This window comes from Diabrotica undecimpunctata, chromosome 1, assembly GCF_040954645.1.
Source record: "Diabrotica undecimpunctata isolate CICGRU chromosome 1, icDiaUnde3, whole genome shotgun sequence".
NCBI classification, from domain to species: Eukaryota; Metazoa; Arthropoda; class Insecta; order Coleoptera; family Chrysomelidae; genus Diabrotica; species Diabrotica undecimpunctata.
In genome coordinates, this window is record NC_092803.1 from 3,170,162 (window position 1) to 3,452,218 (window position 282,057).

A 282,057-nucleotide genomic window follows, 5' to 3' on the forward strand; every position below is an offset into this window, starting at 1 on the left:
TTGTTTCCTGTTATTGACTTCAGCAGTTGTCTACCCCTTGTTGTAATTACCCTAGAGCCCCAGTGATGATGTTTACAGTTAAAGTCTCCTCCTGCTATGAATTTGTGTCCAAGAGAACTGAAATAGGTGTTAAAGTTGTTTTCGTTGATTGGTTGACCAGGAGGACAGTAGACCGCAGATAAGGTAAGGTTGCCTAGCCAGTCTTCGATGACAATGCTAGTTGATTGCAGGTACTTTTCACTGAGCTTATTTAACTCATGGTGTTTTATATTAGATTTGATAATAATAGCTGTGCCACCGTGTGCCTTGTCATTTGGATGTTTTGTGTAGTGGACAATGTATTTTGGAATTTTGATATAGTTTTTGTCTGTTAGATGAGCTTCTGATACAAGCATAACATCGATTTTCTTCTTGTCGAGGAAAATTTTTATTTCTTGGATGTGGTTCGTTAGGCCATTTGAGTTCCAGACGGCTATTTTAAGTCTGTGCTGCATTAGTGCATTTTGGAAATCATAGTCATAAGAAGATTAAGCATAGTGTCCATTCTCTCTACTAGTTTTGTCATCAGGTTTATCTGAAAGATTAACTTTAACTTTTTTGAAATTGAAAATTAATGAGCACTTAATCGACGTGGACACTATCGTTGCCAGCACACTACTGATGAGCAAGGTTAAAAACCTTATAGTACACATCCATATCTAAACTAATATACATTTAGACTTTTGGCCACGTTTTCAGCAATTCGTCATACTGTGCACCCCAATTATCTAACCCTAATTTAATGACACAAATAATCGGACAAAGGCTCAAACGAAAGACCCCAGTCGACATGTTAACTATAAACTAGTCGCAGAAGCTCAACGAAACTCTAACTAAGACATAGGTGACGCTATTCCTGTTTCAAAAATACACAGTAAATTGTCAATGGGCAATTTTCTACAAGACATTTTTCTTTAATAATATTTATATTGTTAAATATTGTCAGGCAATTTACTTATTGTAATTATATTACAAATTGTAAATATATTGGGATTTAAAAACAAATTAAAATAAAATACAGAGTATTTCATTAAAAAAAACATCTTTGACGCGGTACAGTGTTATGGAAGACCCTGTATACTAACTAATTTTAAAATGTGAAGTTTACAGTTAACTCCTATTTTTTTAAATAACTTTTTTTTGTTTATCCTATAAGAACTGACATAATGGACTTTGTCACAAAAGTTGATCATCCTGGCTGGTACATTGTTGCCAGTATTAGAGTCTTATACATATGGCACAATCAAAAAAATGGTATAAAACCAATTTTGGTTTCTATATATGTGGGGCTTAAAAGACTTGTTTGGCATATTCCTATTAGAGGCAAAAAAACAATTTAGCAATTTTGTAATAATACAAGTAGGTACAAAAAAAATACGTAAATGAAGTAAAGAGATTATTAATGAAAAAGAAGTACCTAAACTATTATTATTGCTTTCCACATTTAAATAATGATTACAACAGTCGTTTAAGACTAAAATGCCACTCAACCTCTAACACCTTTTTTGGGACCTCAAAAATGTTTGCGCACCTTCCTCGGGCTTTCCTCTATAATACCCTCGTTGTCAGTGAAAAACGGAAAACATGGATTTACCAAGAATCTGTACGAATCTGTATATGTAATATATAGTTCTCTCAAAAATAACACCCTTCAAGCGACCGGCGATTTTGAATGTTACACGAGCGAAATCAAATTTTTAAGTAAAATTTCGACTTCTTTAAATCCGAGTGTCCCATCGACAAAAATCAAAGAGCATTTTAAAGGCGAAAAATGCAACTTTCGCGTCCACTTTTTGTATTTCGTCACTAATGAAGTCAGTTTCTATAAATAAAATAATCATTTTTAGTTGTCCTCCAAATGTTTTAAAGGTCGGGTCACGTGAGACGCTAGAAACTATCTGCCTACTTCTTGCTAGAGGAGGTAACATGCTTGAGAGTTATATGCTGTGAACAGAACGGGGAAATATATCCAGTCAAACACATAACAAAATGAGTATTGGTTAGACATGCGTTAAGTGGGTATGTTCACGCCGCAGTTAAAATGAGCGGTTCTCTGAACAGCGACATTGTTGCCAACGAGGCCAAGTACTGGAACTCACTTAAAATATAATATACGATCGGTAGAATCGGTATAGTTCGCTCTCAGTCGGCAGTCTTCTTCAATGTAAATTGAAATTAGCTATTATTTGAAGTTTCACAAATTCTAATTTTTGGATTGATCATTCGATATAATTTTTTAATTTTTGTATCGTGTTATGTTGTTCTTCATTTACCTTTGAAGTTAAATTGGTGCTTTGATTTTGTTGTGTTGTTTTTTTTAGTTTCATAAACATTTTAAATAGTGCATATCAGTATTTTTTCCTAATTAAATTAAAAAACTAAATTTCAAGTACAAAAAATTACTTATAATGATAAAAATATACACCTGTAAATCTCATAATTTATTAACCGAGCAGCGGACGCTAAGGACTGATCAGTTCTTTGTAATTTAACATTTTTCTTGGCAACAAGGGTATTAAATTTATACTTATTTTCAGCCGGTAAACGAAAACCTTCCGTTGCTAAATCAATTTTTTGTTCATTTTGAACTTCATTCTGTAAAAAGTTCATTAGCACACTCAATCTTGTTTCTATAGTTGCAACTTCTGCAATTTTTTCGATATTTTCCATGAACACGAAAACATAAGATGCCACATGCCATAGTCGAACCATATCTTCTGGCAAACATGACTCAATAAAAGGATACAATATCGCCGCAAACTTGTCAGCAGTTTTGTCTAAGAGCTCAAGTGAACGACGTTGACTATCAATCATAATTATCATAAAGAGCAGAAATATTACAAGGACTACTAGAAACTCGACTTAAAATTAACTTTAAGAGCTCTCTAATGTAAACTTCCAATCTGGAAATCCTCTCTGCCAAACCTAGACTGCAATCTCTGAATAATTTTTGAACTCGATTGAAGGTAATTTAAATTTGCGCTTACCTTTACATTTGATGACTTTGAACTTACTGAACCTGTTCTGTCATCATATTTGTACTTAAGTTTAAAGTACCTTGCAGTGTATTTATCCTTTGCCTTCATCTCACTGATTAACTCTTCTTCGAAAGCTTCTTCGAATATACTTTTAAGTGCCGCACTTTCCACTTCACAAAACTCATTGTATTCTTTCCCCCGAACCTGGGAACTCAAAGAGTTCCCAAGTTCCCACTGTACGCTAATTTTCTGCCAGGGTCGCGTGTCTACCGGTTCAGCTAACAAACTGTCCGAAACAATCGCAATTTTCGTAAATGCACTACGAACTACCGTTCTGCGTTTTCGCAGAAATAATACTTCTTCGTTTTCTGGGTTCGAAATAATACAAAATTAAATTTATAGTACAAAAACTTACTTTTGTATTAAATTACACAAGTGTGGTTTTATTTTAATACAGTTTGCTTTGATTGTAGGTACAAATTCGACTAACTGTATCTAATCTCTACAATTCTAATATTATTATTAATATGAAAGATGATACTACATTCCCAGACGAAAGTCTTAAAATTTAATTGCCTTACACTTATTCAGCACTCAGCTGGATGTGCTGATTAGGGATTCTTTTAAGTAAACACATTACATATACATACATTACATATACACAAAACTTTCATTCGTTTGGAAGTTTTTTATTAGTCACATTTCGGGTGACATTTCTGAATTATGTACCTGCCCAAAAATATTTATTCCAAACTGATAAAGAAATTTGCAATTGTTTGAAAAACAGGTAAATAATGATCAAAAAAGGGATTATGGTAATTGGACTATTTATGTATAAAAACAGTGTTTATAAGAAATCTAAAATATGTTGGTCAGTTGAAAAACAGCGTCACTACAATAACAATTTTTTTCATATCGAATGTCAACAGGGGAAGTGTTTTCCTCAGAAAATTTCAGATTTTCATCTTAATTCTAATTATGACTCAAGTAAATATCAATAATCTTTTTCACTTACGGAAATAATTAATCGACAAAATTTAATCGATCATTACATAATATTGTTTTGTCTATAAAAATTAAATTTGTTAAAAATTTAATAAAACTGGAATTGTTTTTATGTTTATGTAAAACAAGTATAATCCCGCAGTAAACTTTACTGACCATAGTTTAACTTTCAACCACGATTATATAACGTCAGGGTACCAAGGAAAACAATGGTATACTTGTATATTTAAAACATTGTGACGTTATACAATCATGTTTGAACATTGAAAGTCGAACGAAACGAAGCCAAAATATTAACTGGGAGGGGCGCTTTGCTAAGCAAAACCACGTGATTCGTATTACCATGGTTACTGCATCACCCATAGACAATAAAACCCGCCACAAAACTAGTTTTCAATGTTTTGCAGATTTTTCTTAAATTCGGCAAACGCGCATCTCTCGCAATTTAATACATCACTGCTGCCTTCTACTAAATGACACGTGATCTTATTTTCTCATCTATTAAGTGATAGCCGAACTAATTTCTCACTATCAAAATGCCAACTTATTACGCTAACATCAACAAAATCCCTAGTTTGCAGCTTTTAATAGTAATTGTAATACCACCTTAATAGGGCTGAAGTACTACATAAAAAAGCGGAAACAAGCCCAGAATCATCACAAAAAAAATGTTACAGTAAACCCAAATAGAATTATTCAATGTATACAAATATGTGGAAACTTGGGCGTAGTACCAACTAGGTTGGACGATAAATAACGTTGTCATAATGTGTCTTTACTTTATTTATTCCAGCGTTGTAAGATTTTGTTTATCATCTGCAGTTTCAGCATGCAAAGTTTTATAGTTTGATTTTTATTTTAGGTTTACGTCAGAATGAGATTAAACCGAAATCCGAAAAAACGTTGGTAACACACACCGGAAAAAAGTCTTTCAAGTGTAAAATTTGTTTTAAGCAATTTAGTCAAGATCGAAGTTTGAACAATCATTTAAGGATACACACTGGAGAGAAGCCGTATAAGTGTGAAATTTGTTTTAAGCAGTTTACTGTAGCAGGCCATTTAAAAATTCATTCAAGAGTGCACACTGGAGAAATGCCTTACAAGTGTGAAATTTGTTCTAAGCATTTTAGTCAAGATGTAAATTTAAAAAGGCATTTAAGGATACACACTGGAGAAAAGCCTTACAAGTGTGAAATTTGTACTAGGCAATTTAGTGATGCTGCAATTTTAAAAAAAACATTTAAGGATACACACAGGAGAAAAGCCTTACAAGTGTGAAATTTGTTTTAAGAAATTTAGTGACGCAGGAACTTTAAAAAAGCATTTAAGAGTACACACCGGGGAAAAGCCTTACAAGTGTGACATTTGTTCTAAGCAATTTAGTGTCGATGGACAGTTGAAAACGCATTTAAGGATACATACTGGAGAAAAGCCTTATAAGTGTGAAATTTGTTTCAAGCAATTTAGTCAAGATGGAACTTTGAAAAATCATTTATGGATACACACTGGAGAAAAGTCGTATAAGTGTGAAATTTGTTTTAAGAAGTTTACTGTAGCAGGCCATTTAAAAATTCATTTAAGAGTGCACACTGGAGAAATGCCTTACAAGTGCCAAATTTGTTCTAGTCAATTTAGTCAAAATAGAAGTTTAAAAAGGCATTTAATGATACACTCTGGAGAAAAGCCTTACAAGTGCAAAATTTGTTCTAAGCAATTTAGTTACTCTGGAGCTTTGAAAAGTCATATAAGCATAAACACAAGAGAAAAACCTTATAACCTAGAGTTCTAAGGTTTCACTGAAGATAAGCCTTACAAGTGCGAAATTTGCTTTAAACAGTTTACTGAAAATAATGTTCCCGACCTTTCGAAATCTATGTCTGCATCTTGGCAATCAAACAAATTCTTCCAACCATGTTTTAATATTTGCTCGTTCACCTCCTCCCATGCTGCAGCAAAATTAAAAATTGTTGATTTTAAATTGTAAGACCTGTATCTTCTGCATTATCTCCATTGTGCATTACAACCATATATATACATAGATCGGTTTAAAACGTTCTCCTACGTTTTCCATTACCCAGTTGCCACTCCTCTCGATTCATCCATAAGTCTTCTTCTATGTCCCTGTCTTTCATTTCTCTATTGATGCCTTCTCTCCAACTAAGGCGGTGTCTTCGTTTTTTTTTCTACCGTAGAGGTCCACATTAAGACTTGTTTTGGGAGACGTTCTTCAGACATTCTCTGTACATGACCGTACCATCTGAGTTGTTAGGTACCAATATCGTCTTGTATCGAAGCAATAGAACGATTACTTCGTCTAAAAACTTTCTGCGATATATTGATTTGGTTGCCAAAAATTATTCTCTGATCCATAGGTTGAATAAGCTATGTTTTATTTTTTGTCAAAAAAAAACAGCTAAAGTTGTCACCTTCTGAACGTAAAATATTTTTAGGGGAATGAACAGAAGCCTTGTTTAAAAGCAATAAACATTTCACCTCTTCTGGCGGTATTTCTAATTTCTTTTCTTCCAGATGCCTTCATGCCTTCCTAGAGCTATAATATGAAACGGGCAAATGATGCATTATATTTTTTAAAACTCTAGGTTTACGAGATTTGCCAACCGTTACAGGAGACAATCTATGCGATCCATCGGCGTTAGCACAAAACAGCGCCGAAATCCTGTCCTTGCTGATTTTTCTTCCAGAATTCGATTTTTCATGTTTGGAGGCTTGTGTGCTTTTCTGCAAAGTGCGCCATAACAAACCAGTTTCGTTAGCATTGTAAATCTGAGATTCTAATAGCATTTCGTTACTTATATCTTCTACTAATTTTTGCCTAATGGGTTCTGTTTCTTCTTTTGGTGCACTTTAAGCTTCGCCGTAAATTATTTTATTTATGATTCCGTGTCTTTTGCAAAAGCTCCAGAGACATCCATCACTTACTCTGAATGGTATGTATATATGATTTTAATTCGACTGCCCAGACCGAGCATCTTCCAGTGAAGTTTCACGATTCAATTTCATTCGTTTAGGTTCATTCGTTTCATTCCATTCAATATTTAAAGGGTAGGACTGCGAAAATTTTAATTTATTTACTGGCGTACACTAAATGTATTCATTGAAAACGAATAAACATGTCAAACTGCTATAGAGTTGCTTGAATCCCCGGCTAGCGTGGTAAACACCCAATATAAGCATAGAAACCTACGCGTTATTACATTAGGGAATCCTCTCTTTCTCTCCTTTCTTTATCTCTCTCTCTCTCTCTTCCCTACAAATGTGTAAATTTATATCTCATAGATATAGTATCTTACTCTTACAAATATTACTATTAGAAATGTGCTTATCCTAAATTTTATTGAAATTCTTTGTAAAAACAGTGTTATGGGACGGGTTAGGCATGTATAATATTAACAATACGTTTTTATTTTTTTTATATTTGACCGGATTTTTTGTCCGTTATATCGAGGTTTTACTCTACAGAAATATCTAGAATTTCAAATTCCTATGAAATACATTCGTACCAAGGCGCACCTTCGAACACTTAATCGCTAGGTGTGTAAATTCACCTTATGGGTTGTTTTAATTTATAATATTCTTAAACTTAAATCAATTTTTTAATGATTAAGCTTCAGTTGCTCATTTATTTAGTTGATGTTCACTAAACCTGTTCTCCAATTCAGTTAGTGATAAACGCTTATATTTTTGTTACATTTGTTAATACTTACATACTAGACTAGTTGTTATAATTTGTAGTGATTATACTTGCCTATTTTGGATTTTTTCTCGATTCCTTTCACTACAACTAAGTATGGCCCTACAGCATTATTCTTGTATCTGTTGTAGCTTTGATTAAATTTATTTTTTTTTCTCATTATCAGACTTATCATTTATTATCGTATTATTTTCATTATTCGAAATATCCATATTATCGTTTTCATTATTATTATTGATCACTTGGAGATCAGGTGGCTTTTTCTTGTCGCCATGCGGTGACATGTCAGGAGTCGATCAAAATTCTCGGGTCTGCCGAATAAAGCACATAAGTCAAAATAGGTTACTTTTGGTTATACATATTATTAACATAGTTTGTTTAAAATTCGGGTTCTTGATCATCTTCCACAATATCTGGATCTGTGTTACGCAAATTTTCTGTTGAAGGTAAATCTTTATAAAATTGGTGAAAAATATCTGGTATCAAAGGCAGCAGTGACAACAAGTCGTTTCATTTCTCCTTAGAAATTGGCATTGGCTGATTAGAAATTACGGATATTGTATCAGGGATCGCAGCAGATCCTCTACGTTTCAGATTTAAGGATTTAAATGGCACATCTCTGTGTAAGCAATCTTTGAATAAAATAACACCAAAATCTTTTTCGTACCTTAACCACTTTGTCTGTAGCCATTTAAATTGTTCATTATTTACATCTTTATGTCTTTGAACCAACGGACCTTTAAGAAGAGAAGAAAAATCTAAAAAGTCTGTTATCTTCATATGAACTACATCAGTTGTATCAATCTGTATTTCGGTTTTTTTCTTTTTCTTTTCAATTATGCTATGGTCGGTGTCCACTTCTAGATGACTATGCCCCGGTATCATAAACTTATGGTCTATTGTATCGATATTGAGTGTTTGTAGAACCCATGTGAACATTGCACTTACGTGGGAGTTTCTATTTTGACCAGCACATGTGTCAGAGTAGAAGATGACGTGTTTTACGGTTGGCGATAAGGAGGTCTGCAAATGTTTGTATAAACAGGAGGCAATTTGGTTAGCCCCTCGAGCAGCAATGGTTTCGTACCACACATAGCACAAGGCTTTTCCAGTTCTGTTGTCATGTATTGTTAGGTTGTAAGTCCACAATTGTCTTTTATAAAAAGCAACTGAGGAACTTAAATGTGAAAGTCTGCACCGTGATGTCATCTTTACTTAGTTGTGTATCAAATCTTTTCTCCTTATATGCCTGATCTGCTGATATTTTATGCCTGTCGTGTTCACCAACAAGTTCGGCTTTAGATTGTTCATCTGTACAAAGTTGTATTTGCATGTGAAATTTATCACAAGTGAAACAATTGTCAACTCTAGGCTTTTTAAATGATAGTTTCATTTTGTGGAATTCTTGTCCATAGATCTTGATAGAAACTGGATTTTGGTGGCATTGTTTGTACAGTTCATGTATTCTTCGTAGTGTTAAGTGGGATGGTAAATATTTCTTCGAAGTAGTGTTTCTTGTATAATGGCTTTCATAGGATGGAAATGATTTTATATGAGTTTTGATCTCCTCTCGTTTTTCATCTGAAATTTTATGTTTGGGCGTGAAATTAATGCCACGCATATCATCAGTCTGTGTACAAGCAACAGATGCTCTTTTTTTTTAACGCCACTGTCTTTATGAAGTTGTCACTTTCATCCAAAATCTTTAATAAACAACCTCGACAAACTGTTTGACGACTACCATTGACAAGCAAAAAATATTTGTAAGTTTTCAGTCTAAACTTTTCCTTTTTTGGATCAAGTGTGCGCTGTCTTGCTGTAGTTTTATCTTGAATTTCCATTAATGATCCCATAAATGCTGCACGTTTGGAATATGATCCCAATTTCCAGTACTCTGTAAATATAGCTTGCCGTTTCTCAGCTGATAATCGTTCTTTGCATTTCATTCGACATATTGTTAACTCTTTAACTCGTCTCTCGGGTATTACTTTCCCTTTAAGCGTTTTATATTCCAGACCTAAGTTACGTTTAAATTTTTTTTCTTTTTTCAATATACGTGATTGTGTAGGGTTAGTGCTAAGTTGTGGCGGATGTAAGGGCTGTTCCACGGTTTCTTCATCTGAAGACGTTGAGTCATTGGCCGACGGTTGATACTGAGGATCTTTTGTCGAATCATCACTAGGAAAGTCACTTTCTTCATTACATTTAGTAAAAACACCGGATGAAATTTCTTCTATTTCTCCTCCTTCAATACATTCAGTAAAACCACCTGATGAGGTTTCTTCTGTTTCTCCTCCTTCAATACTTTCTTCGATACATTCAGTAAAAACACCTGATGAGGTGTCTTCTGTTTCTCCTTCTTCAATACATTTAGCAAAACCACCTGATGAGATTTCTTCTGTTTCTCCTCCTAAAACAAAAAAAAATAATTATAACATATCGGCATACCCCTGTTAACAAACAACCCTACAAATTTCTGCTACGATATAATTATTATCAATGTAAAAGACTTCTAAACCGTTCAAAATTTATAAGAAACGACAAACATATCCAATAGTAAATTTTTCTAGAGTTAAACGAGAGCTAGAATGTAAAAAAATACCTATTGTAAATTTTCTAAAATAAAATCATTACTTTTCTTCTTCTTCTGGTTCCTATCCGTTTCGGATGTTGGAAATCATATTGGCAATCATGACCTTGCTCGCTGCGGCTCGAAACAGCTCCGTTGAGGTTTTATTACTTTTAGAAGTTGTAAATTAAAAATCGACATGGCACTAACAATCATAATATGAGATGTTTATGCGGAAGAAATAATTATTATGTATTGTATAGTATTATTATAAAAAATATTTGAACAAAAAATATTTAAAATTGTCTTACGGAATTATGTAGTTTTGTATCCTGTGATTTAACCTGTGTACTGAATAATAATTGTACAATGTTTTCTTAGCATTTCTATTGCTGCATGATTCATTCATTAGTAACCCAAGAAATCCAAACACACGTACATAATAATTACATACTAATAAAAATACTTACTTTCGTTATTTCCTTTATATAAACACATTTTAACCAAACGTCTGGCTCTTTGTCCCAACATGCCACTGTTTAACGATAACTATTATAACTTATGAAAAAGACAGCAAAGATTTGATTTCACGTACAAAACGTCTATGTATCTGTTGATACGTATTTCGACTGAATAAGTCTCATCAGAACAGTTATTCATAGCCGTTCTCAACGTGAAAAATAATCTTCTCTGTCTTTTAAGAAGCAACAATAAAATGGCTTCGTTATGGACGCAATAGCGACATCTGATAGAAAAATCGGTAAGATAGTTTCGAAACAAATTCAGATTTCTGCTTTAATCTGAACCTTCTATAAATGCAAGGTATAACAGACGTTATTAACATCTTTATCAACGTCTGTTATACCTTGCATTTATAGAAGGTTCAGATTAAAGCAGAAATCTGAATTTGTTTCGAAACTATCTTACCGATTTATTAAAACTTAGCTAAACAATGTTCAATATGCAATATCACCACATTCGCACACAAAATGTTATGTGAGACTACAGCTGAGACCTGTGTTTATCTGAGATTTAAGAACGTTTGAACTTGTAGAATCAACTACGATTTGTGTATAATATGCCTGAGTTTATTAGGTGAATTACATATCTTACAATTTCATTATAACATAAGTCATATATACAGAGGCCATTTCGTTTAGGTACCTTATAACATAAGTCGAGTTATGTGATTTAGTCGGTATTAGAACTGTAATGTAAGTGTATGTTGAAAAGGTACAATTTTCAGTGTGGTTATAAAGGAAGTAGATTGACTTATGTGCTTTGGTCAGTTAATGAGTCGGACCGAAATGTAGACCATTTATGTAGAAAACCAAATTGACAAATTTTGACTTATGTGCTTTAGTCCGCCGACCCGACAATTTTACTAATATAAAAAAATATGGGACGATTTTCACATTTGGTCCCATTGAAGATAGCTACAAAGGAGCTGTGAATTAAATTCACAAAACAAATTTTGACGTGACAACGTCTTAAATTAGGTTGTGGCTCGGAGTCATTCATGAAAAAGTGTAACGCCCGCTCACGTCTGTTACGATGAGTCACCGAACGAGAGAGAGGCCCGCCGGACCGGCGAATGCCTTGCGTCTCTCTCCCACTCAAACATGATCGGTCCGCTGCGCGCGCAGCACTAGAGAATTAGGCGCGTTGAATCGGTGCGTGCTTGTGTCTCTGTCTTTCTCGAGCGTTCTTGGCGTTCAAGACACATTACAGCAGAAACACTTCCTTTCATTTCATATTTCTCTTATCATCGTCCTATCCTCAACAAAATCACTCAAATAGAAATTAGTTAAGTTTAAGTTTACATGTACAATGTTTTAGTAAACAAAATATATTTCTATAGTTAAAATTTGTGCAATTCTTATTTTCATTCAATTCCTTGTTCCTATTGTGCAATTTAATAATATTCATATCAATAAATATTCTACCGAGAAAAAGACGTTGTCACGTAAAATCTTCGCCCGTAAAACCGACTTTACAGGCAACCGATTTTTGACGTTTGACTGTGTTGTCATGTCTTTATAATGTATATGTTGTAGGCAAAAATATGTAATGGAAAATACTTACCAATGCTCTAGAAGTTATTTTATATATAAAAGTAAATTAATTTTCTCTATCTCTTAAGACTCTTGTCTGAAATGTCGTTAACCCAGCCAGTAAAAATCGTAGTATATTACGTTGTATATCAAAACTGTTGTTTCTACGCTGTAATTGTGAATTAGTTTATTTTTAATATTGCGATATACTCTCGTAAGTATAAAGACAACCAATATTTCATTTAGTGCCAATTTGTTTCAAGGTTATATTTAATACAGTGTCTGCAAAAAAGTAAAGTCTTGGATGTATTTTATTAAAATTTTGACATACCAGCAACCATGATACTATGATCAAGAAGATAAGTCGTGACGTAATTGGAGAGCTGCACGTTCCTAATGTCAGTTTTTTGTATGTGTCAATAAATAATTTTTAATAAATAGTTTGGAGATATCCTTTTGTGTACGATTATTGTAATTATTAGACCTTTTTTTAATATTATTTTGCTAATCGAATAATTTCATCAGAGAATGCATAAAAATCCCATTTAACTTTAACAAGAATTCAAATTCTGCTCTCCAATGACGGCATGCGCGAACACGGCCGATTTTGTGCTACGGGAAGATCCTATCTTGTTATTAGAGAGTTTTTAAGCCCCTTATTTCAGTAACGTTAAACGTTATACGTTATTCTGCTCATGCGCATTAACAGAAAAATAACGGATTACTTTATTAGCGGATAAGGTATTCCCTTATTTAGGTAAAGATAAGGTTAACGTTATTAAGGGATTACGTGTTTGTAATGTTGTCAAATGCCAGATATCTAAGTCATAAAAAACAAAAAAAAGTCAGATGAGCAGAACCAAAGATAACTAGAATAAAAATTATAGTAATGATGTTTAAAATTCTAATCAAAATTTTTGTTTTTCTTAAAAAGGATTATAGTTAATAAACAGATAATATAACCTGCTTGGCAACCCTGTTAGAATAAGACACTTGATTAAATTGTGTTGTTAAACTTGTTCCGTGGTTAAACCTCGTGCATACCTCGTGTCGTTATTGTTTTGTTTTTAAAGTTGTTTGTTGTCTTTGGTGAAGTATTCAGATTTTTTAATAATGGAGTGTGAAAAAAAAAGCACATTATATCCGAATATAAATATTTTAAAGAAAAGACAAAGATTTTCGGATCACGACGATTTAACTCTTTTAAGAGAAGTTCTTGGACATAACCCCTTTGTCGATCAAACTGGGTGGAATGTGATCCAAGAAAATTTGTTTAGTGTTACTGGCAAGCAATTTAGTATAAGAACACTGAAAGACCATTTGGAACGTTTAATTAAATCGTGGCTTCAAGAATATAAAATTTTACGTGACAAGTAAGTAGTATTTTATGAATTTGGGGAATGAATGAAGTGCTAAAATTAATCCATAAATAACATTCATTTTGCATTTATTTTAATTATAGATCTGGCATAGAAGTCACAGAAACAGAAAAAGATCTTTTATGTCACAACATATTTGATCTTATGGAAGAATCAAAAGCCTCAAAAATTAAAAAATTTAAACCACAAAATTTGGAAAAACAAAAAGGTGTGGAAGCACGAAACAAATGGACGTTGTTACAAAGTCCAAATTCATACAAACAAGAAGATTGCATACTTGATGCAATTGATCATGATTATGGTAGTAAGTATAGTAATATTTATTCTATACATTAGAGTATTTGCAAACATAATGAGTGCATTTAGCGGATGTCAACTGGTGTCAAAGATACAAGAAGTGTTAATAAAAACAGCTGATATTCCCTGAATGTATCCAGTTATTGTAAATTGTATGACAAATAAATAAAATGTATTATTCAACTAAACAGTTAATCATTTTTATTTTTATATTTAGACATAACAAAAAGTATAGAAGAAACAATTGTATCTGATGTAGAGACAGAGGAAATTAATTTGGAATGTATCACCATGGAAGAGAACACATGTAAGTTATAAATTATAATTATGGTCAAACAAATACAATATGCATATATTCTAGATACAGCTGATACATTACAACAAAATGAAACTCCAAAAAAGAAAGATATGAAAGAATTGCCTGGTCCCTCACAAATTTCTAAAATAGCAGGTGAGTAAATTGATGTTTCCTTAGAAATTTAGATGATTTATAAAAACCTTGATTAGTAGAATGTAGAGATACATTTTTATTTAAATTTAAAAGTTTTATGTAAAATGGGTTGGATGATTCAGAGCTACTACACTTATTTTTAAGATTATGAGTAATTTTTTTACCTTACCGACTATTTTTTTTAGGTCCCATAAGATCGAGAAAGAGGAAAATAAACAGCCAAAAGCAAGGGTTAGAATATTTACACCAGTATGACGAAAAACAATTCGAGTTAAAAAAAAACGAATTAGATATAGAAAGACAAAAATTATTATTAGAGGAAAGAAAATGTAAGTTAGCCGAATTTGAAGTGCAAAAAAAATTGGAACTAGAAGAAAAAAAATTAAATTATGAAATTGAGAATAGAAAATCATTAACTCAAATAATAGAAAGGCAGGAAAAGCTTATAAATATTTTAATAAATAAATTGTCTTCTTAAATGAAATTTGTTTTTTATTATAAAACATTTACACAGGTTATTTCATTAAAACATAATTACATTATTATATAATAATGTTCTGGTGTTCATGGTTTTCATTTCATTCATTCATTCATTTCATTCAACATCACATTAGAGAAAATAATTAGAGAGTCAAAAGTTAACACCAGAAGAACAATAATAACAAAAAGAGTACAAATATTGGCATTTGCAGATATGTTAATATTATAGCTAGAAGCGAAAGAGAGATGATAGAAGCGTTTAATGCTATAGAAAGAGTGGCACAAAACAGTGGCCTAAACATTAATGAAATAAAAACCAAATACATGAAGGCCAGCAAATCAACAGGCCAAAGAAACCTACAAAATCTGACAATAGGAGACTATAACATCATAGTATCATGCCAGCAACTTGACAAGTATTTTCCAATTTAACTGCATGCAAAACCATTCGTATACTCGGTTCGCTATCTCCAGTCTCAACTGTCTAGTGAATTTAGTAATTATTTTTTTGCGAAGTTAGTTACTTTTTGACAGACTCGAAGTGGCTGGAAATTACTATACAACCAAGCACACGTACTCATAGCCAATATTAATAGTATCTAAACAAACTAAATAGTAAATAAAATAGAACTTTGAGAATTACCGACAATTAATATTTATTTATTTGCACCATATATAATAAATAGTCATGTTAAATTATAACAACTAAAATATATTTTTTAAATAAATACTACCCAAAATTTGATGGGTTTAGTATACACTTCCACTATTTAGACTAATTCTTCTTTTTTCAAAGAAAGAAGTCTACAATAGTAGTAATCTTGAGCTATTAATACTGAGAAGTAGAAATTGTGTTGTAGGTTTCCGACAATGAATCTGTCAAAATATGCCCGAGCTAAGCGAATGTAGTATATAATTTTCACTTTACGCAAAACATATCTCTGCGCAAAATAGAGACTTGTAGAGACCTTGATGAACATTTGGGGAATTCTGGCAACTTTTAAAACACAATTTGGGGAAATAATTTTTTGAGCCTGGCAACGTTGGGTGTTCTGTTCTGTGTTGTGCACAAACCATACATACTCTACATACTCTAGACCTTTCACGTAAATGGTCGAGGTCAAGACAGCGAATTACTTGCCTTTCCAATACAGAGATGTCGCCTTCAGTCAACTGTCTTGTCATATTTAACAATTGACAATTAAATTGTAGGCTATTTTTTTATTTATTTAAATGTAAATAGTTGTTTACACCATGCGTTCGATCATCCCGTGTTGTGTTTCCACATGTAAAAAAAACAATATTTTGCTTCATAGGTTCCCAAATCCTAAAAAGCATCTTAATAGATTTCAGTTTTGGTTGCAGAAAATTAATAATCCTGAACTTTATTTAATGAAACCTGAAACCTGAAAAAGTTTATTCCAATAGACGAGTGTGTCAACATTTCGAGAATATATATTTTTCGGAAGGTTGCAAAAGATTACATACAAATGCAATTCCGACTTTAAAGTTATCAGGTAAGTTATTTATCTAAAAAATCCTACAAGTTATTCTTTCAAAATTTTCATTGAACCAAATGTTAAACATGTATTACAAAAACAGTGCTGTCACATGATATTAAAGTTTAGCCTTTTGAACAAATTGGAAAATGAAAATATTGGAAGTTTTTAGTAAAATTATGATTTTTGTTGTATTGGTATTTCAGCCCTAATTACAATACAACACTACCACTACCTACTACCAAAATTTTCAAATATATATAGATTACAGTAACTTTCATATTTTCAGGTAATGGAATAAATCTTATTTCCAATCATATTATTAATCCTGGAGAAACTGAAAAAGAGGACAAGATTGAGTTAGCTGAGTATGACTCTTCAAAGTATTTTAGTTTCATCCATTAGACTAAAAAACATTTCTCTTATAGTTATCTCCCAAGATCATTCTTATGCTCGATCAACGAGATGTATGGAGCAAGAAAACTACAGAGACTATGCAGAAAGTATGTTTCATGCACCATTATTTCCTTTTATAGAACTAAAAAAAGTTATTTTTAGATGTAGGAGTGTTAAATGACCATAACTATGCATCATGCAGCAAAGAATACAATTCTGAAGTAACTGTTGACACTACCATTCCTTTTAATGAAACTACAGGTGAGTAGTATGCAGTAGAGTGCATATAAGTATATTGTTGTGGCTTATTCTTAACATTCTCTCTAAAAATTCAGAATGCCACAAACAAAAAGCTATAGAAAACACAACCTTAGTAAACACAATACACAATAGTCAACCTATTGCAACAGAAATATGAATGCAAGGGAGAGCTTAAGGCGCAGGGCATGCAGACAACTTTTAGTCAAACAAGTATTTAGTTGTGTATTATAAGTCTATAGCAATACATTGAAGTGTGCATACTTTCAACTTGCTAGTTGCTCGACTAAAAGATTAAAAGACCTCCTTGATCACCTTTTGACTGAATAGTAGAACAACTATCAATCAACTCAATTTCCATGGTATTAGATGGCCCAATGCATACACTCAACTCAACAGTTGTTTGACGATTATTCAGTTGAGAGTAGCAACTGGCTAAATTATTATGGACTTCTTATATACAGTTTTTTTAGTTCTTTTTTTATATTTTCTAATTCTTTTACCATTTTGTTTGTATTGTTTCACATGTGTGGGTATAAAGGTTATTTAACTTTTTCTATATTTTTATTCCGTAAATACTATATTTGCATTAGGAAAGAATCAATTATATATCTATTGATTTGCTCTCACTTAATACAATTTTGGGTATCAACAGATGCCAAACACCCAACATCAAAAGTTCAAATGGAACTCTTAAGTTAGTCAATCTCAGTGTAATCAAATGAACTTTTTCTGAACAAAATTGACCCAGGAAACAGACCTCGAGAAAGTTGTACAAATGTTTAATGTTATAAATGTACAACTAAGTAGAAATCATTACAATTTTTAATGATCAAATTAAACTGTATCTTTACTATATTATTAAATGATATATTTTATTTTCAGAACAAGGTCCGAAGAACATTTTAAAACAATGTGGAATTAGAAGAAATGATCTAACGCCTAAAAAAAGGAAACTTTATACTGAAATGAGGCGATTATACAAAAAGTATAATCATACCAATATTTCAAAGTTATCTTTTAAAAAGCGATTAGCGGAATCAGAAAAATTCCAGAAAACATTTTTTCTACAAGAAAATATTGACAAACTGAACCATATGTCATCATTATCATTCAAATGTCAATTTAGAGAAGCAGATAAATCTAAAAAGCAACGTCGTTTTACTATGGATGAGAAAATAATGGCTTTAACCCTGTACAAACAAAGTGCTAGATCTTACCGCTTCCTATGTAAAATATTTATTTTACCTAGTAAAGCTACTTTAAATAGATTATTAATTAAAATTCATTTTGAACCTGGCTTAAATAACAACATTTTCCAGTCGTTGGAAAAAAAAGTTCATAAACTTGATGACACTGAAAAATTTGTGTCAGTAATTTTTGATGAAATGAGTCTAATGCCAGGATTGAATTATAATGAAAGGCAGGGTTTTATTGAGGGTTTTGAGGATTTTGGAGATGGTAGAAGTACCTACATATGTGATCATGTTCTCTTTTTTATGATTAGAGGTATTAAATCAAATATAAAAGCTCCAATAAGCTACTGTTTTTCTAGTAGAGGAGGAGCAAAATCCACCCAACTAAAAAACGCCTTAACCAGTGTGTTGCAAAATGTTATAGCTATAGGTTTGAAGCCCATAACAGTAATATGTGACCAAGTTGGTGTAAATGTAAGTGTGTTAAATTCTTTAATGAAAGACACAAAAAAGAAATACTTGGAACAAGGAAGAAGTGACAAATATGAATATGGTTTTTTTGAAGTAGGAGATTTCAAAATTTATCCAATACTGGATCCACCTCATTTGTTAAAAGGAATAAGGAATAATCTTCTAAAAAAAAATTTACAATACATGTTTCAAAACACAAAAAAAGTTGCAAAGTGGCAACATATTAAATCATTATTTGAAAATGATTGTGCTTCTGAAAATAATGAAGGCTTAAGGGCACTGCCGCACATCACAGATTTACACATTGAGGAATCAAAAATGAAGAAAATGAAAGTCAAATTAGCTGCTCAAGTTTTTAGTAAACGATTTTCATCAACACTTATGTTAGCTAGTAGATAAATTGCGTTAGGCTTTCACGGCCATCGTCTAACTTATTAAACTGTTTATTCGGGCTGTTGGGCCGTTGTCTTCTGTTGAGATTTGTTCTCGACGTTTCGCCAACACTAGGGGTTGGCATCTTCTGGAGATGTTGATGCTTCGCTTGTAAGCAGAAACTGACGACGCGTTGTACTACGGAGGCAATATTTATAATTCCCACTCGCCTCCCCTCCACTGGTTTCGGCTTGAGGGGGCGTGTCGTTGTTTATAGTAGCTTTTCTATCTCCGTGTTTGGCGGGAAGGGCGTTTGTGGATTTTAATACTGGTATCCATGTTTTGTTGATTTTTAGTCCTTCTTCTATCCTATTGAAATTGTTTGGGTGCTTGTATATTTCCACCGCTTCCCGATATAATCGTGGGTAGTACTGTGAAGTTTTGTCCAGCATCTGTGTTTCTTCAAATAGTATTCGATGTTCTCCGCTTCCCAAAGCGTGTTCGCTAATAAGTTAGCTAGTAGACTTGGTAAGTAAATTTGACAAAAACTGCTGTTGCAGTATCAGTTTATTCTATTGTTTTGTTTCAGACAACAACAAGGTTATTGGGGAAGGTGCAGCAGATACTGCCAGACTTCTACTCTTCTTTGATAGATTGTTCGATTCAGTGAATGGTGGAAGAAAATCTGCAGAGCGAGGAAAAATTCTGAGATGTGGAATAAGTGATACATCTGATCATATTAGATTTTGGACAAATGAGGCTTTGCCCATGTTGCAGTCAATGGCATTTGAAAAAAAAAGAGTACATGACCAAGCTCGTCCCCGAGCCTCAAAAATTGGATATTTACGATTAAAAATTTAATTTCTATTTGGAATACCTTGAAAACATCTGGATTCAAATACTTGTTACCCAGACGTTTGAACCAGGATCCCATCGAAAACCTATTTGGACAAGCTAGAGCTTTTGGGGCACTCTATACAAATCCCTCACCATCATGTTTTGCTGGTATTTTTAAAACAATGATGGTGAATTCAAGCTTTAAAATTCATAAAGCATAATATAATTGTGAAGATGACGGAAGCACAAATTGGTTTACTTCCACTAAAATATTTTTTTATAATAACAGGGAAAATGTTATTCCTAATGACTATGTTATGCAAGACATACCAACTATTCCCACAAATATTATCAATTTACGTGAGAAGTTGAGCAAGTTGGTAACAAATTATGTAGCAGGATTCATTTTGAAAAAAATTTGTCTGTGTAAAAAATCTGTGTAAAAGTCTGTGTAAAAAATGTGAAGTTTGTGAAACTTCTTTATTTACAGGAAAAAATAATCCAGATAATGAATTAATACGAGTAAGAGAATACAATAATGGATGGGGTTACAGGTTATGTTATCCAACGGAGGGATTTGTCAATTTTTTTCACATGTTGTTACAGACAATCAATTTTTTCTTAAATACATCTCCTTCATCTAAAACCCTAGTAACTGATATAACACAACACGTTATTAGACAAAATTTGGATATTTTTTCTTGTAAGGAGCACAAACATAATACAATAGATTTAATTATTACAATAACTACACGAACATTATTGCATAATTGGTGCAAATGTATTAATAATAAAATTCAGGGTAAAGATAGCAGACCTTATTCTGGTAATAATCCTGTTAAAAAAGAAGCTTGTCAAATGTATTTGAAGAGGAAAAAGAAAAAATTCTTAAAAAAACCAAAAGGTTCTGTTTAACGGTTTCTGTAGAGCTTCAAGTAATCAGTGGTGTACTTCAGGGTTTAATTGGTTTTTGGTTTCCTCTCCTACTTCTTCCAGGAACCCGCAGATCAGCAATTCTTCATATTAGATGATTAACGTCTTGACATTGAATATGACCAAACCATCTTAACCTATACTCTCTCATCTTGTCAGCAATTGTTGCTACCCCTAGACTTCCCCTAATAGACTCATCCCTAATTTTATCCTTTTTTGTCACTCCACCCATCCATCTAAGCATTCTCATTCCAAATACTCCTCTTGTCTCCTCTGTTACAGCTTTTGTTCTAAGTAGCTTTCACTATTCCCTATTAACACTACATCATCAGCATACATTAAGCACCATGGAATGTTACCCTGTAGTTTCACTGTTATTTGGTCCAGAAGTAACGAGAATAAATAAGGACTAAGCACCGAGCCTTGGTGTAATCCTATTTTCACATGAAATTTATCAGTCTCTCCCATACCTGTCCCTAACACTAGTTGTTACTCCCTCATACATAAAATGTCTTTCACAATCTTTACATATTCATTGGGAATTCCTTTCTTATTGGGGCCCACCACAGAATCTCTCAAGGAACTCTATCGTATGCTTTCTCAATAATTCTATTAAGTAGACCTGTTAACCAGCTTGTCCCTGTTTCTCCTAATGCTTTCCACACTTCCAACTTCCATATGTTCCAACTGCTGGTCACCATTCCTGTTACTGTCTCTGTTAACTTAACTGGTTGTCTATCAAATTCTTCATTTATTAACCTATCAACTTTTCATTATAACATGACAGACTTAAAAATTAATAGTAGAATCACTTTATTTGTCGATGATATAAGTGTTACCTGGAGTAGTTTAGATTTGCTAATTCTACAATTTTCCATAAGTAGGGATCTCGTTAATATTAAGTCTTGCCCTGACTCGAATGGGCTTTGTTTTAACACTGATAAAACTGTTACTATGTCATTTAGAGTAATTTTACAACCTCTAATGCTTAACAATAGTCTAATAAATATCGCAAGTTCAATTAAGTTTTTGGGACTTTTTATTGACGATACCCTAGATTTTACTTTAAGAAATATACAAGATTTATTAATCCTGCTCTATTAATTTTAGAATTCATTTACTTAATTCACAAACACATTAATACTTTAATAGAAGGTGCTATTTCCAACAAGAAATGTAAATTCTGCAGTTTATTTGACATGATCAGCTTCGGACTTAACAAAAAATTCCATCAATCACAATGCCAGAAAATTGTGCAATAATATATCTGTATACATAACGGTTTATATATCTATAACGATTTATATTACATTGGGAAATGCAACAATGCTCTTTTGTAAGAATGAACTATTCAGTAGCGCAATTTTTGAACAAACTTTAGACTTTTAGTATTTTTTATGTAGATAGTACTTAAGATAATTTTAAGTTATTGTATAATTACTGAATAAAACATTGAATTGTCTTCCTGTTGTTTTAATTTCCTACATTTTAAATTTGCAATATTAACCAGTATAGGTTATCTGTACCTTTTATTCAAAAATCCCGCAAAATTTCTAGTTTGAAATTCCCGCGTAACTATATTTTGTCAATTTAGTTGCCTTTCCAATTAAGAGATGGCGTTCATTCGATCCGAAAGATCAACATGGTCGTGGAACGTCTAGTATGAGTATGTATGGTTTGTGGTGTTGTGTGTCTTGTCTTTTCGTGGTCTTGTCGACTTCACAGAGGTTAGGTGATCTGTGGTCGTGAAGCATCTAGAGGTTAGGTGATCTGTGGTCGTGTGGTCGACTTGTCTTTTCTTTTGGATTTGTTGTCCAATTTTTCACAAGTGAACATTAAGTGAATGAAACTTGAACACTTGTCACTTATTCACTTATTTAAACATACAGCAAAGAATATAGACGCTGACGCTTTGCATACATTACAGTATGGAGACACAGGAAGACATTTACACAAAAAGTGAAGTATCTAATATAAAATGCGAAACCCAATTAGAGAACGATGATGTGGATAACACAGAATTTCCAGTTACTATAAAAAATGAATTTATACAAGAATTACTTCTACTCGAAGATAATACAGCTAATGAAGATTCTAAAGATTGGTTCAATCAAATGAATACGGAAATATTTATTGAAAATGTAAAACAGGAACAAATTGAAGGTAATAGTAATTTGTTAACCTGTAAAAATTTGAAGTATGAACCAAATATTAAGGATGATAAAGACCATGGACGTATAAACATAGATGGACCCAGCAATAAGATACCTTAAACACACACTGTTTTGAAGCTTCGATATTCCTGGACAAGAGGGTAAAGGGGAGTAAAACGGGTATCGATAGACTGTGATACTTCCTCAATGAGCATAAGCGTGCTTGAATTTTTACTCGCGGGGATAATTATTCAGACGTTAATAATTGGAAGTAGTAATAATGTATAAAAACACGTTTTTATAGAAAAAATAAAATACAATTTTATTTGCTTTAAAATTAATACAATAAAATATAGTTGAGCTCAAGTTAATTTTTTAATAGGTATCAAATAATCCTAAGATAAAAAAACAATTAAAAAATATACATTTGTCAACTTTAAGTACATACCTATATTTATTGATAATGTGTTAAAACATATTTTTTCAAATTGTGACAAATTTGTTTTAATACAATATGAATAGATTCCTCGTAGTAAGGGTTTCTGCTACAAAATTATTTATTGATCATTCCAATGCTCTTGCTGGCATTTGACATAAAATTATTTGCAAATATACCTACTTATTAAAAAGTAGGCGTGAAAATGTATAAATTATTGGAAAGCTATTTACCGAACAGAAATATTAAAGTAAAAGTGGGAAATAGACATAATAGATGTTGGTATAGAAATAAATTTTTATTGATTGCGAAATAAAACAGTCTTAGTAAGAACGCTTCTTATGCGCACGGTGTTAGCATCTAAAGTAGTCCTCGTTTCATGATGAATTCCAATTTTAAAATATTTCTCAAGAACCAATTTTAAAAGTTGCATAGAGTGACCATCGATTGCATCTTCATCATACATATGGTCACCAAAATGCTCATAGATTGATTTTGCGACATTTTTTATGATTTTATTAATCAAAATATTCATAAGGTTTTTAACTCGTCTGTTGTAGATATTTATAGTTTTATTAAAAAATCTGAAATATTTTTCAGCTTCCTTACAAGTTTAAATAACCAAAAAGGATGCTTTTGAAAGGTTTTTATACTGTTTTCTCTGTTGAAGTTTAGAGTAAGTTTCATCATTAATCAATATTATTTGGAAACCTACATAGAAAAATAAATGAGTTTTATTCATTTCACTAATTTATTGTTAATTCATGAGAAATATTAAATTAAAAAGCTACTAAACAGATCTTTTTAATCAGATGATGTCTACTTACAATTTAAAAATATCTATACTAATTTCATGAACTAATATCTTGTTCAATACATTAATTGATATGAATAAACCCAATGGTAAGCCTATGAAAGACATATTTTAAAATGTAAACACACAGGCCTCCTCAGTTCGTCATTTTAAATAATGTAAACAAACAGTACGTAGTACGTACAAATTAAATGAGACATTGGGATGTAAACATTTCGTTTTTTTTGCAAATGCAAAACTGTAGCACCATTATTATAATTTATTTATTTCACTATTTACAAATATCACTTAAAATACAGCCAAAATATCGAAAAACAACTTTTCCTCATCTTGGGTTAAAAGTAAATAAACATGGGTAAAAAGTAAATAAACATGGACATGACATGGAACAGCATTTGAAGTTTGACGTAGAGCCATAAGACAGAGAAATGTAAACACCGTTGCCATTAATATATAGGTTTCAGTGCTTCTACATATAAAATAATTGGTTGATATCTGTTATACGCTATTATTAAATGATATGCACACTATGTGCACACTTGATGTTTTAATTACAATTAAATATATTAATATAAGTAATAAATTATTATTTTGGTTTGATAGCACCTGTAGAGTATAAAATAAATATAGTAATATTTTCAGCGATACGTGAATAAGATATTTTAATAAAAAAATGTGACAACATTTGAAGGTGCTGAGAATGTGACCTAGTCAAATAATTTTGGCTTCACATTTTTATGTAAATAACTGAGTCCATCTGTGTTTATACGTCCATGATAAAGACCTAATTGAAGAAAATCAGAGTCAATGTGGTATGTATAAATCAAAATAGTTTTGGGAAAATAATTTTTAAAAAATGGAAAAGGAAAAATATAGATCTTAATCCTAATCATTTACAAACTGTAATTACAAAAATGGTTTTTTTATGTGGGTGCATCTCTAATATATATCTATTTTTAAATATGAATGTAACCTCAACTCAACTATTTGACTATTGTAATAATGGTATTAAACAGAGCCTTGGAGATTAGTCTTGATCTTAAATATGTATGGTTTTTGCTTACTATTAAAATGCTAACATTTTAGGTTGATTTATTGTGAGTGTTGTTTTACATATGGGTGGCTTGTTTGTTCTTTATGTGATAAATAAATGTGTTTAGTCAGAAAAAACTGCACACTTGAAAATTTATTATTTTGACTATGTTCGGACCATAGACATATAATACAAGATAGACTTATGGCTGCAATATAATCCTGTTCTTCCAGTGTACCAGAGCAAACTGATGCAAAACAGTCCGTATAACTCTGTATAATGGGCCAGATTTATGGAACATGTGACCTCAGTTTTGCTTCACGCCAGTTGAGGATTTGCCTCAGTTTTCTGTGTTACACTGGGGGAACGGACTGAACACAGGAAGGAACCTAGGTGTTCATCATTATTAATATGATTTTTCTGTTTTAAAGTTTTCGTTTTTATAATATGTAAATATAGAAGATTTTAAATATGACTCAGTAATGCTTCAGAAATATGTTCATAATAAATTTGATAATGAGTGTTTTTTTATTAAAGAATCCATAGTAGAACACTACTAGTTAAAGCTGTAATTAAGTTTAATGGCAGTAAATATATGCATAATAAAAATAATTTTTGTTCTGTATAGGTTTATAGGACAGTTGAAAGGTAAATTTAGTGGAACATTATAAATTTATCAAAGTTTTGGGTGTTATGCACCCGAAAAATATACTGCTAATAAATAACGAGTTTTTGTAGAATCTAGTAATAGAGAAAAACTAATCATGTCTCCCCGTACTTTGGGAGACTTGCTCCTTGTGTATGGGTGACTTGATTATACCTTCCCAGATTTACAATATTAAAATAAAACCAAAAATTATTAAAAATATTATTAAAAATAGAAACACTTTCTGGCAGAAAATTATATTAAAAAGTTATAAAAGTGAAAAAAATAATTATTGTTGAATATTGAACATTCTCAGTGATTTAGGAAAGACTAAACATCCTATGCGTCTACTGTAGCTCCTAAAAGTCTGGCTTGGTAACTGTTTTAAAATTTGGTCACATGCGACTTCACCCATGTCTTCTTTTTCTGGCCACTTAAAGGTTTTGTCACCTCTTTTTTGGGCAAATTTGATTTTAAAATCCTCATTCTTTCTTCCTGTTATCTGTCCTACGTAATGATGGACTAAGTTTCTTTCGGAGATAAAGCTTACAATTACTCAATCTTGCACACTCAATTCAACCTCGTCACCTTCTGCTTCTGATTCACATTCAGTATCTGTCTCTACTTACATTTCATCATTACGATCATATTCAGACTCTAACGATGATAGCATAATGTCACTGCCCCCCGAACTTGAAGATTTCCTCTAATCCTTAAGTTTTTGTTTAGTCATTTTTTTAAGTGCTCTTACTTTGGCCTTTTACTCTTTTTCTAGTTTTTTTTCTTCTTTAGCTTTAACTTCAGCTTCATGCGCAAGATTTTCTGGTGTAGCTGTGAGAATTTTCATAGTCGCTCGCTTTCTACCCTTTTTTGAAGTCCTGGTCCCGGCTTTAGGATGAGGTCTGATCATTTCTGGGCTACTAAAAGTGGCAAAAGTGAAAGGCTGGTTATTGTGCTCCATTGATGTTTGTTGTAGCTGATCATTTTGTGAAGTATCTCCATTTACAGGATGTGACCTAATTATTTGAGGTGTGGTAAAAGTACCAGTAGAAGTAGAAGGCTGGTTTTTGTCCTCTATTAGTGTTCGTCATAGTTGTTGATTATGTGAAATTGATCCAGTTGAGGAAGATGGTCTAATTATTTCAGGCGTGGTGAAAGTGCCAGTAGAAGTGGAGGGTTCGTTATTATTATCTATTGCTGGTGTTGCAGTTCAAACTGAGATAAAGTGGAATTATTTTCCGGATCTTCGAGAAAATTTGATAAAATTAGAAGCGGCCATCCATCCACTTTCATAAACTACGCCTGTGGTCCCTGGTGGACTATCATCAATCATGCGATCTTGCCAAAGAAAACCATAAAAAGCGGTATATGGTTTCCAATTGCATTGATTGCACAACAAACAGTTACTGTTCGTATAGCCTCTCTTTGAGTGTATTCTTGGAACTGGTGTTTGATGTCCTGTTTTAGGCCTTCTGCCTCTTCAGGACGTGGTTTATTTTTTGTTTTGTAGTTGGCTGGTTCTTTTTTGTTGTGGGTCCACTGGTGGTCATTGGAGGAGCGCCTGGACAATCAGAGGTGAAAGACAATGTGTAAAACGGTCCTTTTCAGAATTTATTGATAGTATATGTAGAGAATATGAATTTGTTGATTTGATATTAATAACTGTCTGAAAACGCGGCGCGAGAGGGCAGCTGTGGCTGTAACCTCTGCAATAGACAGGTATCGTTGTGCAATGGGATCGGGAAACCACAGAAAACCGATCCCCCCTGTCTAGGCAAGCTCGAAGTGAGCGGGCTCTGAGGTTTTGGCCCCGAATGGTGCGTATTGAATAACTGCCGCGTTGTACTACGGAGGCCATATTTATATTTTCCACTGGTTTCGCCATGAGGGTGCGTGTCGTCGTTCGTAGCGTTTCTTTTTTCGTGTTTTGCGGGAAGGGTGTTTGTGGATTTTAATATTAGTATTTTGTCAATTTTTAGTCCTTCGTCTATCCGAATAAAATAATTTGGATACTTATATATTTCCACCGCTTCCTGATATAATCGTGGGTAGTACTGTTATGTTTTATCCAGCATCTGCGTTTCTTGCCTAAACTACAATGGCTTTTATGTTCGTTGATCCTTGTGTTTGTGTGTCTTTTCCTGGTTCCCACATATACCATTCCACATGTGCATGGTATTTGGTATACTCCGGCCGTTGTTAATGGGTCGCGTTTGTCCTTCACCGATCTTAAACAGTCCTTGATTTTCTTTGTAGGCTTGAAAATGGTCTTTATATTGGCTTTTTAAGTATTCCCACAATTCTGTTGTTATCCCCGATATATAGGGCAAGAACGCTTTGACTATACATGCTGTTTCTTCGTCCTTTCTTCTAAAATCGTTGTTAATCGCTTTATGTATTTCTCTTCTGGTATAACCATTAGAGGTAAACGGTTTGTCAATATGAAGAAGTTCACTTTGCAGATGCTGTGGTTCACATATTCTCTCCTCCAGAGTTTTGATGATGCCTTGTTTTTGGCCTGGATGATGATTGGAGTTCCTGAGATGATCTGTCCGTGTGTGTAGGTTTTCGAAACACTTTATGTCCTAAGTAACCTTCCTTTCGATTTATTAATACTTTACTCTGGGAACGCTAGTTCTCTGTTTCCATCGGAAATTGAATATTTGGATGTAGTGTGTTTATATAAGACAGGAAATCGTTAAGTTTTTCTACTCCGTGACCCGAAATCACAAAAGGGTCATCGACGTATCTAAACCATACCCTTGGCTTGTATGCTGACTCCATTACCTTCTTTTCTAGGTGCTCCATGAAAAGGTTGGCTACGACCGGGCTTAGTCTGACTAAGCTTACAGTTGCCTACTATTTTTGTAAATAACTTTTTTTTTAGTTTATCCTATTAGAACAGACATAATGGACTTTGTCACAAACGTTGATCATCCTGGCTGGTAAATTGTTGCCAGTATTAGAGTCTTATACATATGACAGTAAAAATATTGCTCATTTAGGCGCACCTAAAGACAATCAAAAAGTGGTATACAACCAATTTTGGTTTGTATATATGTAGGGCTTAAAAGACTAATTTGGCACACTTTTATTAGACGCAAAAAAAACAAATTAGCAATTTTGTAATAATACAAGTAGGTACATAAAAATTAAGTAAATTTTATGTAGTAGATATTTAACACATAGTAAAACACAATATCCATCCCTTTCCAAGAAAACAATTACTAAATGAAGTAAAGAGATTCTCAAGTAAAAAACAGAATAAACTATTAGGTATTATTGCTTTCCACATTTAAATAATAAAAACAGTCGTTTAAGACTAAAATGCCACTCATCCTCTAACACCTTTTTTGGGACCTCAAAAAGATACAAAAATGTTTGCCGCTCCTTCCTCGGGCTTTTCTCTAAACCCCCCTCGTTGGCAGTGATTTACCAAGAATCTGTACGCCGTAGAAAAAAATGTTAACACTTTTGGTGTAGAATAAATAGTTCTCTCAGAAATAACGCTTGAAGCGACCGGCGATTTTGAATGTTACTTACACGAGCGAAATCAAATTTTTAAGTAAAATTTCGACTGTAAAAACTCGATATCTTTAAATCCGAATATCCCATCGACAAAAAAGTGCATTTTAAAGGTTAAAAATGCAACTTTCGCATCCAATTTTTGCGTTTTGGCACTAATGAAGTCAGGCTCTATGAGGCTGTTAAATAAATAAAATAATCATTTTTAGTTTTCCTCCAAATGTTTTAGTTAAAGGTCGGGTCACGTGAGACGCTAGAAACTATCTGCCTACTTCTTGCTAGAGGAGGTAATATAATTGATCGTCATATGCTGTGAACATAACTGAGAAATATACCCAGTCAAACACATAAAAAAATTAGTATTTGGTAGACATGCGTTAATAGGGCTGAAGTACTGCATAAAAAAGCAGAAACAAGCTCAAAATCATCACAAAAAGTGTTGCAGTAAACCTAAATAGAATAGGTCAATGTATAAAAAGATTTGGAAACTTTGGCGTAGTACCAACTAGGTTGGACGATAAATGGCGTTATCATAGTGTGTCTTTACTTTATTTATTCCAGCGTTGTAAGATGTTATTTATGATCTGCAGTTTCAGCATGCAAAGTTTTATAGTTTGATTTTTCTTTTAGGTTTACGTCAGAATGAGATTAAACCGAAATCCGAAAAAAAGTTGGTAACACACACCGGAAAAAAGCCTTTCAAGTGTGAAATTTGTTCTAAGCAATTTAGTCAAAATGGAAGTTTAAAAACGCATTTAAGGATACACACTGGAGAAAAGCCTTACAAGTGTGAAATTTGTTCTAAGCAATTTCGTCATAATGAAAATTTAAAAAATCATTTAAGGATTCACACTGGACAGAGGCCTTACCAGTGTGAAATTTGTTTTAAGCAATTTATTCAAAATGTAAATTTAAAAAGGCATTTAAGGATACACACTGGAGAAAAGCCTTACAAGTGTGAAATTTGTTCTAAGCAATTTAGTCAAGATCAAAGTTTAAAAATGCATTTAAAGATACACACTGGAGAAAAGCCTTACAAGTGTGAAATTTGTTCTAAGCAATTTAGTGAAGGTGGATTTTTAAAAAAGCATTTAAGGATACACACTGGAGAAATGCCTTGCCAATTTTGTTTTAAGCAATTTGGTGATGCTGCAACTTTAAAAAGGCATTTAAGAGTACACACCGGGGAAAAGCCTTACAAGTGTGAAATTTGTTTTATGCAATTTAGTCTAAATGCAAATTTTAAAAGGCATTTAAGGATACACACTGGAGAAAAGTGTTTCAAGTGTGAAATTTGTTCTAAGCAATTTAGTCAAAATGGATGTTTGAAAAACCATTTAAGGATACACACTGGAGAAAAGCCTTACAAGTGTGAAATTTGTTCTAAGCAATTTCGTGTCGACAGACAGTTGAAAACGCATTTAAGGATACACACTGGAGAAAAGTCTTACAAATGTGAAATTTGTTCGATGCAATTTAGTCAAGATGGACATTTAAAAACGCATTTAAAGATACACACTGGAGAAAAGCCTTACAAGTGTGAAGTTTGTTTTAAGCAATTTAGTCAAGATGTAAATTTAAAAAGGCATTTAAGGATACACACTGGAGAAAAGCCTTGCAAGTGTGAAATTTGTTCTAGGCAATTTAGAAATGCTGGAATTTTAAAAAAACATTTAAGGATACACACTGGAGAGAAGCCTTACAAGTGTGAAATTTGTTTTAAGAAATTTAGTGATGCTGGAAATTTAAAAACACATTTAAGAATTCACACTGGAGAAAAGCCTTACAAGTGTGAAGTATGTTTTAAGCAATTTAATCAAGATGTACATTTAAAAAGGCATTTAAGGATACACACTGGAGAAAAGCCTTACAAGTGTGAAATTTGTTCTAAGCAATTTAGTGAAGCTGGAACTTTAAAAAATCATTTAAGGATACACACTGGAGAGAAGCCTTACAAGTGTGAAATTTGTTTTATGCAATTTGGTCAAGATGTAAATTTAAAAACACATTTAAGAATTCACACTGGAGAAAAGCCTTACAAGTGTAAAGTTTGTTTTAAGCAATTTAATCAAGATGTAAATTTAAAAAGGCATTTAAGGATACACACTGGAGAAAAGCCTTACAAGTGTGAAATTTGTTCTAAGCGATTTAATCAAGATCAAAGTTTAAAAACGCATTTTAAGATACATACTGGAGAAAAGCCTTAAAAGTGTGAAGTTTGTTTTAAAACCCTTTCAGTCACTGTGTCGTCAATTGACGACACAAGAATTTTAACTTCGTTTAAGTAAATATTACAGTTAGTCACAATTTTGTCAATTGACAACATCAAAAACGGGCCCTATTTTATTAAAAAAAATGCTAATATTCCTACCAAAAGGCATTACCTTACAAAAGAGTACCATAACTGTGAATAATTTGGAATTATTAACAAAATATATTTCATTACACTAAAAAAAAGCGTGACCGAAAGGGTTAAGCAATTTAGTCAAAATGTAAATTTAAAAAGGCATTTAAAGATACGCACTAGAGAAAAGCCCTACAAGTGTGAAATTTGTTCTAAGCAGTTTAGTGTCGACAGACAGTTAAAAAGGCATTTAAGGATACACACTGGAGAAAAGCCTTAAAAGTGTGAAATTTGTTCTAAGCAATTTAATCAAGATCAAAGTTTAGAAACGCATTTAAAGATACATACTGGAGAAAAGCCTTACAAGTGTGAAATTTGTTCCAAACAATTTAGTCTAGATGTAAATTTAAAAACACATTTAAGGATACACACTGGAGAAATGCCTTGCCAGTTCGAAATTTGTTCTAAGCAATTGCAAGTGCTGGAAGCACATTTGAGAGTACCGCATCAAAGATATATATTTTTAAATGAAACACCCTGTATTTTATTTTAAATTTCATTGCAAGGATACAAAATAGTAACCTTTTATACTAGACATTTAAATAAAGTCCTGGACAAAATTAACGCACCACTTTAAATAATCTAAATATTTACAATGTAAACACAAAATAAAACTAAGTTACATTGAAATAATAATAAACACCTACAAATAAGTCCAACATGACTTTATCATGACCTTAATTTGCCTTATTGTTTCTTTAAAAATTTGTTTTTGTCGGAAATGGGTAAATAAGCTAGCATAACTCCAAATTGCAAAAAGAAAAAAATCAGTAAAGTAACACAATAAAATGCATCTGGGTCATCACTTATACCGTGTAGGCCCTCCTCTACTTCTTATGACTGCATTTATGAGTCGAAGCATGCTTGAAGCATTCTTTAATAACGGCCTCAATGAGTTGGTTGTGATTGGCAATAGGGAGTCTACGACTTCGTATCTTTTTTTTGAGATAGTCCCATAGATGCTCTATAGGATTCATGTCCGGACTGTTAGGTGGCCACTCTAATAATGGAATATCAACATCATTTAGGTAGCCAATAACCTGTCGAGCCACATGAGGACGAGCGTTGTTTGGCATGAATAAAAAATTAGGTCCAAGAAATGGAGCAAAAGGCATTACATGTTCGACAATAATGTTGTCTAAGTTATAATGGGCATTCATAGACCTCGTACGTATGGGGACCAACTCCGTACGAGCTTCAAAACAAATTCCCCACAAAACATATTAGAGCCACTACCAAAAGGTACTTTAAGAGAGATATTACAGCTGGCAAACCTTTCTCCTCGCCTTCGCCAGACACGCTCACGACCATCTGGAGCTTTTAGGCTTACTCTAGTCTCATCGGAGAAAAGAACTCGTTTCCAATCATCGATGGTCCAATTTTGATGCCATCTTGCAAAATTCAATCTCTGAACCCTGTGTTCTCTGGTAAGCAAGGGTTTTTTGGCCGGTTTTCTGTTGCTCAATTCTGCTTTATGTAAATGTCTTCTAACTGTACGAGACGATATCGTGACATTTCGAACATCTGCTAGTTCATTTTTTAGCAAATTGCTATAGCAAATTGTGACTCTCCTATCTCTGAGCGCACGTTGTCTCAAAAAACGATCATCAATTTGATTAGTGCAACGTTTTTGCCTTTGCCCTGGCCATCGATGGTACTACCCTGTTTCATTATATCGCCTCACCTTGCGACTGATGCTGGAATGATGTCTTCCTAACAAACCTGCAACGTATCGTATTGAATATCCTTCATCTAGGAGAGTCGATGCTCGCACTGCCTCCTCCATCGACAAATTTCTTTGGCGGTTTATTTTTTTATTTGATTTCTATGCAAATGAACTTTCAAACATGCATGTGATGAAAAATATCACAATAAAAAGCTTGTTTCCCACAATCACTTTGATTGAATCATGAAAAGTTTAACTCACTTTTAGTCTAAAACGAAGTTTAATACAAATTATTGTTAAAACAAGACTATTATTAGCTTAAATAACAACTGTCACTGTCAGACAAGGTCCATAGGCAACTTGTCGTACAGTAAATTATCAATAAATAAAGATTATTGAGAAAAATATGAGTGGTGCGTTAATTTTGTCCAAGAGTTTACTTTTAACCAATATTACATGAATAACCATAAAAAACGATTACCAATAATTATTTTGATTTTTCTATGATTGTTTCATCAAAAATTGAACTTTTACCATTATTGTATGTTAGCTGGGTAATCATTATTTAAGGTTGATCTGCACCCCCCAAAAGACAATCTCCAAATTAAAAAAATTTGAAAAAATTTGAGAAGGTATATGTGATGACTAGAAGTATTTTGACAACTTTTAAGCAAACTTCATGTTTTCGTTTTTGAAAAAACTCAGAAAAACTACTTTTTTCCAAGTATAAAGCGGGAAAACCAAACATAGGATTTTGTTAATTTTTTTACAGCATCAAGATATACTTATAAGAAATACTTACGAATTTTTTGAAAATTTTTGAATTTACATTTTTGTCCCAATAGGAAAAAATAATTTGTTTCGGCTTATAATAAAGCTACCGCTAAGAACTCGAAAAAAAATTTAATAACAACATATGTAAAACTGTAAAAGTAGAAAATGTTTGCAATAAAACGTTAAATATTTTTTCCTAAACATATGAAAAATCTCGTTAAACAAGAATTATGTCTTGAACTGCCGCTTTCAAATTGTTCTCTCATCTGAAGCAATGGTAGTATTTATCATCGATAGATAGCATTACGTTCGGCTTCGAAACGCTTCAAACGAAACGTCATAGTAACAGGGTTACCATATCAATTACTTTGTACAACACTTTGGCAGATTATCAAAATTTAATAGGAATGTTATCGGTTTGAATTTTGAACTGGTCATGCTGAAACTTACAGAGTTACAGAATACTAGATACTGCTAGTAGAACTTTTATTTTGAAAGTACGATATCATAAAATTTACACTCTATAAGTAATATATCTATAAAAGACCTATTTAGTTTGAAAAATCTATTTAGGCGTTTTTAGTTAATTATTTTAGTATTTATAAACAATAGAGTAGTATACCTTTATATGCTGTAGTCTAATTAATTTTTAATATCTCACTATGAAGTACAAAGTGCTATTTTGAAATTTTCATTCTTCGTTGTTCCAAAAACACCATTTTTTAGAACTAGGCAGCATACAAATGTTTGATGAAATGGTTTCAGCATAACTTGCAGAACAATAATTAGTAAGTGATCCTCCTTATTCTCAAATAGTAGTCCTTATTGGTATGCAAGTTATTCTGAATCTATTTCAGCAAAAAATTGTGTGCCGTCTCAGAACAATCAACCGAAACCATTTTTTTTATAGGTCCACCCTATTAAAAAATGTCTGTCCGTCAAAAGTCGTGTATGTCGTTCTGCACTACAACTCATTTTTACCAAACTTTGCACAAAATTCTATAATAATAGTTCATAGTTTAATACAGAGCTGTATATGTATACAGGATGATTTAGAGAATACTTTATTTTTGGTCATGGTTTTGCAATTTTTATATACTTAATAAATATCATAATACCAAGACTTTTAGAATAGATTTTGTCCAGCGCGTCTAACAATATGGCGATCGCTATAACATAACAAAATTCAAACCGATATTTTTAAATTACTCTTGGAACAAATCAACCGATATAAATAGGCTTTACAGCTCATACAACTTAACAAATGTTATATTTATGACGTTTTTGTAGTGTAACTGATGTCACTAATATTTACAATAAATTTTCTTGGAATGAGCTTGAAAGTTTTTTTTATTTCATAAAGTTCTTTGGGAAAGTTATATATTTCAGTTTCTGGTAGATAACTAACGTTCTTAGAGATAGGAACTTTTTTTGGACTGCCCTGTTTAATGTCCTAGTACTTAATTGTTATAACGGTTAACTAGAACTAATAAAATTTAAAAAGTGATTCTCACTTGCTATGGTTTTTTTTAATTTATGAAAAAAAGAAACACCTATTGTAATGTTTTATTGAGACAACTATTGTTAGTTTAATGTTTATTATTTGGACTTCTACATATCTTTTACAATGATAAGATATGAGATACAGATCTGATTATAGGAGATGCCGAAGAAAGTTATTTAAAAAATATGAGTTAACTGTAAGCTTCACATTTTAAAATTAGTTATAAATATACAGGGTCTTTCATAGCACTGCACCGCATCAAAAATATATTTTTTTAAACGAAATACCTTGTATTTTATTTTAAATTTCATTATAAGGATAAAAAGTTGTAACCTGTTATACTGGACATCTAAATACTTTTAACCAATATTACACGAATAACCATAAAAAAGATTACCAACAATTATTTTGAGTTGGCCAAAAACTGAAAGTTTATCATTATTGTATGTCAGTTTGGTAATCACCATTTACGTTATATCGAAAAAATGTGGAGGTTATATTTTATATTTGTTAAACTGTTTGTTCGGGCTATTAGGCCGTTGTCTTCTGAGATTAGTAGTCGACGTTTCGCCAACACTAGGGGCTGGCATCTTCTTAAGATGTTGGTGCTTCGCTTGTAAGCTGAAACTGACAACTGACGTCGCGTTGTACTACGGAGGCCATATTTATATTTGCTACTAGCCTCCCTTCCACTGGTTTCATCGTGAGGGATCGTGTCGTTGTTCGTAGCTTTTCTTTTTTCGTGTTTTGCGGGAAGGATGTTTGTGGATTTTAATATTGGTATCCATGTTTTGTTAATTTTTAGTCCTTCATCTATCTGATTAAAATTTGGATGCTTATATATTTCCACCGTTTCCCGATATAAACGTGGGTAGTACTGTGATGTTTTATCCAGCATCTGCATTTCTTCAAAGAGTATCCGATGTTGTCCGCTTCCCAAAGCGTGTTCGGCAACGACAGATTTGTCGATATGCCCTAAACTACAATGGCTTTTATGTTCGTTTATCCTTGCGGTTTAGTGTCTTTTCGTGGTTCCCACATGTACCATTCCACATACATCTGCATGGTATTCGGTATACTCCGCCCGAGGCTAATGGGTCGCGTTTGTCCTTTACCAATCTTAAACAGACCTTGATTTTCTTTGTAGGCTTGAAAATGGCCTTTATATTGGCTTTTTAAGTATTCCCACAATTCTGTTGTTATCCCCGATATATAGGGCAAGAACGCTTTGCCTATACATGCTGTTCTTCGTCCTTTCTTCTAGAATCGTTGTTAATTGCTTTATGCATTTCTTTTCTGGTATAACCATTAGAGGTAAGCGGTTTGTCAATATGAAGAAGTTCACTTTGCAGATGCTGTGGTTCACAAATTCTCTTCACCCTCTCCTCCAGAGTTTTGATGATGCCTTGTTTTTGGCCTGGATGATGATTGGAGTTCCTGAGATGATCTGTCCGTGTGTGTAGGTTTTCGATACACTTTATGTCCTAAGTAACCTTCCTTTCGATTTACTAATACTTTATTCTAAGAACGCTAGTTGCTGATCTTTCTCTGTTTCCATCGGAAATTGAGTATTTGGATGTAGTGTGTTTATATAAGACAGGAAATCGTTAAGTTTTTCTACTCCGTGACCCAAATCACAAAAGTATCATCGACGTATCTAAACCATACCCTTGGCTTGTATGCTGACTCCATTACCTTCTTTTCTAGATGCTCCATGAAAAGGTTGGCTACGACCGGGCTTAGTGAGCTTCCCATTGCTACTCCATCTACCTGTTCATAAATCTGGTCTTCCCATGAAAAGTAGGTGGTAGTGAGGCAAATACGGTATAATTCCACCATATCCTTGAAAATAGTCCTTCAATTAAATTCAGAACGTCTTCTAGGGGAACTTTTGTAAATAGGGAAACAACATCAAAGCTAACAAGAATGTGAGATTCCTGTAAAGTTCTTCCTTTGATCTTCTCCATGAAATGGGCGGAGTCTTTTACAAAGGCATCGTTTTGTTCTATGTGTGGTTGTAAATTATCGGCCAGATATTTAGCAAGGCTGTAACACGGAGACCCTATGGAGCTTACAATAGGGCGTAGAGGTACATCGTTTTTGTGTATTTTCGGTAAGCCATACAAGCGTGGTGGGACTGCTTCGCTGTTGCATATTCTTTGCTTTGTATCCTCTGGTATGGACGAAGATTTTATAAGTCTATTGATTTTCTGTAGGATGACTGCTGTGGATCTTTTTTAAGTCTTTTATATACCGCAGGATCTAGAAGATTTTGTATTTTCGTTTTGTAGTCTGTTGTCTTCATTACGACGGTGGCGTTTCCCTTGTCTGCTGGTAAAATTACAAAATCTTTGTCTGCGTTTAACGATTTTATGACACGGATTTCTTGTTGACTCAGGTTATTTTTCGGTGTCTTAGCTTTACTTAGCGGTGTTTAAAATTCTCGCTGATTCTGTCCTTATTTCTTCATCTTTTTCGATTGGTAAGTTACGAATCGCAGACTCGATATTAGCGATGATATTTTCTTTGGGTATAACTTTAGGTGCAATCGCAAAATTTCCCCCTTTGACTAGAAATGATGTTTCGGCTGGAATTAAAACCTTACCTAAAAGACTGACTACTGTCCTTTCTGCGTTTTGTTGTGATTCTACCTCCCTATGTTTGGTTAGGGGTTCGTATTTGTTTTTCTGGCGTTCAGTGTTTCTTTCTAGTTCATTTTCCATTTTTCTGTAACAAAAGGATTCAATGTTATTCCAATCTGCATATTTCAACCTGATGCTCAAAACGTAAAACAAATCTAGAAGCTCCTTATCAACCTTCGCCAAATTTCGTCTAGTGTCGTGTATTCGTTGTCGTAATAGTGCTTTTTCCATGCGTGCATAATATATTGTATTGGCTTGACTTGTTCTGATGGATCGATTTGTTCGTAAGAAATTCGGTAGTACCCCGTTATCTCGACATCGTGATAGAAAAGCTAACGACGCAAGAACTTGAGCTTTCTTCTTCCGTAGACAATATAGTCCTCTGTAGTATATAGTTACCTCCTCCCCGTTGAGGCGACTGATGAAATGCGTTAGGCTTTCACGGCCATCGTCTAAACTGTTTGTTCCGGTAATTTTGTTTTCTTGCTAATATTACGTTTTCTCGTAGGTGTCATATTAAGACCTTACTTAACATACTGACGATATTTTTCTCTCCGTCTGTTTTTTAGTTTTTCTAATTTTTTTGTAATTAAAAGAAGTAGTTAATGCACTATGGTCATTCTCGACTATTGCACCATTAGGTATGCTATGCCGGTTCCACTCAGAACCAAAGGTTTTATGTTGGATTCCTTTATCTGTATCATGGCTGTTTATCCAATCAGACAAAGGATCAAACGAAAGAAGCCACTCGACATGTTAACTATAAACTAGTCGCAGAAGCCCAACCAAACCCTAAGACATACGCATCGAGCAAAAAGACAAAAGAGGAAATCTAATCGTTATGAAAAGGAGACCAAAAAAGTGGCCTCTGATGGCGGACATATCCGGAAATTCGAATGCGCCAAATTTAAATTTCATGACACTTCACAATAATCATACAGTGGTGTAGCGGTTCTAATTTATCTATTTATTTGTTATATTACATAATATTAATATTACATAATAGTAATACCTACATAATACACTTAAAATACTTTTTTTAACACTAGAACACAATAAAGTTTTAATTAAATAATAACAATAATAGTCTAAAATGTGAAACAATTGTTAAAAAACTTCAATAGAAAATACAAATAATCTTTCATGTGACAGTTGGGACAAACAATAACATAACCTAACTAAATTTGATTTCTTAAACAAGGAAAGAGACTCTCTTTCCTTGTTTAATGTGGCCTCTCAAGATCGCACTTCCTGTCTATCAATATTTTTGCCACCACTACCTTTACATTCCCTCTTTTGTTTTTTTGCTCGATGAACATACGTGACACTATTCCAGTGCCAAGAATACACAATAAATTGTCAATGGGAAATTTTCTACACGACATGTTTTCTTTAATAATATCTATATTGTTAAATATTATCAGGCAAGTTACTTATTGTAATTATATTACAAATTTTAATATATTGGGATTTAAAACAAATTAAAATAAAATACATGTGTTTCATTAAAAAAACATATCTTTGACGCGATACAGTTTTACGGAAGACCCTGTATACTTACTAATTTTAAAATTTGAGGCTTACAATTGCCTCCTATTTTTGTAAATAACTTTTTTTTAGTTTATCCTATAAGAACAGACATAATGGGCTTTGTCACAAAAGTTGATCATCCTAGCGGGTACATTGTTGCCAGTTTTAGAGGGCAGACACGAATTGAGGACCAAAATGAAATTTTAAGTAAGGGTTTACTTTTATACCTGAAAAAATCGCACGAATTGAGGACCAAGACTTCAAGAAGGTATAAAATATTATTAAAAGTACGAATCCCAATAATCTTAGATATTTGTTGTCTATTTAAGAAAAAATATTTTAAACATAAAAACGTTACACATATTTACATTTAATATTTATACTTTATGAAAACATTATGCAAATTTTACAAAATCTATTCGTCTCAACAAACCGTTATTATATTCCGACAATTTAGAAGTTAACATGTCTAATCTTCGCCCAACAATTTTGTTCTTACATTTAACAGGCTCCTTAACGCTTTGAATACGAATGTAAGTATCTGTTTGAAAATTGTTCAAAACGTTTACAAATAAATACAACGAAGGGTGCATTGAACAGAAATTTGAATTAAATCGAGAGTGAAAGGACTCGCATGCATTTGTAGAATTTTCTGTAGTTACAGCTGCTTTAGCCCAAAGTGTTGGTGAAAATAAAGAATTTTCACCAACATTAAATATGTCTATTAAATAGTCCGCAAAATCTACCGCAGCTTTATGCAGATGATTTGGCTGAAATTCAGCCAAATCCAAAGCAAAACATTCTCCAACCTCCTCTGGTTTTAAAAAAGATAGTCCAAAAAGACACCTCAGCCACTTTCCACTTTCACTGTTTCCATCTTGATATTCTTTAGCCAAGCCTAAACTCTGTATTTTCCTGTACCAAGCTTGGCCAAGATGAAATCTGCATCCAACGATCTTTCTGGTGAGCCATTGTGCAGAAATTGCTTTATGAATAGCTAATTCATAATCAGCTACAATAATTTTTGGAGCAAGTATTAAATTAGAATTGCGACACTTTTCTTTAAGAATAACAAAAAGTTTTTCATATGTTGACCTAAGTTTATTCGGTAATAAGCAAAAGGCCACAGGTATGTAATGTCCGTTTTCTACAACATGAAGTGTGAACAATTGTAAAAAATATTTCGTACAATATCGAAAAGTTCCATCAAGATACACTTTGTCACAATTACACATATATTTTAAATTAGTGTCACACGAAAATACCACAATATTGTTAATATGATCAGTAGCCAAGAGAAACGGTTCATTTTTTATTGTGTTTAAATTTAATGTTTGTAAAATATCTAACGCATCGGAAATACAGGTTGGTAAACGCGGTTGGATTTGACGTCTCTTGTAATACATATTATTTCTTACGTAGGTAATGTCTTTTCTTGTCAAAGAATTCATAGCATCACTGTTTTCCCTTATTACAGAATGGATAATTTTTGTTGGTCGCCCTGTGATATCTTCTATGGCTTTCCGTTTGCTTGCCGTACTTAAAATTTGTCTATTTAATTTCTTTATATCATTTTTATGATTGTGCACTGTTTCTTTTCGGGAAACTGTATTATCTACACCTAGCGTAAACATGTTTGCGTTACATTTATTTACCGTACATGTCCAAAACTTTTCACCACTTTTAAGCACTTTTTTTTCACGATACTTATAATCATCCAACACAAGTAACCGGTTTCCCTTTTCACTTAAGATCATTTTAATTTCACTCATTTTGACCACCTTTCAAGACAGCTCAAAATAAACTAAATCTAAAATAATATTTTATTATTAAATATTTCCTTACTCACTTCCTTACTTATTTTGGCTGTTCAGGTAGCGGTCCTCAATTCGAGAACACCGAAATCTCCTTCGGTCCTTAATTCGGTGCACTTATTTTTTCTGTTCAGGTCGCGGTCCTCAATTCGAGAACACCGGTTTTAGAGTCTTATACATATGGCAGTAAAAATATTGCTCATTTAGGCGCACCTAGAGACAATCAAAAAATGGTATATAACCGATTTTGGTTTGTATATATGTGGGGCTTAAGACTAATTTGGCACATTTCTATTAGTCGCAAAATAAAACAAACTAGCAATTTTGTAATAATACAAGTAGGTACATAAAAATTAAGTAAATTTTATGTAGTAGATATTTAACACATAGTAAAACAAAATATCCATCCATATCCAAGAAAACAATTACTAAATGAAGAAAAGAGATTATTAAATAAAAAAAGGAATAAAATATTAGGTGTTATTACTTTCCACATTCAAATAATGATTACAACAGTTGTTTAAGACTAAAAGGCCACTAAACCTCTAAATCCTTTTTTGAAGTCGTCCGTCGAAAAACTGAAAACATTGATTCACCAAGAATCTGTACGCCGTAGAAAAAAATGTTTCAAACTAAAAATAAAACTTAGACAATTTTCAACGAAAATTTTTGTTAGCACTTTTGGTGTAGAATAAATAGTTTTCTCACAAATCACGTTCGAAGCGACCGGCGATTTTGAATGTTAGTTACACGAGGGAAATCAAATTTTCAAGTCAAATTTTTAGTAAAAATTCGATATCTTTTAATCCGAGTGTCCCATCGACAAAAATCAAAGTGCATTTTAAAGGTGAAAAGTGCAACTTTCACTTCCAGTTTCTATAAAGCTGTTAAATAAATAAAATAATCATTTTTATTTTTCCTCCAAATGTTTTAGTTAAAGACCCTTTGAAGTTAGACGCTAGAAACTCGCTGCCTACTTCTTGCTAGAGGAGGTAAAATGTTAGAGTTATGTGCTGTGAACATAACTGGGAAAATATACCCGGTCAAACAATATCAAAATGAATATTGGATAGACATGCGTTAATAGGGCTGAAGTACTGCATAAAGAAGCAGAAATAAGCTCACAATAATTACAAAAAAAATGTTACAGTAAACCTAAATAGAATAGGTCAATCTATAAAAAGATTTGGAAACTTTGGTGTAGTACCAACTAGGTTCGACGATAAATGACGTCATAGTGTGTCTTTATTTTATTTATTCCAGCGTTGTAAGATGTTATTTATGATCTGCAGTTTCAGCATGCAAAGTTTTATAGTTTGATTTTTCTTTTAGGTTTACGTCAGAATGAGATTAAGCCGAAATCAGAAAAAACGTTGGTAACACACACCGGAAAAAAGCCTTGCAAGTGTGAAATTTGTTCTAAGCAATTTAGTCAAGTTGGACATTTAAAAACGCATTTAAGGTTACACACTGGTGAAAAGCCTTACAAGTGTGAAATTTGTTCTAAGCAATTTAGTGATGCTGGAATTTTAAAAAATCATTTAAGGATACACACTGGAGAGAAGCCTTACAAGTGTGAAATTTGTTTTATGCAATTTAGTCAAGATGTAAATTTAAAAACACATTTAAGAATTCACACTGGAAAAAAGCCTTACAAGTGTAAAGTTTGTTTTAAGCAATTTAATCAAGATGTAAATTTAAAAAGGCATTTAAGGATACACACTGGAGAAAAGCCTTACAAGTGTGAAATTTGTTCTAAACAATTTAATCAAGATCAAAGTTTAAAAACGCATTTTAAGATACATACTGGAGAAAAGCCTTACAAGTGTGAAGTTTGTTTTAAGCAATTTAGTCAAGATGTAAGTTTAAAAACACATTTAAGAATTCACACTGGAGAAAAGCCTTACAAGTGTAAAGTTTGTTTTAAGCAATTTAATCAAGATGTAAATTTAAAAAGGCATTTAAGGATACACACTGGAGAAAAGCCTTACAAGTGTGAAATTTGTTCTAAGCAATTTAATCAAGATCAAAATTTAAAAACGCATTTTAAGATACATACTGGAGAAAAGCCTTACAAGTGTGAAGTTTGTTTTAAGCAATTTAGTGTCGACAGACAGTTGAAAACGCATTTAAGGATACACACTGGAGAAAAGTCTTACAAATGTGAAATATGTTTTAAGCAATTTAGTCAAGTTGCGGATTTAAAAAGGCATTTAAGGATACACACTGGAGAAAAGCCTTACAAGTGTGAAATTTGTTCTAAGCAATTTAGTCATGATGGAAATTTAAAAACGCATTTAAAGATACATACTGGAGAAAAGCCGTACAAGTGTGAAATTTGTTTTAAGCAATTTAGTCAAGTTGTAAATTTAAAAAGGCATTTAATGATACACTCTGGAGAAAAGCCATATTAGTGCAAAATTTGTTCTAAACAATTTAGTTACTCTGGAGCTTTGAAAAGTCATATAAGCATACACACAAAAGAAAAACCTTAGAACCTAGAGTTCTAAAGTTTCACTGAAGATAAGCCTTACAAGTGCGAAATTTGAAAGGTAAAGGTTATAAGTTACCTTTATTCAACTTAACATTTAAATGATTTCAAGATTAAAATTACTGAAACATTTTTATAACTATTTATTAGTGTGTATCTAAACAAGCAATACTTTCTGTATATTGGGGAATGTTTTTAGTATGGCTCGGCCATAAAGCTTTAGTTGTAGCCACACATTTTTTGTATATGCTGTATTGTTTTACCTGGTTGCTAGACAATAACTTGGCAAGCTAAAATAGTTGCAATATTGTTTGCAGTTTTAAAAAATTTCATAGGCTTAAAAAGACCAATACTTGGTCTGATGAGAAGGTTATATATTATATTAAAGAATTAAATTTAAGCTCTGAGTTGCGGAATTTTGAAGTCTGTATGTATATAGAATGATATGCAAAAAGACTGACGGGTTGTTGTTACTGAAACATTTGAGATTTTATTTTTCCTTGTCCAATTGTACTTATTTAAAATAAAATTTGTCACTCTGAGATTCTTAGAAAGTTTTTAATTCTTAATCTCCTACCACATTTAGATTTTTTTTGCCAGTTACTTACCAACTACACTTTTAAGTCCTCCATATTTTATTGGTCATAACTTTTTACAATAAGCTAAAAGCGTTGTTTGTTTCCAACGATGATTTAGAGTACCCACAAATCTTAATTTGTATTTAAAACAAAAATGTTTGAATGACATTTGAAGTGTTAGCGAGGTGTGTGAAAGTAGACGAATAGATGTGTGTGAAAACTACTTTTCAGTATTCTTAAGACAAACTGATGAATTAACAAGAAAAGTTAAGTGTAAGTTTAAGTTATATATTAATTCTTACAATTCTACTATAATTACATGCTGATCAAATCGGTTTTATAAGAAATAATAGTGAATAAAGTGCTGACTAACCTCAAAATAAAAATTGAAAATCATTAGCAACACTCAACTTTTTGTAATTCAATAAGAACTTTTAAAGGTGACCATACACGAATATTTTTCAAAAATAAATTATGAATGAAGAATTAATAAAACGATTGTCATAAACGCTAACAATGATATAAAGAGAAGAATTGATGATGTAGACGTTCGTCTAACTTTAAAGTTAGAGGAAATTAAAAACAAAATGTATTCATTAGAAACTGAAAACAAGCAACTTAAAGAAAAATTGGAAAAAACACAAAGAGAACTGAAGAGAAATAATATTTTGATATTTGGTTTAAAACGATCCGATGATAAAGTTAACATTACTGATATACTCACGAATATTAACGAATTACTTAATATTAAATTAACGACATTGGACATCAATAATACACTCGCGATCATAAAATCCGGGTCACCTTGAAAATCACCGATATTTCATTTTTAACGAGCTTTATCGTAAATAATAATAACACAAATACAAACTAATGCATGTTTCTGAGAATTGTTGCGGTTTCCTTTGTAACAAAGAATTGCAATAGTGTCAATTTCGCGGTAAAGTGCACACTTCCCAAAATGAACGCTACCTGTAACTCCCTTGTTTTAAATGTCTCGTTTGTGCTTCGACTTTCTGTTAAAATGCAACGGACAAACGTTTATTATTGCCACCATTAGTGTTTATTAGTGCCATTATTAGTGTTTATTTTTTGACAAAAATGCCTTTGACTGCTGAAACGGCACAAATTGTTGCACTTGTGGAAGACGGTCACACTCAACGGCAAGTCGCAAGAACTGTTGGCGTAAGCCTTTCTACGGTTCAACGAGTGCTTCAACGCTTTCAGGAGGCAAGTTTGCTAACCAGGCGACCTGGCTCTGGACGAAGAACAACGACCACGGCACTAGATGACCGTTTCTTTGTGTTTCAGTCTTTACGAAACCGGACCTCAACAGCGGTTATACATCAAAATCGTCTAGAGGAAGTACGAAATCGCAATTTTAGTGTTGCAACAGTCAGAAGAAGACTTCGTTCTTCTTGACTATTTTCTCGGGTAATGGCTAGAGGACCGCCACTTCGCCGGGTGCCTCGAGTTGCACGACTAGCTTTTGCTCGACAATACGCGCGTTAGGGAATTAACGATTGTAGCAAAGTGTTATTCTCAGATGAATCCCGTTTCTGACTAACTGGATCCGATGGACGTGTAAGAGTTTGGAGGAGAACCGGTGAACGATTTTCACAAGCTTGCATTGCTCCAAGAATGCCATTTGGTGGAGGCTCGGTCATGGCTTGAGGAGGTATATCTTCCGACTTCCACACAGAATTACCCTTCATCGAAAATGGGTCCCTAACTGCACGAAGGTACATTACGGAGATTCCGGAAGAACATGGTATGCCCAACATGGCAGGGCTTGGAGAAAACGCCATTTTTATGCAGGACAACGTGCGATCGCACGTTGCCAGGATCAGTATGTAATGCTTGGACGAAGTTGTAATTACGAGGGTAGCCTGGCCAGCTAGGTCTCCGGATCTGAATCTTATCGAACATCTCTGGGACGATTTGAAAAAACGTATTCAAACCCATACACCTCCTCCTAACAACGCACAGGAGCTTAAGGATCTGTTAGTGAGTGAGTGGAATAACATACCACAACATGTAATCCGGAGAAAAATTGAGAGTATGCCCCGTCGTCTGCAAGAGGTTATTAGAGCAAGGGGAGGCAATACACAATATTGGTCATTGAAATTTCACTGATTTTTTACCACGTTCTGTATTTTCCATTTTTTTTTGTATGTCTGTTTTATCAACAATTTGATTTGTTTTCTGTTTTTTTTTCAATAAAAACAATAAAAAACCATTTTTTTCTTTCAAAACAAACATTGATGACAAATAAAAAATACATTAGCCAAAAAAAAGGTTATTACTGCACCAGAGGCAAAAATATTGAAGAAACTTGAAATTTTCAAGATGACCCGGATTTTATGATCGCGAGTGTATATACAGTCTCGGAAGGGGACGTGAAACACCAATAAAAATCGAATTTATATCATATTTAAATAAAAAGAAGGTGTTCCAAAATATCAAAAACTTGAAGAGTACTAATGTTAGGATAAGTCATGATTATACAGATGCACAACGTGAAGAAAATCGCATTCTGAGAAGATATCTGCTGGAGTCTAAAGCCAAAGGGGATATAATCCTTACATTAAAAACGGAAAACTGTACGTCAATAATTCACCACTTTCGGCTGCAGAATTAAAGTCCATTGACGACGGAGAGACTGAAGACATAAATAATAGCCGACCTCATAGCGATCCTGGTACTTCCTTTTCAAACTCAAACATCTCAATTACACACCAAGAGCCGGAAAAATTCGAAGAAGTTACGGTACAGTCAGAAACTCTACACTGTAAAAATATTAATATCAGTTCCAAACACAAACCGAGCCTCAGAACGAAATCAAACCAAAGTACATCAGCTGAACCAAATCGTAGGGAAAGTAAAACCCATATTGGACTAAGAAACAGTACCGGATCTACAGGAAAATAAATTTATACCCTTTTGTTATTCCTTTTTACTTTTCTATGTGTACTTTTTTACCATTTATACTAGTTGGTGTTTATATTAATTGGTAACATGTTAATGTACTGGTGTTTGTCTTTTACTTAACAATAATTATTCTAATTATATTTTAAATGAGAAATTAATGGATACTCATTGATCAATACGTAAGAGATTTTGATCACAGACCACTAATAACTAGACATTTCACGCAGGTAGCTCAAGGTCAAACTAAACTAAATGTCATTTGTAGTACCGATACAAATCTTAAGATGTCGCTATACTCTGTCTAAAGTCTATACTCTGCAGTTTAGGTTTAGAGCCAAACTAAAAATTATAATTGTAAATCGCAAATTGTCAGTAATCGATTAGCGTCAATATAATCAGATTTCAGATAGTTATTATTCGTCTAAATTGTTTGATTTAATGGTTATTATTGCAAAAAAATCAAACTAAACTTGGTTTAATATCTCTAAGTTATTGTTAGCATCAACCTCAAATTAGTTTGTATTTTAAATGTTCCTGGACTTCAAATAGTATTTTGCAGATTAATAATAATTAGTTAAATATAGTTTTTCACAATAAATATTGTATCCGACAATGTACCAATTCGTCAACAATTAGACATGCCTTTCTAAATTCTGATAAAGACATTATACGATTTAGGAAGTGGCTTAGTGTTATAAAAAATCCTAATTTTGATGAATGATGAACTCCACAATCCCACTACAGTTTTTAAAATAAAACGAATATGCCACAGGCACTTTGAAGATAAGTTGGCTTCTACATGGAGTCATAGCTTGTACCAAAATGCAATTCCCGAGAACAAATACCTGACTGATTTTAGATTCCTCTTCTAATCTACATCCCAGAAGTATTTCAATGTTGTGTGCGGAAGCAAATGTAACAGAAAGTAAGTAACCCTGATATGTAATTAATAAAAATTATTTTATTTGAAGCGAATCGTGCTATAAATTATTATATTAACTTTTTGTTTTAGTTGAAAGTTCTTCAACAAGTAGAGATGCACAATCTACACATATGTTTCAATCATTTGAGATGCCCCATTGTAGTAACTATTGGGAAGATAACAAATTAATAATTTTCCAATTGGTTACTATTTCATGAAACTTTTTAGTTGCAGAATACAATTATGCACAGTTACCAAACGAAGAGATTTTAATTGTAAAAACTGATGAGAGTAAGGATTTAAAAGGTAATTGTCTTTAAAATTTTATATTTGTATTGTTATCAGCAGATTTGTAAACATTCTCTAATATGATTAAATATAAAATTAACAGTTTGCTTAACCTTCGGATAGTGATACTAGAGTTTTTATAAGTTTAGTTGCTTCCGTGTCATAGACCAGCTGGGGCTAAAAACTAGAAATATGAGCTTGCCTGTGTTCATAGTCTCCATCAAAAAACAGTCTACTAAGTACCTATCTCACGCAGTAATGCCACTACACGAAGGTTAATATAATGAATATGTTTTGCCTTGTAAGTATTGAATAAAGAAATTAAAATCACATTTACTTTCAGGTGTTTCCCTTAAGAATATCACACCGCTGAAAATATTGCAACAGTGCAATATAACAAGAAGTAAAATTACCCCTAAAAAGAAAAAATTATATGAAGCATTAAAACAACTATACCATAAAATATTCTTTGGAAAGAAATAGTAAAAAGTCTGTTAAACGCAGACTGTTTCAAGATAAAGAGTTTTATAAAGAAAATAAATTGGTTAATTGGTTGACCTTCAGAACATTAATAGAATGGCAGCTATGCTAATTCAAATTCAGTACAGAGAGAGCTGTAAAGCAAAAAAGACGATTTACTCTTAATGAGAAATGTTTAACTTTGTCTTTATAAAAATAAAGTGCTCGTTCATATAGTATTCTTTCCAATCTATTTATCTTACCCAGTAAGCCATTATTAAACAAACTTCTGGCTTAAACTATTGGGGGCCCAGGAATTAATTAATTATTAAGTTAATATTTGAGTCACTAACAGCAACAATATCAAAAATAGAAGAAATTGATAAGCATATAGCTATAATATTTGATGAAATGGCGATTATGCCAAGTCTTCGTTACAATGAGCATAGTAGGTGTATAGATGGCGTTAAAGACATAGGAGATGACAGAGATTCATATATAGCAGATCATGTTCTAGTTCTTATGGTAAGAGGTCTAAGAAAACAGTGGAAATCATCTATTTCATACCAGTTTTGTAGCAGAGGTGGTGTAAAAACCCCTCAAATAAAAAAAGTGTTGGTGGAAGTCATTCCTTATTTTTTAGGAGCCTCAGCCTGCTAAGCAATAAGATCTGTTTCGAAGAAAATCAATTTAGCATCTTCCAAAATAACATATTTTTCTTTGTTCGAGTCTCATCTTTGATATGGTCTTCTTTTTTGGTGTTCTAGAACAGCTGCCCCAATCTGATGTTGTTTTTAAATTTCAGAAAAGAGCAATACAGTATCTTTTTGGCCTCAGTAGAATAACATATTGAAAAAGCTACTTCAAAAATCACGGATTTTAACTCTTCCCTTTTTATATATTTTAGAAAGTGTTTCTTAATTCGTAAACACCCACATGTTTTTCCAGCAAGACCTAATCATAACTACTCCACTAGAAATTCAAAGAAATCTTTATTATATTCAGCGAAAAAATTGTACAAAATATTTTACAAAAAATTGTAAACTTTTTCCACTTTATATATTTTGGAAAGTATTTGCTACATGTTTTTCCAGCAAAATTGTACTTTGATTTGTATTTACTGAACCCGTCCACTGAGTTAGTAAAGAAATCCATATTATATTCAGCGAAAAAATTGTACAAACACCTCCCTTTGCAATTTAAATCTTCAACTTCTTTCCTTAAGTTCCGTAAAAGGACAAAAACCTATCTATATGACAGGTCATTATTCAGTAGAAGAGTTTCTGAACGAATAGCTTTGTGTACAAGTAACTAAAGTATTTATATAAATATATATTTTAGTATCACATGCAGCAACTAAAACTATGCAATTTGCAATGTATTTAAATTTTGCAATACATTGTGTATTTTATTATCTTTTAATTTGTGATATTGACGATTTATGTAATTTCAGTACAGTTTAAATTGTTGTTATTTTTCTGACTTTTTGTACGCTTTGTCCATAAAACTGTACAATTCTCAGTAGTAATAAAGCATATTTCTATTGTATTCTAAATTTATATATCTACAAAGTTGTTTTACATGTATTAAATAAATAAATAAATTATATTTTGTCTTATTTTTTCGTAAATAGTATCGTGTATATTTTAATTTAAAAATAATTTGCACATTTTAAAATTTCAAATGCACTTTTTTTTTAAATACCAAATTATATTTAAATATTTTAAGCTTTATATAAATTTTCCCACCAAAATTAAATTTTGAAATTCCCGCGTAATTTCCCGATTGAACTAGTTCCGATACAAATCTCTTGGAGCGCTGAATTTCATATCTAACTAAAGTATTGTCGTGAAGCATCTAGAGGTAGGTGATCTGTGATTTTGATTTGCCCACTGTCGATACATACACTGTAAAAAACTTTAGTACATGTGATGATATCTTGCGGATAAACCAATTTAATAACAACTTTACTCTACTTCATAATAATATTAGAAGCATATCCAAAAACTTAGATGAACTTAAGCTACATTTAACTGATATTACTACGAGTTTTGATGTAATTGTTTTAACTGAAACATGGAAAATTAATGATATTAATTTGTTTAACATACCAGGCTGTAACGTAATACATATATAATAAGGGAGAATTAAATCAAAATGACGGAGTTGTGGCTTACATACGGGGCAAATATCTTTTCACCTACGATATCGTAAAATTAGGACCAACCAATATTTTAAAAATTAAATTACTGTTTATTTATATATATATATATATATATATATATATATATATATATATATATATATATATATATATATATATATATATATGAAAATTACTGAGTTCTCGGGAAGAACCGCGTTGAGAATTTAAAACTCGACGTTTCGGCACCCATTTTGGAGCCATTATCAAGAGGGATACGGTTCGGTTCGAGTTCGGGGTCTCAATCTGCCTACTCCCCTCACTCGAGACGCACCAGTATCGTGTTCTATATTGCAAGAACTGTCTCTCGGCACTGAGGTCTCAATCTGCCTACTCCCCAGTGTCGAGTGACAACCGGTCTTACCCTGTGTCGCTGCTTTTATACTCGCTGTATGCGCGGGAACGGTATGCGCTGACGTGGTCTGAACTGACGTGGCCTGAGCGGTGTGGGCGGGAGGTCGCTGAAGAAGGGGTCGCCATGTTGCCGGCAATCGTTTCGCGTCATCGCGCGTGTTCAAGCTGTGAGGCCGTTTTTCGATTTCGATAGCTTCACGAATGATTCTCGCTTTTAATGAGCGGATGGGAGCGATGGTTTTTGCTTTTTCGAAATCTATTTTGTGGCCTGTCTGAATATGATGTTGGGCTAGGGCTGAAGTGGTATCGGAATGTTTATGTATATATATATATATATATATATATATATATATATATATATATATATATATATGTGACCTGGGGAGTAGGCAGATTGAGACCTCAGTGTCGAGAGACAGTTCTTGCAATATAGAACACGATACTGGTACGTCTCGAGTGAGGGGAGTAGGCAGATTGAGACCCCGAACTCGAACCGAACCGTATCACTCTTGATAATGGCTCCAAAATGGGTGCCGAACGTCGAGTTTTAAATTCTCAACGCGGTTCTTCCCGAGAACTCAGTAATTTTCATTTATCTGACCGCGGAAACTTATGCGAACATATATACATATATATATATATATATATATATATATATATATATATATATATATATATATATATATATATATATATATATATATATATATATATATATATATATATATATATATAATGGCTATACACCCCAGTGTGGAGTTAAACCGCAAATGCTTTCTAGATTCTATTTCTTAAGTGGATCAGTCTTTTTTGTTTACTTTATCTTCTTGACAATATCTCTCCATTTTTTCCTGTCTCTAGTTCTTCCTGTCCATTCTCTGACTCTTGCCCTTTGGAGGTCTTCTTCAACTTCTTGCAGCCACTTTGATCTCGGTCTTCCCCTTCTCTTTCTTCCTCCTGGATTCCATTCTATCATTGCGTATGTCACTGCCTCATCGCCATCTGCCACCATCTAACTCTGCATTGCTTTATTTTAGTTACGATGTCTTCCTTAAGTTCTTCCTTAATTTCTGCATTTGTTCTGCTTCTATATTTTTTCTGATTGGTCTGATTGGTCCTAGTATGGTTCTCATAATCTTTCTCTCTACTATTCTTAAGTCTTCTTCATCTTTTTTAACCATCGTCATTGTTTCTCCTGCATATAATAATATTGGCCTAATTATGGTGTTATAAATGCTCATCTTACTTTTTTTAGTCAGTGTTTTGCTTTTAAGTAATCTTTTGTTTGCAAAATAAGCTTTATTCGCTGCTAATATTTTTTCTTTTATTTCGGATTTCCTTTCTCCGGATTTACTTATTGTAACTCCTAGGTATTTGAAGTATTCTACTTCTTCAAACTCAGAACTTCCTATTTTGATTTTTTCTTTCATTGGTTTTTTCCCTAATCTTAATATTTTTGTCTTTTCTTGATTTAATCTTAGCCCCATTACCTCCCCTTTCTCTCTTATTTCTTCTAGCATTTCTTTCATTATTTTTCTGTTCTTTGCAATAATAGCAATATCGTCTGCATATGCAATTATTTGACCACCTCTTGTTCTAAGATTTCCTTTATTTATATTTCGTAGTACATATTCTAATGCTAGATTAAATAGCGTTGTTGATAAGGCATCTCCTTGTTTCATCCCTTTATTTATACTGAATTCCTATGTCTCTCCTCTTTGTGTCTTTATGCTTATTTTTGTAGTTCTCATTGTCATTTCTATTAATTTTCTGAGTTTATGTGGAATTTTTAATTTTTTAAGTGCTATCATTAATCCGTTCCTTTTAATTGAATCAAATGCCTGTTTGAAGTCTATGAATAACATTTCCAATTCTAATTTATACTCGTTTGCTTTTTCCATTATTTGTTTTATTGTGTGTATTGCATCTATTGTAGATCTTCCTTCTGTGAATCCACATTAGTACTGTCCTACTGTCTTCTTTGTGATCTTTGATAACCTCTTTTTTATTATTGATGTCAATATTTTATATGCTGTATTTAGTAACGTTATTCCTCTATAATTTTCACAGATTTGTTGGTCTCCCTTTTTATGTACTGTTATGATCTGCTCTACCTCCCAGTCCCCTGGCATTTTCTCTTCTTTCCGTATATTTTTCAATAGTGCCAGTATTTTTCCTCTTAGTTCCCTTCCCCCGTATATTATTAGTTCCATATTAATTCCATCTTTACCAGGGGCTTTTCCATTTTTGCTTCTCTGTATTACTTCATCCAATTCCTCTAATGTTGGTTCTTTTGAAATTTTGATGTCTACTTCATCTACTTCATCTGCTTCTTCTTCGTGCACCGTTTCCTCCTCGTTATGCATTTCTTCGTCTGCTGTTTCCTCCGTCAAGAGCTCTCTATAGTAATCTCTCCATACTTGTTTGTATTCTTGGTCCTCTATTTTCACTGTTTCCTCTCTATTTTTTATTCCGTTTGTTTTGCCCTTGTATTTTTTGTTTTGTTCTTTAATCTTTTTGTAAAAACTTTTCGTATTTCTGTTTGTTCTTTCCTGCTCTATTTTCTGCATTTTTTTGTCTACCCATCTTCTTTTATTTTGCCTTATCACTTTCTTAGCATTCCTTCTTAATTTTTCATATTCTTCTCTGTCTTCCTCTTTATCTGTTCTTAGCCATTTATTTCTGGCTTGCATTTTTTTCCTGTTATTTCTCTACATTTTTGGTTATACCATCCGTTTTTTGTGTTAGCCTGACTTTTACCTATCTGCATATTTGCACCTTCTCTTGATTTTTTGATCGTCCCCCCATTCGGTGTTTATATTTTCTGCTTTATATTTCTCTTTTATTTGAACTGTTACTGCCTCTTCATATTTTTTTCTTACTTCTTCATTACTCATTTGATTGACATTCCACTTTTTATGTTGGTTTTTTTGTTTTGTTTCAATTTTAACTTTTTGTCTTATAGTGGCTGTGACCATGTAGTGATCTGAATCTGCACACGCACCTCTGAACGTTCTTACATCTTTTATTGACGATTGTTTTCGTTTATTAATCATTATGTGATCAATTTGACTATATGTTTTCTGATCTGGTGAACTCCATGTTACCTTATGTATTTTAGGGTGTTCAAATTTTGTTGAGCTTATTAACAAATTTGTTCTTGTTGCTAGGTTACATAGTCTTTGCCCATTGTCATTCGTGTTTTCGTGTATTGTATGCTTTCCTGCAATTTGTTGTAAAAAGTCCTCTTTTCCAATCTGGGCGTTGAGGTCTCCTAGTACAAATATGACATCTTTGGGTATTTTTTTCTATCTCCTCTTCGACCCTATCATAAAAGATTTCTTTTTCGTCTGCATTGCTTGTTTCTGTGGGGCGTATAAATTCAAGACTGGTATATTAAATGGTTTGCTGTTGACTCTAACATAGGCCATCCTTTCGCATATTGGCTTGAAATTTATAATTTTCTCTCTTAGGTGCCTTAGTATCATGAATCCCACGCCTTTTTGCCCTTGCTTCTTTCCTCCTGAATATAACATTGTAAAGTCTTGTTTATCAATCTGTCCCTGTCCCTCCCAGCGTAATTCTTGCAGTGCTGCAATATCTATTTTATACTTTTTGAGTTCTTTTCCCATTTCTAGCATTTTTCCTAGAGCTAGCATAGTTCTTATGTTCTATGTGCTTATTTTCAACTCTTTATTTTTTTTTGTTCTGTTGTCTTCGTCTTTTATTTTTGTTTTCTTGTCTATCTTTCTTTATTTCACTTTAGTTGTACCCGGGTTTATCTGCAGTCATTTCCTGTTTCTTTGCCTCGTCCGTCAACGAATAATGCATCGTCTCATCCCTTGCTAGTTTTTTGAACCACCTCTATGATGGTCCTCCAGCTGGTTGGTGTTTCTATTCCATCTCCTTTCTAGACCATCTATTATAAGTTTGTTGGCTTTAATTTGGACACGTTTACCTTTCTTTATTTCATCTTTTGCTATTCTTCGTATTTCCTTCTGTATTTGTAATTCCTCTGTCGTTAGATCATTGTTTATATATATTTTTTCTTTTTTCACTTCTTTAAGTTTACTTTTGTTTTCCATAATTTTTGTTTTTTCTTCTTTGTTTGGCAGTCTGACTAAACATGTTTTATCTCCTAGTTTCACTGCTTCGTCTATATTTACGGTAATATTTAGCTCTTTTGTCATAAAATTTCCTATTACTTCTTTTAGTATTCTTCTATCTCCAGTTTCTATTGTCATTCCCTGTATTATCACATTATTTTCTTTTCTTATTCTATCCAGCCTTTCAAGGCGTTCTTTTGTCTCATTCAGATACTTTTTGATTTGTTCATTTTCTTTCCAGATTTCACTATTCTCTTGTTTTAGTTCTGCTAGTTCAGTTTTGAGTTCCCTCATTTCTTCTCTGTATTGTTTTTGTTACGTTTTTACTTCTTTTATATTATTTTATTACTGTTGATAATAGCTATACAATTATGGTTCTTGCTTTCTATCGATCACCCTCTAAGGAAAACTATAATTCGAGTATTTCTGAATTTATTAATAATTTACAACCTTTTTTACACAACAATGCTACCAACTCTGAAAGTTACTGTCTCTTTGTCGGAGACATTAAGATTGACCTATTGAATTTAAATGATGATACCATGGAATATACAAGTACCCTGAGTGAGTGCGGATTTACACCCATTTTAACCCAACTCGAATAACAGCTTGTTTAGATCACATATTTGTAAAATCAAAAACCAATAGTTTGGAGAATATTATTCCTCTAGTAATAGAAATTGACATAACAGATAACGTTGCAATAGCCTTACAAATAGTTTTTAACAAAAAAAAACGACTAAAAAGGCAAACGACTATTATGCTAAACGAATCAGCTACAAAAGGCTAGTAGATATTATCTCTAAACAATCTTGGGACTCTATCCTAAAAAATAGTAGCCCGGATTTAACAACAGATCAATTAATAACAGTTATCCAGCAAAATATCAACAAATGTACTTATTATGAAAAAGGAAAAAGAAAAAACACAAAAATTACACCATGGATTACAAAAGCTTTAGTAAAATCCGCTAGTGAAAAGATAGACTGTATCGACTAAAGAAGCTTCATCCAAATGACCATGATTTACTGCTAAAATATAAACCGTAGAGAAATAAACTGCATTCACTTATGAACAAAACAAAACGGAATTTTTATAAAAATAAGATTTTAGAGAATTCAAATAGCAATAAACAATTATGGAGTGTAGTGCAAGATCTTAGTGGTACAAAAAAAGGAAAAATGCCTATCGACAGTCTTAAAAACCAAATGGGAAATATATTGACTCATCCCTCCGATATTTCAAATGAATTTAATAAGACGTTTTCGGAGATGGTAAAAATATTGGCTGAACAAATCATTAGCCATTCCCGCCAGGTGTATGATAATACCTCCTTGACAAACTCAATGGTTTTACTACCTTCAAATACATTTGAAATGAAAACAATAATAAATCAACTGAAAAGTAAAAAGGCAATTGGCTTAATTCAGAATGTTTGAAAACAATTTCACCATACATACTCGAACCATTGGTTCACATTTTCAATATATGTATGGAAGAAGGAATTTGGCCCAAAGCCTTCAAAACAGCAGTAGTCATACCAATATACAAAAGTGAAGACAAAACTCTTGCTTTAAACTACCGACCTATATCGCTTATTCCACATATGTCTAAAATATTATATTGAATTATTATTGAATAATAGACTTACAGCATACATCAAAAAGTATAATTTAATTTCTGCTAACCAATTTGGTTTTAAGCTAAATACTTCCACACAAGATCCCGTTTTGGACCTAAGATCAAAAGTGTATGAAGCTCTAAACAATAATAAAGTTTGCTTATGTGTATTTCTAGATTTGGCCAAAGCTTTTGATACTGTCAGTCATAGTAAACTCTTACAAACCTTAGAGAAAGTTGGTATAAGAGGCAACTGTCTTCAACTATTCAGAAGGTACCTCTCTGAGAGGCAGCAGGTAGTAAGGGTTTCCGAAACAACAAGCGGACAAAGAGGTATAACGTATGGAGTGCCACAGAGAACAGTGTTAGGACATGTCTTATTTAATCTATATATAAATGGTTTATTTTCATTGCAAAGTACAGGGCATATAATTGGGTTTGCTGATGACACGACTATTATTTATGAAACTGATAACTGGTATGACTTAAAAATAAAAGCAGAAACTGATCTACAATTCATAAAAGACTGGTTTGATTATAAAATACTTACAATAAATTTAAAAAAAAACTGTTTATTTACCAATTTCTATCTATACCCCGAATATTGATCTATTCAAACCTCTTCGAATAGCACATAATAAACACAATTTTTGCATCAAACCAGTAACGAATGTTAAATATTTAGGTGTTATAATAGACACACACTTAAAATGGGATTGTCACATTAAATACGTTATTCAAAAGTTACAGTTTATCCTCTATAAATTTAATCACATAACAAAACACACACCGGATATATACCTTCGCACACTATATTACGGATTAGTAGAAAGTCATCTCCGTTATGGTATACTGGCTTGGGGAAGCGCCCTAAAAACTCACATTCTCCCACTAGAAATCATGCAAAGAAGATTTCTGAGGATCATTATGGATAAACCTTACGCTTGTTCTACAGATAGACTATAAGGAGAGCAAAATATTTGACTTAAAGCAGTTATTCTTTCTTTGTAAAATATCACACCATGAAAGTTAAAAGCAACTTACCTTCACATGGATATCATACTAGAGGCAAGCACCTCTATATGGCTCCAAAAATGTCGAAATCTTTCTGTCAACCAACTTTCTTATTTTTAGCCCCTAAAATATACAATCATATTCCCCTCGATATCAAAAATACGAATAACGTCTGTCTCTTTAAAAATAAATTAAGATCATATCTCAGTGGAACGGACAAGACATTTTTGTAATATCATTATAGTATCATAACTTATAAAGCCATATTCACCTAACCTTTCTTAAAAAAAATAATAAAAAAACTTAAATTTTGAATCTACTCCTTTTAAAGATAAATTAAAAATATAATATATCGTTTTGTTTTCATTGTTTTATTTAATGTGTTTATCATATTACGAGGCTCTTTACGGAATAGACGAAGGCATCCTTCTAAATGGTGAAAGAGTAAACAATGTTAGATATGCCGACGACACCATGGTGATAGCAGATAGTTTAGAGGGACTTCAGAGGCTAATGGACAGAATAAACGAGTACAGTCAACAGTACGGACTAAACATTAATACCCACAAAACCAAACAAATGATTGTCAGCAAGGAGAATATAAATGGGGCTCATCTATACATTAATGGGACGCAGATAGAGCGAGTAAAACAGTATTGCTACCTGGGAACTATTATAAACGAACAGTGGAGCAATGTACAGGAAATAAAGTGCCGCATAGGAAAGGCAAGAACGGTCTTTAACAAAATGAGCGCCATCTTCAAAAGTCACAACATATCCCTGGATACAAAAATGAGACATTTGAGATGCTATGTTTTCTCTGTGTTGTTGTACGGGGCGGAGGCATGGACGCTTACAGACACCACTATTAAAAAACTTGAAGCATTTGAGATGTGGCTTTATAGAAGAATGCTGAGAATATCATGGACAGCAAGGATCACGAACAAGGAAGTTCTAGAAAAAATGAAGAAGGAACCAGAGATTGTGTTTACGATCAAACGCATAAAATTGCAATATCTGGGACACGTTATGAGAAATCAGCACCGTTACTCCCTGCTGCAGTCTATATTGCAAGGTAAAGTCAAAGGTAAGCGGGGACCCGGTAGAAGGAGAATATCATGGCTGCGGAATTTAAGAACATGGTTTAAGAAAACCTCAACGGAGCTGTTTCGAGCCGCAGCGAGCAAGGTCATGATTGCCAATATGATTTCCAACATCCGAAACGGATAGGAACCAGAAGAAGAAGAAGAATCATATTTACTGAAGCATGTGTGTTTACACTTTTGTCCTTTCAAAAATCTTGTTAACTAATTGATTTATACATAAGTGCTGTATTCAAACAAAGGTTTCTATTAAAATTTTAATTATGGTTGTTTTGTGATTCAAAATGCAGTATATTGTCGCCTCAAAGCGACAGTAGGATATGTCAAAAAATGTAGTTTCGAGAAAAACGCAATTGAAATTTTTACGAAACTTCATTACTTGAATAACTTTTTTATGTTTGAATGGATTTACATGAAATTTTGTTTGAGTATATAACTTTACAGGCCTTACATAAATATTTATAGTAATTCATAAAAAAAGTGAAAAATAATTGGAAATAAAGTTAGTTGTCCTACTGTTACCCTCAAAGATAATCTGTTTTTTAACGATATCCGTAAATTTTTGTTATATAAACTTATCTTGCACTAAAGTTTTGTTTAAAATTTTACACATTTCAATACAAAAGACAAAACAATTTTGTTGTTCAAACATGTTATTACATAAATAATAACATGAGCATACTTATTTTCCAAAATATAATAAACAAAATAAAATGAAAAAATTATCAAAATCAGTAATGGTACTTAGGGGAGGATGGGGCATCATGGACCATGGGGGTAATGTGAACCACATCGGTTATTTTGTTTAAAATTGGCAACACTGCATCTAGCACACACACACACACATGAGTTCATCCCAACCCCTATGGAACATGAGTGTACCACTGCTAGACAGTGGGACCCCCATGTCCGAAGATCAGACCGGTCTCGTTCCAAAAGAGCAAGTCGTTTTGGCTCGGTACCTATCTGACCCCCAGGTTTTTTCCACCACCCCTCCTCTACGTCTGACATACGCAGAGGAGGCTTGAACTGTTACGTCGGGCGATTTGGGAAAAGAAACACCCTCCGTTTTCCATGACTTGTGGTTAGGCCACCTATCTGTAGGGGTAGCTTAGTGTAGCTTTTCTCCCTATTTACTTTACTGAGTTTACTATGGCTTTACTTTGGGCTCTGTGACCCTAAAAAAATGTGTGTCCGATCAGGGGGTCGACAGCAAACTGTCGGCCCCCTGTTCGGTTGTTGTGTGCTCGGTCACACAGTCGTCAATTTGGCAAAACAAGTTTTGGTCTCCTTGCCGACTGGGCGATCGATAGGCCTGGCCATCGAGCCCGTGCTTGTCGCACACGACCTCGATGCTCAGTTTTCGCGAGTTGCCTGTGGCAACTTAGTCCTGAAGGGCTATTCCTGAAGGGTCTTTTTCCTTAGGGGCGTGCCTGAGGGGCCTCAGCCTTGTGGCTTTACTTATTAGGATTTTGTCCTGTTTTGATTTTACTTTATTGGCCTATACAGATTTTTGTTGAAAAAAAAAAAAAAAAAAAAAAAAAAAAAAAAAAAAAAAAAAAAAAAAAAAAAAAAATAATTGGGGGATTGGGATGGGATTTAGGGTTTTTTTTTGGTGAGCTAAGCTCTTTTTTGTTTTTTGATTTTTTTTTGTGTTTTTGTGTTTTTATGGGCCAAATCTGCTAAGCCATAGATTAGGGCTTCTCATGTGAATATCTTTCTTTACGTTCAATTAGGGTTTACCCTGTATCCAGCCAGCTGTTGTTTTGGCCGTCTATGTACTGTCCTTATATTAGGATCGTAGTTTGTCAACTCTCTTAGCGAACGGTTCGGATGGTTTCTGAGGTTTTCAAAAAGCTCATATGCATGTTCGACCATCATGTTCAGGACGCTCTTTTGCTGCGAATCCCTATATACGTACCTTAGTGGCACATATTTAGGAATTTTAAGAGCCTCTCTGATCATGTAGTTCTGTACAGTTTGGATTTTCTTTCTGTTTGTTTCACATGCATGCCCCCACGCTGCTGAGGCGTATGTGAGGGTTGGCAGAATGATGGCATTTGCCATTCTTATTTTCGTTTTGAACCTCAGATTACTTTTCCTCCCTATAAGCGAGGAGAGTTGACTTTTAAGGATTTTTGCCTTTTGAACTGTTCTGTTTATGTGTTTAGTAAAGGTGAGACGTTTATCTAGCGTTACTCCGAGATATTTGGCGTCGTCTTGCCATTCGACCGGAGTATCGAAGATAGATAGTTCCCTGTTGGGGATTCCGTGCCGTCTTTTGTACATGACTGCCTGAGTTTTGTCCGGGTTGACGGCAATTTTCCACGTAACACACCAAGATTGCAAATGGTCTAGTGCCGTTTGCAAGTATCTAGTGGCCAGATCAGGATTTATGCTGCTAGCAGCTATAGCAGTGTCATCGGCGTAAAGGCTGAGCATAGTATGTTGATCACCACCAGGGGTATCTGAAGTGTATATGGTGTACAGGTAAGGCGACAGCACGGCTCCCTGTGGCACTCCAGCCTCCATGATTCCGACTTCGGATAGGGAGGGCCCTATTCGAACTCTGAATCTTCTGTTGGCTAGGTACGAGGAGAGGAGACATGTCATCGCTTCACTGTACCCCATTTCGTTCATTTTATACAGCAATCCGTCGTGCCATACTCTGTCAAAGGCTTTACTGACATCTAAGAAGGCGGTTGCTGTATATTTTCTTTCATTATACCCCTTAGTGATGTACTCTGTCAATCTTAGTATTTGCAGTTCGCAGGAGTGATTGCTCCTAAATCCAAACTGCGCTTCAGGGATTGCATCCGTTGCCTCAGATTCTTCTCTTAATCTTGCCAAGATGACTCGCTCAGCAATTTTGCTTACTGATGATAGTAGGCTAATGGGTCGGTAGTTCTGTGGAAAAGTTCCGTCTTTACCCGGTTTCTCTATCATTATAACATGGGCCTCCTTCCACCTGTCAGGAAAGTATCTTAATCTTATGATATGATTGATTATGTTCGTTAGATGAACGATTGCTTTCAGTGGCAGATTTTTTAAGGCCCTGTTTGTGATGTTATCTGGGCCTGGAGCCTTCTTAGCGTTGGTCATTTTGATAAACTGCTGGATTTCCTCGGGGGTGGTATGCCTGAGAGCTATGTCGCCTCTACTTCTCTTTAGACGTCTGCTCCTTCTTTCTACTTCGTCTTCGAAGTCTGGATCTTCATCGGGATGGTAGTTGTTTCTGCATCCTCTTTCTAGTGTATCTTTCATGACCTCCGCTTTGTCTTGTTCAGAATAAACTAGGCCGTTTTCCCCATGTAAGGTGGGTATTGGCTTTTTATCCTTTCGCAAGACTTTAGAAAGCTTCCAGAAACCTGATTTATTAGGGTCTAGCTGTTGGATGAAGTCGTCCCAGCTGTTATTTCTGTGGATTTCCAGCTGTTTTTTAACCTCCCTATTTAGTTCATTGGCAATTCTTTTATCTTCTATATTCCTAGTCCTGTTTGCCCTTCTTCGCTGTCTGTTTTTCTCTCTTATAAGAGTTTTTAATTCGTTGCTGATGTCTCTGAACCTTCCTCTGGGTGTTGTTGAGGTTTCTTCTTTTGTGCTGGTTTCCAGCGCATTTTGTATGGTTCTTTCGAATTTCAACACATACTCTTCTAGTTCCCGTTTGTTGTTGATGTCAGGAACTATTCCTATTGTTTCAGAGACGATACGTTTGAAGTTGGGCCAGCTTGTCCTCTTTTTCTTGTATGGCTGCACGTCGTTTGTTTCTACGGCGCCTAGAGTTAGCACGATTAGGTTGTGGTTGGAGTCTCCTTCATTGAGTGAGATTATATCGTGTTGTTGTCCCACGTTGTGAAGAATTGCAATGTCCAAATAGGTAGGTAGTCTGTCCCCTCCATGGAAGCATGTGGGCTCCATAGGACCTGTGACAACTGTATTTATTTGGTTTTCCAGATATTCACACAAGAGTCTCCCGTTTCTATTACTAGTTCTGTCAAACCAATTGGGCGATCTCGCATTTAGGTCACCAATTATGACGGTTGGTTCTTCTGTATCAAGAATGGCGTCCAGATCCTCGCCCTGGATCGGTTCATTCGGTCGGACATAAGCTGAGACAATCTTCAGCGTGTCGTTGGCCGTAATGATCCGAACTATGGTGGCTTCCATAGTGACCAGACCACCTGGTGTAGGTATTGATTGGTGTTCTATTCCTTTTTTCACCATAATGGCCGTGCCTCCAGAACGTGATCTATGGTCATTCCTGTAGACGCTGTAACCCGGAAATTTGGTTTTCACCCTTTCCGTAAGATGAGTCTCTTGTAAGGCTACAACGTCTAGATTGAGCCTGTTGGTAAACTCATCCAGATCGTTAATTTTTTGTCTCAATCCGCCAGAATTCCATGATCCTATTTGTAGATCGTCCAATTGTACTGGCATTATTGGTTTGTCCCGAAACTGCTCAAGGCGCTCATAACGGTTGTTAATTTCTCAAACATTGTTGAGACGTGGTTTATTTGCTCCTGGAAGGTAGCAATTAGTTTTTCATTCAGCACGTTTGTGTTTATATTTGCCTCCTGTTCCACATTATTGTTCTTTTTGGCCATTTGGGCGTAACTTACGTTTTGTTTTGTAGGAATACTTTGTGTATTCCTATTTGTTGCCTGTTGTTGTTGTGTTGGCTTTCTTTTAGGTACTTTTTTGCACCCTCTGTAGTTTGCCGTGTGAGCCTCGTTGCAATTAGCGCACTTTGGGGGAGTGTTTCTATCCTTTTCGCAGTCTCCTGACTTGTGGTTTTCTCCACATTTTACACATTTCGAACCGCAGTGACAAGCCTTCGAACCATGGAAGAAACCCTGGCAGTTGTAGCACTGCATGATCTCTTTTTTGTTTTTATACTCGTCTTCTATGTACACTTTCATGTAACATAGGTTGTTTATGTTCTTTATTTTCTGGTCATCTGATTCTTTGATCGTGACGTAGAACATCGGCATCGGCTTTTTGTCTCTTTTCGAGATCATGCTAGTCACTCTTATGACGTCTATGTCTTGATCCTCCAATGCTTGGTGGATGGTTTCGACGTCAGTTTTGGCTCCTAAACCTCTGAGCACTACCCTTTTTGTCCTTTCCAGGTCTATAGGATACGCGATGTATTCTATATTTTTATTTTCTTTTCTTTTTAGTTCTTCGTCAAATTCTTCCAGAATTTTGACCATTTTCAGGTAGTTAACTCTATCCTTCGTTTGCATAATAATGCTTCTTCCTGATTTCGCAAATTTGTTTGAGGAACCGATACCTCTGTTTGCTGCTACTTTCAAGATTTGCTGGCTGTAATCCACAGACTTAAGGATTATAGCTGGAGGTTTAGGCTCTGCTTTTTTTGGTATTTCAGTCTCTTGTACTGTTTCTGTTTCAGAAACAGTTTCCGGCTTTTCGATTTTTTTGGGCTTTGGTTTTGGTTTTGTCCCTGTTTCAGTTGACTTATTTTCTTTTGTTATTTCTGCTGGTTCGCAGTTGTTTTTTGGAGTGACTTTGTCAGTTTTTTCTACTTTTTTAGTGCTGTTGTTCTTCACTGTTTTTGTTTTTACGGTTTCGTCTGTCTTTTCGACAGGTTTATCGGCTTTTTTCGCCTTTTTTGATTTTCTGTTTTGTTGTATTTTCCAATCTGAGCTTGGTTGGTTTTCTTCTATGTCCATTATTGTCTCTATTTCAGAGTCTTTTCCCTGGTCTTCAGGCTCCTCACTACGGGTGGCTGTTTGCTTTTGGCTTGGCTGTTTTTTATCGTGTTTGGAGTTTATGTCACTAGATATTTTTAGTATCTGCGTTGTTAATTCGCTATTTTGTTTGTCTTTGAAGTCAATGGTTTTTTGTAACTGATTTATCTGACCACTTAATCCCCGTATTTGGTCTCCGTAGGATGTGTGGAGATATTGTATTTCTTTTCTTAGTTGTTCTATTTCTTTTGTTAGCGTTTTAATCGACTGTGCCATTGCATTATCTTCCATTTCTTTCGATTTTTTGGTTTTTCCTTCCTCGGAGTAGATATCTCTTATAGCGTGCTGCCTTTTGTTTCTTTGCTTATTTGTAACAAACTCATCTACGGCGTCCTGAGCAGTTCCTAGATTGTCATTATGGTTAATTTTCTCTACAAAATTAAGTGCCTGAGGGACATTTATAATTGCTTGGTACGTTACATTTTCTTTTAAGTTAGTCAAAGTGTTTGCAATCGGAGTTTTAAATATTTCGTTATCCTGAAGGGAATTTATTTTAATGTTATAGTTATTTTCTAGTACCTGAGGGGTCTGTTTTTCATTTCTACTTGTGTTAAAATTTGTTTCTATTGCCTGAGAGGCCTGTAATCCGGAATAAATTACCGTTAGCGGTTCGGTTTTATTGTCTTGTTGATGCTTTACGAAAGATTCCGTGACGTCAGGGTATTGTTGTTCGCCCGCATCTGCCTCCGATTCAGATGTGGGCTCTGGACTGCAGGGGGCGGAGTCAAAAGCCGTATCATCTAAGGACACTAGCTCTGAATCCGTTGGTGGATCGGGGGAAAGGGGTGGAAGGCTTTCGACTTCGTAAGCGGAAGCGCTTGGTGATTGCATGTTGCAATCGACGGAAATTTTGGATTTACTATTTAAAAGACTCTGTTTTTTGTTTTTCCAATCGACCGCTGTCGATTGGATTCTGGGTGTCTCCCAGGCCCTTACACGGTTGTTCACTACCCTATTAAGGCAGGGTTCCTCTTGCTGTTCTCTGAACACAGGCACAGGGGCCGTTTCTGCCAACGTTAAATGCAATTATTCAACGTTCACAGTGTCATCCCTGAACGGACGCTGTGTTTAACCCGATTTTTTTCTTTAACGGTTCCTCAGAGGTCTAACCTCCGAGAGGAGTCGGTAAAAATAACACCCCTCGGTTTAGTTATATTCTGATTTACCATTCATCTACGTATCGATAATACACGGGACGATTTTCGCTTTAGCTACTTCTCGTCTGTACCTCTCTCAACGCTGGCCGTCGCGAGACCCGTACTGTTTGACTGCTCGAGTCGAACTCACTGCATCTAGTAACTACTACAAATATGCGTAGACATCTTATCTACTTTTAGTATGAGTGTGAACGCACGGGAAGTACGTTCAGACGTGTTATAATTAAAAACACGTGTTTCGTCGCTGCTGATCTAAGGAATTTACTACTTTTGACTAAAGATTTCTCGGTAAGTAGACATGATTATTTTACCTTTTTGATACTGTGGTGTTGCTTGTAAAATGTGCTTTTAATAATTAAGATTTGCTTTTGATACGTTGTGAACGGGTACGTTAATTTCCATATTTTGAATGTGTACTACGCATGGGGCAACGTGGACTAGGACTGGTTCACATTGCCCCATTATATTTTCTTGACACTTTTTTAATTATATGCTTCTTTTGCAGTTAGAAATGGTACGAAATTATGTGAGGAAAACTGAGCAACAATTCTGGTCTCTTGTTGCCTTGAAGAATGCTATCCGGACAGTTAAAGCTGGGGAAATGGGCTATTTAAAAGCTAGTAAAGTTTATGGTATCCCGAAAGCAACGTTAATTCGCAGATGCAAAGAAAAAGTAACAAGAATTTCTCCTGACGAAAAGGGTCTAGGTTTCTACAAAACGGTTTTTACCAAGGAACAGGAAGAAGAATTGTATAATTATATCTTAGATATGGAGAAGCGTTTATACGGAATTACTTTGCTTGATCTTCGTCACCGCTGCAAGTGACACAGTAGTTTCGTTGATTTTCGCTCCGTAATAAACTTCAAATAATTGGGGAATTACAAGTTAAAAAATTCAACAAAGTTCAAAAATAAGAGTTAAAAGTTAAGTGCATACAGGTGATAGTAGTGAATATAAGAAATACCATCAGACAAGTAAGATAGAACCATTTTAAATAATTTTAACAAGTTTTGAGTAAATAAATAATTGTGAGAAATATTAAAAAAAAAAAACTGGTTTTGGCGAATGTTTTAAGTCCGAGGGGTCGACCCGCTTAGGCATTCCTACGCGTTTTTTGGTTTCTTGGCAGATAAGAAAGTAATTAGTGCCGACAAAAATTAAATATTAAAATAAAAGCCTCAGAAGTTTATTATAAAAATCCAGATCCGGCCTTAGACTTAATTAGTTTAAAGTTAAGATTAGAATTAAATTAAATTAAAATAATAAATATTAATTGTTATTGTAATAAAAAAGTTTAATTAATATAGGAAAATACTATATTGGTGTATATTAATATAGAAAATATAAATTAATATAGAAGGTAACAAAATCGAATGAATAGCAAAAGAAACAAACCAGAACACGATAACTCATCCGACGAGGAGGAAGCCTTCAAAAGAAGTAAAGCTACATTAAGAACACCTCCAAAGGCTAACATAAAAAATCACGAAATGGAAGAACTAAAGAAACTACTAGAAGAAATAAGTAAGGAGATTAAAACGGAGATAAAAGAGCTGAAAACAGAAATGAAGGAAGAAAATAAGGAGATCAGAAGATATATAAATGAAGTTAAAGAAGAGATAAAACTAAATAATGAAGAAATAAAAATCATAAAGCTGGAAATAGAAAGGGTGAAGGAAGAATGGACAAAAGAGAAAGAAGAACTGAAAAGAGAAAACGAACTAACCAAAACCGATAACAAAAAGATAACGGAAGAATTAAATGATCTAAAACACTCATTGGAAAGATTAGACAAAGAAAAAAGAAAGAAGAATATAATCATTAGTGGAGCAATAATAGACTCTGAAGACCCGAAAACATTGAAAGAAGGAATGACTACTATGTTAGAAAATCATCTTGAAGTCAAAACTAATATTAAAAGAGCACAAAAAATAGGCACAAAACATGCTTAATTGAACTAGAAAGCGAAGAAGAAAAAACAACAATCTTAAGAAACAAATACAAACTTAAGAATGTGAAGACCAAAAAAATATGGATTACAGAGGACCTCACAAAAGGAGAGAGAGAGAAAATGAAAGCTTTAAGAGATAAAGCAAGAGAAATGAGGGAAAATGGAAAAATGGTCAAAATAGGATTAAATAAAATCACAGTAGATGGCAAGGAATGGAGATGGTGCTATAAAGAAGAAAAAGTAGTGGAAATAGAGAGTTCAAAAAACTACCAGAGCAACATAAAAAGAACCAAGGAGAGGTCAAGCAACGAATAGAGAAAGAAGAATTACAAAATAAACCGGACAATGATGATAAATGTTTAGTTTTAAGTAGTAATAGGAATAGGATTAGAAATGTAAATGATAAGTATGCCATTAGAAATTTGACTTGTGATAGGAATATGGATATTAGGCTTACTAACAGTAGTGATAATATTATAGTTAGGGGGAATATCAAAAATGGGCATAGCATTAGTAATGAAGGTAGGGAAAAATTAAATATTAGCATTAGAAATAAAAACGGTAATAAAATAAATAACGGATATAATGTTAATACAAAAACCAGGGAGCATGAAATCAACGTTAACACCAATAATGGAGAAGAAGAATACAGTAATAAGGAAATACATCTTAACAAGACAAATCATATAGGAATAGCGACATGGAATGTGACATCTCTGACCGGCAAGGAAATAGAAGCTACGGAAGAAATGGAAAAAATGAACGTACAAATAATGGGAATAAGCGAGACAAAAAAGATAGGGAAAGGACACATCAATATCAATGAGAAATATAGTCTATATTATTCCGGAGTACCACAGGGTCAGAGAGCAAAAGAAGGAGTCGGTATAATAGTTAATAAAAGAATAGAATCAAGAATAACAAACTACGAAGCAGTATCATCTAGAATAATCACAGCCCAAATAGAACTAAAAGACAAGATAGGAATAGTACAAATATACAGACCAACAGAAGGTAATGAAGAAGAGATAATGATAGAATTCTACAACGAACTCCAAAACGCATTAGACAAATTAAGAGAGACAAGAGAAAAAATAGTAATCTTAGGCGATTGGAATTCAAGAGTAGGTAAGGATATTAACAGGGGATTAGGATGCATTGGACAATATGGGGAAGAAACATTAAATAGAAATGGAATTAAAATGTTGGAATTCTGCCAAACCAATGACCTGATAATAGGAAACACATTCAGTGAACAAACCATTAACGACAAATATACATTTGTGGCTGAAGAGAGAAATGCGAAAAGCTTAATCGACTATATAGTCTATACGAGAAACCTAAAACAAAATATAAAAAACATCTTAACGGAAAAAGAACCCGAACTGTCTACACAACACAGGATGGTCACTGCAAAACTGGAGGATGAAAAAATGGGGGAAGTGGAAAGAAAAGAGTACAAGAAAGTAAATGTAAACAAACTAAAGATAAAAAGTGTGCGAGAATTTTACACGGAGGAAACTAACAAAAGACTGAGACAAATAGAGCGCCAAAAAGAAACATGGACAATGGAAGAAAGATGGAATACATACAGTGAAGTATTAAAGACAACAGCAACTGAAGTGTGTGGAATCAAAAAATATAATAAACAGTTAAAAAGGACAAGGTGGTGGAATAAAGAAGTGAAGACAGAAATAAAAAAGAAGAAAATAGCATGGAAAAAATACCTCGAAACGGGATTAGAAGAAGATAAAGAAAAATACTATAGGCAGAGACGATTGGCAAAAAAGACAGTCACACAAGCAAAGACAAAAACATGGAAAGAATTTGGAGAAGAACTTCAGGAAGAATATATAACAAATAATAGAAACTTTTGGACGACAATACGACACATAAGGCAGGGAAAACGAAAGGAAATAAACGCAGTAAGAGATACTTCAAACCAAATACAAATAAGCCCAGAACAAATAGCTAGGGTATGGAAAGAATATTATGAGAAAAAATTTGATACCGAAGTGATAAAGGAAGACAATATAATCAATGAAGGCGAAGAAAACACAGAGCCAGAGCAAATAAGTAGAGAAGAAGTAATAGAAGGATTATCAAATATAAAAATAGGCAAGGCAGGTGGAGATGATGAAATTGAACCGGAAATGGTAAAATACATGGGAGAAGAAGGAATAAACTGGCTATGGAAAATATATAAAGAGGCGTGGGAAAAACAAACAATCCCTAAAGACTGGCAGAACAATATCATCGTGCCAATATACAAAAAAGGAGAACATGTAAACTGCGACAACTATAGGGCAATATGTCTGTCATCGGTGTGCTTTAAAATATATACGAAAATAATAGAGAAGAGACTGAGACAAGAAGTAGAAATGGTATTGGGAGAAGAACAAATGGCATTTAGACCGGGAAGACAGACAAATGACAACATATATATCATTAGAAACCTAATAGAAAGAAGCATAGATACGGGAAAAAACTAGTATTAGCATTCATAGACCTAAGAGCAGCATTTGACACGATAGAAAGACATATTATAGGGAAATGCTTTTTATTAAAGTGCACAATTTTTTGATCTGTATAAAGCTACTTTGGATTCTAAACATGTCAATCCAACGCGTGTTTTTAACTGTGACGAAACAGGTCTAGGTACAGTCCCCAAATGTAATAGTAAAATCTTGGCGCATAAAGGACGGAAACAAGTTGGACGGCTTACTTCTGCTGATAGAAGTGGAATAACAACAGCCGTTATTTGCATGTCATCATCAGGAATCTTCATACCGCCGATGTTAATCTTTGCAAGAAAGAGAATGAAAGTTGAACTCCAAGCTGGTGCACCTCCAGGTTCAATATTCGCCTGTAGCGATAGTGGCTGGATAAATAGTGAACTCTTTTTAATATGGTTTCAACATTTTCTTCAACAAACGAAACCAAGTGAAGACGATCCGATCTTATTGATTTTGGATGGACACAGCAGCCATACAAAAAACATAGAAGTAATTAATTTGGCTAGGGAAAAACATGTACATATCATTTGTTTGCCTCCACATTCCACCCATCGAATGCAGCCAACCGATGTTGGTGTCATGGCTCCTTTAGCACGATATTATGATATGGCATTAGAAAAGTTTCTTAAAAACAACCCAGGCAGAGTGGTAACAGCTTTCCAAATCTCTAAAATTTTTGGTGAGGCTTTCTTACAAGCTGCAACACCTTTGACTGCTATTAACGCTTTTAAAAAATGTGGGATAGTACCTTATGATCCCAATATATTTACAGACCTCGATTTTGCACCATCTGCTACGACTGAAAGAGATTTGGAGAATAATAGTCTACCAGTGTCAACTCAAGATGAGGCAATTCCTTCAACTTCAACTGCAGAGCCTCACTTAAGTCAAGATGAGGTAATTGCTTCAACCTCAGTTGCAAAGCTTCATACTGGTAACGATTTTCAATTGACAATTTCCCCTGCACACAATAGAGCAACAACTTCATTTGGAGCAAACAGCCCTAAAGACATTCGTCCTCTGCCAAAGAGAAGTAAATTAATGGAACCAAAGAGGAAATCCAAAAAAGGTAAAACGGCTGTACTGACATCTAGTCCGTATAAGCTAGAATTAGAACTTGAAATAAACACGAAGGAGGCAATAGAAACAATGAAAAAGGAAAAAGCTAAGAAAAAAATAAATGATGATAAGCACGAAGATAGTGAAAGAAGTAACAAAAAAATAAAAGTGTGTCCTTCCAAAGATGGTAAGGGAAAGAAAAAAAATAAATGTAACCATCAAGTACAAGATGATGGCAATGGTGAAGATGCTGAATGTTTTTACTGTAACGAGTGGTTCTCCTCATCAGCCAATGAAGAAGGATGGGTACGTTGCTCGGCCTGTCTGAAATGGGCTCATGAAGCATGTGCGGGAATAGATCCAGAAGATAATGAAGAATTTCAGTGTGAATTTTGTATTTCTGAATAAATATAACATGTGTCTATTTTTACTAATGTTCTGTTACCGGTTTTCTAAGTATTTTTAATAAAAAAATTCTTTTTACTTGATTTTATTTACCAAACATAGCCATTAGATAATGAAATAGTGTGACTTTCCTCAGTAGTTCACATTGCCCCACCCTATGGGGCAATGTGAACTTTTGACATATAGTCAGTTGTCATTTTTTTGTTGAAAATACGTTAAATAAATTATGTTTCAATTGCAACTAAATGACAGTTAAATGTTTAATGAACGTCCCTAATTAATTAAACAAAACAAAATCATTTCTGGTTTAACAGTATGTGCATATCTTCCTTAGATGGTTCACAATGCCCCATCCTCCCCTAATAGCGGATACTGAAAGTTGTAAAAGTACAAATTTATTGCATTTTATTAAATCAGCCCAAAATTTTTAAAGGGGAATTTATCATGAATTTAACTTACCTTTTTCCTGTGCTTTATAAATTCCAGATAACAACTCAGAATCAGTGTTATTTTGTTCGTTAAATACACTAAATACTGACTTCAAGATACCCATAATTTGTACAATTTAAATTGGCCGAATTATTCATTTTTACTCTTTAACATACACCTTTTAACATCAATGTAATAGAACTATTGTTTAAGATTACTAAAGATAAAATTGTGACCGCAAGCTGGATAGTATAAACAAAGACGTAATCGCAACTCAGCAATAAGTACATGGCAACAGTAGGATATGTGCGTAAGATAACTTATAATAGTGTTGCATTAATATTGATGACCAAAATGGGCGAACGACAAAATATAATGGTATGATATGTATGTTGTCTTAGTGTTGCATTACAAAATTAGAGCTAAAAGGAATTAAGCTACACAAGGATATGTAATATTATGAAAAAATAATATCACTTTTTATTTATCCTAGTGTTCCACTCATGCACGTATAAATAAAGAACGTCCATGGTTCCACTCAACAGACGGGTTTATTTCGAATCATTTGACATGAATATCACAAAAGTTATTTTTTTTACATACCTATCCTACTGTTGCTTTGAGGCGACGATATATTATTGTATTGTTTATTTTATTTAGCGTATTTACAAGGACATAATTGTGTATAATATATGCATATTATGCAGAACTCGTTAAAAACTTATCAGCATCTAAGTTTAATATTTTATTATACATCTTTGATTGTTGTATCTAAATTTTCAATCTGTTTTTTTTATGGCTAAATTTATCTTATATATATTTATAGTATAGTATATTATATTGTATTTTCATTTATTGTATGTTATATTTACCGAAACATGTGTTCCCACACCTCTCGGAGACCTTCGGGTTAATTTATTCACATATTTTTAATTATTGAAACAAATTTTGTATGATTGTTGAATAAATTATTATTATCATTAAACATCAACTGATAACTACAGTTGTGAGTACAAATTTATGTGGTTTTATTAGATCTACTTCAATACCTGGGATATAAGTGTACCAGAATTTGTTGGTACTCAAAAGTGCCAAGGGGAGACTAACAGGGTTAAATTGTCTTTATTTTTTTTTTAAATTGTTTTAACACAATTTAAGCCACTGCGATGAGTATGATTTTGTCATTCCTTTGTTACATGATTGTATTGCCTATCTAGGAATCATATTTAGGAAACAAATGTACAAGCCATACTCTTGACGACAATGTTGCTGAGATATACAGGATAATCAACTTTTATGAGAAAGTTAGTTATATCTGTTATTATAGGAGATGCTGTGGTGCCGAATAAAGTTATTTACAAAAATAGGAGTACTGTAAGCTGCACATTTTAAAATTAGTTATAAACATACAGGGTTTTTCATGGCACTGCTACTAGCTACTTTCATAGCATAAATTTAAAATTTCATTACAAGAATACAAAGTTGTAACCTGTTATACTGGGCATTTAAATACTTTTAACCACTATTACATGAATAACCATAAAAAAAGATTACCAACAATTATTTTGTGTTGGCCAAAAAGTTAATCATTATTGTATGTCAGTTTGGTAATCATCATTTACGTTATATCAAAAAAATGTGGGGGTTATATTTTATATTTGTTAAACTGTTTATTTGGGCTGTTAGGCCGTTGTCTTCTGAGATTAGTTCTCGACGTTTCGCCAATACTAGGGGTTGGCATCTTCAGGAGATGTTACTGCTTCCCTCGTAAGCTGAGCTGAAACTGACGCCACGTTGTACTACGGAGGCCATATTTATATTTTCTACTCGCCTCCTCTCCACTGGTTTCGCCGTGAGGGGGCGTGTCGTCGTTCGTAGCTTTCCTTTTTTCGTGTTTTGCGTGAAGGGTGTTTGTGGATTTTAATATTGGTATTATGTAAATTTTTAGTCCTTCGTCTATCTGATTAAAATTATTTGGGTGCTTATATATTTCCACCGCTTCCCGATACAACCGTGGGTAGTACTGTGAAGTTTTGTCCAGCATTTGCGTTTCTTCAAATAGTATTCGATGTTCTCCGCTTCCCAAAGCGTGTTCGGCAACGGCAGATTTGTCAATATACCCTAAACGACAATGGCTTTTATGTTCATTTATCCTTGTGTTTGTGTGTCTTTTCGTAGTTCCCACATATACCATTCCACATGTGAATGGTTTTCGGTATACTCCGGCCGGTTTTAATGGGTCGCGTTTGTCCTTCACCGATCTTAAACAGTCCTTGATTTTATTTGTAGGCTTGAAAATGGTCTTTATATTGGCTTTTTAAGTATTCGCCCAATTCTGTGTGTTACCCCCGATATATAGGGCAAAAACGCTTTGCCTATACATGTTTCTTTGTCCTTTCTTCTAGAATCGTTGTTAATCGCTTTATGTATTTCTCTTCTGGTATAACCATTAGAGGTAAGCGCTTTTTCAATATGAAGAAGTTCACTTTGCAGATGCTGTGGTTCACAAATTCTCTTTACCCTCTCCGCCAGAGTTGTGATGATGCCTTGTTTTTGGCCTGGACGATGATTTGAGTTCCTGTTTAAGTATCTGTCCGTGTGTGTAGGTTTTCGATACACTTTATGTCCTACTGTCCACTTTCTATTTACTAATACTTTACTCTAGGAACGCTAGTTGTTAATCTTTCTCTGTTTCCATCAGAAATTAAGTATTTGGATGTGGTGTGTTTATATAAGACAGGAAATCGTTAAGTTTTTCTACTCCCTTACCCAAATCACAAAAGTATCATCGACGTATCTAAACCATACCCTTGGCTTGTATGCTGACTCCATTACTCTCTTTTCTAGATGTCCTATAAAAAGATTGGCTACGACCGGGCTTAGTCTAAGCTTACAGTTGCCTACTATTTTTGTAAATAACTTTTTTTTTAGTTTATCCTATTAGAACAGACATAATAGACTTTGTCACAAAAGTTGATCATCCTGGCTGGTACATTGTTGCCAGTATTAGAGTCTTATACATATGGCAATAAAAATATTGTTCATTTAGGCGCACCTAGAGACAATCAAAAAATGGTATATAACCGATTTTGGTTTGTATATATGTGGGGCTTAAAAGACTAATTTGGCACATTTCTATTAGTCGCAAAATAAAACAAACTAGCAATTTTGTAATAATACAAGTAGGTACATTAAAATTAAGTAAATAATAATGCAGTAGAATTTAACACATAGTAAAACAAAATATACATTCATATCCAAGAAAACAATTACTAAATGAAGTAAAGAGATTATTCCAGAATGGGAGAAAAGACCTGATCGAATGCATCTTTGATGATCTTTGGTCAAAGATGCATTCGATCAGGTCTTTTCTCCCATTCTGCAGTTGCAGAACACTGCCAAGAAACCGGTCATTCCATATTGTTCGAAAAAACCCATATTATTTCTAAGAGCCCCTTCTTTTATTCCAGGAAAATCCGCGAATCTCTAGAGATCCGAAAAAATCCACATAATATCAATCGAGAGGAAGGATACTACTTGTCTCCCATCTGGAATCTCAGTCTAGAGCCGCCGTCCGGTCCCGCTACCACGATGCAGCCACATGATTGGCCAGCGCGCGCTTCTTGACGTTCGCGCCACGGAGTGTGCCGATACGTCCCGACACGACAGGTCACCGCGACTATAAATAGAGCGGTAGGGGAGTAATCGTCGGATTCACTCCCCGCCTCTCGACGCGTTAGTGTTCTGAGCTGTTGGACGTGAATCCCTGTCCTGGCATTTGGTTTTCACCTCTGGCTGCGTTAAGTAGTTGAGTTACTGTGACCAAAAGCCCATCTTGGTAGTTAGTATTGCGTTGAGTAACTGAGTTACCGTTGCTAACTACCCATCTTCCTGTCTTTTGTTTTCTTTTCCTTTTTTTGTTCTCCTAAAGAAGCTACATACAATTGTAGCGAAACGTCGAGATGAACCCACTTTTGGGTCACTCACAAATGACACGGTCCAAACCCGGAAGACGAATAAACTATAATTCTGACTCTGGCCGTGGAAGCCTACGATTTCATTGGTTAGATTTTGTTTATCATCTGCAGTTTGAGCATGCAGAGTGTAATAAATTGGGGTGGCTAGCTGTAATAATTTAGGATTGAAGCTGTAAATAAATCTAAATAACCCCTCTAATAAATTGTCACCACTCTAGCAAAGGCTGTCACCGTTGTAGAAGACGTCTGTCTCAATCTCCTTATCAATGCCTCTACAATTCTTAGGGGATACTTATCCCTGCGAGCGGGGCAAGGCTTACTGGTTCCACTAGTCTGGACTGACTGGTTCCGCCCTCGTGGATTTACAAGAGGGTAAATTTTTTTGGAAGGAAGGGGATTAAGGACTTCTCGGTCTCAGGTCCTGCAAAGAGTGAGAGGCTATGGGCTTACGTTAGAAGCCGGAGCACTGCATAAGCGGAAATGTGTATCTCTTCTAGTCTCTACCTGTAACGGCCAGGAATAACAAAAACAAATTTCGAGTTTACAATGTATTAAACAGACTGTACACTACAAAATATCAGTTATGACCAATAATATTTCGATCAGGCGCGAAGGGAGACGAGAAGAGACAAAGCAAGGAAGTAAAGGTCGGACAATTCCGTATCATTAGATATACCTTGGGTTAGTATATAGATCTTAGTTACCTTAGCGTATTTAGGCTCTAGCTAATGAATACGCCTCCAGTCCTACAGGGATTCGAGATCGCGAACTTTCGAATCTCCAGTTGCCGGCACTTATACGTCACACTATCCCGTCGAGTTAAATAGCGCGCTCACTGGCTGCGTATCGTCCGATCTCCGCACTTCTTGCGTGGAGCGCTCAAGAGTGCCAACTTTCCACTAGTCCCCGCTGGCGTGGGGCCACTCTCGGGCGCCGCGCTCTTACTGGACGCTGGCCCGCTTCGTTCCGTTTTTATCTATTGCCAACTCGTACCTTAGATTCTTTTTGTCACGTCCGAAGTGGAGATTTGTTTCTACGTTTTCGCTGATTATGCCATCTATTCCATGTGTTAAACTGGATCACGCTATGTAAAACTTCTTAGTCAGCTCAATTCTTATCACTTGTTTAACAATTCGTACCTTGTATTAATTTCCAACAAGGTCTAAGTGTCGTAATTTTTTAAACATTCAGGCATGTGTTAAATTGGGTCAATTGTTATTATTTTTAATTTGAAATGTATACGTTAAACTGTGTCGAATTTATTCTTTATTAGTTTGGAATATATAATAATTACTTAAATAATTATTACTCTTTACTAGGCTAATTACCTCTTAATTTTTCCTTCTTTACTTCCTTGCTATGTTTACATTACAAAAGTTTTATAGTTTGATTTTTCTTTTAGGTTTACTACAGAATGAGATTAAACCGAAATCAGAAAAAACGTTGGTAACACACACCGGAAAAAAGTCTTTCAAATGTGAAATTTGTTCTAAGCAATTTAGTCAAGATGGAAATTTAAAAACACATTTAAGGATACACACTGGAGAAAAGCCTTACAAGTGTGAAATTTGTTTTAAGCAATTTAGTCAAGATGGAAATTTAAAAAAGCATTTACGAATACACACCGGGGAAAAGCCTTACAGTGTGAAATTTGTTTTAAGCAATTTAGTCTCGATGGACAGTTGAAAACGCATTTAAGAATACACACTGGAGAAAAGCCTTACAAGTGTGAAATTTGTTTTAAGCACTTTAGTCATGATGGAAATTTAAAAACGCATTTAAGGATACATACTGGAGAAAAGCCGTATAAGTGCAAAATTTGTTCTAAGCAATTTAGTTATTCTGGAGCTTTAAAAAGTCATATAAGCATACACACTAGAGAAAAACCTTTCAACTACTGAAAATGCATTTGAGAGTGCACACTGAAGATATGCCTTACAAGTGCAAAATTTGCTGTAAACAGTTTACTGAAAATAATAATAATAATAATAATAATAACACACATTGGAGATTAATAGTTAAAATATAAAGTAATTCTAAAAAAAATAATGTGTACACGTATTTATGAAGTTAGTGGTCACTTGATTGATCGAGTATAAAACAAAATTGTATCGAGAAAAAATTTACTAATATTTAAAAAAAACCGACTCGGATTGTTTTGAAGAAAATAAGATTCTTCCTGAGTGTCAGTCATGGTTCAGGGAATCAAGGGGTTGAATTGATAAGTATTCACCCTCACTTTTGTTGTACGACTGCGACTAAAAAAGCGCAAAGTACTGTGACCAATACCCATCGGTAGTAGGGGTGGTAAATTTCCTTATAAGAGCGAAACATCTGAAGTTGTTAACAAATTTGTATACATATGAGTCGCCCTACCTCAATTTAAAGCAGTGGCCGATACACCCGTAGAAAGAGCAAAACGTGCAATTTTCAATATAATAGGTTTAATGGCTAACATCAAAATGCGTTCTTGGACATCTCGTGTGAAACTTCGTTTGTTCAAAGCCTTGTTATGAGTTGTGTCCTTTTCGAAAATAATATATGCTGACTAGTTGGAAAGAATACAAATAGCGTTTTTTTAAAACCTATCTTAGTATCAATACACCTGATTATGCTTTCAGATTTGAAACAGGAAGAATCAAAATTTCTTTCACTATTTTCAGATTTGCTTTAAATTGCCTCAAGCTATCGCAAATGCACGATTCAGGACTTCCGCCTATTTGTTTTCTGTGCTAGCTTCAACTTACTTCAGTAAATAAGAACAGATACAACTGGGTCTCACAGATTAAGCAACATTTTCAAATATTAAACTATGAATTCTCTTGGGAAAGAAACATTTCTAATTGGCTGTTAAAATACAAGAAAAGCGATGAGTATTTTTATATAGTATTAGTAGGTACTGTGCATTTTAAAAATGTAAAGATATTTATATATTTAGATTTAACTATAATTTTATTACTATATTTTGAATTTAACGGCGGTCCGCAAAAAACAAGCTCACGGTCCGGATGCGGACCGCGATCCGCCCTTTGGTGACCACTGACCTAAACTCAATAATTTCAAAAACAATTTACTATGCCTAGCAGTATCACCAATAGGACTGTATAACGCTTCTCATTTATTTCGAGCTTCTGTCATATGTCAAATAATCCGTGTATAATATACGCATTATGACATAAGCTCGAAACAACAAAGAAGTGATGAAAACTTCTATAGCCGGATGTAATATCATTAACCTACGTGGCAGGCAACACGGGTTGCAAAAATGTAGAATATTTGTTAAAAACTTAAATATATAAATCTGGGGAATTCTGTTCAAAATTTGGCAACTTTTAAAACACAATTTTGGAAATAATTTTTTTGGGCCTGGCAACGCTCAACGCAAGGTGTTCCGTGTTATCTGTGTTGTGTGTCTTGGTCTTGTCTTTTATTTTGGATTTTGTGTCCATTTTTTCACATGGTACAATGAATACACAAGGTATAGGAAAGACTTTTAATTTTAAGTTTTTATATAATTTGGCTAATTTAATTATAGTAATTATAAAGAGATGATAAAATTATGTTATTATAATATTTTAATCATAAATAAAATTTTGAAGTTAATTTAAATTTATTGATTTTTGGTACAGTTATTTTGTTAACATAGATATCCTTTATAAAACAAGTTTTAACTATCTTTTATTACACGTAGGTGCAGGTTAATTAACTTATACTCCAGAGTTCGATATTTTAGATGTTTAAAAAGATACAAAAAACTGGTAATGAAGGTACACAAAATTTGTACGTATATACCTACTGAACAAAACACAAAATCAAAATAAATAATGATAAAGTCAATTTTATTTAGATCGGATGAGCTAGCTGGCCGTCGAATATTGTAGTGTAGTGAGGTCACACAATATTGCACAACATTTTAAATGACATCTTTTGTAATATTCAAACATAAAATTATCTTGGTATTGTTTATAATAATGATAACATTATATATTTTAATAATGACAACATGATTTAACAAAGAGAAATATCTTATTCTGGAAGATGCTAAATTGATTTCTTCCGAAACAGTTCTTATTGCAAATTGCATAGCAGGCTGAGGCTAGTTTCTTAGTTAACAAATCGATATGAAAGAACCATTTAAGGTTGCTGTCTAAAAAATAACAACAACTTTGCAGTAACATGTTAAAAAGCTTTAAACTAATATATTCATATGAATTCTGGGTCTTCGTTAATCTATCAAATGAAAGATATAATGGAGTTTTTTCTAGTTGCATAACTATGCACATCACTCGGTTTATCCAAATGTTTTTAAAAGTACCTATTTTTAACAACGATGGTTCATAACGATGTGGAATATTCACTTGCGACGTGTATATATTTGTATAAAGAGACATAATGTAAGCATATATCTAAATTATTTTTCTATTATAAAATAGTTGACTCAGTCAGTATTGAGTTACTTTAAAATATATTTATTATCTCATAATTTGCAGATAACCGATATTATCGTCGAACTTTTGTTTTTATACAAGCCTTCTGTCTTGCCGGTGTAAAGTCGTCTGAAGTCGATATTTATTGTGTTTTGCGTTTGAACTTATTTGTGCCTTATTTTTATGTTATTATATTTTTGATAAGTAAATTTTGCATATAATAATCGGTAGGTTAGAGTAATGTGTATATTTTTTATTTTACTAAATTTCATTATAACTCATCTAAAATACCATATTGAATTGTAAAACAGATTTTTCTTTATTTTAATCTTTTTTGTTTTTATTTCAGTAAAACTGCTGGGAAATGAGTGACAGTGAAACAGAATACGCAAATCTACTACTATTTACCTATTCACAGTATTTCCTCTGCAGAAAATTTTTAAATTTCAAAGGATTTGCATATAGAAAAAAAGCTTATATTATTAGTATATGTATGAAAACAAAAATAAATATTTCGCCTGAATTCCTAGGAAAAGTAAAGGTTTTATGCTACTGAAAATATATTTTTTATTCAATTATAACCAAAACAAAACATTTAAAAAAAATGATCAGTTTTTGACCATAATTTCAAAATAGGTAGTACCATGATACTATGATTAAGAAGATAAGATATTGCGCATAAGTCGTGACGTAATTGGAGACCTGCACGTTCGTAATGTCAGTTTTTTGTATGTGTCAATAAATAATCTTTAATAAATAGTTTGGAGATATCCTTTTGTGTACGATTATTGTAATTATTAAACCTTTTTTTAATATTATTATTTTGCTAATCGAATAATTTCATCACAGAATGTATAAAAATCCCATTTAACTTTAACAAGAATTCAAATTCTGGTCTCCAATGACGGCATGCGCGAACACGACCGATTTTGTGCTACGGGAAGATCCTATCTTGTTATTCATAGTATCATGGGTAGTACGTTAAGCTGTAATAATGGGTTCGAGCGGTCTTGACTACGTCACACTCCTGGGCCAGCTGTCAAATGTCATGCGCAATATCATACCTTCTGTATTCATTGTACCATGATTTTTTCATAGTGAATTAGTGAATATTGAATTGAATGTAACCTGAGTCCTGACTGTCCTGAACTGAACACTTATTTAAACAAACAATATGGAGACACAGGAAGACATTTACACAAAAAGTAAAGTATCTAATATAAAATGCGAAACCCAATTAGAGAACGATGATGTGGATAACACAGAATTTCCAGTTACTATAAAAAATGAATTTAAACAAGAAATACTTCTACTCCAGGATAATACAACTAATGAAGATTCTAAAGATTGGTTCAATCAAATGAATACAGAAATATTTATTGAAAATGTAAAACATGAACAAATTGAAGGTAGTATTAATTTGTTAACCTGTAAAAATTTGAAGGCTGAACCAAATATTAAGGATGATAAAGACCTAATTGAAGAAAATCAGAGTCAATGTGGTATGTATAAGTTACAAAAATGGTTTTTTTATGTGGGTACATCTTTAAAATATATCTTTATTTTTAAAAATAAATGTAACCTCAATTACAACTATTTGAATATTGTAATAATGGTATTAAACAGAGCCTTGGAGATTACCCTTGGTTGTTTTACATATGGGTGGCTTGTTTCTTCTTTATGTGATAAATAAATGTGTTTAGTCAGAAAAAACTGCACACTTGAAAGTTTATTATTCTATGTTCTGACCATAGACATATAATACAAGATTTTATTTATTAAGGGATCTACCATTTACATTGGAACAAAATATAATACTTATATAAAATTTTTCAAAGTAAGCATAACATTGGAAAATAATTAGTAAAGTTTAACAAAAACTAATAATTAACTTGAATACAAACTAATATCAGACAATAGCAGTCTCTTTATCACATTTTTAAATTGTTCTAAGGACTGTAAAAATAAGTCCAGATCACTTTGGTACCTATTATATAGTCTCACCATATGAGTAAGAAATATTCATAATTAAATTGATGAAATGGTAGATGAAAGAACAAAGTATGCCTAGTTCCATGAAAAGTGTTAAGACCAAATACATTTAAAAGTTCAGGGCAATTTATCAAATTATTAGCAATTTTGTAAATGAATATTAGGCAAAAATAATCTTTTCGCCGATTCATATAAACCATTTTCAAGTGATCAGTCATCATACTATAACTGTATGGGACAGAGAGGTCATGAAAAGCACTACGGTAATGATAGTGTTTACCAAATTTATGCTGAACATGATCAAGCTGGTCTATAGATGTTTGATAGTAAGGTCCCCATACAACTATTGCATATTCTAGTCTGGAGCGAATGAGACTATTAAAAAGAATTGGTAAAACAAAACATGAAAATTGAGAAGTGGTTCTAGTTATAAACCCTAATTGTTTAAATGCACTGTTTACTGTGACCTCTAGATGCTTACGAAATGTTAATTTATAATCAAAATAAACACTTAAATCCCTAACACAGTCCTGCCTAGACAGCTGAGTGTTATCAATGCTATAATTGTAATTTAAAATTGTTTGCTTCCTGTGAAAAGTAATAACACAACACTTATCAATGTTCAATTTTAATTCATTTAGTTTGCACCAATCGCTAAATCTGCTGAGATCCTCTTGTAGCTGAATTTGATCATACTAACAAGTAATGACTTTATAAATTTTTTTTTATCATCAGCAAAGTTGAGAAATTTTGAATACTTAATGACTTTCTCAACATCGTTAACAAAGAGGACAAATAGTAGAGGGCCACAATGTGACCCCTTTCGTACTCCAGAGAGGACATCAACAGATTGAGACAACACACCATTTATCTTAATGCTCTGGGTGTTACCCACAAGAAAACTATCATATGAATCAAGCCATTTGCCAGCTATACCAATGGCTCCTAATTTACTGATTAAATAACAATGATTTACTTTATCAAATGCCTTTGAGAAGTCAGTATAGATGCTGTCCACCTGGTACTTCCTCTCAAAGGCACCCAAAATATCATCTTGGTAGACCAACCAGTTTGACACTGTGCTCCTCCCCTTTGAAAGCCATGCTGTTGGGGCATTATTATATTATTTGTTAGTTTTGATAAGTGAGAAGTCTCTAGCTTGTAGAGAAGTTTTGGGATTGCTGACTGTATACAAATTCCTCAGTATTTTTCAATATCTTCCCTTTTACTTGACTTAAAAATGGGTACAATATAACTGTTCTTCCAGAAAGAAGGGAACTCACCAGTCATAAGAGATAAATTATAAAGATATTTTAGGGACATAGTAAGAGAGCATAAAGTTCATTCGTTTACCAAATTCCCATCAGTAAACATGAGCACATGTTGATATTCGCCGTCTCATTCGTCAAGGGGCTATTAAATATAATTTATTACCTTAAGCAAGACAGATTCTCATGTTACAGATCCCAACTTGCCATAATTTTAAATTCAAATTGTATCGTGTTGATTTTTAAGTTAATATATTGTTTTATATTTATGATATAGTTATTGTTAAGTTATTTACTGGTCGTGTTATTTTTTAGAGTTTAGTTTAATTGTGATATAATGATTAAATTTCAAGAAATTCTTACACTAACAGTTTCAAAAGTAAATATTTTTAAAAGTCATATAATACATAGGTCGTACATCAGTACTACCCTGTTTGGCTTACACGTGGTTCTATTGACGATTGGGAATTTGTAAAATGAATATGGTATAGACAGTGCTTTAATAATACCGGTGGGTTTTTCTCAGGCCCTGAGGAGAATTTGTTTGGAAGTTTTCTTAATTCATTAAACACTGATATAGTGTCAACTTGAATTAGGTTTACAGGGTCAATGTGTTTTACACAGTTTTCAAAATCTGGAATGGGAGCATCTTTATCATTCTCATATACACTAGAGAAGAACTCAACAAAAAGGTTAGCAATTTCGATATTGCCTTGTGCCCTTCTGTCACCTAGATACATTTCTTGGGGGTAACTCAAAGATTTACGAAGTCTACCAATGCATCCACAAAATTCCCTGGGGTAATTACTAAAATTTTTTTCAAGAGACGAAAAATGTTGTTTCTGACAAAGCGTATGTTCAACTTTACATTGATCACGCAGATTAGAGTAGTCCTCGTTTGATTTAGATAATTTAAACCTCACATGAGCTTTTTTCTTTTGAATAATAAGATATTTAAGTTTTATTGAGAACCAAATTGGGAACTTGTAGGAACACTTGGAACAACAATATCTAAACACTGATACATATACAGTAAAACCTCCCTTAACCGAAACCTTTTTAACCGAAACATCGTTTAACCGAAACGGCTGACAGTTTCAATAATTTGTCAATAAAAAGTAACTGTTTGTCGCAAAACGTAAACAATTCCGTTAATTTCACTCACCAATTGATGTCTATGTGTGTTGGGAAATCACAAAAACCAAGAGCTCTAAAAGATATTTCCGAAAGGGCATTTTAGGGTACAGAAGCCAAAAAAGTTCATGGATGTCGACCACTTTATTTTTAGAATGGTTTGAAAATGAATTCGTCTCAAGTGTAAAATCCTTTGTAAAATCAAAAAACCTTCTCATCAAAGCATTGTTACTTGTTGCCAATGCGCCCTCGCCCTCAAAATCTACAAAATGGTGACAATTGTCAGATTTTTGCCACCGAATGTCACAAGCTTAATCCAGCCGTTAGACCAAGGAGTCATAGAGACATTCAAGAGACATTATAGAGAAGCATTCTTAAGACATCTGTTATTACAGGAGACGAATTAATCCAAAAGTGTTCCCGAAATTCTCAAATCTTTAACAATAAAACATTTTTATTGGTGAGCTGAGTCGTGGACCAAGATCAAATCTTCAACTTTGGAAAAATGCTGGAACAAACTTTTTGATAAGATTTTCATTGACGATCCTGAAGTAGAAAATGGTAAGAAAACGACAGAAGAAATTAAACCTTTCATTAAAAATTTGCCGGGACATGACGAAATTAACTAAGAAGAGATACGTGACTGGTAAGCAGCTGATGACTCAGAACGTGAATTCATCGACCAGGACATCATTGATATGTTTCTTTATCAAGACAACCTGAGCATATCAGATGACGACCCAAGAGGCAACAGGCAGCACAAGACCGTCGACGAGATTTTCAATGCTTTAGTTAGAGGAAAGAATTTTATACAGTAGGCCTAATTAGTTAGGGACACGAGTAGGTTCTTAATTTTTGTTGTCATTACATAAAGTTTTGTCCTTTTCAGATTGCTTTATATTTCGTCGAACAATCGAATGAGGCAAACTCATGACGTTCTGCCCATTAACGATGGAGGGAGAGAGAAACATCGTTGTCAAACGAAAACGCAAAAAATAGCAGATTTCTTTAAAAAAGCATGTTAAACTTATTTATTTTCCTTAATTTTATTACTTTATTTTGGATTTACTTATTAGAAAACATTACGAAATCAACTCATAGTATTTTTTAATACCAATACTTTGATCAAGAATATTATAAAAAAACAATGTTATTTTTAACCGAAATTCTTGTTATCCGAAACGGCCTCCCCCCCAATTATTTCGGTTAATGGAGGTTTTACTGTAGCTGTAAAATATTTGACAAGCCTCATTTATATTATTACAATGGTATAATGCATCCCAATTAACTGAAGACAGATAAAGGTTAACAGAATTAAAATTACAGTTTTTGAAATCATAAACAATGGTCTTCATAAAAAACCAACTCTTTAAAATAGCTAATAGGGACAAAAAATTCATATGGCTTATGCCTGAATGATTCACAAAACAATGGATCGACTGGCATACACACATTTACATCAGGTATATGTGAAAAAATGAGATCCAGGAATGTTCCATGTCTGTTTGGTATATTATTGCACTGATGGAAATTTAAAAATGCAAAAGATCCACATACTGTATTCGCATGAGAGCCATCAGGAAGTAAGGTAAATAAATAAACTCCGTTTTGATCATAGCTCACTCCATTGAGCATCTCTCAGGTTGTAATCGCCAGCCAAGATCACAGAACTTTGTGGATGTTGACTTATCAGTTCCTCAAGAAAGGTGCAGTGATATTCATATGCCTCAGCTAATGAACTAGGTGGTATATAGACTCCTCCTATTATAAGCTGATCATCATTCAGTTTAACTTCCACAAAAAGTTGTTCTATGTTAAACAAATTTGACTTACTTATTAGTTTATAGGATATGTTTTTCTTGATTGCAATGTACACTTCTCCGCTCACAGTGTCCAATCCATGCTGATAGAGGCCCTGTCTATAAACATTATAATTTAATAGATCAGTTTCACTAACCAGAAGTAGTTTATTTAGAATAATATTTAGAATAATAATTATTATTATGTATTTAGAATAATTATTTAGTAGCAAAGATCCCTTAACTGAGAGAGTTTAGTTCGAAGTCCACCAACATTATGAAAGTAACATTTTAGGCTACTTCTCAGTTTTTTGGCAGGTTAACTGTTGTTTAATGAGTTGATGTGTTGGCTAAGGACTGGATTTCGGTATTATCAACGTTTCTATGGTAGTTAAACACAAACTTCCTGAAAAGGACATCTGGGGGCCAAAAATCAGTACTATTCACTATTGTCTCATACTCAGTAGGAATTCCAAATCTAAATGAGTTAAATTCTTCATTAAATTTTAACAGTTTAACATAAATGTCTTTTTGTTGTTGTTGTTTTCGTTGTTGTTGTTTGTTGTTTGTGAATGTTGTTTTTCATTACCAATATTGGTAGCTTTCTTTATGTAATCTTTTACAACGGAGCCACCAACAGAGTTTTGCACCCTACCTAGGTAAAACCATGAATGTTTAATATGATTTGTTTTGGGCATACCTTTTAATTGGTCTGAGCAGGCGCCAGTACCGCAAACTAGTGCATATGAAGATTTTCTGAGAGCATTATGATGGGTAGCTTCACTGGGCCTGGGATTACTCAAGAGAGACTGCGTAGCACTCGGCACAGCAGAACTTATGACTGATGCAGTAGAAGGTATGTCACTCTGATTTTGAGTGGGTTCATTATCAATTTTACTCGTCAGTAAGGTTTGTCTATTTAGCACAATCTCTTGTTGGACTTTTTGTATAGCCATATTCAAACCATCCATCTTCGATGAAACTTGATCTGAGTGATTTTTAAGTGCTACTGAATGATTATTTGCCACAGCCTCCTGGGCTGCACTCAGTTTTGTTGCAATATGAGTAATGATATTATCTTTAAAGGAAGAAATCAATGCTTTGAGTTTTGGTGTCAAATCAGAATCAATCAAAGTTTTTAAACTGTTTGAAATCATGTCAACATTGGTGTTAGGAAAATCAGAGGCATTAACATCATAAACATCATCAGTCATGTCAACTGAGGCTTTGGGGCGCCAGGTGCTCCTATGTTTTTGCAACAATCCGGGCAGACAAACAGCATAACCCTAGATGGGCTGGGTATGCACGGAATTTCTTGCACTTGTAAGCCTGTGCAAATACGGCATACAAATCTCGAGCATAAGTCACAGGGATAGCCAAAAATACCTGTTTTGCTGCATTTGTCGGTATGACAGTCTTTGTTGCATTTAAAACATAACTTAGACATTATTTTTGCAAATGAATGAGGTACACTTAACCTCAATATATTCTTTAGGGATAGACTTACGGCTGCAATACAATCCTGTTCTTCCAGTGTACCAGAACAAACTGATGCAAAACAGTCCGTATGTCTCTGTACAATGGGCCAGATTTATGGAACATGTGACCTCAGTTTTGCTTCACGCCAGTTGAGGCTTTGCCTCAGTTTTCTCTGTCAGACTGGGGGAACGGGCTGGTATTGCAACAATCAGTCTATCTTTTATTATATGTCTTTAGTTTTGACTTAATTATAACTTAACCCTAAATTACCAGAACACAGGAAGGAACCTAGGTTGTTATCATCATTAATATGAATTTTCTGTTTTAAAGTTTTTGTTTTTATAATACATATTATGTAAATATAGAAGAGTTTAAATATGACTCAGTAATGCTTCAGAAATATGTTCATAATACATTTGATAATTAGTGTTCATTTTTATTGAGGAATCCATAGTAGAACACTACTAATTAAATGTATAATTAATTTTAATATTAGTAAATATATGCCTAATAAAAACAATTTTTGTTCTGTAAAGGTTTATAGGACAGTTGAAAGGTAAAGGTTATAAGTTACCTTTATTCAACTTAACACTTAAATGATTTCAAGATTAAAATTACTGAAAAATTTTATAACTATTTATTAGTTAGTGTGTCTCTAAACAAGCAATACTTTCTGCATATTGGGGAATGTTTTTAGTATGGCTCAGCTATAAAGCTTTAGTTGCAGCGACACATTTTTTGTATATGCTGTGTTGTTTTACCTGGCTGCTAGACTATCACTTGGCAAGCTAAAATAGCTGCAATATTGTTTGCAGTTTTGGAAAATTTCATAGGAATAAAAAGACCAATACTTGGTCTGATGAGAGGATTATATATTATATTAAAGAAATACAAATTTAAGCTCTGAGTTGTGGAATTTGGAAGTTGTAATGCCTATAGAATGATATGCAAATAGACTAACGAGTTGTTACTGAAAAATTTGAGATTTTATTTTTTCTTGTACAATTATAGGGGAGAGGAGGCAGGCTTGATCCCACCGTTACATTTTTTTAGATAACTTTTTTTATAACCTATCTAGAACCTTGATAATTTAGTGGAACATTATAAATTTATCAAAGTTTTGGGTGTTATGCAGCCGAAAAATATACTGCTAATAAATAACGGATTTTTGTAGAATCTAGTAATAGAGAAAAACTAATCATGTCTCCCAGTACTTCGGGAGACTTGATCCTTGTGTATGGGTGACTTGAATATACCTTCCCAGATTTACAATATTAAAATAAAACCAAAAATTTTATGCTGAAAACTAATTTTATTAGTCATGACATAACAAATAATATTAAAAATAGAAACACTTTCTGGCAGAAAATTATATTCAAAAAGTTATAAAAGTAAAAAAAAATTATTGTTGAATATTGAACATTCTCCGTGATTTAGGGAAGACAAAACATCCTATGTGCTTACTGTAGCCCATAAAAGTCGGGCTTGGTAAGTTTTTTAAAAGTTGGTCTACTTGCATTTCATCATTAGGATCATATTCAGACTCTGACGATGGTAGCATAACTGCCCGCCGAACTTGAAGATTCCCTCAAATCCTTAAGTTTTTGTTTAATCATTTTTTTAAGTGCTCTTTGGTCTTTTGATCTTTTTCTAATTTATTTTCTTTAGCTCTAACTTCAGCTTCAAGCACAAGTTTTTCTGGTGTGGCTGTGAGAATTTTCGTAGTTGCTCGCTTTCTACCCTTTTTGTAAGTCCTGGGCCCTGCTTTAGGATGAGGTCTGATCATTTCTGGGCTACTAAAAGTGGCAGAAGTGAAAGGCTGGTTATTGTGCTCCATTGATGTTTGTTGTAGCTGATCATTTTGCGAAGTATGTCCATTTACAGGATGTGATCTAATTATTTGAGGTGTGGTAAAAGTACCAGTAGAAGTAGAAGGCTGGTTTTTGTCCTCTATTAGTGTTCGTCGTAGTTGTTGATTATGTGAAATCGATCCAGTTGAGGAAGATGGTCTAATTATTTCAGGGGTGGTGAAAGTGCAAGTAGGGTTCGTTATTGTTATCTATTGCTGGTGTTGCAACATAAAACTGAGATAAAGTGGAATTATTTTCCGGATCTTCGCGATCAGTAATATACGCCGACGTAAAACATTCATCGGTAAAAATATTGGAATTGAAAGGCCATATACCCGTAACTCTGAATCCGCTTTCAATATTACGTGGAGTAAATGCTAACGGGAAAGCGTAAGCTAAGCATCCTATGACTTCGTATATTGTAATTGTCCTTCCTGGGTGGGTCACCATCCAATCATCACAGGCAGTATTATAGAAACTTGTGAGAGTGCCAAATACACTCCTGTATAACGCCTGGAGCTTATGCGACATGTGTGATGGTAAAAGAATTATTTATTGTCGGTAGTCGCCTTTACATGTTTTTGAAAATGTTCCAAAAATTTGATAAAATTAGAAGCGGTCATCCATCCACTTTCATAAACTACGCCGGTGGTCACTGGTCACTATTATCAATCATGCGATCTTGCCAGAGTTTTCGAAGGAAAACCATAAAAGGCGGTATATGGTTTCCAATTGCGTTGATTGCACAACAAACAGTTACTGTTGCTCCATGTTCCCCTGACGTAGTTTTACCAACGTGCTTATCACCTTTACATGCAATGATCTTCTTTGGCTTATGGACAGTGGAAAGTCCAGTTTCGTCCACGCTACAAATTGCTTCTGGTCCGATTCCATGGTTTTTGAGAACTTTCCGAAAAATGTTGATACATTATTTCTGTTGAAACTACAGCTCTAGAAAGACTAGTTGCTTCCGGAGAGCGTAGTGATAAGGTCTTCATCCTCTTCTGAAATCCGTATAGGTAACCAGTCGTAACTGGATTGCTTATGTTTATTCCACGAAGCAGGTATTATGTAACTATTTCTTACGGCAAACTCGTCGCCAGTTCTTTTGCTTGTTTTCTTGTAAGGCCATGGTGTAATTTGCTGGCAACATCTAAATAATTTTTAAACATATTTTCCTCTGCATTTCCTCTAAATATTTGAGCCTTCTTGTAATCAGGAGAGAAGGATATTTCAACATTTTCGGATCGTTGTCTGCGAACGTATCTTTTTGATGTCATAATATTTATTTGAAAACGACTTGCCGTTACCTTGAGAGACGTATCGTTATTAATAACAGCTTCTTTTAACCTCTGGCTGTCGGCTGGTGTTCGTTTACCAAAAATAAAAAACATTCATCTATAATGAGTTTCTGGGAGACTTGATCTAGGGATCATATCTCCCAGATAAGAAGGAATCAAGTCTCCCTAAGAGGCCATTTTAATATTTTAGTCTATAAAAATATGACAACAAACTAGAACTCACTGCAAACTATGGCAAAACGTAAACTAAATGATTATGGTGTTAAATAAAAATGATACGAAACACTCACCTAAACAAATAGTAAAGAATATCAACTTGAAATAATTCTGAAAACACTTTTCGGTAGGGACAAAATAATTTTAATGAACACGTGCTCTTCGTTGTGTATTCTAACGAAAACTAAATTGCATGGGATCCACTCTACTGCCATACTTACAGCTACGCTATGTTGCCGGTTTTATAATTCTAGGTTGCTTATTTACTGAAATTTTAAAGAGTGATCAAGTCTTTCTCTTCTCCCCTACTTATTTAAAACAAAATATGTCACTCTGACATTCTTAGAAAGTTTTTAATTCTTAGTCTCCCACCATATTTAGATTTTTTTGCCAGTTACTTACCAACTGTACTTTAAAGTCCTCCATATTTTATTGGCCATAACTTTTTACAATAAGCTAAAAGCATTCTTTGTTTCCAACGATGATTTAGAGTACCTACAAATCTTATTTTGTATTTAAAACAAAAACTTTTGAATTACATTTGAAGTATTAAACATCAACTGATAACTACAGTTATGAGTACAAATTTGTGTAAGTATTAGATCTACTTCAATACCTGGGATATAAGTGTAACAGAATTTGTTGATACTCAAAAGTGCCACGGGAGACTAAGGGTTAAATTGCCTTTATTTTTTTTTTAATTATGTTTAAATACAATTTAAGCCACTGCGATAAGTATGATTTTGTCAATCCTTTGTTACACGATTGTATTGTCTATTTAGGAATCATATTTAGGAAACAAATGTACAAGCCATACTTTGCCGACAATGTTGCTGAGATATACAGGATAATCAACTTTTATGAGAAAGTCAGTTATATCTGTTATTATAGGAGATGCTGTGATGCCGAATAAAGTTATTTACAAAAATATTAGTTAACTGTAAGCTTCACATTTTAAAATTAGTTATAAATATACAGGGTCTTTCATAGCACTGTACCGCATCAAAAATATATTTTTTTAAACGAAATACCTTGTATTTTATTTTAAATTTCATTATAAGCATAAAAAGTTGTAACCTGTTATACTGGACATTTAAATACTTTTAACCAATATTACACGAATAACCATAAAAGATGATTACCAACAATTATTTTGAGTTGGCCAAAAACTGAAAGTTATCATTGTTATATGTCAGTTTGGTAATCATCATTTACGTTTTTAGGCCGTTATCTTCTGAGATTAGGTTTTGACGTTTCGCCAACACTAGGGGTTGGCATCTTCTGGAGATGTTACTGCTTCGCTTGTAAGCTGAAACTGACGCCGCGTTGTAGTAATAGCGTTGTTCGTATAGTCTCTCTTTGAGTGTATTCTTGGAACTGGTGTTTGATGTCCTGTTTTAGGCCTTCTGCCTCTTCAGGACGTGGTTTATTTCTTGTTTTGTAGTTGGCTGGTTCTTTTTTGTTGTGGGTCCACTGGTGGTCGTTGGAGGAGACAATCAGAGGTGAAAGGCAATGTGTAAAACGGTCCTTTTCAGAATTTATTAATAGTATATATAGAGAATATGAATTTGTTGATTTGATATTAATAACTGTATGAAAACGCGGCGCGAGAGGGCAGCTGTGACTGTAACCTCTGTAAAAGACAGGTATCGTTGTGCAATGGGATCGGGAAACCACAGAAAACCGATCCCCCCCTGTCTAGGCAAGCTCAAAGTGAGCATTTATATTTAATGGTGACGGCGATAAATGAGGGGAGTTGTCTTCTGAATGTCAATGTATTCATCAGGGAGTTCATTGCTGGGTAGGAAAAGGAGTTTGGATTTGGGATGTCTTTTGAATACATTGCCGAGGAATGAGCAGGTAGTTTTAAGAATACGTTGGGCTCTGAGGTTCTGACCCCGGATGGTGCGTATTGCATAACTACCGCGTTGTACTACGGAGGCCATATTTATATTTTCTACTCGCCTTCCCTCCACAGGTTTCGTCGTGAGGGGGCTTGTTGTCGTTCGTAGCTTTTCTTTTTTCGTGTTTTGTGGGAAGGGTGTTTGTGGATTTTAATATTGGTATTTTGTCAATTTTTAGTCCTTCGTCTATCCGATTAAAATAATTTGGATACTTATATATTTCCACCGCTTCCCGATATAACCGTGGGTAGTACTGTCATGTTTTATCCAGCATCTGCGTTTCTTGCCTAAACTACAATGACTTTTATGTTCGTTTATCCTTGTGTTTGTGTGTCTTTTCCTGGTTTCCACATATATCATTCCACATGTGCGTCATATTCGGTATACTCCGGCCGTTGTTAATGGGTCGCGTTTGTCCTACACCGATCTTAAACAGTCCTTGAGTTTCTTTGTTGTGTGTAGGTTTTCGAAACACTTTATGTCCTAAGTAACCTTCCTTTCGATTTACTAATACTTTACTCTAAGAACGGTAGTTGTTAATCTTTCTCTGTTTCCATCGTAAATTGAATATTTGGATGTAGTGTGTTTATATAAGACAGGAAATCGTTAAGTTTTGCTACTCCGTAACCCCAAATCACAAAAGGGTCATCGACGTATCTAAACCATACCCTTGGCTTGTATGCTGACTCCATTACCCTCTTTTCTAGATGCTCCATGAAAAGGTTGGCTACGACCGGGCTTAGTCTAAGCTTACAGTTGCCTACTATTTTTGTAAATAACTTTTTTTTTTAGTTTATCCTATAAGAACAGACATAATGGACTTTGTCACAAAAGTTGATCATCCTGGCTGGTACATTGTTGCCAGTATTAGAGTCTTATACATATGGCAGTAAAAATATTGTTCATGTAGGCGCACCTAGAGACAATAAAAAAATGGTATACAACCAATTTTGGTTTGTATATATGTGGGGCTTAAAAGATTAATTTGGCACATTTCTATTAGACACAAAATAAAACAAATTAGCAATTTTGTAATAATACAAGTAGGTACATAAAAATTAAGTAGATAATAATGTAGTATAATTTAACACATAGTAAAACAAAATATCCTCCATATCCAAGAAAACAATTACTAAATGAAGTAAATAGATTATTCAGTGAAAGGAGTAAACTATTATTATTACTTTCCACATTTAAATAATGATTACAACAGTCGTTTAAGACTAAAATGACACTCAACCTCTAAAACCCCTTTTGTTGGGACCTCAAAAAGATGCAAGCTTCTCCTTCCTCGGGCTTTCCTCTAAAACTCCCTCATTGGCAGTGAAAAACGGAAAACATTGATTTAGAAAGAATCTGTACGCCGTAAAAAAAATGTTTCAAACTAGAAATCAAACTAAGACAATTTTGAACGAAAATGTTTATTAGCACTTTTGATGTAGAATAAATAGTTCTCTCAGAAATAACGATATCTTTAAATCCGAGTGTCCCCTCCCAAAAATCAAAGTGCATTAGTTGCCACTACTGAAGTCAGTTTCTATAATGCTGTTAAATAAATAAAATAATCGTTTTTAGTTTTCCTCCAAGTGTTTTAGTTAAAAGCCGGGTCACGTGAGACGCTACAAACTATCTTCCCACTTCTTGCTAGAGGAGGTAATATAATTGATAGTCATATGCTGTGAACATAACTGAGAAGTATACCCAGTCAAGTACATATCAAAATGAATATTGGATAGACATGCGTTAATAGGGCTGAAGTACTACATAAAGAAACAGGAACAAGCTCAGAATCATCACAAAAAAATGTTACAGTAAACCCAAATAGAATTATTCAATGTATACAAATATGTGGAAACTTGGGCGTAGCACCAACTAAGTTGGACGATAAATGACGTTGTCATAGTGTAGTCTTTACTTTATTTATTCCAGCGTTGTTAGATTTTGTTTATGATCCGCAGTTTCAGCATGCAAAGTTTTATAGTTTGATTTTTATTTTAGGTTTACGTCAGAATGAGATTAAACCGAAATCCGAAAAAATGTTGGTAACACACACCGGAAAAAAGTCTTTTAAGTGTGAAATTTGTTTCAAGCAGTTTACTACTTCATATTATATGAGAACACATTTGAGAGTGCACACTGGAGAAAAGCCTTACAAGTGCCAACTTTGTTTTAAGCAATTTAGTGACGCTGGAACTTTAAAAAAGCATTTAAGAGTACACACCGGGGAAAAGCCTTACAAGTGTGAAATTTGTTTAAAGCAATTTACTGAAGCATACATTTTGAAAAACCACTTAAGAGTGCACACTGGAGAAAAGCCTTACAAGTGTGAAATTTGTTTGAAGCAGTTTAGTAAAGGAGATAAATTGAAAATTCATGTGCGAGTACACACTGGAGAAAAGCCCTACAAGTGTGAAATTTGTTTTAAGCGGTTTAGCGAAGGAGGCAGTTTGAAAACACATTTTAGGGTGCACACTGGGGAAAAGCCTTACAAGTGTGAAATTTGTTTTAAGCAATTTAGTCAGGATGGAACTTTGAAAAAACATTTAAGGATACACACTGGAGAGAAGCCTTACAAGTGTGAAATTTGTTCTCAGCAATTCAGTCGTGATGGAAATTTAAAAACGCATTTAAGAGTTCACACTGGAGAAAAGCCGTATAAGTGTGAAATTTGTTTTAAGCAATTTAATGAAACAGGAAGTTTGAAAAAGCATTTGAGAGTGCACACTGGAGAAAAGCCTTACAAGTGCGAAATTTGTTCGAAGCAATTTAGTGAATCTGGAACTTTGAAATATCATGTAAAAATACACAATGGAGAAAAGCCTTACAAGTGCTGAAAACACATTTGAGAGTACCACATCAAAGATATATATTCTTTAATGAAATCTATTTTTTCTTCGTTGTCTGGAGTAATTGCCTTAAATCAGAATTATGCAGCTGATTTTTAAAATGCGATTATCTCGAAAACTGTTTAGTTTTGAAGCTATTAACAAGTATACCTTTTTTGTGTTAAAATAATGTATCTTTAATATTTTTTGTCCCAAATGCAGGTAACTTAAAGAGCAAAAAAGTTAAGCGCAAATTTATACCACATGTAGCATATGTGGCGCCCTCTATCAGTTACATCAAAATGTGCATCAAATTATAATTTCTCATATTTAAAACATGAAAGTTATAATGAAATATAAAATCTTAAATTTGCACTTTAACACCCTGTATCTTTCTTAATATCAACATTTTATTAAAGCAATTTGGTTTAAATCGTAATATTTTAAAGTGTAGAATCTACTGTTTCTTTTTGTACAATTACTTAAGGACCACCCTGCATAGCTATGTTCCTACTTGAAATCAAATATAAAATAAAAATTGCATCTTCATAGACCACGATCATGTCAATTTTCAATGCCCTGTATATGACAAAATTTGTAAAAATAGCTAGTTTTAAGAAAGTGTTTTCGCCGAAATATGAATTTTTGGTAATTCGTCACAACAATAAGAGATTATTCGGATAGCCATTTATAGGCTGGAAAAAACAGTAACCCGTATATATTTCAAAGAGTGATTATTGTATTTAAGTAGACAGCTTTTAAAATATACTTTTGTATTAGTTTCTTAAAAATAGATAACACAATTTTTGGAAAGTGTAGAATTAAGTTTTGGTTATAGAGATATAAGGAATTTTATTTATTCTTGGAACTCCAGAAAGAACAAGCAAATACGAAAGTTTGAGAATTTCTGTAGAATTACAAGAGAGGTTGAATTTGGTAAATTATATGGTATGGTTGAAAGTTTTTTTTTGATTTGATGAAAAATAATGATGGACGGGACAACGAGCCGATGTCTGGAATGAATGAGTAGATTTTGGAAGTTGTGTTTGTTCGATCGATAGGAGAAGTCCAGTTTTGAAGACTGTGTGTTGGAAAAGTACCGCAGGTTGTGTTAAAAGTTACAAGTGTTATTAGTTCTTTTGAAAACTCCTTGGAGTCTGATGTGTCCAGTTTTGTAATTAATGAGGAAAAATTTGTTTGAATTTGTGGCACCGAGTCGATAAAAAAGATCCTTGGGTTATAAAAAGTAGAAGTGATTCAAAAAAAAAAAGGCGGAGAATTGCATCAGAAGATAGGAACGAGCGCTGTGGGAAGCAGTGAACAAGAAGGAGAGCAGAATTTGCAAAGTAGCAGAAACACATTGTTGGAGAACGGAGAACGTGGATGATTTCTTTTGGTTACAATTTAGGAAGGAAAAATTTTACGTGTGCAGCCATTTGTCGATTTATCAGCAAAGGTCAGTCGTTTACTTTTGTGACATGAGTATATGGGGTTTTTTTATTAAATACCATATTGCATATTAAATTTCATAACATTTCATTATTATAAAATTATCCAAATTCAATCAGATATGTTTTGTTATAAATTGTTAAAGTTGGCTTTAGTTACAAAGGAGACAATAAGAAATAAGATTCTCTATTCGTGTTTTTAGTATGATATAAATATACTAGGATTAAGAAAATTGCAATACTTAATATTTTAATTCCTTCCCTTTTGATAAAATAAATGGTATTGATAATTTCTATTGAATTTATGTGTGTATTTTTCCCCCACAAAATTACATTATAGCACATGTAGCTGTAAGCAAGGCTATAATAAACGTTCATCAATGCCGAGATGGGTAGTGTCTTTTTAATTCTAGATATAGCATAAAAAGCTTTATTCAATTTCATGTTCACTGAATTCACTTGCTCTGACCATTTGAGATTACAATCAATGAATACACCCAAAAACTTTGTAGAGTGAGTGGAAGATAACATATTGTTTCTATCATGGACGGTTAAGATATTGTCACGTCTTGTCAATGTTTAATATTAATCTGTTGGTATTACACCAGCGTATAAAGCAGTCAACAACAGTCTTCATTGTCATTTTTAATTCCTCGAGTGGACGTGCAGAGGCTATTAACGAGGTGTCATCAGCAAACATTGATATTATAAGTGCCTTTATGTGATCTGGTAGGTCATTAATAAAAATTAGGAATAATAATGGTCCCAGCACGGATCCCTGTGGTACTCCTTTATTTGTCGTGTATGGTTCTGAGCTTGATTCTTTCATCTTACCAACACTCTTCCTGTCACTTAAGAAATTTATTATCCATTCTAGAAATATCCCTCTAAAACCAACGTTATATAATTTATTGCGAATAAATGTTATGTCTAAGCAGTCAAAAGCACGTGATAGATCAAAAAATAGTCCTGCCACGTGGTTTCTACTATCTAATTGCATCATAAATACGCTCAAACAAGCTGCATGCAGCCGTGAGTGTTGACTTTTTTGATCTAAAGCCGTGTTGGGTTGGAGTTAATAAATTGTATTCTTCTATAAAATTTAACATTCTGTTGTATACAACCTTCTCTATTACTTTTGAAATTATGCTAAGGACAGATACTGGTCTATAATTTGAAATATCATGAGGGTCATTCTTTTTGAAGATTGGAATAACTTTTGCCATTTTAAATATGGATGGAAATTGGCTGGTTGTTATTATGAGATTAACTAAATGGGTTAAAGGAATTGATATATGATCACTTATCAGTTTTATTATTTTTACAGATATGTTATCAATACCAGTATACTAGGCTTATTTTTTAGTTGATCGATTGTATTTTTTATTTCAATTGGAGTTACGGGTAAAAAGAAAAATGTTTTGTTACACATTTTTGTGGTAGTACAAGAAGAAGGTAACTATGTGCTAAAATGAGTTTGAAGATTGTATTCTGTAATTATAGCAAACGAATTAGCAATATCACAAGACTTGGTAATCATTTTATTATCATAATGTAGAATAATATCAGACCTGTTCTTTTCCCTACCAGTTTCACTGTTTACTAAATTCCAAATTGTTTTTGGTATATTGTAAGATTGATTAATTAAGTAATAAATTAATTTTAGTATTTGTTAATAGAGAATTATATTCTTTTTTTTTTTGCCTGTTTATAGGTATCTTGAGACTCGAGACTCCCTATATTTTTTGCTATCCAGTGTAGATTTTTTAGTTTTTCACTAGCGTGTCTTACCTCATTTGTTACCCATGTAGCCTTATTTGTTTTGTGTGCTTTATACCGTGTTTTTATTGGACTATATAAATTTAGATTGTAATCTAAAATGCTAACAAATGAATTTGTGGCATATTCAGCATTAAATTGTGAATAAACTTCATCAAAAACTGAGGAAGAAATCCCTGCTTTAAACATCAGCATATTTTCATCTGACATATCCCTGTAACTGGTGGGTTTTTTATCTTTTTTCGGTACTTTATTGGCTTGCAAATTTACACTAAGTGAAAATACTTTATGGTCACTGAAGTGTCCCTCGAACACATTTGATTTATAAAGATGTGGTTCGATATTTGTCAATATGTAGTCTAATTTTGTAGATGATGTTTTACCCACTTTATCTACGAAAACTCTTGTAGGAGCCTCAGATGTGACTCTCAGATTATAACTTACTAAAAACTCGTTGATTGCTTATTATTAGACATGACAAGATAATTGTTTAGATCCCCACAAATATAAATATCATGATATGACTTACTGCATAGCTCCAATATAATATGTAATTTACACAGAAAACTCTGAACTTCTCCTGATCGCGAATGATAAACACTAATAACACAAATTTTCTTATTGGCTATAAACAGAGAAATCGCACAGCACTCACACTCCATTCCTTCGCTAAAGTTAGAAGCATCTAATGTTTTGAATTTAATATCAGTTTTGATGTAGATTATGGATCCTCCATGGATATGGAACTTTCGACAAAAATAAGAGGCGATACTGTATTCATTCAGGGTCATAAATTGGATGTTTTCTTCAGTACACCAATGTTCTGATAGACAAATTATATCAGGTGTTTCCTGCAATGTTAAGACTTCAAGTTTGAGTAACTTATTTGTCAAAGATTGAGCATTTAGTTGCAATATTTTTAAACAACTGTCTGGTGATGATAAAAGTAACGTTTCTCTTGGATTTACTTGACTAAAAAAGAGTCTGGTCTATCTTCTCCAGTTGACAGACCTCTATTGTGATGCTCTCGATCTAAGAATCTTCTTCCTAACCTAAAGTTAAACCGTTCAATGCCAATTTTTTTCAGCCAAATAGCAGGATTGTAAATTTCTTCCCTTAAGTCAGATAGTACACCTATCATAAAACATTGATTATCCCTTCTTTTATGGTCAGTTGGTAACAATTTTACTTGTATATTCTCACAGTTTGTCTTAGTTATTATGAAACTCTTGATGTGGTCCTCATTTACACTATCCGAAACTTTTGAGATGAATAGCCACAATTTTTTGTCTGGTGGTTCGGATTTTTCATGGAAATCCTTATCAGTAATTCCAGTTCCCATTATTTTCTTGCGTCTTGTTGTCACAATCTGATATCCTTCATCGTCGGCTTTATTCTCTGAACGCCCTGTTGTGATATGATTAAGATTTATTTTTGGGCTTTCCTCATTCTCAACAATTAACTTTGTAATGTAGTCACATGTTTGTTTGGTTTGAATTTCGATTAATTGTGCATTTAATTTGCAGTAATTTTTGAAGTGCTCTGTAGATTGGAATTTCTTTCAACATGTTTGGTGTTTTTATCATTAAAATTTTTATTTGAGTCAGTTTCATTGTTTGTTTTGTATTTAGAATTAGTTAACTGGACACAGGCGGTCTTATCTTCATTACCTCGAGTAATGGACTTTATTCTTTAAAAAAAAAGAATGAATACTAGAGCTTACAAAAATTTTCTGGTACTCGTCCCTTCAATTTTTTTCTACCACCACAATGTATTTTTAGAGCTCTCACAATCCCGGTCACCTTTTTTTCACGTACAATGCGTTTTATTGTCGACACGGATACTCCCGTTAAAAATGAACACTGAGATACAGCTTCCACTGTACGAAGTGTATTTTTTAAATTTTCATAAACTCTACAGACAATCTTCATTTCTTCTACCGACATAAACTTCCGCTCTCTTTGTACATTACTTGGATCCGCTATGGCTTCCATCTTAATGCTATAAAAAGAATAAACATCAATCATATTGTTGTTTACTTACCTCAAAAACTATTTTAAAATTAATAAATAGAATAAAGTCTATTTAATAAATTTAAAACAAAGTCACGTGCACAAGAAACAGAACACACCACGCCTATGCACATATAGAATGTGAAACGAATAAAATATTTCTCTGATTCCTATTTTTTTGGCAAGGACGTAAATATATAGCCCAGCGAAATGTTGATAAGTTTACCGATGTTTCAAAGTATTCAACTGAACTCGTCCAACTATACGCTCGAAAAACGCACCGGTATGCACAATTTATATTGCTACGGGGGCAAATTTTATGGAATTATATTTCACTTATTTACATTGGCGAAGCATACACACTAACAACGACCCCGATAAGATTGTACTCCTGATATTTAACATTGTTACCGTTAGCTCTCAGTTAAATTTGTAGATGAGTCACTTTAAATTGAAAATTGTCCGACTATAATTTCTATTAGGGGCAAAAAAAAACAAATTATCAATTTTGTAATAATACAAGTAGGTACATAAAAATTAAGTAAATAATAATGCAGTAGTATTTAACACATAGTAAAACAAAATATCCATCCATATCCAAGAAAACAATTACCAAATGAAGTAAAGATATTATTAAATGAAAAAAAGGAATAAAGTATTAGGTGTTATTACTTTCCACATTTAAATAATGATTACAACAGTCGTTTAAGACTAAAATATTTCCCCGGGCTTTCCTCTAAAACCCCCTCGTTGGCAGTGAAAAACGGAAAACATTGATTTACCAAGAATCTGTACGCCGTAGAAAAAAATGTTTTATACTAGAAATAAAACTAAGACAATTTTGAAGGAAAATGTTTGTTAGCACTTTTGGTGTAGAATAAATAGTTCTCCCACAAATCACGCTTGAAGTGACCGTCGATTTTAAATGTTAGTTACACGAGCGAAATCAAATTTTTAAGTAAAATTTAGACGGTAAAAATTCGTTATCTTTTAATCTCCACAAAAATCAAAGTGCATTTTAAAGGTGAAAAATGCAACTTTTGCATCCAATTTTTATACTTAACCACTAATGAAGTCAGTTTCTATAAGGCTGTGAAAGAAATAAATCGTTTTTAGTTTTCCTCCAAATGTTTTAGTTAAAGGCCGGGTCACGTGAGACGCTAGAAACTATCTGCCTAATTCTTGCTAGAGGAGGTAATATGCTTGAGAGTTATGTGCTGTGAACATAACTGGGAAGTATACCCAGTCAAACACATAACAAAATTAGTATTGGGTAGACATGTGTTAATAGGGATGAACTACTGCATAAAAAAGCAGAAACAAGCTCAGAATCATCACAAAAAAATGTTACCGTAAACCCAAATAGTATAGGTCAATGTATAGAAATATGTGGAAACTTGGGCGTAGTACCAACTAGGTTGGACGATAAATGACGTTGTCATAGTGTGTCTTTACTTTATTTATTCCAGCGTTGTTAGATTTTGTTTATGATCTACAGTTTCAGCATGCAAAGTTTTATAGTTTGATTTTTCTTTTAGGTTTACGTCAGAATGAGAAACCGAAATCAGAAAAAACATTGGTAACACACACCGGAAAAAAGTCTTTTAAGTGTGAAATTTGTTCTAAGCAATTTAGTCAAGGTGGTAATTTAAAAACGCATTTAAGGATACACACTGGAGAAAAGCCTTACAAGTGTGAAATTTGTTCTAAACAATTTAGTCATAATGAAACTTTGAAATATCATTTAAGGATACACACTGGAGAAAAGCCCTATAAGTGCGAGATTTGTTTTAAGCAATTTAGTGACTTTAGACCTTTAAAAAAGCATTTAAGAGTACACACCGGGGAAAAGCCTTACAAGTGTGAAATTTGTTTTAAGCAATTTAGTGTCGATGGACAGTTGAAAACGCATTTAAGAATACACACTGGAGAAAAGCCTTACAAGTGTGAAATTTGTTTTAAGCACTTTAGTCGTGATGGAAATTTAAAAACGCATTTAAGGATACATACTGGAGAAAAGCCGTATAAGTGCAAAATTTGTTCTAAGCAATTTAGTTATTCTGGAGCTTTAAAAAGTCATATAAGCATACACACTAGAGAAAAACCTTTCAACTACTGAAAATGCATTTGAGAGTGCACACTGAAGATATGCCTTACAAGTGCAAAATTTGCTGTAAACAGTTTACTGAAAATAATAATAATAATAATAATAACACACATTGGAGATTAATAGTTAAAATATAAAGTAATTCTAAAAAAAATAATGTGTACACGTATTTACGAAGTTAGTGGTCACTTGATTGATCGAGTATAAAACAAAATTGTATCGAGAAAAAATTTACTAATATTTAAAAAAAAACCGACTCGGATTGTTTTGAAGAAAATAAGATTCTTCCTGAGTGTCAGTCATGGTTCAGGGAATCAAGGGGTTGAATTGATAAGTATTCACCCTCACTTTTGTTGTACGACTGCGACTAAAAAAGCGCAAAGTACTGTGACCAATACCCATCGGTAGTAGGGGTGGTAAATTTCCTTATAAGAGCGAAACATCTGAAGTTGTTAACAAATTTGTATACCTATGAGTCGCCCTACCTCAATTTAAAGCAGTGGCCGATTCACCCGTAGAAAGAGCAAAACGTGCAATTTTCAATATAATAGGTTTAATGGCTAACATCAAAATGCGTTCTTGGACATCTCGTGTGAAACTTCGTTTGTTCAAAGCCTTGTTATGAGTTGTGTCCTTTTCGAAAATAATATATGCTGACTAGTTGGAAAGAATACAAATAGCGTTTTTTTAAAACCTATCTTAGTATCAATACACCTGATTATGCTTTCAGATTTGAAACAGGAAGAATCAAAATTTCTTTCACTATTTTCAGATTTGCTTTAAATTTCCTCAAGCTATTGCAAATGTACCATTCAGGACTTCCGCCTATTTGTTTTCTGTGCTAGCTTCAACTTACTTCAGTAAAAAAGAACAGATACAACTGGGTCTCACAGATTAAGCAACATTTTCAAATATTAAACTATGAATTCTCTTGGGAAAGAAACATTTCTAATTGGCTGTTAAAATACAAGAAAAGCGATGAGTATTTTTATATAGTATTAGTAGGTACTGTGCATTTTAAAAATGTAAAGATATTTATATATTTAGATTTAACTATAATTTTATTACTATATTTTGAATTTAACGGCGGTCCGCAAAAAACAAGCTCACGGTCCGGATGCGGACCGCGATCCGCCCTTTGGTGACCACTGACCTAAACTCAATAATTTCAAAAACAATTTACTATGCCTAGCAGTATCACCAATAGGACTGTACAACGCTTCTCATTTATTTCGAGCTTCTGTCATATGTCAAATAATCCGTGTATAATATACGCATTATGACATAAGCTCGAAACAACCAAGAAGTGATGAAAACTTCTATAGCCGGATGTAATATCATTAACCTACGTGGCAGGCAACACGGGTTGCAAAAATGTAGAAGATTTGTTAAAAACTTAAATATATAAATCTGTGGAATTCTGTTCAAAATTTGGCAACTTTTAAAACACAATTTGGGGAAATAATTTTTTTGGGCCTGGCAACGCTCAACGCAGGGTGTTCCGTGATATGTGTTGTGTGTCTTGGTCTTGTCTTTTATTTTGGATTTTGTGTCCATTTTTTCACATGGTACAATGAATACACAAGGTATAGGAAAGACTTTTAATTTTAAGTTTTTATATAATTTGGCTAATTTAATTATAGTAATTATAAAGAGATGATAAAATTATGTTATTATAATATTTTAATCATAAATAAAATTTTGAAGTTAATTTAAATTTATTGATTTTTGGTACAGTTATTTTGTTAACATAGATATCCTTTATAAAACAAGTTTTAACTATCTTTTATTACACGTAGGTGCAGGTTAATTAACTTATACTCCAGAGTTCGATATTTTAGATGTTTAAAAAGATACAAAAAACTGGTAATGAAGGTACACAAAATTTGTACGTATATACCTACTGAACAAAACAAAATCAAAATAAATAATGATAAAGTCAATTTTATTTAGATCGGATGAGCTAGCTGGCCGTCGAATATTGTAGTGTAGTGAGGTCACACAATATTGCACAACATTTTAAATGACATCTTTTGTAATATTCAAACATAAAATTATCTTGGTATTGTTTATAATAATGATAACATTATATATTTTAATAATGATAACATGATTTAACAAAGAGAAATATCTTATTCTGGAAGATGCTAAATTGATTTCTTCCGAAACAGTTCTTATTGCAAATTGCATAGCAGGCTGAGGCTAGTTTCTTAGTTAACAAATCGATATGAAAGAACCATTTAAGGTTGCTGTCTAAAAAATAACAACAACTTTGCAGTAACATGTTAAAAAGCTTTAAACTAATATATTCATATGAATTCTGGGTCTTCGTTAATCTATAAAATGAAAGATATAATGGAGTTTTTTTTTTTAGTTGCATAACTATGCACATCACTCGGTTTATCCAAATGTTTTTAAAAGTACCTATTTTTAACAGCGATGGTTCATAACGATGTGGAATATTCACTTGCGACGTGTATATATTTGTATAAAGAGACATAATGTAAGCATATATCTAAATTATTTTTCTATTATAAAATAGTTGACTCAGTCAGTATTGAGTTACTTTAAAATATATTTATTATCTCATAATTTGCAGATAACCGATATTATCGTCGAACTTTTGTTTTTATACAAGCCTTCTGTCTTGCTGGTGTAAAGTCGTCTGAAGTCGATATTTATTGTGTTTTGCGTTTGAACTTATTTGTGCCTTATTTTTATATTATTATATTGTTTGATAAGTAAATTTTGCATATAATAATCGGTAGGTTAGAGTAATGTGTATATTTTTTATTTTACTAAATTTCATTATAACTCATCTAAAATACCATATTGAATTGTAAAACAGATTTTTCTTTATTTTAATCTATTTTGTTTTTATTTCAGTAAAACTGTTGGGAAATGAGTGACAGTGAAACAGAATACGCAAATCTACTATTATTTATCTATTCACAGTATTTCCTCTGCAGAAAATTTTTAAATTTCAAAGGATTTGCGTATAGAAAAAAAGCTTATTAGTAAGTATATGTATGAAAACAAAAATAAATATTTCGCCTGAATTCCTAGGAAAAGTAAAGGTTTTATGCTACTGAAAATATATTTTTTTATTCAATTATAACCAAAACAAAACATTTAAAAAAAATTGATCATTTTTTGACCATAATTTCAAAATAGATAGTACGTTAAGCTGTAATAATGGGGTCGAGCGGTCTTGACTACGTCACACTCCTGGGCCAGCTGTCAAATGTCATGCGCAATATCATACCTTCTGTATTCATTGTACCATGATTTTTTCATAGTGGATATTGAATTGAATGTAACCTGAGTCCTGAACACTCAATTTAAACAAACAGTATGGAGACACAGGAAGACATTTACACGAAAAATAAAGTATCTAATATAAAATGCGAAATCCAATTAGAGAACGATGATGTGGATAACACAGAATTTCCAGTTACTATAAAAAATGAATTTAAACAAGAAATACTTCTACTCCAGGATAATACAACTAATGAAGATTCTAAAGATTGGTTCAATCAAATGAATACGGAAATATTTATTGAAAATGTAAAACATGAACAAATTGAAGGTAGTATTAATTTGTTAACCTGTAAAAATTTGAAGGCTGAACCAAATATTAAGGATGATAAAGACCTAATTGAAGAAAATCAGAGTCAATGTGGTACGTATAAGTTACAAAAACGGTTTTTTTATGTGGGTACATCTTTAAAATATATCTTTAATTTTAAATATAAATGTAACCTCAATTCAACTATTTGAATATTGTAATAATGCTATTAAACAGAGCCTTGGAGATTACCCTTGGTTGTTTTACATATGGGTGGCTTGTTTCTTCTTTATGTGATAAATAAATGTGTTTAGTCAGAAAAATTGCACACTTGAAAGTTTATTATTCTATGTTCTGACCATAGACAGATAATACAAGATTTTATTTATTAAGGGATATACCATTTACATTGGAACAAAATATAATATATAAAAATTTTCAAAGTAAGCATAACATTGGAAAATAATTAGTAAAGTTTAACAAAAACTAATAATTAACTTGAATACAAACTAATATCAGACAAATAGCAGCCTCTTTATCACATTTTTAAATTGTTCTAAGGACTGGAAAAATAAGTCCATATCACTTTGGTACCTATTATATAGTCTCACCATATGAGTAAGAGGCTTGAAATATTCATAATTAAATTGATGAAATAGTAGATGAAAGAACGAGGTATGCCTAGTTCCAAGAAAAGTGTTAAGACCAAATACATTTAAAAGTTCAGGGCAATTTATCAAATTATTAGCAATTTTGTAAATGAATATTAGGCAAAAATAATCTTTTCGCCGATTCATATAAACCATTTTCAAGTGATCAGTCATCATACTATAACTGTATGGGACAGAGAGGTCATGAAAAGCACTACGGTAATGATAGTGTTTACCAAATGTATGCTGAACATGATCAAGCTGGTCTATAGATGTTTGATAGTAAGGTCCCCATACAACTATTGCATATTCTAGTCTGGAGCGAATGAGACTATTAAAAAGAATTGGTAAAACAAAACATGAAAATTGAGAAGTGGTTCTAGTTATAAACCCTAATTGTTTAAATGCACTGTTTACTGTGACCTCTAGATGCTTACGAAATGTTAATTTATAATCAAAATAAACACCTAAATCCTTAACACAGTCCTGCCTAGACAGCTGAGTGTTATCAATGCTATAATTGTAATTTAAAATTGTTTGCTTCCTGTGAAAAGTAATAACACAACACTTATCAATGTTCAATTTTAATTCATTTAGTTTGCACCAATCGCTAAATCTGCTGAGATCCTCTTGTAGCTGAATTTGATCATACTAACAAGTAATGACTTTATAAATTTTTTTTTATCATCAGCAAAGTTGAGAAATTTTGAATACTTAATGACTTTCTCAACATCGTTAACAAAGAGGACAAATAGTAGAGGACCACAATGTGACCCCTTTGGTACTCCAGAGAGGACATCAACAGATTGAGACAACACACCATTTATCTTAATGCTCTGGGTGTTACCCACAAGAAAACTATCATATGAATCAAGCCATTTGCCAGCTATACCAATGGCTCCTAATTTACTGATTAAATAACAATGATTTACTTTATCAAATGCCTTTGAGAAGTCAGTATAGATGCTGTCCACCTGGTACTTCCTCTCAAAGGCACCCAAAATATCATCTTGGTAGACCAACCAGTTTGACACTGTGCTCCTCCCCTTTGAAAGCCATGCTGTTGGGGTATTATTATATTATTTGTTAGTTTTGATAAGTGAGAAGTCTCTAGCTTGTAGAGGAGTTTTGGGATTGCTGACTGTATACAAATTCCTCAGTATTTTTCAATATCTTCCCTTTTACTTGACTTAAAAATGGGTACAATATAACTGTTCTTCCAGAAAGAAGGGAACTCACCAGTCATAAGAGATAAATTATAAAGATATTTTAGGGACATAGTAAGAGAGCATAAAGTTCATTCGTTTACCAAATTCCCATCAGTAAACATGAGCACATGTTGATATTCGCCGTCTCATTCGTCAAGGGGCTATTAAATATAATTTATTACCTTAAGCAAGACAGATTCTCATGTTACAGATCCCAACTTGCCATAATTTTAAATTCAAATTGTATCGTGTTGATTTTTAAGTTAATATATTGTTTTATATTTGTTATAGTTATTGTTAAGTTATTTACTGGTCGTGTTATTTTTTAGAGTTTAGTTTAATTGTGATATAATGATTAAATTTCAAGAAATTCTTACACTAACAGTTTCAAAAGTAAATATTTTTAAAAGTCATATAATACATAGGTCGTACATCAGTACTACCCTTCACGTCAGGCTTACACGTGGTTCTATTGACGATTGGGAATTTGTAAAATGAATATGGTATAGACAGTGCTTTAATAATACCGGTGGGTTTTTCTCAGGCCCTGAGGAGAATTTGTTTGGAAGTTTTCTTAATTCATTAAACACTGATATAGTGTCAACTTGAATTAGGTTTACAGGGTCAATGTGTTTTACACAGTTTTCAAAATCTGGAATGGGAGCATCTTTATCATTCTCATATACACTAGAGAAGAACTCAACAAAAAGGTTAGCAATTTCGATATTGCCTTGTGCCCTTCTGTCACCTAGATACATTTCTTGGGGGTAACTCAAAGATTTACAAAGTCTACGAATGTATCCCCAAAATTCCCTGGGGTAATTACTAAAATTTTTTTCAAGAGACTAAAAATGTTGTTTCTGACAAAGCGTATGTTCAACTTTACATTGATCACACAGATTAGAGAACAATAAGTAGTCCTCGTTTGATTTAGATAATTTAAACCTCAGATGAGCTTTTTTCTTTTGAATAATAAGATATTTAAGTTTTATTGGGAACCAAATTGGGAACTTGTAGGAACACTTGGAACAACAATATCTAAACACTGATACATATAGCTGTAAAATATTTGACAAGCCTCATTTATATTATTACAATGGTATAATGCATCCCAATTAACTGAAGACAGATAAAGGTTAACAGAATTAAAATTACAGTTTTTGAAATCATAAACATAGTCTTCATAAAAAACTGACTCTTTAAAATAGCCAATAGGGATAAAAAAATTCATATGGCTTATGCCTGAATGATTCACAAAACAATGGTCTTCATAAAAAACCAACTCTTTAAAATAGCCAATAGGGATAAAAAATTCATATGGCTTATGCCTGAATGATTCACAAAACAACGGATCAACTGGCGTACACACATTTACATCAGGTATATGTGAAAAAATGAGATCCAGGAATGTTCCATGTCTGTTTGGTATATTATTGCACTGATGGAAATTTAAAAATGCAAAAGATCCACATACAGTATTCGCATGAGAGCCATCAGGAAGTAAGGTAGATAAATAAACTCCGTTTTGATCATAACTCACTCCATTGAGCATCTCTCAGGTTGTAATCGCCAGCCAAGATCACAGAACTTTGTGGATGTTGATTTATCAGTTCCTCAAGAAAGGTTCAGTGATATTCATATGCCTCAGCTAATGAACTAGGTGGTATATAGACTCCTCCTATTATAAGCTGATCATCATTCAGTTTAACTTCCACCAAAAGTTGTTCTATGTTAAACAAATTTGACTTACTTATTAGTTTATAGGATAGGTTTTTCTTGATTGCAATGTACACTCCTCCGCTCAGTGTCCAGTCCGTGCTGATAGAGGTCCTGTCTATAAACATTATAGTTTAATAGATCAGTTTCACTAACCAGAAATAGTTTATTTAGAATAATATGTAGAATAATAATTATTATTATAAGTATTTAGAATAATTATTTAGTAGCAAAGAGTCCCTTAACTGAAAGAGTTTAGTTCGAAGTCCGCCAACATTATGAAAGTAACATTTTAGGCTACTTCTCAGTTTTTTGGCAGGTTAACTGTTGTTTAATGAGTTGATGTGTTGGCTAAGGACTGGATTACGGTATTATCAACGTTTCTATGGTAGTTAAACACAAACTTCCTGAAAAGGACATCTGGGGGCCAAAAATCACTACTATTCACTATTGTCTCATACTCAGTAGGAATTCCAAATCTAAATGAGTTAAATTCTTCATTAAATTTTATCAGTTTAACATAAATGTCTTTGTTGTTGTTGTTTTTGTTGTTTGTTGTTTGTGAATGTTGTTTTTCATTACCAATATTGGCAGCTTTCTTTATGTAATCTTTTACAACGGAGCGACCAACAGAGTTTTGCACCCTACTTAGGTAAAACCATAAGCGTTTAATATGATTTGTTTTGGGCACACCTTTTAATTGGTCTGAGCAGGCGCCAGTACCGCAAACTAGTGCATATGAAGATTTTCTGAGAGCATTATGATGGGTAGCTTCACTGGGCCTGGGATTACTCAAGAGAGACTGCGTAGCACTCGGCACAGCAGAACTTATGACTGATGCAGTAGAAGGTATGTCACTCTGATTTGGGTTCATTATCAATTTTACTCGTCAGTAAGGTTTGTCTATTTAGCACAATCTCTTGTTGGACTTTTTGTATAGCCATATTCAAACCATCCACCTTCGATGAAACTTGATCTGAGTGATTTTTAAGTGCTACTGAATGATTATTTGCCACAGCCTCCTGGGCTGCACTCAGTTTTGTTGCAATATGAGTAATGATATTATCTTTAAAGGAAGAAATCAATGCTTTGAGTTTTGGTGTCAAATCAGAATCAATCAAAGTTTTTAAACTGTTTGAAATCATGTCAACATTGGTGTTAGGAAAATCAGAGGCATTAACATCATAAACATCATCAGTCATGTCAACTGAGGCTTTGGGGCGCCAGGTGCTCCTATGTTTTTGCAACAATCCGGGCAGACAAACAGCATAACCCTAGATGGGCTGGGTATGCACGGAATTTCTTGCACTTGTAAGCCTGTGCAAATACGGCATACAAATCTCGAACATAAGTCACAGGGATAGCCAAAAATACCTGTTTTGCTGCATTTGTCGGTATGACAGTCTTTGTTGCATTTAAAACATAACTTAGACATTATTTTTGCAAATGAATGAGGTACACTTAACCTCAATATATTCTTTAGGGATAGACTTACGGCTGCAATACAATCCTGTTCTTCCAGTGTACCAGAACAAACTGATGCAAAACAGTCCGTATGTCTCTGTACAATGGGCCAGATTTATGGAACATGTGACCTCAGTTTTGCTTCACGCCAGTTGAGGCTTTGCCTCAGTTTTCTCTGTCACACTGGGGGAACGGGCTGGTATTGCAACAATCAGTCTATCTTTTATTATATGTCTTTAGTTTTGACTTAATTATAACTTAACCCTAAATTACCAGAACACAGGAAGGAACCTAGGTTGTTATCATCATTAATATGAATTTTCTGTTTTAAAGTTTTTGTTTTTATAATATTATGTAAATATAGGAGTTTAAATATGACTCAGTAATGCTTCAGAAATATGTTCATAATACATTTGATAATGAGTTTTTTTTATTGAAGAATCCATAGTAGAACACTACTAATTAAATGTATAATATAATAATAATTTTAATAATAATTTTAATATTAGTAAATATATGCCTAATAAAAACAATTTTTGTTCTGTAAAGGTTTATAGGACAGTTGAAAGGTAAAGGTTATAAGTTACCTTTATTCAACTTAACACTTAAATGATTTCAAGATTAAAATTACTGAAAATTTTTATAACTATTTATTAGTTAGTGTCTCTAAACAAGCAATACTTTCTGCATATTGGGGAATGTTTTTAGTATGGCTCAGCTATAAAGCTTTAGTTGCAGCGACACATTTTTTGTATATGCTGTGTTGTTTTACCTGGCTACTAGACAATTACTTGGCAAGCTAAAATAGCTGCAATATTGTTTGCAGTTTTGGAAAATTTTATAGAAATAAAAAGACCAATACTTTGGGTATGGGTGACTTGAATATACCTTCCCAGATTTACAATATTAAAACAAAACCAAAAATTTTATGCTGAAAACTAATTTTAAAATTTTAAATTAAGTATATTCAAAAAGTTATAAAAGTGAAAAAAAAATTATTGTTGAATATTGAACATTCTCCGTGATTTAGGGAAGACAAAACATCCTATGCGCTTACTGTAGCTTATAAAAGTCGCGCTTGGTAACTTTTTTAAAATCTGGTCTACTTGCATTTCATCATTAGGATCATATTCAGACTCTGACGATGGTAGCATAATGTCACTGCCCTCCGAACTTGAAGATTCCCTCAAATCCTTAAGTTTTTGTTTAATCATTTTTTTAAGTGCTCTTTGGTCTTTTGATCTTTTTCTAATTTTTTTTCTTTAGCTCTAACTTCAGCTTCAAGCACAAGTTTTTCTGGTGTGGCTGTGGGAATTTTCGTAGTTGCTCGCTTTCTACCCTTTCTCAACTATTTGACTATTGTAATAATGGTATTAAACAGAGCCTTGGAGATTAGCCTTGCTCTTAAATATGTATGGTTTTTGCTTACTATTAAAATGCTAACATTTTAGGTTGATTTATTGTGAGTGTTGTTTTACATATGGGTGGCTTGTTTGTTCTTTATGTGATAAATAAATGTGTTTAGTCAGAAAAACTGCACACTTGAAAATTTATTATTCTGACTGTTCGGACCATAGACATATAATACAAGATAGACTTATGGCTGCAATATAATCCTGTTCTTCCAGTGTACCAGAGCAAACTGATGCAAAACAGTCCGTATAACTCTGTATAATGGGCCAGATTTATGGAACATGTGACCTCAGTTTTGCTTCACGCCAGTTGAGGATTTGCCTCAGTTTTCTCTGTTACACTGGGGGAACGGACTGAACACAGGAAGGAACCTAGGTGTTCATCATTATTAATATGATTTTTCTGTTTTAAAGTTTTCGTTTTTATAATATTATGTAAATATAGAAGAGTTTAAATATGACTCAGTAATGCTTCAGAAATATGTTCATAATAAATTTGATAATGAGTGTTTTTTATTAAAGAATCCATAGTAGAACACTACTAGTTAAAGCTGTAATTAAGTTTAATGGCAGTAAATATATGCATAATAAAAATAATTTTTGTTCTGTATAGGTTTATAGGACAGTTGAAAGGTAAATTTAGTGGAACATTATAAATTTATCAAAGTTTTGGGTGTTATGCACCCGAAAAATATACTGCTAATAAATAACGAGTTTTTGTAGAATCTAGTAATAGAGAAAAACTAATCATGTCTCCCCGTACTTCAGGAGACTTGATCCTTGTGTATGGGTGACTTGATTATACCTTCCCAGATTTACAATATTAAAATAAAACCAAAAATTATTAAAAATATTAAAAATAGAAACACTTTCTGGCAGAAAACTATATTAAAAAGTTATAAAAGTGAAAAAAATAATTATTGTTGAATATTGAACATTCTCAGTGATTTAGGAAAGACTAAACATCCTATGCGTCTACTGTAGCTCCTAAAAGTCTGGCTTGGTAACTGTTTTAAAATTTGGTCACATGCGACTTCACCCATGTCTTCTTTTTCTGGCCACTTAAAGGTTTTGTCACCTCTTTTTTGGGCAAATTTGATTTTAAAATCCTCGTTCTTTCTTCCTGTTATCTGTCCTACGTAATGATGGACTAAGTTTCTTTCGGAGATAAAGCTTACAATTACCCAATCTTGCACACTCAATTCAAACTCGTCACCTTCTGCTTCTGATTTACATTCAGTATCTGTCTCTACTTGCATTTCATCATTACGATCATATTCAGACTCTAACGATGATAGCATAATGTCACTGCCCCCCGAACTTGAAGATTTCCTCTAATCCTTAAGTTTTTGTTTAGTCGTTTTTTTAAGTGCTCTTACTTTGGCCTTTTACTCTTTTTCTAGTTTTTTTTCTTTAGCTTTAACTTCAGCTTCTGCGCAAGATTTTCTGGTGTAACTGTGAGAATTTTCATAGTCGCTCGCTTTCTACTCTTTTTTGAAGTTCTGGTCCCGGCTTTAGGATGAGGTCTGATCATTTCTGGGCTACTAAAAGTGGCAAAAGTGAAAGGCTGGTTATTGTGCTCCATTGATGTTTGTTGTAGCTGATCATTTTGCGAAGTATGCCCATTTACAGGATGTGATCTAATTATTTGAGGTGTGGTAAAAGTACCAGTAGAAGTAGAAGGCTGGTTTTTGTCCTCTATTAGTGTTCGTCGTAGTTGTTGATTATGTGAAATCGATCCAGTTGAAGAAGATGGTCTAATTATTTCAGGGGTGGTGAAAGTGCCAGTAGGGTTCGTTATTGTTATCTATTGCTGGTGTTGCAACATAAAACTGAGATAAAGTGGAATTATTTTCCGGATCTTCGCGATCAGTAATATACGCCGACGTAAAACATTCATCGGTAAAAATATTGGAATTGAAAGGCCATATACCCGTAACTCTGAATCCGCTTTCAATATTACGTGGAGTAAATGCTAACGGGAAAGTGTAAGCTAAGCATCCTATGACTTCGTATATTGTAATATATTGTAATTGTCCTTCCTGGGTCACCATCCAATCATCACAGGCAGTATTATAGAAACTCGTGAGAGTGCCAAATACACTCCTGTATAACGCCTGGAGCTTATGCGACATGTGTGATGGTAAAAGAATTATTTATTGTCGGTAGTCGCCTTTACATGTTTTTGAAAATGTTCCAAAAATTTGATAAAATTAGAAGCGGTCATCCATCCACTTTCATAAATTACGCCAGTGGTCACTGGTCACTATTATCAATCATACGATCTTGCCAGAGTTTTCGAAGGAAAACCATAAAAGGCGATATATGGTTTCCAATTGCATTGATTGCACAACAAACAGTTACTGTTGCTCCATGTTCCCCTGACGTAATTTTACCAACGTGCTTATCACCTTTACATGCAATGATCTTCTTTGGCTTATGGACAGTGGAAAGTCCAGTTTCGTCCACGCTCCAAATTGCTTCTGGTCCAATTTCATGGTTTTTAAGAACTTTCCGAAAAATGTTGATACATCTACAGCTCTAGAAAGACTAGTTGCTTCCGGAGAGCGTAGTGATAAGGTCTTCATCCTCTTCAGAAATCCGTATAGGTAACCAGTCGTAACTGGATTGCTTATGTTTATTCCACGAAACAGGTATTATTTGACTATTTCTTACGGCAAACTCGTCGCCAGTTCTTTTGCTTGTTTTCTTGTAAGGCCATGGTGTAATTTGCTGGCAACATCTAAATAATTTTTAAACATATTTTCCTCTGCATTTCCTCTAAATATTTGAGCCTTCTTGTAATCAGGAGAGAAGGATATTTCAACATTTTCGGATCGTTGTCTGCGAACGTATCTTTTTGATGTCATAATATTTATTTGAAAACGACTTGCCGTTACCTTGAGAGACGTATCGTTATTAATAACAGCTTCTTTTAACCTCTGGCTGTCGGCTGGTGTTCGTTTACCAAAAATAAAAAACATTCATCTATAAGGAGTTTCTGAGAGACTTGATCTAGGGATCATATCTCCCAGATAAGAAGGAATCAAGTCTCCCTAAGAGGCCATTTTAATATTTTAGTCTATAAAAATATGACAACAAACTAGAACTCACTGCAAACTATGCAAAACGTAAACTAAATGATTATGGTGTTAAATAAAAATGATACGAAACACTCACCTAAACAAATAGTAAAGAATATCAACTTGAAATAATTCTGAAAACACTTTTCGGTAGGGACAAAATAATTTTAATGAACACGTGCTCTTCGTTGTGTATTCTAACGAAAACTAAATTGCATGGGATCCACTCCACTGCCATACTTACAGCTACGCTATGTTGCCGGTTTTATAATTCTAGGTTGCTTATTTACTGAAATTTTAAAGAGTGATCAAGTCTCCCATATGATCAAGTCTCCCTCTTCTCCCCTACTTATTTAAAACAAAATTTGTCACTCTGACATTCTTAGAAAGTTTTTAATTCTTAATCTCCCACCACATTTAGATTTTTTTTGCCAGTTACTTACCAACTGTACTTTTAAGTCCTCCACATTTTATTGGTCATAACTTTTTACAATCAGCTAAAAGCGTTGTTTGTTTCCAACGATGATTTAGGGAGTTCATTGCTGGGTAGGAAAAGGAGTTTGGATTTGGGATGTCTTTTGAATACATTGCCGAGGAATGAGCAGGTAGTTTTAAGAATACGTTGGGCTCTGAGGTTCTGACCCCGGATGGTGCGTATTGCATAACTGCCTCGTTGTACTACGGAGGCCATATTTATATTTTCTACTCGCCTTCCCTCCACAGGTTTCGTCGTGAGGGGGCTTGTTGTCGTTCGTAGCTTTTCTTTTTTCGTGTTTTGCGGGAAGGGTGTTTGTGGATTTTAATATTGGTATTTTGTCAATTTTTAGTCTATCCGATTAAAATTATTTGGATACTTATATATTTCCACCGCTTCCCGATATAACCGTGGGTAGTACTGTCATGTTTTATCCAGCATCTGCGTTTCTTGCCTAAACTACAATGACTTTTATGTTCGTTTATCCTTGTGTTTGTGTGTCTTTTCCTGGTTTCCACATATATCATTCCACATGTGCGTCATATTCGGTATACTCCGGCCGTTGTTAATGGGTCGCGTTTGTCCTACACCGATCTTAAACAGTCCTTGATTTTCTTTGTTGTGTGTAGGTTTTCGAAACACTTTATGTCCTAAGTAACCTTCCTTTCGATTTACTAATACTTTACTCTAAGAACGGTAGTTGTTAATCTTTCTCTGTTTCCATCGTAAATTGAATATTTGGATGTAGTGTGTTTATATAAGACAGGAAATCGTTAAGTTTTGCTACTCCGTAACCCCAAATCACAAAAGGGTCATCGACGTATCTAAACCATACCCTTGGCTTGTATGCTGACTCCATTCTCTAGGGTCTCCACTCTTTTCTAGGTGCTCCATGAAAAGGTTGGCTACGACCAGGCTTAGTCTAAGCTTACAGTTGCCTACTATTTTTGTAAATAACTTTTTTTTTTAGTTTATCCTATAAGAACAGACATAATGGACTTTGTCACAAAAGTTGATCATCCTGGCTGGTACATTGTTGTCAGTATTAGAGTCTTATACATATGGCAGTAAAAATATTGTTGATGTAGGCGCACCTAGAGACAATCAAAAAATGGTATACAACCAATTTTGGTTTGTATATATGTGGGGCTTAAAAGATTAATTTGGCACATTTCTATTAGACACAAAATAAAACAAATTAGCAATTTTGTAATAATACAAGTAGGTACATAAAAATTAAGTAAATAATAATGTAGTATAATTTAACACATAGTAAAACAAAATATCCTCCATATCCAAGAAAACAATTACTAAATGAAGTAAATAGATTATTCAATGAAAGGAGTAAACTATTATTATTACTTTCCACATTTAAATAATGATTACAACAGTCGTTTAAGACTAAAATGACACTCAACCTCTAAAACCCCTTTTGTTGGGACCTCAAAAAGATGCAAAAAAGTTTGCCGCTCCTTCCTCGGGCTTTCCTCTAAAACACCCTCATTGGCAGTGAAAAACGGAAAACATTGATTTACAAAGAATCTGTACGCCGTAGAAAAAAATGTTTCAAACTAGAAATAAAACTAAGACAATTTTGAACGAAAATGTTTATTAGCACTTTTGGTGTAGAATAAATAGTTCTCTCAGAAATAACGCTTGAAGTGACCGTCGATTTTGAATGTTAGTTACACGAGCGAAATCAATTTTTTACGTAAAATTTCGTCGGCAAAATTCGATCTTTAAATCCGAGTGTCCCCTCCCAAAAATCAAAGTGCATTAGTTGCCACTAATGAAGTCAGTTTCTATAATGCTGTTAAATAAATAAAATAATCGTTTTTAGTTTTCCTCCAAGTGTTTTAGTTAAAAGCCGGGTCACGTGAGACGCTAGAAACTATCTTCCCACTTCTTGCTAGAGGAGGTAATATAATTGATAGTCATATGCTGTGAACATAACTGAGAAGTATACCCAGTCAAGTACATATCAAAATGAATATTGGATAGACATGCGTTAATAGGGCTGAAGTACTACATAAAGAAGCAGGAACAAGCTCAGAATCATCACAAAAAAATGTTACAGTAAACCCAAATAGAATTATTCAATGTATACAAATATGTGGAAACTTGGGCGTAGCACCAACTAAGTTGGACGATAAATGACGTTGTCATAGTGTAGTCTTTACTTTATTTATTCCAGCGTTGTTAGATTTTGTTTATGATCCGCAGTTTCAGCATGCAAAGTTTTATAGTTTGATTTTTATTTTAGGTTTACGTCAGAATGAGATTAAACCGAAATCCGAAAAAATGTTGGTAACACACACCGGAAAAAAGACTTTTAAGTGTGAAATTTGTTTTAAGCAGTTTACTACTTCATATTATATGAGAACACATTTGAGAGTGCACACTGGAGAAAAGCCTTACAAGTGCCAAATTTGTTTTAAGCAATTTAGTGACGCTGGAACTTTAAAAAAGCATTTAAGAGTACACACCGGGGAAAAGCCTTACAAGTGTGAAATTTGTTTTAAGCAATTTAGTCAGGATGGAACTTTGAAAAATCATTTAAGGATACACACTGGAGAGAAGCCTTACAAGTGTGAAATTTGTTCTCAGCAATTCAGTCGTGATGGAAATTTAAAAAGGCATTTAAGGATACACACTGGAGAAAAGCCTTACAAGTGTGAAATTTGTACTAGGCAATTTAGTGATGCTGCAATTTTAAAAAAACATTTAAGGATACACATAGGAGAAAAGCCTTACAAGTGTGAAATTTGTTTTAAGAAATTTAGTGACGCAGGAACTTTAAAAAAGCATTTAAGAGTACACACCGGGGAAAAGCCTTACAAGTGTGAAATTTGTTTTAAGCAATTTAGTCAGGATGGAACTTTGAAAAATCATTTAAGGATACACACTGGAGAGAAGCCTTACAAGTGTGAAATTTGTTCTCAGCAATTCAGTCGTGATGGAAATTTAAAAACGCATTTAAGAGTTCACACTGGAGAAAAGCCGTATAAGTGTGAAATTTGTTTTAAGCAATTTAGTGAATCTGGAACTTTGAAATATCATGTAAAAATACACAATGGAGAAAAGCCTTGCAAGTGCTGAAAATCCACATTTGAGAGTACCACATCAAAGATATATATTCTTTAATGAAATCTATTTTTTCTTCGTTGTCTGGAGTAATTGCCTTAAATCAGAATTATGCAGCTGATTTTTAAAATGCGATTATCTCGAAAACTGTTTAGTTTTGAAGCTATTAACAAGTATACCTTTTTTGTGTTAAAATAATGTATCTTTGTCCCAAATGCAGGTAACTTAAAGAGCAAAAAAGTTAAGCCCAAATTTATACCACATGTAGCATATGTGGCGCCCTCTATCAGTTACATCAAAATGTGCATCAAATTATAATTTCTCATATTTAAAACATGAAAGTTATAATGAAATATAAAATCTTAAATTTGCACTTTAACACCCTGTATCTTTCTTAATATCAACATTTTATTAAAGCAATTTGGTTTAAATCGTAATATTTTAAAGTGTAGAATCTACTGTTTCTTTTTGTACAATTACTTAAGGACCACCCTGCATAGCTATGTTCCTACTTGAAATCAAATATAAAATAAAAATTGCATCTTCATAGACCACGATCATGTCAATTTTCAATGCCCTGTATATGACAAAATTTGTAAAAATAGCTAGTTTTAAGAAAGTGTTTTCGCCGAAATATGAATTTTTGGTAATTCGTCACAACAATAAGAGATTATTCGGATAGCCATTTATAGGCTGGAAAAAACAGTAACCCGTATATATTTCAAAGAGTGATTATTGTATTTAAGTAGACAGCTTTTAAAATATACTTTTGTATTAGTTTCTTAAAAATAGATAACACAATTTTTGGAAAGTGTAGAATTAAGTTTTGGTTATAGAGATATAAGGAATTTTATTTATTCTTGGAACTCCAGAAAGAACAAGCAAATACGAAAGTTTGAGAATTTCTGTAGAATTACAAGAGAGGTTGAATTTGGTAAATTATATGGTATGGTTGAAAGTTTTTTTTTGATTTGATGAAAAATAATGATGGACGGGACAACGAGCCGATGTCTGGAATGAATGAGTAGATTTTGAAAGTTGTGTTTGTTCGATCGATAGGAGAAGTCCAGTTTTGAAGACTGTGTGTTGGAAAAGTACCGCAGGTTGTATTAAAAGTTACAAGTGTTATTAGTTCTTTTGAAAACTCCTTGGAGTCTGATGTGTCCAGTTTTGTAATTAATGAGAAAAAATTTGTTTGAATTTGTGGCACCGAGTCGATAAAAGAGATCCCCGTTATAAAAAGTAGAAGTGATTAAAAAAAAAGGCGGAGAATTGCATCAGGAGAAGATAGGAACGAGCACTGTGGGAAACAGTGAACAAGAAGGAGAGCAGAATTTGCAAAGTAGCAGAAACACATTGTTGGAGAACGGAGAACGTGGATGATTTCTTTTGGTTACAATTTAGGAAGGAAAAATTTTACGTGTGCAGCCATTTGTCGATTTATCAGCAAAGGTCAGTCGTTTACTTTTGTGACATGAGTATATGGGGTTTTTTTATTAAATACCATATTGCATATTAAATTTCATAACATTTCATTATTATAAAATTATCCAAATTCAATCAGATATGTTTTGTTATAAATTGTTAAAGTTGGCTTTAGTTACAAAGGAGACAATAAGAAATAAGATTCTCTATTCGTGTTTTTAGTATGATATAAATATACTAGGATTAAGAAAATTGCAATACTTAATATTTTAATTCCTTCCCTTTTGATAAAATAAATGGTATTGATAATTTCTATTGAATTTATGTGTGTATTTTTCCCCCACAAAATTACATTATAGCACATGTAGCTGTAAGCAAGGCTATAATAAACGTTCATCAATGCCGAGATGGGTAGTGTCTTTTTAATTCTAGATATAGCATAAAAAGCTTTATTCAATTTCATGTTCACTGAATTCACTTGCTCTGACCATTTGAGATTACAATCAATGAATACACCCAAAAACTTTGTAGAGTGAGTGGAAGATAACATATTGTTTCTATCATGGACGGTTAAGATATTGTCACGTCTTGTCAATGTTTAATATTAATCTGTTGGTATTACACCAGCGTATAAAGCAGTCAACAACAGTCTTCATTGTCATTTTTAATTCCTCGAGTGGACGTGCAGAGGCTATTAACGAGGTGTCATCAGCAAACATTGATATTATAAGTGCCCTTATGTGATCTGGTAGGTCATTAATAAAAATTAGGAATAATAATGGTCCCAGCACGGATCCCTGTGGTACTCCTTTATTTGTCGTGTATGGTTCTGAGCTTGATTCTTTCATCTTACCAACACTCTTCCTGTCACTTAAGAAATTTATTATCCATTCTAGAAATATCCCTCTAAAACCAACGTTATATAATTTATTGCGAATAAATGTTATGTCTAAGCAGTCAAAAGCACGTGATAGATCAAAAATAGTCCTGCCACGTGGTTTCTACTATCTAATTGCATCATAAATACGCTCAAACAAGCTGCATGCAGCCGTGAGTGTTGACTTTTTTGATCTAAAGCCGTGTTGGGCTGGAGTTAATAAATTGTATTCTTCTATAAAATTTAACATTCTGTTGTATACAACCTTCTCTATTACTTTTGAAATTATGCTAAGGACAGATACTGGTCTATAATTTGAAATATCATGAGGGTCATTCTTTTTGAAGATTGGAATAACTTTTGCCATTTTAAATATGGATGGAAATTGGCTGGTTGTTATTATGAGATTAACTAAATGGGTTAAAGGAATTGATATATGATCACTTATCAGTTTTATTATTTTTACAGATATGTTATCAATACCAGTATACTAGGCTTATTTTTTAGTTGATCGATTGTATTTTTTATTTCAATTGGAGTTACGGGTAAAAAGAAAAATGTTTTGTTACACATTTTTGTGGTAGTACAAGAAGAAGGTAACTATGTGCTAAAATGAGTTTGAAAATTGTATTCTGTAATTATAGCAAACGAATTAGCAATATCACAAGACTTGGTAATCATTTTATTATCATAATGTAGAATAATATCAGACCTGTTCTTTTGCCTACCAGTTTCACTGTTTACTAAATTCCAAATTGTTTTTGGTATATTGTAAGATTGATTAATTAAGTAATAAATTAATTTTAGTATTTGTTAATAGAGAATTATATTCTTTTTTTTTTTTGCCTGTTTATAGGTATCTTGAGACTCGAGACTCTCTATATTTTTTGCTATCCAGTGTAGATTTTATAGTTTTTCACTAGCGTGTCTTACCTCATTTGTTACCCATGTAGCCTTATTTGTTTTGTGTGCCTTATACCGTGTTTTTATTGGACTATATAAATTTAGATTGTAATCTAAAATGCTAACAAATGAATTTGTGGCATATTCAGCATTAAATTGTGAATAAACTTCATCAAAAACTGTAGAAGAAATCCCTGCTTTAAACATCAGCATATTTTCATCTGACATATCCCTGTAACTGATGGGTTTTTTATCTTTTTTCGATACTTTATTGGCTTGCAAATTTACACTAAGTGAAAATACTTTATGGTCACTGAAGTGTCCCTCGAACACATTTGATTTATAAAGATGTGGTTCGATATTTGTCAATATGTAGTCTAATTTTGTAGATGATGTTTTACCCACTTTATCTACGAAAACTCTTGTAGGAGCCTCAGATGTGACTCTCAGATTATAACTTACTAAAAACTCGTTGATTGCTTATTATTAGACATGACAAGATAATTGTTTAGATCCCCACAAATATAAATATCATGATATGACTTACTGCATAGCTCCAATATAATATGTAATTTACACAGAAAACTCTGAACTTCTCCTGATCGCGAACGATAAACACTCATAACACAAATTTTCTTATTGGCTATAAACAGAGAAATCGCACAGCACTCACACTCCATTCCTTCGCTAAAGTTAGAGACATCTAATGTTTTGAATTTAATATCAGTTTTGATGTAGATTATGGATCCTCCATGGATATGGAACTTTCGACAAAAATAAGAGGCGATACTGTATTCATTCAGGGTCATAAATTGGATGTTTTCTTCAGTACACCAATGTTCTGATAGACAAATTATATCAGGTGTTTCCTGCAATGTTAAGACTTCAAGTTTGAGTAACTTATTTGTCAAAGATTGAGCATTTAGTTGCAATATTTTTAAACAACTGTCTGGTGATGATAAAAGTAACGTTTCTCTTGGATTTACTTGACTAAAAAAGAGTCTGGTCTATCTTCTCCAGTTGACAGACCTCTATTGTGATGCTCTCGATCTAAGAATCTTCTTCCTAACCTAAAGTTAAACCGTTCAATGCCAATTTTTTTCAGCCAAATAGCAGGATTGTAAATTTCTTCCCTTAAGTCAGATAGTACACCTATCATAAAACATTGATTATCCCTTCTTTTATGGTCAGTTGGTAACAATTTTACTTGTATATTCTCACAGTTTGTCTTAGTTATTATGAAACTCTTGATGTGGTCCTCATTTACACTATCCGGAACTTTTGAGATGAATAGCCACAACCTTTTGTCTGGTTGTTCGGATTTTCCATGGAAATCTTTATCAGTAATTTCAGTTCCCATTATTTTCTTGCGTCTTGTTGTCACAATCTGATATCCTTCATCGTCGGCTTTATTCTCTGAACTCCCTGTTGTGATATGATTAAGATTTATTTTTGGGCTTTCCTCATTCTCAACAATTAACTTTGTAATGTAGTCACATGTTTGTTTGGTTTGAATTTCGATTAATTGTGCATTTAATTTGCAGTAATTTTTGAAGTGCCCTGTATATTGGAATTCCTTCAACATGTTTGGTGTTTTTATCATTAAAATTTTTATTTGAGTCAGTTTCATTGTTTGTTTTGTATTTAGAATTAGTTAACTGGACACAGGCGGTCTTATCTTCATTATCTCGAGTAATGGACTTTATTCTTAAAAAAAAAAGAATGAATAGTAGAGCTTACAAAAATTTTCTGGTACTCGTCCCTTTAATTTTTTTCTACCACCACAATGTATTTTTAGAGCTCTCACAATCCCGGTCACCTTTTTTTCACGTACAATGCGTTTTATTATCGACACGGATACTCCCGTTAAAAATGAACACTGAGATACAGCTTCCACTGTACGAAGTGTATTTTTTAAATTTTCATAAACTCTACAGACAATCTTCATTTCTTCTACCGACATAAACTTCCGCTCTCTTTGTACATTACTTGGATCCGCTATGGCTTCCATCTTAATGCGATAAAAATAATAAACAACAATCATATTGTTGTTTACTTACCTCAAAAACTATTTTAAAATTAATAAATAGAATAAAGTCTATTTAATAAATTTAAAACAAAGTCACGTGCACACGAAACAGAACACACCACGCCTATGCACATATAGAATGTGAAACGAATAAAATATTTCTCTGATTCCTATTTTTTTGGCAAGGACGTAAATATATAGCCCAGCGAAATGTTAATAAGTTTACCGATGTTTCAAAGTATTCAACTGAACTTTTCCAACTAACGCTCGAAAAACGCACCGGTATGCACAATTTATATTGTTACGGGGGCAAATTTTATGGAATTATATTTCACTTATTTACATTGGCGAAGCATACACACTAACAACGACCCCGATAAGATTGTACTCCTGATATTTAACATTGTTACCGTTAGCTCTCAGTTAAATTTGTAGATGAGTCACTTTAAATTGAAAATTGTCCGACTATAATTTCTATTAGGGGCAAAAAAAAACAAATTAGCAATTTTGTAATAATACAAGTAGGTACATAAAAATTAAGTAAATAATAATGCAGTAGAATTTAACACATAGTAAAACAAAATATCCATCCATATCCAAGAAAACAATTACTAAATGAAGTAAAGATATTATTAAATGAAAAAAAGGAATAAAGTATTAGGTGTTATTACTTCCACATTTAAATTATGATTACAACAGTCGTTTAAGACTAAAATATTTCCCCGGGCTTTCCTCTAAAACCCCCTCGTTGGCAGTGAAAAACGGAAAACATTGATTTACCAAGAATCTGTACGCCGTAGAAAAAAATGTTTTAAACTAGAAATAAAACTAAGACAATTTTGAAGGAAAATAGGTGTAGAATAAATAGTTCTCCCACAAATCACGTTTGAAGCGACCGGCGATTTTGAATGTTAGTTACACGAGCGAAATCAAATTTTTAAGTAAAATTTAGACGGTAAAAATTCGTTATCTTTTAATCTCGACAAAAATCAAAGTGCATTTTAAAGGTGAAAAATGCAACTTTTGCATCCAATTTTTATACTTAACCACTAATGAAGTCAGTTTCTATAAGGCTGTGAAATAAATAAATCGTTTTTAGTTTTCCTCCAAATGTTTTAGTTAAAGGCCGGGTCACGTGAGACGCTAGAAACTATCTGCCTACTTCTTGCTAGAGGAGGTAATATGCTTGAGAGTTATGTGCTTTGAACATAACTGGGAAGTATACCCAGTCAAACACATAACAAAATTAGTATTGGGTAGACATGTGTTAATAGGGATGAACTACTGCATAAAAAAGCAGAAACAAGCTCAGAATCATCACAAAAAAAAATGTTACCGTAAACCCAAATAGTAAATATGTGGAAACTTGGGCGTAGTACCAACTAGGTTGGACGATAAATGACGTTGTCACAGTGTGTCTTTACTTTATTTATTCCAGCGTTATTAGATTTTGTTTATGATCTACAGTTTCAGCATGCAAAGTTTTATAGTTTGATTTTTCTTTTAGGTTTACGTCAGAATGAGAAACCGAAATCAGAAAAAACATTGGTAACACACACCGGAAAAAAGTCTTTCGAGTGTAAAATTTGTTCTAAGCAATTTAGTCAAGATGGTAATTTAAAAACGCATTTAAGGATACACACTGGAGAAAAGCCTTACAAGTGTGAAATTTGTTCTAAACAATTTAGTCATAATGAAACTTTGAAAAATCATTTAAGGATACACACTGGAGAAAAGCCCTATAAGTGCGAGATTTGTTTTAAGCAATTTAGTGACTTTAGACCTTTAAAAAAGCATTTAAGAGTACACACTGGGGAAAAGCCTTACAAGTGTGAAATTTGTTCTAAGCAATTAAGTGATGCTGGAGTTTTAAAAAACCATTTAAGGATACACACTGGAGAAAAGCCTTACAAGTGTGAAATTTGTTTTAAGCAATTTAGTCGTGATGGAACTTTGAAAATTCATTCAAGAGTGCACACTGGAGAAATGCCTTATAAGTGCCAATTTTGTTTTAAGCAATATATTGATGCTGGAACTTTAAAAAAGCATTTAAGGATACACACCGGAGAAAAGCCCTACAAGTGTGAAATTTGTTCTAAGCAATTTAGTTATGCTGTAATTTTAAAAAAACATTTAAGGATACACACTGGTGAAAAGCCTTACAAGTGTGAAATTTGTTCTAAGCAATTTAGACAAGATGGAAATTTAAAATCGCATTTAAAGATACATACTGGAGAAAAGCCGTACAAGTGTGAAATTTGTTTTAAGCAATTTGGACAAGATGGAAATTTAAAATCGCATTTAAAGATACATACTGGAGAAAAGCCGTACAAGTGTGAAATTTGTTTTAAGCAATTTAGACAAGATGGAACTTTAAAAAAGCATTTAAGAGTACACACCGGAGAAAAGCCTTACAAGTGTGAAATTTGTTTTAAGCAATTTAGTCGTTATGGAACTTTGAAAATTCATTCAAGAGTGCACACTGGAGAAATGCCTTATAAGTGCCAATTTTGTTTTAAGCAATTTAGTGATGCTGGAACTTTAAAAAAGCATTTAAGGATACACACCGGAGAAAAGCCTTAAGTGTGAAATTTGTTCTAAGCAGTTTAATTACTCTGGAGCCTTGAAAAGTCATATAAGCATACACACAAGAGAAAAACCTTAGAACCTAGAGTTCTAAGGTTTCACTGAAGATAAACTTTACTAATATTTAAAAAAACCGATGGTTGTGAAGAAATAATCGTCTTGAGTGCCAGTCATAGTTCAGGGAATCAAGGGGTTGCATTGCTAAGTATTCACCTTCACTTTTGTTGTACGACTGCGACTAAAAAAGCACAAGTACTGTGACCACAACCAGCTAACTGTGTATGAGGACCAAACCAAAATTCTTCCATTTGCCCGAAGAGGTCTCATCGGTAGTAGGGGTGGTAAATTTCTTTATAAGAGTAAACAATTGAAGTTGTTAATAAATTTTTATACCTATGAGTCGCCCTACCTCAATTTAAAGCAGTGGTCGATACACCCGTAGAAAGAGCAAAACGTGCAATTTTCAATATATGTAATAAGTTTAATGGCTAACATCAAAATGCATTCTTGGACATCTTGTGTGAAACTTCGTTTGTTCAAAGCCTTGTGATGAGCTGTGTCCTTTTCGAAAATAATATATGCTGACTAGTTGGAAAGAATACAAATAGCGTTTTTTTAAAACCTATCTTAGTATCAATACACCTGATTATGCTTTCAGATTTGAAACAGGAAGAATCAAAATTTCTTTCACTATTTTCAAGTTTGCTTTAAATTGCCTCAAGCTATCGCAAATGCACGATTCAGGACTTCCGCCTATTTGTTTTCTGTGCTAGCTTGAACTTACTTCAGTAAATAAGAACAAATGCAACTTGGTCTCACAGATTAAGCAACATTTTGAAATATTAAACTATGAATTCTCTTGGGAAAGAAACATTTCTAATTGGCTGTTAAAATACGAGAAAGCGATGAGTATTTTTATATAGTATTAGTAGGTACTGTGCATTTTAAAAATGTAAAGATATTTAGATTTGATTATAATTTTACACTATAATTTTATTACTATATTTTGAATTTAACGGCGGCCCGCAAAAAACAAGCTCGCGATCCGCCCTTTGGTGACCACTGACCTAAACTCAATAATTTCAAAAACAATTTACTATGCCTATCAGTATATTACGTTTTGTAATTTTTTTTTTAGTTTATCCTATAAGAACAGACATAATGGACTTTGTCACAAAAGTTGATCATCCTGGCTGGTAAATTGTTGTCAGTATTAGAGTCTTATACATATCGCAGTAAAAATATTGCTTATTTAGGCGCACCTAAAGACAATCAAAAAGTGGTATACAACCAATTTTGGTTTGTATGTACGAGGGGCTTAAAAGACTAATTTAAACAAATTAACAATTTTGTAATAATACAAGTAGATACATAAAAATTAAGGAAATAATAAATCAGTAGAATTTAACACAGTAAAACAAAATATCCATCCATATCCAAGAAAACAATTACTAAATGAAGTAAAGAGATTATTAAATAAATAAACTATTATCTATTATTACTTATACATATATATATATATATATATATATATATATATATATATATATATATATATATATATATATACCCGGTATTTAGGCGGCACACGCCCTTCCGGTAAGGATCTATGGAGGAGTATCACCGAGCCGCAAGCCCTTATCTATTGCCGTACTGCTCCACCAAAGGCCGATCAGATACCAGCATATTCTAGACTAAGCCGCAGATTCATTTAGAATTTTAAATTGCTGCGTTGGCCTTTTTGTTTTCTGTACACCGAACTGACATCTCTCGCAGTGAAGCCAGCCGCCCAGCCCGCTTGGCTATCCGATCGACGGGTATTCGCCTTAGGTATTATTACTTTCCACATTTAAATAATAATTACAACTGTCGTTTAAGACAGTTGTTTAAGACTAAAATGCCACTCAACCGCTAAAACCTTTTTTGAGGCAAACTAGACAAACCTTTTTTGTTTCAAACTAGAAATAAAACTAAGACAATTTTGAAGGAAAATGTTTGTTAGCACTTTTGGTGTAGAATAAATAGTTCTCCCACAAATCACATTTGAAGCGACCGGCGATTTTGAATGTTAGTTACACGAGCGAAATCAAATTTTTAAGTAAAATTTAGACGGTAAAAATTCTTAATCCGAGTGTCCCATCGACAAAAATCAAAGAGCATTTTAAAGGTGAAAAATGCAACTTTCGCATCCACTTTTTGCATTTTGCCATTAATGAAGTCAGTTTTTATAAGGCTGTTAAATAAATAAAATAATCGTTTTTAGTTTTCATCCAAAAATTTTAGTTAAAGGCCGGGTCACGTGAGACGCTAGAAACTATCTGCCTAATTCTTGCTAGAGGAGGTAATATGCTTGAGAGTTATGTGCTGTGAACATAACTGGGAAGTATACCCAGTCAAACACATAACAAAATTAGTATTGGGTAGACATGTGTTAATAGGGATGAAGTACTGCATAAAAAAGCAAAAACAAGCTCAGAATCATCACAAAAAAAATGTTACAATAAACCCAAACAGAATAGGTCAATGTATAGAAATATGTGGAAACTTGGGCGTAGTACCAACTAGGTTGGACGATAAATGACGTTGTCATAGTGTGTGTTTACTTTATCTATTCCAGCGTTGTTAGATTTTGTTTATCATCTACAGTTTCAGCATGCAAAGTTTTATAGTTTGATTTTTCTTTTAGGTTTACGTCAGAATGAGATTAAGCCGAAATCAGAAAAAACGTTGGTAACACACACTGGAAAAAAGTCTTTCAAGTGTGAAATTTGTTCTAAGCAATTTAGTCAAGATGGAAATTTAAGAACGCATTTAAGGATACACACTGGAGAAAAGCCTTACAAGTGTGAAATTTGTTCTAAGCAATTTAGTGAAGCTGGAACTTTAAAAAATCATTTAAGGATACACACTGGAGAAAAGCCTTACAAGTGTGAAATTTGTTCTAAGCAATTTAGTCAAAATGAAACTTTGAAAAATCATTTAAGGATACACACTGGAGAAAAGCCTCACAAGTGTGAAATTTGTTCTAAGCAATTTAGTGAAGCTGGAACTTTAAAAAATCATTTAAGGATACACACTGGAGAAAAGCCTTACAAGTGTGAAATTTGTTTTAAGCAATTTAGTCAAGATGGAATCTTGAAAAATCATTTAAGGATACACACTGGAGTAAAGCCTTACAAGTGTAAAATTTGTTTTAAGCAATTTATTCAAGCAGGTAATTTGAAAAGACATTGATTAGACACACTGGAGAAAAACCTTACAAGTGTGAAATTTGTTTTAAGCAATTTAGTCAAGATGGGATCTTGAAAAATCATTTAAGGATTCACACTGGAGTAAAGCCTTACAAATGTGAAATTTGTTTTAAGCAATTTAGTCAAGATGGGACCTTGAAAAGACATTTAAGGATACACTCTGGCGAAAAGCCTTACAAGTGTGAAATTTGTTCTAAGCAATTTAGTCGTGATGGAACTTTGAAAATTCATTCAAGAGTGCACACTGGAGAAAAGCGGTATAAGTGTAAAATTTGTTCTAAGGAATTTAGTGATGCTAGAATTTTAAAAAAACATTTAAGGATACACACTGGAGAAAAGCCTTACAAGTGTGAAATTTGTTTGAAGCAATTTAGTCAAGATGGAATCTTGAAAAATCATTTAAGGATACACACTGGAGTAAAGCCTTACAACTGTGAAATTTGTTTTAAGCAATTTATTCAAGCAGGTAATTTGAAAAGACATTTGATTACACACACTGGAGAAAAACCTTACAAGTGTGAAATTTGTTTTAAGCAATTTAGTCAAGATGGGATCTTGAAAAATCATTTAAGGATACACACTGGAGTAAAGCCTTACAAGTGTGAAATTTGTTTTAAGCAATTTAGTCAAGATGGGACCTTGAAAAATCATTTAAGGATACACACTGGCGAAAAGCCTTACAAGTGTGAAATTTGTTCTAAGCAATTTAGTCGTGATGGAACTTTGAAAATTCATTCAAGAGTGCACACTGGAGAAAAGCGGTATAAGTGTAAAATTTGTTCTAAGGAATTTAGTGATGCTAGAATTTTAAAAAAGCATTTAAGGATACACACTGGAGAAAAGCCTTACAAGTGTGAAATTTGTTTTAAGCAATTTAGTCAAGATGGAATCTTGAAAAATCATTTAAGGATACACACTGGAGAAAAGCCTCACAAGTGTGAAATTTGTTCTAAGCAATTTAGTGAAGCTGGAACTTTAAAAAATCATTTAAGGATACACACTGGAGTAAAGCCTTACAACTGTGAAATTTGTTTTAAGCAATTTATTCAAGCAGGTAATTTGAAAAGACATTTGATTACACACACTGGAGAAAAACCTTACAAGTGTGAAATTTATTTTAAGCAATTTAGTCAAGATGGAATCTTGAAAAATCATTTAAGGATACACACTGGAGAAAAGCCTCACAAGTGTGAAATTTGTTCTAAGCAATTTAGTGAAGCTGGAACTTTAAAAAATCATTTAAGGATACACACTGGAGTAAAGCCTTACAACTGTGAAATTTGTTTTAAGCAATTTATTCAAGCAGGTAATTTGAAAAGACATTTGATTACACACACTGGAGAAAAACCTTACAAGTGTGAAATTTGTTTTAAGCAATTTAGTCAAGATGGGACCTTGAAAAATCATTTAAGGATACACACTGGCGAAAAGCCTTACAAGTGTGAAATTTGTTCTAAGCAATTTAGTCGTGATGGAACTTTGAAAATTCATTCAAGAGTGCACACTGGAGAAAAGCGGTATAAGTGTAAAATTTGTTCTAAGGAATTTAGTTATTCTGGAGCTTTGAAAAGACATGTAAGCATACACACTAGAGAAAAACCTTTCAACTACTGAGAATGCACACTAAATATAAGCCTTACAAGTGCAAAATTTGCTGTTAACAGTTTACTGAAAATAATAGATTATTGAAGCATGTGACAACACATATTGGAGATTAATAGTTAAAATATAAAGTAATTCTAAAAAAATAATGTGTACTTATTTATGAAGTTAGTGGTCACTTGATTGATCGAGTATAAAACAAAATTGTATTAAGAAAAAATTTACTAATATTTAAAAAAAAAAGCCGACTCGGATTGTTTTGAAGAAAATAATGTTCTTCCTGAGTGTCAGTCATGGTTCAGGGAATCAAGGGGTTGTATTGATAAGTATTCACCCTCACTTTTGTTGTACGACTGCGACTAAAAAAGCGCAAAGTACTGTGACCAAAACCAGCTAACTGTGTATGAAGACCAAACCAAAATTCTTCCTTTTGCCCGAAGCGGTCTCATCGGTAGTAGGGGTGGTAAATTTCTTTATAAAAGCTAAACAATTGAAGTTGTTAACAAATTTGTATACATATGAGTCGCCCTACCTCAATTTAAAGCAGTGGCTGATACACCCGTAGAAAGATCTAATAATTTAGGATTGAAACTGTAATAAATCTAAGATTGAAATATGTAAAATATGTTTGATTGAGAGCTAAGGGATGCTTAGCACTGTCACCACTATAGGATTGAAGCTAAGGTATGCTTAGCACTGTCACCACTAAAATATCCCCTGTGTTTAAAGGAGATTTAGCTGTCCGAGCGAATTTGAGGCATACTGGTCCACTAGTTCGAATAGGTCGTGATTTCGCCCTCGCGGATTTACAAGAGGGTAGGGAGATTTTGGGAGGAAAGGGATTAAGGACTTCTCGGTCTAAGGTCCTGCAAAGAGTGAGAGGCTATGGGCTTGCGTTAGAAGCCAGGAAGTTGTACAACCAAAAATGTGTTCCCTTCTTGTCTCTATCTAACGGTAAAATAAAACAAGCCACTTTCAACTTACTGTATAATTAACAAATCGTAATTTTACAACTACTACACAAAACGTACAATGAGCTATTAGTGGATATATTGTTTGCGAAGGGAGACGAGAAGAGATTTACTAAGGGAATTTAAAAGCGGATAACCTACTATTAATGGTTCCCAAAATGGTTAGTAAAAATTGTTCGTTACCTTAGCGTACTTAGGCTATAGCTAATGAATACGCCTTGTAGTCCAAACTGGAACTCTGGAATAGTCTGGAGGAACGCTGGAATTCACTGTACGTTATGGCGGTACTGAGCGAGACGAAAAATTCGTATTTTCGAATCTCTACCTTCCGTTGCACACGAATATTGCGATGATTTAGCTAACGCTTGCCGCGCTGACTGCCGAGGTACCACTGGCACCGGATGCGCCCGGATACACTCTGGCTCCGGTTGCCAGAACGCTACTACTGCCTGGTTTGGTCACCAGCACCTTACTACTCGTTTGACCAACTTCTGTTTGTTTTTATCTATTGCCAACTCGTACCTTAGATTCTTTTGTCACGTCCGAAGTGGAGATTTGTTTCTACGTTTTCGCTGATTATGCCATCTATTCCATGTGTTAAACTGGTTCACGCCATGTAAACTTCTTAGTCAGCTCAATTCTTATCACTTGTTTAACAATTCGGACTTTGTATTATTTTCCATCAAGGTCTAAACTGTCGTAATTTTTTAAACATTCAGGCATGTATTAAACTGGGTCAATTGTTATTATTTTTAATTTGAAATGCATACGTTAAACTGTGTCGAATTTATTCTTTATTAATTTGGAATATATAATAATTACTTAAATAATTATTACTACCCCTTATTTTTTTCCTTCTTTATTCCCTTGCAATGTTTACATTACAAAGAGCAAAACGTGCAATATTCAATATATGTAATAGGTTTAATGGCTAACATCAAAATGCATTCTTGGACATCTTGTGTGAAACTTCGTTTGTTCAAAGCCTTGTTATGAGCTGTGTCCTTTTCGAAAATAATATATGCTGACTAGTTGGAAAGAATACAAATAGCGTTTTTTTAAAACATATCTTAGTATCAATACACCTGATTATGCTTTTAGATTTGAAACAGGAAGAATCAAAATTTCTTTCACTATTATCAAGTTTGCTTTAAATTGCCTCAAGCTATCGCAAATGCACGATTCAGGACTTCCGCCTATTTGTTTTCTGCGCTAGCTTCAACTTACTTCAGTAAATAAGAACAAATGCAACTGGGCTCACAATTTAAGCAACATTTTGAAATATTAAACTATGAATTCTCTTGGGGCAGAAACATTTCTAATTGGCTGTTAAAATACAAGAAAAGCGTGTTACAAAAATTAATGGATCTGCTTCATCAAAAAGAGGTGCACAGTTTACCTATCAACACTCTTAACTATTTACAAAGAATTAATTCGTAGATACTACAGTACAGTAAAACCTCGATTTAACGAACTATTTGGGGGATGAGGTGTCCGTTATGTAAGAATATATTTAAAATAAAGCAAAAAGCTTTTTTGAAAATATGTACTTATGTACACTATATTTAGATATATGTAAAAATTACAAAATACAAACAAAATTATATTTAATTGTCTTCGGACATTCGTCATGAAGTGACGTTGCTGTTAATATCGAAGCGCTTGCTGTCGGTAATCCTGTTTTGAAAAAAGGAATTATGTTTCATTTGTACTTCCGATGTTTGCTGTTTTTTATGATCAGCTTTCTAAAATTACGAAAATGTGTAGAATGCAATTGAACTGAGATGCGATCTTACCTCTGATAACTTCATTTTTGGCAGTGTTGCTTTGTCGTCGTCTTCGCTATCTTCACTTCCATCCTAATTTTTTAGGTTTATAACTTCATCTGCTATTTCACTTTCAGTCATGATGTTATATCCAGGGGTCACCTTCATCTACTTCTAGCTATTGTAAAACATCTTCCTCAGCTACATGTTCTCCGGCATTATTATGTATTGTCCTACAGAAATCAGTAACTTCCGACCTTTCGAAATCTATGTCTGCATCTTGGCCATCAAACAAATTCTTCCAACCATTTTTTTAATGTTTGTTCTTTCACCTCCTCCCATGCTGCAGCAAATTTTGATTTTAAATTGTAAGACCTGTATATTCTGCATTATATCCATCATGCAATACAACCATATATACACATAGATCGGTTTAAAACGTTCTCCTACGTCTTCCGATACCCAGTTGCCACTCCTCTCGATTCATCCATAAGTCTTCTTCTATGTCTCTGTCTGTCATTTCTCTATTGATGCTTTCTCTCATTCTCTGTACATGACCGTACCATCTGAGTTGTTGGGTACCAATATCGTCTCGTATCGAAGCAATACAACCATTACTTAGTCTAAAAACTTTCTGCGATATAGTCGTTTGGTTGCCAAAATTATTCCCTGATCCATGGGTTGAATAAGATAATAAGTTTTATTTTTTGGAATTTAGAATGAAATTAGAATATTTGCAGAGGAATGTACAGAAGCCTTGTTTAAAAGCAAAAAACATTTCACCTCTTCTGGCGATATTTCTAATTTCTTCTCTTCCTAGATACCTTCATGCCTTCCTGAAACGGGCAGATGATGCATTATATCTTTTAAAACTCTAGGTTTACGAGATTTGCCAATCATTACAGGAGTCAATATATGCGATCCATCGGCGTTAACACAAAACAGCGCCGAGATCCTGTCCTTGCTGATTTTTCTTCCAGAATTCGATTTTTCATGTTTGGAGGCTTGTGTGCTTTTCTGCAAAGTGCGCCATAACAAACCAGTTTCGTCAGCATTGTAAATCGGAGATTCTAATAGCATTTCGTTACTTATATCTTCTACTAATTTTTGGCTACTGGGTTCTGTTCTTTTGGTGCACTTTAAGCTTCGCCGTAAATTATTTGATTTATTATTCCGTGTCTTTTGTGAAAGCTCCAGAGCCATCCATCACTTGCTCTGAATGGTATGTCCATATGATTTCAATTCGACTGTCCGAACCGGGCATCTTCCAGTTAAGTTTCACGAGCCAATTTCATTCGATTTCTGAGACTGCTGTTCCCTCCTACATCACATTAATGCAAATTTATTTTGCTTTTGTTATTTTTTAAAGCCGAAACAGTTTGTATTTTTATGCCATATTGATCACATATATGAGACGCAGTCGTTCCAAACTCCAGCTTTTGTATAATTTCTAGTTTTTGATTAATCGTTAGATTGATCCATATTTGAAGGGTAGGACTGCGAAAATTTTAATTTATACTGGCGTACACTAACAGCCGGTTTCCGAAAGGCTGATCATTATCAAAATTAGGTAATCTACTGTTAACAGTCGATTAAATGCATTTTGAGTTGCAGAAACATCGATCAAACTTCAATCACATAACACACATTAACTAATCTAACAAGCAAATAATCGATGATTAACAGCCTGTCAGAAGTATTTTGGGTTTCCGAAACGCTAATTATCGTTTTATCTATGTCAAACTTCTGTCATACTAGCTTGTCAGGTAATCTGAGATTTTTGGACGATTAATCTTATAATCTTTGGTTATGTACCAACGGTTGTAAGTAAATAAAATAAAATCTTTGGTTACGTTGTAAGATACATAAATCTAAGGTGTTTTATAAAAAGCTGTTGTTTAGAAAGAACCCAAAAATATTGTTACAAAGGTTTATTTTAAGAATTAAAGATGATAAATGACAAATTGGTAAACATTAACGAACGACACAAAATTATTAGTTAGTTAGGTTATGTTTGTTTGTTGATTTTCAGAATGCAGATTACACATAAACAGGAATGATGGTAAAGTGAAACAGCAACATTACTTTCTTAATTTAGAGCAAGATAAAGAACAATTCGTACAGAAATAATAAACGATTACAATCGATTCTACTGTTTCCATGTAAAATCGTATGTCAAATAATCTATAATCGGTGATCACGTAATTATACCATAATTTTCGTTTCGGAAACCTGTCGCTTGTTAACAATTGATCAAATTTGATACTTGATTACATGATTGGAGATTTGAATAACGTTTCGGAAACCGGCCGTAAATGTACTCATTGAAAACGAATAAACAAGTCAAACTGCTATAGAGTTGCTTGAATCCCCGGCCAGCGTGGTAAACACACAATATAAGCATAGAAACCTACGCGTTGTTATATTAGGGAATCCCCCCTTTCTCTCCTTTTTTTATCTCTCTCTTCCCTACAAATGTGTAAATTTATATCTCATAGATATATTATCTTACTCTTACAAATATTACTATTAGAAATGTGCTTATGACGGGTTAGGCATATATATATATATATATATATATATATATATATATATATATATATATATATATAATTTATTTTTTTTACATGTTTCCGGATTTTTTGTCCGTTATAGCGAGGTTTTACTGTACAGAAATATCTAGAATTTAAAATTCCTATAAAATACATTCGTACCAAAGTGCGGCTTCGAACATATAATTGCTATGCGTTAAAATTCACCTATAAGAGTATAACATATTTTATCATATTGGACCATGCGAAATTTGCCTATTTGCAACACAAACAAGTTGGAAACTCTTTACTATTTACTATTTGAATGTCCCGTTTACTGTTTAATGAAACCGGATATTGCTCCCCCTAACAATTGTACCGACCTTATGGGTTGTTTTAATTTATAATATTCTTAAACTTCATTTTTTTATTGATTACGCTTCAGTTGCTCATTTATTTAGTTGATGTTCACTAAACCTGTTCTCCAATTCAGTTAGTGATAGCGCTTATCTTTCTATTACAGTTGTTAATACTTACTAGAGTAGTTGTTATAATTTGTACACGTTTTATTTTTATAAAACTAGTTTTTTAAAAACAATAAATATCTATCTAAAAAATACTTCAGTTTATTAATTTCCACAGAATACGGCCAACTTGACATGTCTGCTGTAGCAAAAACTTCCTTAAGGCCGCTAAAGACACAACTACACGTTTGGTCAGCATGCTTGTTCAATCTTTTTGTACAAGTATGCACCATTTGCCTTTGGCACCACACGTACAAGCATGCTTGATAAAAATAGAGGTAGTTTAATAAAATATGTCGAGCTCGGACGACGATACGCTCGCTGTCGCCGCTTTTGTTCTCGTGAAAAAGAAAATCCCGAATAAAAAGCGTGCTGTCTGATGTAAACAATGGTTGATGAAAAGGAAAACCTATTCTCACATTAGCTTACTAAGTGAGCTGAAAATATATAATAGTGTTGGATAATGCATCCTACCACTCAAGAGTAGAAGAGAGATTTCCTTCAAGCAGCTGGACAAAAGAAGAAATAAAATTTGTTGTTGACAGAAAAAAAATTTATCACAGTGATATATTTTTTAAAAGTCGATTTACTTCAAAGGTGTGGAGAGCACAAAATTCAAAAGAAATTTGTTATTGACCAAATGGCTCTTAAATATGGCCATGAAGTTCTTCGACTTCCTCCCTACCATTGCCACATAATGCAATTGAGTTAGTTTGGGGTATAGCCAAAAATTTGTGTGATAAACATGCATCCAAAACAACAGATGACACTAGCGTTCTTAGTTTATGGAAAGAATCGCTAGAACAAATAAAGGCAGAACAATGGCAAAATTGTATTAGACCTACCGAAGACAAAATCGTTCAATCTTTTTAAACCGAGCGAGTTATAGATGAGGTCCGGCCTCTAATTATTCGGATAGACGATTTAGATAATGACGACTCTGATAGTGAAATATCAGACAGTGAACAGGACAAATCGTTTGCTAAAAAGAACTAAGAAAAAAGTGTTTCGGGAATTCAATTCGGACTTTGTGTTGTGTTTTAGTTAAACGATAAAGTATCTTCGGTCTAATTACTGGACTGCATACTCTCAATAGATTTTTACTGAAAAATCGGAAGTGTTTTAGTGCCAATTTGTTTCAAGGTTATATTTAATACAGTGTCTACATAAAGTAAAGTCTTGGATGTATTTTATTAAAATTTGGACATACCAGGAATTTGGCAAGTATTTTTCAATGTTACTGCATGCAAAACCATTCGTATAATTTTCACTCTACGCAAAATAGAGACTTTTAGAGACATTGATAAACATTTGATGTCGACAAGTAATTTCGAGTATTCGAAATATTCCGTCCCACTTCTTTTAACACGCCCTATATATACATATTAAATTCATTTTATTTGCCTTTGATAGGTACAGTAAAATCTAATATTATTACTGAACATAATCTACAGGAAATTTAATATTTTTATTTTTCAAGCGATCGAAATGAAATATTAACGCCTCACTGATCATATCGGCCGTCATAAGGTAGGACTATAGCAGCGAATTGTGGATGGTAGAAATAAAATTAATACTTTTAACTCCTTTTTCGTTTAGTTATAACGGTTTTGTTAACAGGGTTTTTCTGTCTCTAAGTAATTTCTTTACAAAATTATGTACAAAACTAGTTATTCTTCTAAAGTGAGTAACAATCGTGTAAATTCCCATATTAATTCGTGAAATCGTGTATAATTCGTGTAATCTCAAGATTAATCGTGAGTTTTGGCACCGAACAACGTTGTTCGGTGGTTTTGGCATCACAGTGACAGGTCATTGGGTGTGTCGAAGTGTTTGTTTATTTGTTTGTGGCGTGTGTGCTGTTATCAGTTCTGTGTCATGGTACAATCCATGGTTCTGTGTTGTGTTTCTTGTCACAGAATAATCTATCCCCAGAGATATGATCTCTGTCTATCCCAGAGATATGTAAGAGAGGGGATATGACATACGGTGGAATGGATGGGATCGGTTCGCCATATTGGTGAGTATCTGACAGATTGTTGTTTGTGTCTAGTAGTTCTGTGCATAGAAATTTAATTTTAAAAATATTTTGAACTTATTTTTGTACGGTTTTTACGTTTATTTAAAGTGAAACTATTATGACATCGTGTTCTTTTATTTTGTGTCCAAATAACACTCGTAACAATAAGAAAATCTCCACTGGAATATCTTTTCATAGGTTTGTATGAAATTGTAAACAGTGTACAGGGCGGTATTACTTCCGTTTTTAGTGGTGCCGCTTGTAAAAAGAACAGGTAATATTTTTAATTTGGTTTATGTGGTTGTAGATTTCCTAAAGATGTTGAAAGGAGAAATGCCTGGATACAGTTCGTAAATAGTGTGGGAACTGGGGACTGGCAACCTTCAAAATTTAGTAAATTGTGTTCTAAACATTTCGCGGAGGACTGTATAGATAGGACCTCATTAGCTGTTATCCGTTTGCGTGAGAATGCAATCCCTACAATTGGTGAATCTCAGGTAACAATAAATATAAATATTAATAAATGAAGTAGGTTATTAAAATAATATAGGTAATATTCTGAATTACACCTGGACATTATACAGTATACAACTTCAATTGTACATTTCACTTGCTTTCATTTGCAAATAAATAAGTTTGTATAGGTGTAAACAAAGAGATTTCAACTAGAAGGTTCTTGATATTTTGTATAAAGTACTAGTTAATAATTAATCACATTTTTGTTTTGGCCATTCTTTAAATATGTACTATTTGACATTTTTTTTGATGTAACAACAGCAGTTTTTTGCGTTTAAAAATATGATTTATGCTTTTTTTATAATAAAGCTACTTTATTTGTGTACAAAATGAAGTTTTATATATGTTATGGTATTTTAGGTTTATGAAGTTTCAGAACTTTTTATGAATAACATTTTTATAAAACTAATATTAAATATGTTTTCAAATGCAGTCAACTTAAGTTTTAAACCATTTACATACTTGTATATTAATTAATATCAGATATATCTTAAACTACTAATTAATTAAATTAAGGGGGCTCATTTTTTCTAAACCTATATATATATATATATATATATATATATATATATATATATATATATACCGATTCGGCAAATTTTCAACTACCGTATACGTTATTCAGTATGTGGAACAAAGGTAACACTTAATTGTTTGAATACGAGTGAGACACAATCCACGCACTTGGAGTAGCGAGTCTAATTTTTAAACAGTGTTGCGAAATTTCTGTTACATAATTCCTTCTAAAATATTAGTCGGATACATGAGTGTAACATAATGTTTAAATCCACTACAGTTCATTGTAGAATGAAAATTAATATTGCCCCAACAAACCTTACATGAAGTAATCATGTAAGTATTATTTTTTAAACGATTATATCATTACTTTTAAGTTACCAAAACCAAATATTTTAAGTTATAGAGGTTTTAAGTTATCAAGGGTCTATGTTGTGATGGATTAATATAGGTCAGAAGTTCATTAAAATATAGGCATTTATTATACACTACATTACTACATACACTACATATATATATATATATATATATATATATATATATATATATATATATATATATATATATATATATATATATATACAAGGATTTCCACAGTTTTCACTGTATTCCTTCACTCAACCGTTTTCTCCAATTTTTCCTGTTTAGCCAGTCCCCTTCCTGTAGGTTTCTTCTACTCATTGCTTCGTCCACCTCATCTCTGAAAGATCTTCGGGGTCTGCCAAGACCTTTCTTCTTCCTATCGGGCTCCACTCTGTTATTCTATTTATCCACCGATTTTGGTCTGCTCTTCTGATATGTCCGTACCAGGTTAACCTCTTCTGTTCGATGTAGTCTATTATGTCTTAGTTCATGCCCATTCTCTTAATCTCCATGTTATTTATCCTATCTCTTCTTGTTACTCTGCAGCTTCTCCTTAGAAATTCCATCTCTGTTGCTCTTATTTTGTTTTTGGTTTTCTTATTTATTGTCCAATTTTCACACCCATAAGTGAGGATACTTCTTGTCATGGTATTATATATTTTTTTCTTTGTTTTCATGCTGATGTTCTTATCCCATAGTACCGGGTTCAATTTTCGTATGCAGTCTCTTGTTTGTCCTAGTCTATTTTTTATATCTTCCTCCGTTGTTCCTTTGTTTGATATTAAGAAACCTAAATACTTATACTTGTCTGTTCCTTTGATTTGTTTACCTTCGTCTATTTCCAGCTGTTTTATTTCTGTATTCTCCGTTGTTAGGTATTCGGTTTTCTTTAGGTTTATTTCCATCCCATTCTTTGTATATTCCTGCTCCAGTTTTCTCATCATAAAACTGAGGTCATCCTCGTCTTGTGCGATCACTATTTGGTCGTCGGCAAAACTTAGCGTATATAGATATTCGTTCCTTACTGGTATACCCATTCCTTCGCACTTTCTTTTCCATGGTTTCAGGGTTTTTTCCAGGAATATTTTGAACAGGGTGGGGGATGTGGAGCAACCCTGTAGTAGTCCCTTTGTCGTCTTAAATGGACTGCATATTCTATTGCCCGTTTTGATAGCTACTTCGTTATTCTTGTAGAGTGCTTTTACCGCGTTTATTAATCTTCGTGGAACTTCGATGTTTTCCATTGCTTCCCATAGCTTGGTTCTAGGTATTGAGTCATATGCCTTCTTAAGATCAACAAAAGCCAGATGGACGGATCTATTTTTGGCCATTCTTTTTTCTATTAGTTGTTCGACCGTGTAAATGTGATCTAAGCATGCTTTCCCCGCTGTGAAACCTGCCTGGTCTTCTCCGATTTTATCTTGTACATATATTTCTAATTTTTCCTTTATGGTCTTTCCATACAGTCTGCCTATAGACGATATAATGCTGATTCCCCGATAGTTTTCGCAGTTTTTTCTATTTCCTTTCTTGTATATTGATGTCATATATGCTTGGGTCCATTCTGCTGGTAAGTCTTCTCCATTCAGTGCTCTCTCAAACATTTTATGTATCATACGGAATAACTTTTCCGATCCGTTTTTTATCAATTCATTTGGTATTCCGCCGGGACCTTCTGCTTTTTTGTTCTTTAGAGTTTTGATCGTTCTTTTTACCTCTGCTAGGCTTAATTCGATTTCGTCATGTGTGTAGATTTCTATTCCGTCTATTTCTGATTGTTTGAATTCGGGGCGGTCTTCGGTTAGCAATTTTTTATAGTATTCTTGCCATTCGTTTTCTTTGATTTGACCGATCTTGATTTTCTCTGTCTTATTTCTTTGGAGCGATTTTAAGATGCGCCCTGACTCTGAATTTCTCGTTCCTCTTATGTGCTGTTCTATCTCTGTGCATGTTTTTTCCCATCTTTCATTTTTTTCATTTGCTACTTTTCTTTTCACTTCTTTATTTTTTTTTCTGTATAGTTCCAAGTCCTCATAGTTTTTTGTGTTCAGGTATTTTATATGAAGTTCTTTTTTCTCTTTTATGCATGTTAGTGTGTCTTCGGTTAATTTCGTAGTTTGTTGGGTGTATTTTTGGTCCACTTCTCCAAGAGCTTCTAGGGCTGCTGTCTTCATGCAGGTTTTTATGTGTTCGTATGTTTGTTCTAATGATTCATACCGAAACTCTTCTAGCTTTCGGTCCAATCTTCGCTTATATAGGTCTTTTATTGAGTCTTCTTCTAATAAATTGATTTTGAATTTCTTTTCTTGTGTTGAGCACGTATTGACAGGTGTAGCCGGAGCCGTAACTTGGTCAGACTCTCCCTGGGTCGGTTTCTGTTGGGTCCATATGAAGGGGAATTCCATCCAAGCGATTACTAGTTTGTGATCTGTGCCGCATTCTGCGCCTCGCTTTACTCTCACGTCTTTTATTTTTATCGAGCTTTCGTGGTTTACTATAACATAATCAATAATAGACCTCAATTTTCTTGTTTCTTGTGTCCAAGTGTATTTATGTATGTCTTTATGTTTGTAGAAGCCGTTTGTGATCTTTAAGTTGTTTATTTCGCATAGCTCAATCAATCTCTCCCCGTTATCGTTCATTATATCTTCTCCAAATCTACCAACTGTTCTGTCGTTTTCTTTTCTTCCTGTTCTTCCATTTAGGTCACCGGCGATAATTATTTCTTGGTTCTTCTTTCTCTTTTCGATTTCTTCTTGCAGTTGTTCTATGAATTGTTCTTTTTCTGTAATTGAGCTGTCTTCTGTTGGACCGTATACTGCTAGTAAGATAATTTGTCTTCCGTATACTTTTAAGTTAAGCTTGGCAATTCTTTCGTTTATTGGTTCCCAGTTTTCGATTGCGTGTTCCCATTTCTTTTTCAGTATAATTGCAATTCCTGCTTTTGCCCTTTCTTTCTTATCTATTCCGCTCCAACAGTGAATGACTTCTCCCATTTTTTCGGTACCGTTCATTCATACATACATACGTTCATACACTACATTCATTTATTATATTCGTTACAAAAAGTTAAAGCAATAATTAAAGGTATAGTCTACTAAAAAAAGTCTGTGATTTTCTTTTGTTTTAAACAATTCATAGATTCTAAATCGATTTGATTTTCAATAACATAGAGAAGAAAATACGTTATCTTTTATGTTTCTACACTGCTCTATAAATGATCGTACAGTCGTTATAGCACTCTTGCTTCGTTGATTGATATGCTCTTAGATGAAGTTTGTGGGTCGTCATTAAATTCATCGTCTTTATAACTTTAAATACAGTACATGTTATTTTTCCATTATTCAGGATCATTATTATCTTTCTCTTCAAAATGATTTCTTGAGGTTCTGAAGAAAAACCACAGGTTCTAAAGCAGTTTTTCACTGTGAGGAGTGTTACGTTTTGCCATGTTTTGTCCACCATCCCCATTACTTGAAGAACATTGATAGAAGAAATCGTATTTTGCTCCATATCAGCTATCATTCTTCTAACAACTTCTTTTCTGTATAATGTTTTAAAATTTTTAATGATACCCTGATCCAAAGGTTGAAGTTGTGATGTTGTGTTTGGTGGAAGAAATTGTACTTTGATTGCCTTAATGGTGGTATGTCCCCATGTGCTGTTCAGTTGTCGATGAACAGAACAATTTTTCTATTTCAAGTTACCCTTTGCTAATCTATATTAATCAGCCATTTTTTAAAAAGTTCTGCTGTCATCCATGCTTTTTTATTGGCTTCATAATCCATGGGTAGTGATTTTAAACCTGCAAAACACCGAGGTTTTTTTGACTTACCTATATAATTAAAGGTTTGAGTTTTTCTGTGCCCGTAGAATTTGCACAAAGCAGAATCGTAAGTCGTTCCTTGCTGTGTTTTTCTCCATGACATTTTTTATTTTTGAATGTTAACGTTTTTTCGGGAAGACATTTAAAAAACATACCAGTTTCATCAGCATTAAAAACATCATTGGGATCATAATTATTCACTACATTATGCAAGTCAGATTTCCATTCTTGGCAGACTGATTTGCTTACGCTCGTACTTTCGCCGCACATTTTTTTAAGGCTAAATCATTCGTTTATTGAAATTCTCTAACCAGCCATTGCTGGCTTTAAAATTATCGATTTTTAGTGAATTAGCGAACTCTACAGCCTTTTCTTTCAGTATGGGTCCACTGATACTGATGTTTTTGTTTCGATACTGTTTTAACCACGTAAACAAACACTGTTCCAAATTAGGGAATTCGGCAATTTTTGTCTCCTGATTCTTGTTTTTACAATAGTTCGGTTTCTTTTTTATGATGATTGATAATGTACTCTCGTATATTCCAAACATAGCTGCAACTTCTTTTCTTTTGAATCCATTTTTTACTGCTTCTATAGCTTTTAATTTATCAGCATATGTTAGCGTTGTTAATTTTATTTTTGAACTCATTTTAAGCAAGCTATCACACAGTACCTAAATCGATGTTTCTAGAACAGTGATCAAAACTTATGATACAGTAAGCTGTTCAGCTGTCATTGGTAAACAATTTTATGTTATAGAGATTGTGAAAACATTTCTTTAAGTTACTGAGGGCCAATATTGATATTATTTATTTAAGTTATCGAGATTGTGTATTTTAAGTTGTAGAGGTTTTGGGCTCCGATGGGAAGGGAACATATAATTTTTTGAAGTTATAGAGGTTTTTAAGTTATTGAGGTTTGACCTATCGAGGTTCTACTGTATTTTCAAAAAGAAAAGATTCAAATGGTGAAATGGTATTATGGGAACCATTCTATTGTAGAAATAATACAGTTATTTATTGCTGCTTTTTAAAAACAATAACTTTTTAAAAAATGTTTTCCGATGAATCTTCATTCACAATCCATAAACGTCATAATCCATCTGTCGTCCGCTATTGGTCTAGGGAAAAGAAACATTTGAGTATTGCTGTGAAAACACAATTCCCAAAGAAATTAAATGTGTGGACTGGCATTTATAACGATAATATAATTGGTCCATTTTTAATTACGGGAAATCTGAATGGACGAAAGTATCTAGGTTTATTACGCAATCAGATTATTCCAGCAGTTCGAAACCTTGCGGTCAAAATCGATGATGTTTGGTTTCAACAGGATGGTTGCCCAGCACATAATGCAATCGAAGTTACAAATTATTTGGAACAAACATTTCCTGGACGAATAATTTCTACACGAGGAACAATAAAATGGCCCCCTAGATCACCAGATTTAGCACCTTTGGTATTTTATTTCTTAGGAATGCTAAAATCAAAATTATATCGGCATGAATTCGAACGAGCCACCAATTTAGCAGAATTGTAAGAAAAAATTGTTCAACTTTGTAGTCGAGTACAACCAAATCAGCTAAATGCAATGAGACTTGCTTTAATTGATAGATTCGGATTTTGTTTAGCTTAAAATGGTGGTTTGTTTGAACATTTAATTGGTTAGAGACTTTTTAAAAATGCCTTTAATTTTAATTATTTAGAATAATTTTTTTGATTGGTTTTTTTCTTATAAAAATAATATTAATATTTAGTTAATGTTTGTTAGTTAATTATTGTTTTATTTCCTAGCTACCACAGCTAAAAATCTACAAAAATTACATTTAAAACTCGAATACCTATAGTGTTTGACTTTTTCTTAAAGATTTACCGACGGAAAGTTGGCGACGAAATAATTTTATGCCAAGAACTGCACCCCATCAATGTCCGATAATTACTGTGGGTCATCGGTGTATTTTTATGCCGCTTCGCACTGTAAAAGAAGGCGTTGCTTAAAATTTTAAACTCTTCAGGGGAATAATGCTTTGTTGCCACACATAAATTACTTAAATCACTGTTCTTTGTTAACTAATAAAGTAATTGATAAAATCGATTAGAAAATAACAATTACGTGGCTACTTTATTTGAATTTTTTTGGGACAATATTAATTTTTATTCTACAATGAACTGTAGTGGATTTAAATATTATTTTAGACTCATGTATCGGACTAAAATTTTAGAAGGAAAGATGTAACAGAAATAATAGCAACACTGTTTAAAAGTCATACCTACTCCATCGAGATGGTGACTGCCTCTCACTTCTATTCAAACAATTAAGCGTTATCTTTGTTCCACATACTGAATAACGTATACGGTAGTTGAAAATTTGCCGAATCTGTATATATATATATATATATATATATATATATATATATATATATATATTTATATATATATATATATATATATATATATATATATATATATATATATATATATATTTATATATATATATATATATATATATATATATACATATATATATATATATATATATTTATATATATATATATATATATATATATATATATATATATATATATATATATATATATATATATATATTATTATATCTTTGATATTGTGATATTTACTGTTTTGTTTTTTCATACAGGTGCTACATATCCAAGATAATTCTAAAATAAGAGTATTGTCAAACATAATTAATGTTCAAACGCCACAAACATCACAAGATATTCCTAGTACATCTTGTGAGTTAACTCCTAAGAAACGGAAGATTTATAAAGACTTGGTTCATTCACAGAAAGTAAGTAGTGAACTTTATAGAAGGTTAAGAAATGTTCGTCGAAAACTACAAAGATGTGAGAAACAAGTAGCCAACATGAAGAATCTAATTGAGAAGCTCAAAAAAACAGGGTTGGTTCAAGAGGAAACAGAACATATAGAAAAGAAAAATATTTATTAATTTTTATTCTAATTTTTAAAAAATATTTATTAGTTTAGGAAACATTGGATCTTCTTGAAAAATTAGAAAAGAAAAATATTTATTAGTTTTTTCAGGTTTAAAAAAAATGAATGCATTTAAAAAGCATTGGCTCAATATTTTGCACATAAGCTCTTAAGGCTGTTTTATCGGTGCATCAAAACCTAGAGACAGTGTTTTCTCTGTTATTTACTGACAAAATGTCTCGAAATTTGGACACGTTATTCGAAATTATGTTGCCTTTAAACTGATGGTTTTACTTTTTTTATTTTTTTGAAACTTCCGTTGAAAAATTGGAATATACTGTTTAACGTTCTATTATAACCAAACTTTTTAAGCCCATCACTCGAAAGAGTTTTTTTTCTGTAATCGTTGATTTTTGTTTCACCTTTCTGTGTCCAGTAATAATCGAGAAAAGCGTGTTCCAACTTTAAAGAAAATTGCCTAAAAATACTGAAATCTAATAGTGAAACGTGTTACTCATCATTGGCGCTTAGTTTCATCGTTATCGCCTTCGTGACGTCAAATCTCATGAACGTACGGTCAGTTAGTTCGTGTTAAAACTAATTTGAATGGAGAATAATGTATTTGTTGTCATTAAACTACCCGTCGGCCGGCGGCACTGAGTAAAGATGGTCTCGCGTAAGCAGTGTAGAAAAGTAAGTGATACGCCCATTTCAAATCGCAGTTGGCTTGAACTGCTAAAACAGCCTTAACAACAATTACTTTAGTTGAAATATATTTACAATTTGAATCTATTATTTTATTTTTTTAAATTTCAGATTTTAAACAAATGTTGAATACATATGTTGTGGTGAAAGATATTCCAAGCTACCTTTATTTTTTATTTATAAAGGAAAAAAAGTATACATATTTTGTTGTATTAATTAATGCATTCGAACATTCGGCACATAATATTTTTGTTTTCAATTAGTGAACAACATGACCTGCTATATATGCAATCTAAATGTCTACTTCATTGAAAGCTGGATGTTACGATAAGATTCGAAAATCTCTGAAGATTTATTTTTTTGCACGATGGGATCACATTTTAAAATGGACACTTTTTCTAATGGTATGCAATTGTTTCTAAAGCTGTCAATCAGTTCAACATGAACCCATAATTTTTTGTAAGCCGAAATGAACTGGCGAGCTGTTGTGTTATTATTATAACCCCCTTGTGATCTAATACTTCCAAATAAATAGTTCTATATGATCCTGGGAGAACTTATATAATGGTAAAAAAGTTGATATGCCAGAAGTTAATAATAATTTGTATAAAAGATGTAATTTTTATGCATACTTTAAGACCTCAAAATTATGTGTGGCGAAGAGTGCCTAACAAAAGACTGTTTAACAACATTAGTCTTTAACGTACCAAGGTATTTATCAGTGGACCGTAGAAAATAGACTGGACCGTTTTCTATTATAGTTGCAAATTGTTAATATATATATATATATATATATATATATATATATATATATATATATATATATATATATATATATATATATATATATATATATATATATATATATATATATATATATATATATATATATATATATAAATTTATATTATATATCGTATCTACTGGTAGGTTACTTATGTAATTTCTTTGTGTTTGGTCATAATAGGGACCTGTCTCTCTGCCCTTGCTTATGTGTAATAATAATAAATGTGTGATAACGGAAGTAGAAAACTACATATTTCTTGAATTCAAATTGTTAAAAAAAAAAATAAAATAAAAATATTGTTTAAAAATTCTATTTTATTATTTTTCTAATTTTTATTGGAGGGCTTGATATACCATCATATTGTGAGCTAGCTTTTGTACCAGCTTTATACATACGATGAGTGTCTCAAACTTTATATGTTACGGAAATAACGAAAAGCCGGTGAATATCGAGAATCGCTTGTTGAGTTAGTTATTGTTGACAGTTGCAACAGCTAAAAAGCAGTATTTTCAACCGTTTAAAATATTCCGCGACTTTGACACTAGCTATAATATCCCTTATCATAGGCTCGCATTACTGGAAAAGGGATCTTTACATGCAGATATAACAATTCCATAGAAACCACAATAAGTTAAAAAAGGATAAAGAACACGGCATGTCTTTGATACAATTCTTTAACTACCTACCTATACACAATAACTATTTTTTATATAAACATATAAAATAATTATATATAAATATATAATTTATATTAATAGTACATGGAACTAACATATCTAAATGTATATAAACTTATGTAAGTGCACTTGCTAATTGTTGTTTTTTACTTGTATGTAAATGTTATAATTTTAAAACCATATTATTGACTGGTTTTGTACATTTTTTTAAACTTTATGTATGTAATAAATTTTATAATTATTATTAAAGTGTACTTGAAGAGTACCAAAAATGAAAGTAATTTTATTCCAAATAACTATTATTAATCTAACTCAATGCTTATTCCCAAACTAAACAGTAAATCGTAAATACAGTTTGAATTAATTTGAATCCGGACCTGCCCGTCGCCATATTGGAGAGTACATACTGTCAAATTAAGTGGTCCCATTTAGTAGATACAGAAATATCGTTTGTGTCATATCCCCTCTCTTACATATCTCTGGTCCATGGTACGGTACAATGAATATACATTGTGTATTCATTGTACGTGATTGTACCATGGTCCTTATTCTAATTGAGATTTCGACTCAAAACATGTCGAAATTAATATGGCGACGTCGAAATGAGACTTTGCGAACCTTGTGGATTTCAGCTGAACTAACCAAACGACGTCACTAGTTTTCGACTTATCGAAATTAATTTCAACTTCAAGAAAGTGGTTGAAATTTCATTTCGAGTCGAAATTAATCTGACATGACTGACTGGACTGGGAGAAGTGAACCATAGATAAAGAATATATATTACTGAATAGATAGGAAACTGTGTAGGTTATTTCTGGACAATGCGCCATCTGGCGGCCTTAGGAAAGCAACATTTTTTAAAAAATCTCGTAATTCTTCAAATATAAAGATTAATATTGAGGGTTTGATTACAAAAATAAAACAAACGTTGGTTCTTTTTCTACTTTATTTTCTTTTTTACGTTTTTATATAAACATTAATTACATGTATTTAAATGTAGTTGGTTAAACAGTGGCTATTCTATAGTTTCTATAAATTACAACACAGAAACAGAGAAGGAATAGCATCACATTTCAAGGTGGACTTATATCTCAATCCAACATAGCGGGCTTCTGGTCCAAAATGAATTGTGCAAGTCTTCTCTGCCAATTTTGTTAATCCAAATATCATAAAGCTAAAAAATAAATAGTTTGTTTTTAATATTTTCTGTGAAATAATGTTACATAGTATATTTCTTACATATTTACAAAAGGACAAATAAACAAAAGTTTTGTAGAAAAAGTTCTTAAAACATTGAAGAATTGCCACATTTTTAATGGCGATAATTTTAATTCCTAAAAAACTTTTACCTAATTCTATATCGGCAACAATTTTAATACACATCATAACGTTAAAGAAAGAAGTTTGGGACAACATCGGACATTTTAAGGCAATTATTAAAAAATAAATAAAATCTTATATCAGCATTTTCTACTTACCGCCCTATCTTTTCGAAAAATATGCATTTGAGCATCCTTATTGTAATTATTACAACCATTAACGCAACAGTTAAAAACCGTAATTATTTAAATATGATGGCAAAAAAGTAAACAATTATTTAATCGCAAATAATACAACTCGAAACACTGTGTCGAAACCACAATAAAAATGGCGTACTTGTTTTGTTGGTTGCGGTATTGCGCAGTCACTGTCTTATGCTACGCCCTCTGGTGTCCTTAGGAAATACAAATTTCAGAGGACTGTCACTCCCATAAGAGATACCCGGGCATGAAGTGAACTTAGGTTCAGTTTAAGTAGGCAGTGTTTTGATCCTTGCAAGGAAAACTGAGGCAAAAAGTATCAATATGGCTGTGTTTTACGGACATTTGCTAGTTTTGGAGGAATTAGAGAGGTTAGATATCCGACGTTCATAACGGAGGATAAGAAGAATGTTACGGGATACTCAAAATTCTTTTTCACTAAGTGATGCTCAATTTAGGCAGCACTTCCGGATTAATAAACAAGCTGCAAATTATTTAATAAGGGTATTAGAACCATATTTGGAAGAAGGTGTTTATGCCTCTAGGATACCCAAAATGTTTAGGGTTAGTATTACTAAGCTGCAGTAAATTTAAAAATATATTAGAATATAACCACTAAGTCAAATCTTAGTGGTTATAACTTAAGGATCTCCCACATCGCCTTTTTTTCTCTTGTCATCTTTTCTTTCAATTCAAAATATAATTGAGAATGGCCAATATTTATGATTTAACAACTCAAACAAGAAAAAAAAGACGTTCACGTAACGTAAACAAAACAAACATTCAACAAGCGTAGTGCAGCCAATAAACAACAGGGCCAACCCAAATTTTCAGCAGTGTCAAAATGATAAAGTAAATATCCCCAGTTTTAACTACAATCGAAATGAATGAGAATCGCTAGCGATTGCGACTGTCATGGCGTAGTCGCTTTTAAATTTCGACATCGAAATGAAATAGAATCAGGGCCCATGTCTCTGGTCTATTCCAATGGAGTATTCTGTGCTGTGTTCCTAAAACTACCGATAAATCGGTAGATCGATCTACCGATTTCGACGTTTTTCTACCGATCTACCGACAAAGACTTAAATTCTACTGACTTTTATATTCAGATAGAATTTTTTACTTATTTTTAAATTTGAGAAGAAATATGTAAGAGACAAAACAATTTTTCTTGCGATACGTGTAATTTGCATTGAGCATTTTTGTGTATTCACGAAACCGTGTGAAAACATTCCAAAATTTATTCTTAAATGATACCGAAGCGGTACTTTACAAAGTACATGATGTCATATAAGCTAATAATAAAATAAATGAATCCAAATCCATTGTGATCCCGACCGCTTGGTTCTGGGAATTTGTCAAGTTAGGAGACTTAGGCCCGATTGTACATTGCAGGCTTAAGCGATCGCTTAATTGAACCGGCCTCAAATTTGAGCGTGGGTTCAACTTCATGAGGGTTGTTCAATGTCAAGTTTAGTTAAGCCAAGGTTCATACAAATTCATTTTTTGAGGTAAAATCTAATTTGTAGAATCCTCCGATTTTCTGTCAGTTATACCATGAATTTTTCCAAAAATTTTCAAACTATTTTTCCGATAAGAAAAAAAAATTTAGAAAAACTTTAAAAATTTCGTCATTTTTCTCACTCTCACTGATGTCATCACATTCATCATCTTCGTCACTTTCACTTTCAATAATATCACATTCATTATCTGCTTCATTTTCAATCACTACTTCTCGAATTGATTCTGGCATCTGAGGTCCACTAAACCATTTGAATTTATACAGTGTGGCGCACCGAAAACGAAACAGAGGCATTTACTGGCAGATGATTCCTTTTTTGAAAAAACGCTCGGACCCGTCGATTTTGTTATCGAGGGGGAAACAAAATTGGCATAAAATCACTTTAACATTTGCAGCCCCTTAAGCGGGGGTGGCATCATCCCTAAAATCTTAAATGAAAAGGGGGGTCGAATGATCCATTATTTGAAAGGTCTTTCAACTCCCTTTATAATGATGTAAAATTCATGTATTCAATTCAGTAGTTTTGGAGATTTATTGATTTAAAGTTTAAAGTAGACTTTAATAGGTACATCAAATTAGTTTGTACTTCTTTCAGAAGAAATTTGAGTAAAAGCATTTTCTTGATAAGTAAATGCTTTTATTTACTACGCCCATGGTTTATTAATAATAAAAATAGCAATTGAAGTGTCCTTTGTGACAAAAAAAGTTGTTTCTTGAAGAAAGATAAGTAGAGAATGCCACGTACTTATTTTAAATAGGAAATAGTACATTAGTTTGCAATTGATTTGACCAATCTTTGTTGTTAAAATATCATTTATTGCTTTATACATAAATTAACCATGGTATATTCCACGGCAGAAAGGGTTGAAATTATTGAAATATTTTTCGGAAATAATCAGTGCGCTAATAGAACAGCACAAATTTTTAATGAGCGACATGAGAACAATAATGTGCACCGAAAATATGTTCTAGAACTTGTAGCTAAATTTCGGGCAACTGGATCAGTCGCCAATAAAAAACGTAATATTGAAAATCCTATAAGGAACGAAGCAACAGAAGTGGGGGTTTTAGGGCAAGTTATTGTAGATCCTACATTAAGTACCCGCAAATTGCAAACTTCGTGTGGTGTTACTCGACGTACTATCCAACGCATTCTAAAGGCCCATAATTTTCATCCGTATAAAATTCATCTTGTACAAGAACTTAATGAAGACGATTTTGATAAGCGATTAGAATTTTGTGAAGTTATGAGTGAACGAATTACAAACGATGAACAATTTTTATTTAACATTTGCTTTTCCGACGAATGTTCCTTTTTTTAAATGGCGAAGTAAATCGTCATAATTGTCGATATTGGTCGGACTCTAATCCCAGAATTTACCATGAGGTACACACACAGCAGCCACAAAAATTAAATGTTTGGGCTGGCATTTTTAGCGATCATTTGGTTGGTCCTTTTTTCTTATTTGGAAATTTGACTGGTGAAATGTATTTGGAATTACTGCAAAATGCCATAGATCCTGCGCTAACAGATATAATTGAAAATCAGAATGATGGTCGATACGTTGAGAATATGTTGATGTTCCAACAGGATGGTGCCCCACCACATTACGCATTAAGAGTTCGGCATTATTTAGATCAGACCTTTCCAGGTCAATGGATTGGTAGAAGAGGTGCCGTTGAATGGCCCCAAGATCGCTAGATTTATCACCTTTGGATTTTTTTTTGTGGGGTTACTTAAAAAGCAAAATCTATGCTACTCAGCCAACATCCTTAGAAGATTTACGACAAAGAATTGTGAATGAGTGCCATCAAATTACTCCTCAAATATTGCAAAATGTCCGGCAACGTTTTCAGCAAAATCTTTATTATTGCATGGAAAGTAATGGTGGTCATTTTCAACATTTACTCGGCTGACAGGTCAGTTCATTCTTTATTTTTTAACAACTTTGCTGCTATGTATTAATCTCCTCTTACGATGATGTATTTAAACTTTAAATCAATAAATCTCTAAAACTACTGAATTGAAGTACATGAATTTTACATCATTGTAAAGGGATTTGAAAGACCTTTTAAATGATGGATCATTCGACCCCCCTTTCCATTTAAGATTTTAGGGATGGTGCCACCCCCGCTTAGGGGACTGCAAATGTTAATGTGATTTTATGCCAATTTTGTTTCCACCTCGATAACAAAATCGACGGGTCCAAGCGTTTTTTTTTAAAAGGAATCATCTGCCAGTAAATGCATCTGTTTCGTTTTCGGTGCGCCACCCTGTATGTTTCATCTTCAAACTCCCAACCATGTTCTTCAACAATCAATTCTGTTGGTACTTTTTTATGAGCATTTGTCCAAATATTTGAAATATAATGGGCTCGCAGTAGATGTTGGTGTAATTCATCTTGACATGGTGTTAAGCTTGAAGCATCGAAATTTTTTTAGTTTTTTTTTTAAAAGGCTCGTTCATATCATGCCACTTATACTGCCGGTTAAATAGTGAAAATCTGACATCGTTTACTTTTCTTTTTGGAATTGTTCTCGTCAGTCCTGTTCCAAATAAGTGACATATGAAAGTTTCTAAGGTTTCAAAAACTTCATTACAATCGAAGTCAGTTTCACCAAGTTGGATAAAAGCATCTTGATACTTATTACATTTAGCGCATGCGTCTAGAATTACTGATCTAAATGGAACGCGCATCATTATTTTAATATTTTAAAATAATAATGATGCAAAATTAATGTCCAAACAGAATTTGTAAAATTATAATTAACTAATGAAAAAAAAAATTCAATCAATTTGAAAGTTAAAAAAAATATTGAAAATATCTAAGTACAAAAGAAAATTTCAAAACTTAAAAAATTGATAATTCCACTATTAAATTGATTTTCATTAATAATTATTTGTAAAATGTTAAATTAATGTAATAATAAATAAAATTTCTTATTCTTGTATATTATTCTTGTTCTTATATCTGAACAACCATTATTTATGCAATATAAATTTAAAAACCTTTTTATTGTAATAAAAAATAAGTAAAATTACTATTTGTTATACCAAAAATATTTAATAGTTAACATTATAAAATTACTTTAATTTAATAAAATATCAAATATCAAACATTTATTCAATTAAAAATTAATTCGTAAAATATTTATATTTAACAAAAAAAATGTGATTTGTAAAGTAAATCTAAATAAATAGTTTGAAAAAAAAAACATTATCATAATATCATTTTAAAACTACAAAATATTCTATAAAAGATTCAGACGATGACGTAGAGTTTTATCAAATGTTTTAGAAAAGTTTTTCTAATTTTTTTTTCTTATCGGAAAAATCGTTTGAAAATTTTTGAAAAAAAATCATGGTATAACTTACAGAAAATCGAAAGGATTCTATAAATTAGATTTTACCTCAAAAAATTACGAAAATTTTCATTTACGGAAATTTTTTTGGAAAATTTTGAGGAAAACTCTACTTGACGCTTCTCAGAATAGTAACAGAAGTGAGCATACAAATTTTCAAATCAATCGGTATAAAAATATCATAATAAAATCAGTTTGAAAATTGTTACCGAGACCTAAAATGCGCAGGCAAGTGGTACATTTGACCCCGTTTTATGGCTCTCTGTACCAACCCAGCTGTCCGCCCTTTTGGATTTAGAGTTTTTAGGGGCTAAATAATGAGCCATGAAAATGACGGACATATTACTTATCGTTAATTTTTCCCCAAAAAATTGCAATTTCACCCCTGTCCGCCACCCCTTATGTATCCACTCTCGCGTCCCCCCTTTGGGATTTCGTCTGGTTATACCAAGATCTTACTCTGGGCAAATTTTCAGCCATATTATCGATCGTTAATTTTTCTGAAAAAAATTACAACTTCATCCCTGTATAGCCACCCCCTGTACCACGAGGGGCGTCCGCCTGTAAGGCAAAGTCTTAGCCCAGTTACAATGAATAAATTCCAATAGAGAAATGTCATATTACTGATCAGTTCAAAATTTCGGCTCTATCTCTTGGACTATAAGGAAGCGATAAGTGGTTTGACAGCATAATAACTGCTTGTGTAGTCTAGTTTTCACAGTGATTCTAGGCAACCTATTTGGGTGGAGTTTTGACTTGTTCTTGAATGAATTCAGAATCCAGCAGCCCGCTGAAGTATTGGATTTTTATAATATAATTATTTGACAACTTTTTGTTGGCCAACCACCTAGAGCGGAGTTGAGCCCCGAAATACATTGATTTCGTATGTTCCGTTTTAAATTCGTTCAATCTGTATATATATATATATATATATATATATATATATATATATATATATATATATATATATATATATATATATATATATAACTATATAAATATATACAGTATATTATACTCGTATGTTTTGGTTTTAAGTTACATTATGGAAATATTGGAGCTGACAATGTGACAACCCCGCCGCTAGTATTTTTTTTGCATGCACAATGCACAGCACATACTTCTCTAGCATGATATCTTATACATATAATAGGAAGTAGAGAGTGTCTAGCGCCATACGTGTTTGGTTTATGAACTAAAACATTTGGTCAATTCAAAACGTATACATAGTTTGCTGCTAAAAACTCATTTCTAAGCAATAGAATGAATATAGCCAACAAAGTTATGCCTCATTAAAAACTAGTGAAACCATCGATATAATATACGATATTATATTCATACTCATACTAGCTCATACCCCCATTTAATACTTGGATCTAGGGATCCCACCTTAAATTTTTACCTTTACCATGCGATCTGCGCGATGCTCCATTACGCATATTATGATTTTAAAATTTTGGCTTGTGATTTCAAGAAATAATAAATTGACAATTTATTTGAAAACTAGATTTAAGCTAGATATTTAATTAACCAATTATAATCTTTCATTTATGTAGTCTTATCGAAATTATGATTAAAATGATGACTAGCAAATCTCATAATTAATTTAAAAGAAAATTTTATCCTTCATATCATTCATAATATATTATCTTAATTTCCAAAATTTTTTCTTTCCTCTTTCAAAAAGCCTATTCTTGTTTTATTTGACAAACATTGAGTACTTCTACTGGTTTTTTGTATGTTTCTTTACATTTTATTCCCACTACTAAATAGCAAAATCTTTTACAATGAAACTTTTTTAAACTTCTTTTTTAATTTAAATATTATGTTTATATGGGATTAAGCCACAATTTATTGGTTGTAATGAAAATCACATTTTTTTACTAACCAAAGTTTGACGTTTTGAAATCGTTCTCAAAAAATTTATAGAAATTTTGAACAACCTAAGAAAACGGCCAAGGATGGACCAAGGATATTTTTATTGGTTATAATATGATGAGCATTGATCTCCTTTTTTAATCGGTAAAAGATACAGGTTAGGTTAGGAGAAACAAAAATGTCAAAGTCTTAAAATCATCTGCGTAATGGTGCATAGCGCATCTCGCATGGTAAAGGTGAAAATTTAAGGTGGGATCCCTAGATCCTTGTCATTTACTTAGTACAGAGTTCAATGACCTGCAGCGCCGAGACTAATGAGGGTTGGAATATGCATATTACTCCATGGTACAATGAATTCATTGTACCATGCCATAATATTACTCTACCCACATTGTCCCACATATTGCTATCCAACTTACACTACTAACTACTATTTCTATATGTATTGGGGTTATAAAAAATGTTTTTTTAATAAAGAAATACCAAAGAATATAGACGCTTTGGAAGTACCATTCTTTATAAAGAATTTGTTCTATGAACTTTAATTGACAGCTCAATTATAGCTATCTTCAATGGCACCAAATGTGAAAATCATCCCTTTAGCCTTTATTTCTTTTTTCTTTAGAGAATTGATATAGTGATTTCAATTTTTGGGTGTAAAATTATTATTAAAATACATAAAATCAAGTGTAATCAAATGGAAGTAAAAGAAGAGATTAGTGGTGAAACATGTAAAGTAGAGTATAATGACCTGGACGATGCTCTTTTGGATGGCGTTAAATGTGAAATTCAGGAAGAATCAAATAGGCAAAGTACACATGGCACATATGATTATTTAGACTTAAAGGAACATCCCATAGATACTAAAATAGAACAACATGGGAATACACTTGAACCATTTGAAGAAATCCAAAAAAATGAAAAAGGTTAGTAACAGTATATTTAAGTGTTTTCTCCCATGTTTAGAAGTAGGAGTAGTATAAGTAGAATAACTTTTTTACCAGCTTAAAAAATATATAATTTTGCTCTTAAATATTAGAATTTTAAGTGTAATGTTTTAATATTTTGTTAATAAAAGAAATATGAACCACATTAAACTACAAATCTAATTTACAGTAAATATTTGCCTTGCCCCAAACATAGACAATGTCAGTTACGGTCTTGTCACAATTTGCCTAAAATAATGTATGGAATTCAATTTATAGAAAACAAACACACTATTGTCTGATCAAATAAGGAATCTTGATTGAACATGTTATTTTCTATTCTTACTTTGACTTCATAGGAGAAAATATCAGAAGTGGAGCAGAATTCATTGATATAAATTTCATCTCCACAAACATTGTTCTGTCTTACTTATACTAGTACCAAAGAATATAGACGCTTATAGAAGAGCAGTTCAAATGGGTGATTTGGTTACGGTTTAAGAGGGTGGCTGCATAAACTCACAGCGTGGTGCCGTGGCCGTCGGCTTAAAACTATCATGAAAATTTCATAATGAAATATGTAGTTAGGGGGAAGTGGGAAAGGAGTATGAACGGGTAACTTTGCATCTACGCCTAAACAAATTTCGATGCCATTGATTTGCAAACTGTCTTTTTTTGTTTTTTTACAATAAAATCTTTATTTTCAATATATTAGATTGTTAAATTTTTAATTTTAAAACTTAAACATGTATGATACTTACAGTATTCAAAGTATTTATTTTTTTAATTGTATAACTTTGAATTAAAAATTGGTTTGTTCCAACACAACGAAAAACCGTCACATAACTTTTTATTATACTGTTTTTCTGCCCAGAAATTACGAAAGAATTTTAAAAAATTTCAATTAAAAAAAAAGTATTTAATGAAACTTTTTACTAAATTATGAAATTTTCCATTTCGCCAAAACTTCCAAACTTCCATTTCATCCATAATTTTTCAATAACAACAAAAAGCATTCCTGATTTATTTTTGAAATAACAAAATAAACTTTAACAGTGCATTTTAATGAATAGTACCTATATGTGAAAGTTTTTACGCTGTATGGGTACTATTTAATCTTGTTTTAAAATAACAACTAGTAGTATCTCAAACATAATTTTCACAATGAATGAATGTTGGTGAAATTATTACAATATAGTCTTAAACTGATTTATACTTAAGATTTGTACATATTTCAATTAAAAACTTGAATCATAATAATTTTTCTAAAAAGATTAATTTATTAAAAGTTAAAATAATATTATTTTCTTTAAAAAATTTTATAAAACGCAAAAATTTAATCCTATTCTACGACCACGCGGCATCTACTTATAAAAATATCTAAAGTTGCATTTATTGCCCCACTCTTTCATATTTTAGAAGCAAACCGCTCCTTAGTGGTACCACGTGCAACACGTGCGTTCCACTCGACCCACTTTTCTTTATCTATGGCCCACTTTTTGCTAACATTCAAAAAAACAGTGAACAATAATTCTTCTATAAGCGTCTATATTCTTTGCTAGTACTGAAATTCTTTCACATAATTGTTATGCTTGACATAAATCTCGTAGGCATACAGTACATTGTTAGGTGACAGTACCTACATACTTGTGGCTGCAACAAATTTTAAAACACCACACTGAAATTTTTTTTACAGCCACTATGTACTGTATGCCTACAAAATGTAGGTCAAGCGTGTAAATTTTGAAATGACATAATCAATAACAAAAACTTTGGTTATACATTTACCAGAATTGTATATTGTATAAAAACCATAGAGATAGAGGTATATATTAACATCATCTACGTAATAACTTATATCATCATATTAAAATAAATTAGCTTTAATTTGATATAAAAACATGCATATATGTCATGAGCAGCGTATTATATTAAAAAAAAAAAACGGGTGTGGCAGTCCAGTGGGACTGCCGGTGGAAGTTACACTTCTATACACGCATTCGCCGTTACAAATTTATTTGGGAGTCAATCTGCACAATCATTACATATGTAATTCTATAGGTAAGACATAGCAGAAAGAGAAACAGAATTAATAACAACTTACTAACAATGAAGGATTGAATCAATATTTTGATGAAAATGTATATTTTTATTTTCATATATGTATGAAAGGAGTTGAGTGCAAAAATTTTTTTACACATACTCTGCAGTAAAATTCATTGTTTATTTTGTTATTAATATAATAATACAATAAAAATTAAACTGCAATATTCATAAGTATTTAAAAATGACAATAATATACATAAAAAAATACACTACAGTGCAGTGCAACATAATTCCATATAATAATACAATAAAAATTAAAATGCAATATCCATAAGTATTTAAAAATGACAATAATGTAATAATATTAATAAAAAACTCCTCCCCGACTGGGAATCGAACCCCGGTCTCCCGCGTGACAGGGGGAGATACTGACTACTATACTACCGAGGACATGACACAAACATATTTCAAAATTGACAGTTCTGGATCATACAGTGATTTATTGAGATTATTATTTTGAAATACAAAAGACTAATATAATTGTGAACATTTAATAAATAATACAAAACATATCACATAAATAATAATATTAATAAATATTTTATTAAATGTATAATATGTATATATATATATATATATATATATATATATATATATATATATCTTTATATAATATATATATATATATATATATATATATATATATATATATATATATATATATATATATACATATATATATATAATATTAAATTATATATACAAAAGGAACATTTTTATATTCGAGAGAGGAAGAGAGAGACAATATATCTTCTGCCTCTCTCTTACTCATTATCTTACATATGTAATGATTTCACAGATTCACTCCCATACAAATTTCCAACGTATAGAAGTATAACTTCAATAAATGAATGAAATAAAATATTTGTCAAAAACTAATTACTATTAATGGCTACTTTTTGACTGGCAACCTGTTAACAATGTGTTCTCCTAATTTTAAATGTATGTACAAATGTGAATTTGATGAACTACAGTATGAATGTGAGGTCCCTGCAGTGGGATCTTGTACTATATGTATAATAATCATGGACATATCTTTTTTCTGTCACTTCCAACTTAATTTGTTGGAGAATATTCGATAAACTATGACGCACTGAAAGAAGGGTTCGGTTTGGACTTTAGAATACTTGTATTCACTGTTGAATCGCTTATTTGTGAAAGAATATAAGTCACAAGAATGAAGTTTTGAGAAGATTTAAAAAAAGTGTTTTCCTGGAAAATTAATTATTTTATTATAAGTTTAATAATAATATTGTATGTATATTGATTTTAGTTAATTAATAGATATTTTATTTGTTATTCTATTCGTCTGATATATATCTTTTCACGAATTAATTAACAAAAAAATGTCTAAACTATTATTGTTTGCCGTATTTGTTCCAATTAACAAACAAATGAAATATTTTAACTTAAAAAACAAACATTAAGCAGTTTTTTACAAGATACTTATACTTCAATACTTTCCACTTCAGTAGTTGGCCAACCAATTATTTCCTCATAAAATTCTTGATAATTTTCAGGAAGATACCTAATTGTCTTTTGAATATCATTGATTTTTTTAATGTTAATTGGAATTTTTTCCAGAGGATAAGCTCTTTCCTTTGGAAGTTGAACATTTTCGGTATTCTGACTTTTTAGAACAAAGGAATTGGTTGGTGCTCCATTGATAAGCCCTTTTTTGTATGATTGTAGCGGAACCCCATAAAACTGGAAACTGCGAATGACTCCTTTTGTGAATGTTGAATAGATTTAGCGGAAGTTTCAACAGAAAAGCACGTCTTTTTGTAATGTTTGGACCGACAATTTTTAAAATCGAAAACGTCATTAGTTCTGACCATTTGTACAGTAAATTTCTGCCTCTTTGCAGAACTACAGATTGCTTCACAGACTTCCATTAGTGTATACAGCTTATCCATGTGATTGAGTTTGCGTTTTACCAAGCCAAAGTCCCGATCGCATGACAAGAAAGAGTGGCCACGAATTGGAAATTTGTGGACAATTTTTTCAAACATTCCTGTGTAAGGCAAAATTGGATCATAACATTGTTTTTATTTTGGCCACCACAGTCGTCACTGTAGAGGGGAAGTTCTTTTAGTGTGGTAGGTATGTTTTGCTTCAAATAGTTGAAAATAAAAGAACAAGTTTCATTTGGACCTTTTTTAGCCACGCCTTCGTGGTAAAGAAAAAACTGGGCACTGTTGTCTTTTAAGTTATGAATTCTGAATGGAAATACTGATAGTTGACGTAAATAAAAAATATCTTGAACTGGAATCGACGGTAATGAAATGTTTTGCATATAATCGAAGCAGTCCAATAACGCTGTCGTTTTTTTGCGCATTTTTTCCGTGTTTTGAATGCTATGATAAAATTTTTTAGAGCGTCTCTTATGCACCGTAAGTTCAGCTTAGGCAGCTGTTTTAGCTGTTTCATTCAAAGAAGAACTTGTGCATTTAATATTAAGTTCTTCACATTGGCAGCATGAATCGATTTGCGGTCGCCCAAATTTATAGTCAAAATGCTCTTTAAAAATGGTATAATATGTTGAATATTTGACATTAACTTCAGCATGTTTCTCTTTGAATAAGGAATGTATAATTTGTGCTCACGTACAATGTGCATAATATTACCAGGAACAGTTTTTCTATTATTCTGTAGACCTTTCAAATCTTTAGAAGATTTTCCGAGATGCAAAAGAGCTCGTAAGCGTTGTTCTGCTTTAGAAGTTACGCCGTGTAAACTTGAAAATGCATGTTTACAAACTTTGCTTCACTCTGTGTTAACCAACACAAAATAGTCAAAGGATGAAGTTCTTTGTAATGCTTCTTCTTTACGAGGCCGTCTCTTAATAACTTTCGACTCTATTAAACCTTGCAGATAAATATCTTGTTCATTTTTCGTTGAAAAATAATGTATTTTTTTCTTTATCTCAATTTTGTCTACTGCGCTTATCTTCTCAACACATTTTGACTTGCACCTTTAATAAAATAAAATTGTTCAATAGACTACAAAAATAATAAAAACATTTGAAACTTACGTGCAAGTCTTTCCAATGGTCTTTCCTGGAACCATGTGTACTTGGTAATTTGTATATGGTTGTCCCAACAACCGATTTCTCTTAATTTTAAAAGTTTTATACTCATCTGGGTTTTTAACTCACTTCACATTTAAAACAAATTTTCGCCATAATCTCAATTTACATAAAGTACTGACTTATATCCTTTCATAAATAAGCGATTCTGTTAATCATAAAACTGCGCAAAGGCGGCGTTAAAATTTTCGTTAAGGTACTGGAAGTGGAATTATACTAACCAAACTAAAACATATAGATGAGGAAATTACCATCGTCGAAATTGTTGGTGATGGACTGAGACCTATGTGATAAATAATAAATTGCATTGGTGCATAACAAAAATACATTTTTAATACATAAAATTACAACTCACACATCTCTGTGTAAGTATAGCATAACTTTAATTTTATTCACCTATTTCTATGGAAAAATTAAAACAATTAGTTTATAACCGAGAACTATCCTAGTACAGTATAACAATTCAGAAATAGGCCATTCTCCCTAGTCCAGTTTAAAAAGGTGACTCATAGAAGTTTCATTCTCATTGTGCAACCTTCGTGTGTACCATCGTCTTTTTCGTGTTCATATGTTTTTATTGAATGCATTGAGGTACATATTAAAGTCCAAGAGGGCTGCCTATTACACATATAGAAGACAGAAACCTAGGTCTTTCAAACATATTTGTATCCTTGAGTTCACTTCACCTGTCTTGCATTTATTTTATTAACCAATAATTTGATTATTTCTTTGTTTTTACATTCATTTTTCGTTGTATTAAAATATTTATATTATAATGAGTTTCATTTTTAGATTATCTCCAAGACAAAAAAATCGAAATTATGGAGGCATTAACTGACGAAGGAAATTATATGAATCCACATGCCGAAGAAAAATCATTAACCAATAATATGAAAGTGGCGTCCGGAAAAAAATCTTATAAATGTGAAATTTGTTTTAAGCAATTTATTCAAGAAAGTCATTTGAAAACACATTTGAGAGTGCACACTGGAGAAAAACCTTACAAGTGTGAAATTTGCTTTAAACAGTTGACTACAGCAAGTAATTTGAAAATACATTTGAGAGTGCATACTGGGGAAAAACCATACAAGTGTGAAATTTGTTTTAAGCAATTTTCTCAAACAAATAATTTAAAACAACATTTGAGATTGCACACTGGAGAAAATCCTTATAAGTGTAAAATTTGCTTCAAACAGTTTACTACTGCAAGTCATTTGAAAATACATTTGAGAGTGCACACTGGGGAAAAACCTTATAAGTGTGAAATTTGTTTTAAAGAATTTATTCAAACAAGTAGCTTCAAATTACATTTGAGATCTCACACTGAGGAAAAACCTTACTCGTGTGATGTTTGTTTTAAGAAGTTTACTACAGCAAATCATTTGAAAATACATTTGACAGTGCACACTGGAGAAAAACCATACAAGTGTGAAATTTGTTTTAAGCAATTTTCTACAGCAACTCATTTCAAAATACATTTGAGAGTTCACACTGGGGAAAAACCATACAAGTGTGAAATTTGTTTTAAGCAGTTTTCTCAGAAAAATAATTTAAAACAACATTTGAGATTGCATACTGGAGAAAATCCTTATAAGTGTAAAATTTGCTTCAAACAGTTTACTACAGCAAGTCATTTGAAAATACATTTGAGAGTGCACACTGGGGAAAAACCTTATAAGTGTGAAATTTGTTTTAAAGAATTTATTCAAACAAGTAGCTTCAAATTACATTTGAGATCTCACACTGAGGAAAAACCTTACTCGTGTGATGTTTGTTTTAAGAAGTTTACTACAGCAAATCATTTGAAAATACATTTGACAGTGCACACTGGAGAAAAACCATACAAGTGTGAAATTTGTTTTAAGCAATTTTCTACAGCAACTCATTTCAAAATACATTTGAGAGTTCACACTGGGGAAAAACCATACAAGTGTGAAATTTGTTTTAAGCAATTTACTACAGCAAGTCATTTGAAAATACATTTGAGAGTGCACACTGGGGAAAAACCATACAAGTGTGAAATTTGTTTTATGCAATTTATTCAAACAAATGGTTTGAAAAAACATTTGAGATTGCACACTGAGGAAAAACCTTACAAGTGTGAAATTTGTTTTAAGCAATTTATTCAAGCAAGTGATGTAAAAATGCATTTGAGAGTGCACACTGGGGAAAAACCTTACAAGTGTGAGATTTGTTTTAAGCAGTTTTCTCAGAAAGGTCATTTGAAAACACATTTGAGATTGCACACTGGAGAAAATCCTTATAAGTGTAAAATTTGCTTCAAACAGTTTACTACAGCAAGTCATTTGAAAATACATTTGAGAGTGCACACTGGGGAAAAACCTTATAAGTGTGAAATTTGTTTTAAGGAATTTATTCAAACAAGTAGCTTCAAATTACATTTGAGATCTCACACTGAGGAAAAACCTTACTCGTGTGATGTTTGTTTTAAGAAGTTTACTACAGCAAATCATTTGAAAATACATTTGACAGTGCACACTGGAGAAAAACCATACAAGTGTGAAATTTGTTTTAAGCGATTTGTTCAAACAAGTGATTTGAAAAAACATTTGAGAGTGCACACTGGGGAAAAACCTTACAAATGTGAAATTTGTTTTAAGCAATTTACTACAGCAAGTCTTTTGAAAATACATTTGAGAGTGCACACTGGGGAAAAACCATACAAGTGTGAAATTTGTTTTAAGCAATTTACTACAGCAAGTCTTTTGAAAATACATTTGAGAGTGCACACTGGGGAAAAACCATACAAGTGTGAAATTTGTTTTAAGCAATTTACTACAGCAAGTAATTTGAAAAAACATTTGAGATTGCACACTGGGGAAAAGCCATACAAGTGTGAAATTTGTTTTAAGCAATTTACTACAGCAAGTCATTTGAAAATACATTTGAGAGTGCACACTGGGGAAAAGCCATACAAGTGTGAAATTTGTTTTAAGCAATGTACTACAGCAAGTCATTTGAAAATACATTTGAGAGTGCACACTGGGGAAAAGCCATACAAGTGTGAAATTTGTTTTAAGCAATTTACTACAGCAAATCTTTTGAAAATACATTTGAGAGTGCACACTGGGGAAAAACCATACAAGTGTGAAATTTGTTTTATGCAATTTATTCAAACAAATGGTTTGAAAAAACATTTGAGAGTGCACACTGGGGAAAAACCTTACAAGTGTGAGATTTGTTTTAAGCAGTTTTCTCAGAAAGTTCATTTGAAAACACATTTGAGATCACACTGCAGAAAATCCTTACAAGTGTGAAATTTGTTTTAAGCAATTTATTCAAGTCCTCGTCCTCAATCTTTTCTCCTTTGTAAGGATGTAGTGGCGTCATGTAATTTGTTTGACTATTTCTGTCCAATTATCTCTCTCCTGTGCGTGTTGTTTTGCTTTAGAGGATGAGTAACCAATCATCTCCTTTATTTGGTCCGACCTTCGTACTGGAGATCTTCCTCTGGATCTTTTACCCACTACGGTACCTTCAACTATCATTCGCTCCATGCCTTCTCTTCTAGTTATATGTTCAAAATGTATCAAATGCCATTATACGCTTTGGTGCTACAGCCCTATAAAAGAGCCTCGAACTTCCCAAGTCTATTACGCCAGTCAGTTCTATCCATTGCCAACTGTTGCCAGTTTGCTGCGCCTATTTGTCTACCATCCTCATCTACACCATCCCTCCATCTGAGTTTTGGCCTACCCCTACTTCTACTTCCCACAGGTTGCGACATAAGGATTCTTCTAGGAGGGTTGTTCTGCTGTGATCTTGCCAGATGTCCTGCCCATCTTAGTCTTCCTATTTTTATAAAGGATACTACGTCTTTACCACCAAATATAGTTTTATATCTGTGATATATCTATGATATACCTCCTTCTCCAAACACCATTTTCACAGATGCCACTGAATATTCCTCTCAGGATCCTTCGTTCAAATATAAGCAGGAGATTTTCATCTGCCTTGGTCCATGTCTCTGACCCATATGTCAACACTGGTTGTATAAGGGTTTGAATCTGCTTTTTTTATTGTCCAAGTTACTGAAGCATAGGTGGCGATAGGAAATAGCAATACTCAAACAAGGCGTAATTTTGTATTTTTTGTGATGTCACTGTTCTTTAAAATTTGTGTGAGTTTATCTGTTGTCGATCTGGCCATTGTGATGCGTCGACCGATCTCGTCTTCGCATCCTCCACTGTTAGTTATAACGGAGCCTAAGTAATTAAATTGCCTGACCACTTCGTAACCTGCCATGATTCTTATCTCTACCTGGTTGTTTCTGATTCTATCGATGTTCATCACTTTTGTTTTCTGCATATTTATTTTCAAACCATATTCGTCTTCAGATTTTAGCACATCAGTATTATATTTAGTAGATTTTGTGCTCTGGCCCTTCTTATCGTTTGATATACGAGCCCTGAGTTTTGTTCTTACAGGGTAGTGGTCGGAGTCTATATTAGCACCTCTACATGCTCTTACATGTAGTAAGTCCGAGAAATGTCGACTATCAATTAGTACATGGTCAATTTGGTTTTTTGTTTGACCGTCTGGTGATTGTCATGTGGCTTTGTGAATATTTTTGTGAGGAAAACATGTACTTACTACCACCATTCCCAATGATGCTGCGAGTTCAATCGCATACGCATTATAGCCAATGATTAATTGCAGTTCATTTTTCGTGCAATCTCTCACTAGCTGTTCCAACTCCTTTGATGCTTGTTCTTGATCATCATATGGTAGGTATGCTGATCAGAGAACTATCTCCTTTATACCTCCCCCCTCTATGACCTTTATCTTTACTGTCGTTAAGTCCGTGGAACAGAGATAACAACCAGTCTTCTATCTTAAGTTCTTGATTTTGTCTCTTTAGATGGGTCCTTATGGTTTCTTTTTCGACCTACTTCTCGGGGACGCGGGTGAGGACCATGGGGCGTTTGGGCATATTATTTGGATCAACAAAATTTAAGTTTGCCTCCTCTCACAGGCTCACCATAGTCTTCACCACTTCTGTCGTCCATTTTTTTGTATACTGTTTAACACAGTTCACCCACAGGCTCCCTTCGCTAAACGATGTTTTATAAAACTGTATAGGTTCATTCTGAACTCCAATAGGAGCCTCATTAAGTGCTTGTTCCAGTTTGTTAATGATTAAATCTGCTTAAGCCCGATCTAGTATCCTAGTGAAAAAGCAACCTTCCTATTGTTCCAGAAATCATTTGGCCAAAAGTAAATAATATTAATTTCAGTGAAACACAAACCTAAATTGTTATAACTTGCCAAAACTAATAGAAAAGAAAATGTTTATTTTATCGATAAACTTTGGGCATAAAGTATTACGGCTACCACCCTATCATTGTGACTTTAATGATATTGAGTTAATTTGGACTAATTGTAAATCATAGTATAATAAGTATATTGGTAAGGATGGATATGGTGACGATAAAATATTAAGAATGTGGAGAGAGTCGTTAGAATTGTAATGTGGAGAAGATGTGTGAGACACACTGAAAAACTTATTAGACTGGTTTACTCGGGAACAGAATTTGATTAACATTAATGTTGAAAGTGTTGTTATAAATATTGGTGAGGACAGTTCAGATTCTGACAGTGGTTAATGTGAAACAATGTCCTCAATTAATTGTTTTGTAATTGTAAAATGTTGATTTCCTATTTTTGTAGTTTGTTTTTCTCTTTTCGTGTATAACTGATTCATTTGCAATTAAAATTTTAATAGTTATCCCTCAAATTTGTTGACATATTAACTTATTCATTTTAGGACCAACTACCTTCAAACTTTTGCCTTATTTTAGAAAAGTTAAAATTTAATTAATCAATTTAAAATATAACATGTCGAGGAATTAATGGATATCAATTTAGCTATAAAAATTTAAAATATTTTATTGTTAAAATAAACTATTTTTCTACAGGGTTTTGATTTTATTTTTTCAGTAAGACTGTTTTAATAAAGTTTAAGATCATCATCATCATTTTTGATCTTATCCCTATAAGGAATCAGCTTCAACAAATGCACTTAACATGTCACCATATGACATGTCCTGTCTGACTGTCTCCCGCAACGTCTTTCTGGGTGTTCCTTCTTCCTGGAACTTGATATTTAGCGACTTTTTGAATTGGGTGATTATCATTTCGACGTGGAACGTATCCTAACCATCTCAATCTATAATCTCTCATTTTTGTACTGATAACTGCCACGACTAAACGTCCCCTAATATATTCATTTTTGATTCTGCACTCTTCTGCCTTAGCATTCTCATTTCAGCCACATGCTACATTGTTCTTTCTTTTTGAATGATCAGGATTCAGTGCCATACATCATAGCTGGTCTCACTAGCGTCTTGTAAAATGTACCTTTCAGTTTCATGGGATTTTTTCTATCGCACAATTCACCACTCGCCTCCTTCCATTTCATAAAGCCAGTTCTTACTCTACTGCAGGCCTCTCCCCGTTGCTCTGCAGTACAGATCCTAAATAATTAAACCTTTCACAATAGACCCATTTGTCCAGGGTTACCAACCTATTTGGATTTATAACTCCAACTTTAAATGGATATTCTAAATACTTCGTTTTTGACCTGCTCAAATTAAACCTTTTCCTTCCAGACACTCTCCACCAGTCTTATTTCTAATTCCCTTTCAGTATTCCCTACTAACAACACATCGTCTGCATACATTAAACACCAAGGAATGTCTCCTTGGCACTGTCTTATCTAATACTAATGAAAATGGATATGGACTTAGCTGACTATAAGCACTACACAATTGTGTTGATTCGCTGATTAAACTATCAGTATTGACAATGTAATCTATAAAATATGAATTTGTAAAACTTAAGAATTGTGGTTTATTTTCATACAGATACAAACAAAAATTTTCATATATGTACTGTCAGTTGGCTCTCATACATATATAATTTTTCACGAAAATTATCAAAAAAAGAGTGGAAACTAAAAAAAATTCGGCCCGACCTAACCAACTGATCCTCATAGACATTTCGCCTCAGGCCCAGCAACCCCTTAGATTCTTAGAAAGATTTTTGGGGCCGTAAATGAAAATGGGCTATGGCGTCGAAGATACAACTTTGAACTGTATCAGTTATACACCGATCCAGATATTGTGAAATTCGTTAAAGTGCAGAGACTTAGATGGGCTGGACACATTGCTAGGATGTCAGATCACGAAGAGATTAACATTTTCAAAACCAGAGGGCACAAGAAGCAGAGGACGACCACGAATGAGATGGATTGATGATGTGGAAGAAGACCTACAGATTCTAGGGGTTAGAAGATGGAGGGAAGTTGCCAGGAATCGACAGGAGTGGCGACTTCTTTGTGAGCAGGCCAAGATCCACAACGGATTGTCGAGCCACTTATGATGATGATGATTGACAATGTAATCTATAAAATATGAATTTGTAAAACTTAAGAATTGTGGTTTATTTTCATACAGATAAAAACAAAAATTTTCATATATGTACTATCAGTTGGCTCTCACACATATATAATTTTTCACGAAAATTATCAAAAAAAGAGTGGAAACTAAAAAAAATTCGGCCCGACCTAACCAACTGATCCTCATAGACATTTCGCCTCAGGCCCAGCAACCCCTTAGATTCTTAGAAAGATTTTTGGGGCCGTAAATGAAAATGGGCTATGGCGTCGAAGATACAACTTTGAACTGTATCAGTTATACACCGATCCAGATATTGTGAAATTCGTTAAAGTGCAGAGACTTAGATGGGCTGGACACATTGCTAGGATGTCAGATCACGAAGAGATTAACATTTTCAAAACCAGAGGGCACAAGAAGCAGAGGACGACCACGAATGAGATGGATTGATGATGTGGAAGAAGACCTACAGATTCTAGGGGTTAGAAGATGGAGGGAAGTTGCCAGGAATCGACAGGAGTGGCGACTTCTTTGTGAGCAGGCCAAGATCCACAACGGATTGTCGAGCCACTTATGATGATGATGATTGACAATGTAATCTATAAAATATGAATTTGTAAAACTTAAGAATTGTGGTTTATTTTCATACAGATAAAAACAAAAATTTTCATATATGTACTATCAGTTGGCTCTCACACATATATAATTTTTCACGAAAATTATCAAAAAAAGACTGGAAACTAAAAAAAATTCGGCCCGACCTAACCAACTGATCCTCATAGACATTTCGCCTCAGGCCCAGCAACCCCTTAGATTCTTAGAAAGATTTTTGGGGCCGTAAATGAAAATGGGCTATGGCGTCGAAGATACAACTTTGAACTGTATCAGTTATACACCGATCCAGATATTGTGAAATTCGTTAAAGTGCAGAGACTTAGATGGGCTGGACACATTGCTAGGATGTCAGATCACGAAGAGATTAACATTTTCAAAACCAGAGGGCACAAGAAGCAGAGGACGACCACGAATGAGATGGATTGATGATGTGGAAGAAGACCTACAGATTCTAGGGGTTAGAAGATGGAGGGAAGTTGCCAGGAATCGACAGGAGTGGCGACTTCTTTGTGAGCAGGCCAAGATCCACAACGGATTGTCGAGCCACTTATGATGATGATGATTGACAATGTAATCTATAAAATATGAATTTGTAAAACTTAAGAATTGTGGTTTATTTTCATACAGATAAAAACAAAAATTTTCATATATGTACTATCAGTTGGCTCTCACACATATATAATTTTTCACGAAAATTATCAAAAAAAGAGTGGAAACTAAAAAAAATTCGGCCCGACCTAACCAACTGATCCTCATAGACATTTCGCCTCAGGCCCAGCAACCCCTTAGATTCTTAGAAAGATTTTTGGGGCCGTAAATGAAAATGGGCTATGGCGTCGAAGATACAACTTTGAACTGTATCAGTTATACACCGATCCAGATATTGTGAAATTCGTTAAAGTGCAGAGACTTAGATGGGCTGGACACATTGCTAGGATGTCAGATCACGAAGAGATTAACATTTTCAAAACCAGAGGGCACAAGAAGCAGAGGACGACCACGAATGAGATGGATTGATGATGTGGAAGAAGACCTACAGATTCTAGGGGTTAGAAGATGGAGGGAAGTTGCCAGGAATCGACAGGAGTGGCGACTTCTTTGTGAGCAGGCCAAGATCCACAACGGATTGTCGAGCCACTTATGATGATGATGATTGACAATGTAATCTATAAAATATGAATTTGTAAAACTTAAGAATTGTGGTTTATTTTCATACAGATAAAAACAAAAATTTTCATATATGTACTATCAGTTGGCTCTCACACATATATAATTTTTCACGAAAATTATCAAAAAAAGACTGGAAACTAAAAAAAATTCGGCCCGACCTAACCAACTGGTCCTCATAGACATTTCGCCTCAGGCCCAGCAACCAACCCCAGTTTAGGAGTCTTCATGTTGCCATGAAGTAAATTCCATCCCTTTTATTAAAGAATTTTTGAAATAAAATGGTTTTAATAATTTTTCTCGTTATTTTACCATTTTATGTTCGTTTTTCATGTTTAATCAATTAGTAATATATATCACATGCTCTTTCCCGATTGATTCTAAGGACATGGCAACAGTGCCAAACCCAAAATTTTTGTTCCATGGTCAGATGCGGTTATATTCACAGTATATACCACACGTAGTAGTGTAACTCGATTAGGACAGGTGGGAAGAGTGAGTTGCATGGGCCCAGCCGTTCATAATGGCAACGGCGCTACTAGTCACATTAGGTGGAACAATGATTTATTCGTCATTGGGTGGAGGCATTGAGTTAAAATCTAGATTCTAACTCGATGGGTGGAGGCTGTCTTTCCTTGTCTAGGAGTGGAGGTATGATATATCAAGAAGGACTCTGGTGGGAAAATCCCTATGTGAAGTGGTCCATCTGACATCGCAGCCAATGGAGATAACAAGCTGATTAGACGTAAAGTGTCACTACGTCCTGACAAGGGATATAACATATACCATAATAATATACTCTCTGATAATTATGTTATACATATATATAAAAATGCGTAAGTGTATAGTATATTTTTGATCGGAGAGAATATATTTTTGGCTTAGAATAAGTGTTTATTTGTTATTTATGACTATTTTCCATTCAAGATATATTTTTATAATTTAATTTGCCGCTTATAAATAACAAAAACCATGTTTTGAATTTGCCGTCAAATATTTTAGTTTTGACCCACCCGCATTTGGCGCTAGAAACTCTCTCCCAACTTGTTTTATGGGACTTTGACTAGAGAAGCTATGTGATGTAAATTATCATTACTATCTGATTATTTTATGATAATGTGTTATGGCATATATACAACCATAGTACATAAAATATACTCTGATAGCACAGAATACTAAACATAGTATTCTGCGCTGATACTGATATACAACACAGACCACTAATAACAGAGATTTATAATCCAGAACAACGCATAATTAATATAAGCACAGAATACTAAGTGGTTAGTATTCTGTGATATAAGCTTCCGAGTGCACCTCACGACGAAAAAACTCGGTAGTCTGTTTGTTGTTTTCGTTGTAAAAGGGTTTTATACTCGAGTTTTCGGTTCTCGGATAAGTATTCGATTCCTAGTCACAATGTTCTCGTTTTATGTTCAGTCAGTATCTCGGTTCTCATTTTTTTATTTTATTAGATTTAAATGAATAAACATATTTTATTTTTTCTTAAATAAACGAATTGCAAAACATTATGAAATTTAAACAAAATATTATATTTTGAAGGATCTACCGATTTTACTCCACAATCTACCGATTTTTTAAAAAAATTCTACCGATTTTATTTTTGTACGTTTGGGAACACTGATTCTGTGGTCTTGTCCTTGTCTTTTGGATTTGGTCTTTGTTTGGTAGTTTTTGGTGTCCACTTTTTTATAGTGAATATTGAATGAAAACTGAACAAAACACTTCTTTTAAATATTATGGAGACACAGGAAGACATTTACACAAAAAGTGAAGTATCTAATATAAAATACGAAACCCAATTAGAGAACGATGATGTGAATAATACAGAATTTCCAGTTACTATAAAAAATGAATTTAAACAAGAAATACTTCTACTTGAGGATGAGGATAATACAACAACTAATGATGATTCTAAGGATTGGTTCAATCAAATGAATATGACAATATCTATTGAAAATGTAAAACATGAACAAATGGAAGATAATAGTAATTTGTTAACCTGTAAAAATTTGGAGTCTGAAACAAGTATTAAGGATGATAATGACCTAATTGAAGAAAATCAGAGCCAATGTGGTATGTACATATAAATCAAAATAGTTTTGGGAAAATAATTTAAAAAAAATGAAAAAGGAAAAATAGATAATCCTAATCATTTGCAAACTGTAATTACAAACACTACAAAAATGGTTTTTTTATGTGGATACATCTCTAAAATATATCTTTATGTTTAAATATAAACTTAACCTCAATTCAACTATTTCAATTCAATATTGTAATAATGGTATTAAACAGAGCCTTGGAGATTAGCCTTGATCTTAAATATGTATGGTTTTTGCTTACTATTAAAATGCTAATATTTTAGAATGATTTATTGTGAGTGTTGTTTTACATATGGGTGGCTTGTTTCTTTATATGATAAATTAATGTGTTTAGTCAGAAAAAACTGCACACTTGAAAGTTTATTATTCTGACTATGTTATGACATATAATACAAGATAGACTTATGGCTGCAATACAATCCTGTTCTTTCAGTGTACCAGAGCAAACTGTCAAACTGATGCAAAACAGTCCCTGTATCTCATGGAACATGTGACCTTCCTATTGGTAATGGAGGTGATGTTGTTGATAAACCTGGCACATTAGAAAGAGATGTAGGGACTGCTTTGCCTCAGTTTTCTTTGTTACACTGGGGGAACGAGCTGGTAAATCAGTCTATCTTTTATTATAGGTCTATAGTTCTGACTTAATTATAATTTAACCTTAAATTACCTGAACAAAGGAAGGCACCTAGATTTTCAACATTATTCTGTAAAGGTTTATAGGACAGTTGAAAGGTAAACGTTATAAGTTACCTTTATTCAACTTGATACTTAAATGACTTCAAGATTAAAATTACTGAAAAAATTTTATAATTATTTATTAGTGTGTTTCTAAACAAGCAATACTTTCTGCACATTGGAGAATGTTTTTAGTATGGCTCGGCCATAATGCTTTAGTTGTAGCCACACATTTTGTGTATATGCTGTATTGTTTTACCTGGTTGCTAGACAATCACTTGGCAAACTAAAATCGTTGCAATATTGTTTGCAGTTTTGGAAAATTTCATAGGCATAAAAAGACCAATACTTGGTCTGATGAGAAGGTTATATATATTAAAGAAATACATTTAAGCTCTGAGTTGCGGAATTTGGAAGTCTGTATGTATATAGAATGATATGCAAAAAGACTGAAAGGTTGTTGTTACTGAAACATTTGAGATTTTATTTTTTCTTGTCCAATTGTACTTATTTAAAATCAAATTTGTTACTCTGAGATTCTTAGAAAGTTTTTAATTCTTAGTCTCCTACCACATTTAGATTTTTTTGCCAGTTACTTACCAACTGTACTTTTTAGTCCTCCATATTTTATTGGCCATAACTTTTTACAATAAGCTAAAAGCATTCTTTGTTTCCAATGATGATTTAGAGTACCTACAAATCTTATTTTGTATTTAAAACAAAAACTTTTGAATGGCATTTGAAGTATTAAACATCAACTGATAACTACAGTTGTGAATACAAATTTATGTGGTAAGTATTAGATCTACTTCAATACCTGGGATATAAGTGTACCAGAATTTGTTGGTACTCAAAAGTGCCAAGGGGAGACTAAGGTTTAAATTGTCTTTATTTTTTGACGTGACAACGTCTTAAATTAGGTTGTGGCTCGGAGTCATTTAAGAAAAAGTGTAACGCCCGCTCACGTCTGTTACAGTGAGTCGCCGAACGAGAGAGAGGCCCGCCGGACCGGCGAATGCCTTGCGTCTCTCTCCCACTCAAACATGATCGGTCCGCTGCGCGTGGCACTAGAGAATTAGGCGCGTTGAATCGCTAAAGTTGAAAATCGTTGAAAGTATCGTCAGCTGTGTCTGTAGTGAAAATGTGGAGTGCTTACAGTGTCCTATTTTAGGGGGAACCACCAGTATCAGATATAATTTTAGGAAATTACCTAGGGACCTATATTCTTTTATAATATTGCTATGGATTTATCCATTTAATATTGAGCAATGATTGTAAACATTCTTTATAGTTTAAACTTCAATGAAAATTATTAACTGTGTCTAAAGACATATATGATATGAGGTATTTTACCCAAGAGTATTAAGTATAATGAATATACATAAAAACATAATTTTGTTTTCTTAGGATTTAACATTTTGTCAGCACATTATCTCAAATTCACACTTAAATCAATATGTTTTTACTATTAGGTCTGTTGAATGTTTGTTCTTTACACAAAATTTAGTCTATACTTCATATTTATTAAAGGCGGTAAAATATACATTACAATTCAGTTGTTTATAAACCACTTTCAAAGCATAAAGAACCTTTTAAGCTTTGTTTATACTATTTTGTGTATATTAATTGAGTTAATTGGAGTAGCCCACTTTGATACAAAAATACAGTCAATTTATGGATATTTCAAGGTGACAATCTAAAAAAAGCTGATTTCCTCCCATGCATTTTATTAGAAACACTTGAAATTTAAAAAAAATTTAAAAATCGTAAGATGTAAGACCTTAATCGTGAGATCGTGAGATTTGTCTTCAATTCGTGAGTAGATTCGTCATTTACAACAACTACAACAATAAAGGTAAATAATTGTACACTAATATTTCATTATCGTAAACTATGATTGATTGATTAATTGTTAGATTGACACAAAAGTTGAGAAACTGAGTTTATAGCGGCAATTCCTTGTTCCTATTGTGCAATTTAATAATATTCATATCAATTAATATTCTACCGAGAAAAAGACGTTGTCACGTAAAATCTTCGCCCGTAAAACCGACTTTACAGGCAACCGATTTTTTGTAATGATTCTGAGCTTGTTCCTGCTTCTTTATGCAGTACTTCAGCCCTATTAACGCATGTCTATCCAATATTCATTTTGATATGTGTTTGACCGGGTAAATTTTACCAGTTATGTTCACAGCACATAACTCTCAAGCATGTTACCTCCTCTAGTAAGAAGTAGGCAGATAGTTTCTAGCGTCTCACGTGACCCCGCTTTTAACTAAAACATTTGGAGGAAAACAAAGAATGATTATTTTATTTATTTAACAGCTATATAGAAACTGACTTCAATAGTGGCAACTAATGCACTTTGATTTTTTGGAATGGGACACTCGGATTTAAAGATATCGAAATTTAACCGTTGAAATGTTAATTAAAAAATTGATTTCGCTCGTGTAACTAACATTCAAAATCGCCGGTCGCTTCAAGCGTTATTTCTGAGAGAACTATTTATTCTACACCAAAAGTGCTAATAAACATTTTTCTTCAAAATCGTCTTAGTTTTATTTCTAGTTTGAAACATTTTTTTCTACAGCATACAGATTCTTTCTAAATCAATGTTTTCCGTTTTTCACTGCCAACAGGAGGGTTTTAGAGGAAAGCCCGGGGAAGGTGCGGCAAACATTTGTGCATCTTTTTGAGGTCCCAAAAAAGGTTTTAGAGGTTGAGTGGCATTTTAGTCTTAAATGACTGTTGTAATCATTATTTAAATGTGGAAAGTAATAACACCTAATACTTTATTCCTTTTTTTCATTTAATAATATCTTTACTTCATTTAGTAATTGTTTTCTTGGATATGGATGGATATTTTGTTTTACTATGTGTTAAATTCTACTGCATTATTATTTACTTAATTTTTATGTACCTACTTGTATTATTACAAAATTGCTAATTTGTTTTATTTTGTGTCTAATAGAAATGTGCCAAATTAGTCTTTTAAGCCCCATATATATACAAACCAAAATTGGTTGCATACCATTTTTTGATTGGTCTTTAGTTGCATCTAAATGAGCAATATTTTTACTGTGCAATGTATAAGACTCTAATACTGGCAACAATGTAACAGCCAGGATGATCAACTTTTGTGACAAAGTCCATTATGTCTGTTCTAATAGGATAAACTAAAAAATAAAAAGTTATTTACAAAAATAGTAGGCAACTGTGAGCTTAGTCAGACTAAGCCCGGTCGTAGCCAACTTTTTGATGGAGAATCTAGAAAAGAGGGTAATGGAGTCAGCATACACTCCAAGTTTATAGTTTAGATATGTCGATGACACTTTTGTGATTTGCGGTCACGGAGTAGAAATACTTAACCATTTCCTGTCTTATATAAACACGCTATATCCAAATATTCAATTTACGATGGAAACAGAGAAAGATTAACAACTAGCGTTCCTAGAGTAAAGTATTAGTAAATCGAAAGGAACCTTCCTTTTTACAGTTAATAATTTTCATTGAAGTTTAAACTATAAAGAATGTTTACAATCATTGCTCAATATTAAATGGATAAATCCATAGCAATATTATAAAAGAATATAGGTCCCTAGGTAATTTCCTAAAATTATATCTGATACTGGTGGTTCCCCCTAAAATAGGACACTGTAAGCACTCCACATTTTCACTACAGACACAGCTGACGATACTTTCAACGATTTTCAACTTTAGCGATTCAACGCGCCTAATTCTCTAGTGCCACGCGCAGCGGACCGATCATGTTTGAGTGGGAGAGAGACGCAAGGCATTCGCCGGTCCGGCGGGCCTCTCTCTCGTTCGGTGACTCACTGTAACAGACGTGAGCGGGCGTTACACTTTTTCTTAAATGACTCCGAGCCACAACCTAATTTAAGACGTTGTCACGTCAAAAAAAATGTTACAATAAACCCAAATAGAATTATTCAATGCATACAAATATGTGGAAACTTGGACGTAGTACCAACTAGGTTGGACGATAAATGACGTTGTCATATTGTGGGCTTTACTTTATTTATTCCAGCGTTGTTAGATTTTGTTTATGATCTGCAGTTTCAGCATGCAAAGTTTTATAGTTTGATTTTTATTTCAGATTTACGTCAGAATGAGATTAAACCGAAATCCGAAAAAGCGTTGGTAACACACACCAGAAAAAAGTCTTTTAATTGTGAAATTTGTTTTAAACAGTTTACTACCTCATATTATATGAGATCACATTTGAGAGTGCACACTGGAGAAAAGTCTTACAAGTGCCAAATTTGTTTTGAACAATTTAGTGACGCTGGAACTTTAAAAAAGCATTTATGGATACACACTGGAGAAAAGCCTTACAAGTGTGAAATTTGTTTTAAGCAATTTAGTCGTGATGGAACTTTGAAAATTCATGCAAGAGTGCACACTGGAGAAATGCCTTACAAGTGTGAAATTTGTTTTAAGCAATTTAGTCAAGATGGAACTTTGAAAAATCATTTAATTGTACACACTGGAGAAAAGCCTTACAAGTGTGAAATTTGTTCTCAGCAGTTTAGTCGAGATGAAAATTTAAAAACGCATTTAAGGATACACACTGGAGAAAAGCCTTACAAGTGTGAAATTTGTTCTAAGCAATTTAGTCAAGATGGAACTTTAAAAAATCATTTACGGATACACACTGGAGAAAAGCCTTACAAGTGTGAAATTTGTTCTAAGCAATTTAGTGATGCTAGAACTTTAAAAAATCATTTAAGGATACACACTGGAGAAAAGCCTTACAAGTGTGAAATTTGTTCTAAGCAATTTAGTCAAGATGGAACTTTAAAAAATCATTTACGGATACACACTGGCGAAAAGCCTTACAAGTGCGAAATTTGTTCTAAGCAATTTAGTGATGCTGGATCTTTAAAAAATCATTTAAGGATACACACTGGCGAAAAGCCTTACAAGTGCGAAATTTGTTCTAAGCAATTTAGTCAAGATGGAACTTTAAAAAATCATTTACGGATACACACTGGAGAAAAGCCTTACAAGTGTGAAATTTGTTTTAAGCAATTTAGTCAAGATGGAACTTTGAAAAATCATTTAAGGATACACACTGGAAAAAAACCTTGCAAGTGCTGAAAACACATTTGAGAGTACCGCATCAAAGATATATATATTTTTAATGAAACACCTGTATTTTATTTTAAATTTAAAATTTCATTACAAGAATACAAAATTGTAACCTTTTATACCCTCCTGAGGCCTAGTGATATATATATATATATATATATATATATATATATATATATATATATATATATATACATCCCGCTATCGTTTTAAGCTCTTTTTACGTTGCAGTAATTTAGCATCACCAAGAAATGCTATCATTTTCTATTTATAAGTCGTGTATGTTCGTTTAGTGCACCTTTGTAGGCTTGGCACCGTTGTCGGTTTTTCAATAATCCGATTTTTTTATAAATTAAATTTTTTACATCAAACCATCATTTTAACATTGGGAGGTAAAATTACTGTATTTGGTAAATTAAAACCAATAGATGTTGCCAGTGTTAATACTTAAATAATATTTGAAAACATAACAATTATACCTTGACTTGACCCAAACCAATAACGATTGGTTTGGGTCAAGTTCAAATGAAGACATTGAAACTACCTGCCGACCGGCTGGGGTCAACCAACTAGTTTTTTTATATCAACGTTCAGTTGTTATATTTATTCAATTTAGATATTTTCCCAGAGAGTTGTATAGAGGAATATTTTACATATTTCAATTTCCAAGCTGTTTAATCGAAGCTATCAGTGAATAGTTTAAGATAAATATTAGATTTTTATGGTATTAGGTCAAAAATATTGGTTGTGATTGGGATGAGAATCACATTTTTAATTATTTAATGTTTAACATTTTGATTTCAATTCAGGAAATCGTTCTCAAAAAACGTTTTTTGTACAAAATGTGTATACACATTTTTACATAATTTGTACAATAAACAAGGTTAAATATTGGAAATCGTATCGTTAAATATTAGTTAATTAAAAATGTATTCCGGGTTTGACTCCGCGTTAAATGTTGTTGGTTTTGATGAAAACCATTTTGACGACGTTTCGGCAAGATCTCACTTGCCATTTTCAAGTCTCTCTAGATGGTCTGCTCCTTGTCGATGTTCGAGTGGAAGTGACGCTACGGGTGTTAGGCAGCTGTCGCTGAGGTGATTCCACGGGAGGTTGTGGATCTCCACCAGTCGCTCTGTCTGCTGCGGCAGACGATCGTGTAAGCCTCTGTGAATCCATTTTTACTAAAACAAATGACAAACAGAGGGAAAGGAAGAATAAAAGAAAATCGGAAGAAGGTTTTCTTTATTTACTAAAAATCGGTGCGTCGGGGTCAGTTCGCCAAGGTTTTCCCCATATAGAGAGTATATCTTCGGTCTTCGTAAGACGACGTGTGTGACCAAGCAAAACGAAAGGATGTAAGCCTCGTGCTTGTACAAAGTTATCCACTTATAGTACGCGTTATTCAAGTTTGGATCCCGGAGATAAGATATCTCGGAGACCGTCTTTAGTAACCGTATGAAATGGTATCTAACTTTTTGTTCAAGCTTGCGGAGGACGTGGTTGTTGCTAGGCCGATACGGCAGAGCAGAAGCGCGAACTAACCTCCAGACACACCACGTAAGAAGATCGGAGAGGTACCTAAAACAAATGGGTAAGAGTATGGAAAACGACAGAAACTAACATAAAATAATAAATAGGTAGAAAAGAAAGTAAATATAAACAACTTATCTGTAATAGAGAATAACGGTTGGTTATTAAGAAATATACACACAAATATATATATCAATGCACATAAATATGAGATATAAGTATAGTTTAAAGACAAGTAATTCAAATGGCTGTAAGAGAAGTAAGATTAGTTTAAGCTGGAAACTAATAGTAGAATTAATAATAAAAATAGCTCTGGAGCAACCACGTTGCGACAGAAAAAAGGTATTCAAGATTATAAACAAATAACCACAAATAAATGTCACAGTCAAATAATATCAGTGTAAGAAATAAGCATCTACAAATATCACAAGCTGTAAGTAAAATAAGGTACATATGAAATATCAAATAAACATAGCACAATGAAATGGAAATGTTTCTGAAATAAAATAAAATACCCAAATAATATTCTTACGAATATTAAATAATAATACCAAGCTGGATCTTGAAGAAAGGGCGGAAGAGAAGTCTAATTCTCTTCCAAGGTTTCGAATATGAAAATGCTAGTTATTTAACAATGAATGGGTATTCCCCAACCAGAGGTCTTATCTAGATTAAAACTCGAAACCGAATAGGCCTTCTGCAAAAAGTGCACCGTCTTTTATCCCATTTTCGTGGCCTTGGTGAGTGTTGAAAGTGGGCGTGACCGTTAACTCACCAATCAGAAAATAGGATAAAGTCAGGGACCAATCAGAAGGCCGAAGGGTGAGAAATGCGCAGATCTGGATGCGTATTGGTCAGTTTCACGCTGTCTACGTGGCAGATCTGACGACATCCCCCCCCCTTTCGAGACTGGTTGGTTGGAGAATACTTTTTTTTCTTTTATTGAGAGAATTCATTTTTACAAATTAGTAAGTGTAGCGAAAAAACTTAGGTTTTTACAAATTCGTAAATATAGGAAAAAATGTTATATAAAACAAAATCTTCCGACTTGGAATGAGTGGAGATCAGTTCCTTTATTGTCCTTGTCGGAAGATGTACAAAAACTTTAAAAATATTTTGAAAAAAAGGAGAAAAAAAATGTTCAAAGATATGTTTTGAAAAAAATAAGAAAGTTCGTTTGCTTTGCACTTATTGGACGTTGTCGTCTTCTGCTGCGTCGTTGGCGGCGTCGTTGACTACGTCTCGTGGTGGTGGGGCTGGTCGGATGTCGTCGACGTGGATTAGTCTGTCTACATCCTGGTCTCTATGAACCTCGTACGTATGGTCTCCGGCTGCTCTCAAGACGGTATGTGGTCCTGTCCATGTCTGGCCAAAGTTTCCCTTCATGTGGTTTCGGACCAATACTTGTTCTCCTGGGAGGTACGTACGGGGTTGTCGGGCGTCAGGGTTGTCGGGGAACAGGTTCCGGGCGTAGATGGTCGCTCGTTGGATGGCTCGATTGACTCTTTGCTCTCGTGTTTCCTGTTGGTGGACCTCATGCTCTGTCTCCTGGGAACGTCTCGGGCGGTATCCAAGGAGTAGTTCGGCTGGAGTTTGGTCCGTGGCATTGTTTTTTCTGGTACGGAGGCTGAATACAATGTCCGCAACGTAGGTGTCCCATCGTGGATCCTCGTTCGACTTCACTCTAGCCCTCAGACCTTTTTTTAGTTCTTGCACTCTTCGTTCTACAGGGTTTGCTCTTTGGTGATAGATGGGGCTCTTCTCACCTTCGATAGTATGTTTCCGCAGGAACCTCTCCCAGGCGTCTGTGCGGAATTGGACGGCGTTGTCTGTAATTATTGTTGAAGGTCTGCCCCATCTATTGCAAACTTCTTCCTGTAGAAAACTGATGATGTCTCTGCTTTTGGCGGTGGGTGTGCATCTGTATTCCAGCCAATTGCTCAGGCAGTCGGTGGCTAGCAGTATGTACTTATTCTTGGTGCCTCTGGCTGTAGGGTAAGGTCCGAGGATGTCGAACGAGACTCGTTCCCATGGGGCGGTCGGACTTCGTGGGACTATGGGGGCTTTGGGCTGTCGTTGAGCTGCTTTCGTGGTGGCACAGGTGACGCAGGTTCTGACGTGTTTGGTGACGTCCTTCGACAGCGTGGGCCAGTAGTAGACTTCTCGGATGGCTCTCGTGGTCTCTTCTTGGCCGGGGTGGTTGGCTTCGTCGCTATCGTGGTAGACATTCATGATTTCTGGACGGAAGCCGGGGGGAACTATCAGTCGGAGTTTGTCTTGGTCCTTGTAGAAGGCTGCTTCGTTCTCGACTGTGAATTCTTCGACGAGGGATCTTTCGATGTCATCTCGAGGTCCTCGTCTGGAGATTCTGTGCCATCGCTTGATGAATCGCTTCATGCCGGGGTGGACTTGGTGATCCCTCTGGATTCTTGTCTGTAGGGGCATGTCTGCGAGGTCGTCGAGGATGGGATGGGCTGCTTGCTCTTCGTCGTCGTCTAGGAGGCACAGCAGGGGGAAGTCGTCGTCTTGTGAGTCTAGGGTCTGGGGCCAGGCGAGGCGTTCCACTTCGGCGTCGGAGTCGTGGTGTGGTCTCTCGTCTTGGGCCGGATTGCGGGACAAATGGTCGGGTAGCTCGTTGTCCTTGCCGGGGATGTGGACGACATCGAAGTTGAATTCTTGTAACAACAGGGCCCATCGGGACAGCTTGGCTTTGTCGGATTTGTATCTATCCAACCAAAGGAGGGCTCTGCTATCTGTGTACAAGGTGAACTTCTGGTCTTGGATGAAGTGTTTGAATTTTTTCAGGGCCCAAACCACTGCGAGGCACTCCTTCTCGTTGATGTGGTACCTACGCTCGGCTGGTCTCAGTTTTGTCGAGCTGTAGGCCACAATTTTTCTATCGTTGGCGGGACCTTGAAACAGTACTGCTCCCATTCCAATTTCGGAGGCATCGGTTTGCAAATTGAACGGTTGGCTGGCATCAGGCCGTTTTAGTTCTAAGTTGCCGGATATTGCGTTTTTGATGTCGTTAAACGCTTGGTCTGCTTGGCTGTTCCATTTAAACTTTTTGTTGCCGGCTGTCAGGTCTGTTAGTGGGGTGACCATCGTGGCGAAGTTTGGTATGAAATCTCGGAGCCAACTTGCGGTGCCGATGAAGCTTCTGGCTTGTTTCAAGGTCCTCGGAGTGGAGAATCCTCTGATTTTCTCGCAGTGTTTCTCTAGTGGTTGGGTATTTTCGGATGTGATCTTATGGCCTAGGTATTCAAGCTCGTTCGCTGCAAACTTGCATTTCTTCAGGGAAACCCATAGGCCATGAGTTCGTAGTCGTTCCAAGACCAGTTGGAGGTGTCTCTGGTGCTCTTCCCAGTCGTTAGAGAAGATGATGATGTCGTCCATGTAGACTTTGACGAAGACATCAACGTATCCGGCAAGGACTGTCGTGACCAGCTTCTGGAAGGCAGCGGGGCCGTTCTTCAAACCAAAGGGCATCACTGTGAATTCGAACGCCGATCCATCGGGTAGGCTGAAGGCTGTTTTGGGCTTGGACTCCTCGGCGAGCGGTATCTGCCAGAAACCGCTTTTTAGATCAAGGGTTGAGAAGATTGTTGCTGTGCCCAGTTCCTTGATGCTGTCATGGATCGGTGGCATGTTCGAAACTTCGTCCACGGTGATGCTGTTGATTTTTCTGTAGTCGACACAGAACCTCGGCGTACCATCCTTCTTGGTCACGATGACGACGGGGCTGTTGTAGGGGCTCTTACTTGGACGGATTACTCCAGCGGATAACATTTCTTGGACCTCTTGAAACATTATCCGCTTCTTCTCTTGGGAGTACTTGTATGGCCTGACGTTGATTGGTCTGTCGTCGGTCAGGTCGATCCGCATGGAGACGGCTTTGGTGGTCGGCTGGCGGATTCTATCGTCGAAGACGTCGTTGTAGTTTTGGATCGTCTCTTGGATAGTGTGGAAGGCGAATTCCGGAGCTTGATCCGGTTGTAGCTTCTGTGTTGAGGTGTTGCTTGTAGTCTTCTTCGGAGCTTCCCAGTATAGTGTTCGGCGGCTCTGGATCCCAGCGTGCAGACATTTACGGGGTATGTCTACTAGGACTTCTTCTTGCTTGAGCCATGGCATGCCCAATACTATGTCATGGTGGAGTTGCTCGACTACGATGCATTTTACCTTGGATTGGAAGCTGTTTGAGAATCGGATGTTGACTTCGGTTGTCCCTAGACTGCGGGACGTGTGGCCTTCGCACGCCAGCCGGACTGTGGATGGACCGCCTCGTATTTCCTCCCTCTGGATCAGGTTCTTGCTGATGAAGTTGCCGGATGCACCAGTGTCGACTAGTGCTCTGATCCTTTGGGTGTTGACTTCTGCGGAAATCTTTGGGAGGTGAGATGAGGTGGGCTGATGTTCCATCGGGTTCAGCTGGGGCACTACTGCGGCTGAGGTCCTTAGTTGAGTGTGCCCCGGTTGTCGTTTCCCTGGTTCTGGTCCTGGGCACGTGGTCTGGGTACAGGGCGGCTCTGTTGACGGTTGTTTGGTCCTCGGTTGCGCCAGTCGTCAATCGTCTCAGAGGTTCTCGGGGCTGGTTGGTTGCGGGGTTGATTTTCGGGTCTCGAGTTGCTGTTCTGGGTGGATGGACTTGACGTGGTGGCAGCTAGTCGGTTGTCAAGTTCTAACTCATCTGCGGCTCGCCGGAGCTCTTCCTCGGTCCTTGGGGTGGCTATTCTCATGTGTTTTCGAATCTCTGGTTTTAACTGGTCCACGATGATTCTGCATCGCTTCTCCTCCGACACCTCGGGGGCTACTCGTCTGAAGAGGGCCATCTTCTTGGTGATGAATTCTGCTGCGGACTCTTTTCTCTGCCACTGGCCGTATAGCTTGGCAAGTAGCTTGGTAATCTGGGAAGAGTGACTAAAGTGATCAATAAGACGGGTAAAGAACGTACCATGATCTAGTTTTGGGTTGGCGTGGTCTTCGGCCCATGTGGCTGCGTCGCCGGCTAGTCCTTCTTCTAGTATGTAGGCTGTCCAGTGTCTTTCATCGAGTCCTATGTTCGTCAAGTGTTCCGTTGCAGCGTCTTGGAATTCTTCAGGACTCTCTGTTTCGCCGCCTGAGAATTTTTGTAGGGTTGGCCTCCATTTGGTGGTGGGTAGTGTCGGTGCCGGAGGAGGGGTTGCTGGTTCGGTCTTCGCTGATTGCGCTAGCGTCAGCGCTGTTACGGCTTGCATTAAAGCTGCTAGGAGCGTCGGCAGCTCTGTCGGTGTGGGTTGAGGATCTGTTGTCCCCGTGAGTTGGGCGCCATGTCGCTGAGGTGATTCCACGGGAGGTTGTGGATCTCCACCAGTCGCTCTGTCTGCTGCGGCAGACGATCGTGTAAGCCTCTGTGAATCCATTTTTACTAAAACAAATGACAAACAGAGGGAAAGGAAGAATAAAAGAAAATCGGAAGAAGGTTTTCTTTATTTACTAAAAATCGGTGCGTCGGGGTCAGTTCGCCAAGGTTTTCCCCATATAGAGAGTATATCTTCGGTCTTCGTAAGACGACGTGTGTGACCAAGCAAAACGAAAGGATGTAAGCCTCGTGCTTGTACAAAGTTATCCACTTATAGTACGCGTTATTCAAGTTTGGATCCCGGAGATAAGATATCTCGGAGACCGTCTTTAGTAACCGTATGAAATGGTATCTAACTTTTTGTTCAAGCTTGCGGAGGACGTGGTTGTTGCTAGGCCGATACGGCAGAGCAGAAGCGCGAACTAACCTCCAGACACACCACGTAAGAAGATCGGAGAGGTACCTAAAACAAATGGGTAAGAGTATGGAAAACGACAGAAACTAACATAAAATAATAAATAGGTAGAAAAGAAAGTAAATATAAACAACTTATCTGTAATAGAGAATAACGGTTGGTTATTAAGAAATATACACACAAATATATATATCAATGCACATAAATATGAGATATAAGTATAGTTTAAAGACAAGTAATTCAAATGGCTGTAAGAGAAGTAAGATTAGTTTAAGCTGGAAACTAATAGTAGAATTAATAATAAAAATAGCTCTGGAGCAACCACGTTGCGACAGAAAAAAGGTATTCAAGATTATAAACAAATAACCACAAATAAATGTCACAGTCAAATAATATCAGTGTAAGAAATAAGCATCTACAAATATCACAAGCTGTAAGTAAAATAAGGTACATATGAAATATCAAATAAACATAGCACAATGAAATGGAAATGTTTCTGAAATAAAATAAAATACCCAAATAATATTCTTACGAATATTAAATAATAATACCAAGCTGGATCTTGAAGAAAGGGCGGAAGAGAAGTCTAATTCTCTTCCAAGGTTTCGAATATGAAAATGCTAGTTATTTAACAATGAATGGGTATTCCCCAACCAGAGGTCTTATCTAGATTAAAACTCGAAACCGAATAGGCCTTCTGCAAAAAGTGCACCGTCTTTTATCCCATTTTCGTGGCCTTGGTGAGTGTTGAAAGTGGGCGTGACCGTTAACTCACCAATCAGAAAATAGGATAAAGTCAGGGACCAATCAGAAGGCCGAAGGGTGAGAAATGCGCAGATCTGGATGCGTATTGGTCAGTTTCACGCTGTCTACGTGGCAGATCTGACGACACAGCTGGCTTTTGTAGTTACTGTGCGTTGCGCGCGCTCTTGTAATTGATCCAGTGCGCAGGTCAGTGGGCGGGGTCTTGGTCGATTCCGTTCTTGCGTTATTCTTCGGGATAATTGGTTTCCATGTTTTTGGCAATCTTTGGGCATCGTCTCGAGAATTTAAATTATTTTCTTGTTTTTCTATTTTTATGGCTTCTCTGATAATTCGTTTTCTCTTGTTTTCGACATTCGCTAACATTACCGTATGTTTGAGGTCAATTTTGTGTCCTGTAGCTAAAGAATGCTGGGCTAGGGATGACGTCGTTTCTTTTCGTTCGATGGCATTGCGATGTTCTTCTTGTCTTACTTGGATCCTTCTATTTGTCTGTCCAATATTGGCTCTATCTTCTATATCTAGGCATTCTCAAAGGGAATTTTGTATACTCCTTGGTTTTCTAGGGGAATCTTTGTCTTGGCAGATGGTAATATGTTTGCGATTTTTCTGTCGGTGTTGAAGACAGTCTCTATTTTGTGTTTTCTCAGGACCCTGCTTATCTTCTCTGTTGTGCCTTTAATATACGGTAGAGTGGTTTTGGCAATCGGTTTTTCGTCTTCTTTTGTTGTTTTTTGTGGTCTTCGTGCCTTTTCGATTCTATGTGTGAAAAAGCCGTTGTTTTTTAACGCTTTTGTAACTTTCTGCATTTCTTCTTTCTTGTGTTCTTCGTCTGTTAGTCGTTCAGATCTTATAGTCAGAGTTTTTATGACTGAATTCAATTGTGCAGGATGGTGCTGTGAATCTGAATGTAGGTATCTGTCAGTGTGAGTTGGTTTTCGATACACTGTATATCCAATGTTGCCGTTTTCTTTCTTTATTATTAAGACGTCTAGGAAAGGTAGTTGTTGATTACTTTCTAATTCCATCGTAAACTTGATCTTGGGATAGATACTGTTAATGTATTCTAGAAATGCAGTAAGTTTGTCTACTCCATGTGTCCATATGATGAAAGTGTCGTCCCCAAATGAAGCTTGAAAGGTGGCCTACCGTCCTCGTTCACGACGTAATTATTCATAAAATATTACTATCATCATATACTTTTTATACATATTTTTATATGTATTGTGTATCTAAATGATCAGTTTTTGCTACCCGATCTTTATTTTGGAAATGTATCAGAACATATTTTAAATGTGGCAGATAATAGTTTTATGTGATATAGATATTACGTGAGGCCTCAACCTTTATTGTTAATTTTTTTTATGTCATATAGGTATTACATAAGGTCTTAATGTATACTAACAATTCTGTACGATTTTCAACAACGTAATAAATGTTTCAACAAGAACTTGAAGAGTTTCTTTACGAATCGGATCTAAACATTTCCGATAAAGAAGACCCTTTTTTTGTACCGCCAAAATCAGGTAACCACAATTCTGACTACATACGATTCTTCAGATAACTCGGACACCTCAGAAGAAACCTCAGAGATTCTCTCGGAGTCAGTATTATCACTCTCATCGTCACTAACACAAGAAACATGTACGTCTCGTAGATCTATCAGAGTAGGTTGTAGTCGTGGTGCCAGAACAAGCGTAAGACGTTGTGGAGGTCGCCGTTATGGTACTCCAGTACCACTACCAGTTTTAACTGATGCATGGACCGGTAATTTCTCTCCCCTAGAAAGAAAAAAATATTGGTTATTTAGACGCACCTAAAGACCAAACAAAAAATGGTATACAACCAATTTTGGTTTGTATGTATGTGCGGCTTAAAAGACTATATTAAAACAATTTTTAATTGAAGGTGATTAATTGACAACATCGCATTTAAAGCGACAAAAGGATATTTCCCTTATCAACCTTGCAGAGGCGTACCAAAATAAGATTTTAATTATTTTTCTAAAAACATAAGTAATTACGTAAAAATTAAATCTAAGACCTATATAATTATTAAATTATCATGTGTTTTGACAGGTAAAGTAAAAGCCATATAAGATAGGTTAGTAATTAGGCGATAAACAATGGACATCAAGCAATTTTTCAAATTTAATTTTATATATTTTATGTACCGTAAGAATATTTGATTTTGTTCCGTTAAAAGCAAATAGAAACCATTCAGCTTACTATACTATACTATAACTCTCCATATAATCTCTCTCCTATTGCGCTACAGACCACGTCAAGCCCTGTCCTCTCCCAGCATCTCCCTCCAAGCATCCCTTTCCTTGGCTACTCTCCTCCAGATATCCACTCTCATTATCTCTTTAGCATCGGTTCTTACCTCGTGTATTCACCGCTTCATTGGATTTTATACTGGCCGACGTCCCATCATAGTTCCACTAAGTACTCTAAGCTCCTACTAGGTGATCTATTATTATCCAAAAATTTAAAGCCCAAAATAAGATGGAAAGATTGCAAACTGGAGAGGAAAGATTCAGGACCAGAGAGAGTGGAAAAAGATAGTAGACAAAGCAAAAACACGATAAGAGTCATCAGCTCATATATATATATATATATATATATATATATATTATAAGTAAAAAGTAATGGCATGTCTCGCAAAACAGAAAACCAAAAATGGTATTGTATATAATATAAAAAACCATTCTATTGTAGAAATAATACAGTTATTTATTGCTGCTTTTGAAAATCGTCCAATTCCGACAGAGAAAACAGTACGATCAATTATTAAAAACTTTTATTATTCACTCGCATTATCCTTTTCCATATATATATATATATATATATATATACCGATTCGGCAAGTTTTCAACTACCGTATACGTTTTTCAGCATGTGGAACAAAGAAAACACTTAAATGTTAGCGAGTCTAATTTTTAAACAGTGTTGCGAAATTTCTGTTACATAATTCCTTCTAAAATATTAGTCGGATACATGAGTGTAACATAATGTTTAAATCCACTACAGTTCATTGTAGAATGAAAATTAATATTGCCCCAACAAAACTTACATGAAGTAATCATATAAGTGTTATTTTTTAAACGACTATATCATTACTTGATTAATTAACAGCGAACACTGAATTGAGAAATTGAGATGCGACAACAGCGTGAGCTAAATAAATAACGCACTTCAGTAGACAGACAAATAGTATAAACCTCTCTACGACTCCCCTTCAAAAAAATAGGCGGTGCTTATCTGTACAGCAGGTTTAAGGTAAGGTCTATTTCTTTGATTTTTAGCTGTCGTGGTAAAAGGTTGAAAAGAAATAATTAACATGCCAAGTATTTTCAAGAAGAAAAGATTCAAATGGTGAAATGGTATTATGGGAACCATTCTATTGTAGAAATAATACAGTTATTTATTGCTGCTTTTGAAAATCGTCCAATTCCGACAGAGAAAACAGTACGATCAATTATTAAAAACTTTGAAAATTTCGGTTGCATAAATACCTGTACGAAATGTCGTCCAAGGGATCAACCACGAGCGAAACAAATCTCTCTTGAACGCAAGGCTCGTGAAATGCAAGTTTGTTTAACTGCTGAAGAAACGCCTTGTTCGAGTAGACAAATTGCGGATGAACTTGACCTAAAGGAGAGAACTGTAAGGAATATTTTAAAAAGAAATAGATACAATTGCTATAAAGTGCGAACCAGCCAAGAACTTTTTCCAGACGATCATTTTAAACGTATGGAATTTTGTGAAACTATGATGGAGAAATCGAATGAGAACAATAACTTTTTAAAAATGTTTTGTTTTCCGATGAATCTTAATTCACAATTCATAAACGTCATAATCCATCTGTCGTCCGCTATTGGTCTGTGGAAAATAAACATTTGAGTATTGCTGTGAAAACACAATACCCAAAGAAATTAAATGTGTGGACTGGCATTTATAACGATAATATAATTGGTCCATTTTTGATTACGGGAAATCTGAATGGACGAAAGTATCTAGATTTATTACGCAATCCGATTATTCCAGCGGTTCGAAACCTTGCGGTCAACTTCGATGATGTCTGGTTTCAACAGGATGGTTGCCCAGCACATAATGCAATCGAAGTTACAAATTATTTGGAACAAACATTTCCTGGACGATTAATTTCTACACGAGGAACAATAAAATGGCCCCCTAGATCACCAAATTTAGCACCTTTGGATTTTTATTTCTGGGAAATGCTAAAATCAAAATTATATCGGCATGAATTCGAACGAGCCACCAATTTAGCAGAATTGGAAGAAAAAAGTGTTCAGCTTTGTAGACGAGTACAACCAAATCAGCTAAATGCAATGAAACTTGCTTTAATTGATAGATTTGGATTTTGTTTAGGTCAAAATCGTGGTTTTTTTGAACATTTAATCGGTTAGAGATTTTTTTTTAAATGCCTTTAATTTTTATTATTTAGAATAATTTTTTTAGTTGGTTTTTTTTTCTTATAAAAATAATATTTATATTTAGTTAATGTTTGTTAAGTTAATTATTGTTTTATTTCCTAGCTACCACAGCTAAAAATCTACAAAAATTACATTTAAAACTCTAATATAAGTGTTCGAGTTTTTCTTAAGGTTTACTGACGGAAAGTTGGCGACGAAATAATTTTATGCAAAGAACTGCACTCCCTATCAGTGTCCGATAATTACTGAATGCCGTCCGGCGTCCGCGATGTATCGGTGTATATGTATGCCGCTTCGCAGTGTGAAAGAAGGCGTTGCTTAAAATTTTACAAGTCTTCAGGGGAATAATGCGTTGTTGCCACACATAAATTACTTAAATCAATGTTCTTTGTTAACCAATTAAGTAATTGATAGAATCGATTAGAAAATAACAATTACGTGGCTACTTTATTTAAATTTTTTTGGACAATATTAATTTTCATTCTACAATGAACTGTAGTGGATTTAAATATTATTTTAGACTCATGTATCGGACTAAAATTTTAGAAGGAAAGATGTACCAGAAATAATATCAACACTGTTTAAAAGTCATACCTACTCCATCGAGCTGATGACTGCCTCTCACTTCTATTCAAACAATTAAGTGTTATTTTTGTTCCACATACTGAATAACGTATACGGTAGTTGAAAACTTGCCGAATCTGTATATCAAGTAATATATATATCATGTAACAACGATAAATTAAACACTGATTGTAAAAACTTTTTTGCAAAAATTTGTTATATTTGTAAAAGATATTAAATAATACCAACGTTTACCCACGTTTCATCCAGATAATAAATCTTTTTGTAGTTAGAACGAACATCTCTAATAGGGCGTAGATATCTTCGTCGTTATGAGACTGTATCTTATATTTCTATTAAGACAGATTTACGGGATCTTTTGGCATATATAAATTTTAAATCTTCTCTTATTATTATCATTAACGTCTCTTTGCTCATTTTTGGAATGAGACCATTCTCTATTACTTTTGTCCTAATGGATTCGAGGGTGGGCGCTTTATTCTTAAAAAAAAAAGAATGAATACTAGAGCTTACAAAATTTTTCTGGTACTCATCCAATTCAATTTTTTTACCACGACAATGTACTTTTAGAACTTGCACAATCCCAGTCACCTTTTTTTTACGTACGTTGTGTTCTATTGCGGACACGGATACTCCCGTTAAAAATTAACACTGAGACACAGCTTCCACTGTACGAAGTGTATTTTTTAAATTTTCATACACTCTACAGACATTCTGTTTTTCTTCTACCGACATAAATTTCCGCTTTCTTTGTACATTACTTGGACCCGCTATGGCATCCATCTTAATACTATAAAAAAAATAATATTCTACTATTTATTTGTTGTTTACTTACCTCAAAAACTATTTTAAAATTAATAAATAGAATAAACTCTATTTAATAAATATAAAATAAAGTCACATGAACAAGAAACAGAACACACCACGCCTATGCACGTATAGAATGTGAAACGAATAAAATATTTCTCCGATTCCTATTTTTTCCAAGGACGTAAATACATACTCAAATTTAACCTAAATCCTGCTTTTAAAAGTCTCTCAAGAACCTCAGCCTCTAGCCTAGAGAACTAAAAGTTCTCTAAATGTTCTTTGTTATCTTTCCTTGTAACTACTACATCATCTAAATAATTGACTGTGTCCCTACAACCCTGCAAAACTTTCTCCACTATACACTGAAAAATAGAACAAGCTGGTTTTGTTCCATATGGGAGTCTTTTAACTCTAAAAATTCCGTACGGTGTACTCCAAGATAGTAAATGTGATGTTTCAGGATCTAATTCTAACTGATTATATGCGTTTTTAAAATCTAGTTTAGTGAACTTTTTCCTACCTTTCAAAGCAGCAAAAATATCTTCTATTAAAGGTAGTGCATAATTTGAATCTTTTAAATATTTGTTAATTGTTACTTTATAATTAGCACATACCCTTACTTCCTTACCATTAGGTTTGAGCACATGTACCAATGGTGTACCCCACAAAGCATTTTCTACTTTCTCTATTACCCATTCTTTCTCTAACTTAAGCAACTCCGCCTTTACTTTCTCTCTAAATGCAAAACGAATTTGAGGTGGAGAATTTTTTTAAAAATCGGCCTAACATCTTTTTCCATCTCTAAATGAACTTGCTCACCTATATATTTACCTAATTCATCAAATTTTCTCATATTTTCTTAATAAAACATTTAGTTGTGATTTAAAGTCAATTTCATTTATACTTATTTCATTAATCTGGGTACACTTACTAAAACTTAATTCATGATTTCCAATATAGACTTTTGTTCCCTTTATGGATAAATTAAATTTTATAAAGATATATCTGCCTAACAGTGCCTTAGTAGCTCCCTCCACTACTGTCAATGAAACATTTTCAACTCTATCACCTATTTTGCTTTGTACCTCAATTTTACCTTTTGGTATTACCACTATACCCTATTCATTTTACAAATTCCCAATCGTCAATAGAACCACGTGTAAGCCAAACAGGGTCGTACTGATGTACGACCTATGTATCATATGATTTTTAAAATATTTACTTTTGAAACTGTTAGTGTAAGAATTTCTTGAAATTTAATCACAATTAAACTAAACTCTAAAAAATAACACGACCAGTAAATAACTTAACAATAACTATAACATAAATATAACACAATATATTAACTTAAAAATCAACACGATACAATTTGAATTTAAAATGCTCGCAAGTTGGGATCTGTAACATGAGAATCTGTCTCGCTTAAGGTAATAAATTAGATTTAATAGCCTCTTGACGAATGAGACGGCGAATATCAACACGTGCTCATGTTTACTGATGGGAATTTGGTAAACGAATAAACTTTAATCCATCATAATACTTTAATTTAAGCAAACTTAGTTTTAACTCTACCATTGAAAAACATTGATTATACATACTAAAAGGAATGCAAGAAACATCAGCTGCTGTATCTATTTCCATAACAATAGGTTGCCGATTGATTAAAACGGTTATTGACATTGGTTTAATATAATTAGACTTCGGCAAATATGCATATTGCATATTGTGCATATTTTATGCAAATATTTCATATTTTGGCATATTTGTATAAAAGTTTGCATAAAGTGCATAAAAGTTCAGATTTTTATACTGTATTTTAAAATTTTTAAACAAACCAATTTATTTCAATTCTTGTATAAAATTTTGTAGTCATTTTAATCAAGAAATGATCTAAGTACGTAATCTCTACAGGTACAAAACATTTACAATTTCAAAGAAGATCAATTTAAGTAGCCCTCAACATTCTTAGAAAGTCTCGGTCACTGAGGCATTCAGTTATTGGATAATCGCTAAGGGTTCGCTCATTTGCATTTTATGATCTAATCCCCAAATCTATCTACAATTTATTGTATCTTAACAGCAGGTAAACGGCTAATAGTTTTGTTCCTAATTTAGGGATTTTCCAAAATCTCCCAGTTTATTGAATTAAATACCTAAACATTTCTAATTTGATGCTCAGATTTGTAAATCATTTTTGTTTTGATATTTAAAGCGTAAACACTCGTTGTGCGTAACAAAAAGGAAGATTGTGATTTTATAATGTCTAAAACAACCAGTGCTTCAACTTGGATTAAACCTTATAAAGAGCTGTCTATGGATATGGGAAAAATCTACTGTTCAGTCTGTGGCAAAATTGTAAGTATCTAATATTTTCTATTAAATATCTAATATTTCATACATACAGGGTGTTTCCAAATGACACTTACAACGTTTGACTGTAGATACTTCTCGAAAAATTGAACAAAACGATATAGTTAATGAGGGGTCAAACTTATTTACTTTTCGAGATACAGGGTGTTAAAATTAAAAAAAATTAAATTCTTTTGTTAATAACAACAATAACTTTAAAACCAATAAACGTATTTACTTGAAATTTAGTACTCATAGGTTGTTTTTAAATGAAAAATAGCTTCCTTTAGTGAGAAAAAATTGTCCATGGTACAATACAATGGTGTGTATTTAGAAAAATTTTTCACCTTTACTTTTTTTTATGAAGTCAGCTATTCTAAAACACAATTATTTTTATTGTAATTGAATTAACAAAAAAAAAACTTTTGTTGAATTTTAAAATAAGTTATATGATGTACTAATGGTTAGTAACAAAAACTAATTTGTGGATTAATACTGCATTTAAAACACTTAGCGAGTGTTTTTTTTTCCAAACCAGTTATTTGATTAACCAAAAACACCTTGTATATTTTTATATTTTAAAGGTTGGGTTAAAATAAAGGTTTTTATTTTTATTTATAGATAGCATGTGAGAAGAAATTTCAGATAGACCAACATGTGAGAACTGCTTCACACATTGCAAAAAAAGGAAAAATAGGAGGAAAACATCAAACTTCAATGGCTAAATGTTTCCAATCTACTTCAAAAAAATTAGATGAGCAAGAAACTTTTAATGAAGACTTGTGTCGCGCATTAGTGTCTGCAAACATACCGCTTTCAAAATTAGCAAATGTAAATTTTAGTTCGTTTCTAAAAAAATATTGTAAACTTAATGTTCCAAGTGATCGGTCTCTAAGAAGAAATAATGTGAACGGGCTATACTCGTCGGTGTTAATTAATATTAAGGAAGAAATTGCAGATAATTATTTTTACATATCTGTAGACGAAACCACTGATTCCTCAGGAAAGTATATTGCTCATTTATTGATTGGTGTTCTTAAAGAAGATACCTTACCAAAATCTCATCTTATTTCATGCCAGCAACTTGAGAAAACAAATGCTTTAACAATTTCGCGTTTTATACAAGAAACATTAGCAACTTTTTTTCTTCCGACAACTATTCCTTCTAATAAATTACTGCTTATTTTATCGGATGCTGCTCCTTATATGGTGAAAGCAGGACAAAATTTAAAAATATTTTTCCCAGATTTAATACATGTTACTTGTGTAGCGCATGGATTAAACAGAGTTGCAGAGGAAATACGAAAAAAGTTTCCTCTTGTAAATACCATGATATCCAGTGTCAAAAAAGTATTTCTTAAATCTCCTATAAGAATTCAACTTTATAAAGAAATGCTACCTAACATTCCTCTTCCACCACAACCTATTTTAACGCGATGGGGAACATGGTTAGAAGCAGCTAATTTTTATGCAGATCATTTTGTTAAAATAAAGAACATAATTGATACGTTAACAGATGAAAGTTCCCAATCTCTTTTGGATTCTAAACAAACTTTTCAGAGTAACTTGCTTCAACAAGAACTTTCATTTATAAAATCAAATTTTAGTTTTGTTCAAAAAACAATTACTCAGAATCACCAAAACTGTCATTGTTCGAAAGTACAGCATTAATAAAAGAATTTGCGTCATGTTGTCGGAACGTTAGAGGTAATATTGGAAAAGATATTTTAAAAAAATTTGAAGCTACTATGGAAAAAAATAAAGGTTACCATATTCTTTCTGAAGTAGTCAGTGTTCTAGCTGGAAATATTTCGGAAACAATTAATTTAGAACCAAATGTTTTGGTTAGTTTGAAAAATGCTCCCGTTACATCAGTTGATGTTGAACGAAGTTTTTTTTTATATAAATATATGTACTCAGACAGAAGCCACAAGTTTTTGTTAGAAAATTTTGAACACCGCTTGGTCATTTATTGTTACCATAATTCTAAATAAGTTTATTCATACTTAAAAATGATGTAGTTACTTAAAATAATTGTAAATCTTAATGAATAGTAGGAAATATTTAGTTATGTACACTTTTTTTTTAAATAAAATTGTTACTATTTTACGATTTTTTTATTTATTTGTATGCATATTTTGTAAAATATTTGCATATTTTCGGGTAAACACGTGCATATTTTCTACATTTTTATTTGCATATTTGCCGAAGTCTAAATATAAGCCTCAACATTATAAACATCCATCTGCAGCATCTCCACCATACCATCTACCTCTGGGGTATTGTCCTCAGCATCTACATTATTATCAGTTTCTATAAAATTGTTTCCCCTAACTTTACATGCTGCTACAATATGCCCTACTTTTTTACATTTATTACAAATAAATTTTCCAAACTTAAACATTTTAAAATCATGATCTGGTTTATTACAATAAAAACACAAATTATCTATTTTATTACTTACAAATGTCCTACCAGTCTTAGTTTGATTTGATGAACCTGGTTGTCTTACTTGAATTTTCTTACCACCTTCCCTTTTGGCTTCTGAATAATATATGTCCACTCCTGTGGATTCCCTCAAACTGCTTCTTTTGCCAGTGCTATTTCTAAAAGATCTTTTAAAGTCCTATGGGGATCTCCTTCACATCAACGGTCTAATATTGGGCCTGGTTTTATTCCAACTACGAATTTCTCTTGTACTCTGTACATTAACTTATCACCAAATTCACATTGAGTTGCCATATTTTTAACTTTAATATACCATTCATTTATAGTTTCGTCTTCCTGTCTCAATGTTTCAAAATTTATTCTTCTTCTATAAATTACAATGCGAGGTTTAAATTGGCTTTTTAATAGTGCCATAATATCATCAAATGATTTCTCTTTTGGTTTGCTAGGTGCACATAAGTTTTTCAACACTTTGTAAATGTCTTCACTAAGTAATGTTAATAATACAGCAACTTTTCTTCCTTCTTCTACTAAATTAGCCGATAAATATTGTTCTAACCTTTCTTCAAATATTTCAAAATCGTCGCCACTTCTAAACGTTGCTAATGAATATATATTCCCTGCATGTACAACTGTTATGGGCTGTGATCGTGATCCACATGGCTCTCCGGCCTGGATATCGTTTCCATTCTTTGGCATTTTTAGCAATGTCTACACTAAAAATATGTACATACACGAAATCCTTAAAATATACACAATCACTTTACCATTTACCTAAACTGATTTATAAACTTTACGTTGGCGTTGGCGCTGGCGCTGACGTTCACGTTACAACATGGTCAAATGGGAAACTCGTATGTCTACTTATACACATCGTTCGCCGTTGGCGTTGGCGTTCGGTTCCGTTCAAGATGAACCAACTTTATCTTTTGCCGTTGGCTGTTGTAGCACAGAATACACCAACCCTTCTGTGGTTGAGTCACGATCACAGAACATAAAAAAAACTGTATCTTTGTCATCGCAGCCAATAGCGATACCGAAAAAGTGACAAGGTTTGTCAGACAAATCAAACTAAATTATTTGTTTATGTTTGTATTTCCACATGTTTATAAAGTAAAATAGTTTAGATAATTTAATTTATATTTCCTATATATTAGAAATTCGATCAGAGCGATAGTTTACATTTATTTTTGCTTTTACCATTTGCAGTAATTTTTCAAATACGGGAACCTGCAACCTGGTATATTTTAAAAATTGCTATGTATCCCAGTTTTTTATATTTGTATAATAATTAAAATTACCTCTTGTCTTTCTTTTCTGGTTAATGGGCCTCCGTTTGTATTGACGTTGTCTTTTATTTCGAAGACTCAATGCTGCTCGAATACAAAGTATCGTGTATAAGTGCCACTGCACCTTAACAAATGCCGAGCATTTTCATTTTCCATTGTATTAATTTTCAAGCAAAAATTAATAATACCAAATCAAAAATGTAAAGTTAGAAATTTAGATGTGATCTTTAACGCCAACGGCCAACGCCAATCGAAAGTTTATAAATGCAAAATGCGCCAAGGTCAACGGCGAACGCCAACGTAAAGTTTATAAATCAACCTTAACAGTCGAAATATGATTCCAAATATAAAATTTTTTACATAGACAATTGACATGACATGTGTTATGACTTTCTTCTTCTTTTCTATCTTATAATATACTACAGTATACAAATATTTGGAAACTGGGACGTAGTACCAACTAGGTGGACGTTAAATGACGTTGTCATAGTGTGGTCTTTATTTATTCCAGCGTTGTTAGATTTTGTTTATGATCTGCAATTTCAGCATGCAAAGTTTTATAATTTGATTTTTATTTTAGATTTACGTCAGAATGAGATTAAACCGAAATCCGAAAAAGCGTTGGTAACACACACCAGAAAAAAGCCTTACAAGTGTGAAATTTGTTCTAAGCAATTTAGTGTAAATGGACAGTTGAAAACGCATTTAAGGATACACACTAGAGAAAAGCCGTATAAGTGTGAAATTTGTTTTAAGCAATTTACTGTAGCAGACCATTTAAAAAGACATTTAAGAATGCACACTGGAGAAAAGCCTAACAAGTGTGAAATTTGTTCTAAGCAGTTTAGTGATGCTGGAACTTTAAAAAACCATTTAAGAATACACACTGGAGAAAAGCCGTATAAGTGTGAAATTTGTTTTAATCAATTTAGTCAAATTGGAAATTTAAAAAAGCATTTAATGATACACTCTGGAGAAAAGCCTTACAAGTGTGAAATTTGTTCTAATCAATTTAGTCAAATGGGAAGTTTAAAAAAGCATTTATTGATACACTCTAGAGAAAAGCCTTACAAGTGTGAAATTTGTTTTAAGCAATTTAGTCAAGATGGGACCTTGAAAAATCATTTAAGGATACACACTGGCGAAAAGCCTTACCAGTGTGAAATTTGTTCTAAGCGATTTAGTGATGCTGGAACTTTAAAAAACCATTTAAGAATACACACTGGAGAAAAGCCGTATAAGTGTGAAATCTGTTTTAAGCAATTTACTGTAGCAAACCATTTAAAAAGACATTCAAGAATGCACACTGGAGAAATGCCTTACAAGTGCCAAATTTGTTGTAAGCAATTTAGTCAAATTGGAAATTTAAAAATGCATTTAAGAGTACACACCGGGGAAAAGCCCTACAAGTGTGAAATTTGTTTTAATCAATTTAGTCAAATTGGAAATTTAAAAAAGCATTTAATGATACACTCTGGAGAAAAGCCTTACAAGTGTGAAATTTGTTCTAATCAATTTAGTCAAATTGGAAATTTAAAAAAGCATTTAATGATACACTCTGGAGAAAAGCCTTAAAAGTGTAAAATTTGTTCTAATCAATTTAGTCAAATGGGAAATTTAAAAAAGCATTTAATGATACACTCTGGAGAAAAGCCTTAAAAGGGTAAAATTTGTTCTAATCAATTTAGTCAAATGGGAAATTTAAAAAAGCATTTAATGATACACTCTAGAGAAAAGCCGTATAAGTGTGAAATTTGTTTTCAGCAATTTACTGCAGCAGACCATTTAAAAAGACATTCAAGAATGCACACTGAAGAAATGCGTTACAAGTGCCAAATTTGTTTTAAGCAATTTAGTGAAACTGGAACTTTAAAAAGGCATTTAAGAGTACACACTGGGGAAAAGCCCTACAAGTGTGAAATTTGTTTTAATCAATTTAGTCAAATTGGAAATTTAAAAAAGCATTTAATGATACACTCTGGAGAAAAGCCTTACAAGTGTGAAATTTGTTCTAATCAATTTAGTCAAATTGGAAATTTAAAAAAGCATTTAATGATACACTCTGGAGAAAAGCCTTAAAAGTGTAAAATTTGTTCTAATCAATTTAGTCAAATGGGAAATTTAAAAAAGCATTTAATGATACACTCTGGAGAAAAGCCTTACAAGTACAAAATTTGTTCTAAGCAATTTAGTGAATCTGGAGCTTTGAAAAGTCATATAAGCCTACACACTAGAGAAAAACCTTTCAACTACTGAAAATACATTTGAGAGTGCACACTGAAGATAAGCCTTACAAGTGCGAAATTTGCTTTAAACAGTTTACTGAAAATAATAGATTATTGAAGCATGTGACAACACACATTGGAGACTAATAGTTAAAATATAAAGTAATTCTAAAAAAATAATGTGTACACGTATTTATGAAGTTAGTGGTCACTTGATTAATCAAGTATAAAACAAAATTGTGTTGTTAAACCGACTCAGCTTGTTTTAAAGAAAATAATGTTCTTTCTGAGTGTCAGTCAAGGTTCAGGAGATCAAGGGGTTGCATTGATAATGTATTCACCCTCACTGTTGGTGTACAACTGCGACTAAAAAACGTAAAGGATATGCTGCATTTGTAGATTATAAACGGGTTGTTTTATTCCATCATTTGCTGTGGCAAAAGCTATTTGGCTTTGAGGTGAGTTCTAAAATAATAGTCATTTTGAAAAATATAAAGGATAACGTTAGAATGTACATCAAAACCACAAACGGCTGTACACCACAACAGGAGTTGTGGACCTGAGTCCACTATTATTTAATTTGTTTATTGCGGATATAAAACAATTTTTTATTAGTCAAGGGTCAAAAGATATCTCCATTGATAGCCAAAATCAAATAATAATGCTACTGTGGGGTGGGTTGATGATTTGGTCATTCTTTCTGACTCGGAAGTTCAACTCTGTGAAAATTTGTTATCTAGAAAAATGCAGTGACCGAAATCAGTTAACTGTAAATAATGTAGGGAAACAAAAAGAGAAATCAAACGATTTCTACTTAACGAAACCGAATTAAAATCTTAACCACTGTGTTTCCTAAAATTTGCGAAAGAAACAGCTGGATGAATTACTCGGCAAGGGAATCTAAAATTACATTCCACAAGCCGTTCATCCTAGTCAAAATTCGTAGTGAATTCAGTTTCTCGTACTTCCAACGAAGTAAATAACAAAACAGAATGACGGTATTAGATTTTTGTTTTGATAACGTAACTACGCCATCTAGATGGCGTAGTTACGTACGTATATAGTTACTTTAATAACTATTGTCTAGGACGGGAGAGATTTTTGTTTTGGTTCAGAGCAGTGACTATACCGTTCTGAAGAGACCTAAGAAGGTCGAAATACGTATCAGCGGTTGTTGCTGCACTGTATCAAAACAAAAATCTAATACCGTCATTCTGCAATGTAGGGAAAATTCTTTCATTTGTCCGTGGTTGATCGGTAGTACGGGTGGTAAATTTCCTTTAAGTTTTCTTCTGAACTACAACTACACTATTTAATAATTATCAGTGCTGTTTTGGAATTCTGGTTGCCCTCCATGTTGGGAAGTTCTCTGTTCCATGCACTACAATTTTTTATAACTTTGTTTTTTACAACATTTTATTTATCTAAAATACTGGCATTCTGTTCTGTCCTTTTCAGAAAAAAAAATTTAACGTTTTGTTTTGTAATTTGTATGGTTCGTAGACTAAGCGATTTCTTCACTTCCATCTTAATTCCTTTGGAGCTGATAATATTAAAGATATACTAAAGGGTTCTATGGTGGCATGGCAGATTACTGACAAACAGTTTGTTGTAAATAGGTTGGCTGTGAACAACAATAAAACTAAACAAGTAATTTTTACAATGAGAGATGTGGGTGATATGGATGCTGTAGTTGGCGAGATTGGATTTTAGAATTTCTTTTGGGCCGAAAAAAATTACAGTACAATTACCATCTCTATACGTCCACTGCTGGGCATAGGCCTGCCTCAGCTATTTCATTGTCTCTGGCTCTATATATATATATATATATATATATATATATATATATATAAAGCCGCTATCGCTTTATTAAATTTATACAGAAAACGATATTATCCAAGGCTTCTTGTGATTGGTCCTGTCCAGTGCCGGTAGGCGGGGTCCTACTAGTCGGTCTTGTGGTCTGATGTATTTTTGACTTTTTCTTTAATACCGTTTTCCATGTTATTGGAAGCCTTAGAGCATCATCTCTTTGGTTTAGACTGTTAGACTATAGGAACATCTGAAAAGAAGAAAATAGGTTTTTTTGTCACAGTCACTAATATTTGCAGCCCACTGTTGCAATGTGGATAATGCAATGTTTGAGTGTAGGCGTAAAATTTCGGACCAATGCTTTTTAAATGCATTTATTTTTCTCGGATGCTGAGAAAACTGTTAAATATTTTTGAAAAATTTAAACGCACAATAAAAGATTACATTATTACCGAGGGCCGAAAGTCCCTTAGATTAAACAAAAAGTTTTTTTGACTTTAATATTTGAAATTAAAAATCACACTTAATTTTTTCTTCTTTTTCGCCCCTGTAACTTACTAAAATAAACATTACAGAAGTTTTCAGGGACTTTTGGCCCTCAGTAATAATGTAATATTTCACACTGCGTTGAAATTTTTCAAAAATATTAATTAGTTTTCTCACGATTCCAAAAAAATGAATGCATTTAAAAAGCATTGGCCCGAAATTTTGCGCCTACGCTCTTAAATGTAAGCTTGTTTACTAAAGTACCTTAGTGTAAAAGCCCTTAATAATTCTTCTTTTTGGACCAGCGAGCCTTTTTTTTCTTTCTTAATATTATTTGTAGTTGATTAGGAGTTAAAAAGCCTTTAAAAATATGTTTTGCTTTTTCCTCAAACTCCGTCTCGCTTTCCAGTTTAGTTGTCTCAAGTTCTCTAATCCATGATTTATGATTATGGTCTGTTTTTTAACCAGGAGGAGTAATTCAAATTTTCCGCGCCGTAATGCTTGTTTGTAATTGGTCCAACCGCAGGCAAGTTTACTCCACTAAATTATAACATTTTGACACTAATGACATTTGTGAAATTTTAAAATTCAAAATTTATATCGACGATTTTTTGTGTTCTCTGCGTTATTCCTTACATTTTTAGATATTTCGTTTGTATTTATATAAAAAGAACTATTTAGCGATATATTAGTGTTATTAAGATAACAATATGGATTCGATGCCAAGTACTAGTGGTAATTATTCCTCTCCACTTAAAAAACGCCGTGTAGATTTGGGTCATTTATCTTCAAATGAGAAACAATGGATTATAACCATGTATAAACAAATCAAAATTGATAATTCTGGAATGAAAATAACAGCCACGGTAGCAAAAATAAAACAGGCAACAGGTTAGTTTTGCAGAATAGTTATTGTTAAAATCAAGACTTACTAAAGTAATGTGCTAATTTTATTAGCACATTACTTTAGCTTGTATTAGAATATAAGCAGACTGGAACAGTAATATTGTAAAATTCCATTGGATTTTAGATATCATTTTATCACGAATATATCGCTTTCGTATACGTTCCGGACGATTTTCTTCTACAATGTGATAAATAAACTCTAAAAATTCTTCAACTTCTTCATAACAGTCCAACATTTTTTTATTGTAATTAGAAATACTAAATAATATATATTGGAAGTTAATTCGAAAAATTATTATTCAAACAAAGAAATGACAAAAACAAAGAATCAACGTGTGAAGGTGTCCGATACTGATTACTGGATTACCGCAAGGCCGAGATAATCAACAAAAAAAGAAGATGTATTTGGTAACTTTTCTAGTAACTTTCTTGGGTGTGAATCTGTCTTTTTAGTTTACTCCTCCTGGTTAAAAAACAGAGTATAGTTAAAGTATCTTCTTTTTCTTTTTATGTTTTTATTGAAGTTTTTTAAGTTTTCTTCTTTCACGTTCCTCAATTCTCTTTTTAGTATTTCTAATTCTTTATTACATGCGGGTATTTCTACCCGCATGTAATAAAGAATTAGAAATACTAAATGTATAACAGCAAAATATATTCTCCAAACCAATTATCCTATTCTATTCTCAAACAATTCATAAAATTGACCTCCTGGGTGACGTCACGGTGACATATTTCATTCTGTCAATGTCAGAGTTACCATATAACCTGTCTTTTAATAGCCTTGACACCAGACCACTTATCTTTTTTCTTTTTGCTCGATGGACTACATTAATGACGTATACGTCATTTGACTACACTGTCACCTCGGGGGAACAAATAAGGGTCTAACCACCTTCTGTTGTCTCCGGGTGCTCTGTAGAGGGCTTCGAATATACTGTCGAGAGTTCCTCTACTTAAGTCCATTTTCAGGTTACGGACGTAAATATTTCGGTGTCTTGGACCTTTCGTTCGGAGCAGAGCCCCGAGAGCACTAAGCTCTCGGAGAGCCCGTGAGGGACTGACCAGGCTGACCTGAAAATCGCCAATATTTATATGCGCTGTTCGAGCGATAAATAGGGATTTCCAGGTCAAGAGCCAATGGGAAAATTCGAGGCGGGGCGATGCGCATCGAAATGCGTACTAGTTCACAGACTATCGCATCCGATGACAACACCATGGTACAGGCATTGAGTACCGTCTATATTCTTTGGTACAATGAATACAAGGTATGATCACAAAATAATAAACAATCAGAATGCCCACTCTGCTTGAAAAACTTAGTACGCGCAGACGGAATCAGTCATGTTTTAAACGGAACCAGTGCTGTTCAGTGACATTTTATCTGGTGGGCATATAAAAATGAACTCGGTTTAATTTATTTACGGCAACTATAGACATAATATGCACTATTTTGTTCGTACTTTTAGTTTAAGAATAGATTAAATTATTTCAAATGTACTAGATTATTAATTTCTAAAAATTTAAATTACAGTTCTGTCGTAGCTTGTCACAAATTTCTCAATTCTAGTCTATGTTTCCTTTTAAAATATGGTGATCGCGTGCTGACAAACTTCAAAGGCGGCATCTGAGAGTGGGCACTCTGATTGTTATTTATTCTGTGGTATGATATTGCGCATGACATTTGACAGTTGACCCAGGCCAGTGACGTAGTCAAGAACGCTCGAACCTATTATTTGTAATAATAGTTAACGAGTATTTTTGACATTGTATCAATTTACCGCATTTTTCTTCAATTAAAGCATTATAGTGTCTTAAAAAGTACCTGTGGTGTTTAGTTTATTATACTGGACAGTAGTTTTTTTTTGTAAAATTAAAAGTTTTTATTTGCCATTGTATATCAATATTATTATGCAATTTGCAATTAATCGTTTATTTTATTATCTTTTATTTTGTGATATTGGCGATTTTTGTAATTTCAGTAAATTTTAATTATGTATTGTTATTTTCTGACCTTTTGTAAGCTTTGTCCATAAAATTATACAATTTTCTGTGACAATAAAACATATTTCTATTTTATTCTATTCTATTGTACGATATAAACAGTTATCTTCTAAAGCTGGATTTATAGTTTGATGGACTGTAGACGTAGACGCACTGCAGACGTAACAAACGGACTGTAAATATTATTTCAATTTATAAATCGACGGAGTGGAATTTTTTCGCATGAGTAGAAACAGTGGCTTGAGTTGGTAAACATGATACTATAATACCCTTTTATTATTTATTATTATTATTTTATAAATTCTTAACGTTCATTGTAACAAAACCAAAAAAAAATCAACAAAATCAAAATTCGAATATGTTGATAAACAACTTTACAAAATGATGAGCGTGCCAGACAGTTCACTTTGGTTGACAGCACAAAATTCTTCCTTTTGATTGGCAAAACGCAAGTAACGCACTGTAAAAGATGAAAGTTGGCCAACTCTTCCGTTGCAGTGCGTTTCACTTACGTTCCGTCATGCGTTTACGTTCATTTATAAATAAGAGTACACAAAATTCTATATTGATCTTTTTCCAGTGCGTCTACGTTTACAGTGCGTCAAACTATAAATCCAGCTTATGTCTTTTAAACATAGTGTTAAAGAATTCTTGATTTACCAGTTTCTATTGATTTACTACAATACACACATGTATTATGTATATATAATATATATATGTATATATTATATTTTTTATGTTTGGCGAATGTAATAATGTAGAAATTTACATAAATAAATCTATCTATCTATCTACTTTTCTAATTTCCCACTTTTTTCCTATTAACATATTACAACAACACCATTAACTCTTCACAGGACACCAAATAAAGTCAAGATAAACAATAGTATAGTATTTTTCATATAAAAATGCGTCAGGTCACAGTTTATATAAAGTGACGTCTCTTATATTTAAAATTTCCAGAACGTCAACGTTAAAGTTCAAATTTTCCTAACACAGCTAATAACACGAAACCCAATCGGAACTGCTCGATCTTTTATAGGCGTCAATATGGTATAATAATCAGAAACATGTAATCATCATTATATTGAGAATTTTAGAATTATATTGATTAAATAACCAAAAACATTTGTTATTATTAATAATATAAATTTTATGACATCACTCTTTAAGTCTAATATTCCACAAAATAATAATTTTAATTAAATATATTAGATAATTATACGCAACTGATACGGGAATACTTTAAATTTTTTGACAGTTCAGCGTGTGGTAAAATCGTTAAGTGTTGCCGCTTTTTTAGAGTAAGAATTTTGTTTATGTTTTGATTCCTTACACAATTTGATCATAAATTGTATTTATAAATAAATATTAAATTTAGATTAATATCTTTAAAAACTAATTATTGTTGTGCATTGTGATTGTGCTATGCCAAAATAACTAAATAGTTTGTAGAAAGCTGATAAGCTTTCATATAAGATAGATTATTTTGAACAAGAAATAATGGCGCGACGTTTTTATTATTAATGCTCTAAAAGTCGTAAGTTTAAAATTTAGAATATATAATTTTGTATTAAAATGTTTTCTTATGTATTTTAGTGTGTTGCAGTAATCTTAAAACTAAGTGTATTTACTGTTAATATAATAGTTGACATTTTAAAAATTCCTCACTAACTATTCTGATGTTTTGGCAACGCTGTGGGAGTTCTGACGTCGTAAATATTGAATGACGTGGTCGCATTTTTATATGAAAAATACTATATACAGTATCTACCACAAAAAACATCACTGCTTAGCATTTGCTAACGACTTTGTAATCTTGGCTAGAAGGAAAATCGAGCTAGAAAACAGTCATGAAACTGAAAAAGAGGGTAGCAACCAAAATAATAAAATATTATTAAAATTAAGAATGTATGACTTTTTTTATATAAAATAAGGCCAATGTTAGGAATGCAATTATAAGAGTTAAGAGTTATTTACAAAATAAGGCAAGTTTTAATGATTTTAAAATATATATAGTATCGAATTTGTATTTACTAACAAAAGTTTGGTATAATTAGGTGCTGTTCTTAGCTAGTGTAATAAAATAGGATTAAAATTGTAATTAATCTAATAAACCACTCTAATAAATTGTCACCACTCTAATAAATGCTGTCACCATTGTAGAAGACGCCTGTCTCAATATCCTTATCAATGCATCTACAATTCTTAGGGGATACTTATCCCTGCGAGCGGGGCAAGGCTTACTGGTTCCACTAGCCTGGATTGACTGGTTCCGCCCTCGCGGATTTACAAGTGGGTAGGGAGATTTTGGAAGGAAGGGGATTAAGGACTTCTCGGTCTCAGGTCCTGCAAAGAGTGAGAGGCTATGGGCTTACGTTAGAAGCCGGAGCACTGCAAAAGCGAAATGTGTATCTCTTCTAAGTCTCTACCTGTAACGGCCGGGAATAACAAAGAAACAAATTTCGAGTTTACAATGTATTAAATAGACTGTATACTACAAAATATCAGTTATGACCAATAATGTTTCGATCAGGCGCGAAGGGAGACGAGAAGAGACAAAGCAAGGAATTAAAGGGCGGACAATTCCGTATTATTAGATATACCTTGGGTTAGTATATAGATCTTAGTTACCTTCGCGTATTTAGGCTCTAGCTAAGGAATACGCCTCCAGTCCTACAGGGATTCGAGATCTGTCAGTTTTTAAGAAGTCAAAACGGCGCGCTATAGCGAACTTTCGAATCTCCAGATACCGGCACTTCTAAGTCACACCACCCCGTCGAGTTACAACAGCGCGCCCCGATCGCCGCGCCTCTCGCGTGGGGCACTCTCAGGCACCGCGCTCTTACTGGTCGCTGGCCCGCTTCGTTCCGTTTTTTATGAGCCCGTATTCTCAATTTTCAGTCGTAGTACCAAGGTCGAGTTATTGTTTTTTTTGCTGACTGAGTCACCGTGTTATTTTTCAGCGGAGGTCTATATTTTTTAAACGTGATTTAAACAACTGTGGTGACCTGATATTTGAGACTCGTGTAATACATTTAAACTGGGTCGAGTTTTCAATCATTGTTTAATGTAAAAATATATACAATAACTATGTTACTTACTAGTTATGAATTTATTTGTTCTTTAATCAATTTGGAATATGTAATAATTACTTAAATAATTACTACTCTTTTATAGGCTAATTACCCCGTAATTTTTCCTTCTTTATTTCCTTGCTATGTTTACATTACACTAGTGCTTGTAAAAATAAACTCCTAATCCTCAGTATGTTTACTAGCCATTTGTCTAACTTTCACCCAACAATAAAAAATGTTCTTTTGATTGGGAATACTATAACATTTTGGTAATGTACCTTCTTATCTTTTAGCAGTGTTTATTAGATATATAAAAATTGATGTATACTGTTTTTATCGCCTTTTTCTAAAATTTGGGATACGATGTTTTTATAACACCATTTGCAACTTGCAAAGGCGTGGATTACAATGTTGCCACTAACACATTTTTTTTGTGGATACTCATAATTCTTTAGAAATAAGTTATTGTAAATTTAAGTGGTGATGTTAGTAGAAGGTGCGTTTTCACCAAGCGCGCAAAATGTTTGCAAATTATTGCAACTATTAAAAAACAATTTTATTTGGTTGGTGTAGACCAGGGATCCTCACTAGGATTTCTCTGAGAGCCTAATAGTTTGAATGAAATTTTCCTCAGGGCCGCAAGTACAAGTGGTGGTATGAAATAACTTCTACACAGCTCTCTAGAATGGCATCTATGTTAGCAGGCTGGGAAGAAACGTAAATGCTCAAAATGTTTTATACGTTCTCACTAGTTAGCCTAGATCTGTACTTATTTTTTATGAACTTCGGCTTACTGAATGTATATTCACAGACATATTTAGATGCAAAAATACACAAAATTTTCTGAGCACAGTCAATTAAGTTAGGAAATTTGTCATTTTCAACTGTTTTCCAAAACTTATAGTGAGCTTTTTCCTTCTATTTTTCTTAAAAAATACTTTTGAGCTCTGTATCATTCTGAAGATCATTTAACTCATTTTTCAAATCCATAGCTTCGTATCCAAAATTAGAAAGATGAGCTACATTTGCTGTTGTTATTGCCCATGGATTTTCCACCAAGCGAAATGATTCTTGGAACTTCCTGAAGTCACTAAACCTCACAGACATTTCATCCTTTAGGTCTGCTAACAGCTTCAGTAGGTCAGAAATCTCTTGACTTTCATCTGGATTTTCATCAAACAGTGCTTTAACGGAAGGAAAGCTCGAATAATCTTCATTTGACAATTCTTCAATATACATATTCAGCTTCTGCTCCAGTGAAAACACAATATTTATCATTTTCGTTACAATGTTATTGTAGTCTCCTTACAATTTGGTCAATTCATAATGCTCACTGTATCAGTGAGAAACGCTACTTTAAGCCACCAACTAAAATTATGAATATCAGGAAACTCTTTATTCTTTGTAGCCAAATACAGAGTAATCTCATAGAATAAGTTTTTATTTCTTATTTTATGGTTATATTTACTTTCCATTAAAAGTATACTTTTATAATTTGGCGCCTAAAATTCAGAGCTTATTTTTTGAATTTGCCGCCTAAAATTCAGAAAATACGTTTTGAATTTGCCGCCAAATGAAATTAGTTTCGGCCCGTCCGCATTTGGCGCTAGAAACTCTCCCAAAACTTTCTAGGGGTATATACTCTGGTACATAATAACTAAAATAACTATACTCGGTTCTCTAATCCCAGTCTGAAGTATCTAGTGAATTTAGTAATTATTTTTTGTGAAGTCAGTTACTTTTTGATAGACTAGAAGTGGCTGGAAATTACTATACAACCAAGCACACGTGCTCATAGCTTATTTCATTGGAGTATTTCGTCGATCTTTTTTGCAAACTTATACTAATATTCTATTATTCCTATCGGAAACTAGTTTTGGACAACCCGGGATTTTACCTTTTTTATCTATTTTATTATAAGATTATATAACACAATATTGAGTACGTTTTGTGGTATATATGGTTTAAAATATTGCTTATTCAGCGTTATTATCATCACTTAAAAAAAAAACAATAAATTAGCCGGTCAATATTAAAATTTATTCGTTTATTGAAACTATTCTAAAGGTAAATGCTACCAAATAGTTTAAGTTGGTTGCCTAGATTTGGCGCAACTTAACGATATAAACTAAATGAGCCCAACTTTTTTATAAAATATATTTTTTTATATATATAATAGAAACTTACTTTCTTCATACATGCGATAAATTTCTAAACGAATTTAATTTTTGACGCTCTTATCATTGAAGTCAGTCGTTAATTTCCTTTTGCGACTTTTCTTCTTTAAAGTGAGGGTTTTATTAGGCCCAACTTTATATTTACGCACACTTTTTTCTGAGACTTTCAGACATTTGGATGTTAACTGAAATGTTTTTGTTATTAAGCACATATGTAACATTTACCTAATTCGATGAATACATTTTAATGATCAACTTAACAGAATTTTCATTCGGCAAATAATTAAAAAAAATGGTAGGCATTTTGAATAAACCTTTGTGCAATTTCATTACCTTGTAATTTGACAGCATCCTTTCTCTATCAGCATCATCTAAAAATATTAACTTTTAATAAACATTTTATCATATTTGTTAAAGAAAAACTTACCAACGCATTAGCTGATGGAACAAATGGAAAACCTTGAATATCCATAATAATAAAATTCAAAATAGAACTAACTAATTAACTAAATAGAACTAACAAAATAATAAACCAATAAAACTATATTTAATAAAATAAACAATGGGAATAATACAAATATTTCCTACAATAAGTTAAAGTTAAACTGTAACAACTCAAATATTATATTTTAAATATACAGGGAGAATTTTATGGGTTTAGTATACATTTCCATTCTTTAGAATAATTCTTCTTTTTTTTTTAAGGAATAAGTCTGCAATAGTAGTATTTATATTTGAGCTATTAGTTTTGTTATATATAATATATATATGTATATAATACTGAGAACTAGGAATTTTTGTGTTATAGGTTTCCTATTCCTACCATGAATCTGTCCACAGATCACCTGTGAATCTGTCAAAATATGCCCGAGGCACAGTCACAGTATATTATTTGATATTATTCTCAGTCAGAGATATGCTTACATATCTCTGATTATTCTTTTTAAAGCGATATAGTGTGGCACTGTGTCCGAGGCCCGAGCTAAGCGAATGGACCTTACCTTAACGATAACGATTTCATTAATTATAATTATCATGTTATCGTTATCATAGTACCAAGGAATATAGACGCATATAGTACATAAAAAAATGCACAGTCTTTTGGATTTGGTGTCCATTTTTTCATAGTGAATGAAATCTATATAAATGTCTTCGAACAGTATGGAGAAACAGGAAGACATTTACACAAAAAGTGAAGTATCTAATATAAAATGCGAAACCGACTTAATAAACGATAACGATGGTGTGGTATTATTTCCAGTTACGAATGTTATGATAAAAAATGAATGTAAACAAGAAATACTTCTACTTGAGGATAATACAACTAATGATTCGAAGGATTGGTTCAATCAAATGAATACGGCAATATCCATTGAAAATGTAAAACATGAACGAATTGAAGATAATAGTAATTTGATAAACTGTAAAATTTTGAAGTCTGAACCAAATATTAAGGATAACAAAGACCTAACTGAAGAAAATCAGAGTCAATGTGGTATGTATAAATCAGAATAGTTTTGGGAAAGTAATTTTAAAAAAAGTAAAAGTATAGGTAATCATAATCATTTGGAAACTCTAATTATAAACATTACAAAAATAGTTTTGTTCTTATGAGGGTACTTCTTTAGAATATATCTTTATTTTTAAATATAAATAATCTCAATTCAACTATTACACTATTGTGATATCGATATTAAAGAGAGACTTGGAGATTAGCCTAAATCTTAAATACCCTTTGTGTTTATTATTATAAAGGCTCATATTTTAGAATGTTTTATTGTGAGTGTTGTTTTACATGTGGGTGGCTTGTTTCTTTATGTGACAAATGTAGTTCAGTCAGAAAAAAGTGTACACTTGAAAGTTTATTATTCTGAATTAATAATTATAACCAAACCTTAAATTACCAGAACATAGGAAGGAACATATGTTTTCATCATTATTAAATAAGTTTGATAATGAGATTAATGAGTGTTCATTTTTATTAAGAAATCCATAGTAGAACACTACAAATTAAATTTGTAATTAATTTTAATAGTAGTAAATAATATATATATTTATATCAGTAGCTTGGTTCTAAAAGGGCCAAAGTCATAAAACGCTGTTTTTGGGAAACTGCTTTAGAAGATTCTTATACAAAATGATCTACAGTTATTGCTAATATTTTTTATATTGCAACACTGTTTTTTTGTCTTGTCATTCTTACATAGATTACGGAATGTTTGGCATCAGTAAAACTGACCCACATTTGTTTTTTTTTTATTGGAAATATGACATTGGCCCTTTTAGAATAACAAAAAAATACTCCAAACTGTTACTTTGGCCCAATTAAGGAATAATAACATTGCAATAATTTGAAGAGATTAATGTTTATTTTATAAAAACATAGTCACAATCAGTAGGATTACAATGGTAATATTAAACTGAAGGTAATATGGACGACTACTCTCCTCAACGTAAGGTAACATGTCTTTCAGATGTTGTGTTTTATTCGCTGGTATGCCCAATGGTTTATCAGAGATTGGTAACAAACGAGTAGTTCCAGAATTTCTAGTTCTTGTTCTTAATAAGCTCAATGTTTTATAAGGCTCATCGTCGGTAAAGGAGTTTTTGTATTTCATCACGCCAAGATTTTCACTTGAATAGTAAATAAGTCTTATTTTAGACCACACCACTGGTTGTCCTTGAGTATTGGTTTTTGCATGCTGAAATTTGCCAGATAATAATGATTTAAAACAAAGAAATTCTTCTTGCTTCATTTCTTGAACAAAAATTGGTGGTTTTCTGGGTATTAGACGAATAAGGTTAGCCCAGTCTCTAGGAATATCTATCCTGGCAGTAGTAGAATTTTTAGTTTTTTCTATTGCAGCATGTATAGTGTCTGCTTCCATGTGAGTGTGTCCGGGTACTAGAAATTTGTGATAAATATCAATCTTCCTTCCTTGGTGTTTGGAATGTTCAATAACGGTAAGAAGCATAACTGATAGTAAAATATTTCGATTTTGCCCAGGGCAGCAGTCGCTATACATAATGATTTTATCTATATGAGAGGGAATACTATTTAGGTAGGTGTATAGACAGGAAGCAATTTCTTGTCCACCTCTTTGAGCTATAGTTTCATTCCATAGGTAGCATTTAGCTGAGTTTGTAGTTCCTTGCGTCTCAAAAATGGTAAGGTTCAGAGTCCATAATTTTCTTTTATAGAATGAAATGCTGCTTTTTAAGTAGGGAGTGAGCAAACATTTTTGTAGGTCAAAACTGAATACCACCAAATTTGGATTAAGTTTGCAAGCCAGTCTATCTTTCTTTTTCTCTTCATAAGCAAACTCTGCTAAGTGTTGATGTTGTAATTTTTCACTTTCAAGTTGGGCTCTTTCATTTTCATCTGTAACGGATTTAAGGAGTAAAGAAAACTTATCGCAAGTAGTACACATATCATTATACGGTTTTTTAAAACACAAGTTATATTCTTCCACGAAAATTTGTCTGTACAGTGATTCGTTTCTAGGTGTTATGTTGTTTTCTTGGCAATACTCACAATATAGCCTATACATTTTTGAAATAGAAAGATCGGGAGGCAAATATTTCTTTGCAGTTTTCTCTCGAGCGTAGTGACTTTGAAACGAAGGAAACATCAGAATGTGTTGCCTTATTACATCTTTCTCCTCTTCCTTTATTTTTGGATGGTTCGTATGTTTTCCACGACCATCGCTTGAGCAAATATTTGATGTTGAGGAACGCTTTCTGTTCATTATTACCCGAACTTTTTTTAAGGTTACATCTAACGTTGATAAAAACATAACTTGGCAAACCTCAATTCTCTCTGAGTTACAATCTAAATAATATTGCCTGCTATACTTTCTTCTACTTGTTTCATTACGGCCTCTTATTCTTTGTACTGCCTTCTCTCTTTCTTGAATGTGACTGGCAATAAACTGATTTTGAGCTTCCCAAGCAAGATTATAAAATTCACTAAAAATGGTCTGCCTTTCTTCATTTGATAATTTTTCAAAACATTTCTTTCGGCATTGACATGGATTTTTTAAAGATTTCTCTGAAATCTTTTTACCTTGAATTGTAACATATTCTTTTCCAAGCGTTTTTAAGTTCTTTCTTTTATTCTTTTCCCAATTATTTGGATTACGCTTCCTTTTTCTAATTTGTTCTCCGTCCAGAACTTTTTTTCTTCCTCTTCTATAAGAAGTTTCATTCCAGACAGTCAGCGTATGTTCTGATTCTGCAGTAATATGATTGTCTTTTTGTATTTTACTAGGTTCTGAGTTGTCTGAGTCAGAAGAGTCACTATCATAAGGTTCAAATTCATCACTTGAACTTCCATCAAAAGTCTTAAATCGTTCTGAGTTATCATCTTCTTCTTTATATATCACAGAAGATTTCGACCTCAGTTTATTCTTTATTGTATTTTTCGATGATGATTGTTCAGTTGTTATATCTTGTAATTTATTGTCTGAAACAAAGAGAGCAAAAAATTAATTATCTGAAACAAAGAACTATTTACATTGGTTTATCTACCTGGCGAAATGCTTATTCGAGGATCATAGTTTTCTTGTAAAACAGTCGAATCATCCTGTTTTGGAGGCAGCGGCACATTATCTAAAATTTAAATAAAAATTGTTATTAAATTGCACTAAGTGATTTGAAAATAAGATTTATAGGACTGAAATGTCTTAGCATAAGTTACTAATATTCATACAGTCGGCCTAGTCACTAAATTTGTCCTACATGGTACATTTTTTGAGTATACAATTTTTTACTTAGTTATCATTTCGTCCTTACATCTAAATCTTGTAATATTACCAATTTTTAAAATAAAGTTAACCTATTTACTTACCGGCTTGTTTATTTGCTTCCATTTTGTCTAACTTACACAAGTTAACAAGTTTCTTTCCACGGTATAACTGCTCCATCACTTTTTGTATTGTAAAACACACACTCAGAGGCCTCAGAGCCACTGTCGATTTTTTAATACAAAGATTAGGTACTACTTTTGCACTCACGATAATGTGTATAGACAGAAACCTAACCTAGAAATAAGGGGCCAATGTCAAATCAAATCGAAGAAGGTTTTGTTAAAAAAGGGCCAATGTCAACATTGGCCTGTATAGAAATAAAATTTTTAGAAGCATTGAGGCTGAAGTCTACATTGGTCCTTTTTGCTTTAAAAATTAGTGTTGATTAGAGATTGACATTGGCCAAAAGTAATGCTGTAAGTCTCTTGTTACTCTATCTAGACATTGGCCCTTTTTACACAGTGTTGTTTATTTGAAATCTAAGACAAAAATGCACTTATGCCCAAACAGTCTAAAATTGACATTGGCCCTTTTAGAACCAAGCTACTGATATATATATATATATATATATATATATATATATATATATATATATATATATATATATATATTATTGTGATATTTAAAGTCTTGGTGCGCCAAGCAATAATTAGCTAATTAATTTTTTTGATTAATTAAAATTATTTAAATGATATGATTATGACTATCACAATTTTTAATTCTTTTATCTCAGGGTTAAATTCGTGCTTCAATATCTATGCTATTACATGTGAAAGGTAAGGTCCAAAGAATACCGGAATAATAAAAAACACATATGATCTAACACTATATATTGAAATAAAAATAATGAAATAATTCACACTCAAAAGTTTTCAATAAACAAATCTCATATAATGATTCTCAAAATTTTGTTCTACGTACGTGAACAATCAAAATTAATGGTACAAACAATATTAATTGAAATCTCAAAATCCCAAACTATTCTAACTCTCCTAATCAAAATATTTATATCCTTTCTAAATTAAGTGTAAAAATTGTGTTATCAATAAAAGAAAAAAACTGCAGAAAACAAAAATATCTCTCTCTGATGATGAGTGGTCCAAATCCTTGTTCCTTGTAGACTATATTATCTCCTCTCAAACGCTTCCTATGTAATCAGCAATCTTACAACAGATTGTTGCAAGTATATCGTCCTTAATGATCTCCTTCAAAAGCACAAATCATTCAAATTATGATAGCCTTTCTCCTCTCGATAAACTGAATCTCGTTGGCCCGAGTGAAAAATGACTCTTGGAATATCTTCTCTTTACGATAAACTGAATTTCTCGTTGGCCTGAACAGTGACTCTTGGAATATAAGTAGAAAAATATGACTTACAATATTTTGCTGCTTCAGCTTCTGTCAGATACACTAACTCCACAAAAACTCACTAACATTCAACACTACTGCTTGCTACTTCTCGGGAACCGCCAGAGAACAATCACTGTTCGTCTTACAGACTTGGAAAACCAACTGATTATCTTTTCTCTCTCCTAAATCTAGCTAAACTTTCATTCCTACATACCTATCCCACCTTTTTCAATCTCCGCCAATCAACACTCGTCACAATTCCCCCATTTTTTCATTTCGATAACAAACAAATTTTTACCTATAATTATAAAATTTCCTAAAACTTATTTACAAATAATATTTTTCTATAGTTCTTAAAAACTAACAAAAACCTCTTTCTAAAATCTCTTCTATTGTCTTTAATCACTGCATTAATGTATTTGGAAAACCCGGTTCAATTGTCTTTGGATTTCACTTAAAATTATGCGGGTCACTCAAGTATAACAAAGAAATAATTTATGCATAGCTTACATTTTGTTTAATACAGGTAATCCAAAAATTTAAAAACTTTCCTTCTTCGAAATGTTTGTTGGTTATTCTTTCTGAATTATTTTAATGTTTTTTGAACTTTGAAATATTTTAAACAAACCAATATTTTTCTCGATTTTACATATCATAACAATATATATATATATATATATATATATATATATATATATATATATATATATATATATATATATATGCACAATAAAGACAATTTGTACCCTGTAAAGGTTTATAGGACAGTTGAAAGGTAAAGGTTATAAGCATACTGGATTCAACTTGACATTTAAATGATTTTAACATTAAAATTACTGACAAAATTGTATAACTATTTATTGAGGTGCCTCAAAACGAACAATATTTATACTGCACATTGGGGAATGTTCTTAGTATGAATCAGCCATATAACCAGTAATTGCCTGGTACCTGGTTGCCGAATAATCACTTGGAAAGCTAAAATAGTTGCAGTTTTGGAAAATTTGGGAGGAATAAAATAACCAATACTTGGTTCAATGAGAGGATTATAGATTTTATTAACAAAGTAAATGTATGCTTGTATGGAATGTGTAAATCAGAAAATACAAAGGTTTAAATGCAAAAAAAAAGATAGATGGGTTGTTGTCACTGAAAAAATCGTGATTTTGTTTTATTTTTTGGTCCAATTGTATTTAAAAAAAAAATTTCGTCACTCTGATATTATTGAAAAGTTTTTAAATAAGTTATACAGACTTATTTCTAGACTTATTATATAAAGTTAATGCCTGTTGAAGTAAGGTTGAATCCACAATCATATCTTTTTTTCTTTCAATTAAATTTTAAACAATAAACACAATTTAAGCTATTGGGACGAATAAGATTTTATCATTGATTGTTACCCAATAGTATTGCCCATTTAGGAAATAAATGGACTATTACTTTTGCTGACAATATTGCTGAGATATATAGGGAGCAAATACAGACACTGTTCATATACTACTAAAAGCAAAATTAAAGATGAAAATAATCAAAACGAATATTAACAAGGAAAGGATTTTAAATTAAATTAACTATGCCAAATAATTAAGGCAGGAAACTGGGTGTATTGGAAATATCACTGACTACTTAAAGACAAAAACCTGAGCAAAGAAACAAAGACAAAAATATATAAATCAACAATGATAGCATATGAAACGGAAGTAATGTGTCTTACGAAAAAATATTAAGAGAAACTAAGAATAATTCAAAGAAAAATTATAAAAAGACAAGACCTAATAAAGACAGAACAAGGAGGGGCGGTCATTGTCTTATGAAGTTTTATCATTGAATTGATTATAGTTGATCTATTTGGGTAGTCTTGTTGCTCTTCATTGATTTTGTTTTTCCATTGATCGTATTGGTAAATCTCCTTGTTATCAAATTAAGAGTTGTGTTAAACAAGGTGATACAGTAATTAGTAGAATGTTTACTATTTCCTTTTTTAGTTTATAGTTTTTTTTTGATTAGTGGTATTTGTAATAAAAAATTGTCCAGTATCAGTTTTTTATCTGACCCAAAATTTGATGATATTAAAGGCCTTATGCTATGAATTTGTTTTGGTATTATTTATTTATTTGTAATTGATCATTGACCTGGTATATTCAATCAAGTGTAAAACCTCAACAATTGTGGGAGAGAAACATTTTAAGGAAGGTTAACCCCATTAAGATAGGCAAAGTGCACTCACTACCAGAATTCAATTTTTTACACTCTATCTGATTAAAATATAAGACTTAGCCCAATTTTAGACCACCGTCCACTCCCACTTACCTACCTTTACCTACTTACCTACCCGTATAAAAAGCCATTTTTTCGTTTTTATTTTTTCTTTTTGGGTGGGTTGTAATTAATTTAATAATTTCAAAAAATTCATACCTATTGTTGAAGCTTTTAGAAATCTTATATATTTTTATAGACTTGTAGACATAGACATATAATACAAGATATACTGACTGCTGTAATACAGTAGCGTTCCCCCAGTGCTATTGAGAAAACTGACGCAAAGCAGTTCCAGCATCATGTTGACTACAATAAATTTAACCACCTCCGCATTGAATCTGAATTTGAATTCTCTATTACTTTCTTAAGTAATAGTTAAGTAAGAAGCTTAATACTTTTCTGATTGTTGTGTACTGACCCCCTAAGTCTATTATTCAGTTATTCTTTCAAAGATTGGAATCCTTGCTTGTAAAAATTTCACAAAATACTTTTAATATCTTGACAGGTGACTTTAATATTGATTATCTGGATTCATCACATAGCCATGTTATTACCATTACAAATTTACTTAATAGTTTTAATATAAGAATGCTGGTTACCGATCCAAACAGAGATAACAGCAAATTGGATTATATTTGTACTAATCTATATCCAGATCTGGCTTTGTTTAGAGTGGTTCCCTATTTTTCATCAGATCATGATCCCATTTTATGTGAATTTCCCCTTAAGAATTCACCTTATACAGCCAGATGGGGTAGGATTTTCAGCAAAAGTAATTTTGACAGGTTTATCAAATTATGTAATTAGGAAGATTGGAATAATATTTTTTGCTCTCCTGATTTGCTTTATCAATTTCATCACATTCTCATGAAGATTTTCAATTTAGCATTTAAAAAAAGAATTCTTAAATCGAAAGGTAACAAAACTTGGGTTACTAAAGGAATTAAAATTTCCTGCAAAAACTTAAGATCGTTAAATTACATTAAAAAACATATAATATACAGTGATGAATTTTTTATATATTTATATAGGTCCATATATAGAAAGCTTGAAAAGAAAATATTACTGCTCGGTAAACAATGCATTTTTTAAATAGAGTAAACATTACAAATTCCTTTTATTTTCTTCCCACTAACTCTGCTGAAATAAAAAATATACAAGGCAATAAAAATTCTATGGCTGCAGGCTGGGATGATATCCCATCTAAAGTTTTATCCCTTCTTCCTGATAATCTGATAATTTAGCGATTGTTGTGAAAGGTGGTGACCACGATTTACCTTCTAATTATCGTCCTATCTCTTTGTTACCGTAGCTTTCAAACGTTGTAAAAAATTGGTAAAAATCCGAATGATGACTTTCTTACAAAAACACAATTTACTTTCTTCCTTCCAATTCGGTTTCAAGTCGTTAAAAAGTACATATGATGCCATCTTCAAATTCATGGAAAAACTATACTTGGACTTAAATAACGATTATGTTGCTGCCGCTGTTTTGTGTGATCTATCTAAAGCCTTTGACTGTGTCAATCACAAAATACTTCTTAATAAACTGGAAAGATGTGGTTTTACAGGCACTGCTCTAAAGTGGTTCAGTTCATACTTGGAAGACAGATGTCAGTCTGTATCAATCAATGAGCGCTATTCTAATAATATCTTTATTAATTTATTAATTGTGGAGTACCTCAAGGCTATGTCTTGGGTCCTATCTTTTTCTTGATATATTTTAACCACATTACTAACCTCGACATTCATAGCCGGTTTACTATATTTGCAGATGACAGCACAATTTTATGACAAAACAAGGACTCTAAGGTACTGAACAAGATTATTAGACATTTAATCATTTGACATTTAATTTTTCAAAAACCAAATGAATTTCTTTTAAGAACGATTTAAACAACATTATTCTGGGCAATGAAGGCATTCGTTCTGACACCGTAAACAAATTTTTAGGTCTCTATATTGACAATAAACTTAAATTTGAGCAACATACTGTATGTTTAAGCAAAAAGATATCATCGGGTTGCTTTGCAGTCAAATCAGTTGCTTACCATTTAGATTTCAAGATTGCAAAAAGTGTTTATGTCGCTCTAATTGAATCTAATTTGAGATACGGTATTGCCTTTTGGGGTAGCTGTTCTCTTCATCATTTTAGTAGAAATTTTATGCTACAAAAGAGAGCACTCGGATATTTATGCAAGGTCAAGTTAAGTACATCATGCAGGCCTCTGTTCCGGAAACATGGTATGAATTAGCGTGCTTAATTTTTAAAAAACAAAGATGATATTCGAACAGATTCCTCTTATAAAACTCGTCTAAATTATGTTATTCCACTTCCAATTCCATCTTCTACATTAATTAAAAAATCATTTATTTACACTGGTAAGAAAGTGTTTAATCACCTACCACTCGATATACGATCCTCAACCAATATTTTTGTATTCCGAAGAGCAATTAAGAAGTTTTTATTATCTAAATGTTATATTATAGAGTATAGAGGAATTTTTTGAGGACAGTTGCGCTAATTGATATATTTTTTTATGGAAATTTTATAATTAGTTGGTATTTTAATGTATCTTGTGCCTTGTTTGTACTATATCATGTTGTGTTTTATAAATGTAAACTCATTTTAAAAACAATAAATTTCTCTCTCTCTCTCTCTCATCTCTGTCTAATAGGCCTTCTCATTGGTCATTTAGGTCATATGGTCGATAAACCTAACAAATTATAAAGAAATGCAGGGACTGCTTTGAGTCAGTTTTCTCTGTCACACTGGGGGAACGGTGTGACAGAGAGAGGTCCAAAGATTAATATTTTTATTATCGTTTCGTCAAGAGCGTGTAGTTAAAAGTCCCTCTTCGTAATAAATTATGTTTGGAGTTAGAGTATCTGTAAATTGCCATAAACATTTGAACGCTTCTTCTTAAACTACCCCACTTAAAAGCGAACTTATATAATCGCTTTCAAAATTTAATCAGGTCTGGCGTAATTAAAATAAGAATTTAGACTTTCCCATGTCAACGAAAACCAACCGCTTTTTTCAATTAGCTTTGGCGAGGTTATAAAGGAAATACCAAGCCCATTTTATATCTCGTGCTGTTTAGTTGTGATGAAACCTGCGTAAATTTATATGGTGAGTTAATAACTATTCTTTGCCAATCTACATTCAGATGCAAAAAAATCGATCCATGGGTATTATTTGCTGAAAAAAGAAAACGTTTGAAGATATTAGTTTTAAATCAGGTATATATGCAAAAGTATATGTTAGATTAAAATAATTTTTACAGATTATCCAAAAAAATCATTTATTTATAGAGACATACGCCAAAACTCAAAAATACAAGACTATACAAAACTTTCGGAAATTAAGAAAAACATTGATAATAAATCAATATCTAGTGTTTCCCCCTCGGGCCCTTATAACAGCCTGTACACGTCTAGGCATTGAGGTAATTAACCTCTGGATATCAAATTGATCCAATTGGTCCCATATTTCTTGAAAAGCCGCTGTAAGTTCAGCCAAGTTGTTTGGACGGAGTACTCGTGCTCGAAGACGTCTTCCCATCATATCCCATATATGTCCTATGGGATTGAGATCGGGACTGCAAGCTGGCCAGTTCATACGGACAATTCCCACCTCCTTTATATATTTTTTGACGATTCTAGCACGGTGAGGACGCGCGTTGTCGTCCATAAAAATAAAATTAGGTCCAATGAAAGGAGCAAAAGGTACCACATGCTGATCTAAAATACTTGTTATGTATCTTGCAGCAGTCATAGAACCTCTATCTACAATAACTAACTCAGTATGAGCTTCTGAACTGATACCAGCCCAAACCATAACGGAGCCCCTCCGATAACTTATTCTTTCCGCAATATTACATTGAAAATATCGCTCTCCGTGTCTTCTCCAAACCCTTTCTCGGTCGTCTGGTGACCTTAGAATCTGGACTCACCTGAGAACAATACATTGCTCCAATCTGCATCACTCCAGTTTTCATGTTCTCTTGCAAAAGCAAGGCGAGCTCTGCGATGTTCTATGGATAGTATTGGAGATAGGGCTGGCCTTCTGGATAATAAATTACCTTCTACAAGTCGTCGACGAACTGTCCATCTGCTCACATCCACATTTCTCACTTAGCTCAGACGATTTGCCAGTTCAACTGAAGTTAAATGCCTATTTCTCAAAAATGATGGGACCAGAAATCGATCATCTCTTTCGGATGTTACCCTTCTAAGACCTGATCCTGGTCTTCTTGTGAAGTTACCGGTGTCACTAAAACGCCGAACTGCTCTTTGAACCGAAGATCGACTAACACCCAACATTTCAGCTGCATAATATTGGCTACGACCATCTTGAACTAAAGTCACCGCCCTTGCAGCCTCTGTCGGAGTTAGAGACATTTAGGAAGGATAATTAAATAAAAATATAACACGTTTTGAAAATAAAATCACTACACTAGTATAGTTGTTGAATTAAAAACAACATTCAATAAATATCTACTTGCTTCAGACCCTTTTTGACAAAAACCTGAAATACCAATTTGTTTTAAGAAATATAAAAAGCAATATTAAAAATAATATTTTATTTCTCGTATACGAGGGTACACCTAAATTTACATACGTAATTTAATATCTCTAAAATTATACAACTTCAAATAAATAAGAAATAAGGAATGGATCGATTTTTTTGCACCTGAGTGTATATGAATTCGGTAATTTTGCTTTAGAAAAGTTATCATTCAGACGTTTTTTAAGTTTCTTTACAATGGTGTCAGCAAAATCTTTAATTTTATGAGGTGCAACTAAATCAGAAAGTATTGAAAAAGTTGCAGAATATTCTATGTACATTTTAAAGTTTTCTTTTTGTGCATTAAAATTTTCCAATGTAACGTACAGTATATAAATGTATGGACACAAAATAGAAAAAGAATGGAATAATCACATAAGCAGAATGGAGAAGACCCGTGCCGTCAAAATAGCGAGAAGTGAGTCACCAATCGGCAGAAGAAGTATCGGACGACCGCGCAAAATATGGGGTGACAACCTTCCATAGAGGTATTAATCTGTCAATGAACAAGCAGAATTGCTTTTAAAGAGAAAGAAGAAGAAGAAGAAAATTTTCTAATAAAATGAATAGTATTAGAATTTGAAGTACTTTTCAAACTTTTCTACAGTTGATCATAAACCGTCATTTACCATCATAAACCGTTTGAGTTGATCTGGATCCATGGTTGATATTTATCTTAACAATCCGGTCATTCAATGAAGTCTTAAGCTACTGCAGAGTCAATGACTTACCACGTTGCCAATTTATTATAACTTTCGATAAAATAATTAGACGATTTTTATAATCATAAAACAGTACGTTAAGTTTTGTTTTATATATTGCAAACTGCACAAAGCGTTAAAATGGGCAACATTACCTCGTACAAGGTAATTGTAATTCTCCGATCCTCTCCGACATCTTAGATTCCTAGACAGAAAACGAGAAAACGAAAACCATTTAGTAACACATAACAACGCAAGGGATGTGCATCTACGTCCGTCGATTTTTGTTTAGCTTGCGTATACCCGGTTCATTTCTTATAACATAAACTCGATAAAAATTCACTGACCTTTATAAGGCGGTGCATTTGTATCGGTTTTTAATAATGTGAACAATTTTTTGTGATTGAATTAAAAATAAAAGCACATTTCTCTAAAAAGATAAAACAAAAAATATACTCTTATTGAAAATAAAAAAATATTCCTAATAAAATAAGGAATGATTCTTTATGCCCTAGAGAAATGATTCAAATATTTGAACTTCTACGGCTGAACAGTATCCCAATCTTTCATAAAAATTTCTGCGGACAGATGTAAGAGTTTCTGCTGTAACAGAATTGGAGACTTCTCTCATTCGGTTTTTTAATTCATCCAAATTTTGGGCTCTAGCCTCAGGATGATCGTAGATGATGCTTTTTAAATGTCCCAAAAAAGAAGTCCATGGGTGTAAGATCTGGAGATCGCGCAGGCCACTTAATATTGCCTGTTCCACTGATAACTCAATTCGAGAAAGTATTGTTAAGTATTCCCTAATCATTCGAGCGAATTGAATTGTGAATTGAACAACCGTCTTAATAAAACCAAACATTCTTCAGATTTACATCAGGAAGATTGAGAATAGTGGGAAGAACATGATTCTATAACAAATCGAGGTATACTCACTCTACTATTCAAGTTGCCCTCGATAAAAAATGGACCTATTATGTGGTCTCCTAAAATGCCAGTCCAGACTTTTACTTTTTGAGGACGTTGAGTTCGGTAAACAACACTTCTGTGCTGGTTTTCCCGCGCCCAATACCTCGTAATGAAAGGATTATATCTCCCTACTAACGAAACAGAAGATTAATCAGTAAATAAAATGTTTTTAATAAAATTGGGTTCATCATTAGCCTTTGTTATTAGAGTTTCACAAAACTCCATTCTTCGAAAGTAGTCGTCTGGATATACTTTCGTTGTAGAATATGTTTTGTAACTGTTCAGTGGAAAACGGAAATCTTGAATTCTTCCAGTTACTTGTTGCTAAATATTATTTGGACTTCCCGTGGTTTTAGTAAAGAACACAAGACCGTAAATTAAAGTATTTAATACTTCTATGTAAACGTTATAATATGAAGAAAACTTAATTGTTTTTAATAATGCAAATAAAAAAATATTACAAATATATTAATATTATACTACATGTTGTTACTTCGATGAATTGAAACAGAATGCGTTTGCCGGAGGAGGGTTGGTTTTACCATCTTTCCGTTAAGAAGTAACGGGACTTCTTACTTATCTTCCCTTAGCGACAAGCTGTCGCCAAGCCATGCTTGCGCCGTTCCAAAGACGACAGATCCGTCGTCAGATCATTTAAATTTTAACATAAGCCGCCCCCTTTGAACGCCATAAGGGGGTTCAAAAAACTCAAATGTATAAAGTCCAGAAGTCAGTATGAAAAACTAAAGTTGATTTTCGTTCGGTAGTACACATAACTTCACAACCGGACGTTTGTATACGCCAGAGTTTGTTTTTAGCGTTACACTACGCACAATTCCGTCACTGCCGGAATGGATGTCAGTTACTCTACCTAAGGCCCATCTAAGAGGTTCCAGTCCATCTTCTTTAACAAGTACTAGAGAACCAATCTTGAGAAGGGAACTGCATTGTTTCTTCCACTTGACGCGTTGCTGAAGAGAAGAGACGTATTCTTTGGACCATCGTGTCCAATAACATTGCACCATTTGCTGGACCTTTTGAAATCTGCTCAATCTGTTTTCCATAACATCTAACAGATTGCGGTCAGGAACTGATGTGAGAGGTGATCCAACCAGAAAATGTGTAGGTGTGAGAGGAATTAGGTCTGAGGGGTCATTAGACATAGGAAAAAGAGGTCTGGAAATGAGAATTGCTTCAATTTGAATCAAAACAGTGGAAAACTCCTCATAGGAGAGAACAGTATTGCTAGTTACTCGTTTAAGATGGTATTTTACCGATGAATTGAGTATAATCTGCTTTCAAAGTTGGGTTAGAGTTTAATTTCTTTTCTAAAGAGAAAAAACGTTTGGTAGCTGAAATCTCTGAATTACCAAGATTTGATAGAGGTAACTTTAAAGGGAGACAATGAATCTGCCTGTAGAATCAAAGGAAGTAGTTTCTTTAAAGTGTTTCTCACATTGAAGTTCTTCTTCAGAAAAGAACTTGGTTTTTGGACATTCTTCAAGTTCCCAGAATTTCTGTAACCGATTTTCGAGATTTCTGTTGCTAGAAAAGTGACAATTTGTTTTGTTACGAGAAAGAAAGGGTATAGGACCGGATACAATCCAGCCAAGCTTGGTTTTGTGTAAAGTTGGTTGACCATGTGATAGCTTAATTTGACCAACGCATAAAAGATCCCAAAATGTGTCTGCACCGATTAAAATGTCTATAGTAGACGAAACGTTAAAGTGTGGATCGGCGAGTGTAACATTAGAGGGAATGTTTAGAGATTCCCTGTTTAGTGTGACAGAAGGCAGTCTACTAGTTATTTCAGGCATGACTAAACAAGAAATTGTACGTGTAAAGTTCATTGTATTTGATTTGAAGGTAAGAGAAGTTTTAAGATGAACCACAGAATTTGTTTGATTTATGCCATAGACAGAAAAATCAATTGCAGTTGTGGGTAATTTTAAAGTATTAAGTAACCGTTGAGTAATGAAATTACTTTCCGAACCACTGTCCAACAGTGCACGAGCTTCATGCATGTTGCCTTTGGAGTCAAAGACCTTAATTAATACAGTAGACAGTAAAATTTGCGACGAGCTAGCAAAATGGTTGTGAGTTGTTAAGGAGTTTGTAGTTTGATTGGAAGGTGTTGAGAAGATGATGCTTCCAAATTTGGAGTGTTCTGAATATAATTATGAAAATGCAAAAATGACGACAGATCCGTCGTCAGATCATTTAGATTTTAACAGAATATACTTTCGTTACAGTAACATTGCCAACATCGTAAAAAGTTAGTTACGTTTCTCTAGTTACGTTTCTACTTGAATGTATTGAATCTACCTCGATTTTTGCACAAATTTGTGTATCCCGAAATTCTCTTTCCTCAACTTTTTCTGGCGACACTTCTTGAGCGTGACATTTGTTGCAATTACCACCATAAAACCATTTTATTATTTGAACCTTTTCTGCGGGCGTATAAACAGACATATTGTTTACAAAAATAAATTAAAAATCTACGCTCTTATTACTTTAAACAACGACTGTCTTCTTCTTCTTTCAGTACCCTGTCCGATTATCGAACGTTGTCGATCATATTGGCAATAATAACTTTGTTTACGGCGGTTCTAAATAAATTAGCGGTGGTCTCTTGATACCATTCTCGGAGATTTCGGAGCCAGGATGTTCTTCTTCGGCCTGGGCCTCTCTTTCCGAGGATCTTACCCTGTATTATGAGGTGTATTTTATACAAACACAAAAACAACCACTGTATAATGACAAATTATTTTCGACGGGCAACGGAGGTTCGTGGAAAGTTGACGGAGCGCAGTGTTGCCATTTATAGGTTGTATATCTAAGTTAAAACTTAACGTACTGTATGACAACTTTTAACTGTATTGATATATTCATGACATAACAAAAACATAAACATTGCGAGGTGATGCTATAATAAGAGAGCATATTATAGCAACCCACCAAAAAAAGATCACCATCACAAGATGTAAAAAAATTAATTCTGGGAGTAAGGGCATTTTGCCTAGATTACAGCGAGTAAACTTTAACTTCCGCATAACTTTTAGTATTCTCTACCACATTGTAACATAAAACTTTATGAAGAAAAAATTTTACTTCAAGGAATATAAACCCTTTGTGTCCTTACAAATTTCTTAAGTAATTATAATTTTAGGTTCCTTCTCTGAAGAGATACAAAGTGAGTTGAGCGCGAATAAATGCTTGTTAGAAAAGGACACAAAAAACCTTGAAAAATCTATTGAAACTCATATAAGGGTGAACAGAGAAGAGAAACGTTTTGAATGCGAAGTTTGTTCCAAACGCTTTACATACAATTATGAGGTAAAATCGCATATGAGGCTTCATACTGGAGAAAAATTTAAGTGTGAACTTTGCCCTAAAGAGTATTTTAAGAATTATTCTTTAACATCACATATGAGGTGGCACACTGGAGAAACTTTCTCATGTAAAATTTGCTTTAAACAATTTATAACGAATTGTAGCTTAAAAATTCATATGAGAGGACACACCGGAGAAACGTTCTCATGTAAAATATGCTCCAAACAATTTTCAACAACCTCAAAATTAAAAGCGCATGTGATACGACACAGTGAAGAAAGACGTTTCACATGTGATGTTTGCTCCAAGAAATTTTTAAACAAAGGTAATTTAACACGACATATGAGATGGCACACTGGAGAAACTTTCACTTGTAAGATTTGTTCAAAACAGTTTGTAGACAATCATTATTACAACGTCCATATGAGATTGCACACAGGCGCAAAACCTTTTCAATGTGAAATTTGTTCAAAACATTTTTCACATAATTCCGCTCTTAAAGTGCATATGAGGTCACATACTGGAGAAAAACCTTTTACATGTGAAATTTGCTCTAAACCGTGTATAACAAGTTCGGATTTAAAGATACATGTGAGAAAACACACTAAAGAAATGCCTTATGAATGTAAAATTTGCCCTAAGAAGTTTGCATCAAGTAGTAGTTTAAACAGTCATATGATCGTACATATTGAAAAGGTTCCTCGCAAGTGTGAAATTTGCTCAAAACAGTATAAAAAAAATAAAGATTTTCAATTGCATATTAAATCACATACTGTAGACGAAACTTTTTCATGCGAAACTTGCTCAAGACGATTTTCTACAGATTCTGAGTTGAAATTTCATACGAGACTGCATGTCGAAGAAAAACCTTTCACATGCGAAGTCTGCTCCAAAGGATTTTTCAGCAATAAAACGTTAAAAGTACACATGAGGGTGCATACTAGAGAACTTTTCTCGTGTGAAATGTGCCATAAACAATTTTTAACACAATACAAATTAAAAATACATACCCGAGGGCATTTACGAGAAAGACCTTTCCCCTGTGAAATTTGCCCTAAACAGTTTTCGATTAATTCCGACCTAACTTCACATATGAAATGGCACACTAGAGACGTTCTTTTTACATGTGAAATTTGCAGCAAACAGTTTGTCACCAAGACAGTATTAAAGACCCATATGAAAACGCACAATGGGGAAAAAGAATTCTTATGTGAAATTTGCTGCAAACAGTTTTTTACCAACACGTCATTAACTAAACATATGAGGACTCATACAGGGGAAAAACCATTCAAATGTGAAGTTTGCTTCAAGTGTTTTGCACTAAGGTGCGGATTACAAAGACATAAGTCTGTGCATGTAGGAAAATAATTTTTCAAGTGTGAGATTTGCTCGAAACAGTGTATCTTAAACTAGGATTTGCTTCTTCTTCCCGTGCCGTATCCTCATGGGAAGTTGGCGATCAGTCTGGCCCACATAAACTTGTTTACAGCGCGCAGCGGTTCTACTGTCTGCCGTCTCAGATTTTTCAGCCAAGAGATTCGTCTTGGCTGACATTTTTGTTGGTTATAGTAACTACTATTCGTTCATGAATGTAATTCTTCTATATACTCCTTCCATCTTCATATTTTTTATTTGTTAATATTTAGAATACTTTGTCTTTTGAACCACCTGATTGTTTGTTTAATTTTCTTATACATATTGAATGATCATGCTTTTCTTCAAGGTCTTCGATTTCCACACTCATGGTTATTGGTGGTCATTAGAAGATCCATAGTAGTTCTTGCTTCCTTTACTTCGTTTAAAATGCTCTCAAACTCATTCTGCTATAGCCAATTCTGACTTGATGTTTTTCCCGTACGTTATTATTTTAAGTTTTCATGTATCAATTATTTTTGTTTCTAACCTGTTATTTGTTCTCTTTAGTCTCTTACAGATTTCAGCAAGAGCTTTGCTACGGCTTCGATGAATTGAGACGCCGATTATATAAATAAACGGCGAAAGGAGCAAAATTCGTGTATGAATTGCTATCAAACAAGTTTCCGTGTATAAATTGGTATCAGTAGACTGTTAGCAGATACAAACTCGTACACGGAAAGCCAGCGAATGTGTCCTGCTATTTTCACTTCTCCAATGGTAGCTGCAAAAAGCACCACCAAGGCTACAAAATAGGTAGCGCTTTTTGCAGCTACCACTGGAGAAGTGGAAATAGCAGGACACATATGAGTTTGTATCTGCCCGACTGTCTGAAGTCGTAGGGCACACAGAAATACCGTTATAACAGTATCTTCTTCTTCTTCAGTGCCTTATCCGGTCCGGGTGTTGGCGATCATCAAGGCTATCATGGTTTTGTTGACTGCTCTGCGAAACAGCTCCGCTGAGGTCATCCCAAACCATTGTCGGAGATTTTTCAACCACGAGATACGACGGCGTCCCGGTCATCTTCTGCCAAATACTTTACCCTGCATAACAAGTTGAAGAATTCGATATTTTTCTTCGTTCCGCATCACGTGGCCGAGGTACTCAAGCTTACGTTGTTTAATTAAATTAAGCACTTCTTTTTCTTTTGTCATGCGCTGTAGGACCTCAACGTTGGTGACATGGTCCACATAAGATATTTTTAGTATTCTTCTGTATATCCACATCTCGAAGGCTTCGATTCGTTTTTCAGTGGCTTGCGTCAGTTTCCAGGCTTCAGCTCCATATAGTAACACTGGAAGAACGTAGCACCTCACTATCCGCATCTTGGTTCCCAAACTGAGATAACTGCAGCACAGCAAGGATCTCAACTTAATAAATGTAGACCGTGCCACTGTATAACAGTATATTGATACCTATTTATACACAAAAAGTTTGACGAATTGTGCTCATTTCGCCGTTTCTTTATATATTCGGCGTCTCAATTTATATATATATATATATATATATATATATATATATATATATATATATATATATATATATATATATATATATATATAAACCTAGAGCTAAGATTAATACTATTATAAAAATTAATATTAAACTCACCAGTCTTCCGGATTGAACCGCGTCGATATCCATTGAGCCGAGCGTTCGACATCCTCTCTGATGTCTTCTTTAGGTCTTCCGAGGTTTCAGTCTCCCGAGCCCCCAGACACTACTACACTCACTAGTCACTTCACTACTACGACTGGGACCAGGGAACGATTCATTTATACCGTCGATGGTGACGTGACCTAGGTGGGGATTTGCGCGAGAGTTAGCGCGAACATTTTCGACAGTGGGATTTTGATTAGAGGATGGAGGGGGCGATATTTTCTTTGTGAGAGGTCTCCATGTAGAAGGTAACCGTATGGCGTCATCTCTTTCATTAAGGCAATTTGGTCTTTTTTTCTATTTCTATGGCTTCTCGGATAATTATTGGTTTATAGAATTGGATGGGGGCTATGGTTCTGGAGTTTTCAAAATCAATTTTGTGATCTGTATGAAGATAGTGGTGACCGAGAGCTGAAATTGAATCGGAATTGCGAACAGAAATAGAATGTTCATAAATCCTATTTTGCTTAAGGACTTTATATTTAGAGTTGCGATGTTCAATCGTGTGGTTTTTAGCGATTTCTTGCTTCCCCCAGATTCCACGAAGCTGTCCTTTTTTCCAAAGGAGTGGGATTTGCCATTACTGTATGATCTACTCACCTGGGGACCCACTCATTTTTTTAAATATCGCCATATTCCTGTTAGGAGGAGGATACAGGATTAAGGAAGATTAATGGTGCTGCCTTTATAACATAACATCTTTGTACAGTCATATAACATGCACATATAACATAACCTTGCAATCACACACTTGAGAAATTTTCAAAGAAAGAATTAATAATTAATTAACCTTTTGAGGCATACATATATGACGATATCTCATAAATACTTAAATATAAGTACATACATACACTGCTCGTTAGAGAAAATGATCCACCCACAAAAATTTAGAAAAACTTTTTATCGTTTCTAATCTAATACTGCTTTATCATAGTAGCAAACGGAAAAATAAGTAATTATAATTTTAGGTTCTTCCTCTGAAGAAATACACAATGATGCTAACAGGGATTTAAACTCGAACAAATGTGTCGTTGAAGAGGACACAAAAAACGTTGATAATTCGTTCACTTGTGAAATTTGTTCCAAAAATTATTCATGCGAGCGTAATTTAAAAAGACATATGAAGTGGCATGATGGTAAAAGTGTGATATGTGAAATTTGTTCTAATGAATTTACAGCAGAGTCTAAATTGAAAATTCATATGAGAGTGCACACCGCAGAAAAACCTTTCGCGTGTGAAGTTTGTTTCAAACGGTTTACGAATAGTTATGAAGTAAAATCACACATGAGGCGCCATACACGGGAAACATTTAAGTGTGAACTTTGTCCCAAGGAGTATTTAAGGAATTTTGCTTTAAAATCACATATGAGGTGGCACACTGGAGAAACATTTTCATGTAAAATATGCACCAAACAATTTTCAACAACTTCCAACTTAAAAGCGCATATAATAGGGCACAGTGGGGAAAGACGTTTCACATGTGATGTTTGCTCCAAAAAATTTTTAAACAAGCACGATTTAAATCGACATGTAAAATGGCACACTGGAGAAATTTTCACGTGTGAGATTTGCTGCAAACAGTTTGTAGACAGTCATTATTTCAACGTCCATATGAGATCGCACACAGGCTCAAAACCTTACCAGTGTGAAATCTGTAAAAAACATTTTTCACAGAAGTCCGCGGTAAAAGTGCATATGAGAGTACATACTGGAGAAAAACCCTTCACCTGTGAAGTTTGCGCTAAACCGTGTATAACAAGTACGGCTTTAAAGGTACATATGAGAAAGCACACTAAGGAAACGCCTTTCGAATGTGAAATTTGCTCCAAGAAGTGTTCAACCAGCAGCATATTAAAAAGACATATGATCGTGCATATTGAAAAGGTTCCTTTCCCATGCGGAATTTGCTCGAAACAGTATAAAACAGATAAAGATCTTCAATTGCATATTAAATTGCACACTGGAGAAGAAACTTTTTCATGCGAAACTTGCTCAAGACAATTTTCTACAGATTCTGAGTTGAAATATCATATGAGATTACACACCGAGGAGAAACCCTTCACATGCGAAGTTTGCTCCAAAGGATTTTTTAACAATTCTACGTTAAAGGTACATATGAGGGTGCATACTAGAGAACTTTTTTCGTGTGAAATGTGCCCTAAACAATTTTTAACAAAATACAAATTAAAGATACATACCCGAAGGCATGTAGGAGAAAGACCTTTTCCATGTGAAATTTGCCCTAAACGGTTTTTGATTAATTCCGACCTAACTTCACATATGAAATGGCACACTAGAGACGTTCTTTTCACATGTGAAATTTGCAGCAAACAGTTTGTCACCAAGACAGTATTAACGAACCATATGAAAACGCACACCGAGGTAAAACCATTATCATGTTAAATTTGCTGCAAACAACTTGATACCAAGACAGTATTAACTAAACATATAAGAACCCATAACGGGGACAAACCATTTTAGTATGAGAGGTGCTCGCGGGCAATTAAGAAATCTTCACATAAAAAAATTAAATAGTTTATTAATCTCTTTATAATCTTTTAAACATACATACGAAACGAACCACCCACAAAGATTTAGGAAAACTTTTTATAGTATTAAATCTCATCCTGCTTTACCATGAGTAGCAAATGGAAAAATAAGTAATTATGATTTTAGGTTCTTCCTCTGAAGAAATACTCAATGATGCTACCAGTGATTTAAACTCTAACAAATGTTTCACAGAAGAGGACACGAGACACGTTGATAATTCGTTCACTTGTGAAATTTGTTACAAAAAGTATTCACGAGAGTGTAATTTAAAAAGACATATGACTTGGCATAATGGTGCAGAAAAACCTCTTGCGTGCGAAGTTTGTTTCAAACGGTTTAAAACTAATTATGAATTAACATCACATATGAGGCGTCATACTGGAGAAACATTCAAGTGTGAACTTTGCCCAAAAGAGTATTTTTCAAATTCTACTTTAAAATTACACATGAGGTGGCACACGGGAGAAACTTTTTCATGTAAAATGTGCTCCAAACAATTTTCAACAATTTCCAAATTCAAAGCGCATATGATAGGGCACAGTGAAGAAAGACGTTTCACATGTGATGTTTGCTCCAAAACATTTTTAAACAAAGGTAATTTAACACGACATATGAGATGGCACACTGGAGAAACTTTCACGTGCAAGATTTGCTGCAAGCAATTTGTAGACAATCATTATTTCAACGTCCATATGAGATTGCACACAGGCGCAAAACCTTACCAGTGTGAAATTTGTTCAAAACATTTCTCACACAATTCCGCGGTAAAAGTGCATATGAGAGTACATACTGGAGAAAAACCATTCACCTGTGAAGTTTGTTCTAAATCGTGTATAACAAGTACGGATCTAAAAGTTCACATGAGAAAGCACACTAAAGAAACACCTTTCGAATGTGAAATTTGCCCTAGGAAGTGTGCAACAAGTTCCACGTTAAAAAGACATATGACAGTACATATTGACAAAGTTCCTCTCACACGTGAAATCTCATGCAAAACTTGCTCAAAACCATTTTCTACAAATTATCAGTTAAAAGTGCATATGAGAATACATACCGAAGAAAGACCTTTTACATGTGAAGTTTGTTCCAAAGGATTTTTTAGCAGTTCTACGTTAAAAGTACATATGAGGGTGCATACGAAAGAATTTTCCCGTGTGAAATATGCCCTAAACAATTTTTAACAAAATACAACTTGAAAATACACATGAGGAGGCATACAGGAGACAGACCTTTCCCTTGTAAAATTTGCCCCAAACGGTTTGCAATCAATTCTGACTTAATCTCACATATGAAATGGCACACTAGAGATGTTCTTTTCACGTGTGAAATTTGCAGTAAACAATTTGTTACTAGGACAATATTAAGGATCCATATGAAAATGCACGCTAGAGAAAAACCATTGTCCTGTGAAATTTGCTGTAAACAGTTTACTACCAAGACAGCAACAACTAAACATATGAGAACTCATACGAGGGAAAAACCATTCAAATGTGAAGTTTGCTTTAAAGATTTCGCGCAAAGTTCTATGTTACAAGCGCATACAGCTGATCACACAGGAAACTAATTTTTTAAGTGTGAGATTTGTTCGAAACTGTGTGTCAAAACGAGGATTTTTCACTCATCTGAAATCACGTACTTAAAAAATTATTTATGTAAATTTATTAAGCTTTCAAGCCATTTACGAACTCCCTCCCATATCAGTTGGCCCATCGTTAGATTGATAAGAAAATTAATTTTTAGAGAACAAAAATAAAAGCGCAGCGTAAATTTTAGAAATTTTAATGCATCGAGCAACATTTTTGAATTTCCTAATTATAGAAAATATTTTATAACATAATGAAAACTATTGATTAAACAGAATAATAATAAATTTTAAAAACGCATACTATATGTCATAATACCAACAAAAAAAATGTGAAAGTTTACCACTGAGTTACATACCCTTTATTTTTAATGACATTCACAATTCTTCGAGGCATAGTTTTTACCAACTTCTTACAATGTTCTTACATGTTTTCTCAAAGCTTTTTTCATTTCGCGCCACAAAGTCTCTATCGGGGACAAGTCGGGACTGTTAGAAACCCATTCCAGAAGTGGTATGTCATGATCTTCAATCCATTTTAAACTCTTTTGAGGTATGAAAACCTGCGCCGTCCTGTTGGAAGACAAAATCTTCCGCTGATGTAAAACGGTGTTGTATAATCCGTAAAAGAGATTCTTCTAAAATGTTCAAATATTTGTCATTATGTGTTTACATTCCCATCGATAAAATGTAACTTTCCCACACCTTTAGACGACATGCTGCTCCAGATCATGACAGATGCAGGAAATTGCACTTTTTCTTCAGACAGTCGGAATGGAAAGCTTAATTTTTTCTGCGTGTGTCTTCAACACACACTCCATTGTATTGAATCCCATTGCGACTGAGTCCAATCTTTATGCTCTTTTGACCATCTTAGTCTATTTTTCTTTTGTTGTAATATTAAAAGTGGCTTTTCCTCAGCCTAAAATAAAATGAAATTTATTAAAAACAATTCGTACTAATTTTTTCAACTATAAAACTTACTTTGTAATTACCAAATCCTAATTTTGGCCTCTCGGTGACCTGTTTATCTAGAAACGTGTCTTCCAATAACGTCACTCCATAAAATGCCCTTCGATCTGCTTCGGTTATTTTACTTTTTCGTATATTTCTAGATTTTGTGACGACCTAACCTGTAGTTTTGTATCTTCTGACTATATTTCTTACACTATAGCGTGACAATTGCAACACACTCGCGATTTCCGAATTAGATTTTCCAAAATTAAAAAATCTAATAATGATCGAAGAAATTTTCTCATCGATAATTTTACCTCGATCCATTGTACAATCCACAAACCGCAAAAAGCTTTATAATACATCAAAATACATTTGACATTAACTGATATTATTGTTTTGATGTCATTTTTCCAGCTACCTCTGGATTTAACGTAATTATGAAAAAATCAACGTATGTTGACATAAGTGAATGCTTAACCAGAGTTTAGTGATTATTTTTATTTTTGAAAATAAATTAAAAACCATAAGGGTAATGTTTTTAATAAATATTAATAAAAATGCCATATTAATTAATATGGGAACTTATAAAAACATGCAGAGTATAATTTGTTTATGGTATTCGACTTAAACTGCAAATTCCATAGATGGGCAAACTGATATGGGAAGGGGCTCATATGTGTGTGTATGAAAATAGTCATAAACAGTGAAGTATTTATAAAGCACACGCATACATGGTGCGTCAGAGGAATTTAAGCACTTTTTTTAAGGCGTTAAATCAAGTTCCACATTATCATGACTGACTAAAGGAAGACAAGAAACAATTGCTGAACATTTCTAGCTTTTTTTCTTTCTGAAAGCCGTCTATTCTCTCCCGTGAATTCGTGGGAACCTACTATATATAACTTCTTCGCCAGCACCGAGCGACATACCTGAGCTTCGCACCCCTCCAATTATAAAAATTGGCAGGACCCTGGTCTACCTGGCCTTTCGGCATACGACCGCAAGCGCCTCCACTGCCCCTACGAGTCCGACACCAAAATGAGGGTGACGCGATGCAAAAGCATCGCGGGGCTCCACTCTCCCCGTAGTACCTGTGTTGCGATTACGCCACCCATCCGTTAGTTAGTTAAACAGGTGACGCAGGCAGAGGAATTTCCACCTCGCACGTAGACAGGTCGCCGCCGAGGATCTCTCCTCTACCACTCTTAAATCTCCAGGCGGGTACGTGCCGAGACACCGACGCCCCTAATGGTGGTGTAAGGCTAAAAGAGGTGTGTACGGGTTCAGCTCGTTCAACCTCACCTGGTTCTCTTGGAATGAGAGTAGAGTGGTCCCACGAGAGTCTCGTCTCTGATACTAGGAGTGTAGACCGGTGAATGTGACGCCTAAGAGCCTCGAGTGCGTTTCTACAGACCCGACACCTCAAGCAACGGCTCTCCACCTCTCGATTCCTACCCATTAGTCGCCTCTTACGACATGCAGGGCTTTCTGGCCTCGGCCGTATTCTTATCTCCGCGAGCCGAACGGAGAGCACCGAGCGACAGTAAGTTCTGAGAAAGCTGCTTTACTGTGTTTACACGCAGACCCTGAATGAGGCTATTGAGACCTATTGGGATATATAGAGTCGGCGATAGTCGCCTTTTTGTGCATTTCCTTTTAATTTTTTTATTGATTCAGACAAATTCTCACCAATTGTGACGAAATGTTGCTAGGGCATGCCGTGCCTAGGCAGAATACCTCAGAGTTCGTCAGTCTTCGGCAGCATCTTCTTTAGGTGCCGTATTCGTATTCAGACGTTGGCCGTCATCATGTTTACAATTTCCTGAAACCTTTCTATATCGGCTGCTGCGGTAGATAATTCTACTGTGGTACCGCATCAGTGTCTAATACAAATGTCATGGGAAAGTTGCTTTCGACTAATCTGTCACTATTGTAGTTTTTAATGTCCATGTCTCATAACCATATAATAAGATAGACCACACATAACATTTCAGGACTTTCTTGCGAATATATTACATAAAACTGGTTTCCAGGTAATAAAATGACCTGGAAACCAGAAATCTCATCCTATGTGCATGTTCAATCAACAAATGACAGCTCTCTCGGAGGAAAGAATTTCCTCACCCAATCTGTTTTGTATTAAGGGCAGGCGAACTCACTCACTGACACTATGGCAAGAAACGGCATTTTTCAAAGTGTGGTACCACCACAGTTGTGGATGACACTCATTCAATTTGGCATAGTTTTGAAAGTTCCTTTGGAGAAAAGTGATTACTAATTAAGGTTCAGGCTTTGTGAAGCCCAGTCCACTTTTAAAATACCAGTCCCTTCAATATGTATTACAATATTTACCTTGTGTGATAACCAATGCTGACAGTCTGGTTACGTCCATTCGTTGTATATGTGTTGATCATTTGCAAACTGTAGCGTATATATACAATTCACTACAAGGTCGGTTCCCGTTTTTTTTTTCATTGATTTAATGGTCATACCATATATACTTAAACATTGATGATGATTACAGCATCTCTAATAGAGACAGTTCTTTAGAGTGAATTACGTAGACTCGTTAGCACAGTTTACCTAGAGGATCCTTGTTTGTTCCGGTCTGTTGACTATCAGATCTGCTTCAGTCTGATCTAGTTTTCCCGTTAGAATTCCTAGGTTTTTTAGCAACCTTTTGTCGCGGAGTAGTTACAGTAATTTCTCGAGGTCTCTTTTTACCCTCCTTGAATACTTTTGTAGTTCTGGTTCTGTACGGGTTTTCTTTATTCTAAGTTCCAGCAGCTATTTTTCCTGGTTTTTGACCTTTTATCTTTTGAGCTCTGGTTAGGTGTTTGTTTGTACTTGTGTTCGCCAGCTCTCTACAGCATCGCTTAAGGCAACACTTTTTTCCCTTTACTATGCATTCTCTAGGCAAGAAGATCTGAATCGGGTAGCATAGTAGTAAAAGCCCAAATCTGACCGTATGATGATGTCAGTTGTGATGCGATTCTCTGTGATTTATCTATCTGCCCATAAGGGATAAAGTATCCTGGTATGATTGATTGTAGGCAGCACAAAACCATGTTCACTGTCAATTGCAAGTTGCGTCTTTTGTAAGCAGTAGTACAATAGCTGTTTGTTGATCTTGTTAAAGATGACTTTGGAGCATTTAGAACACTCACAGAAATTAGTCAGAACGCGATAATCTCTGATTATTTTCTTTCTAACACTCATACCGGGTCACCTTTGTTGAAATTCGTTATAAATAAATCTGTAGTAATTTCTTAATGTTGAACTATTAACATGCAATTGGTTTGCTGCATTACTTTGACTTGTTCCGTTTTCCAGCAACGTAACAATCTGAATACTCTGCATATATTTCTGTCGTCAATAAAAAAAATACAGTCAATATAAAACCAATACAGCTTCTATATGCTCCTATAAAACCAATTTGTGCATTTCTCAAAACAATAATTCTGAGAGATTTATGTCGTCCTTAAATCGTAAGCATTTATTTCTGAGTAATTTCTAGTGTTGTCGGTTGTTTCGAGTGTGTCTATTCCTTTTAAAATTTAACTACGACTTCTTACAACACGTGATTTAACTTAAGTAACATAAAAACAACTGAAGAAATTCATGAAAATATACAAAATTTCCTGAATATTGTAGGTGGCTCGTGTTCTCTGACGCCCAATGTATATACGTAAATACATGTCAATCACAAAAACCGGACTAAGTGCCAAAATGTTAGTTTTGCGAAAACTAAAAAAAAAACATAAATCGTTTTATCTTTAGTAAAATACCTTTAAAATACAATCCTAGGTTTTAATTGTTAGCCCAATAAGTTTTATGCACAAAATATTAATATTCTTGCTATTCCCTTTTGAGTGTTGGTATAGAACTTATTTACGATTGGGCAACCAAGCTGTCTTAATACAGCTTTTACAGCAAATAATATAATTGATGAACATTTGGTAATATGTTTGATACATTGCTTCGTAAATTACAGACAATACAATGTCAAGATCATGATACGTAACGTTTCAGCCAAACAGTATTTATAAATTAGCTGTTAAAGCGCCTAGATACGCATAATCTTAAGTTCGTTTTTTTAAGACATTTTTTTGTAATAAATACCTGCTTGTAATAAATAAAGTTTGTTTTGTAAAATCATTGTCCAAACATTATTTAATCCTATATTATTAGCCCATTACTATGTTACATCTATAGTAGAAGTCAGGGTTAGAATGCAGTGTAGGTAAGAGGTAAGATAGACAATGTATTTCTTACGGGAGAATGGCGGACCACCTTGCCGGTTTACAACGAGCGGCGCATCAGGACCTGATTATAACTCAAATACAAACATGAATGACAAATTTAGTTCGACAAAAAATAAATACATGTCTATCAGAGAGGAACAAAGACTAGAAGCTATAAAATGATCAAATTATGGTGTAACGATTATTTTGCCTACCACATAGGGTATTACTATAAGGGGTTGACAACAAGAGCTACCTGGATTTCACTAAAATTTCTGAGGTTGTAACTGGACTTTAGAATTTCTGGGGTTAGGAACTGGACTTAGATTCTCTGCCACACGAACAAATTCATCTCCAAACTGCGAAAAATGCTCTGAAACGGCTTCTTAGGACAAAACAAATTAAAGCTTAAATTGGGCACTGGACGCAAAATTTGAAGCTCCGCTTCTTAAAAAACTGGAACCATGTGGGTATTTTTCAAATTTGTTGAAAACGCCGCAAATCTCTTGGGTAAGACATAAAACAGAAACAGTGATTACTCGTTCAAAATTGACATATTACATTGAGTATAATTCACTTTTTTCAACAAATTTGCCTGTTTTTTCCGACTAAACACACCGCATGTTCTCTTTTCAAAGATTCTCCCAAACCTTGTAACTGCACAATACTACTCATTTTCCATGAAAAGGGACAAAAAACATTACAATTTGGACTAACCCCAAAACCAACTGCCTTTGACATCGGCCTTACGGAGAGTGATGTAATTCTCTTCCCCGCAATTCCTTCTTTCATTTTGAGCAGTGTATTTGATTGCTTTGACATTATATTATATTTATTATGACAGACAAATAATAAAATAAACAAACAAGAAACAATTGATTACATATGTTAATCCATAAATTGTAATAATGATTGTCTAAATTTTGATATTATTTTGAATTAAAGCATTTTATAAAGAGTATATAAATGATAGTTTCTACATTAAATAGGGTTGTTGTTATTATTTTTATTCTTATTAAGGAATAAAACAAACGACATACCATTTTTCAAAGTAAAACATCTGCACGTCACGATCTATACAAAGTGACGTCACTTTTATTTAAAATTTCCAGAACGTCAACCTTAGAGTTCAAATGTTCCTAACACAGGTAATAATACGGAACTGCTCGATCTTTCATAGGCGTCATAATGGTGTAATAATCAGAAAAATGTAATCATCATTATATTGTAAATTTTAGAATTATATTGATTAAATAACCAAAAACATTTGTTATTAATAATATAAATTTTATGAAATAACTCTTCAAGTCTAATATTCAACAAAATAATAATTTTAATTAAATAAATTAGACCATTGTACGCAACTGATACTGGAATACTTCAAATTTTATTGACAGTTCAGCGTGTGGCAAAACTGTATAAAGTATTGTCGCTTTTTTAGAGTAAGAATTTTGTTTGTTTTGTTTTGATTTTTTACACAATTTGATCATAATATTATATATATTAATAAATTGTATTTATAAATACATATTAAATTTATATTAATAGCAAAGAATATAGACGCATATTCTTTGTTAATAGCTTTAAAAACTAATTATTATTGTGATTGTGCTATGTCAAAACAAATATATAGTCTGTAGATACAAAGCTGATAAGCTTTCAGATAAGATAGATTATTTTGAACAAGAATTAATGGCGGGACATTTTTACTATTACAGCCCTAAAAAAGGTAAGTTTAAAATTTAGAATATATAATTTTGAATTAAAATGATTTCTTATGTATTTTAGTGTGTTGCAGTAGTCTTAAAACTATGTGTATTTACGGTTAATATAATAGTTTGACAAATAGTTGACATTTTAAAAATTCCTCACTAACTATTCTGATGTTTTGGCAACGCTGTGGGATTCTGACGTCGTAAATCTTGAATGACGTGTAAGCATTTTTATATGAAAAATGCTATAACTCAACAATACCGATTATAGGGTATTAGGGTTTATAACTAGAAACACTTCTCAATTTTCATGTTTTGTTTTACCAATTCTTTTTAATAGTCTCATTCGCTCCAGACTAGAATATGCAATAGTTGTATGGAGACCTTACTATCAAACATCTATAGACAAACTTGATCGTGTTCAGCATAAATTTGGTAAACACTATCATTACCGTAGTGCTTTTCATGACCTCTCTGTCCCATACAGTTATAGTATGATAGCTGATCACTTGAAAATTGTTTTTATGAATCGGCGAAAAGATTATTTTTGCCTACTATTCCTTTACAAAATTGCTAATAATTTGATAAATTGCCCTGAACTTTTAAATTGATTAGGTCTTAACACTCTTCATGGAACTAGCCATACTTCGTTCTTTCATCTACCATTTCATCAATTTAATTATGAATATTTCAAGCCTCTTACTCATATGGTGAGACCATATACTAGGTACCAAAGTGATCTGGACTTATTTTTCCACTCCTTATAACAATTTAAAAATGTGATAAAGAGACTGCTATTTGTGTGATAGCCCCAGTACACGTTGGGCCAACGTGTACAGGACCACTTGGCATAAATTTGCGATTGGCGGCCAGGGTTGGTATACAAACCGAATGTTGTCGGTTTTTCGTCCACCAATCCAACGATTTTTGGGGCTTGCGCGATCTGCCAAATAGCTGTTAGTCATGTTTGGTTATTGACAGCTGATCGTTGAGTTTAAAATATTTGTTTTCTCATGTACTACTGTTTATAAGTTTTAACGTTGTGATTTTAATATTAATATTTTTGCGACATAAAAAGTCTATTTACGAGCTAGAATGGCGCTACAATCTTGCACCATACTGTATGCAAACTGGATGTATTCTTATAATTACCTTGTCCTATTTCGATGAATACTCAGCATCCAGCACCGTCTTTTGCGTCATTGTTTTTTTAATTACCTTTGTTTGGTACACTTTTCTATACAAATTAGAAGCGGAATACAAATTAATTGCGGAGGCTGCTACAGTCTCCACATCCAGATCCATAATCAGAGTTTACTCTACTCACTGAAAGGTTAATGCAGACTGATCAACTCCAACGTGTAATCACTGTTCTTACTTGGCCCAACTCATTGGCCAAGTAGTTGGCCCAACGTGTACTGGAGCCATGATATTAGTTTGTATTCAAGTTAATTATTAGTTTTTGTTAAACTTTACTAATTATTTTTCAATGTTATGCTTACTTTGAAAAATTTTATATATTATATTTTGTTCCAATGTAAATGGTATATCCGTTAATAAATAAATAAAAAATAAAATATTTGAAGCATATAACATATACATTATAAGAACATGGCAACACTGCCAACGCATTAATTTGTTCTGTGAAATGAATTGACAGTTAACTTGAGGCTATCTTCACTGGGACCAAATATGAAAAAACGTCATTCCAAAGAATAGGCATAATATTTCTTTAATATCAACGGATCATGGAAATACATAAACTCACATTTGATGATATATTAGTAAAACAAGAAGTTAGTGAGGACACATGTAAAACAGAAATAGATAATGAGGTGGATAAAGCTCTTTTTGATACCTTCAAAATTGAGGTTAATGAGGAACCCAAGAGAGAAATTACAGATGGTGCATTTGAGTATTTAGTTTTAAAGGAAAAACCTATAAAGACTGAAATAGAACAAGATAAAGATAAACTCGAACTCTTTGAAGAAAAACAAAAAGATGAAAAAAGTAAGTAATTTATTGCTTCTCTTAATTAAACATTTTCTTGTACATTTCAATATTACCAATAATTCAGCATAAATATGAATGTAATAATTTAGTTGCCCCAAATCTATGGAACTTACAGATTCTTTTTTATGTTATTAGTATTTAAGGAATGCTCTGTTCTATTATTATTTAACAGACACATAAAATTCAAACAAAGCGAAGTTATTCTTTCTAACCACTCTTGGGTATGAAAAGAATAAATGAAAAGGTTTTAAGAAATGTTCTAAAAAGTGCTAAGAACTCGGTGGTACCAGCTAAAGGTGGTAAACGGTGTCTGAAGAAACCTAGAAATAAAATAGATGATGAACCTATTAAAACTCATTAATTCTTTCAAACCTACCAGTTCACATTATAGAAGAGAACATGCCCCTAATAGGTTGTATCTAGCAAGTGATTTATCATGTGCTTTCATGTATAATCATTCTATATGTAAGTATAGTGATATATGTTCATACGAAAAGTATCGAATCATTGCACAGAGAATGAATGTTTCTATAGTTAAGTTGGGACATGAAGAGGGCGAGTTGTGTGAAGAATTTTCATTCCATGGCAGCTTACACACAAAAGAAACCATAGATGAATCGTGTTAAACATGTAAAAAGTGGAAAAAACATAAAGATAGAGCTGACAAATCCAGCTTACAGTATGTCAATGACAAAAATAAAGACGTACACTTAGAGCATATAGTATGTTGCACGGATATGAAAAAAGTTATAATGTTGCCGCATTTGGACATGTTCAAAGCTGCAGTATTTATGCATAGAATTGTTGTGTATAATGAGAGTTTTGTTCCAAATGGAGATGAAGAACTTTTATCAGTGGCAAGATTGTTCCTCAGCCTACAAGTTAAGTAACACATAGCCTAGACCCTATCTACATGATATGGTAGAAGTGACATTTACGAGAGGTCATAAGACAATGAAATATAAGAATTATTTTGATGACCAGGAATTTATTGAACTCGATTTTTAAGTGCAGAAATAAAAAAAAAACTAACGATTTACCAGAACCAAAAATTCAAACAAAATTTTCTGGAATTTCTGGGGAAAAAAGAAGAATATAATTAAAATCTAAGGTTAATGGAAAAGGGTTAGGTTAAAGTTTTGGTAAAACATTCCAGCGAATTGAAATCAAATAATAATTGATTGTATGTATAGTTTGATAAGAAAGATAGTCTTACATTTTTGAGATAAGTCTTGTAAGTCTAATTACTACAAATAATTTTCAAACTTTTACAATATAATTATAAAATATACACATGAACTTGATTATAACCACTTTTAAAAATGTAAATGAAAGGGGGGGAAGTGAGTGAGGTTTGTTGATTTACTAAAATGCTCATTCTCTAAAGTTGTCTTTTCTTGAGATACGCCCATTTAGGTTAGGAGGGCAGATTAGTATTACTGTAATTATTATATTTTTATTAATATTAGAGTCAAATTTCGTTAACTAATTTAATTTCATTCATCCTCCTTGGATTTGTTCTACTGATCATGCAAAATTTATTTGTCTTTGCTGTAGGTATGTGATATAGGCTTAATATATATTCACTATTTTAGGATTTTTCCTTGAAGATATATATACTGATGCAAGCAAAGTATTCAAAGACTGTGTTGGAACTAACAGTACTTTAGACGAATATCTAACTACTTTGAAAAAAGTGGATACTGAAAAAAACTCTGTTACTTGTGAAATTTGCACCAAACAATTTTTAACAAAAAATCGTTCAAAATCAGATATCAGTGAAAACACCAGAAAAATAATTTTCACATGTAAAATATGCACCGAAAGTTTTTTAGAAAGTTCTCATTTTAAATCACAAGTGAAAGCCAACACTGCAGAAAAGTGCAATCTTAAAGTAAATACTAGAGAAAATGGTTTTAAATGTGAAATTTGCTCCAAATTGTTAAAAAAAAAATACGATTTAAAAACACATCAAAGAATACACACTGGCGAAAAACCGTATACATGTGAAATTTGCTTGAAATTGTTCACAACCAAATCCCATTTAAGTGTACATATGAGAATACACAACGGAGAAAAACCGTTTGCATGTGAAATTTGCTCCAAATCATTTTCACAAAGATCCAGTTTAAATGACCATGGGAGAATACACAAAGAAGATACAGATTTTGAATGTGAAATTTGCTCCAAATTATTTCGGCAAAAATCCTATTTAAAAAAACATCTCAGAATACACACTGGAGAAAAACCTTTTACATGTGAAATTTGCTCGAAATTGTTCTCAACCAAATCAAATTTTAATGTCCATATGAGAATACACACAGAAGATAAACCTTTTACTTGTGAAATTTGCTCCAAATCATTTTCACAAATATCCAGTTTAAAAAGACATCTCATAATACATACTGGGAAAAAACCTTGAAGATAAAACCTGCTTTAAAAAAAATCTGAGAATACACACTGGAGACAAACTTTTTGCATGGAAAGTCTTCTCATTGGTCATCTCCCCTCCTTTCATTTCTTATGATTTGACCAGTTGAAAAGTTTGTACTCAGTCAGAGGCCTTCTTCATGTCAATAATTCAAATTTACCTTGTAGTATATTTATTGTACATAAGGTCATGTGATATCTTTATGTAGCTACATGTTCATCAATAACATAACCAAGCTTCTGCTGTAGCTTTTCCCACTGCCACTTTATCTTCTGATCTGATCTGTGTCTGACCTATTTTCTTGCCACTTTTTATATAATCTTCTCTTTTCTTTTAATTTTTCTTAAACCTTGTTAGACCACCACCAGGTCTCAATATTCTCAAACTGCTTTCCTGACGTTTTTTCAAGTAGTGCCATTTCATAGCAGTGTCTCTAATGATACTGGTCATCTTCCTCCAAATTGTATTAGAACTTCCTTTTATGTCCCAACACATATTTTTTATACTATTTTTGCCCTGAATAGACCTTCTTTCTCATCTTTTAACATTCACCACTTGATTTTTTGTGGTCTTCTTCGATATTTTGATTTGGTTTCGCATTTTTACTCTGATGTTTAGTACAAGCAACTTATGTGGTTGACTTACAGTCTCACTAACTATTACCTTGCTGTCCTGTTATTCTAATTGACCATACCTAATGATGTTGCTAATTCAAGCATATTATCTCCAGCTTTATTCCTAGTTCCAAATCCTAGTCTTCCATGTATTGGATTGGCCCACAAGTGCAATAAAATAAAATCACCTAAACTTTCCCCTCTGGTGGAATATCACATAATTGATCATAGAAAGCTTTTTTTCGTTCTCACCCAGCCTGTTTGAGAAGCATACACACACAACTTTCAATACTTCTTTATTAAGTACAAATTTCACTGACATAATGCCATCACTCGTTCTTACAACTTCTACTATGTTATTTTTCATTTCACTATCAACAATTATAACAACTACATTTCCAGTGTTACTTTTAAATACATATTACAACTCGTATCCTTCACCTAGTTCTTTTGCCCTTTGTTCTTTTCACCTACTCTCTTGAATACAAGCAATTTGTACGCTTCTTCTTTCAAGCGCCTCTACTAACTCCACACCCTTACCTGTAAGACTTCCAAGATTCCAAGACCCCATCCTAATTTTTCTAACCTGTAATGGTGTTCTCTCTGAGATAGTCCTTACCCGGAAATTTGAACCGAGGCTAATTTTCCTTACGGAATATTTTACTTTAGGAAATGGCATCATTCTCGGAATCAAGACTCAACAAAAGATTAGACAAACAATTCTTTGATAAGTTTCTATAAGTAGCTATCTGGGATGTAGCAGTATTGTTACTCTCAGATATGTTTAAACTAAAATGAAGTCCTAGATGATCACCTAAATTGTAGTTCACAACAGCCTCATTGTATAATTGAGGAATATTGGTAAGAAAATAATCTAGTTTCGATCGTGAAATTACACCGTTTTTGTTTGTAAATATTCTAGTTGGTTCAGTATTTTTACAGTTAAGTCCAAAACTAATCATGAAATCCATCAATATAGATTTTTCCCTTGACTCTTTAAGATAATCGATGTTAAGATCAGCACAAAGAATAACACAATCATATATAAAATAACAAATATTAAATACATGATATAATTTATGTATAAAAATATCAATATCCCCATTAGGGGAGCGATACACATTGAGTAAACAAATTTTTTTTGAGTCACATCTAAAACTAATACAACAACATTCAAAGTTAAAATCTTGACAGATGTTCGTGAGAAAACTTGGAATATTAAATTTAAAATTAACCTTTACAAATACAAGTACACCACCATGTATATGATCACTTCGATTATAGTACGAACCTAAGAGATAATTAGGAAGATAAAGGGAATTTATATTGTTGTCACTACACCATGACTCAGATATACACAGCAAATCCGGACTCTTAGTTTCAAGCAATAATTCGATAATACTTATTTTGTTTATAATAGATTGAGAATTTATACATACGAGATCTCTAGTTGATTGGTTCTGCCTCCAGACTTATTTGTAGCATCTAGATTGCCCAATTCCGGATTCGTAACAATCATTTCTGGTTTTGTTGGAAATCGCGGCTGGTAAAATTCTTGTATTTGAAGTTAAAACGGCGGACCATCGAACCCTCAGGCCAGATGCTGGGGTTGAAGACTTCATCTTTGTAATCTAATGGATATGAAACTTTGAAACTAGTCTGGTACTCGGTAACCTTTATCTTCTTGCAGTAGAAACTGACATTTGGAGCATTTACCTTTAGATAATTAGTCAAGTCTTCGGTTGTCGTTTCAGGATGCAGTTGATAAACACTTAAAAATCCAAGTTTTGGAACTGTCTTCACTTCTGTAGATGAATTAGAGTTAGAAGCTGTTCCAGTAATGGGTTTGTTATACATCTTCGCTGCTTCAACTGCACCTCGCACTTGTTCATTAGTGATTATATTTACCTTTGTATTGAGGTTAGAGTTGTCACGACGTCGTTCATATCTGCCACTGCCACTCTTATCATATACAGGTGTATGTTGTGTTGTCGATTCTGAAGGCATTAAGTCTGTTGATAGTTGGCGCGCCACCTGTTCCTTTTCTGAGATACCAATAGAGGAATTTGACGTCTAATCTCTTGATGTTTTTGTTGATTTTTTTTCATTAAGACATAGTTGCAATAATTCGATTAACGTTTCTTGTTCACAAGCCCTTTTCTCGAGGTGATGGATCAACTTACCCTGTGATTCTTTATCTTGGTGTAACAGCCTATTTTCTATGTATAAGCTGTGGGTTTCATTGCTATTTGAAATAGCCTCGTCGATAGTTTTTTCTTCACGTTGTAACTCGGACTAAAACCATTTAAATTATATTTTTCGGAAACGCTATGTGCTGGAAACGCAACGTGCACGATAATATGCCACGACCTTTATTCTAGTTCGACGGGTAACCATCTTTCTGTAGGCTTCATTTTTTTCTTTTGTTGCAATCTTGCATTTATCGTCAAACCAATGATTTTTACGGGCACGAATTTCTGTTCCTATTTCATCTTTCGCTACTGCTTCAATGTCTTCCTTTATTTCTGATCCAGTAGGAGTCTATATCTGTCTGGCCTTCTTCATTTACATTTTTATTCCTTAGCTTTTTGGCGAGGTTTTCCGAGTACCGTTCTGCAATTGTCGCATCTCTCAGGTTTTGCACATTCCATTTTTTTGTATCCATTTTATTTTCTTTACTGGTGTTTGAAATTCTAGCCCTTAATGTTAAGATCACTAGGCAATGATCTGAATCTACGTTTTCGCCTCTATAACTTCTGCAGTTTATTACGACTGTTCCATGCCTTGAATCTATTAAGATGTGATCAATCTGACTCGTTGTTTTTCCATCATAAGAGGTTCAGTTAACATTGTGTATGTTCTTGTGTTCAAAATGAGTGTTAGCGATTTTTATATTGAGTACTGCTGCTAAGTTTATCAGTCGTAATCCATTATCGCTACTGCTGTTGTGTAGGCTATGCTTTCCTTTCGTAAGCATGAAAACTCGCTCTCGTCCTATTCTTGCATTCATGTCACCTAATACAATCCTAATGTCATTTCTGGGACATCTTCTGTAGGCTTGCTCTAGGTCTTCGAAGAACTGTTCTTTTATTTCCTCTGGTTTATCATCAGTTGGGGCATGTGCATTGATCAAACTGTAATTAAAGAAATTCCCTTTCAAGCTCAAATAGCACATTCTCTGACTGTGGGCTTTAAAGTCAATAATGTAATAATTTTGTTCTTCGGTTTACAATAAATCCCACCCCTTCTATGTGTTGGCTTTCATTGCAGCTATAATATATGGAATGGGTTCTCTTGTCAAGAGTACCAGTTCCCGTCCACCGCATTTCCTGCAGTGCTAAAACATCTGCTTTGTATGTACAGTTCGGTACAGGGTTCGGGTATTCCATGTTCCTAATCTTAGTTCCATTTTTCGTTTGCAGAGTCGTCGTTGTGAGTTTCGTCCAGCTAATAGGTCCTGAGGTTAAGTAACATAGGTTTTTTTACAGGAAGAGGTTGTCAGCCTCTAGCCCAACCCCAATCTGGAGGGCCAGGGACTCTTCTGTTAGGGTTGCCATACCTTAGTCTGTTTTGGTTCGGGGTTGGTATTTTTATTTCCCAGCTACCTACCGGTCCTATTAGCGGTTAGGGCGTTCCCCTATCCACCACCTGGGGAGTCGTCCGATGGGAGACAGACAACTCCCCACGGACATTTTTTATGTTAGTGTTACGACGTGACTAGCCGTTTCCGAGTTATCACTACATGATCGGGAGCATCCACTAAGAAAAACGAGTCCAAAATGATCAGAATGAACCGTAGAATTTCCTATGGGGATAGCCGCAGTCCCTTTAACACCCAAAATATATTTTCAAAAAAAAAATGTTGAAAAAACCATAATATGAGAATACACAATTTATGAAAAACCTTTTTAATGTAAAATTTAAATAAATAAAACTTTTCGTCCTCGCCCTTTACTTTACACAGTTTACTTAGTGTCCAAGACATACAGAAAAAAAAACTATGTGCTTGCTAATAGTATTAATGTAATTGTATTTTTTATTAATATTAGATTATAATAAAATTGGGATACCAAATTTTATTTCATACATCCTTGAAAAGATACAGTCAAAAATTAAAACTGTTTACTCTTATTTCTCATCTCTTCGTCCTGTATTCATCCTTTTGAGATTTATCTTACCAATCGTACGATATTTATTTTTATTTTCTTTGGATATGTGAGATTGGTTTAATATATATTCACTGTTTTAGGTTTTTTCCGTGAAGATATACAAAACGATGTAAACAAATTAATCAAAGACCATGTAACTAACACTACTTTGGACCAAGTTCTAACTGCTCCGGCGGTTGTGAATACTGAAATTTACGTTACCTGTGAAATTTGCGACAAACTATTTTCAATAAAAAATCCTTTAAAATTAGATGTGAGTGGGAATACAGAAAAAACAAATTTCAGGTGTAAAATATGCATCAAAAATTTAAAATCACAAGTAAAAACCTACACTACAGAAAAAAAAAATTTAACGTGCGATTTAGAACTAAATACTAGAAAAAATCATTTTAAATGTGAATTTTGTTCCAAATTATTTCCATACGAATCCATTTTAAAAAAACATCGAATAATACACACTGGAGAAAAACCGTTTACATGTACAATTTGCTCAAAATTGTTTTCACTAAAATACAATTTAAATATGCATATGAGAATACACACAGGAGATAAACCTTTTACTTGTGAAATTTGCTCCAAATCGTTTTCACAAAAAAACCATGCAAAGCAGCATATAGGAATACACACGGGAGAAAAACCTTTTGTATGTGAAATTTGCTCCAAATTGTTTTCACAAAAACATAGTTTAAAAACACATCTGAGAATACATACTGGAGAAAAACCTTTTGCATGTGATATTTGCTCCAAAAGCTTTTCCCGAGAACACATTTTAAAAACACATCTGAGAAGACATACTTAAGAAAAAATCTTTTTAGGTGAAATTTGCTCTAAAATATTTTGAAAACATCTATGTTACGAGAACGTGATACCTAGATATATTATAGAATAAAAATGTTTATTATTTACGAAAAGAAGTAATCACTGATGTAATACATCCTATAATTTTTGTATTTCCTAAATATGACGATGATTATTTTAGGGCAATGAACATAACATTCCATTTTTGTATCCATTTTATTTTCTTTACTGGTGTTTGAAATTCTAGCCCTCAATGTTGAGATCACTAGGCAACAGTGGCGGCTGGTGCGGTAAAATTTTGGGTAGGCCAAGCCAGCAAATTACATAGCTATGGTCACGGGGTCATGACCCCCCCCCCCCCAACTAATTTTTTAATGATTTCTCTGTTCATTTCAACTTCTGCGTTGTATCTAATTTTTGCGATTTTTTATTTTTCATCTAGCAAATCGCGAACAGAAAACGCCCTCTTCAGTACATCCTTAACGGACAGCAAATTACTTAAATGTTCCTTGCAATTGGAATTTTTTTAAGGAGACAGACATATTTTTTAAATCAAAGTATCCTTCACAATTCTATACATATTTCTTATTAGAAAATAACAAACACGGACAATATAGTCTGTTTTTCGTAATACTTCCAGACAACCATTTGTAGATATCATACCAAGAGCAATTAAAAGTACGCACCTTTTTCCCATCTTTTTGGTCAATTCGCAATGTTGGAGTAGGCCTTTCATTCATAATAATTTTTTTTTTTTCTATCACTTTCAGTTCTTCTAGATAATGGCGATTCCAATAGTAAAACAACAATGTCCAAACACTCACTATCAACATTACTATTACTGCAACCTGTTAAAGCGTCATCAGAACTCATTTTTATGTATCAGTTATAAAACAATCTCACATATATAAGTTGCATACAATCAGGCGATATAGAAATCACGCAAATGCAATTTGTTTTCTTCGAATTTTACGAATTTTTTTAAATTTATTTGGGCAACCGTGCACTTGTTTGCAATTGTGTTGTTTGTTTAAAAATATGTTACAATTATAGATTATGTTACATATTTTTTTATCATAATTTAAAAGAACATTTATATTATAATTCGATAATTACGTTACATGTGACAACGATGGTCATCGTAGGCCCGATCGTCTGGTGCCTAAACAGCAAGCATAAACGCGACAATATAAATCGTTGTCCGGCAAGCTGCTTAACTTCAAACGCTTTTTGTACGGGGATCTTATCTGAGCTGGGTCGGCCAGTTCCGATAGGGCCTATTAATGATATTTAAAATGCCTGAATACGATTCGATGCTTTCTGTGGTAATATAATAACTTAGTTGTTTTTCGGACGCTAATGTATTGAGTGATTTAGTACATTTAAAAGTTATTTACATGCATTAACATAATTTTTAAATATATGTTTTTCAATTTTAAAGCTCTTAAAATTATTGGGTAGGCCCGGCCTATCCTGCCTACCCCCAAAAGCCGCCACTGCTAGGCAATTATCTGAGTCTGTGGTTGCCCTCTATAACTTCTGCAGTTTATTACGTAAGAAACGGAAAAAGCATAACAGAAATTTGTGCCCGTAAAAATCATTGGTTTGACGATGAATGCAAGAATCCAGCAAAAGAAAAAAAAATGATACAGAAAGATGCATACCCGACGAACTAGAACAACTGTAGAGAATTACCAGAAAAGAGAAGAAAAGAGGATACACAAAAGAAAAAAACGAAACCACTTGAATACTGAACCTATAGAAAACCTTAACAGAGTAGTGTTGGACAAAATTACTCATTTAAATGTTTCGGATCATTTGAATTAACTCACTGTGATGTTTCGAAACATTGAAAGAATTGACACATTCTACCCGATACTGTAACTTCGTATAACAATTTATTTTCGGTCACTAGTCACTGTGCAAAGATACAATATTTCGTGCAGACAGCAGATTCATTTCATGTAAGGCACGTGACAGCAATGTGATTGTTAAAGTATTGTTGTGAGCATTGTTGAACGATTAGGGAGGTGAATTTGCTAAACACAAATTTATTGTTTTAGGTGTAGGTTATATATGTTTAGTATGGTTTTATTTAATTAGGTTTTTTTCTTCTTGGTGGTATAGATTTTCATTACAATTTTTAAATGAATACTAATCATTATCAGAACGAAAATAGGTACGTGCTACGTGGTGTTGTTTACATTGAATACTTTGAAATAAAAATTACATATTTTGATTAAATTTGCCATTTTTTATTTGATAAATTTATATGTTGGCGGAATTCAACTATAATTCTAATTATATTAGAATAAGCTATTCAACGATGATTTAGCACAACAAATTTAAGGCTGAATAAAATGGCGACCGCTTATCAGCCGCTTATAGTTAGCGCATGATCAGCACATCGTTCACTAGAATCGATTATAAGCAGCTTCTAAGCGATTGAGTCTGGTGAACGCATCGAGTTAGAATCTATGGAGAAGCTATGAGCATATTAACGTATGTACTAAAAATGGCGTAGGTAGGCGTGGCTAACTGTGATATCAATATGGCGGTGGGATCATGGCCGGACTCAATAATATTAAAACTACTATAAAAATATGACTAGTCATTCAGAAGATTTAATCATAATCTAAAAAAGTGCAATACATTTTTAATAAACTATGATTTATTTATCCCGCGGTAAACACTAAAAACACGATATATTATACATAAAGATAAATTAATACAGTCAAATACTATTAATTTATTCTCTGAAGTACGGGCCATTACTTTGTTTACATATTTGTATACTAACCTGTAGAACGTTATTCCTGAAGATTTTTTATTAACATTGCTTCTGCCACTGCAACTACGTTGAGAACAAGAAACCATTATTATGCACTATCACAATATATTATTACAGTTTCTATAAAAGTATTATAAAACTAAAAATATTCGAAAAACAACAGACGTAAATAAACATATATGATCTGTCAAAACAATATGGCCGAAGTGAGGTCGTTTTTACGTTTTTAGTCACGTGATGCCCTCTCCATAGATTCTAACTCGATGGGTGAACGCAACCATAGTACCTTATGGTCGTATATTTTATAACCTACATTACATAATCAATAAAATTCGAGTATCTTACCAAAAATAAGCTGCTACACCTTTGTAACTTTTAAATTAAGATTTGGAACTGGAATATCTAATCAGCAGTGATTCAAATCATATAGAGACAAAATAAATAACACTTACATAGTTATTAGCAAAGAATATAGATGCTTATATAAGCGTCTATATTATTTGCTATTAGTTTCGCGGCCATAGAACATTTTTCTAAAATAATCTTTGTTTTTCAACTAAAATTAATGTTAGAGAAATAAAACATTTATTGTCACACAAACAGAAAACAAAAAAGATAAATGTAAAGAAAAACCAAATATTATCTCCGAATAATAATAATAAAACACAGTAGTCCAACAAAATAAAATAGAAGATGAAACTATAAAAAAACATACAGACTGGAAGTAAATCGGTGGATTTACATCAACTTAAAACAACTGTGATTGTTTAAAAATTCAAATCAGTCAGCCGCTCGTCCCTTGTGTTTTAAAAATTTTCCCACTACTGGTATACTGTATTTAAGTCGTCTAATTCCAAAACCGGCCATTTGCAAAAAGTGCAATTTTCACAAAATGAAGAAAACATTTTTTTTATTAAGCCTCCCGAAAAAAAAAGTTCATACTTAATGCCATGTGCTATCTATCAGATAATGTATCAAATTGTAACTTGTTATTTTGGATTTAATTAGCTCAGTTATTAAATAAAATTAAATATGTTTTCAATATGGCCGGTTTTGGAACTTACAAATCAACTTTGACGTTTTTGAAACTCATTCCCCTAAACATGTCAGGTTTTGAAACAATCTAGCTAAATCACCCATGGTAATAAAATGTCATTACCCATTTCATTGTGCCTGAAATTTGTGTTCATATGTTTTTAAACATCAATGAAATCAGAATTACTCTTATAGTATATTTTTATTAAAGAATGAATCGAACAAAAAATAAAATTAAAACTTACAACACACTTTTCAAAAACGAAAAATTTACACGTGGCTGTAATTTTCGTCAATATTGTCTATTGCCATCTCTTGCGTACAACAACTCACATCATCATTATGCACAGCGTGTCCAGACTGGTTCTTCTTCTTCTTCCAGTGCCCTGTCCGTTGCGAACGTTGGCTATTAACATGGCAATTCTGATCTTGTTTGCGGCGCTTCTGAATAGTTCGACCGATGTGAGCCCGAACCACTTCCTCAGATTTTGAAGCCACGAGTGTCTTCTCCTGCCTGGCCATCGCTTACTGTCTATTTTTCCCTGGACAATCAATTGCAGTAGACGGTACTTATCGTGTTTCAATATGTGGCCTAGATATTCAAGCTTTCTTTGTTTAATTGTATTCATGATTTCTTTCTCCTTTCCGATTTTTTGGATTACCTCTATGTTGGTGACATGTTCGGTCCAGGATATACGAAGAATGCGTCGGTACACCCACATTTCGAATGCTTCTAGTTTTCTCGTGAACGTCTCCGTCAGCGTCCAGGCCTCTAGACTGGTTATCATTCTTTAATAGCTTACGATAATAGGAAAGTTGTTTAAAATTAGCCCATTCTTCACCATAATGTTTTCTTAGCAACTTTTGTACGTCATTAAGCTTTAATGGGTTGATGTTTACCATTCCTGACTGTATTGTCTTCGTGGGCATTTCCCCTAGGTTCTTCATTCTCTTTAAAATGCTTTTGTAATTACTCATGTCATGTTTATATGCGACTTCCCCACGAACCAAAATTTTGCCATTGTTATTTTTTTTAATAAAAAACCTCTTTGTAGGCGCACATTTGAAGTGCCACTGCCCTGACTGTTGACTATTTCATGGCAATACTCCTTCCAGTCGTATACAATGCACTCATTGGCTAGAGTTCCGTGCTTTTTAAAAATGTCAATATATTCCTCTTGATTGGCGATGACTTCTTTCGAACACACTACTTTTTCTATCCTGGCGAACACACGATCCGGGGGCAAGAAGCTGTGGCCAATTTGGATTTCCCTCACATGTTCAGGAGCATGTCTACTTAACCAAAGCATTAACATTCCGAGGAGAGTTGAAGCTTTGTTCTGCTCTGGACAGTCATCTGATACTAGTTTTATTCGGGTTATACTTTCATTAAATATAGTGTTCTGTAGTTTGTGGAATAAGGCAGAGGCAATTTCATTTGAATCTTTTCCATGCCCTACTCCATTCCATGTGTAAACAAACACATTGTCTTTGTTCAATGACGCTTTTGAATCGCCCTGCACAATGGTGAAATTGTACTGATATAGCTGCCTGGGATAGTATGCCGATTGATCCGGGACCCTGGGTAGAGTTTGATCTTTTTGGCAATCAAAAGAAAATGTCATTAATATTGGGTATTTTTCTTTTAATTCAGAATAAAAAGCTTTTGCTTTCAGAGAATGGACAAGTTTGCAATACATTAGATTTGCTTTTTTCTGTTTGTCCTTTTCTATTTTTATTCTTTCCACTAATTCGATGCAGGTAGAACATGCATCTGTCCTTGGAGTTCCAAATCCAATATTGAAATTTCAATTAAAAACCATACGAAAATAGCTTTCTTTTACCCACAAGTCTGTGGTAGATTGTTTTTGATATAAGCGTCACATAGATTTAATATTCAAAAAGCTTGGTAAATAGATGCGAATAGCGGTTTTATTTCGACAGTAGTGGCTTTCTATGCCTCTAAAAGTTTTAATAAAATTCTTAACTATAAAAATCAACAAAACAATGATCTATGCTAGTTTCATGTGAAACTTAACCTATCGAACACACGTTGTCGGTGGCGCGCACTATCACTGAGTCGCCGAATTAACGCAGTTGGACGGTTTTGGAACTAACCCTCATCTTTTAATATAGTTTAAGTATGGTAAATGACCGCTTTTGAAAATTTTGTATTTATCAGAAGGAAGCTTTCAAGAATCTTTAACTTGTAATTTCTTTTAAATTTTTTGCAAATGGCCGGTTTTGGAACTAGACGACTCATTTATTTTCGTGGCAGCTGCCGTTCAGGTGGTTGAAAAGTTACACTGAATAAGTTTGTGAAGGATAGGATTATTTTTGTGTCCTTTGGGTTTTCGTTTAAAGTACAGAATAAAGACAGCGTTACCAAAGATTCATGTATCTATATCTAAGTATAATGAAAAATATAAATTTAAATCCTAAACTGTGTTTTAAATAATAAAATGTAAACAAATTAAATTTATAATAAAATGTCCGAACAGCGTTGCTTTAGAGGCAAATGGTTTACCTAATACCTCTTCATCCATTTGAATGTCCTGATGGACAAACATCAAAGCTAAACCATTTAGACTTAAGTCTTTAGTACTTTCAACGATGAAAACGACCTTTCTCATTAACAGGTCGTTATGGCAAGGTGGCCATTATTAGCAGTAAATTATAAACCAGAGGAAATAAGTTCTTGTTACATATATCAAGAGCCTCAACGGCATTTTTTGGTGTCGGTTTAAGTTTGAAATCTTTTAGAAATTGTTTCCAAAGTATGATTTCTCTTTTTATGTTTGTGTCATCAAGTCCATAAAAATTTACACTTTGAAACGATTTGCCTACCGTCTCATCATACTATACACTTAGTAAGTCCTGAAATGGTTTTAAAATCTCTTTGTGTGTCACAAACCTATCATTTATGGATTGTATAATTTCATAAAAACAAAAAGATAAAAACAGATCTTCTGTAATATTCTTCTGGCGTGGAGGCTGGTACATTATCTCTCCGTGTTTGATAAATTACTGTCCTTGGAAGAGACACATTAATACCAAATTCATTGCAAATAGCTGATATTTCTCAAAAATATTGGTAAGTTTCATTTTCGTTTCGTCTCAACTCTTCTAACGATTCTTTCGTTTTGTCTGCAGATTCAACAGCTAAACGAAGGTCTAGATATTCTGTTTGAAGGTGTACTTACTAAGCGGTAAAATGACCATAAAGAGACTCCATTGCAAATTGCAGCCGAGAGCAACTGAGCAGTTTTGTTATCACTCCAGTTTGTAATAGCACTAAATGCTTTAATGATGACAGGAAGTAAGGAAATAAATGCATGAACTTAGTCATGTCTTTGAATCCATCTTGTTGCACACAATCTTTTTAATTTTTCTACTTTCGGCTTCTGATCTAACTGATAAATTTTTCTAAAACAATTTGCCGCTTTGAATAGTTGAAAAAATTGTAAGTGGCTTCTACGGTTTCCATAAAATGTCGAATTTCTAATACAGAACATCCTTGACAAATTGCAAGATTGAAACAATGAGAACAACAATACACAGATTGTACGTCTTTCACATGACCACTCATGGAACTGGCTTCATTATATCCGTGGCCAACTATATTTTTACCATTCAAACCGAAATCTTATAGGTACTCGTAGGTATATACGAGCAAATAGTATGGGCTAGTGCAGTTCCGGTGGATTCAGTCGGAATAAATTGTAAAAATTGATAGCTGAATTGTACCAATAATATCGGTGGTTTCATCACACAGAACACTAAAACATTTAGCCTCATTCGTTTTACCAAATTTTCTAAAATGATGGTGTTAAATATAGAAATGATTTCATGTTGAATTCGCCAATGATTTAAATCACATTTTGGCCGGCAGTTTTTAAATGATTGGTCAAAATATGATATCCAGAATCACTTCTGAATTTTAAGAGACCTAAAATTTTCTTCTCCTCTTTGTGGTGGGGCGTTAAAATCGAAAGGTCCAAAATCGCGATGATCTCTAAAAGATTGCTCCATTTTAGCAAAAAAAAAAAATAGCCGTCTTAATAATGGGTTTAAGGGATTCTCTATGTATCGATTGAATATTGTCCTTTTCTCCAATATATGTTGCTAGAAAATTAACCGCTCTTTCTAAATATTTTTTGCGACATAGATTTCCGGAATGTTTTTTAAAATCTTTCCTTGCATCCTTCCATTTTCTAAATGGAGTTTTAACTAATTTTCCTGCGCCTGAACCTTGCTCTCCTACAACAGTGGAAAATAACGCACAAAACTTATAGAAGGCAGCATCCATTGTTGGGGAATATACCAGCCAATTCCAGTCGGTTTCCAACTCATTTGAAATTTTAAGTTTCTGGAATAGAAAGATGGAAATTTGACTTGAATCCGTAGTCCAAGAATTTTCTAAAAGCTTTTTTTAGTAGCATCGTCTACCTGTAAAAAAATAAATTCAGTTTGTACAAAATATTTACAAAAAAAAAGGGTTCAGTAGACGGGCGCGAAGCTTTTTACGAACAAAATTTATTTTTTTACTATTCTCTTTACAATTTCCTAATATTTTCGATCAAATTTCTATTCAGCAGCAGTTTTTGTAGGTGTATCTGTTTTAAACTTTTTACGTGCTTTATCGCATTCGTCAATAAGATCTTTTTTACGTTTCCTGTACAAAAAAAAATATGAATCATTTCAAAAATCAAAATAACAAATTATGGTAAGTTTTGACATTTTGTATACCTAACGGCCATCCTCTGTTAGGCACACAAATGGACTCTTCCGATGTGACTGTATAAAATATGAAAATGTTTTACTAATAACTCTTTTTATCACACTTTAATACAATAGTCGAACTGATAATTTGAAAAAATCCAACATTGTATTTATATGAAATCATTTTAAAACGATAATTATTAAAATTAAAACAGATGATTCAATTTTGTTATTAATCAGATGACATTATGACTTTTATTCAATTTTAACAAACAGTATAGGTAAAAGTTTATGATCGGTATGGACCTTACGTGAGATGGAGTGAGAAACACCTGTTTAAAAAGAGAGAGGTATATTAGGTCAGCCCTTTATATCGCCGAAAATGAATGAGTTGAAATAATAAAAAAGGGGAAATTCAACGTTGCCAAACTTATTGGTTTTATTTGACCTGTTGTCTTTTTAGCATTTGAACAATGTTCTAAGATAATCAAATTTAGGCGAAATGGATTTAAATGGCAGCTTACTGTTTTTTATTAGGAATATGCCACAATTTTACTTTACAATAAGTGTAATATAACATTTTGATTTCCACTTCGGAAATCGTTTTATATAAATAAAATTTATTAATGTGTTTCGTATTTTAAGTACGTTTTCCGAATTAAAAATCTTAACATCAAAATAAGTTTATTTTAAAGTCACATTGTGCCTTATTCCCATTAAAAATAATAAACTGCATATGATGCCACAATAAAAAAGCTTCATACAAAATTATTTGGCAACGTCTCGTCTCCCGATTCGTCAAAGCACCGAATCAAAGTAAGGACAGAGGTAACGAGTGGAGGTGGGTCGTTGACGTTTTTATCGTAAACCGATTTTCGTAAACAAGTTACTATGATTGTTTAACAGTAGTTTCAAGTAAGAGAGTACCTTCATAAACAAACATAATGGCTATTATCGTTTATACACAATATTTATTGAAGTGAAAGAAACTAATGAAGGATATATTTATTATAACTTGAAAAATAAACTAAACAATACAACCCGATGTGATGCAGCAACAAGTGCGGAATCTGAATTAGTGCGTGAGAGTGTGTGTAAAGATCTCAAATAGTTTTTTAAACAAAAAGTGATGGGTCAGTGGCAGCGCGAATGGTTTCTATCGCAATCTAAATTAAGATCGCTAAAACCAGATACACGACAGTGGAAAACTAGTGCTAGCACACGGTTTATTTAAACGGTTCTAACGCGCCTACGTATAGGACACACTAAGATAACACACTCTTATTTACTTTCGGCCAGTGAACGCCCGCTGTGCGACCTATGTGTTACGCCTCTTACCGTCGAGTGTCCAAAATACCATAGAGAACGTTCCATGAACAATATACCAAATACTCTACCAGATTTATTAGGAGAAAACTGTCACGTAAAAAACTTATTAAATTACCTAAGGTCAATTAATATCTTGTATCAGATTTTGTTTACTGAGTAATGCCGCTAATAACCTTTTGGTGGATGCGGCAATATTTCTTCTTAATAAAAAAAATACAACCCGATATTAGTAATTGTACTACGTCGGATACTATGGATGTAAGGTTACCGTTTTCTAAAATTTGATTGCAAGATTCTTGCAGGCAGTACTTGTTATTTCTTTAAAAGACCGTAAAATTTGGGAAAGTTAAGAACAAATAATTCAGTCTTCATTATTTAGATTTGGTCTAAGTCTGTATTAACTAATACCAATGTGGAACGGATTGCCTCTTCTAACTCGGTCATTCTTTTTAACTTGTAATAGGTGAAGTTCTACCTAATTTTCATGTCTTGGATTGGCCGTTTGGGAACTTTGTTATGTTGTAATTGATACCTTAAAAGCCTTTCTGAAGATAAGGTACTTTTTTTGAAATGTGTTTGCCGAATTGTCGAAAAAAGACTTTTTATTTTATCTATTTGTACACGACAGCATTTAAATGCGTCCTCCACCAATAAATTTAACGTATGAGCAAAACAATTTAAATGTTTTCATCCCAAAACATCTTTAATAGCTTTGACCATATTTGAGGCATTATCAGTTACTGCAAAATTTACTTTTCGTTTTAGACCCCACTGATTAATAATTTCACTAATTTCAAAAGTGATGTCTTGTTTTTAAAACAAAAAAAAAACAACAACGAAACAATAAACACAAAACCAGATATGATACTCTATTATAATAGTACAAACTGTGTTGTCGATTCGCTAGACCAAATGGTTCATAAATATATGTGCAAAAAACGAACTAACCGTTGGCCTTTTGCATTTTTTATGAATATATTAGACGTGGCTGTTGTAGCCTCATTTATTACTTGGACAAATTTACAACCAAAATGGAACGAAAACAAACATGAAAAGCGAAGATTATTTCTTACGACAGCAGAACAACTAGTATTTCTTCAGGTTTTGAGAAGAAAATCAAGGGGACTACAATGGAAAACAAAACAGTGTATTGAAAAATGCGTTCAACAGGAAGTTGAACCACATAATAAAAAGCAAAAACCAGAAAAACCTCCAGTTTTAACAAGGAAAAGGTGTCTTAACAACAAAAAAGGACAGGAAACAAAAATAAATTGGTGAAATATGCAGTAGAAATACGTGTAACAATCACTGTATAATTAAAAAAGTTTGTCAGTATTGCAATAAAGAAAAATAAATGACTAATCTACGGTTTTTTTTATTTTTATTGTTTTTTTTAACGTAATACTTAATAATAATTTAATTTGTAATATCAATTTTCATATCAAAGGTTTAATCCCAACTAAAATAGTAAATTGATATGACAAAGTATTAATTTGTAAAAGTAAAATAATAATTTTCTTCTGACTTATGCGTTTTATTCATTTTGTAGATTGTTTTTTTCGGTATTTTATACATGAGCTGCTAATTACAATAATTTTTTCTGAGAAGGGTTTTTATACAATAATGAAAGGCAACAACACCGTAATCTTATTCCATTGTATGCGTAAACATCAACCCCTCTTTTCAAATAGATTTACAAAGTTTTTATTTATTTATTAAATATTTTTTCTACAAAAGTTTTCTTGCTTTTTATTACTTTGTGGAAATCCTTCCGGTAGATCGCACCCTCGAGGTAGACCGCATACTATAGTAGCACCTTTTTTTAATCTAGACAAATTTAAATTTAACTTTATTAAAAAATCAAAGAGGAATATTAGAGATATACGGGTAAATATAAATAGTACATTCAAGAACAGCGGTGGGCTCAACGGACCCGAGTTGCCCGGTTGCGGGATGCATCTATATTCTTCGATAGAAGCTTCGCTTCAAAAATTTACCGTCATATCCTGGACTATATGTAAATTAGTTATTTATGAAACATAGTGGGTCATAAAACTTTGGATGATATATTATGTGCTTTTATCAACTTAAATTACATGTGATGATGTAAGAAACTATTCTCGATTGTTGAAGTTGGCCAGTCTTGTAACGTATTATAAAATTCTTTGTGCTCTTCTGGTAAGTACTGAAGTGTCTTCTTTAAATCTATTTGTGAAATATATTAAGTCGGCAACTTAATATCTTTCATAAATAAACTGAATAAAATAACAGTTTTACATAAAAAACAGAGTTAGTGAGAAACCTGTAATAGTACTTAATATGTTTGATCAGCAAATGAGCGCCTATGTGTAAACATTGGTTTTCTGTCAAAATGTAAATTTCTGGAAATGTTAATATGTTTCATAAATAACTGATTCATGTATGTTTTGAAACATCTAATAAAACGCAATTACATGGTTGAAATTCATTTATTGTTTTTATAATACATATTTGCGTAAGTTTGAAATATTTTTCGAAGCAATTTTTCATGTAATAATTTGAAAATTCGGGTTAAATACTGAATTGCGGTCTTTCATCACGGGAAAATATAATTCTTCGCAAACAACTACACTTAATAATATTAACATCTATTTTATAAGACCTATATCAACATGTCAACCGCCTCTTTCCATTGTGGAGTCCTAAATGCTTTTTTTTTCAAATCACCTGGACTAAAAAATCTTATATGCAGACAAATTTCACTTCAAACCTCTCAAAATAAGTTAAATATTATGTTTTTTTTATGGCATTTATTGGTTGTAATTGTGATGAAAATCAAATAATCAATATATTATTGACAAATCAATTTGACTAATAATTAAAGTTTCTATTTTCACTCCGGAAATCGTCTTCAAAAAAGGTTTTTATCGTCGTGGGGAGAGGGAATTACGTGACTAAAACGACCTCTCTTCGGCCATATTGGTATGATCGTGTATGATTATTTACGTTTGTTGTTTTCTAGAATATTTTTTTTAGTTTTAATACTTTTATAGTAACTGTAACATTATATTGTGATAGTGCATAATAATAGTTTCTTGTTCTCAACATAGTTGCAGTAGCAATGTTGATAAAAAATCTTCAGGAATAACGTTTCATAGGTTAGTATACAAATATGTAAATAAAGTAACGGAAATTAGACATATGTGGGTAGTTGGATTCTAGAAAATTTATTGTTGACGGGTGAAATAGAAATTGATATATTTTATATATGGAGGCGGTATTGAGTGAATCAAATAAAAGCTTATGTAGTCTAATGTTCATGAAATAATTAACTTATAACTTGTAACTTAAGTATAGAAGGCCCTGTATGTTAAAAAGCAACTGCATTTGGTACCTGGTAAATGTAAAAATTTTTAAGTTACAAGTTCATGAACGTAAACAACTGATTTGGTGTTCATGAGGAAGTTGGTTTGTTGTTTTGTGTATGTTCGCAAATATATGAGATGAACAAAAATTGATGGTTGGGACGTGGTTTTTGTAATATGATGGTCATATAGTACTCAACTTATAACTTAAGAGGAAATGGCCCTATCTGTTATAAAGCAACACTAGGTACATGAGAAATATAAAAGGATAAGTTATAAGTTCATGAGCTTAATAGACTATTGGTATATCTTGGTATATAATAGACAAGAACTGTAAAATGAAAAGGTTGTGGGTAGCTCTGTTAAATTTAGGTAAAAAAGAAAGTTATGATGTTTTTAAATTATGAAAAGAGAAAAGACTACAGAAGGCTGGGGTCTCTAGAGATCCGAAACACATAAAGTTACACTGACTGCTTTGTTCGGACTTCCGTCCTAACTTGTCAAGATTGACATTTCAATCAATTGCTTTCATTATGTGCTCGTAATTTTTTAATTTTGATTGAATCTTAAAACTCTCAAAACAAACTTCCTTTCATAATGTAAGATTCGTTCCATTATGCGTTTCCAAATATATTTTCAAACTACTGTTGTGATGAAACTGCTAAACATAAACCTCACATTTGTAAGGTTTTTCTCCAGTGTGCAATATCAAATGTGTTGTCAAATTACCTGCTATCATTTTCTCTAGTATGTAATTTTTTATGTTGTTTCAAAGCACATGAATGAGAAAACTGCTTGAAACAAATTTCACACTTGTAAGGTTTTTCTCCAGTGTGCGTTCTCTTATGTTGTTTCAAATTAGCTACCTCAGAAAATTGTCTAAAACAAATTTCACACTTAAAAGGCTTTTCTCCAGTGTGTAATCTCGAATGTTTTGTAAAGTTAGAGGAATTAGTAAACTGCTTAGGGCAAATTTCACACTTGTATGGTTTTTCCCCAGTGTGAACTTTCATGTGTTCTGTTAAGTTACCTGCTAAAGCAAACTGTTTAATACAAATCTCGCACTGGTAAGGTTTTTCTCCAGTGTGGGTTCTATTATGTTGTTTCAAAGTACCTGACAGAGAAAACTGCTTAAAACAAATTTCACACTTAAAAGGTTTTTCTCCTGTGTGTATTTTTTTATGTTCCTTCAAAGCACTTGCATGAGAAAACGGCTTGAAACAAATTTCACACTTGTAAGGTTTTTCTCCAGTGTGTGTTCTTTTATGTTGTTTCAAATTAGCTACCTTAGAAAACTGTCTAAAACAAATTTCACACTTATAAGGTTTTTCTCCAGTGTGTAGTATCAAATGATTTGCCAAGTTAGAGGAATTAGCAAACTGCTTAGAGCAAATTTCACACTTGTAAGGTTTTTCTCCAGTGTGAACTTTCATATGTTCTGTTAAGTTACCTGCTGAAGTAAAGTGTTTAAAACAAATTTCGCACTTGTACGGTTTTTCTCCAGTGTGGGTTCTATTATGTTGTTTCAAAGTAGCTGACAGAGAAAACTGTCTAAAACAAATTTCACACTTATAAGGTTTTTCTCCAGTGTGGGTTCTATTATGTTGCTTCAAAGTACCTAACAGAGAAAACCGTCTAAAACAAATTTCACACTTATAAGGTTTTTCTCCGGTGTGTATTTTTTTATGTTTATTTAAAGCACCTGCAAGAGAAAACTGCTTAAAACAAATTTCACACTTATAAGGTTTTTCTCCAGTGTGTACTCTCGAATGTTTTGCCAAGTTAGAGGAACTTGTAAACTGCTTAGTGCAAATTTCACACTTGTAAGGTTTTTCTCCAGTGTGAACTTTCATGTGTTCTGTTAAGTTACCTGCTGAAGTAAACAGTTTAATACAAATTTCGCACTTATAAGGTTTTTCTCCAGTGTGTGTTCTTTTATGTTGTTTCAAATTACCTACTATAGAAAACTGTCTAAAACAAATTTCACACTTATGAGGTTTTTTTCCAGAGTGTGTTTTCGAATGGTTTGCCAAGTTAGAGGAATTAGTAAACTGCTTAGGGCAAATTTTACACTTGTAATGTTTTTCTCCTGTGTGTATTGTTTTATGTTGATTTAAAGCACCTGCATGAGAAAACTGCTTGAAACAAATTTCACACTTATAAGGTATTCCTCCAGTGTGAACTTTCATGTGTTCATTTAAATAACTGTCATGGACAAGTTGCTCCATACATTGTTCTTTATTACATGAATCTACATGTATTGTTTTCATAGTTTCAGAAGTTTTCTTCTCTTCGAAAAGGCCTAAAATAAAAACTAAAATCAAGAGGAAAAAAAGTTAAAAAAAAAGAAAGTCCCAATTGGAGACTTATTTACAAAAACAACATACAATATCTTTATTTTAATGTTTTACATAAAATAGAAAGAACTTCTAATTCTAGATATTCTAGAATTATGTGCATTTGTTTGAATGTGTAGGTTAATTTCCATTAAAGGTCGTTTTTTAGAAAAATAAACAGACATCTTACATTGAGATTTATGTAGTTTTTGTAAAATTTTGTTACATATGTAGTTTTTGTGCTAAACTAATAGGTTATGTAAGGAGATATATGTTGTTTTTGTGAAAAATCTCAAAATTTGCAGAAATCCTGTTACACATTTGAATGCATAAAGTCAATTACCAATAGGAATGCCTAATTTTATAGGTTTAATTTCAGATTTAATATCATATTTTCCTGTGTTAAAATTACCCTTTGTGATCTTCCTGATAAGAATGATTTGAACCAATTATGAGCTATTCCATTTATACCATACCTTTTGTTAAATCTAAAATAACCCCAACATTGTCTCATTATGTTCTAGTACTTGTAAGATACTGTGAGTAAATTGATACATGGCTGTTTGAATTCTTTTGCCTTTAAGATATGGATGTTGACTATTATTGAATACTTTGTTATAACATTTATATTCCATCAACCTGTTGCTCATATATTTTTCAAATATTTTCGAAAAACTTGGCAAAAGGCTTATTGACAGTTATTCTCAATTTGTGTCATGCTACCTTTCTGGTGTAAAGGCCTAATCACTGATAATTTTAGTTTATCTGGGAACACACCTTATTAAAAAAAAATGTATTTACTGCATATGTTAATGGCATGGTAATCTCATTTATACATTTTTTAATTGTAGTTGTTGAAATTTCATTATCACCACTACTACCTGTATTTTTCAAACTTTTTATAATATAAACAATTTCTTCCTCAGTTACAAGCCTTAAATACATAGATCTCTTCGCTTGTTCTATATATGATTTGTAGGAGTTGGTGAAAAATTCAGATACCAATAGTGAAGCAAAGCTTAACCCTATAACGATGAGCGTGACGTTTTCGTAACATTTGATAAACAGTGGTCTTATGCACAAAATAACCCATGTAGGACGGCTACGTCGACGGGATCGGTATCGTTACATTTCAGTGACAATATAGCAAACTCGTTTTGATTACGTTCGCGCGGCACCTTCACGTGAGATGTTTCTGTTTGACAGTGTACTAATGAAAGCTAGGTTATAGTGTACTGTGGCGTGTTTATTGTTATAAATTGGAATCAAGCAGCATATGAACGTTGGATTTTTTTTACATACTTCTAGAAGGACGATTATCATTTGGCGAAGGTAATATTAAAAATAATTTTTGTTCTGTATTTTTTTTTTGAAAATTTTAAGCATTACAAAATAGCCACTCTCGTCTTTTGGATTTTTTTTGATTGATCAAAATAATTATGGATTGTGCAGCGTTTTATGGCCAAAAACGTCGTCCCTTAATGGATGAGGGTAGTAAAGATACTTTAGATAGTTCTGGTATTAATTTCGAGGATTTGGGTAATTATTTTTATAGTTCTTTTTATAATTTTCTAGTCATTTGTATTGACTGTTTTGTCTCTTTGTATTATAGTTTGAAATGACTCATTTATACTTTTTTTTATATAATAGATGAATCTGACTATAGTACTGAAGAAAGTGAAGCCAATAAAGAAACAGTAGCTGCACCAGAAACTTTAAGATCAAAGAATCGTAAAACCTATCCACTTTGGCAACAACATGTGTCAACTGAAGATTCTGCTATACCACTGCCTATGTGGTTAGGTTAACTAGAGCCGTCTGGAGTTGTAAAGCGACCTGTGGAATATTTTAGAAATTTTTTTTTTCGGAAGATATTCTGACTCACATAGTTGAGCAGTTAAACTTGTATGCCATTCAAGAAAATCCTAATATCCTAAGTCTGTCATTGTCAATACCTGAATTGAGACAATTTTTAGGGTCCTTATTGGCAATGTCCATGGTAAAACTATCCAACTCAAGACTGTATTGGAAAACTAAGTTAAACTGCCCAATTAAATCAGAAGTAATGGCCAGTGGGAAGAAATAAAATCCAAAATTCATTTTAACGATAATTCCACAATACCAGAAGATAATACCACATATGACAAACTATTCAAAATAAGGCCGTTGATAAATCATTTACAGGCGAAATTTAGAGAAATTCAAATGCCTCAAATGTTATGTATTGATGAACAGATAGTGCCATTCAAAGGCAGATCTAGCATTAAACAATATATACCCAGCAAGCCACACAAATGGGACTACAAATTATTTGCTCTTTGTGATGAGAAAGGAATTATGTATGATTTTTTTATATATTCTGAAAAAATCCAACCAGTAACTGGAGAACCATATTTAGGAGCTAGCTCCAATTTGGTACTGCAGTTAGCCACTCATATTCCTGTAGGTGCAAATCATCTCTTATATTTTGATAATTGGTTTACCTATCTAGCTCTAATGGTGCATTTGGCAAAAAAGAAAATTTATTGCCTTGGAACAATAAAGTTAAATCGCTTATTGGGAGTTCCTCTAAACAAGGATAAAGATTTACTAAAAAAAGGTAAAGGATCCTTCCAAGAAGTCTCGACTCTAGTAGATAATATTAAAGTCAGAGCAGTAAAATGGGCTGAGAATCAGGTAGTAAATTTGCTATCAACATTTTCTCATCTGTAGAATTTATGGGTGGAGTGGATCTAATGAATGTATTAATTGCTCTTTACATACAGAATTGATATTAGATCTAAAAAGTTCTATCACAAATTGTTTTTTCCCTTTTTAGATGTTACTGTGGTAAACTCTTGGCTCATTTACAGAAGAGACTGTGAATCCTTACATGTACCTAAGAGAAACATAGCTAACCTCCAAGAATTCAAAATGAGCATTGCAGAGGCACTGCTATTGGAAGAGAAAAGAACCCAACAATGAAAAAGGGGTCGTCCAACAAAAACCAGCACAGATGCAGAATTTTCAAAAAAGAAGAAGCTAGGTCCAGCCACTAAAAGTATTCCGGTAGCAGACATATGTCTAGATGGGCTTGATCACTTGCTTCATCACAGATAGGGGTAGGTGTAAAAACATCAATAATTATTGTAGAAGTGTTCCAGTAAATATGTGCACCAAATGTAGTAGTACAACTTTGCATTACAAAGGAAAAGAACTGTTTTATACATTTCCACAATACATAATAACTTCTATTTTTATATTTAATTTTTTCAAAGTTATTATGTCTTTTATATCGATATTATTCATTATTATGTGTGTAAATTCAAGCAAAAATCAAAACTTTTCTAAATTTAAATCATGAAATATTTCTAAACCAAGGACTTTTGTGACAATTTCGTAATGTTTCAAAAAAACACCTAAAATAAATGTTTTTTTTAATCTGTAAATTAATATTAGCAAAATAAGTAATAAAAAACAAAAAAATATTTAAAATTTAAATAAATTTAAATTTAAATAATAAATTTAAAAAATAAGAAACAGTCATTAACATTATTAACCACTGTACTACCTTCTCCTGGGATCTAAATTTCCCCCTGTGTTATTGAATTAGAAACCAACCAGAAGAAGAAACTAGCCAAACGGAATCAAAGAGCAGAGATCACTAGAGGAAACCAAATGACTTAAACAGGCTCAGTGTTGTTGAAAAAAGATATCAATAAATTTAAAGAAAGGGGTATTCCACAGTTGTATCCTACCAGTTAGGACCTATGGAATGGAGACTGTGATACTTACAAAGTTATCAGCCAATAGATTAAGAACAATACAGCAGGCTGTCAAACAAGCTATTTTAGGAGTTTCTCTGAGAGAACATGTATGAAACAAGAATGGGCAAAGCAGAATAAAAGTGGAAGATGTAAATAACAGATGTAAAAAACACCTGTCATGACAGGACAACAAGAAATATTGATAAGAAACATTATACATATATTGAAGAGCATGAGAACACAATAGTGGTAGTAGAAGACCACAAAAATGGTGGCTAAACAACAACAAAGCAAAAATAGGGAGAAACTGGCATAAAATAGCACAACAAAACAGAAGATTGGAGAATTCATGAGGTCTTTGTCCGGGAGTGGTTACAAAGAGTCTGAAGAATAGGAACCTCAAATAACAATTGTAGCACTCTCTTTTTTCAATTTTTTAGTGGTTAAGTAACTTGTTAACTTGGGCCATTGTAGGTTTATTTTCTTTCATATATTTTAAGTATATTAAATTTGGCAAAACCTAAATTCACGATTTCAAAAATATCAATAGAAATGGAGATAATGACATGAATAATAATTAAACAAATGTGAGTATCCTCACAACAAAGTACATGCCTCCTAGTGGTGAGATATGAGCAACAATATAATGGCTTACAGAGATCCTGGCCTACACATAAAAATGGAGCATTGGTGTTGTGTTGGATAAATCATGCAGGACATAATGCAGAAAAGGCATTTAGGCACATTTGAAACTATTTTCAGACCATAATAATGAAAGACAGCCAATGTAACAAAAACTATAGTGAAATGATAACTAAAACTTGCTTGATGGAAATATGAACTGACAACCATCTTGTCTGTGATAAATGCAAAAGTTTATGAACCCTCAATACTAAAAAAAATTGAAAGTTTCAAATTCTGCAGTTCTTTGAGGACTATAGCTAAAATTATTGACTGACCCATTTTAAATTGATGACCACATAGTTTAAATTGTTCACCAAAATTCCTACAAAATAAATTTTGTCTCAACAACACACAATTAGGTTTTAAAACTCACCCAAATTATTCTCATCTGATTCATTCTTGAAGTCTTCCAGATCAACAGAGGTGGATGTCTGACTCTCTATATAACTTGGACCACCTTCAACAAACTCTTCCTTAATTTCAGCTTTTACTGCTACAGCTAATCAGAAATAGAAATTACATTACATTGTTTAGTACTAATTGTTAATACTTGTATTACCTTCGTGTTTATTCTTCAAATCCCAAAGATGTGTTATAGGTAGCTGACTATCTATACGTCTTTGGTCATATTCAACAGACTCTTTCTTAATTTTAATGTTAAATTCCATAGCTAACAAATAAACTGAATACGATGTTAACACAGTGTTTACATGAAGTTTGAATAAATATAATTGTCACCTCATTCATTGATCACTAGTGACCACAAGGAGAGGTATGTACTGTAAACAAGAATGTGCAAGAGCCTATTATAATGAGCTCTTTAAGATCAGAAACATATATTTGTATTGATAGCACCTCTTTGCACTTGAAATTGAAACTTTAATATTTTCTATATTTAAGGTTAGTCTTTGATCTTTCAATTCGAAGCGACAATGGACCGTGGAAGTGATGACGTAGATTTTATTGACATATGTCAGTTTCACTTTCCAAACAAACCTTGTTTAGTGTGGATAATTTGTATTTTTCGTTATTTTTTCATTTTTTTTACAGAATCTTTCCGCTTTTTGCAATATCTAAGTATTCTAATAGTTACTACAACAATTTTACAAGGTTGTGTAAACAATAAAGCATGTTGTTTTATAAAAATAGAATAAAATGCATGTATCAATAAAGTAAGGTTAGAATGTCTTTAATTTAAACTTTTAAACTATATTTCATAGAAATAGAACACTGAATTATGATGGTATTATCTTAAAAACACTATACTTAAAAGAAAAAGCAGCAGAGGAAGCAAAATGTTAACTTTATAGAAATTAAAAAGTCTTGGGATTGGACATTTCAACTTTTGTTTGGAAAGTAATTGACAGTTGTGACGTCACACTTCCACGGTCCATAATGCCTGATGACATGACATGATGACAATAGGTGTGTTCCATGGCACAATGAATACACAAACATACAATGTGTATTCATTGTACCATGGGTGTGTTCAGACCATCGAGCAAAAAGACAAAAGAGGGAATGTAAAGGTAGTGGGGGCAAAAATATTGTTAGACAGGAAGTGCCATCTTGAGAGGTCAAATTAAACAAGGAAAGAGAGTCTTTCTTGTTTAAGAAATCAAATTTAGTTGGGTTAATTAAAATTTTCTCGTCTAAGACACATTCTGAAAACTATTTTATAGCTACTGTTAATAAGTGTCGGAAAATTTAAATTTGGCGCATTCGCATTTCCGGATATGCCCGCCATCAGAGGCAACTTTTTTGATCGCCTTTTCATAACGATTAGATTCCCTCTTTTGTCTTTTTGCTCGATGGTTCAGACACAACATAGACGACCTCAGCAGCTAACTTTAAGCACAAAGTGGCTTAAGGTGCAGTCGCAAGCGACGCGCTGTGCACTCGTCAATTGGTAATTTATTGTAATACAAGCTTTATGCTCCTGATGCAAGGAATCGCATGCGTCTGCTACTTTCATATCTCTGATCGATTATGATATGATAGCAGTGCTCTGCCTGCAGCGACTGTTATCGTTTGGACGTTTTTTTTTTAAGTTATCGACGTATATTCTGTGTTAAGATAGTAGTATTTTTGTTTACAATATAAAACTTAGCCACAAAAAATAAAAATACTGAGTATAAAATATTGTAGGTCATAACTATTTAAGATCTTCAATCTTGCTCACATAAAGTTTTATTATTTATTTTAAGTTATCTAGCATCATTTTTAAAATGTTCTCCAATTTTTGATCTTTTAATATATGAAAATAAATGTGTATCTGCATGCTCCATTATGAAATTCCCGTTGTTTAGTTTAACAGCTGTTCTATCGCATGAGTCTAAATGCACGAGTGAGACGGACTACCCAATCAGTGCGTTTATTAAGCTTGTTAAGTTAGTTACTTTTTGACAGTTTACCGACAATCAATATTTATTTATTTGCACCATATATAATAAATAGTTATGTTAAATTATAACGACTAAAATATATTTTTTTAAATATATACTTCTCAAAATTTTATGGGTTTAGTATACACTTCCACTATTTACAATAATTTTTCTTTTTTCAATTAAAGAAGTCTGTAATTAAAGTTTATTTAAGAGGCTAATACTTCGAGCTAGGAACTTTTGTGTTGTAGGTTTCCAGCTATGAATCTGTCAAAATGTGCCCTAGTTGAGCGAATGGACCTTAACAACATTTTTGTAATATTAATTTACCGGGCTTTTTGTAGAAAATTGAAATATGGATAGAATTAGCAGCGATAATTCTACAATATAATAATTATATAATGACACCAACAAGAATTCTTTGTGTTATATCCCATTCTATAAAATTTCAAAATTATTATCGTATGAGCAAGCCCAAATTTTATAGGTTAATTGCAAATTTTAAAATGTCAATGGTCAATGTCATTGCTCAAAACAGTATAAACGAATGCGAAATGTTCCATATTCATCGTCCAAACGATCACAAATTCCAACAAGTTCGAATTTCAAAACTGGACGATCGCTGTCGGTCGCTAAGTGATGTATGGTCCATCAGTCTGACTCTGCGCATACATTTTCATAGACTCGTAATGTTGGTCTACCGTGGACGGTAGGTCTGGTCGGGCAGTCGGATTCCTTTCTTAGATCCAGCAGGCAAAAACTTCTAAACGCATTTGCCTCGACATTTCATTTCGTGTTTGACTTTCAACAAATCTAACCTCAATATTTACATAAATACTTCTATACATAAATCTACTCGTTTAGTACCAAACTGTACTTTGATTATTCCATGCTAAATCCGTTTTTTACATAAATTAAAATTTTTAATTAAAAACTCTTAAAAAATTATAATTATTATTGTGTACCACGCATACCCAAGCAACCGCTGAGTTCATCCAGCGGAAAATAAAGTTAAATTTAGCAGCAGCTGACTTTCAGCGGCTTGCGTTAAATGAACGGCTGAACGCGCGCATTCATATCATATATATTGTCATATCGTATCAACAAATTGCAACTAAAAATCAATAT

The 282,057-nt window shown here is 33.3% G+C and overlaps 10 protein-coding genes and 1 long non-coding RNA gene across 20 annotated transcripts; 10 read left to right on the top strand and 1 right to left on the bottom strand.

Annotated features, from left to right (window-relative positions):
• Positions 1 to 12,989: 12,989 nt before the first annotated feature.
• LOC140437506 (uncharacterized) lies at positions 12,990 to 15,344 on the top strand. The gene is made up of 5 exons (XM_072527078.1): positions 12,990 to 13,730; positions 13,820 to 14,040; positions 14,251 to 14,340; positions 14,395 to 14,484; positions 14,670 to 15,344. The coding sequence occupies exons 1-5, from the start codon at positions 13,471 to 13,473 to the stop codon at positions 14,960 to 14,962; spliced, it is 954 nt and encodes a 317-aa protein (XP_072383179.1). The 5' UTR covers positions 12,990 to 13,470; the 3' UTR covers positions 14,963 to 15,344.
• Positions 15,345 to 22,711: 7,367 nt separating this feature from the next.
• Positions 22,712 to 82,265, top strand: LOC140444217 (uncharacterized). 5 transcript variants are annotated; one of them, XM_072535970.1, is made up of 2 exons: positions 22,712 to 23,089; positions 43,200 to 44,895. In XM_072535970.1, exons 1-2 carry the CDS (start codon positions 22,855 to 22,857, stop codon positions 44,279 to 44,281), a joined length of 1,317 nt encoding a protein of 438 aa, XP_072392071.1. In that variant the 5' UTR covers positions 22,712 to 22,854; the 3' UTR covers positions 44,282 to 44,895. The 5 variants fall into 5 exon arrangements, 2 of the variants coding, with proteins under 2 accessions (XP_072392071.1, XP_072392063.1); XM_072535962.1 differs by lacking the exon at positions 43,200 to 44,895 and adding an exon at positions 30,164 to 40,121; XR_011951317.1 differs by lacking the exons at positions 22,712 to 23,089; positions 43,200 to 44,895 and adding exons at positions 23,761 to 25,141; positions 78,605 to 80,805.
• A 350-nt stretch (positions 82,266 to 82,615) lies between these two features.
• Positions 82,616 to 99,146, top strand: LOC140444248 (uncharacterized). Its single transcript, XM_072535997.1, has 2 exons — positions 82,616 to 83,131; positions 96,571 to 99,146. The coding sequence occupies exons 1-2, from the start codon at positions 82,804 to 82,806 to the stop codon at positions 97,404 to 97,406; spliced, it is 1,164 nt and encodes a 387-aa protein (XP_072392098.1). The 5' UTR covers positions 82,616 to 82,803; the 3' UTR covers positions 97,407 to 99,146.
• An 8,674-nt stretch (positions 99,147 to 107,820) lies between these two features.
• LOC140444238 (uncharacterized) lies at positions 107,821 to 132,031 on the top strand. 2 transcript variants are annotated; one of them, XR_011951318.1, is made up of 3 exons: positions 107,821 to 108,425; positions 128,145 to 130,155; positions 131,910 to 132,031. XR_011951318.1 is itself a non-coding variant. In XM_072535988.1 (2 exons), exons 1-2 carry the CDS (start codon positions 108,098 to 108,100, stop codon positions 121,416 to 121,418), a joined length of 1,164 nt encoding a protein of 387 aa, XP_072392089.1. In that variant the 5' UTR covers positions 107,821 to 108,097; the 3' UTR covers positions 121,419 to 123,148. The 2 variants fall into 2 exon arrangements, 1 of the variants encoding a protein (XP_072392089.1); XM_072535988.1 differs by lacking the exons at positions 128,145 to 130,155; positions 131,910 to 132,031 and adding an exon at positions 120,583 to 123,148.
• Positions 132,032 to 132,441: 410 nt separating this feature from the next.
• On the top strand, positions 132,442 to 137,169 carry LOC140442806 (uncharacterized; the record flags this gene model as incomplete). The annotated part of the gene is made up of 1 exon (XM_072533782.1): positions 132,442 to 137,169. A coding segment is annotated over one exon (1,647 nt), but the record flags the coding sequence as incomplete, so codon positions are not given.
• A 4,723-nt stretch (positions 137,170 to 141,892) lies between these two features.
• Positions 141,893 to 149,846, top strand: LOC140437516 (uncharacterized). The gene is made up of 3 exons (XR_011950387.1): positions 141,893 to 142,086; positions 142,196 to 142,385; positions 149,765 to 149,846. It is a non-coding gene; the product is annotated as an uncharacterized lncRNA (long non-coding RNA).
• Positions 149,847 to 160,629: 10,783 nt separating this feature from the next.
• Positions 160,630 to 174,060, top strand: LOC140444255 (uncharacterized). Its single transcript, XM_072536002.1, has 2 exons — positions 160,630 to 161,438; positions 167,425 to 174,060. The coding sequence occupies exons 1-2, from the start codon at positions 161,210 to 161,212 to the stop codon at positions 169,908 to 169,910; spliced, it is 2,715 nt and encodes a 904-aa protein (XP_072392103.1). The 5' UTR covers positions 160,630 to 161,209; the 3' UTR covers positions 169,911 to 174,060.
• Positions 174,061 to 177,282: 3,222 nt separating this feature from the next.
• LOC140444260 (uncharacterized) lies at positions 177,283 to 206,825 on the top strand. Of its 2 annotated transcripts, none has more exons than XM_072536009.1 (2): positions 177,283 to 177,929; positions 204,317 to 206,825. In XM_072536009.1, the coding sequence occupies exons 1-2, from the start codon at positions 177,593 to 177,595 to the stop codon at positions 205,309 to 205,311; spliced, it is 1,332 nt and encodes a 443-aa protein (XP_072392110.1). In that variant the 5' UTR covers positions 177,283 to 177,592; the 3' UTR covers positions 205,312 to 206,825. The 2 variants fall into 2 exon arrangements, with proteins under 2 accessions (XP_072392110.1, XP_072392107.1); XM_072536006.1 differs by lacking the exon at positions 204,317 to 206,825 and adding an exon at positions 182,754 to 183,905 and having other exon boundaries at positions 177,293 to 177,929.
• A 10,477-nt stretch (positions 206,826 to 217,302) lies between these two features.
• Positions 217,303 to 241,365, top strand: LOC140444267 (uncharacterized). 3 transcript variants are annotated; one of them, XM_072536024.1, is made up of 2 exons: positions 217,303 to 217,915; positions 240,165 to 241,365. In XM_072536024.1, the coding sequence occupies exons 1-2, from the start codon at positions 217,567 to 217,569 to the stop codon at positions 241,217 to 241,219; spliced, it is 1,404 nt and encodes a 467-aa protein (XP_072392125.1). In that variant the 5' UTR covers positions 217,303 to 217,566; the 3' UTR covers positions 241,220 to 241,365. The 3 variants fall into 3 exon arrangements, with proteins under 3 accessions (XP_072392125.1, XP_072392121.1, XP_072392117.1); XM_072536020.1 differs by lacking the exon at positions 240,165 to 241,365 and adding an exon at positions 238,456 to 240,159; XM_072536016.1 differs by lacking the exon at positions 240,165 to 241,365 and adding an exon at positions 234,249 to 238,444.
• Positions 241,366 to 250,214: 8,849 nt separating this feature from the next.
• On the top strand, positions 250,215 to 261,503 carry LOC140444278 (uncharacterized). Of its 2 annotated transcripts, XM_072536029.1 has the most exons (3): positions 250,215 to 250,543; positions 252,142 to 254,452; positions 257,841 to 257,980. In XM_072536029.1, the coding sequence occupies exons 1-2, from the start codon at positions 250,282 to 250,284 to the stop codon at positions 252,966 to 252,968; spliced, it is 1,089 nt and encodes a 362-aa protein (XP_072392130.1). In that variant the 5' UTR covers positions 250,215 to 250,281; the 3' UTR covers positions 252,969 to 254,452; positions 257,841 to 257,980. The 2 variants fall into 2 exon arrangements, with proteins under 2 accessions (XP_072392130.1, XP_072392133.1); XM_072536032.1 differs by lacking the exon at positions 252,142 to 254,452 and having other exon boundaries at positions 257,841 to 261,503.
• A 9,362-nt stretch (positions 261,504 to 270,865) lies between these two features.
• Positions 270,866 to 279,934, bottom strand: LOC140444285 (uncharacterized). The gene is made up of 3 exons (XM_072536036.1): positions 279,105 to 279,934; positions 278,919 to 279,044; positions 270,866 to 274,081 (listed from the first exon to the last, which is right to left on the bottom strand). The coding sequence occupies exons 1-3, from the start codon at positions 279,211 to 279,213 to the stop codon at positions 272,505 to 272,507; spliced, it is 1,812 nt and encodes a 603-aa protein (XP_072392137.1). The 5' UTR covers positions 279,214 to 279,934; the 3' UTR covers positions 270,866 to 272,504.
• Between the last annotated feature and the right edge of the window lie 2,123 nt (positions 279,935 to 282,057).

What these genes read in the sequence shown, in the direction of transcription:
- LOC140437506 (XM_072527078.1), top strand. Translation starts at nt 13,471, where the DNA reads ATGGAGTGTGAAAAAAAAAGCACATTATATCCGAATATAAATATTTTA. An exon ending in CACCATGGAAGAGAACACAT is followed by an intron (nt 14,341 to 14,394) that starts GTAAGTTATAAA and finishes CATATATTCTAG; the next exon opens with ATACAGCTGATACATTACAA. An exon ending in ACAAATTTCTAAAATAGCAG is followed by an intron (nt 14,485 to 14,669) that starts GTGAGTAAATTG and finishes TATTTTTTTTAG; the next exon opens with GTCCCATAAGATCGAGAAAG.
- LOC140444217 (XM_072535962.1), top strand. Translation starts at nt 22,855, where the DNA reads ATGGAGACACAGGAAGACATTTACACAAAAAGTGAAGTATCTAATATA. An exon ending in AAAACAGGAACAAATTGAAG is followed by an intron (nt 23,090 to 30,163) that starts GTAATAGTAATT and finishes TTTTTCTTTTAG; the next exon opens with GTTTACGTCAGAATGAGATT.
- LOC140444248 (XM_072535997.1), top strand. Translation starts at nt 82,804, where the DNA reads ATGGAGACACAGGAAGACATTTACACAAAAAGTAAAGTATCTAATATA. An exon ending in AGAAAATCAGAGTCAATGTG is followed by an intron (nt 83,132 to 96,570) that starts GTATGTATAAGT and finishes TTTTTATTTTAG; the next exon opens with GTTTACGTCAGAATGAGATT.
- LOC140444238 (XM_072535988.1), top strand. Translation starts at nt 108,098, where the DNA reads ATGGAGACACAGGAAGACATTTACACGAAAAATAAAGTATCTAATATA. An exon ending in AGAAAATCAGAGTCAATGTG is followed by an intron (nt 108,426 to 120,582) that starts GTACGTATAAGT and finishes TTTTTATTTTAG; the next exon opens with GTTTACGTCAGAATGAGATT.
- LOC140444255 (XM_072536002.1), top strand. Translation starts at nt 161,210, where the DNA reads ATGGAAGTAAAAGAAGAGATTAGTGGTGAAACATGTAAAGTAGAGTAT. An exon ending in AATCCAAAAAAATGAAAAAG is followed by an intron (nt 161,439 to 167,424) that starts GTTAGTAACAGT and finishes TTTCATTTTTAG; the next exon opens with ATTATCTCCAAGACAAAAAA.
- LOC140444260 (XM_072536006.1), top strand. Translation starts at nt 177,593, where the DNA reads ATGGAGACACAGGAAGACATTTACACAAAAAGTGAAGTATCTAATATA. An exon ending in AGAAAATCAGAGCCAATGTG is followed by an intron (nt 177,930 to 182,753) that starts GTATGTACATAT and finishes TTTTTATTTCAG; the next exon opens with ATTTACGTCAGAATGAGATT.
- LOC140444267 (XM_072536016.1), top strand. Translation starts at nt 217,567, where the DNA reads ATGTCTTCGAACAGTATGGAGAAACAGGAAGACATTTACACAAAAAGT. An exon ending in AGAAAATCAGAGTCAATGTG is followed by an intron (nt 217,916 to 234,248) that starts GTATGTATAAAT and finishes TTATAATTTTAG; the next exon opens with GTTCCTTCTCTGAAGAGATA.
- LOC140444278 (XM_072536029.1), top strand. Translation starts at nt 250,282, where the DNA reads ATGGAAATACATAAACTCACATTTGATGATATATTAGTAAAACAAGAA. An exon ending in AAAACAAAAAGATGAAAAAA is followed by an intron (nt 250,544 to 252,141) that starts GTAAGTAATTTA and finishes TCACTATTTTAG; the next exon opens with GATTTTTCCTTGAAGATATA.
- LOC140444285 (XM_072536036.1), bottom strand. Translation starts at nt 279,213, where the DNA reads ATGGAATTTAACATTAAAATTAAGAAAGAGTCTGTTGAATATGACCAA. An exon ending in TTTGAAGAATAAACACGAAG is followed by an intron (nt 279,045 to 279,104) that starts GTAATACAAGTA and finishes ATTTCTGATTAG; the next exon opens with CTGTAGCAGTAAAAGCTGAA. An exon ending in ATCAGATGAGAATAATTTGG is followed by an intron (nt 274,082 to 278,918) that starts GTGAGTTTTAAA and finishes TTTTTATTTTAG; the next exon opens with GCCTTTTCGAAGAGAAGAAA.